The sequence below is a fragment of the Oreochromis aureus genome, linkage group 11 (assembly GCF_013358895.1).
Source record: "Oreochromis aureus strain Israel breed Guangdong linkage group 11, ZZ_aureus, whole genome shotgun sequence".
In the NCBI taxonomy this organism is placed as follows: domain Eukaryota; kingdom Metazoa; phylum Chordata; class Actinopteri; order Cichliformes; family Cichlidae; genus Oreochromis; species Oreochromis aureus.
Genome location: NC_052952.1, coordinates 23,683,114 through 23,907,823, shown reverse-complemented (window position 1 = coordinate 23,907,823; position 224,710 = coordinate 23,683,114). Strand labels below are relative to the sequence as shown.

The 224,710-nt window shown below is 43.0% G+C and overlaps 5 protein-coding genes and 2 long non-coding RNA genes across 13 annotated transcripts; 2 read left to right on the top strand and 5 right to left on the bottom strand.

Moving 5' to 3' along the window:
* Positions 1–6,425: 6,425 nt before the first annotated feature.
* On the bottom strand, positions 6,426–67,430 carry erfl3 (Ets2 repressor factor like 3). The gene is made up of 5 exons (XM_031744182.2): positions 66,741–67,430; positions 23,679–23,913; positions 13,608–13,723; positions 12,285–13,441; positions 6,426–11,457 (listed from the first exon to the last, which is right to left on the bottom strand). Exons 1-5 carry the CDS (start codon positions 66,760–66,762, stop codon positions 10,789–10,791), a joined length of 2,199 nt encoding a protein of 732 aa, XP_031600042.1. The 5' UTR covers positions 66,763–67,430; the 3' UTR covers positions 6,426–10,788.
* Positions 67,431–97,910: 30,480 nt separating this feature from the next.
* On the bottom strand, positions 97,911–161,972 carry pou2f2a (POU class 2 homeobox 2a). Of its 5 annotated transcripts, none has more exons than XM_039619003.1 (16): positions 161,699–161,972; positions 111,000–111,065; positions 110,770–110,804; positions 110,322–110,378; positions 109,325–109,444; positions 108,792–109,136; positions 108,332–108,437; positions 108,148–108,239; positions 107,882–108,028; positions 107,646–107,787; positions 107,341–107,489; positions 106,648–106,845; positions 106,312–106,547; positions 105,014–105,082; positions 104,607–104,680; positions 97,911–100,297 (listed from the first exon to the last, which is right to left on the bottom strand). In XM_039619003.1, exons 1-16 carry the CDS (start codon positions 161,961–161,963, stop codon positions 99,969–99,971), a joined length of 2,430 nt encoding a protein of 809 aa, XP_039474937.1. In that variant the 5' UTR covers positions 161,964–161,972; the 3' UTR covers positions 97,911–99,968. The 5 variants fall into 5 exon arrangements, with proteins under 5 accessions (XP_039474937.1, XP_039474938.1, XP_039474939.1 ...); XM_039619004.1 differs by lacking the exon at positions 161,699–161,972 and adding an exon at positions 115,724–115,844; XM_039619005.1 differs by lacking the exon at positions 108,792–109,136.
* LOC120442500 lies at positions 161,438–162,544 on the top strand. The gene is made up of 3 exons (XR_005614731.1): positions 161,438–161,552; positions 161,702–161,810; positions 162,055–162,544. It is a non-coding gene; the product is annotated as an uncharacterized LOC120442500 (long non-coding RNA).
* Positions 162,545–170,295: 7,751 nt separating this feature from the next.
* dedd1 (death effector domain-containing 1) lies at positions 170,296–184,804 on the bottom strand. Of its 2 annotated transcripts, none has more exons than XM_031744244.2 (6): positions 184,663–184,804; positions 184,202–184,302; positions 181,365–181,885; positions 181,152–181,280; positions 180,503–180,643; positions 170,296–172,270 (listed from the first exon to the last, which is right to left on the bottom strand). In XM_031744244.2, the coding sequence occupies exons 3-6, from the start codon at positions 181,834–181,836 to the stop codon at positions 171,864–171,866; spliced, it is 1,149 nt and encodes a 382-aa protein (XP_031600104.1). In that variant the 5' UTR covers positions 181,837–181,885; positions 184,202–184,302; positions 184,663–184,804; the 3' UTR covers positions 170,296–171,863. The 2 variants fall into 2 exon arrangements, with proteins under 2 accessions (XP_031600104.1, XP_031600105.1); XM_031744245.2 differs by lacking the exon at positions 184,663–184,804 and adding an exon at positions 184,522–184,661.
* Positions 173,363–178,279, bottom strand: LOC116323828. Its single transcript, XR_004199724.2, has 2 exons — positions 175,679–178,279; positions 173,363–175,559 (listed from the first exon to the last, which is right to left on the bottom strand). It is a non-coding gene; the product is annotated as an uncharacterized LOC116323828 (long non-coding RNA).
* Positions 184,805–185,067: 263 nt separating the features above from the next.
* rabac1 (Rab acceptor 1 (prenylated)) lies at positions 185,068–189,021 on the top strand. The gene is made up of 6 exons (XM_031744278.2): positions 185,068–185,213; positions 186,566–186,710; positions 186,869–187,081; positions 187,188–187,285; positions 187,740–187,841; positions 188,091–189,021. The coding sequence occupies exons 2-6, from the start codon at positions 186,589–186,591 to the stop codon at positions 188,177–188,179; spliced, it is 624 nt and encodes a 207-aa protein (XP_031600138.1). The 5' UTR covers positions 185,068–185,213; positions 186,566–186,588; the 3' UTR covers positions 188,180–189,021.
* Positions 189,022–190,724: 1,703 nt separating this feature from the next.
* Positions 190,725–211,972, bottom strand: atp1a3b (ATPase Na+/K+ transporting subunit alpha 3b). Of its 2 annotated transcripts, none has more exons than XM_031744168.2 (23): positions 211,806–211,972; positions 211,569–211,661; positions 201,283–201,399; positions 200,452–200,511; positions 200,089–200,292; positions 199,762–199,875; positions 199,235–199,369; positions 199,019–199,136; positions 198,299–198,567; positions 197,872–198,070; positions 197,501–197,745; positions 197,210–197,402; positions 195,331–195,506; positions 195,105–195,241; positions 194,859–195,009; positions 194,164–194,332; positions 193,745–193,899; positions 193,534–193,657; positions 193,133–193,278; positions 192,919–193,049; positions 192,685–192,786; positions 192,508–192,599; positions 190,725–192,257 (listed from the first exon to the last, which is right to left on the bottom strand). In XM_031744168.2, exons 2-23 carry the CDS (start codon positions 211,572–211,574, stop codon positions 192,229–192,231), a joined length of 3,072 nt encoding a protein of 1,023 aa, XP_031600028.1. In that variant the 5' UTR covers positions 211,575–211,661; positions 211,806–211,972; the 3' UTR covers positions 190,725–192,228. The 2 variants fall into 2 exon arrangements, with proteins under 2 accessions (XP_031600028.1, XP_031600029.1); XM_031744169.2 differs by having other exon boundaries at positions 201,283–201,360; positions 211,806–211,971.
* Between the last annotated feature and the right edge of the window lie 12,738 nt (positions 211,973–224,710).

The following is a 224,710-nucleotide window of genomic DNA, read 5'->3' as shown; positions in this document are numbered from 1 at the left end:
TCGGTCTGTTTGTTTGCACATAACTCAAACAATTAAGACATTTACTTTATAGGGCACACTGTGATGGTGTTAGGGTGATCGGATCTACCATTTTATGTGGGACCGCCTAGCATTGTAACACCTCGTTTCCCCCATCTCTCATACTGAGATAATGTCCCGTGTTTTGATTGGCTCTGGTCTACAAAAATAAACGCATGTCTCAAGGAAGTGTTAAACTATGGCCTTAAACCCAAAGATGTGAGCACCTGTATAAAAGCTGAAGTTTTGGCAGTTTGCAGCAGTCAAGTGTGTGTGAACGTAATGCCACGGTCTTCTCAGGAGTGGATGTTCCAACAAATTCATTCAAGTTAAATTATGCAATACAATGCTACATTGTAGCATGTTAATGTATGGCTTGTTTGGAGTTACCACAGGGTGGCACAGCTTAGGTTTGCAAAGTTGCATTTGCATAAACCGCAAGACTTCTGGAACAACGTCCAGATGCAAAGATGTTTGGTCGTAATGCACAAAGCCACGTTTGGATAAAGCCAAACACTGCATATCACCACGAACACCTCATATCAACTGTGAAGCACGGCGGCGGAGGGGTGACGGTCTGGGCTTGATTTGCGGTCACAGATCCTGGGCACCTTGCTGTCACCAAGTTGACCATGAGCTCCTGTGTTTTCCCAAATACTCTCTTAACAGCTAAATCTTGGCCACAATTTGGTCACACAGCATGTGACGACCTGTCTCAAAAGCCATAACATAAGGTTTTAAGAGGGGCGTAACAAGAAGGACGATGATCCCGAGCACCGCAGGCAGTCTACAACAGAATGGCTGAAAAAGAAAAGAATCAAGGTGTTGCAATGACCCAGTCAAAGTCGAGACCTCAACCTGGTTGAAATGCTGTGGTAGAAGCATTAAGAGAGCTGTGCATGCCCTGCAAATCTCAATGAACTGAAGCAATGCTGTAAAAAGGAATCAGAAAAGATCACACTGTAATAAAGATATTCTGGCTTTAGATACTCAACACATGCATGGCATTTTGAACCCCAGCAGAGGTATCCAGCCTCACATTGTTGTGGTTTATTATGCAGGTGTGCTTTAAATAATCAAAAATGTAGGCAGATCTGTTGATTTAGTGGTTAAAAATGATGTGTCATGCTCACTGAGATCATTTACGAAAGGTAAAGAAGCCTGAAAAGAGAAAAAGCAGACAAATCAAGGCAAAAACTGATCTCTTAAATGTGTTCACCTGATAGTTATATACCAACAGTAACAAACAACGTGGATTAAATCAACAGAAATTCTTATAATGTGCATTTTAAGTATCCCAACAACAGGGGGAGACATTCAATCTGAAATGACCAAACACAGAGAGCACAGTGGAGCAGCTCTGTATTGGAGGCGAATACAAGTGAAGGTTAAAGTCTGTTTTACGAAGTCCATTCTTTCCTTTCACAAAGAGAAACTTTACAATGGTTTCTCTTTTGGGGTCAAATAGGTTAAACAGAAGTACTGGCGGGAAAGGAAGCTGAAAAAGGAAATTGAAGCACCAGAGCTTCAAACAAACCACATCAATGTGCGCTCACACATGTCTGTGTATCATCACTGTGAAAGTGCCTCACTCCTGTGTGGTGCAGCTTTTCTCTGTACGGTGGAGGATGTGGTGAACTTACTAGCAGGCCTTCGTATGTTTAGTTACCGTACCATAAGTCTCTCAGAGGATGCGACCGTCACGTGTGCACATTCACAAAGGCTTCTTGTTGTGCAGCGTGTGCATAATGCACGGGCTGCGGTTACATGCGGAGCACGGAGCTGGCTCTGCACAGGTTTCCGCGAAAGCAGGCGTTCAGAGGAAGCGAAGGCAGGGGGATGTGGCACAGGTGAGCGAGCACATTGGTTCCTGTGGTGTCTCTCTCTTTCGTTCTCTCTCTCTCTATGGAGCACCTGGATGCCTGGTGTGTCGACAATGGAGGCCGGGATTACACACAATCACACCTGCCAGGACCCTCACCAAGGTTACATAACTCACATGTCACACACTGACATACTTATGTGAGGCTTGCGTGGCTCCTTTAAAGTAACACTTGTTTTTAGTTGGTTCATGACCCTTAAGTGAAGCAACGTCTATGTGACACACCCTCCCGGGTTGAATACATCCTATTCACACTTCAGTTGAAGTGATTTCCTCCTCTAAGTCTGTGTTCGCTGAATAACTCAGAGGCCAGAAGCTGTGAAACGTTTCACTCGAGCTAAAGATCAGAAGACGTTTGCACTGTTTCTTTTTGCAGTATTAATCTGAGCACTCACACACATGAGCATCAGCACTAATTGTACGGCCACAGACTCTTTATTAGGTATGCCTCCTCAACTGCACGTTCACACAAATATCTGCTCAGCCAATCGTATTTCAGAGTTCAGTGTATTCAGATATGTAGACATGGTCAAGACGACCTACTTGAGTTCAAACTGGGCATCAGAATGAGGGCTTTTCCCATCACCCATGTTTACAGAGAATGCTCTGAAAAGCATCTCTGAATGGACAGGACGTTGAAGCTTGAAGCAGATGGTCTGCAGCAGCACTGGGTGCCCCTCCTGTACGAGAAGCTGAATCCTCACAGGATCACCGAAACCAGACAGCAGAAGATTGTAAAACTGTTGCCTGGTTTTTGATGAGTCTAGATTTCCGCTATGATGTTCAAATGGCAGGTTAGGAAACAACATGAAGGGATAGATCCATCCTGTCTTGTATCAGGCTGCTGGTGATATAGTGGAGTACACAATACCTGCATATTGTTGCTGACCATGTCTGTCACTTTAGAGCCAGAGTGCACTTATGTGCTGCTTCCGGCAGGATAACATAACACCTCACAGAACTCAGATCATCTCAAACTGGTTTCTTGAACATGAGAATGAGTTCACTGGGCTTAAATGGCCTCCACAGTCACAGGATCACAATCCAACAGAGCTTCAACAGGAGATTGAATGTGCAGAAACTGTGTGATGCTGTCATGTCAATATGGACCAAAATCTCTGAGAAATGTTTCCAGCACCTCGTTGTATCTATGCCATGGAGAAATAAGGCATTTCTGAAGGCAAAAGGGTGTCCAAACCAAATACTTGGACTACTAACAGGTGACGTTTATGAAAACAAATCTGCAAAAAAAATGGAGAAGTGACATCATGGAGCAGAATCGCAGATTAAGGTAAGTGATGGCAACAGGATCCCACAATAGTCTCGACCCTGGTGGCGCTGGTGGAGCACGATGCTTGATGAAAATTTTGTGACTGAGCTCAACAAATTTAAAGAACGGGGTCTCAGAGAATGCAGGCAGGTAGACTGTTGGACAGAAGTACCGTGCGTGAGCCGTGTCTGACGGCGTGGGAAAACAGATGTGATGAAGAAAATAGAGCAGCAAGAATAGCCCACGCAGAGGAATATAAGAGAACTAATCTTCCTTATTGAACTTAATTATAGAGTCCCACGATTCAACAGGTGCAAACAGTTTTTAAGATACTGGTGCTACAACAGCAGCAGCTCTAATAAGAGTCCTCACACAGCAGAACGAGAGGTTTCTGTTCACTCTCAGGGCTCACGTTCCTCTATAGGCTGCATCTTCACCATAACAGTCAGAGGAACAGAGGGTCTCTGAGCTTTTAGTCCTACTAAAGCAAAATTTAAAAATGTTGTTTAGTTTCTGTTATTCTTTTTTTTCAGTTCATTCAGCTCTATATTGCAATCTGTACTGTGAAGGGATCGCATCACAGCCACTGTGGTCCTGAATATCTCCCAACATGCTACAAGTTTCCGCACGTTGCATTTCTTAGTAAAAAAGGAGCTTTATTGACTAAATTAAATTTGAACAAAAAATGCACAAGACTAAACTGTCAGGAGAATCTTATAATCCAACAGGGGAATTAAAAGTAAAGTCCATTAACTAGACTGAAGCATGGAGAAGGAAAAAAAGTAGGACGAGAGCTGGGAGAACAGGTGGGAAAATAAGGAAAAGCAACCAGATGATTTGAGAAATGCAAAAGGTTTGAACAATGAGACACAGGAGGGAGAAATCAGTGATCGATAGGTGAAGACGGCCACACTGGAGAAAAATGAGAGGCTGGCTGAACAGGAGACATAAATGCCTCGATGGATCCTCATTTATCCAGGTGAGGAAATCCCACAAAGTGGATTCTGTTCATCTGGACGGGGGAAGAAGTAACTTGGCTTGAAACACCCAAAACTCAACACCTCACAAAAAAACTAGAATTGTGACAATAATTACTCATAACATTAGAATAAATTAGAGTTTTAACCTCCTTTGGGTCTAATAAAAGCTGCATTTTCAGCTGTTCATTCAGTTCCTTTGCTGCAAAATACAAAAAACTTGGACGCCTTCAAATAAACGTCACCCTGCTGACATTGGAGAGGTGCTGATCCAGATTTAGAGAGATTATTGGGGGATAAAGACACTTCTTAACTTCCCCACGGATTTTATTCTTTCAAGGAGTACAAAGATTTAAAGTTAAAACTGAGTTGTTTGGGTTTTCATCAGGAAAAACACACTGTCACCTATTGAAAAAAACAATATGCCAAAGATAAAAATGACATTCAAAATAGTCTGCAGCAGAGATATAAATGTGGATTTCAGGAACGAGCTTCAGGCTTTGACCCACAACATCCAATGTGCAACAAAATCATGTTCTGTAACCTAATTTGTGGCTTTTATACTCTCTCTTGCTTTTTTAAACTAAAGTTTAGGAAGTGTTTGGGCTGTTGATTGCCCACCTCATTAAAAATCTAAGAAGGCCATTTAAGGGCAGCAACTCCTCACCATCACTCCCACAGCTTATCCTCCTCCTCCTCCTCTCCACGGACAAAATGTGCCCGTAAGTGTGCTTAAGACCAGGCAGCTGCTGACGTCATGGTTAAAGGTACCCGGGTGATCCTGATGAGAGCATTATGTGGATGAATGGGCAGCAGTACGCAGACAAAGTGCTTCCATAATGACGGCTAAATGTTTAACCTGAGAAGCTTCTGCAGCACAGCGACCGTGTGTGTGTGTGTGTGTGTGTGTGTGTTACATCCACTTAGCTAACAGAGACCAGGTCAAGGCAAAGACGGACTTTTCCTCTATAACTTTTAAATTCAATGAAGAAGATTCATTGTTTCAACAGAAGAATGTGAGAGTGAATTCACCCCACGAATGAAATTTGTGTGAATGTACAGTTAGCTCCGTAAGTATTTGGACAGTTTGTGCGTTGCTTTGCTTCTCTACACCACCGCAGTGGATTTACAATCACACAATCTACATGTGACTGAAATGCAGTCATCCAATTATTTTTTACTTGGCCTGCCACAAAGTGTTAGGCCATGTGAAATCACAGTGGGGTCAGGGGATGCTGAGGCTGATAGTGCGCAGAGGTCACCGACTTTCTGCAGAGTCAATCGCTACAGAGCTCAAAACCTCAGGTGACTGTCAGATTAGCTCAAGAACAGTGTGGAGACAGCTTCATGGAATAGGTTTCCATGGTGAGCAGGTGGATCCAAGCCTCACATCACCAAACGCAATGCAAAGTGTCACATGCAGTGGTGTAAAGCACGCTGCCACCCGACTCTAGAGGAGTGGAGGCATGTTCTCTGGAGGGGCAAATCACCCTTGTCCATCTGGCAATCTGATGGATGGTTGTCAGGGCAACGGCACTGCATTGTTATAAGTGTAGGATTTGGTGGAGGAGAGATCACGTGTGGGGATGTTTTTTAGGAGTTAGTGTCTGTGAAGGAAACTCTTAATGCTTCAGTATACAAAGACATTTTGGACAATTTCATGTTCCTAACTTTGTGGGAACAGCTTGGCCCCTTCCTGTTCCAAGCAAGGTCCATAAAGACATGGATGTGCAAATTTGGTGTGGAAGAACTTGAATGGCCTGCACAAAGTCCCGACATCAGCCTGAGAGAACACCTTCATGAATTAGAGTGCAGACTGCGAGCCAGACCTTCATGTCTCAGTGTCTGACATCACAAATGTGCTTCTGGAAGAATGCACCTAGACATTGCAGAAAGCGTTCCCAGGAAAGCTGAGCTCTTTTAGCTGTAAAGGTTGGGTCGACATCAAATTAAACCATATGGATTAGAAATGGGATGTCACTCAAGTTCACATGCATGTGAGGGCAGACGAGTGAATACTTTTTGGCAATATCTCGGTCTCCTGAGGGCCAAAGAAAAGTGTCTTTACTGTTTTAGAAACACTTTGCGCATTTATTATAATTAACTGTAATCCTGAAATACAGAAATCCCTTCTTTATGACTGGTGGCTCGCTATAGATGAGGCAAAAAGTGACGGGTTAATCTCTTTGTTTACAAATAACCAGGTAATAAAACTCCACTGTGGGGATTATGTGGCATTAATAAACATGAACGAAGAAGAAGAGACATAAACAAACACTTTGAGTTTGATATTGGGTTTTAACCAGTTTTAATTAACCCTGATTACAGCTTAATTACAAGTTTGGGAAAAAAATAACATAAAAACACGAAAGAAGTGGAGAAATTCAATGTTACATCATGGTATTAACTCTCGTCTCCATCTGAGTGTTAGGTAACTGCTTGGGGGGGGGGGTGAAAGACTGAAAGATAGACCTTTACATGGTAAAACAATACACGTCTTTTAAAATGATACAACATCCCCCCTCAAAAAAAAAAGATAAAAAATATACAAGCAAGAGAGAGAAAAAGTAACATTATAAAATTAAAATTACAAGACAAAAAAAGGATAAAATCCCCCACCCCCCCAAATAATCCTCCGCTGCCCCTCCCTCTCAAAACCCGATGTTATTTCTCTGTCAGCATCAAATATTACACACTTTAGTTATATTACATCTGCAAAAACTAAAGACAGGAAAAAGGGGGGTGGGTGGAGGCTAGAAGGTTTGAAAACAGGGAATGGAGTTTGGGGTCGATCAACATCATCCAAAGTGATGTACACAACATAAAAAGCAACAGCTAACAGAGCCATGGAATAATAACAATAATAATAATAATCATCATCATCATCATAATGCCAGCTGGAGAGGTAAATAACCCAATGAGAACAATCACAACATCAGAAAAATAAACCGAGAAACCTTTTCTCCTTCTTCTAAATAGAGAAATGTAATCTTTGTGCTGTTTGTCTGCAGACCTGAAACAGGATGAGGGAGAGTCTGCGTCTCACCCAGACTCCGATCAATCGCTTTGCCCCCGCTATATCGCGACAGTCAGATCGCGCTGCCGTTTGCAGGAAGTCTGACGGCGCCTGAAACAGAGCGAGGAAAAAAGATGAACAGCGAGAAGCGCGAATGAAAGAGAGAGAGAGCAGAGAAGAAAGAGAGACGGATGTCTTTCTGTTGCTGAGATATGAGAAGTAGTAGAAGTAAGGCAGCTGTCAGTTCAGATACAGACACAGGGCCTGGCGGGAGTGTGAGTGTGAGTGCGTGTGCGGGCTGTGACACGCTCCCGTCCAGACCACGGGGGTCTGAGGAGGAAATTCGATCAGCCCGGCTACACAGACCGCCTGCAGGCCATCTATCTCACAGCTCGCCGCTATAGATCCGTCTTGTTGCTGGCCAGGCAGGAGACAGACCCCCCCCCCCGATCGGACGCCTGGCTGGATGCTGAAACATGTCACAAACATATCTGTTTCATGTGTGTGAGAATATGCATAGTTTGAGGAGAGGGTGTCCAACTGATTAACCCCATCCCCGAGCTGCTGTGAACTTTGGAGCATTGCCCTAACTGATCTAAGAGAAGAGACGGGATTACTACTCCACAAATAACCCGCTCACACACCCTCACACACTCCCAGGCGGCCTGCAGAGGTGGCCCAAGGCCAGAGGGGGGCTGGGAGCTGAAACCAGGGAGAACCCTGCTGAGGCGAGCTGGACTGCAGACAGGAAAGAGCAGAACGCCGCGAGCTGAAAGGGCAAGCTACGAGAAACAAAGTGAACAGCAGAGTGAACCACACATCTGACTCATTAGCAGTCTGCTCGAGTCCTGACGGGTTTTTTTCTTTTTTCTCGCCGTTCGTGTTCTTGTGATAGACTGGCCTGCGCTGTTTTTCCCCTGGCTCGTTTATCTATGAAACAAATGTACAAGAAAAACAAACAAATAAAAAAAAAAAACCTGACCCACGCCCCCTCCGCGTCCTCAGTCTGCCCTCCCTCCATGATACCATGTCACAGAAAAAAAAAAATCCTGAATCAATCATGTCATCAAAACGCTTCTTTTAAAAGTTTACTTCTCTTTAATAATTTCCTTTAGAATATATAAAGATATAATCTGTATGTATGTTTGTTAGAGTTCAGTTTGCACTTTTGTACATGCTATAAAAACAAGGCATAGAGAGGCAGAGTGTGTGTGTGTGAGCAGGTGTGTGTGTGTGTGTGTGTGTGTGTGTGTGTGTGTGTGAGAGATGCTCCCTGCTCTCTCGAGCTCTCACACTCGTAGCTAACAGGCCCGCCAGCCTCACACGCCATCAGGACCTGAGAGGGTGATGCCGCTACAGAGAGCCGGAGGTTCAGTCCGAGGGAGAGGGAGCATGCTGAAGGCAGTGCTGTGCGAATGTGTGTGTGTGTTTGCTGGTTTAGTTTAACACTATCTATGATTGTTAGACGAGCTCTAGCTGGTGAACTAAGTTTCTGTGCTGCTGAGGGAAATAATTTTCAGTGTACAAGCCATGTTAGGTGAGGTAAGAAGGCTGGTTAACGGTTTGCTGGAACCCCTGCAAAAACCCTTCCTCCTCCTCCTCTTCTGCAGCCTTCTTCATCATTTCCCCTCCTCACATCTCCCTGGGCTGAACTTGTGTCTGTAAGCAGAGTTGTGATATTTCCACAGGTGGTCCACAAGAGAAAGAAGGGCAGGACAGCAGAGAGACAGAAGGTTATGTGAAAGTCAGAAGCTCTCAGAGAAGAGTCAAAAAAAGGTTTGTGTGTGTGGCAGTGAACAGTTTTTGGTGTCCGTAGTCACTGAGTCCCATTCACTGTTGGCCTTTCTTTCTTTTTTTGTTGCTTTTTTTTGTTTTGTTTTTTCTGCTTGTGTGTGTTTGTGCGCGTGAATCCAATAAACGTACAGCAATAGGCTTCCCTGAGTGGAGTGGGCCAGTTTTAAGAGTCAGTCAGACAACACCCAGCACCCCACCGCCCCCACCCCCTCCCACCTGTATCAGTTTTAGAGACTTTTTCCTTTTGATCCAACAAACATGTTCACAGAGTGATCACTCCGAGTAGCCCTCCCTCCTCCCCTCACACTCTCCCCCCCCCCATGGTTTTAGATACAGGCACTTAAAGTCCCGTCGGTTTGTAGGAAAAAGTGGCGTGGGTGTGCACATCATCATCATCATCATCCTGGATCGTCATTAGGGAGTGTGTGTGTGTGCATGTGTGTGTGTGTGTCCCCTGAGGAAGGTGCTGACTGGCTGCTGATCCTACTGATGGGGAGGGGGGGTTGTGCTACTGGGGCAGGGCATCTGTTATCATCTGTTACTTGATGATTTCAGCCCAGTCATACCGTCGCTGTGCCTGGTGTGGAGTCTGAGTGAGTCCCTCCTGCACACGGCTGCGTCCCAGAAGAGCCCTGATCCAGATAAATAGTCTGGCTTTAGGTCTGACACAAAAAGAGGCAAGAGTTGGGCGGTCCAGGGCGTCAAATAGTGGCCTTTTTTTCTCTGTCTACCCCCAATTAAAGCTGCTTGCACTGCAGAGACATGCGTGAGGTGTCGTTTGGTATTGGTGCCTAACCCTTACTCTGCAAGTACTCTTGGTGCCTAAACCTCAACAAACAGCGAGTAAAAACGAAACACAGAGCAACCAAACGGGTCAGCACGCAGAGTATCTTGTACTTTCCCCCCACTGCCAGGCTCGCTTTCGCCGGCTCGTGCCACAAAAAAAAAAAAAAAAAAGCGAACTCAAAGTCATTTCAAGACTGTGTACAAAGGTGATTTTCAAAGCAAGAGAGCAAACACGATATAGGGCTGTATTTCTATTCTCACTGCAGGAGTAAAGATGCATCACTGTTGTTGGAATAATGCTGACACGAATAAAAAAATTTGTTATCTGCTTTTAGTTTTCAAACAAATGGTGTTGAAAGATATTTTTGAGGGTTGCAAATGTGAATGATTTGGTTTTTATTTTTCTTGTTTTTGGATGTTAGTGTATCTTTTTCTGAGACGCGGGCTGTCTACCCGTTCAGTCACTACCAGGAACTCTGTATGCACTGTTTACACCAGGGGTAGAGAACTCCAGGCCTCTTGGGTCGGTGTCCTACAGGTTTTAGATATCACCCTGGGTCAACACACCTGAATCAAATGATTAGTTCATTACCAGGCGGCTGGAGAACTTCAAGACATATTGAGGAGGTAATTTAGCCATTTAAATCAGCTGTGTTGGATCAAGGACACATCTAAAACCTGCAGGACACCGGCCCTTGAGGCCTGGCGTTCTCCCACCCCTAGTTTACACTGTCTTGGTGTTATACAGTGACTAAGAATAAACATAAACATTGCAGCACGGACACCAAAAGAGACCTCACGTGCATCCGTCTGTGACACCAGCGGCTGACAAAACGGCCATATTTGGCACCCTGAGATGAGAAGGTGTCGGGCTGTCTTTGGGGCGTTACTTTCATGTGTATGTTGACGTGTGCTCTCGGGTCAGTGGAGGTTTCTTGATTCTAGTTTGTCAGTGTGAGGAGAGGGAATTACAGAGGAACCATTTACATACTCCTGCACCACCTCCTGCCCTGCCGGAGCAGTAGTGTTTGGACTGAGGCTCTCATCAGCAGTCTTTATTCTCCAGAGACAGCTGTGCAGTGGCGCGGTGCAGCTCGGCAGTCACCCTCCTGTGCGAGGCCAGGGGTGCTGCTAAAGAGCCTTCATACGCCAGCATAGGAGGACTATCCCCGCCTCCGCTGCCCGTCCCATCCTCCTCCATCTCCATCTGTCCGTTACTTTGCCTCTCTCGCTCCCTCTCCTCCTCCGGTCGTACTTTTTTATCATCCGACTCCTCCTGCGAGGCCTCCATGCGCTGGTCTTCGCTCCAGCGCCTCTTGAAGCGCAGCTTGAGGGGAATGCACTTCGTCTGGGGAGCCCCCACCACGGGGGGCTGAGACGGGGGTGTGCTGCTCTCCCCGGGCTCGGCGGGTTCGCTCTTGATGACGGGCAGCATGCGATGTACGCCGGAGTGTGTGTGCTGCGAGGTGAAGAAAGGCATCAGGCCGGGCGGAGGAGGAGCGGGGGCTTTGAACACATCTTCGTCTAAGTCCTCGTCGGTGTGGGGTTGTTGCTGGGCCCGGGCTGAGCCGTTAGCAAGGTGGTGGTGGTCGGATGCTCTCGGGTGGCGACGGGCGAAGAGCTCAAACTCTTCATCTCTTTCATCCGGGTCTTCATCGCTAATGTCAGTCACCTCCACCTCTTCCTCTGAGTCTATGTCAGAGATGGGCTCCACCTTCAAACAGAGGGACAAGGAAGTTGATCAAAAATGTAACTTTAAAAAAGGATTGCTGTTGGTAATTAAATATATAAATCACAAATCACAAATAAATACATAAATTTACTAACGCTTGACTTTAGTTGGGAGAGCTGTCAGAGTATATAGAGTGACTCATTTTAATATTTATTGTTTTTTATATCCTTCATAGAGCACGATTACATGCACGTTTAGTTTGCGAACTGCAACTGGCCAGACTGACACGACTACAGTCATGCAGACTGACTGAGACTTCGCCCTGAACTGTAAAGCCAGCGGCAGCAGTCCTGCTCTGGTGATCTGCGTACCTGAGGGACACTCTAACCAGAAGCTGCAGAAATAGGTATGCTGAGTTCACCAAGCAAAGCATAACAAGGACTACTGTCGCCAGATACAAGACAGAGGAGTTTGAGTTCAGGAAGTTTCTCTCAGGTACTTAAAATCCTGAATTCCCTCAGGCTATTAGATCACTTTAACTCTGACTGGGTCATTTATATAAATTTTTCGATGACTGCTCATTTTTAGACACATCCTTGTAATCTATTTATTTTTCTTTTCTTTAACCTCATTATTTATCAGTTTTATCTGTTCCTTAAAAAGCAACTGTGATTAGTGTGTAACTTACCCACACGACTGTGAGTCGTGTGGGTAAGCTGCAAACGAAATGCTTGTGTTTGGGTTTAATAAAGTTATCTGAATCAGAAACAAAATACCAGTGCATGCTCTCTCTGAAACACACGTAGCCACAAACAAAGTCTAAATCACTGGGAATTGTGGGAATGTGAGCGATGTTTGGGTCTGCGTACCTTTATCTTGGGAAGTCCCGCGCTGTTTAGAGACTGCGTTGAGGAGGAGGCGGAGATGAGCCCGGAGCCACTGGCAGAACTCAAGTCACTGCCGAATGACAGCGAGGAGCCCAGGCCAGAGGTGGAGGACATGGACCCGGATCCTGAACCTGAGGACAGTGAGCTCTGCCTGGGTTTACTCTGGCTCTGTCCCTCCCTCTGCTTCCTGCCCAGTGGAGGCGGCTGCAGCTTGAACTTGAAGGGGGACATGTGCGGCGGCTCCTCACCAAGGTGAAGTGGATGATGCATGGGGTGGGAATGTGGGTGAGGGTGAGCAGAGTGAGGATGCGGGTGGTGGTGGGTCGGGTGACCCAGGGGTGGATGGTGGTGCCGGTCTCCTCCCCTCTCGCCTCCCCCCACAGTCGAGGCTCTCTCCGCCCTCTCGGCCGCTCCTCTCTCTGCAGTCAGACCGGCCTTGTCGGGCCGGTGGGGCTGGGGGATGACGATGTTGGGGTACTGGAGGAAAGCCCTGGGGCTGAGGCCGTAGTTGTACACCGACTGGGTGTGGGCCTGCAGGTAGCGCTTCATGTCCTCTGGGTTAAAGGAGAAGTGAGAGCCTAACATGGGTGATAGGGTGGGCGAGGGAGTGTAGGGGAGGTGAGATGTGGGGGTCATGGAGAGTGCCGGAGACAGAGGTGGAGCTAGAAGGCTTGCTCCTCCTGGGCCTGGCAGGGGGGACGCAGGGAAGGGGGACAGGGGCTCTGGGTGGATGCGGTGTGCTGCCGGGCCACGGGAGCCTGGATGCCCTGCAGGGTTACCCGGCCCTCCGTACATGCGGAACAGGGCTTCATGAGAAGACAAACGGGGGTGGATGATGCTCCGGTAGCCTCCTCCACCACCACCTGGCCCTCCTCCACCTCCTCCACTCACAACTCTCTCCCCCCTCTCCTCTCCTGCTCCCGTGTTACCCTCCTCGATCTCAGAATTGGCTGAAGTGCCGTCGCTGCAGTCGCTGACAGAGCCGCGGGCCATTCGTCGGGCCACGGAGCTGAACATGCCGCCGGGGCTGCGCAGGTCCTCGTTAGGGGAGAGGACTTCAGATGGGGTGGAAGGAGGGAAGCGGAAGTGGGTCCCTGCACCGGTGGGGACAGGAGGGGCACTCTGAGGAACGCTACTTCCTGTAGACGTAAAAGGCAAGAGAGAGAAGAGAAGAAAAAGAGGAAAAAAGAGGGGCAGAGTACAGAGAAATGAATTGCAATGCTCTCTTGTATAATCCCATGTAGTCATGCCATCCTATTGTGGGATTAGGAGATATTTACGCACGCACACACAGACGAGGCTTACCAGTGGAGCCCATATCAATGAACGGGTAGTTGACCAAAACCAGTTTGTTGAAGTTAAACTTGTAGGTGAACCTTTTCCCTTTGGTCTTATGAAGGATCCTCTTGTTGTAGTAATATCTGTAAAACAGAAGGAGAAAACTAAAATCAAACACAGCATACAAAACATTTCATTCCAAAATAAGCTCCTCGTGTTTAAAACACTATTTTGTGCTTCTGATCTTTAAGGCCATGTCAGATGAGCTTGAACAGTCAAGCACACACTTTAATAAGCGAGTCTTTCATGCCTCCCCCCCTCCTCTCATCATGACAGATATTAGAGAGTGTTGCATGACATTTGCACAAAGCAGACACAGAAAGGAGGAGGAGGAGGAGGATGGGATGGGAAGAAAAAAAGATGAGGATACACTGAGCTGAGGAACAGCACTGTGAAGTTGTGCGTCAGGATAAGAAAATATTTAAAAGATCAGCAGCCAGCGTAAGCAGCGCCGGGCTGTTCTGAATCTGCATTTAACAGGTGTTCATGCAGGGCAACATTTGTGTTTAACCCTTTAAAGCCCGAACCATGACATAATTGCCAAAAATTTTAAGTTTTTGAAAATGGAGTATTTATTGCCTCTTTCGACAAATTTAAAGAAAAGACAAGAAAAAAGACTAGAACAAAAAGGAAACAAACAAAACGTTCTTAATCAAGAGAAAAGTAAGAGCACCAAGAGGAAGTATGTTTACACTAAGGGCAACTTGAACTCCTGACCTTACGCTTTAAAAAACAGATCTTGTCATACCAGATGGATGGATTTTTCCCCCACCCCTAGTGAATAAAGTTACTTTTTGCGAGTTGGTATCATGTATAAACAAAAGAAACAGGTACACTTTATAAATTAAAATGTGCCCCAGCTCTCACCAAAATGCTTGGTGAGAGCTGGTGTGCCTGGACTTTTATTGTACTCGGAAACAATGTCAACATCTGTCCAGCTATGTTTCAGTTTGTGCCGCTGAGATAACGCTGCTGCTTCAACCGTCTTTGCTGGCAGTCTAAAAAAAGGTCAGGTATTATGAAAAAAGCATCTTTTAAGTTCAGATGTGGTCAGACGAGTGTCTCTCACACACACATACACATACACAACTCATTCTCATCTTTCATTTTTGCTGGTGGACCTATCTCTTTATATAACAGCAAAGCAAAGCCACCAATAATTCAGCCCATCTTTATCTGTTTATGTAATGGCCATTCTCTCTATTTTTTTCATGCTTTTTCTCTCTCCCATGGCTCCTGCCTACAGTACAAGGCTCCATTTTTATTAACCTTTGTCCAGCTACAGCTCTTTATGTAACATCTCTCTACTTTCTTCCTCGGATCCACACTCACTTTATGTAACCTCTAGATCCCTGGCTGACAACCCTCACACACCGAGGGAAACCGAACGAAAGAAAGAGGAGGAGAAAGAAAAAAAAACCCTGATGTGTTGATCCGTCAGGGTGGGAGGGGGGAAGAAAACAAGCCAGATCACCAAAACTACCACCTGTCCTTCTCACCACTATCCCTGGTGATTAAACACAGGGTTTAACCACACTGCCCTTTCCTCCTGTCTGCATGCCTACCTGCTTTTATAGTGCTAGACTAGCCGCTTTCTCTTCCTCCACCTTGGCACATGATAAGTGATGAGTGCTGGCAAAGATAGGGGCTTCAGGGTATGTAGGTAATGTTGAGTTAATCAGAGCCCAGTGACTATCATTACACTGAATGGTAGTTATCGAGACGGCGCTGTGTGCCGGTGTCTGTTGCCCTTCACCCCCTCTTATTATGCTTATTACTCAGACTTGTTGGACCGTTTTTTACTCTGGGAACAGACTATTGCTCTTTTTCACTTGTTATCCCCCCCCTCCTTCTCCCTTTATCCTACCGATACCCCTGTCTCCCTCTTTCTCTCATCAATCCACCTCCCCCCTCTTTATCCTGCCCTCTCCACTCATCCCCTGAGGCAGTGGGAGAGATGAGAGAGAGAGAGAGAGAGAGAGAGGGAGAGAGAGAGAGGGAGAAGAGAGACAAGACAAGCCTGCACTGTTGAAAACATTGTTTATGCCAGGCACAAAGCAGCATGTAATTTCTGCTCTAGGGGAGACACTCACAAGGGCCGGGAAGGAGGGGGAACGAGGGGGACGGACGGACAGAGACAGGCGGGCAGGAAGTGAAGCAGAATTAAAACCACAACAGGCTTGTGATTGAATTAGCTGATGATAGAAAAGTCAATGAGATGTGCTGCGGCCCACATAGGGTCCAATATAAATACAGAGAAAACAAACAAAGTCGCATGCATCTAAAAATACACTCAGCAGCAAGGACATAAAACCTCGAATGTGAATGACAAACGTGTATTGATAGTGAAGATGACAGACGAACGAGAGGTGAGGGAGGCCACTGCGGTTTTGGGGAAGGGCTGGTGGATCATGCTGATATCTATGAGAGGATGACAACAAGTAGAAACAAAATGAAAGGACCAGGGTCGTATAAGGATGACAATAAATGAGGTGTTTGGTCCCCCCTCCTAATTTCAGATAAACTATGTTCAGTATGGGGTGAGGGGAGGAAGACAGAACAAAAGACACCATGTGGAAAAGAGCCAGAGATGAATAATAACTAATGATTAAATGCAGAGTGGTGTATCAACACAGTGAAACGAGGTGAGTTAAGAAGAACATTCATCAGCATGGGAAGCCCCCAGCAGCCTAGGCTTATTGAAGCATATTTTTGACAGTTTATTAAAGAAGGCTATCTGCTGTATGTTCACCTAGGTATGTAAGACACATCTAGGCAAAACTGTTATTGAACAGAGGTGGTGGCCTGGGACACCAACCATCAGTCTCAAAATCTCTTCTCAGGCAATTCAACCCTGGCTCACGGTCATTGAGGTCACACTCATGTGACCTTAATGACTCACATGATGGCAGGGTGGGTCAACGACTCTCAGGACCACCTACAAAGTGACAACCTCATTAGAGTTTAAATACCTGGGACTCACCATCAGCTTTTATGACTGACAGTGCCTTTCAGATGAGAACGCCTTTAGTCTAGTCGGGTCATTTCATCACAAATAATCATGGGTCTTCTGCTCGACTGTCTCCAATTTGCCTTAAAAATGTCATAGTCCTAAGATTGGCTGTATAACCAACCAAATAACCCTAACTAACCAACTAAGTTTTGGTACCTAAACTTAACCATTGAGTGGGTGTGAAAGTTAGAAATTAAGTGCACGAGTTCTGGGCTATTAACTGTTGCAGGTCTGTTAAACGTGGCCGAGGGCGCAGGAGGAGCTCCGATCGAAGATTTATCATCTGCAGAAGTGATTACACCACCAGAGGGAGGAGGACTTCGCAGTCATGAGTTTTTTGAGTCATTTAAGATGCTGAACTGTGAAATCAAAGGTTTTATTCTTCACTGTGTTTGTGGTACTAACAAAAAGGTATGACTTCATTCATTGTGCTACGACGTGACATAGGCCTAAATATAAAAAATGTCACAAACACTGTTACACCTGAGCTCACAAGCTGTGGTTTTGATGCAGCTGTATCAAATGTCACATTTATTTCTTTAAAATTACTTTTGGACTTCTTATTAATACATCCTGACTTAGAAAACATTTTTGCTTTGTCCACGTTCTTTATTATGTTCATAATAAACTGGGCATAACAGCCAAATCCTCGAGAAGTTTGCCTCTAAATAAGGATTCAAAAGGTTTTTTTCTTCCTGGAAGTGATACTTATATTACCATCTTTGCCTCCTACACATTTAAAATGGGGATCGTTTGACTTTCCCTCTCAAGTCTCTGATGCTACAAGGGTACATAAAGCTGAAACGCAGGGTTGGAAATAGAACAACTTTCCATGTGCTCTGAATGAAGCTGCGTTTAGAGCACATGGTCACCCGGTCTTTCTCCAAGCCCACCCCCCTGCACCGTCATACAGGCAGACAGTCTTTGAAGAGCATTTGAACTCACTTCAAAAGAGAAGAAAGAGATTCTTTGAGTGCCTGTGTTTAGCTGCCCACCGCACTTGCCTTGCACGCACAAATGCATGCATGCACACACACATTTCTATCGTATCCTGTGCCATCTCATTCAGACATACTCAAACGCAGGGGTGGATGTGTGCCCCCACTCCAGCATGTATCATCCAGGAGATGCAGCTTTATCCCATTCCCTGTTCTACCAAAAGAGTAGATTGAACAATCAGTGCGAGCATGGATTTAGGCAAAGCCTTCGGGGAAACAGAGGGGGAGGCTTTCTATCAACTCACTTGTTACTGCGAGTGATTTTAGGCCAGGGATTATGGCTGCGATTACACAGACGTGCTGGGGTCCAAAACATTATGATCAAAGCATGGAAACACACACCGGAGTGCAGCAACTAAATAGCAGTGAACAGACAGAGAAATTTCAGAAACCCGTGCTCGAAACCATGTTTTTACAAAGCAACCCTTTCCAGGCCCTTCTGGGGGATCCTGAGGTGTTCACAGGCCAGATGAGATGTATGATCTCTCTAAAGGGGCCTGGGTCTCTTCCCAGTTTGGTTCGCCTGGAAAACCTCTAGAAAGAAGCACCCAAATATCTAACCTATGGTGGAATCTCGTTGGGACCTCTTGTATTTAGGAGCTTATTCTTTTGGTCATTCCCCAAATCTCACGACCAGAGGTTAGGGGTGGAACTTTCTTTGTATCATTTATCCAAGCACTGATTTTCCTTAATGCTTAAATTCAGGTTTGCAGCAAGGTTGGAGCCTACTCCAGCTGTCACTGGGTAAGAAGCAGGCACACCCTGCCCAGGTCGCATCATAGGGACTCAGACAATCAGTCACACCTACAAGTTAGAATCACTAATTAGCCTAATAGTGCATTCCAGATGTAGTTGGAAGCCCCAGTTCGAGATTGGGTGTAGTTTGATACAACCACCATCTCCACACTCAGAAGATATCTTATGTGTCTTACATAAAAACTCATTAACACGTGCATTGGATGAGTATAGATACCCACATGCATCATATTGCAAATGCAAAAAGTTGAATTGCCTTAAAAGGTTAAGGCAGTAATTTGTGATTAAATATAAAGTACTTGCAGGTTTAGTTCAAATACTGAGGTTGGGCTAAAGACCTGTCCACTATTCCCACTTTTTCCATAAATTAATATTATGATATCTGTATAAAATCTTTTCCACTATCTCTCCATATGCACACACAAATGACAGCACTAAAAATGAAATGAATCACCCGCTCACGTGCACGTGTGTCTGCACAGGCTGTGCCTTGCCATTGTTGGGCTGTAAATAGGAGCTGACTGTGACAGGAAGTTGGGATTACAATGCTCCCCATGCGTCCCATGTTTATTTTCTGCCTCTTTCGTCAGTGTTGGCTGTTACACACAAACACACACACATCCCAGCTAGATCTTCCTCTACACATATGCACACATACACACACACCAGCTGCTCACACTCAGGTGTGTACAAATTACAGAGATAAAAAGTCCTTTGTGTGGGAGCCACATTTGACAAGTGTTTACTGACTCAAAAAAAGGAAATTAAATGCGTTTGCGTTGGTTAGGTGGGGGTGTGATGAGCATATACATGGCATATACATGGTGTGTGTTGGTGTGTGAAGAGGAAGATCGTGTCAGGGTCCGATCAGGCCGGTCACATGCTCGGCGGGTACAATATATGTAGTCGAGCACACTCTGGTGTGTGCGTGCTTTCCACCCTCATAGAAAACAGAGGCCTCATTCAGTGGGGACAAAGGCATACACACAGTGCTCATGTATGCTAAACACATACATGCTGCAGATCGAGACAATGGAAAGACAATGCACATATGTTGAACACTAAGTGATACAGTGGTACTGTCGCTGGGTGCTCCCTCTGCACTTTCTCTCTGGCCCTGGGTCTTTCCACACAAAGCAGTGCAACAGTTAAAGACCTTCTGACCTACAAACAGGCCCAGCCAGCTGAGTGAGTAACAGGGTGTGCATAGGCAGCAATATTTCCTGCAGCCTGCTGTTTACATGTGGTCATCGGGTTACACTTCTTGAACACCAATCATAACCAGTTTTACTGCTGATTTGTTTTTTTTTTTTTTTAATGGCTACTGTATTTCAGGAAAAGACAGGCCAAGACACGCAAACATGGTGCCAGCTTGGCCTAGTTCTGCTGGATTACTGAAAAATAAGAATCATAAATAGTTGGTTTATTATACTTTTAAAAAGAAGAAAGTTGCTTTTTAATACTAAGTGGATTTCCTTGAACTTTAATCAGCTGATTACACTAAATAAATGTGGACATCGACTTTTATAGAGGGTCTATAAGAAAGACAAATTTAGACCATTATTGCAAAGCTGCATGTGGGACAGTAATCACTTTAGAGCAGTTGTCTGGTTTCAATAATTGATGGACGTTAAAATTGTCATTGTAAATAAAATATGATTAATTGCCCCGAAAGTAATGAAAAACAGCGTATTGTGTGTCAGACTCACTGCCTCAGCTTCCTCATCCTCCTAGTTAGAAGGGTTTTATCTCGCTACTCTGTGCGTTTGTCTGATTACAGGAGTGGTTTCAGGGAGTCGGACTGTTAGCTTTCAGTTTCAGCGACTGTCTTCTTCCAGCACTTGTTTTTGCTACTTGAACAATTTTCTAACTTTGTCTGCTCTCCTCTGCTCCTGTTTTTGGCTTGCCTGGCCCCCGCCTCTGAACCACTCCTGCTCCAACTGTGTTCTCCATAGTCGCCACCTCACTTAACTACTCCACTCTGGATTAATTATCCTCCCCGATTCGACAATTCCACCTAGCTCGGCCATTCCTAGGGCTTCCACCTCAACTCAGTTAAGATTGCTTCAACCACAGATCAGTAATCTCTATCCTCCAACCACTGGTTCCCTCCCTCTCAGTTAGTGCTTACTTCCACACATTTATAAATAAATCCTCATAAAAAATCTGAAGTCGTGTTTTCTAGTTCGGTCCCCATGTTAACTGCATGTTCTCATGTAATTTTAGCCTACAATAAAACAATTGTTGTTCTATTTATGCACACTTCTACAGTGGCAGCCTTCCAGCTGTGGTGTCCCATCACAATTAAATAAATGTTGGCAATGAAGCAAGCGCTTAAAACATGTGTTCCAGCATCCATGCTTGGCCGAGAGTCTGCACAATGGTGCATTTGTGCATCTGAATGCACACATGCACCGTGTTGGTAATCTTTACCAGCTGTGCATGGCAATCCCGCTGACCTCTGACCACTAACGCTGGCTGCTGACTGGCAGGCAGGGGACCTGGAGGTCTCAAGGAGCTGGGACCTCTTAGCGTGATTGCACTCATTAAGCCAAAACTCTGCAATGAATGATTGGCAAAAGGCTTCATTTGCCCTAAGTTTACTTCATGACAGCAAAGAGTGGTGCAAGGACTAGGAGGAAGGTTTATGTCATGGTCTTTTCATCAGTGGAAATCTTTATTTCTCCAGCCTATTGACTTATTTCTCATGATTAAATTGGAGCTGAGGATTATAGATTGTGCCCGTTCTTTGATTCATTAACTCCACCTGAAATGTCAGGCAGCACTAATCTCAACGCTTGAGACTGAAGATCTAACAAAAGAGCGACAGCCTGAATTTGTTTTTCTCTTTGATTCGGTGATTCGGTTTGATTCGGTGCAACAGAACAGAACAAACTGATTCATTATCAAATTAAAAAACAGGACAGTCTAACCTCTTAACGTCCACACGCACATTTCCACGCATATAAACACACACTCGCGCAGTGTGAGTGTAATCCTCTCAACAGGAGTGGGAATTTCACAGTGGCCGTGGGAGCGGGAGGCCAGGATGACGCATGGGCCGAGGCTGCGTCCCATCGATGGAAAGCCAACACACATACGCTCAAGTCTGCACACAATACAGTGGTCCTGATTAAGGGAATTTCCACCATGTGCACGGCAGACAGGAAAGAACAAGATCACTGAGGTAAAAATAATAATTACACAGTCCAAAGTGATAAAACGAACACTTCAAAACAAGCCCGCCTTTTAATTGTGTGTGCATGTGTGTGTAGGCTAACTGCCACATGTCGACTGTGGTCGCCATTATTAGCAGACTCCAGGTTTTCTCCACATGAAGGACGCGAGGTGGCCTGTTTTCCAACAGTTTACTCCATATGGGGACTGTTACCATGCGCACGTGCCTGTTTTATAACTTCATCGGTCTTCAGTGCCACTAATCCTGTTGCCACATTACTATTAATGTGTCTTGAGAGGCTTCATTTCGAGCAGTGAAGGAGCTCCGGTGTCAAATCAGGTGACATCGCAAAGGTGCATGTTTGTTTGTGTGTGTGTTGTTTTGTTGACTGTCCTTATCACTATAAGCCAGCTCACTTTAGAGGGACACAACCTGGCTGCTGGAAGCTGGACGAGGACACAGGAGTGAACTCCTGTGTGGGGACCTTGTTGATAATCAGGCTCTAAGGCTAGTCCATCAGAGGGCACTAAGACCCACTATATATAAGCACTTAGTGGAGCTTGAGCTCCAAATCTGTTACAGCAGCAGAGGATGGACGTGCCATAAATACAGAGCCTGACCAGAAATATCCCCATCCACGTTCTTTTTCTCTCTAATTCAGGATTTCTAAATCCAGATTGCAAGTCTGAATGTTTGTATGCGCACATAAGAAGTCCATGTTAATTCCCCCTGTCCCCAGAGGATACCATCTGTAGAAGTTATCTTAATCTCAGCAGTGTAAATGAGCGTACATAAGCCTTCCCAGCCCCAAATTAAGCAATTCAAAGCATTTCCCTCCTTTAATGGCCTATGTGGCTTTCTTTAAAGTGCTTAGCCTAATCTTGGCTCTGTTTGCCAGTACACAACAAGACACAGTGAATGAGATACAGTGCTTACAGCGAGCAGCTGAGAAGAGCCCCGTGGGGTATGTGATCCCTGTAATATTCAGCTCTGAATATGCTGAAAGTTGTTGTTAACATGTAACTTCTATTGGTTTTTCATCTAGCCATCAATACTGCGAACTAAAGTCTATTTATAAAAGCCAAATAACAAACACAATGAAAAGCAGCTGCTCTGTGGCTCAGATTTGACTTGTTTTATGGGGTTTTTTGGTCTTAATGCCATTTCCTTTACCAACATGCCCCAACTTGATTAACCTAAGACGTAGGAAACACAATTCAAAAATCAGGAATAAGTGAGTTTATTCAGAATAAACTCAACCAATCATTGGACGGGCAATTTCAAATGCACCCCGAATCTTCACAAAAAGCCACACTGGAAGTAATCCACAGGTACAAATCAGATGATAAAGTCAGTACTTGACATTAAAGGATCACTGGTGTTAACTGATATTAATAATCAACAACCACAGGAAACTCTTTCATAGTTAAATTTGCTCAGGTCAGTGGCATTTAAAGCCAATGAGGTCACCAAATACACCCTGAAAAAACCAAAGTCCACACATGCCAAATTTCCCCTGAGGATTCTAACGTGTCCGCTGTGAGGTCATTATATCACACTAAATAAAAAACAAAAGCATTTTAGTTTACTAAAATAAAAATATAAACCCGACTTTAAGAAAAAATCTGTTCAAGCTGTGGCCAGCAATTCTCCTTTGCTTGGAGCAACCTGGACAAGTTCATGCCTTGTTTACTAAAAACAAAACATTAAATTGAGAAAATTATAAACTGACAAGAATGAAAAGTTAACCCTACAAGCAGGCTGGCTGTCTCCCGAATGAATGATAGGCTGGAGCAAAGTTGTTAAACCCAGTGCTGCTGAGGGGTTAGTGTAGCGCTCTCCACTGCACACTGTGTTTGTCAAAGCTGGAACAGCTGTTTGGCACGGGCCTAGGTGTAGCCCTCAGTGCATTAAGCCTCAGACACACCACTGCAGATGCAAGAAGGAAAAGATTCTGTCTTTCTAAAATTAGTTAATATATGTCAATCAATACTAAAGATAATCTGTTTTGACAGTCCTTTTGTTTTAGCAACTTTACTTTTATGTGTGAAAATAACTGTTTACGGTAACAGTATATTTCTCAGTCATCATACCTCAGAGCCCTGCTCAGTTTATCGTAGTTCATTTGGGGTTTGCACTTCCTGGCCCCCCAGAGTCGAGCCACTTCATCTGGATCCTTGATGACAAACTCGCCATAGTCCCCCTGCCAGGCGATGACATCATGATACTCCTCTTTCCTGAGCAGCTCCAGGATGAAGTGCCACAGCTGGATCTGTCTGGAACCGGGGCTTGACTCGGGCTTGTAAGCCCATTCTGGGAAGGCGAACCCTGTAATACAGAGATAAAGAGAGTGGGGGTATTAGTGTTGGGTGGAGGGGGGTCATTCGAGCCTTGCCAAGAACAGTGAATGGCGATGTAGAGAGCGCGGGTCGTATTCATAAATTCTAGTAAAAAGACATCTTTTTGGATGAACTGAAGTGCACCCGGATGACTCGCCTTTTGTCTCTGTAGGGAAATACATGCTATAGAAAACTAGTTTAAAGGAAGGCAAAAGAAAAGACTAAGATATGATTACAGTTATGAGTCAGGAGCAGTTTCAGGTGACTGCTCTAACAGGGAAAAGAAGATTACAGGTGTCTGGCCAAGTATAGATCACATAAAACAGTGCAGCTTAGTACAGAGTGCAGTGCTCTCATTCATACTGTCCTCACTACTCTCCAAGTCCTCCCTGCATTTCCAGCAAGAAAAAAAAACAAAACTGCAGGGCTTTTTTCTAAAAATACTTTCTCTTTTATTGGGCAGTTCGACCCTGTGAGAAGTAAAAGTTAGACCTGGGAAAAATATGTAAGAGGACAGAAATGTCAAAAATACCAGCAAGAGAAGAAAAGAGTAAAACAGACGAGATGAAGCACAAACACACACTCACATTTTTACATTTGTGACTTATTCTAATAATCAACACCTCACACCAACCCAGTGGAAATTTCTGAAATCTCAAAGATGTTTTCTAACCACACCGGAAGAAATTTTAACAAAGGTCTAACATGTTTCTTTAAGATTCGTTTACACCAGTTACATTTTATTCACTTTAACTGTTTAGATGACTGTCCTGATGACACAAAGCACATCTAATTTTTGATAACAGTAGAGGTAATAATACAGGTGATGGATCTATATCTCCAGAGCCTCACAAGGCCCCATTTTTAGTGGCTACCTGTGACTATGACAAGTTTGCATAAGTGAGTCACAACTTCATTTGCACCAGATGAAGATAAACTACTAGTTTGTGGCTAGTTATCAAATCCAATTGTTGAGGAAAATAGAGAATTTATCAGTATGCCTTCAGGTTAGCTAGGTTTTAATGCTGCTGGCTTACAGGTTTGCTTGATCTGCATCTAGAGCTTTAGTCAAAATAAAGCTTTATTTTTTGTTATCAAAGTAGGCTAAGTTTAGCCTAATTAATAGCTTAACATTGCCTAAATGTGCAAACAGAAGTTTTCACTTTAAGTGAAACCTATTGCCTCATAGTAATCGTGATAGTCTAATCTACGTTCATCATTGTGTCACAGTCATTATAAGGCTCACATATGTTTTGCAGCCGACTCCTGAGCTAATGCATGTGCGATGAAACAAAAAGCAAAGATGTGAGAAGAGAAGCAACCTAAACCTCTTCAGCACTCTGATCCATATTTTCTTGCTACATGACTGACTCAGCGGCTCTTATTAGTAATCGGTGCATGCATGCCTCGACCTGCTCAACCCCAGCATGCCCCCTGTAACTTTAATTGTCTTAATCTGTACCGTCTGAAGCTTTGGCATAAAACGCATTCCTCTGCTGTGATTAGGTCACAATTTCACCAGAGTGGCTCTTTACAGGAAACACACACGCACACTGAAACTACAACACTGAAAGCTGCAGCGTTAGTGGGCTTCATGGAACAGTTAGGCACACGAAAAACCTTTCCACCTCTCCTCCACCTCTTTCCTCTCATGCTGTCACTCTTTCCTCTGACTGTAGCAAAACAACATGGCCAGTCATCTCCCCTGCCTATCCCTCCATCTCTCTCTCTCTCTCCACCCTCGGCACGAAGGAAATGCAGAGCAAGAGACAGGCAGAATGAGACTGTGGGCGTGGGTATATGAGTGTTTGCATGAGCATGTGTGCGCCCAAATGTACGAGTTTGAAAGAGTTTGTGTGCCAGCGCGCGCGTGTGTGTTTTTGAAAATGTTTGTGCAAGTCTCCCACTAACATTCTGTCGCCTGGGTGGTCAAGAAAATGTGACACGACTGAGCAAAACAGACTATCGCAGTGTAATATTTAGCCACACGTATCCTGGACTGAACTTTTATTTTATCAACAATTATCATCGGAGCTCTGACAGACGCTCCGGTGAGGAGGTTGTCTCGCTGAAGAAATAGCATCCACCCTGCTAAAGTGTCATTATGCGAGACATTTAATGCCTTTCGATCCTGGCGATACAGTCTGTGTGATTTTTTTGTGTGTGCTGCAAACGGCACAAAAGCGTCAGATTACTCCGAAAAACTAGCCGAGCAGAAGGACCTGCGTGTAACATCATGCAATGCCATGAAAAGGCTCCTGCGTGTTTACTCTATATTATGCTTTCAGTCCACTGCGTTGCCACATGTGACACAGTGGATTAAATTAAGAAGCGTTTCTCATAATTTATCTGATGGAAGAATGCTGTAACTACCACAGATATTGCCCTAATAAAACTATATACCCTAGAGTTAAATCAATACCTTTCTGACAGTAATGAGGGTTTATTACATGGATATTATTTTACAAGCGACATGGGGGTCAGTGGTGCCAGCAGCCATAATCATCCTGCATGCACTGTGCATTTATTTAAATGCAATCTTAACAACAAGCTCCTGTATATGGATCTTAATACCTGATTAACGTGTTTGAGATGCATGGTTGGCTTCATCCTCCTTTGGCAAGCTGATAAACAGCTGAGAAATTAGCAAATGAAAAACTGTATTTCATTCTTTTTAGCCCTTTGAAAAAAGACTTACTCCATGGTGTAGTAATTCGAGACTGGGAGGAAGCACAAACGCAGCCTCAAAACTAAAACCAGTTATTTTCAGGGGGTCACCAGCTAGTGCACTCCTAGTGTTGGTCACCAAGCATGGATAAATGGGTGGGCTTTGTCAGGAAATACATCTGGCATAAAAATGTGTGCCAAATCAAAACACGTGCATCCATCCGCTGTGGTGATCCACTGCAAATAAGGGAGCAGCTGAAAGTTTCTGGCCTTTTGAAAGCAGAAAGCAAATTATCCCAAGCATTGAAGACACTGCTGAGAATCCATAAAAAGTAGTGGTGCCATCATTACGATGAGTGCTGAGAACTACGGAAGCTGCTGTTAGTGACCTCTGCCCATATCTACTATTAGTGCTGAGCCTCCCTCAGCAGTTTATGATGCTTGAATACATAGATCAGGAGTGTGATGACTGACAAAGCACTGAGAGGACTAATGCAAATCAGGAGCTGCATGATACTGAAGATGAAAATGAACTTCAGGCCATCTGGAAAACTATCTCTGGTTAACGTCTCATGCTTGATTTTCTCTTACAGCTGAATATAGTTGATAGAGCTGTCTTTATGTCTGTTGCTGGAGCTTAAGTTCTCATTTCTCTAGGCTATAGCTAGTATAGCTGACACTATGGTATTAAACTGTTTAGCTGGCTGTTGGCCTGTTGTATTTGATATTTGTTTTGTATCTATAAAGTTAGGGGGGAAAAGCATGAATCAATATCTCCCTGTCTTGTTTGCTACAAATTAGATTTTATTTCAACTTAAAGTGACACAAGGTTAGCGTGAGGCCTTCTGTGTGTGTACAGAAATGCACAGCATATAAATAGCAGAGGACCTATGAGTTAGAGATTGGTTAATAAACAGGTCCAAATCATAAGATTATGGACTTTTAGGCCCACCGATGGATTTGCTAGATGACAACCTGAGGCAGAGATAAACAGCCCTGATAATCTCTTCTGCAGTAGCCTCCTCTCATTCAAAGCACATCTGCCAGACATCTATAAATCTGTCTGTAAGCGTTGCCATTGAAGCCTTTCATCACCTTGAGTAACTTCACTAGTGCATTTAGGCTTCCTTCGTTTTTTTTAGACTAAAAAATAAAACCAGAAAAGGAAAGCGCTCTTCCTATGTGTCTTCTTACTCATCTAACGTAGGCTCTTCTCACCACCTTTTCTTGGTGGTTTTCCTCCACAGTGTATTTGCGAGACATGGTCAGTGAATCATTCAGTCATCCCACCTACTCAGGAGTCATTTTGTGATTGAAAAGAAAGATTTTTGAATATCACTCAAAGTATGTAGAAGATGCCTACACATTTTCCTTCTACAAACTCCAGACAGGATCTTATCAGCGCTGACTCTTATGTAGATAGTGGGTGGCCAACGAACGGCAGCTGTGCAGGCAGCCAGTTTGTTTAAACTAAAGATTATTGTTCCTTATAACAAACATCGCAATGTGTGAAATGACCATGGGTGTAAAAAAAAAAAAGCTGCATAAAAGCTGCAAACTGTGTCATCCGTGGCTGTATATTCTCAGACTTTCCAGGTTTGCATATGTAGGTAGCAGTTAACACGCAAATGGCACCACACTCACTCACTGTCATTTTATTTCCTTTTTCATTTCCCACCCCCCTCTTCCTCCTCCTCCTCTTTCTCTTTCGAATATTCAAGTAAACACGTTTGGCATGATCAAACCCTACAGTCACAGGGGAAGAGACCTGGGGCTATCATAAACATACTGGCTCACTGAGCGTGCTGCTGCAACGATTTAAAAAAATAAAATAATCACCCACACAAACACTCCCACTGAACATGACAACACAATCTTTCCAGACAAAGGAAAAAATACTTTTACCTCCCAAATAGACTTAAATGTGTGTAGCTGATGGCTAAAAGATGTGACTGAAAAGAAATGTGTGAGCAGTGCAGAACATTTGTTAACAAATGACCCCTGAGATTCTGCTTTAAAGCAAGATTAAGGGTTAAAACGGGACCTTTCACATGCTATAACTTGTTTTGACCAGCCAGCTATCCCACATGATGATATGATCTCTTAAGAGTTTACACAAAATGCACCTTTTGAAGTTTTCTCTATAGAATTATCAGAAAACAGATAAAGGTCAAATGTTTGTTTCTGTTACTCAACATTGTAAATTATAAAATGGTGCAGTTTTGCTGTTGAAATTATAATACTTTCCATGATGCTTAAAGTTGAGGGGGGTGCAAGATTTCAGCTTTAAATTATGACACTTGGGAGTGGGTGTAAAATTGATTTGGTTGCTGTTTTTCAGCCTTGAAAATTGTGGCTATCTCCTGTATTTAAGAAGATAAGAGGGTTTAAAAATGTTGGAAAAGATAGTGTGAATTCAAAAGCAGCAAATTTAGACAAACCTTTGTGATTTGAGGGCATGTAATGCAGAATATTTTTATAGTATGAAGAGAAAATTTGTCATAGTGTCAGTAAATATGCCAAAGCTGACTTGGAGGGGGTCAGGTTGTCACAGATTTGATTGATTTTATCTGGAATGGCCCAGATTACTGTTTACTGGGAGCCCTACTGTCTGCAGGGAGTTTTTATGAATGTCCAAGCAAGGCTCTTAAAAAAAAACAGAAAGGAAGAAAAAGAAAACGCAAAATAAACCCCAAAGGGAAAGTAAAGAAAATAGTATTGCTGCTATAGCAAATATTGTGCTGGCAGCGACTCTGTGTGAAGATACATCCGTAATGATTTTTTTTTTTTTGGACTTTGGCAGCGGTCACTGTACAGACACATCACACTTCAGGTCACTGGGTGAAACTGATACACAGCAAACACTTAGAAGACCGGCAGCTACAGCATGTGTGAGAAAAAAGAAGACATTTCCAACTGAAAACGACACATTATCGGCCTTTCATATGCATTGCATATGTCGGTGATGTTTATAGAGTGCAAACGTGACAAATTATTTGGGTGCACGTGTACTATAAGCAAAGCTTATTGTAGAAAAAATTCAGGTAGCAGATTTTCACTTGAGTGCTGCAAATGTCAAACGTCAGTTCATATCAGCCGTTTTGGTTTTACTTTACTGAAACCACAGGATGGTTGGGAAACCAGACCTCGACACAAAGCTGCTGAGGCCAAAGGCTGTTTGAGGTAAACGATGCATCCTTGCAACGTGAGGTGTTTACACAACACACAAAATGAAGAGTCCTCGCACACAAAACCAGCAGCTGACTGGCGAAACCTTCCGCATGTAAAAATCATTTAACTTGCATGAGTAAAAAGAGCATTTACTTTTAGTTCTGAACGAGGAGTTTGGCAAGCTGCAAGAGGGGTGCAAAAGGGTACTGTTATTTTAAAAGTAAAGTCTCATCTAATACTGTATATACTGCCGCTGTGAAGATATTTATGTTCGCTATGTATATGTACTATGTTTAGCATATAGATTTCTTCAAGGATAAATGAAGTTATAATATTCAAGAGAGGTTACTCCTCCACATTGGAAAGAGCCAATTGATGCGCTTCAGGATCTGATTAGCATGCCCCTAAGGTGATGTGTTTAGACCATGTCCAACTGGGAGGACACCCAGGGGCAGACCCAGGACAAATTGAAGTGCTGAATTATGGCAGAAAACTTTGCTAAAACTATGATGCATTGCTGTCGTTTGCGTTTTATGCAAAAATTCCTCTCTTAAACCCCCCCCCCAAAAGCCCCCTGTTATTTTTATTATTATTGTTGTTTTTGTTGTTTGTCTGTGTACATTAATTTTTTCATTTAGTGGCAGCAGTGTTGCTAAAAATAAATGCTAAGCCCAGTGATTCACTGTCAAGAGCAGCAGCGCTTTAAAAAAACAAGAGCTACGAGCGCAATGCACCGGCGTGCATGTATGTTCTTTACATACATCATGGTGTCATGTATAACTCATCGGTTACCTGTCAAATCCTGAACACCAAAGACCTCATATGATGCGTGGCCTGTGCTGTTAGAGGACAAAGCATAAGCGACTCTCTTTAGTGACCCTGTGAGTGAGTGTGTGCGTGACAGAGATGGTAAGGATTATGTTTAGAGGAATGCTGAGAGCAAGAACAGGTGTCTTTGTCCTTCTATCCACTCAGCCCAAGCAGTCCTGAGTCACAGAGGATCAGCTATCGCACACACACACACACACACACACACACACACACACACACACGTGTGCACGCTCCGATCTGTTTCAGTCTCATACACCTAATAAGAGAAGTTCAGCTGGGAATTTTGGGAATCGGTGTGTGTGTTTTAGCATACAACCTGTGTAGATGACTAACACAGGGAAAGCAGGAGTAGGGAAGAGCTTGCAGCGCATGACCTAACCTCCACCCACCACCACCACACTTAACCTCTTTGACCTCAACTCTCCGTCTATTTGGCTCCCTTCCTCCCTCACCACTCTCCCTCCCGGGGGAGACACCAGATAGCCATTACAGCATACACACAAACACACACACACGCGCACACACACACACACACGCACACACACACACACACACACACACACACACACACACACACACACACACACACACGCACGCACAGACTCTGCATCAATAATGTAGAAAATGGTGTGGCAGTTGACGATGGGGGTGCGCCTAATCTCTGCCCTGGGACACTGGAGAGAGTGTGAGTGTGTCAAAAAGTGTGTGTTGTGAGTTGGGACAACTGAGGGGCAGGTGGTAGAAAGTGATGCAAAAGGGACAGAGAAGAGGAGCAGGAGGGGGAAGGGAGGGAGGGAGTAATGGGGGTGTTGCTGAAGTGAAAGAGAAGAAGGCAAGACGAGATGGGGTGAGCTCTAGGACAAGAAGAGAACAGAGAGAAGAAAGTAGGAGAAAAGAGACAGGGGAGGGAGATCTGGGAAACAAGAGTGGGATAAGAAAGAGAGAGAGACAATGGCTCGAGTGGGAGAGGAGAGAGGGGGTGGATGGAGGGAAGGGGGGATTAAGGGAGCGATGAGATCATAGCTCGTCTGGTAGTCTGTTGTCATCCAGGTCAGATTGCTTATCCCCTCCCCTCCTCCTTCACTGCTTCTCTCCTTCCTCCTTCTCCTCTCTGAGAGTGCGGATGCCTCTTTTCCTCCGTGTGATATTGGCGGCAGGCCCCCTAGCAGACTTCTAACACTGCTGCTATTCCAGCTATGTGTGCTGCTCACCAGTCCAACAATGACTTCCACAATGCAAGAGGAGAAGGAGGGGCCCAAGGAGATGAAAGCTAGTAAGTGAGGAAAGAGTGGAAGGGAGAGAAAGATAAACAGCACAAGACTCATGAAGAAGGAGAAATGGTGCTGAGCTGCTAGAGAGCTCTCCTATGGATGCCCGCTCCATAAGTCGCAGCTTCTCACGAGGATCGCTTTTCATGGAGTTTATAATTAATTTAATCTGTCGCTGCAGTTTTTACCACCCCTAATCTGCGTCTTCTCTCTCCTGTGTAACCCCAAAAGCCATTCTGACAACATTACCCAGCAATCATGGTTACAAGAGTGCTGTTATCCTTCCCATTAGAACATGCTGTGGTATGACAGCAATAGCTGTACATGATGACACTGTTCCCACATACAATTTAATTCCAGTCAGATCCTCTCTTACACGGCAAAAACTATAGCTCAGGGACTACATGAACATTTATGAATATACATGGATTTCATTTAGTCGTAATCAAGAAAAGGAGAAGTCTATAAAGGAGTACATTTAGTATCTAGTACATAAACCAATTGGAAGAAAAGTTCATCATGCAACTGATGAGGCAGCTCCTGTCCCAAACCATTTGGTAACCATTTAGTTTTTGCTGTGTTACAAAAACAAAGAAACATGCATTTCATTTTCTTGATGGAATAAACCGATGCATTCCTCCATCTACACTTTACATGGAGACAGTGTTCACATTTATCCAGTGATGATGAAGTCTTGACTGGGTAGATGCCATACTTCGCAGGGAGTTTCTGATCACCTTGTCCAAAAATGCCCCTTGGTCTCTGCTGGTGAAATTATCTGCCAATTAACAGGAAAAGTGACTGCCTGGATCACCAGCCTGGGACTCAATTGCCAAGAAGGGCAAGAGCTGATGGGAAGGAGGCAGAGACAGACGGGCAGTCAGACAAAGTATAGGAGTGAGAAAAAAGACGAGGAGGAGAGATTCCCAGAGCTGTGAGTCCTACTCAGCAGCAAATCAACTGACAGGCCTGTGCCAAACTAACAGCAGAGTTGCAGACTCAGGGTTTTTATACGGGGACTCTGAACAGCCATTAGCAGCAGTTGGCTGGCACCGTATTGCTTTAACTCAACCCAGCTTTAGTGTGGATGTGGGAAACAACTAGTGTAAGTGTGTTTGTGTGTGGACGAGGAGGGGTGAGGTCAGTGTCGGCTCACTCACAGCCTGTAAAAGCACTAAAACTGAGAGACAGTCGGTTGGTATTTGCCTGTAGCACATTCATATACACGGCCTTGTCTTTGTCACAGATGCTTGGATGAGTGAAACAGCCTGAAGCGCTGAGCAGAGGGAACAGAGGGGACAGAAACTGGATAATAAAAGGCTCAAAGGGGTGAGACAGAGAAAGCAAGACTGAAAAGAGGGAGAGAGAGAGGAGGGCGGGCTCCACGGGAGCAGGAGGAGGAGGAGGAGGAGGAGGAGGATGGTAATCAGAGCCCATATGCCTGAATCCCAAAGTGTCTGGACTCTTCCCACAAAGTCCATTAAAAATTCATTAGGGCCAATACTAGAAGAAGAGTGGAAAAGTGAGACATACAGAGAGAAAAGACAGGAACACGACAACCTGTCACACGAGGAAAGACTGAAGGGAAAAGTTTTGACTGCTTTAATCTTTTCTTATTCAAAATAAATGTAAGATTTTCTTCTCAATATGAACTTCGAGAAAAATATAGTCCAGATGTTTGTTTTTTGAAGTCATTAAAGACACAGACACCTAGATGCCAAAATTGATTATCTTTCAAGCTGTTCATTGTATGGTTTATAAAAGACATTTTCAGATAGCTTCAGACAGTCCCACAAAATACTTAAGTCGATCCTATCAGAGTAAGGAAAACCAGTAAATCTTGATTGGAAGCAGAGAATATTTGGCATTTTTGTTCTAAAATTGATTAAAAAAAGCAGCACAACTATCATTATTTGCTTTCTTTTCAGTTGGATCAGAGAGCTAGTTAATTAGAAACTGATTTCTAACATCTCTGAACACATAAGCAGTCAGGATTAGAAATATAAAAAATAAATAAATAAAACTCGGAATAAATGTCCTTTTTTTTAACTTCAGCAGTACTTGAGTTAGATGTTGTTTGACTTTTTTTCGCAAAGGCTTGAAATCGGTGCGGTTTTACGAAAACATGCTGGGAAGGTTTTATTTGTTGGGAAACAATTATCCAGAGGAATGCAGCTTGTTGTGAATAATCCAGATGGAGGGTAATTTCCCTTGGAGAACTTGCTCTTGCTGGAGGTCTCGCCCGAGCCAAGAACATTCATGCCCTGCACCTCACCTGGTGCCACGAAGGCAAATTAGTCACAAAAACGCGCAAACATCAAGTAACCTTAGAGGTCACCACAGTTTATGCTTTCCATAGGGTCTTACTTACTGCTTTATAGCAGCCAGGAGAAAGAAACAGAGAAGCGGCAAAGGAGTAGAGAGTGCCTTGTGGCCTTGGAGAGGCCAAAAATAGCACCACACACACACACACTCTTAAACACACTGGGGTTATTGTTCAACAGTGGGAGAGCCAAAGAGAGAGAGAACGAATACACAGCATGGACCGGGGGAAGAGGGAAAGTACAGAAGTGCGATGAGGACACAAGTGACACAGAGACTGAGGACAGGATGATGTAAGATGAGCAATTTGGTCTCCTTGCTTCTCTCGGCTCGGTGCTGCGCAGCGCGTCTTCTAGTGCGCACAGACGTCTTTTCCAGGAAACCGAGGGGAGGAGCAGTAAAGAGGAAGAAAATGCACAAACGTCCATAGGGACTCTCTCTTCCAGAACAAGCCCTCCAGGTCTGGTTTACATGCTCCACTGCTAAACTGTAAAGGGCTTGTTAAGTCACAACATAAATACCCATTAGTTTAGGGCAAGACTATGAAGAGAGTGTGGTTCGGGTTTTACTCTAATTGAGCAACTGACTAAGCACTAAATTAGTGTGTTTTAGTGCTGGTACAGTTGATTTGCACATTTCAGGAAATGACTTTGAAAGCTGCAGAGTGTCAGTCAGCATAAAATAGATGCATAAGTTCTGATTAACTTCAGACACCCTGAAGAAAGTTTAAAGTAAGGCATGAGCTACAGTGTTTTCAACAGAGATTCGGTATTCCCAACTTTAATAAAAATAAAAAATTATAATCAGTATCGGATCTGTCTGAAAGCTGGGAAATCAGTAAAAAAAAAGTACTCTTAGAAATTATTCCTAAGTGTAGCATAAAAAATATAACAGCAATTTCTGCTGTTAAGGATCTCTTAATCAAAATGATGTTTTGGAGTAGTGTGGGATCGTGGGAGTTGTTCTGGATTTTAACTTGGTTTTTGTTAAATAAATAATGGCACAGTGTAATCTGTGTCATGTAATGATTTATCTGAGATTGTATTTAGGTCATTTTAGAACCTGCGAAAGACGATATGTTTTTTTAATTACGTCCTAATACTGAAGCTTAGCATCAAAAGAGGTTGTACTTTCTTTTTCCCATCATTTATACTGTGAAAAAAGTGACTAGCTCAAATCGGCCAGTGGCTGGCCAGTGAATTTGTTCAGCAAACTTTTTTACTGATCATTGAATCTTTTATATATTCCTCAACTGACTAAACACCGGGTAAAACCAGACACAATAAATATTTAATTACCCTAGAGAAGTCGCCTGGATGCTAAAGATGCTGACACAGTTCGTGAGAGGTTGAATTTAGGACCCAGGAGTTTGGCATCTAACCACATGGGACACCTAAACAAACACTATCTCTCTTTTTCACACAGTAACAGAAGGAATAAAACAGGAAACAAAAACAAAAACTCACTGTCAGGCACAAAAAGTGTGCCGTTCCAAAAATACACAGCACTGTCCAAACACAAACAGGCACAAAGCCCCAGGGCACTGCACCTGATGCGCTCTCAGGTGAGCTGGACAACCGGACCTCTCTGTGTAATCACACTCATAAACAAGCCTGGTGGGATAGAGAGAGAGAAAGTGTGTGTGTGTGTGTGTGTGTGTGTGTGTGTGTGTGTGTGTGTGTGTGTGTGTGTGTACGAGTTCCCCAGAGCTCGTGAAGAACAGCAGAATAATATTGTGTCAGTGAGAGAAGAGTCCTGTTGCTCTCAGGGCGCTTTTAGGTATATTTACTCTCACCAAAGTGACGGTCTGCTCCCAGGACATTAACGTCTCTCCTAAGACATCAATATACACACAGACACACACAAGCATGCACCTACATGCTTCACTGGCACAAAGGCCAAGGTAAAAAATCTAAGCTTACGCTTTTATATGATATATATTTTGAAATTAACAACATTTATTAAATATGTTAATGATAGCTTTGAATTCCTGTAAACAGCCACTTTCTCTAACTAAAAGTTGGTCCACCTAATTTACTGATTAATGAAAATTTAACCAGGAGAATATGACCTGTGAAGTTTACGTGATGCATCAGCTGGTAGCTGTCTCAATCTGATTGTGCAGCGGTGCATCACTGCGATGTCTGGCTGAGTACAAACAACAGCAATACTATGAAGTGTTTCAGTTTGCAGTTTCTAACTGTGACAATCAGCAAAGATGCATGAAATATTAGCCGTCATCTATCGAAATCATGTGTTCTTGGGCCACATGAAGGAGAAAAAAAACCCAAAACCTAAATGTGAAGAATTCAAACTGTGCAGGAGCTTTAATCGTCACACCATAACACTGTGGGTGACTTTCAAAGCACGCTACGATAAAGGACAAAGGAAACAGGACACTCAGTGTTAATCCCAATGTGACATTAACACTGGAATAAAATGTGAGTGCTTCTAAAATCATAATGTGTCAACACTGCTTGCGGTCTTTGTATTTGAGGTACTGGGAGGTAAAACAAATAATAGTATTAAACACAGTTATAATGCTGGTTTCTGATTATACAAGAGTCTTATCACTTTCAGCACAACTCTTTGTTTCTTTTGCTGTAACATTTATGATAAAATGTCAACAGTGTTTTCATTACTGCGTGGGAGATGTGTGAGCAGGGCTTTGAATTTTCTCCTTTACAATAAAATAGAATCCAGTTTTCCTACAGATACACCTATTTATCGAAATCTAAAAGTTAAAAACTTAGCCTGATATGGGAGGGCAACTGTTGAGGGAAGCGACTCTTGTGGAACAGGAACTGTTTTCCAGTTAACCCTGTGAGGTCTTATACATGTTTATATGTGACTTGTCCACAGAGAATTAACATTGCAATACACTAACTACAAATTAACTCCAACTGTCAATGGTAGAGAAGTCGACAGGACAGGCCATCTTGATTTTTTTAACAAGATTATTTGGTTTACACGTTCATCTAACAAGCAAAAGATCCATGTTTCGATCCTGGGAAGGGACACAAATACCTTTGAGGCTACATCAGGAAATCCATCTGACAATTTAAAACATGCAGAGCTATCTGCTGTGATGAACCCATCTAAATAAGGGAGCATATGAAAAACAAACACATGAATGGAAAAAAAAAAGTGGACTTTTGCAAAGTCAGCTATCAGTCTCTAAATGCCTACAACACAGGTGTCGAACTCCAGGCCTCGAGGGCCGGAGTCCTGCAGGTTTTAGATGTGTCTTTGATCCAACACAGCTGATTTAAATGGCTAAATTACCTCCTCAACATGTCTTGAAGTTCTCCAGAAGCCTAGTAATGAACTAATAATTTGATTCAGGTGTGTTGAAACGGGGTGATATCTAAAACCTGCAGGACACCGGCCCTCGAGGCCTGGAGTTCGACACCCCTGGCCTACAGCCTCCAAAGCTGCGGCATGTCTGTAGGTTTAGATGACTGGAAAAAGAGGTCCAGAAAGCAGTTGATTTGTAGACCTCAGGGGACCAACAGATAGCCATGAGGAGAGCAATGGAGAACTAAAGCTGACAACTAACAGTGTGTGACCTGTGAGACACCCTCTAAGACTGAGGACAAAGGCAGCTGTAACTGGTAATTATCTTTTCACAGGTAAATCTACAGAAATCTTTAAAGACTGTTACTTCCTCTAGACAGTTCTTATCGACCAAATGCTCGCTTTCTGTCATTGTAAGTCTGGGCTTTAAGGGGGAAACCAAAATGCACGCCTTTAAATGAGGGAGCTGCTCCTAATGTGCGACACAAGACAAAATGAGAGCTTTGCAGTGATAACGACTGCCAAAAAGTCATAATTCCCCCTGATTATCTTGCTTTATGAATCACTGAAAGACAACACTGTAGCCAAAATTAAAATCAGATTAATCATCCAGCCGTACTATTATTCACAGACTATGTACGAGGAGCCCTAGCACGTTAAAGGCCGTTTAATGTCCGATCAAACATTTGCATCCCCACGCACACCTCCTTCTGAAAAAGATGAGGGCTGCAATGCATGTGTGAAAATGGTTAATAATTTCCTTTAAAGTAACTTTTAGGAAGAAACTGTTACGCTCTAACACAGCCATGTTAAAGGCTACAGGCGCCTCTCTCATCTCCTTCACTCTGTGTACCTACCTCACAGGCTGGTGTTAATGTACTGGCCCGGCCAACAGCTTGGGAGAGAGCTGCCAGCTGACTCTCCACTTCTGGTTCAACAAAACACTGCCTACACTCACTACTGCCCATAACTCTCTGTGCACACCTCTGTGTGTAGGAGCGTATGGGGTCAACAACTGACAAATCACTACAACATTAACTCAACATCTATATGATGTGTGTTTTCAAGCTTTTATTTAAAAAATAGGAAAGCTCCAGATCACCTTTAAAAGATGAACTGGTTGGCTGAAAACTATATGTAAATACGCAGGGGGGAAAAAAACATGTGTAGGTTACTGTTACTGTCACTGTGTTTTAAAAGGTCAATGGGTCAAAAGGTTGGTTTTGTCACACAGGAGCAAATTAGGTGTGCCACCACTCAGCTACATATCTGTCAGGTCTAGAAAATTTGTGTGTATTTAAGAGATAGGTGGCACTTTTGGGAGGTGGTTTCCTGGAATGTGCCACTAGAGCGGGACAGGATGTTAGCAACTGTTGTATGCACCACAACAACAGATCTGTTTCCTGTGCGCATATGCATGTCATTTCTGATATGTGCTGAAATCAGGCAACAAATCAAAACCGCTGCAGGCAATACTGTCCTATAATTACACAAGATATCACATCTCAGAACTGCTATATATAAGCATAGATGAGGAGATTAGAAATTATTACTATAACACAACACTGATGCTTCCTACACCATGTTACCATGTTCTACTATCAGCTTGTAATACTTATTATACATGTGCGTGTACAGGTTTTATGCATGTGAATAAAAACATATAAAACCACATAAATGCTATGCTACCAGAGATTCTGCTGAACCGGGGATATCAAAGGCCTTTAGCCTTAGAGCATTAACTAATACTAACATGGTGCCAATCAAGCTAAAGAGGCTCTTGAAAACCAAACATCTTCTGAGAGACACTTAAGAGATTGCCTGAAAGTGTCTCATAAGGGGATGGGTATAAGTTATAAGCTTGTGGAGCTTCTAGTAAGCAAAATAAACTGTATGTAATGCTCAAAAGTGTTTTCATCTGGCAATATAATCAAAACTCTCATTGATTTTCTGCAGAAATAAATAAAAGTGTGCCTTGAAATGTTGGCCTACTCTTTGATGTGGATGTGAATGACCCAAAGTCCTCTTGCTGATACAAGCTACTAGTAAAAAATAAAATCCCATTCCTCCATGAGTGTGCAGAGATCCACCCTATTCCTCTCTTTGGTACGTGCGTCACAATTAGCGGCGTAGCTGACGGCGCTACATTAACTGAATGCACGATAAACTGTCCCCACAAGTATTCTGTCAGAAAATCTGCATGTACGCACATAAACGTTCACACATTTAAGTGCGCACGTGAGCACAGGTGCTACAGAGGAGCTGGCATCCAAACAGTAAATGACAGTGACACACAGAGCTGCTGAAAAGATTCACAGAACCAGAAAAACAAGTCCACAATAACAGCTACAGGCCGAAACACCCAGTGTGTGTGTGTATATTTATGTGTGTGACCGTGCGTCAGTGCTGACTCAGTGCGTGAATGTGTTTGTAATTCAGCCTTCACAACGCAAACTCTCCTCCATTCTCTCGCCCTCTCTAACTCTCTGTCTCCTAGCAACCAGACACTTAAGGCCTAAAAATAAACCTTCAGAAATGAACAGAACAAAAAAATAAAGCATAAATGGCAATTAATCCTTTCAAGCCTGGAACACGGACTCAAATAGGGCAGGTATTAGAAAGAAAAGAGCAGAGCTGGAGCAAGGGAGTAAGATGAAGAGACACAAGAGAGAAAAAGAGTGGGAGTCTGAATCTGCCAGCAACAGGTAGCTGTCAGGAGATGGAGGTCTGCACAACATGACAGAGTGTGTGTGTCTGTGTGTGTGTGTGTGTGTGTGTGTGCGCAAGGGTGAGCATGCATGTCCACTAGCTTTTGAGTGCTACACAGGAACTTTTCCACCCTTTCCAAAAACCGGGCAAAGCAAACATAGACTCTAGCGTTAAAACAACTCAGTTGTCCTGCAACACAGTTCATGGTAAGCAGAGTTTAAAGAGAACAAAAGGCAGCATCATGTGACACCTGTAACACTCGGGATGGAGCAGGAAGCTCCACCTCCACCACCTACGACAAATACTTTATGGTTTATTTGGAGTAGAGTATATCTACAGCATGATATTATTACTGCTTAACAAACATACCTCAGGAGAAGACACTTCTGTGAAGTCATAACCCATAAAGGCAGTTTTTTTCCCCCCCAAAGGGCCATACTGACTAAGATAAGGCAAGCAAATGACTTGAAATATGGCACACATAGTACTCAGTCACGTTGAACTCCATGAACTTGGTAGGCAGGGCTGGATTTTTACAGTATGCCATTAATTCCAACTTTATGTATTTATGGTGCTGTAATACAGCACAAAAAAGACTTTTGTTTGCCATAATAAATACAGCGCCCTCTGTTGGAAACACGTTAAATAGTAGTACAGGTGCAGTAATTCACCTGTTGATTCATTAACACATTGCTGACTTTTTGTGACTGCCGGACTGGAATGGTTCGGCATGCATGTCAGACGATGCAGCAACCTGTAGCCACACATTAACTGCTTTTCGTGCAAGACACTCGCGCTCTGTCTTGCGTTGTCTAGCTTCAAGGTGAGCAATTGAAGTGGCTACCAGTGACAGCACAGGATGCTGGTGACTGACATACAACAGGGTAGTAAATACACTGGAGTGTTACTCAGGCAACTGGGATTTTGCAGTTTCCCTTTCCTTGTTTTAAATACAGTAGATTTCTGGCTAGACACCGGAAAGTTTGTATTTTATGTTTTATTCTAGAACATAAAATATGCAATTAGCTATCTCACTCATGAATTTAGAAATTTCTTTGATAAGTGCCTTAAAGAGACCACAGAGGTTCCTTAAGACAGCGGTCCCCAACCTTTTTTTGCCTCACGGACCGGTTTATGCCCGACAATATTTTCACGGACCAGCCTTTAAGGTGTCGCGGATAAATAAAACAAAATAAAACTAGTACCTGTACCGAAAAAAAGAAGATTTATTCATAACACACGTGAAAAGACCCAGGAAAACCGAGTTAACAATAAAAACGATAACAAAATAACGCTGAAAACCGATAAAAACCCTGAAAACCATACATTTCACACCTGAGCCTCAACTCTCGCTGCCTGGTACCAAACGACTCACGGACCGGTACCGGTCCGAGGCCCGGGGGTTGGGGGCCGTTGCCTTAAGACATTCGACACCATTGCACCTAAGATGGCAGCTAAGACCAAGTCTTTGACTTTCATTTTGGTGATTGCACCTAGGGCTCAAAAACCATACAAAGATTTATTAATTTGGGATAACTTCTGAATGAATCAGGATGAAGCTACCTTCCAGGTTGCCTGGGTAACACAGCACATCATTATGGTGGGTTTTCATCATTCATTTTGCTCTTCAGCGCCAAATAAACTCAACTCAAACCTCACTTGTTCAGTACCATTGATTCCTCCTGTGCATTTCCATTTTTTTTGCCACAAGCCTTTAAATCATGCAGCATAACAATCTACATAATCTTTTTTCTATATTGGCAGGCACCACATAGAAAATGAAGGGACATGAGCACAAAGCAATTAACATGTAATGCACCGGCACAAGTACAAATGCCGGCAACAAAGTCAGCCACTTACGAAGGTTACGTCATGGATTCCCCCTGCAGAGGTCTAAATCAGTCATTATGCACAAGGTCGATCAGACAGCCTTGGAATTGATTAGAAAGACTGTGACTAGATTCTGCCAGTGTATACATTTGTTTTTTCCCTCCTTTATCAGGAAAACCTCTCTTTTAAGTTCCAAAAAGCAAGCAAACACTTGGGAACCGCTGAGAGTTAGAAACAGTCCAAATTCTTTCCGCTTCAATGAAATGATCAGTGTAGCTGTTCTCTTAGGTGTAAGAATAGAGTTTAGGATTCAGTCAAGGATGAAAATGAGAGGACATGAGCATGGACAGATGGCTTGTCAGTGGCTTAAATCTTTTTGGCCACCTTGCCTACTCTTTTAACTTCAAACATAGGGTTTGCTTTGTCTACTGTGTTTCCAGTTGCTACAAAACTACAAATAAAAGTTACATGGTTTTCTTAAAAACAACAACCATGTTTACCAGCATGATGGTTTGAACCCATTTTGATGTGCATCAATTTGTTGCAAAGAAAACAAAGGGTGTGGGAGTTTTGAAGCACATCATGTGTGTTGCCGCTAACGTGTCGCACGTCAAACGACTCCGCAAGGCCACTCGCTCTTTGATTGTAAACGCTCCTATTGTGATTTTTTTTTCCCTCTGCTTCCTGCAACACAAAATAAACAATCTTATGAAACACAGTGAAAGACAACTGAGTCATGAACACACACATACACAGAGGGCTATTGTCTTGTCTGAAGGCGACACATTGCCGACACTTGTTTTACGGTGAATTATCATTCTGGATGCGTAATGACAAGTGAGAGACAAAGCAGTGAGACACCTGATCTTTACACCAGATGTCTAACAATTTAGGATGAGCTGCTTCTTTCTAAAACATTTCAGGACTGTGCTCTGGAAGCAAGAATATTTATCACTATGCCTTTTAAAGTACAGAGACAAAGAGACAAATAGGCCAAGTCTAAAATAACTTCAAGAAAAAAATTATGGTCTAGCACTCGACTTCCTAAGTCTGCAAAACTGAGCCTAGGTATGCTATTCATGGTTTACTTCAAAACATTACAATGTAGAAGTGGATAATTACAATAAACCTGAAGCCTAAAGGTTTACATAGATATATGTGGTTGACTGTCAAAGTGAGCAGCGATACTTCACAAATCAAGGCGACTCTTAGCTCATTTCCCCACTGATGCATTAAATTAATACCATTATTGTGAGGGTCATGATAAACTGAATCTGCTTCATTATAGTTTAATGTCAGATCTCCACATATAACCGACACTTGGAGCACAGGCGCGCGCACACAAGTTCACTGTACTCAAGGATAATTCTCTCTATTGGAGTGATTTTTAAATCAGAGCTTAATGTGACTGTATTTGCACAGACACTCGTTTATATAGTCACTTTATTTAATTCATTAATTAATGTTTTTTTTCTCCCCACCAGGCCTTTTTGTTGGTTGGAAAAACTCCCATGTGTGTTGGAAGGGCTCAGTGAAAAGTGCAGGAGTGACAGATGGACCATATAGTAGAAGTTTAGGTCTAAGGTAAATAAATAAAGCATCATAAAGAGCCACTGTTACATCTTAATACTGTTTTATCTGTTCACCTGATGGTAGACTAAAGCATTCACTGCTGTATGTGAACATGTAACCACTTCTTCATGTTGGAAGTGAGAAATAAACTCCCATTGCCTGTGTTTCTTTGTCACCCACGCATTTTTGTTTGTTTGTTTTTTGCATTTGGGCCACACATTTGGCGTTCACCAATTCAGTTGAAGTTTAAATAGCAGTACAAAAGAATTTTGTACTGTGGCCCCTGGTAGAATTTAGCCCTGTGTTAGACTAGCGACCTGTCCAGGGTGGACCTGGGTGGGTGGATGGATGGACGGATGGCTGTTTAGAACACCAGAAATGCTTGATTTTGCATAATAAGCTGCTTTTACAATCTTTCCTATAATTGTTTCCATTCAATTTCCATAAGCTAAGTTTTTAAGCATTAGTGAAAACCTTTATGTTCTCTTACAAAGCACATTGACTTACCATCACTCCCACCACCCTGTCCCTGACCTGGATTTCTGCTTTTTCATATAACAGTTTCATTGAAGGACAAGTTAAATAATGAATCTCTGAGTCTAATATAGATCAGTGAATAAAGAGTTAATCCAATAAACCTGCTTCCACAAGTTCTATTGTTATAATATTGGGTTTTTGAAATGCTGATGGCATAACCTCTTACACAGGTGGAGGTCTTTAAAGCGAGTGCTGAAGGACATGGTATACTTGGATAAAAAGGTAGTAAACCTACTGAGGGCAGAGTTGGTCCTCTAGTAAAGCTGTTCTTTATGAAGGGTCCAAGTTCTAAGTCCTGCAGCCAACAACTTTCAATATCTTACACAAAAAGAGCTCCAAATCTGATTAAAATCCAACATTTATTTTGTTTAAGATGTCTTGAGTATTCATAGTTTTTCAGATAAATGGTTCAGTAGAGGTGGACCCAACTATTTGATTATTTGTATGCATTTAAATAGGCAGATATTTAAAATTTTAGTATTTGGCCTTTTAAATCTACTACTTATGTGCATGTTGATTCTGTCTGAGGGTGTTGAAGAAAATCAGGCTTGACTAGAGTTAAATTCTTTAATTAAGCCTAAAAGCATTAGTCTTTACTAAGTTGTGTGTAGTAAACCATAAACTAGTGTCTTTTGCTGAATGTTTCCTGGTGGATGAAGGCATAAAATTCAGCTTTGACAAAATAGTTGAGTCCCACAGATTTGTCCACCTATCTTTTACACAGTTTAGTTTTGGAGTTGTATAGAAAGTAAAGAACAATGAAAGTCTCACTCCAACAGGAAAAAAAAACAAAAAACAAAAACATGACTAACAGCATAAGCTTGTGTTATACGCTAGATTGTTGTCACTACCTTTTTATTGATGTCTGACAGTATGCCAATGTCCCTGCTGTCATAACTACCATTGCCTTGGGCGGGGCTTAAACCTAGAAGAACCGTTCTAGGAAAAGTGCTGTCATTTGTGTGCTGGCAGAAAAACTTCCTTCCATTTCCTGCAGTCCAGCTACCAACTAAGTAACCAACCACATCATGTGACGTGACGTTCTTGCAACAGGTCGTGACAGTTAAGGAGAATTGATTGATCGCTGCAATTCAGTCACGCGAGCGAGCCAAAAAGACAGTGTGGGAATTATCCATCAACTTCTACCACCCACTTCCTTAAATACTCTTCGACTGGATGTGGATGAATCACACAAATTATTCAAACTTGCAGGAAAAACATTCAACATTTGCTGAAAAAGGAATTTAGAATCACTTAAAATCAGTTTTAGTAGTACAACAAACATGGTGCTCTGCAGCAGAAATGCCATCTTTATGTTTCCTACTAAACAGAGCAATGCTTTCACTGCAGGGACGAATCATCTGGCTCCTGCTTCTGAACAGATGAAAGCTAATGTATCTATTTAGAATGAAATGCATGGCCCTCGTGTGCTTTCTTTATGCCATTTTGTTCTCAGGGCTAATAGCAGCTATCAGAATATCTCCATGAATATGTACTAATGGATCTCATATATATATATTTAAAAAAAGTGAAGAAAAGATAGATTATTTCTTAAACCCTGCCATAGTTTGCCAACCTCCTAATGCTGCTGTCAGTTGGCAAATACTACAGATACGTTTGAAGCTCACAGACTCATATTTTATTCTGATACCAGTCTGTATTGCATGAAAATCACGCAATTATGATCTGTGCCATGTGTCTCTGTAATATTCTGGGGATGCACACTGTCCCGTATATTTTTGTTAATTTTTCTGCTCAAAATAGGCTTTTAGGGTTGACTTTGCAACACAACTGATCAAAAAAGAAAACTGTGCATTTTCCTGATACTTTTGACCAGTGTATCATCAATAAGAGAGAAGGAGCCACATATGGTTTCCAGACACATTCTGTTTCTACATATTTCAACCTTTACTAAACCACTCAGCTGTGTACAACTTGAATGAGCCCTTTTATCACTTTCACAAGTTTCTAACTACTCCTACACTTAGACTGCATAATCTCCTTACAATGCATGTGCGGATAAATCATTAATTTTATTTTGCATGTTTCGTATGAAGTCATAAACTTTTAAATCCTGACGAATGAGCAAAAGAAGATAATAAAGATCTTCCCAAATAGAATACCTGGGGATGTATTATGTCTGTGCGTGTTTGTTATGAGCTGGGTGCTGTTGTTCAGACTGGAGGTGAGAGTTGAATAGGTAACTGGCCCCTGGGAATCGTGTTTTTCTCACTCCTCTGGTGCTGCTAACAGTGCAGATGGTAGTGAGCATTCACAGTGAGTAGTAGGATACAAACAAACACACGCACACGTGCTTACCTGGAGTTTCTACAAATGTGTGCGACTGTGTGCAGAAAACATCAAAGCATCACTTGGTGACCACGGTCAAAATATCCCTGCCCCACACGTGCACACTGATGAGTGCTCCCATGCAGACTTTCAACAGGGGAGAGATAAACCTGAGGGTGAAGCAGAGGGCTGGTGGCCTGGTATTTTAAACAGGCCCTTGGGTGCTGAGTGAACAGGGAACACAGGAAGCTTGCCAACCAGCGTTGTTGTTCTTAACACCTTTCTGCTTCTTGGAAGAGAACATATTTGGAGCAGAGTACAACATCCTGCTTCCAAGGTGCTAATAAATGTCTAAAAAAAAATTAGGGATGGTAGGTTTGACTGGTGAACTGCATAATGATGACAGTGAGAGAAAAACACTGAACATAATTGTCCCGCTTAGCTAATTACAATGGAGTAGCAGTGTAGAGTTGATCAAAATTAGGGTAGTGTAAAGTTACGTTTTCATCATATGCTTAATTCAAATACCTTTATGACAAATATAAGATACTTCCTGTTACTGCATGACAATTTACAACTTACAAAAGGTGCTTTTGGACTCTGCAGTTGTGGCATCTCCCTGGGGTAACTACCCATTGGGAACCTCAAAGTACATACCTCCAACCCCCCCCCCCCCTTGCTGGCCAAGATTGGTATACAAGACTAAGACTAAATTTAATTCCTTTGCACATGTGGACCCAGTGAAGACTTCACCAGCAGTTCATTACTCTGAGAGAAACTGAGCACACTCGCTAGCAAGTCATCAATTATGGCCTAAATCAGGGGTGGGCAATTCATTTTCCCAGGGGGCCACAGCTTATGAAGAGATAAAAATTAATATTAAGCAGAACTGAGTTTAGATTATTGGAGTGGCCCTCCACAACAGTCCCACTTTTTCTCATGTGCCTCCTTGGGAAGATTTATTGACAACCCCTGCACAAAAGGATACCCCAATCCTTATCACTTTTTTACTCTGATGGGGGCCAAAATGTATAAAATGAACACTGTATTGTTTTTTCTATGACTTAAAACTGTGGCCACAAACTTAACAGTAAAATGTTACTAAACGTTATTGAGGTCATAGACCTAGGAAGCTGAGGGCGGATGTCTTTACAACTTCTTCTTTCTGTAGCCGAAGGGTTCACACCCTACTAATTACTATAAGCAATGCAATTTTTAAGATACTTCCCAAAAGGTTTCCCTTTTGAGACCTGGAAACTCTTTTACGAGACTAGCAGCAATGTAGGGCCCAGTGATCACAGGAAGGCAATGACATTAAGCAACTTGTAGCGACAACAAGTAAAGTGTAGCAACATGGAACGTGGGTGGATGCAGAGTTAAACTTTTGAAATTTCAAATAGCAACCAGCTATCAGCTGCTTTATGGATGGACCAGGCTTTGTACTTGAAACTAGTGACAAAAACCGTAAACTCTTCAGCCAAGTATTTACTGAGATCGGAGAACATGAAGCCGAGGGAGAATAACCTGACTTCTATATGCAACTAGAGAGATATTTAAAAGAATGGAGGTTTAAAACATTTCCCCACAGGCTTCACTTTTCAGACCCTGAAGCTATTTTCCCTCTTATTTATTTTTTATCAGCTTGTTTACGCGGGTTTTTCAGTTGGCACTGCTGCATTCATATCCTCCACCAGTCACTTATGTCACTGCGGTGGGAGATTAACCACACTAATACAGGAACTATAAAAGACCCTGAAAACTGATTTCTACTGCCATCCTCCTCAAGTCTGGCAGTCCAGATGCACAAAAACGGTTACTTCTTTCAACAGTTATAAGCACTATGAAAAAAGCACCTTTAAATTAACTTCATGGAGCTGTGTGGAATCAAATACATTACATAACAGTCAAAGTGTTTAAAGGAGCACTCAGAGAATCACTTGTATTACCTCTGCTGCTCCTTAATGCTTTCAGTTTTGTCACACCTACAACAATACCAAACAGTGGGTATTACACAGAAATACATGAACATTCAATGTCTCTGACGCTAGTAGACTTTGTGCCCTCAGTGGTTCCTGTGCGTCAGCAATGTGTGTGAACAGCACCAAAAATACACACTACTTCACTAGGTCCCATCAAGCAATTCCTTCCTCCACTTCTAGTCTATTCCTCCATCAGTCCCCCAATCCCTGACTAACACACCCCTCATGTATCCAACCCTGTGTGCTTTCCTGCCATTCTTCTACTACAGCTAATTTTAGATGAAGGAAAAGGTTCTGTCCACATCTGCTAGTCATTCTTTAAGATGTGTGCGAGTGTGTGTGTGTGTGTGTGTTTGGGATTGAGAGGAGACAGAAAGGAAACTGGTAAAAGGTCAAAGGGAGAGAGAAAAAGAGAAAAAAGGGAGAGGCGGTGGAATGGGTGCTGAAAAGCAAATAAAAGGAAAGGTATAAAAGAAACCAGGATAAAGACAGAGTCAGCGTCCCAACCAGAACAAAACGTTCATCGTGACTGATATACAATTAGATTTACAGGGTTTCCCTCTACAGTCACTCGGCAGTGGTGAACCATAAGAGAAACAAACTGCCTTCACAAGTAGAGAGAATGTGAAATAAACAAAGCATTATAATTTTGCTTGATTTACGGAGAGAAGAGGACACACAACGTTTAGTTTTGGTATGCTGGCCACAGGAGTCAAACAAAGGATGCTCACATTTCTTTTTACAGGAGCAGGATAAGAGGTGACAAGTCCTTTTCTTTCAAGGTTTTTTGTTTTAAATTAGCCTCCAGCTTCATTTGCCAGAGTTACAGAAGTTGAGTTTAAGTTTAAAACTTTTGTCTATTTTTGACAATAAATAACAAATATCTCATTAACACTGTTTTGTTGTTGCAAAAGCTTGGTCCTTGTACAATGATCCTTTTCCTTTGTGTTTATAGCGCTGAGTCACAAGAGTGGCAACAACAAATGCTGGCTGATTCAGTAAATTCAACATTTATCATGCTGTCTGCTGGAGTACAGACTACAATGTTATGTTATAATGGGAGGTTAGGGACACTGATACATTTGTACATTAAAAAAAACTCTATTGCCATCCATATGGCAAAATTTCAGGTTTTTATCTCAAACGTTTGATATATTTTCTTAATTTTGAGATATTTTCTCAGGGGTTTTAGCTAGTAAGTTACAATTTTGACATATGTAACTTAAAATTGTGAGTTAATAACACAAATTTTGGACTGATTTTTACTTTCTCTGAGTGGTGGAAAAAAAGCTGGCTCAAGGGATTGGATTAGATTAGGTGACAACATCCGATCTGTTGTTCTGTGTTTACAACGACTTATATTATGTGACGTCAGCAGCTAAAGTAACATCAAAGGGTCAACAGTGTGTAGGTTCGCATCTGAAACACCAATAAGTTTTCTTTTTGTGTTTACTGAAATTATTCCTAACATCCTCACAGTGAGGATACACATTTATAATTTAACACTGACATTGTATTGGTACATGGTACCAGCAGACACCAAAAGCAAGGTTATTTGATTGGTAGCAGGTGGAACGGTGCATTGTTACGTAAAACCTGTAAATCTGGTGTTTAGGTGTTGAATCAATGGAGCTGCAACAACAAACTCTGGCAGGTTCATGAAATTAACATTTATTGGGTTTTCTGCTGCAACCAAAGGATGCAAGTGGCACAAACAAAGACGTGTATTGTCTCCACTAGTGTGGTCTGACGTGGTCCTGTACTTCATCACCTAGAATGGAGAGAGCAAACGTCCAGAAAGAGAAAACACTGACAGGCACTCACCGGCCTGCAAATGCACACAGCACTCACACATACAGGATCCTGGCAGTCACCGCTGCGCGTCACAGTGGGCTGCCAGGGGGACACAGAGGGCAGAGCGCAGCGTGTTTATGTGTGTGCGCTTATCCCATCGTAAACAGAGACAAGAGACACATGCAGTGTCACCGCCTGTCACCACTTTCTCCTCTTCCCTTCACAGTTTCTGCCCTACGCTAACTTGCGCCTGTCTTCTGTCAAGCGATTTTCTTATGCCCTTGCCCTCGTCTTCATCCCCTCCCCCACCCCCCACCTTCACTTCCTCCAGTCTCGTTCTCCTCCTCTAACCCCAACCCACTTGGTCAGCTTGTTAAGCATGTCTCCTAAAGCTGATTAAGTAGTGTTGATCAGCCTTACGTAACACTCACCTCGCACAGACACCGCTGCCAGCCAGCAAGTCAGCCAGCCAGCATACCGTCTTTCTGGCTCTGTGTATGTGTGTGCAGGAGATTTGGAGAAATCAGAGAAGGAAACTTTACTTCAGTGAACATTGCTCTGCATGGTGTATTTGCAGTTGCAACAAGCACACACGCGCTAAGTCAGCGCATGATCTCATTGATATGAGCATATCTGCCCCACAATGCTGGAGCGTGCATGTAATTGGGGTCTTCTCAGGCTTGGACAAACGAGTGTCTGCTCCTGCTGCACGGTGTGCAGATAATCACTACTTATGCCCCTCTTAGCACTGGGCTGCCAAGAGAGGCAACGCAACCCCTACACTGAAGCACACAGACATACTTGATGTGACAGACCGAAGGCATAAATGAAGACAGCGCAATCCTACCAACCACAAGGGTGTGCACACACACATGCATGCGCTTTAAACACTGTTTTGGTGGTGCAGGTAAAGAAAGCCCTGCACCAGATTAATTGGTGGGGTGATTGAGTTAATGTGGCAGTGCACACAGGCAGGTTAAAAAGGTTGTCTCGGCCGGCTCCTCTCCTCTCCTGGTTTGCTCTCGCGTTCTGCCTCATGGGAAAGATTAGAAACCTCAGCTGGAGCAAATAAAGCTGGACGTTATGCAAGAGTAAGAGAGAGAGAGAGAAAGTGAGACAGAGAGAGAAAGGCTGATGATGATGTAACTTGAGAGAAGAGCAAAATAGAGAGATGAAGAGCAGGAGAGAAAGAGATAAAGAGACAGAGCTGTGATAGGAGCAGATGACCAAGGTCCATTGTAGCCTGAAATATGTACCCAACTGTACTATATGGTTCCAGCCACCCTTCTAAACAATAGCAGCTGATCTACACTGCTACGCAATGAGCTCAGCTGTAAACACACAGCTGCCCTGCACTGGCAGAGAGCAGTCCTCTTCAGTCTTGCACATCCTTTGCACCAACAGCACACTAAACCAGACTAATGCATAATGTAAGGTCAATCTCAGACTTATACTTGGTTTCATTAAGGCCTTCCTGAGTGACACATATGGGATTGTGTTCCCCATTCAACCTACAGTGTGATTCAGCTGGGCTGTCAGACCAACGCAGAGAGGCAAGGGTAGTGAATGCAGTGGAAGTAACACTATCCCACTGCTTAAATTGTAAAACAGATAATATGTGAATAATGGTTACTGAGGTGCTGCAGAGGTTAAAAGATAACATTATTGTGACATAAAAGGGTTGTATTTATTATGTTCAATTTAAATTATCGCCTGAAATGCACTCATCGTGAGACTTTGATACCAACAATGATGATTGTGTTAATAATAATCTTTTTCTTTGAGGGGAAGCAAATATGTATAATCAAACACCGGCTCTTTGTCAAAGAATATTTGCAAGCAAAAGGTCTGTTACATCTGCTTTAACATTTTAAACCACTTAATACTAGCAGTAAAAATTAACCTAAGCCCTAACGCAGCAATGTTATAATACAGTGATGTGAACACATTACATTTACACTCTGAAAATTTTACATTTGATAACATGATAAAGTAACATTATCCTGTCTTTGATATAACATTATAGACAGGTTAGTAAAGTTCATTTACACTGTTGTATTTACATTGTCCTATAATGATTTACAGCATTTCAGAAAAGTCTCCACCTGGTCTTTGAAATCATAGAGAAACACTGTCATATTATCACCAGTTGGTGATGTTGCAGCGTACCAAAACAAAGACCAAATGCAATTACATCATCTGTTTGTGCACCCCTGGGAAAAAATTAATATTCAATCAATGGTAAGTTAACTAAAGTGCGACAGGCTGTGAAGTGTTGGTAAAATGTGCTGTCACTGTGATATCCTGCTTGCCCTGTTGTCCTACACTAATTTAATCAAGTGCTCTTCTCTCTCTAAATGCACTGAAGTAAACATCTAATCCTGACACTAAACCCTCTATCCTGGTGTTGTTTGGAAGCCTTGTGGATTCCACATTATAATATTATCAAGACAAGAAATCTTGATTTGGCTAATAGCTTATCATCCAGCGAGGCAGCTGATACAATGCAAATAAAATTATTGCTAACTGGATGGTGTAATTTAGAACTGGGATATGTGGGGTGAATTAATTGAAAACAATTCCATGTTAGTTTCCATTTACTCAAAGTAGTTTTGTTTGCTGCTCCTTCTCTTTAATTTACAACTTGTTGACAGGTCACAGGGGGACAGGAAAGTCATTCGAAGGAACATTTATTAAAAGCTTTAATACAAATACGAGCCAGAACGACAGAAAGTGGGTGTTAGAACAAGGACCGGGTCTGGACAGCGTGATAAAGTCACATGTTATTCACACATGACAAAATAAATGTTCTACTCCCTGTAGAAAAATTGCTATAAATATTTATCAACAGTGAGCTTACTCACTTCATACACTCCTGCTGGTGATCAGAAAACCAGCTACAACAGATATATTTATTAGTGGATGTTTCAAAATTTTTACATGTTTTTTTTCTTGGCAAACTGCAAATTAAAAAAAAAAATCACAGGTGTGAGGAGACACAGAAAGAAGACTATAAGAGGAAGGAAGTGAAAAACGAGAAATGAATGAGCGATGGGGAAGGAAGGAAGTTCACCGAGATAAAAGACTGATTGGAAGAGAGAAAGAGAGCACGATGAACTTTCTCCCGTCAGTTAGTATACTGTTATGTAAGAGCTGAGTGTACACACACAGATTACCTCTGCGCGGTAGGACTCATAACATGAGGTGCAACCTCCCTGTTTGTGCTTGTATGTGGCGTGTGTGTGGGTGTAGGAGGGGATGAGAGTGTGAGCATACAGTGGCAATACCTCTCAGTTACATGTCACGCACCCAGACCTAATTTCACATATTGTACCAATGGCATACATGAAATCTATTGTCCTGAGCACTCAAATGGCTCTGATCATCCATCCAGGCTGTAAGGTGGCACTGGGGGTTTCCCATGAAGTGACAGCTGCACTGGCTTCTGGTTACACCTCCACAGCATACAACAGACAAAACTCAATGTATTTACACAGTCTCTGTGTTGTAAAATATGAATAAACAGAGGGAAATAATTGCAATTGCTTAAAAGCTGGTAAAAACTTTAGAAGGTTATCTCTATCACGCGAGCCTGCAATTTTTGCTACAAAGTGATGCGTGATGAGTGAATCGCTTTATATGTGACTCCGGACACCTGAACACAGCTGCACAAGTCATTCTATAAGTCACCTTGAAGCAAATGACTCCATACTGGCACAAAATATTGCTAGTCACCATCTGATGACAAACTTTACATTAATAGGACCTGAACCATAGACGCTAAAAAACACAGATCTAGCTTTCTGGTTGGGAAAATGAAACTAGCGACATGCTTAAACCTACATTCGTTCTGAAGGCCACCAGATGGCAACAGCTGTGGTTGCAAAAAGATTTCTGGTCCTACAGAAGGCCCATAAACCTCTATAGGACCAGAAGTCACTCATCAGTGGCTCATTCATACAGAATAAAAACTTACATCTATCTATGGTCACCCCATGTATCAAAAAGAAGGATTAGCCATGGTATCTTGCTCACTGGTTGAGGATCAATAACAAGTCATTAGCCAATGAAAAAGTGGTTTTATAGTCAAACTTTCCTCTTTACATTCAGGCAGAAAAGCTCATCTCAAGGCTTCAAAACAGGACTTCACAAACCAGTGGGTGACATCGCGGTCACTGCATCCATCTTATATACTGTATATGACCCAAATCTACCACACTCTTGGATGCGGAAACTACAACACTTTGTTTAGCTTATCGGTGGATATTTTCTATGCTGACGATGTCAGGTTTATATTGTTAACTCCTCTAAGGTCTCTAAAGTGCTAAATGTGACACAGAAAACACCTCTAACAAAGTGACGCCTAAAGAAACCATAGAAAATGTGAACGCAGGGCTTTGTTAAGCAATATGGATCCAGTGCTGGTAATCCAATCATAACTGAAACTTTCACAAATTAATAGCCAAATATTAGTATTAACCAATTTTGAAAATAGATGGTATTTAACATTGTCCATGGCTGATATTTATCTGTTGTGTCATATGACTTCTGCTCTGGCGAAATGTCTGAGTGTATTTTATTTTTTATTATCATTAATTAACTGTGTTCTGTAAAGTATTGTGTAATTACCCAAATAAAGTTTATTATCATTATTATTATTATTGTTCTTGTATCATTAAGGCTATTAGACAAATCTGTATCGGCCCAGAAATTCACAATCGGTTCATTGCTGCAAACAAGTTTACTTCAAAACACTGACATCAGTGAGTCACACGCATGCACGGATCCCACGTTCCCACACACACCTCTGCACTCTGCCTCCACTCACAACTAACCTAAGGGAAAGAGTGTACCTTCGCACAGACCCTGGCTAATTCCTGGGCCAGACGAACACAATAAACCTACTAACATGACGCCCACACACTCACGGTGAGGATACTTGCTGGGGGCTAGCTGGAGAAAATGTATGAGACTACAAAGACCCTAGTGTGAGTACGGGTAAAAGCAATTCACTTAAATTACAGTTACAGCATCTCTAATTCATTTTCTACACTCTTTCTCTAGCCTGCAGTCATGAGTGTAATATTTTGATTGGCATCTCTCAGCAAGCTGTTGATGCTGCACTTAGGTCTTGTTTCCAAGGCAACATGTATACAAAGCATTACTATTTACCACAAATGCACATGCTAGCAGCTGCAAACCAGACATGAAATGTTACTGAGAATATGCAAATAAAATCTGCTTGACTACATCCACAACATTGATTTGCTGCTCAAGATTTATGTTGCCATTGCTCAAGTTATTAATGTTATTGATGTGATATGGCCAATAACTAAGGTCCCAACACTTGAAGGTAGATTAGCTTTTAATTAGTCACACATGTAGCTTGCTTGAATTCCCACATCTTTCTCTTAATAATCTCTTACTGAAGATGAACCACCTTTAGCCCACATTATTATCTACCATCAAACCTGTGGTAGCCCCTGTTTAGCTCACTGCCTTTTACTGCATTCTTTGAAGCTTAAAAAATCCCTCTGCTGCTTTTGATCCAGTCTTCACTACTTTCATTTTCCCTCTCATCCTGTGACTGGTCAGGGGATCTAGCTCACTGTTCTCAAAACCTTTAATCTGCTAAACCAACAATCACTGCGTATATGTACAGTATTAGTATAGTATGTGTGTACGCCCACCCGCATGCAACTGCATGCCTGTTACGTAATTTCCCTGGGCCACATCTGATGCTAAAAATGGACGTGCATAAAACTATTGTGACCTAGGGCAGGACTACTGTATGGAGGTGCTGCAGCACACGCAGGATACAGACAGTGAGAGCTGAGCCTGCTGCTTAACAGTTAACCACAAATTTAAGTTTCAGAACCATTTCCTCAACTGAACTCCAACTTTGGTAGTGTTAAATAATAGATTATTACTAAATTAAGATTTGTATGAATGAAATTCTAACTATTTTGCAGTATATACCAAGGGAATCATATTTAAATGTTTCAATCCTCCCGGATATTTGCAAATTAAAGATAAAAATTGTATTAGGCAATCATTATTTTAACTCTATACTCATGAACATACAAAATGCTTGTTGTGGTTTTGCCAAGGCAGTTAAATGTACTGTCCACCAGCAGAGCAGTGAAGAGTATCAAAGGAGTATAATTTAAAACATTTAACATTCCTCAGCTAATTCTCTTCAACAGGATGACCATCAAGGCACACGTAATCCTAACTACCCAGGTAGTATAACAATATGATACGAACAAGGGACTCTACAAACTGCAGATGAAGAAAAGCAACCAGAACAGCTCTAAAAGAACTTGTAACTGAGAAAGTAGCTGTGTCTGCTGTTCACAAGTTTTAAAAATGAGACCGCTTCTGTGAAGGGCGCTCTCTGCAGGAAGCTCCCCCTTTTTCTTTTCTCTTTTAATTTCAGAAGCTTTTTCTTGCACCTTAACAGCAGGTATAAATGACTGCATCTGTGTGATGACGGCGTGGCAGTGAGCAAAGCGACCACTGCAGGGGGTATACCTTTAGCCTTGTGACAGACTAGTGACCTGTTCAGGGCGTGCATTGACTCTTACCCAATGACAGCTAGGATAAGTTCAAGCCCTCTCCTGTGATCCTGAATTAGGTAAACAGTTAAGAATATGGATGGATGGATTAAAATATTAAAAATCTTTCTCTATATAGAGCATATTCTATATACTCTTGACATAGGAATCAGAAATCAATCAATCAATCTGTAAACATTTATAAAGACTCACTAAAGCAAAAATAATATAGTGTGAAACCCATGAGTGTGAAAAAAATATATATACATAGTTCTACAAATTTCTGGTCATACTAGACAACACACATCACTGTTCTTGAGTAACTGTGACGCTTCTCCAGCATTAATAATTCACTCAAATGTCAACTGACCAACAGCGCAACTATCTAAAAAGTTCGAGTGTATGTTTGGGTCGGTTAAAGAGTGGAGAGTGGTAGACCATATAAGACTGGCTAGCACACACTTATGGACAAACCCCCTGGGAAATGTGTGTCTGTTTCCAGCAGTTTGCATCTGTGTGTGTGTGTGTGTGTGTGTGTGTGTGCTATATGATGTGCAACACTGATGGCCATCTCCATCATTAAAGTTTTATCACTCTGCTTTCCTATAAATACCTTTCCAATGATCCAATGCATTATTCAGTTTCTTTTAGGCTGGCCTACACAGATACACAGGCGGAGGAGCAGACACACAAAACACACACCTGGAGAGCCCAGAAAAAGCCAACGTCCTGCAGCGAGGAAGTCTCATGAACATTTAAGAGGGTGGGCAGAAAAAGTCAGATTTCTCTCCAGCCGAGAGCGAAATCCAACACATTTTATTCTGCTCACACATCTTGGGAGAAATTCAGTACTGTGCATGTGTTTATGTGTACAACATATGATCAACTTGGACTTGACTTTGAGCTCTTTCTTTTAATTTTCAGGCTGATTCACGAAGGTGAACATCAGTCACAACCTATTGCAGATACATTTTGACCATGACAGACAGTTTTTATATATTACACGAGCCATGTCGGCAGACAGCTGAGCTGTATCTACTTATCTGGTAAATCAGTGGTGTCCAGTGAAAGAAAAAGAGACAGTGTAGGGTGACATGAAGCAGGAGAGAGGAGGAGAAAGCTAATGGAAGTGGAGCTGCCACTGGGGTATTAGCCCATGGATTGGTGACACAGAAATGAAAGTGAGAGGGAAGAGAGGATGGTGGGATGGGAGGGTCAATCGATGCCTAAAAAGGTTTCACTCCCCTACAGGGACATGTGCATGTGTGTCTGTTCGAAATGAAAACACACTCTCTCTCTCTCTCTCTCTCTCTCTCTCTCTCCTGGACATACACACACTTTACAGAGTGATCCCATCTGGCTGAAAAGTCAGAAGTCAGGCTAAAGAGCGGGATTCAGCAGCAGGCCTTTGATTTAGGGTATATTAACATTTATGGGTCAAATTTTTGTCTGATACAGTAAATCACTGTGTTTCTAGATCTTGTGTATAAGAGAAAGTTGTCTAAAAGACAACATCAGATTAAACAGAAACTGCTGATAAAAGAACAACAGCCTCGCGCCACAAAAAGATCTTGCTACTATTACCGGATACATTTGCCTAGCAATTATGAGGTGTTTGCATGTACACACCTGCAAAAAGCCCAGCTTCTAATGTGAACTATTTGCCTGTGCTCACAGTGTTAAAAGAGCAGATTTTAAATCTGAAATATAATTTACAATGCTCACACAGAGGAAATCTTTCTATTAAGAGCAGTTTTTATTCCATTCAAATGCACACTGTTTACCTACGGCTAAACTCTTGCCGTCAAAATACACATAACTTTCCCGCTCACATGCTTACTCTATGATGAGTTGGCTCAAAGTGCAAAATAAGCTCTGACGTACAAAGCAGAACAGGTCTGAACATGGAGGAAGACAGACAGAGAGAGCCAGCAGAGCGAACAGACAGACAGGAGAAAGAGGAAAGACTGGTTGAAAAGAAAACTCTAAATGTGATCTTGCATTCCTTACATGGGGTGAAGGGAAGGAAGAAGAGGCGAGGAAAAGAGAGGGAGTAAGGGGGAAGGGAAAGGTTGGTTGGTAGAGGAGGGGGAGGAGGAGGAGGAGGGTGACAAGAGAGAAAGTTTAACTTGGCGCCAGACAGCATTTCAAAACCCGGCTGACAGCCAACCAAACAGGCACGGGCACACACGCACGCACACACACACACACACACACACACACACACACACACACACACACACACACACACACACACACACACACACACACACACACACACACACACACACACACACACACACAGCATCAGCACTGCAAGTGGCACAGAAGTCCTTTTGGTGACTTCCCATCATCCAGAATTAGATCAGATATTTGCCCTCTACCCCTGCTCCCTGGGTCCAGCACAGAGGCAGATTCCCAGATAAAAATAGCTAGGGGAACTATTCAAACACTGCTGCCTTTCTGCAGGGAGTGTCTGCTGACTGCACTGGACTTAAGGGGTTAGAGAGGGGTTAGGAGCTCCATTCAGCACCTCCCTGAATCAGAGGACAGTGGTACAGTCCAGTCTGTGCCACACTTACACACAAGCTTTTTCACACATTAGAATCATGTCAAGACATTGTGGAAAACTGCTCTTTCTCAAATGTCGTGCACAGTACGAGGTACTTTCTCACTACTGGAAATACTCTGGTTTGGGCAAAGTTGCTGCCTGGTTAGAGCGCGCAGGAGGCAGGAACCATGGTGCCCACTTCCTCACTGTGAATACACCAGACAGTTACTTGGCACTATTCTCACGCAGGGACAGTCGGATATGACAGGTTGATGATTCCAACCCTCTGCTGTTAGAATATTTGATTTTTTGGCTTCAGAAAGATGATAAAAAAGTATTTAGAATCAGGGAACAAAAGGAATAATCAGTCTAAATGGAATGCATCAAAAATTATTTATACTAAATCCTTTAAAAAAATGTCCTTTGTTCTCTTCTTTATTTATACTCTTCTCTAAAGGTTGGGGATAGGGCTCGGAGTTGTGGTCATCACTGATGATGACTTAGGGCTTTAAGATCAGGGCATTGACAAGAACTAGGGGCAGGTTAAAGGTTTTGTCGAACTCATTTTACAGCTATAATGACATGACATATGTGCAGTTACATAAGTGGGAGACTGCACTATGTATCAGCAGGTTAAAAAACTGGTTAGTGTCCAATCCCAAAGGATGCGCGGACAGAGGGCTAGACTAGTCAGCACCAAAAATACTAGTTGGTTATTTTATTAATGTACAACACCATCTTAGAAGTAACAGCTACCTGTTACTTCTACTGTTACTTCTAAGATGTCACAATGTCGCTGGTACTAACTCTCCCTCTCTCTCTGCATGATGGGAAGTTGAAAGCAGGCAAGGTGTATAATAAGGCGGGACGACAGCTATATGAACAAGCACAGTTCTGCAGTAGTACTTAGATTTAGAAAATGAGCTTCAATGCATCTCTGAAAATGGCACACAAACACACACACCTCTGAAGTGCAACTATAGCCAGATATATCAATTTAAGTTTTTATGCTTCTGTGACTGAAACACTAGAAAGAGCGAGTTCTGGCACATATGTCAGATGCAGTCTAGACATACAAATTGCCATTATTCTACATGATGAAAAACTGAGGTTAAAAAACATTATTATTATTATGCATACTTTACCATACAGCTAACAGTTGCTGAACACATGCATAACTGTTTGAATAAACACATTCACCTTACATGCAAGACCAACAGACTGCACGTTTTCCACATAGTTCTGATTGTTTTAAAGCTGTCCTGTTGTTATGAACCCTCTTGGTATGAAAATTAGCAGCCACATTGTGCGCTGACCCCTTTATGTCAAGATGCCCCCAGCAGGACCACTGTTATTGGGGTTAATCTAGATTACCAGTATAGATTACAACACCCCTGAGGCCGAGCCCAACAAAAACAGCAACCAATGGGTGCAGCTCTGTCAACAGAGGATTGCAACAAACTACTCTGTGTTAATGTATGTGTGCAGTAGGCCAGGCAGTTGTGGTGTGGTTAGAGGAGGTAATGGATGAAGGAAGAGGTAGCTAACTGACTAAGTGCTGTCACAGTGTTGACACCTTACACCCTGATTATACTCCAACCAGTGGAGAGGTGACAATACAGGCTCTAACTTAAAGGACAGGTCATTGTGTCGTGAGGATCCAAAATAAAACCTCTCATCTGGAAGGATCAGAGGAATAGAGTTACCTGGTCTTCACACCGGCATGTGTGTGTGTGTGTGTGTGTGTTTATGGCATCAGACTCGGCTCGGTTTCAGTGGCGCTGCCGTCACCAAAAAGCCGTTACATACACCCACAAGTGCCGCTGTACAAGCTTTGTTCAACAAGTAATACCTTTACAGAGCTGGCCACCCAGAAACCTTCATATACACACACTTCATATTCTTTTACAACAACATGCCATTCTGTGCCTCGCACCGAGTCACCTCCACAGCTCCGTAAACTCCCCGTATTACATTACAATGCACATGCATGCACAAACGCAGGCAGCTGCTGAACAGTGCAGGTCAACCCATGCACACCAACACACCCCTCTGCATTCTCAACATGAATTTTGATACCCATTTGAAAAGGGACCCTTATCTGTGTGTATGTGTGTGTGGATCTGCAGCTAGCTTTAAAATAGAGTACAACTTCTACTCTCATAGAATAACAGACACATAGTATCCTTATGAGGCACTGAAAATATCTCTACATCATCATCACTGTGTTCAGGAGAAGCTTGAAGAGATAGTAAGTGTTGTGTTTTCCCCTCGTGTGTAATGCAACACAGCCGGCAACTATTAACCTTCTAAGCAGGAATGTGGGAGGTCCAAGAATTCCCATAAAAAGCAGCAGCGAATACGAGTGTTTGTGTATGTTACACATATGTTCTTCAAAAGTGTTACTCTTATCTGTCAACAGTTCATCCCATTCAGACACGCAGACCCACCCCATTACCACCTCTGACCAATAACCAATAAAGCCAATACCAGGGTCATGCTGACACCCCAGCCAGTGATCTCTTAGTAAAACTAGGCTCAGATTGCTACTGCAGACAAACGCAGGGGCTTTCTATGTAAACTTAAAGTTCTTTAAGTCTGAAACCAAGATGCAAGACATTTTCTTTTTATTGTGCCACTAAAACAAAATAGTAACACTTACAAAAGATATGAAATATTAGAATACTGGATTACCATATTTATAAAGGTGCACTTAAGGAGGGTGTAAAAAATTCACACGGGTAAAATATTGCACAGAAAGTGTAATCTGTACAAATCTGTACGATAAAATAAACTGTTTTCGGTTTTCTCCTGGTTCAAAATGGGTCTTTTGGGTGGGGCGCTGACAAAGCACATAAGTGATTGGTACACATAACCTCAAGGCAAAAACACTGTGTTACCCAACTTAAAAGATATCTATGCATCTTCTTGTCATCTCTGACTGTTTGATAAACAAAAAATGTGTTTTATGCTTGATTAAATTAAGCGCACTTTATGCAAGCAGTTAAAAATACATTTAACCGCATACCCAAACATAAGAGCTGAAAGAAATGGTGCCCAGGGTATATAGTGCCTTTGTGGATTCACTCTGTCCTCCTCCGCACAGTACAGGACTAGACCTCAGATGTGAGGTTAATGTGTGGGTCTCTGAGGCGGGGGTGGGTGGGCACGGGGGTGAATGCGCTGAGAGCGGTGCTGGACAGCGGTCAGAGGCGTTCGAACTATCAAGGGTAATGCAGCCTTGTTGGCTGCTGTCTCTCACTGGTCTCCCTGGTCAAGGGCGGCACAGGACTAATGATGGGGAGGTCCATTAGTGTCGACTGGCTGAGCACATTGTTCCCTTTGGTGAAATTCCTGGCTAAATACAGACATTTGAAGACGCCCCCCAACCACCTTGCACGCAGCACACACACACAACAGAAGTCATTTGTCAACTACAAAGCATGATATTAAAACTTTTACAATGAAAAAGAGTGTGACACAGAAGAAGCTGCAAATGCATTAGAAACATCTTGCTTAGAAAATCAACCTATTACTTCTTGTAAAATCAGAGATATGAGCAATACATTAAGCTTGGGATGAACACTTTCATACAGAGTAAAGCCAGCCACAAGGCAGCATATTTAATGACTAACCTCATGTTATGGATGGGGCCATTTACACGTTTTGTTGGCTGAGGTTTCGCAAACTTTTCTGCATCTTCATCCTGACATTTGAGCCACACTTGAAGGAATATTTAACTCTCAATGGCACCTCAGTGTTTGCTTGGAACTAAAGGAGCATGTGGACCTGAAAAGGTGTGGACCTGAAAATATAGGTCATGTTATTTATTCATTTATTCTAAAGGCTTATTTTTTTTAATGTATTTTTGTTTATTTCTTGAGCTGCACAAATACGTTAAGGGCTGCATACAATTTCCGTCTACTATTGTTTTACTAACCTTGGCTTAATAGTTTCTAAACTATTTCTAAGAAGCTGTATGTTCACACAATCAAAGTAAATTCTCTGCAGATTTACAAGCCTTTTCACATGAACAATTACAATGATACGACACCTTCTGAAAGTATGCTTCCTGAGCCTGATCACAGTAGGGCACTGTCCCATAAAGGAGGCTGTAAAACTGTACTGGATAGTAGGAGGCAGTGGTTTTGCTGTGGTCAGCATTGCAAGGGAGTTTTCACAGATAAGGCTAATCGCTGTGCTTATCATCACAGCGGTTGTTGAGATTGAAAAGCATATGCTAGCAATCACACATGTGAACCCACACAGGGAGGAATGGCGAAATATCCACTCTCAAGTGACTGGTCACAAACAGCCCTTTTGTCTCCAGCCCTGCCATAACAAACTCCAGGGAATATAGGAGAAGAATAAAACAGTCACATTTAAATGAACTGGTGACGAACAGGTCAAAATGTCCAAATTTACTTCACTTTTCTCTCTCACACACACACATTTCACAGGCATGCTGAAGTGCGGTCTCTTCGTGTGTCAAAAGCACCTCCAAACTATGAGCTGCTCCCCACCATTATTATCATAAAGAGAGGTCCCCGGCCCCACAAGTCCACACACAATCACTCTCAGGCCCTGCCCCACTCCCACCATTGTCCCACACTCCACTCACACATACACACACGCACAATGGCCACTCCAGAGCCAAGGGTCCCACTATGCAATCGCGTCACACAAAGACACAAACCAGTCCTTATCACATCAGAGAGGGAAGCGAATGACAGGGGCCCAAAAGTAGAGGAAAACAGGTGAGATACAAAAGCTAGAGCTCAGATTGTGTGGTGAGCGTGCAGATAACATATTAGGGAGTTATTATTGTGTTTCTGTAAGCTCTTATCACCCAAGCTTAATCAATCATTAGCACACCCTCCAAGGGACACACAAAGATAGATTAATGATGTGTGTACATACCACCTCACTGCTGACTAATGCAACCTGAAGAATACTTGGAATGCTTGCAGCCAATCCCCCCAGACTACATCAAGCACTAACAAAGACCAGGTAAACAGCAGTGATTCTGATTAAATGGGGATACTTTCCAAAACAGTAATCCTATCATGTATTCAGCTTAATAAAGTGGGCGTAGAAAACAAAAGCGTAAAGGAAGTGCTGGAGAGAAAAGGACATAAGCTCTATAGAGGCAGCAGCTTATCATATGGGACATAAATCCCACATCAAACAGTCCCAGGAATGAATGATTACATTTTTCATCCCACACATTACCCATGGACTGCTGTCGGCTCCTTCCACATCCAACAAAAGAGTTAAGGGTTAAAGCGCCGATCGCGAACGACAGCAACAACAGGAGATCAGACAGATCAAGAGAGCGGCACAGATTAGCCAGTTCAATAATTCAACTATTTAAAGGTGCTGTTATAGGATCAGATTTGCTGTTACATAATGGCTTTGAGATGACGTGCATATACTTATGAACTACGGCTGAAATGATTAATCAGCAGGATGAATCAAATTTGTGAAATCTGTGATGAATCTTGTGAGGAACAGACAACTTTTTAAAATTTTAAGCAATGCTAAACCTTAATGTTCAGATTATTATGAAAAAACAATCGTAGTCTTTTGATTTTTCACTTCAGGAACACTATTCTTTTTTAAGTAACAATTCCTTTTTTATTTCCTCAAGCTTCAAGACATCTGTTGTTTATCATATAGGTTGAAAAAGTAAGAGGAAAATGCACAGACTTCTGTTATGTAAGATAACACAGACAGTTTCCCTAACTACATGCACAACAATTATCTTTACGTGCACAGCCACGCTCCTAAAGCAAGAAAAAAACACTGATATTTGGTCAAAATTTCAACAAAATGTAAAAAATACGAGTGGTCATTTACAGACTGCCTCACCATCGTTGCATTCAAATGCAAAATAACACTGGTGGGATGTTTGTGTACACTTACGATGTCATGCAAAAGAGCCACAGTTAACCTTTTACTGAACAGATAGCAAACACAAACACACACAAGCTGCATACATCAAACCTATTACCTAAACCCAATCAATTTTTACTGCCTTCCCACATGGGCTCAGGCTATCTGCTGCCACACAAGCATGCATTTCCTCGTCATAAAAGGGCTACTTGTGGTGGGATGTGGTGTGATGTCACGGCAGCCTACTCGGGCTGCTGCAGGGAGTGTGTGTTTTTGAGTGAACGTGTGTGTGTGTAGGAATGTGGAGGGTAAAGGGGCTGAGGGTGGGTGAAGGGGACAGGGTGGGGGGAGGGGTCCCGAGTGGGAAGTGTCCTGCACTGCTTGACATGCCCCCACGCCAAATGCTTAGAAAGTCACCACATTGTTCTGGCAGCAAAGCACACTTATTAAAGATGCAGATACACGCGTGTTATTAAAATTATTTAATAACAAGTGTTTGTTTCTAAAGCTTGGACAAGGCATCAGATTATTTGCTTACTATTTGTAAGTTATGAGACTACTCAGACTCTAGTTCGTTGTTATTGCTGTCTTTTCAGTCTATTTGGTGCGGGCATATTGTTTTAAGCATCGCAATACTAAGATAAAAATCATGCAAAAGGCTAAACACTGCAGTATAATTGACTGAGATATACAGAACCTCAAATATCTTCACTTTTGCTGAAACAAATTGTAGCTTTGTGACTTGAAGAAAGAATAGTGTTAGGCACACACGTTATGACCAGCCCTCAAAAAATAAAATGCATAGATGGCACACATGAGTGTACTTCCACTTCCTCTTTTGTGCAAAGGAAAAAAATGCACTGGCTTCAATAGAGAAAGGGAGCAACAAGAACAAACTTATGCAAGCATTTCAGGAATTAGACAAACAGACACCCATACAGACCTCAGCTGACTGCTGGGAATCCCCCCCCCCCACACACACACACACACACACACACACACACCCACACACACACACACACACACACACACACTCCTCACTTCAAACACCGTGACAGACCTGACAATGCTCCTTAGAGTGAGTTAATATCACGTTGCTACGAGCATACCTGCCTTCATCCAATCACCTGAACACTGCTCCCTCATCATCTCGTAGACATTGTGCTTCTAGGATTTTTACTGAGCTCTCTGAAAGTTTCTGGATGGAGAAATCAAGTTGTCTGGGTGACACGGAGGATGTCGCTTTCACCACTGTACAGTAGTTTAACCACTTCCTCTTAAAACTGGAGTACAGTACTAACCTGGACCAGATTGCTATTACTTATCAAGCGAAACCACTGGCTGCTGCGCCGCTCGTGAGAAACGAGTCAAATCAACAGGTTTTCATTTGTGGCTTTCAGGCTGGAAGCGGGTGGTTAACTGTCTTGCCTTGTTAGTAAATCAGCTATGTGCCGGTAGTTACTGTGAAGCTTTGCAGATTACAGCCTCTGGAAGTAAAAAAAAGAAATAATAAAATAACAGTAATAGTGGGAGAGGCGAAAGCTTACCAGTATCTCCAGGTGTTTTCATTCTTTCCGCTTTAGCTCTTCGGCAGGACAGCTAAAGTTTGCTAAACTGGGAAAATTCCACAAAGCTGCTTGTGGAAAGAAAAGTCAGTCTCTCGGCCTCTTCCTCCGGCTCTGCTTTGCAATCTCGTGAAGAACTCGCAGAAGATACGAGGCAAACTTTTACGGCTTCAGCTCCAGCGGCTCTCTCTATTCGTTTAGCCGCCACCAGGCACTCTCTAGCCCCCCCAACCTCTTTCTCTCGGTGCGGTCCTAAACCAGCTATCTCACAAGTAGGACTCGGTTTATGCCCGCACCTCGTCGGTCCTCTCGTCCCGTAACTCGCAGCCTCAAATCTGCTCAAGTTGCTCAAGAAAGACGGTCAACCGTCCCGACTCGAGCCAGGCGAAAAGCGTCGCTCTCTTCTCTTCCAACAACTTGTTTCGCTAACTGTCCGGTAGCTGTTTACTCCGTCTCAACCGCATCTTCGTCGCTGTTTGACATCTCTCCGCCGCGAACCCGCCTTACTTCTCTGACAGAAATTAACGTTAAAAAGGAACCTCTCTTTCTTCACGGACTTTTTCAGTCTTCCACTCACTCTCGCACCACTCGGCGCTCACTCTCTCCTCCCCCCGTGCCTCTCTCCGTCCTCGGAGTGTCGTGTTTCGCTCGCTCTCTTCTTTAGCGGGGCCCGCCCACACTGACGGGAGACGAGGAGGGAGGGGGGGGGCTAACGTGGCGAGTCACGCCCCCACTCACCACGAGCCGGGACCCGGGCTGGCGTCACTGCAGCACGCGGCGTTGCCTGGGAGACCGTTACAGCGCGCCGCTGCCGTGGTGACTTCACGGCGAATCGTGCGGATAGAGAGAGGCGCGAGAGCGGCTCGACTCGCAGCGTTCATTTACGTCAGTCAGGTATCAATTAGGCCTCTTCCTATGAGGATAGTTACACTTATTAAAGTAGAAAAACAACAAGAAAACGTCAGTTAGTGATTAATACTGACATCAGGGGGATATACTCATCTTTTTTTCGCATGTTTTACGAAGTGAAACACATTTTAGACCAGCGGTGGCTAACATATTCAGAAAAATAACAATAACAACAATAACAACAAACAGTAACAAGTTTTGTACAGACACACTCGAATCTCATCTGCTTATTATTACTTCCATGGAGAATACAGCCTAGAACTCTAGGTTCAGTCTCTATTTTTCACCACCTCATACCACAATACCCGTACTTCTTGTGTTTACATTTCTACCTATTAAGCTCCTTATTGTAGTATATTTAGTTTATCTGTATTTGTATTTTCTTTTCAATTCAGTTCATTCTTGTGTGTAATTTTACTTTTTTTAAAATTTAAGATAACTAAGTTTATTTACTGATGGCGTGATAAAATTTTTTGTGAGGGATTAATATAGTAGATTATATCTACAAGAACATTTAATTGAGGGGAAAAGTTTGCATAATTGAAACAAGTATTATACACAGGTAATTAAAAAGGCATACAAAAGATGGGACCTTCGTGAAGGTGTTGCTCTGTGTTCCACAAAATTTTAGTATATAGCCAACCATCTCCCAGGGTGGGTGGGGTTTGGAGCCTATCCCAGCTGCCACAGGGTACACACTGGACAGGTAGCACAGGTAGACACACACAAGTTGCTTCTTCACTGTGGAAGGAAACCAGCGTTGCATTAGAGTAGAGAACCAATGCGAACTCCAACTAGAAGGCTAGAACCAGGTGGCTCTAACCACCACACCACTGTTGCCTTCTTGAAGTATATACATAAAAAACATAAAACATGCCTCTCTCTAGTAAAAAGTTTGCCAGACTTTTCACTTATCCCCGCTTTCACCCACACGCTGTCTGTTTTCCAACAGTTTTCCATCGCATTGGTTTCTTGATATTTCTCATTAGTAATGCCACCTTGTTTCTTTTGGTTAGCATGTACCACATTTGTAAAATATGCCAATCCCCATTTGCGTTGTAGCTTTATTAGGTATGTTTAGTATGAATGTGTGCTGTTTCTTTGACTTGTTTCTTAATAACAGGACAGTGAGACCATAATTAAACATACATCTTGATCGTCTCGAAATCACTGCTGTTTTCAGTTTTGGCACAGACTGAAAAAAACCCTCTTTTAACATTTTTTTTTTCAATTTTCTGCAAAAACAAAACTTGTGGTTACTTTGAGAAATGAACTTGAATCCACTCGTGCTACTCTCTCTTTATTTTAACTGCAGCCAATAAACAGTTTAACCCACCATCAAACAGACACACACACAGTGACCAAAGGAGTGCCTTGTGTGTGCACATCAGACACCTGACAGCACAGAGACATCCGGCCATTTGTAAAGTCTTGATTGGATGTACAGAGTGACCTGTTTAACTGAGCGGACAGGTGTCATGCCCCTGTTAACTCGCATGCTGCTTCCTCCTCTGCTGATATGAAGCTGTCATGTTGTACCGGTAATGGGTGAGGCGTCACACATGGGAGGTGAAGTGCATCTCCGTTTTTCTTTTTGTTTTTTTTGCCTTTTTGCACACTAGCACCTGGTGTACAGGATGGAGGTTTAAAGAGCATGTTTTTGTGCTTTTTTTCTTTTTTTCTTCTTCTTTTGACCGCACTGTTACATCAGCGATACACAGCACTGCACTGCCTTGTCAACAGGATAAGACAGTGGTAGTAAAACAAAGTAAACAAAGTCCCCTGATGGTAACAAAGTCCCTGTGGTGTGATTTACAAACAGGATTTCTCCTCCCTTTGCTGGCCATTCTCTGACAGGCTCAGGAAACCAAGCCTGCTGTGCCTGATAAGGAACGGGACTAAAAGAAAGCCATTAAACTGGGCACTGAACCTTCTTCCCATCCTGCCCTGTCTTCTTCAGAAGCAGGAAGACCACAGGACAGACCTGTGTGACTTTTTCTCACAGTACAGCTGACAATAGTGCAATCAGCTGGGAACAAGTGTTGTACCATTGCCCTTTTCCTCTGTTTGTTGCTGCCATCTATTTTGACTTGCCTCCAGCACATATCTATCATTTGTTCTGCATTTTCAGATGTCTGCATGTTTGGTTTAGGTGAAGAGCGCTTCAGCGTCTCTCCGAGGCTCTTCACACAGAGGGAGACAAGGGAAAAAGCTGAAGATCTGACGGGAGACAAGAAAACCTGACAGTCGAGTGAGAGCGATTTAACGTCGCGTGGACAAATGGCTTCTGCTGTTTGATTTTCCTGCGTACGTTTATCCACGTGTGCCTCTGTCTGTGACTATTGTAACTCAAGCGCAGGAGATGACATTTACCGACAGCACAGTACATTCTGAGCACTGATAAACACGGCGCTTCACTCAGCACCCTCTCTCTCTCTCCTACCCGCTTCCTCCTCCTCAACCTCCTCCTCCCTCACGCTGGCTCTTCATCCACCTCTCCTCATTTCTCTCCCCCGATTGCCTCTTTGCATTGTTCTGTTGTCTTTTACCACCCATCCATACATGTGCCCATCTGCCCTCCCGCACGCTCACACCTCTTCTCTTCCTCCTCCTCCTCCTCGTCCTTCTCCATCCTCAGCCACCTCTCCGTGCCTCCGTCTCTTTTCCCTTCCCTCACACCAGCTCTCACCTTTTCTCCACAGGTCACTGCTATAGCTACAAGGTTGATAGACTTGTGAAAACTAAGTAAAGAAACTTGTATTTTCAGTATAAAGAGCTTGTTATATATTGCAATTAGGCACAATTAGCTGGCAGTGTATTTGTCCTCTACTTTATGCTTCTACTGTCTTTTTGTTGTTGTTGTTGTTTTACTTCTTCTTCTTTTAATTACTTTTAAACAGATGGTGGACTTTTACAGTTCATTCGTCCTTAAAACAGTTATAATTAAAAGCCTAATTGTGATGTGAGAGCTTGCTAATTAATGGAACTTTTGAATATTTCAGAACCAACATCCTAAATAACTTGAGAATATCTGCTCCAATTAGTGTGCATATATTATATTTATATATTTTTGCACAGAAGTAGCTCAAAGTAAAGATGTTTGAATATTGCGGCGTATGCTTAAGAAAGTAAAGATTTGAGAGACCTGGGTTGAAAGCAGCCAGGTGTCCTTTTGTCTCATCAGTTAGGCCACTAGTCAGGCTTCCTGTCCTCATTTCCTTTTTAACCTTTGAATGTAAATGCAACATCTTAAAAATATAAATCTTCTGTAACTTCCACCAACTTGTAATGTCTAAAAATGTTCCATCAGTTCTAAATTTAGATTGGAAACTATCTATTCTGTCTGTAAGTTAAAGTAAAACATGCATAAAACACCCACATAAATTCATAAGACACCAAAATAATGTCATAGTTGCAGGACGCTTATCAGAGGCAACATTAAGGTGTTCAGAAGCTTTTGCTTTACAGTTTAGAGGAAGGTGATTTCCCATGTGTGCAGCTGTTGATAACTAGGGCCAAAATATACATGTATGTGTATTAAACTAAGTTGAATGAATCTGATTTTTGCACAAAAAAGAAAAGCAAGCTTTACTGATGCTTTTTTTTTTTTTTAACTGAAATCCAACTTTCAGAAATATACAATTCAAAACAAATTCAGGGTGTGAAACGTTTTGGCTTCTGAAGTGGGGCATGCCGGCAAAAAGTTTGGGAACCACTGGATTAGACGCAGCTATAATATGGCGAGTGAATTTGACAAACAGAGTGTATCACAGAAGAGCCTTGTCTTATTGGTTCCGCATCATCCGTAACTCCCTCTATCTCCCATCCCGCCCTTTTTTTTCATCCTCTCACAGCTTTATGTGACTCTGCCCGTTCCTAATCGGAATGACAGACAGACGCTCCGCAGAGAGAAAGACGGAGGGAATGAAAGGGAGAACCGAGATTTTGTCACTGGAGTATTTGTGTGTATGTGGATGCATAAGTTGAGTGGGTGTGAACATCCCCAGATTCACACCCTTATACACCCAACCCACCGCACCCCCCATCAGACCAAAGCGATGCATCTCCTTCCCAGTTTCCCAAATTCCCAAGTAAGGACAGTTGACCCGCCTGAGATCTGTGTCAAACAGTCACAACTGATGCAGAAGACGGATGGTGCATCAGTTGTGACAGCACACTTTTTTCACTGGACGTCAGTTTGGTAGCTTCATACAGTAGCATGGCATCCAGTCAGCAGTAACACACACGCACAGACACACACACTGGTTTCATCTGGTCTGTGCCTCTAAAACACAGATGGCTTGAGTCAGTGTAATTACCGTGGACAATGGGTGTGGTAGCCCACTAACCAGTGCCACCACAGGCAGTGCAGCAGACACACAAACACACGCACACACAGACACACACACACACACACACACACACACACACACACACACACACACACACACACACACACAAAATGTATGTACATGCAAAACCTGATTTCAGCGACCAGTGGAAGCCAGGCAGGATTATAATTCCTGGACGGGGCGTTGAATAACCAACAGAGGTGTAATGCAGTATGTACATAGGCTGCTTGATGATGATTCATACCACTACTGACTTGAACAAAGGCAACAACACACATACACACACACACACACACACACACACTCAGACGTTCAAGTGCACACATTTATTTTCTTCCTTCCTCTTTTCCTTCTTTGACTTTCTCTTTTCATACACCCATGCTACAATTATCTTTGACTTGATTTCCAAGAAATTATTTTACATGATCAACTTCGAACACCTGCAAAGCTCCCCCCCCCCCCCACCCACTCTTATTAAAAAAAAAAAAAATCTGCTTCAACTCATCAAGTAAGGAGCAACCTTGACTGAAGTGAAAAAGGTTTAACTTGAGCGACAGTGAAAAGCAAACGGAAGATGGGTTGCTAGTCTGAAAGGCACGGGTGGGTGAGAGCAGACCGGATGAAAGAAAAAGCCGGCAGCTGAGGGGACAACAAGTGCAGCAGGGTGGCGGTTAATGCCCCTCCCTCTCCTTTCCTCCTGCCCCTTCACTTGCAAACACACCACGCTCACCCACCACCAACTTCATCCCTTCAAAACAGCACGAGCAAAAGAAGGCCAGAGAAAGAGAGAGAGAGGAAAAGAGAGCAAAGCTGTGGAGAATAAGGAGTGGGAGAGAGAGACGGAATAAGGGAGTCAATGGATTCTTTGTCATCAAAGAAGTTGTTTATTTTCGAGCTTACCAGTCCAACAGTCAGGGAGAGACAGCCAGATATCACTGCCTCTGTCCCTGTTTTTCACCGTCTTTACCCGCGATAGGATCATTGTTTAAAAAAACACAAATGCGAAACAACAATTTGATACCCCTGGAAATGCTTTGGATCACTAATGTCTTCATTTGAATAAGCGGCAACATTGCAGACACTTTTGCATGCCAACCAGGCTTTGTCATTGATACTCTTAACCACCAAGGCAAATTAGTCCTGTGACACTCCCTTTTAATCTTTGTATCTGTTTCACCTATTCTATACCCTATAAAAGGAGGCATTTGATCTTCGTTTGATAAGTAAACAGAGATGTAGAGAGAAAATATAAGATGCAAAAACAGAAAAACCTAATGAGCAGATGCTGAGGTTAGGCTACCTTTAAGCCAAACCTAGTTCTTTAAAAAAAAGTCTAAGTTTAAAGGTTTAATTTCAACTGAAACAATCTACAGTGTCACTCAATGTTTCCTTCTCCTCTCTAAACAAGTGTTTCAAAGAACGCCCAGTGTCCAACCGTCTCGCTGGGATGTGAGGCCCCTACACAGTTATCCTCTGTGCACATTCTCCCTCCCTCTCTCCCCCAGCTGGTATTCGCACATGAGTAATGGGATTACCACAGCGAGTGGTGAGGCAGTGGAGGACGAGAAGGGAGGGAAGGAAGGAAGGGGGAGGATGAGAGTGGAGGACAAGTGAAATAGAGGAAGAAGGGGATCAAAAGGAGGGTTAACCCAGCAGCAAGAGGTCCACCTGGAAGAAGAAGAAGATGATGAAGAAGAAGGACACTTGTGTGGGAAACTGCTTGAGTTAAAATATGACATTTATATAAACACACTGCAAACTCATTTCTAAACTTCAGACTCAGATTTGCACTGACTGAGTTTTGAGATTCAGGGCCACTGAAAGAAACCCATCGTGACTTACTATTTTCATCCATGAGGCCCGAGACAGAAAAACCACACTCTCTTTCTGTTGGATTACCATGGCAATGAGGGAGCTATTCAAGAACAAAAAGCTCCTTTTGCGGTGGGTAAAGTATGGAAAAAGCAAGCGGCCAGTGCCCATATGAAAGCGGGGCGGTGGGAGTTGGAAAGAGAGGGTAATGTGAGAGCGGGTGGAAGGCACAGAGAATGTGTGTTATATTAAACCAATGTCTGGCAAGGTGTCAAGCCTGTAATATATACAGAGAGGGAGAGGAGAGGGAAGCAAAGGAAGAGGGATCAGTTAATTTAGTGCCGGGGAAGTGACATTGATGGACAGGACGGCGGAGGGAGGACTGAGGAAAAGTGAGGAGGGGGGAAAAAGAATGCAACCTGTTCGTGTGAGGAAGAGATAGAAGAACGTGAGCGAGGCAGGAAAGGTGCAAGTGTCAGGCTGGGAAGGAGAGAGAGGTACGCCTGGCCGTGTGACAGTAGCTATATTGAGCACAGCGTGTGTGTTGACACTGTCTCCTGTATCTCACTGAGGAACAAACTCTTCCTATTGGCATAGCACAGAGCTTCCTCTTCCCCCCTTTAACTCCTCTCCACCTCTCAGCAACCAAAGTGCAAGCTCTTTGACTCCACACATCCCCTTACTTTGATTTTCATATAGCCACAATGTCACCGCTACATCCGTCTTATTACCTGTTTCCACTCAGCGCGATTGCCTAAAACACTTCAGCTCAGTGTGCATTTCTATCTTGTTCCTCTTTCTGCGTCGGTTGAATTCAGTTATGCTTTATTTGCATGAATGAGAGGCAACCATTATTGTAAGAGCAGCAATTAAACACTCAGTGGAGGACAGACCTTTGCCAAGGCTTGGTCTCTCAGTTAGCTGTCGCTTTTACAGTCAATATCACGGTGACAGGAGAAGGGAAAATAATGTTAAGTAATTACTTTATACCTTTACGCTGATTTTCATCTCACTGTTTTGTTTTTTTCCCCTCTGCGGGCAACATGACTGTTGTGGTTCTTCCTCTGCTCTTTGTTCAGCTGTGTTTTAAGCAAAAACACTCAGAACGGGCTGCATGCAACCTGCTCAGCACTAAAAAGCAGACTGACAGCAACCACTTTCCAAGATCAGTGATAATAAGACAGTGAATATTAAACATGCAACCATAAGAAGGAAAGAAACACCTCTCCAAATAGTTGGCATTATTGCTTTGTATTAGCTCTCATGTGGGAAATGTAGCTCCTTGGCTACCTGATGCTGGCAAAATAAAGCAAGTCAACCCAGTAATGGGTAGGAGGGATTATAACTCACCTGTTTAAACTGTATGAAGGCTTAAAGTTATTCATTATTAGGGTGTGGTTGTTTTAGCTGAGAGGTGTGGCGACAAAGGCGGCTGTCTGTTAGGCTCCGAGTGGCTCAACATGACGTCTCACCAACTTTGTGGAGCTGATCCCTTTTGGAGCACTTTAATGCGACTGTCTTACGATCAACAAGTTATGCTGTGTGGTTAATTTCACTTCCAGCTCAAGCTCAGTTTTGATGAGATAATCTGGTATTATGAATCTGTTTTTCTGTGCACCTCACCCATACAGTCTAAAGATGCACTGTAACAACTAAGCTTGTTAGTATTAGATCATCTCTCCAAATATGGTAATATAATCAAAACAAGGATAAAATGATGACATCTTGGCTTTAAACAGGATTTCACAAGCCAATCTGCTTGTTATGATTTATGTGATGAGGTATCAACACATTTCCAAGTCTACTATGTGCACCAACATATCAGTCCTAAATACATTTCACTTGTCATCTGGCCTCCGTACAGCTTCTTTATGTGTTCATGTGTAGCACACCTTTAGGTTTTCTCACAGTTTGGGTTCAGGGTGTCCCAGACACTAATACTGTAATGATTCAGAAATGAATCGCTCATGGGACATCTAAGATTTCACCGTGGAGATTATAGCTGATGGATTCTGACTGACCAAATCAGATGACAGAAACATATCAATTGCTAACCTTGTTGGGAATGGGTTCATCCCTGGCAGTTTGCAGTCTTAGCTGTTTTCTTTTTGCTTATGCAGGCATTTATCTTTTTTAACTGATCACTTGCAGGTGGTTTACCTCACTGACTAACCCTCAACACATCAATAAGTACCTTCACCCCAAAGCTACTACTGCAACTTTCCCAACTACAAGACCTGTGCCTGTTTAAATTAGCCTAATGTCGCTAGCCATGGAGTAGCGCGTCAGTTTATGTCCACTAGCTTAACTTCACTAACCCTTCAAATCCTCTTTCATCTTTTTGTGCAAATATCCATTTTAAAACACCCCTCAGCCAGAACATGGTATGTGTCAACACGCTAGCAAGCTTGTTACTAACTTGAACTCTGATAAGGCTTGTAAACTCTGCTTTTCATGGACGCTACCTTGGAAAAGAGGCACAGAAATAACTTGAAATGAAAGAATCTGGGCTAAATTTCTCCGTGCCCAATGCTGCAGTCACACTGGGGAAAGCAGTAGCTAGAGACCACATGACACATGACACAATTTTTGCAACCACGTGGAATGACTTTGCCGGATTGTTGCCTTTATAATTGTTGCTTTGTAGGCAAGTACCTGATGCGTGACTTTAAGACTGCACCAAAATGGAAAAAACATGGACTCAGTCGCCAGCAGTTTATGATTGAATAGGTCAAATTGGTAATTACTTTCAATCTGTTTGTGATAATATGGAGAAGATCACAAATATGTTGCCACCTTCATACACAGAAACTCACCATAACATCTTACATTCAGAGTGCAGTCAGAGCCTCGTGAATTTGGAATAGAAGTTAGACATTCCTCCACAGATGGTGACGTAGTTGCTGCAGGACAGCAATTTAGCTGCAAAGTGAAATAGGTGCTCAGGAATTAAACCAGAATACAAACGACTGAAAACCATCTCATTCGGGTCCCTTATTACAAAGAGGTGTCACGCAGATGAGATGCGCTTGTCAACCCAAACAGATCACTTGGTGGCTACAGCTACTTGCCCAGAGGTTGAACGACCTCTGGGCAAGTGGTTGCCACAGACTTTTCCTAATTGCAAGGAGACTGTCATCATATTTTTACTCTAGCATGATGGTTTAGTGCTTGTTTGGTTTCTGTAACAACAGAAGCAATTAGATATCAAATTACAAAAGGAGTTGATGTCGCTCTCAAAACATGTGTGTGTTCCCTCTTTTTCCCTTCTGGCTTAGAGGGAACATTTTCTGCCCGGTGTTGTAGGGTCCTGATTAAGTTTGAGTTCCAGAGGGTGGTGGAAGTCGAAGAGTACGTACTGGTCCGTGTGTGTGGGCTTCCGGTAAACTTTAATGTTGAGGTTTCCATTTCCTCAATGCACATGACACAGTCCAGGAATGGCAAACTGCTATCCTTTGTGTCTTCCCTGGTGAACTTTATGTTTTTATCCACTGAGTTGATGTGAGCAGTGAAGGATTCTCCTTCTTTGGTTTTGATTTTGACCCAGGTGTCATCACCAATCCGTACCAGTGGCGTACTGTCCCTTTAAAAGAGTCAAGAGCCGTTCTTTCCACTTCCTCCGTGTAAAGGTTGGCTACAGTAGGTGACACAGGGGAGCCCATGGCACATCCATGTTTTTGTCTGTAAAAATTCTGGGACTCTCCACCAATTGCTCTTAGAACTGAAAAAGCTTCTTGGATGAGAGGTGAAACATCTTCGAGAAACCTAAAGAAATCCAGACGTTTTTCTTTCCAAGCTCGTTAGACTACGATGACCTAGATGACCGAGAACCTTCACAGACATATTGGCTATATAAAACACTTTGAGTGCTCTCAGGTAGAGCAGAAAAGTGCTATATAAGAAGCAGCCCATATACCAGAAGTTAAGGTTCTATGGCAACTGTTTTAAGGGGTGATAATGTGTCACTTTTGTTCTTATATCTTGTTTCCGCTGCCTTCAAACAGCTAAAAAAAAGTTATCAAGTAACAATACTGATCATCAGCTTGGTCCAGCCTTTAGTGCTTGTTTGTTTAGTTTCATTGTGAAGGGAAATTTTGGGCTGGAGAATAATGATATGAATTTTAAAATATATGTTTTACTGCTATGATTTTAAACCAGTTATTTGTGTAAAAACATTTAAAGAAAAAACATTTGAAGCTATTGCAGTTTATAGAAGGTGTAAACAAAAAAATCACCCGATTGCACACGCTGGTCTTGATGAAGGTGCAGGAGGAAAGCTGGTTGTATAACCAAGATTGTACAAAGTAATTATGATAAATGGTGAGGAGGTTACCTTTTTTTACAATGGAAAACCTGCTGGTGGTTTCAAGACAAAAAAAAAATAGCAACAAAAAACAGAAATTCCTTAAAATAGACACGTTTCTGTCTTAAATCTACTTGCAAGATTTCATGCCAGTTTCTCCACAGGTCTCAAGGTATGTTTGTCACAAACAGATGGAGTGTAATCACAATGACTTTTTTAAAAGTAGAGGTATAAATGACAGATTGCAATAATAACAACATTATAACGTGAATAAAAATATGCGCAATGAATGAATGAACAAGGCAGTTTATTTTACATTCTTCATCATCTCCCCCCACACACTACAAATGTCTTGCTTGCTCCCTCTCATCCATCCATGTGTGTCACAGCAAGACCAGAATTAGATTAGGTTTCTGGATCACGCCCTGTTTTGTGTGGTTGTGTGGTTGTGTGTGTGTGTGTTGGGCTTGTACTGTATTTGTAGAAGATGTCTGGGTCAGATCCAGTAACACCCTCTGCTTCTGCCCCCCCACCACCACCACCATATCTCACATCCTCAATTAGACATCCTCGCACCGGGCTAAGCCGGGGTCGCTCACATTGGATCTCCTAGAAGTGCTTGGCCACCAGCCACTGAAATGCCCCCTCTCGCCCACCCAATACCGCACGCTCCTCGCATACAGAGAATAACCCTCAGCCCAGGACAGATGCCCCTGCTGCCACATAACACCCAGAGGTCTGATTCCAACATGGATTCACATGTTTAACCAGGGGTGGGAATAGCAAATGACGTTCCACGCTACAATGACATTTGGAGATATTTTTAAAATGAAAAAAACAAAACAAAACAAAAACATTTTGACCAAATCGAAAACACGTCTTCTCTCTAACACATTCAAGCATCAGCTAGTAAACACTCACACATGCACACTATCTCCTCTTTCACTCAATCAGGCAGAATCTGTCCCCTTGGCTGGTACCCTCGGTACCCCTCCCATCATCACCATCATCATCAGCTGGGCATGGAGACAGCAGGCCTGTAGGTGGTTCAGCTATGTGTCATACATTACATGCCAGTGCAGGGGAGGAGGACTGACACAGAGCATGTGTTACACTTGCTCAGTTTGATGTGCTCTGCCCTCGCACAGGCACCACTGTGGGTGGCATAACTATGTGTCATAATCACCATCATCCTTTGCTTTGTCGGATTTCTCCACATACGTGCGTGCCTTTGTGTGTGTGTGTGATTGTTTTTGCGTCGCTATACTGTAGGTCCTTTTGTGGAGGTGCCGCGCTGTGGGCTCATTCACAGTGTGGGAGCTGCTGTTATACAGTGGCGCTGATTCATTTTTTCTGACCCGCGTGTGCTATTGTGTATTGAGGCGGTCTGACGGTTCATGTTTTTACATCATGTAAGTCCTCAGCTAATTATCTTTGCCCTGCCTGCTGCTGAGGTCTGTGTGCTGTGTCTTTCTTTTTCTTTTTTTCCTCCTTTTTTTGCAGTACAGCTCATTCAAGAATAGAGACAGCAGAACATGACATATTTTGTTAGATGTTTAATAAAAAGTCTGAACTCAGGGTCATCTCACTAGCTTTGTCCAAGGTTTCCACCAGCTGGTTCTCATGGCCTTCTTTAGTGGATAGAAAAGACCTTAGATAACTCCATTTGGTTAGGAAGACGACAATAAATTTAAACTTTTATAAGCAGACTTTGAAGTTGTTGTTCCCGTCTTTCACATTGCCTACCTTGTTATATTAGGTTCATGCAATTAACCTTTTTTGGCTGGCTGGTTACGCTAGGTCATATCAAGTAACCCGGGTGTATCAAGTGCTGATGTGAAGCATTATTCATTGTCATAGCTGCCTCGTTTGTCATTTGCTCAACATCACTTTTGCTCTACTGTTTTTTAAAGTCGTGCTTTGTTAAAAAAAACACAAACACTACATGGTTTGCCGTTAGATTTTAACACATATCCCAGAGGATGAACTGTAAATTGTCAAGCCCACACATATATTTTGTGCCCTTTTAAAAAAATTTTAAATTATTATTGTGAATTTTCGATTATTGTTGTGATTTTAATATAACTCTAGTTTTCCTGAGCTTCAGTTCTTCTTGTGTTCTTTGAATTTTGGTTCCTTTATTTCTGTTCTAGTTTTTTCTCATCCTTCTGTGTCTTGTGACTTCACAGTTATTATATTGTTAGTCCTTCTTCTTCTTGACTCCTACGCCTTCATATGTCATCCGCGTATCCTTGTCACTGACTACTTGTTTAGGGCTACCCTTCACATGTTAGTGTTTGTCTTTGAGTCACTTCCTGTTTTACTTTATAGGCTAGTTTCCTGTTGTGTCTAGTTCTAGTTTTACTTCCTAACTTTTCCCTCCTTCATGATTGCTCCATATAGAAGCTTGTTGAATTCTTGACTGAAAATTTAATGTTTTTGCCATACGTAAATGAAAATAATAATAATTTTACTTGATGACAGCAAAAATAAATGAATAATAAAATTAAAAAAAACAAGCTGCCACACCTCCTCGCGTGTTTTCACCTGCCGTTAATTGCCTGTCTTCTGTCCTGTGTCCTGTTGTGTGTGTATAAGACTTTGTCTTTCCTTTTGTCTTTGCCAGATCTTATTGTAGCTTTACTTGCTTGGATTCCTGGTTTGTGTACTTTGTGAGCTCATTATTCACTTATTTAAATCCGCCTCAGTGTCCTGTACGTGGGTGCTCTTCACACGATAACATAAAAACCTGCTGGTTGCTGATTTTTCCAGATTTGTCTATTTGTACATGACCTTTGTTTCTGGAGTAACAAACTGCAATGCTGTTGACGTTCCTATTTGCTTCAGCTGTACATTGTGTTTAAACCTTGAGTAATTAACAAATGTTGGCACTGTGACATGTTGATACTACAGGTCTGTTAAATATCAGCATGTTGTTTGCATTTAGCTCAAAGGGTGCTTACATGTTAAGCATGATTGATTGGTACTGTGGCAGAGACACCTGTAAACAGTAACAATATCTGAAAAGTCTGATAAAGTTCATATATATTAAAATGGCCTGTATTTGTATAGCGCTTTACTAGTCCCTAAGGACCCCAAAGCGCTTCACACATCCAGTCATCCACCCATTCACACACACAGTCACAAACTGGTGATGGCAAGCTACATTGTAGCCACAGCCACCCTGGGGTGCACTGACAGAGGCGCCCCAGGGTGGCTCTGTCAGTGCCACCCAGCTTTATTAAAATGTACTATTTGACATTTACAGACAATAAGGACTTCTTACACAATTTCTTGCATTTTCTAAGTAGATCTATGTGTGGATGCACAGAACATGACACATCCACTTTGAATAAATCACTAGGATAGTTTAGGGATAGGTTCCATATGAGGACAGAAGAGCTAAGTAGAAAAGTACTCTAGCCAGTATGATGATTTGGGCCTCACTGGAGATTTAGGCTTAGGTTGTTCTTGTTTTTATTGTTTCACTGATCTTGAATTTATTTTTATTAATGTACCTTTAACTTGTATCTAAAAGCCCTGCAGGCTGTAATCATCTATCCATCCGTCTGGTTTCTTATCTGGGTACAAGTAGCAGGGTTAGCAGTGTAATCAAAAGCAGTGTATCAAAGCGTTCCCAAGCCAGCTGAGAGATATATAGAGATATAATCTCTCCAACATGTCCTGGATCTACCTTGCGGACTTCTCCTGGTTGAAAATACTCGAACCTCCTTCAATGCCTCCTTTCAATGTGGAGGAGTAGCTATTTTACTCTAAGAATGACTGAACTCCTCAGCCTATCTCTAAAGGAGAGCCCAACTCTTTAGAGTCAATATCCAGAGCTCATGAATGTAGCTGAGGGTGGAAGCATAGATCAACCTGTAAATGACAGCTTAGCTTTCAGATTCAGCTCTGTTAATCACAACATGCCAGTAAAGCATTCGTACGCCCAATCTGTCTGCCATTCTCCTGCTCTGACCCTAAGATACTTAAACTCCTCCACTTCAGCTAAGAACCATAGCCTTGGAGTTTAAGGTGCTTATTCTTTGAGGTTAAGTTTCATGCCAGTTGTGGACTGAGTGGTGGTCAGAGGGTGGAGATCCTGGTGCTCTGATCCCTGGTTGCAAAGACTGTTTTTAGGAATGTAGTTGTAATCCTCTAGTATATGATGAATACATATACTAGATGAAGACTGGTATGCTATGGTACCCGAGGACCTTTTCAACAACATTGTCACAGGAATATTCAGAACAGCCACAAATGATTCAGTATTTCCTGTCTGGCTGTGAAGGTTCACTTCACCTTTGTGCAAATAATCCCAAAAAAAGAGAAAAAAATCGAAACTCAAGGCCCACTGGTAGGCAGAGATGGGCAGTAACGCGTTACTTGTAACGCGTTACTGTAATCCGATTACTTTTTTCAAGTAACGAGTAATGTAAGGGATTACTATTGCAAAAACGGTAATTAGATTACCGTTACTTTCACGTAGGAACGCTGCGTTACTGCGTTACTAAAACCGTGATTTTTGCGAGAACGTCTCATGACAGTGACGTAAGCGAGTGCGACGTTCGTGACAACAGCTGTCTGCAGATCATAATATATCGAGTGCGGGACAGAGTGTAGCATGCAGCGTTTAAAGCGTGGAAGTACTGACCTTATTTTGAGTTTGATTCCATAAAAAGTGACAAAACATTAGTGTCCGTTGTGCGTGGAAGAAAACTTCTTTTACAGCGAAAAAAACCCTAAACTTCCAAGCAAGCACCGAGTGTACTACGACGTAATGTGAAATTCACAGAGAAACTCGCGGATTCTTCCACTGACCGCTGCAGCACACCTGCACCAGGGTAAACCTCCGCCTACCCCAGTCCTGCTTTACAGGTGAAAATAGAGCAACAGGACCGCTAGTCTTTGATTTTATTTATTTTCTGCTGTGTTTTACTTGCATCTATTTGAAAGAGTGAGTGTAAACACAAAAAAATATTTTATTTTATGTGCTGGAATGTGCAGAAAATAGGTTTAAATGTTAAACAAATTTCTTCCAGTCAGAGAATGTTGCATATAATTTAATTTTTGCTTGATGCATAAAGTTAAAAGATTAAAACTAATAAAACAAGTTTTAAAAAGAGACTTTTCCATTTGATTACATTTTGTATGATGAATTATGCAGAAAAAGTAGAATTGGGCTGAAAGATCTATCGCTTTATCACCTATTCAGGTTGTAAATCGTGTTTTTAAAAAGTAACTAAGTAACTAAGTAACTAAGTAATCGATTACTTTTGAAAATAAGTAATCAGTAAAGTAACGGGATTACTTTTTGGGGGAAGTAATCAGTAATTAGTAACTGATTACTTTTTTCAAGTAACTTGACCAACACTGCTGGTAGGCCTCTTTTTAGTTTTTTTTCTTATCGTCTTTCTAAGCAGATGGGGCTGTCAGAACAGCTTATCGATTTAGTTTGAACAGACCGGTCTGAATATTGTGGAGTGAAGCGAGCGAACAAAATAAAAGCCATCATCTGTAAGGCTGTGAGGAGGTGAGAGGGATTCTCAGGGCACCGGGAGCCCTGGGTGACGTGTCAATCAGGGGGCGGTTGGCCTTCATGTTGTTCCCACTATTAGCTTATAGGGAGTTTATGTGTTTGTTTGTTCAAATGCTCGTAAAAGTGTAATGATGAAAGAATGAAGAAGGCACTAAATGGCTGTCACGTCCTTATCTCTCCCAGAGCACTCTGATGTTAATTTCCATGGAGTGCCGGCATCCTGCCTTCATTCAGGCTTTCAGTATTTTATTGACAAGGTGAAAGCAGAGGGAATGACAGGAGAGATAAGAGGAGGAGGATTAGAGAGCAGAGTCATACAACATATCCACTGCTAACTGTGGCATATTTATATAATCCTGATTATATCTTGGTTGCAGATTTACCATGAAGAAATACATTATAAACACTTCAGTGAACTGAAAAGACGACAGGAAGAAAGCAAAGAAGCAAGATGTTTTGAGTTCATCCACCATAACGCTTTAGGAAGTAAGGCCTGTCTTAAACACTTTCTACATGTACACCTTTGAGTGACTGAATAACAATGGCGCTGACAAGACAAGGCCAAATATGTCTATAAACTGTTCAAAGAAGTCTGTTAGATGAATGGAAGAAAATTGACTCATTTTATGCTTTTAAAGAGATTTCTGTGGAAGAATTAAGAGCTGAAATATTTCTTTGGTAAAGACGAAGCAGCCCATGGTTCTCGCAGAAGTAAGCAACACAAAGTAAAAACTTTGTCAAAGAACTAAAAACAGTGACACTGTCCTTGTCTTTCCCACTCGAAACAGACAGACATGTATTTATTAGTGCTGTGGTTTAGAGAAACGCTGCAGCAGCACCAAAGAATGGGAAAAAGCTCCACGACTGTCCTCGAGTGCATTTTTCTTTGCTTTAAAACAACAATATGTTAAGAAAAATGACAACAAAAGGGGAAAAATGTCTGGTCCAGACACAGCTCTTGCAGCACATTAGATAATCCTCACTGGGAACCTTCCCTTTCCACAAATGGGAGAATGAACTGAAGTATTGCTATTACCTTTAACGATTTCTAGAGGATAAGTTTAGCACATAAGCCACAGTTTGGGTTAAATAAACCAATATTTTTTCTCTGTGGGGCTTTAGTAGAGAGCAGGAGGTCAACCTGAGAGTAGCTGTGGCTGCCACACAAAACACTGTAACTTATACACACACACACGCACGAACACACACACGTACGCACTGCTCCTCGGGGAGGGAAACCAGATCTGTTTAGTGGCACTTCATCGCTGGCACTGCCTCTCACTGGCACCCACCAACACACACACACACACACACTCTCTCACACACACACACACACACACACTCTGGCAGCGTTCCTGGTTAAACTGACAGCTGGCATTCTGTCTTCGCGTACCACTGACACACTGAGGCCTTATTTGTAGCCAGTTCCACCTTTACTGGGATTCTTCCAAACCCAGTGGAATTACAACTGTGTTAACCGACTCCTCACCTAACCAGATATGTGGCTCTCCGGTTACATGCCACCGTGCGGTTTTACAGTCATGAAGAGCGACTTTTACGGGCGTCGTTTTGCAGATGATGTCAAACATTTAGTGTTCCAGCAATGGCACGAGGAAAGTTATGATCCCTATCAGTGCCACAGCGATATAATTTGCTCCCTGATATGATAACTATCAAGAGATGTCGTGACATTTTGATTCTGAGCTGTTACATAGCAACAATATTTGATCTGAGAAAAGCAGTGATCTTATTTTGCATTAGAAGCTAACACATAAGCAGAGTTTACCTAAAAGAAGTAAACATGTGTGGTTTAAGCTCGGAAGTAAATCCAGTACTGTTTCCAGACTGAGCTGTGGTTATTTTTATTATCATAAAATAAGCAATGTGTCTTTTTTTTGGCTGCTTCCTTTAAAGATCACCACAGAAAGATTATCTGCCTCCATCTCTAACATCCTCCTCTGTCGCACCACCCTTCTGCATGTCCTCCTTCACCACATCCATGAATCTTCTCTGTGGTCTTCCTCTTTTCCTCCTGCCTGGCAGTTTCATGTTCAGCATCCCTTTTTCCAGTGTATCCACCATCCCCCCTCTGCACATGTCCAAACCATCTCACCCTTGCCTTTCTGACTTTATCTCCAAACCGCTCTTCTCCTGTCTCCAGTGCATACCTCCACCTCTCCAGGATCTCTTCCACCTGCTCCTTACTCTTACTGCAGATCACAATATCATCTGCAGACATCATAGTTCACAGAAACTCCTGTTTGACCTCGTCTGTCAGCTTCTCCATCACCACTGCTATAAAGAAGAGAATCAGAGGCAGCCCCTGATGTAATCCCACCCCCACCTTGAATACATCTGCAACTCCTACTGCACTGTCTCGCTGTCCTCATGCATGTCCTGCAACACCCTCACATACTCCTGGCTTCCTCATGCCGTACCACAGTTTCTCTCGCAGCATCCTATCATGTGCTTTCTCTAAATCCACAAAGACAAAGTGAAACTCCTTCTGACCTTCTTTTAACTTCTCCATTAACACTCTCGAAGCAAACACTACATTTGTAGTGCTCTTTCTTGACATGAAATCAGTGCTGCTCGCTGATTGTCAACTTTCTTCTCAACCTATCTTCAACAATTTTTCCCATAGCTTCATGGTATTTGAATTTGATCCCCTTGTAGTGGCTACAGCTTTGCACATCACCCTTGTTCTTGGAAATCAGTACCAGTACACTTCCTCTCCAATCCTCAGGCTTCCTCTTACTCTCCAGGATTGTGTTAAACAATCTTTTTTTAAAAGTCCACTGCCCTGCCATACCTGCACAAGTATGTCATGTGGACTTCCTCACTTCCGCTTTGCTAATCCTCTGCATTTCCCGATTAACTAACTTTCTTCATCTATCCTCTTCCCACTCTCTCTCTCTTTCTACATTTTCCCCATCATACAAGTCAGTTTCCTCCACTTTGCAAGCGACTTCCAGCCCAGCGCCTCCATTCATTCTGTTTTGTGCCAACATATCTGTTGTTGTTGATGCTTGCTCTGGCCCTCCCCACCTCTTAATTTCCACGTATGCTCACGGAAGTGGAAATGTTCCAGAGGAGCAAATCCATCAATTTCCTTAACCACTTATCCAGCCACGGAGGGCTGTGAGCCTGCCTCGTATGAGAGACTAACACAGAGAGATGGACAACAGATCATGCTCAAATTCACATCTACAACTAGTTAACCTATCACACATGTTGATGGCTAACCAACTTGACATAGTTGTGGTGGACAAGCAGAGGAAGGCAGCCATAGTGATAGCTGTAGCTATACCGAGTGATAGCAACATGAGGTAGAAGGAACATGAGAGGGTGGAGAAGTACCAAAGACTGAGAAGAGGAGGGTGAAGGTAACTCTGGTCCCAGTGGTGATCGGAGCACTCGGTGCAGTGACCCCCAAGCTATTCGAGTGGCTCCAGCAGATTCCAGGAACAACATCCGAGATCTTTTGTTCAGAAAAGCGCAGTCCTAGGAAGAGCAAAGATACTGCGCAAGACCCTCAAGCTCCCAGGCCTCCCAGGGAATGTTTTTTACTGTTAATGTAAGACATTTGGGGCTTTTACCTGACTCTGTATGCAACTCTGTGTGTTTTATGAGTGTAGGTTTGAACAGGGTCAGAAGTGTCTGAGCTGGCCGGTGCATTGATTTGACCACTTCTAAAGTTTTTTCTATTTCTCTGGGAGGTTTATTTGGCTTTTTTAGCTTAATGATGGCCTCCTTCACTTGCATCACGACTTTGGACATATATTGAGAGTTTTAGTGCAAACATCCTTCAACTTGAACACTTGGAATCAACTCCAGATTGTTTGTCTGCTTAATTTATCACGAAATAACAAACTAGCCTGACCTGGCCATGAAACTCTCAGTCAGGTGTACAGTTAACTTTTGAGCCTCTAAAAATGGAGACACTAAGTATAAAAATGGTCAAACCCCTTGAATTAAAGCTGAATGTCTGCACTACAATAACATCTTTATTGTTTGATTTAAAATCCCCTCTGATGACATACAGTGACAAAAACTGTAAACATTGTGTCATCATCCAAAGACTAATGGATCTAAGTCTATATAAATGGGTTCTTAATGCTTATAGGCATATTGTGAAAGTGGGTTAGAAACAGTTAGGTAGTTGTTAAATGCAATAACCTCGAATAAGCAGTGGAACAGAAAACTCAGCCTTTAAAAACCGTATTTGCAATGAACGATCAGAAACAAAGTTCATGTTCTTTAGATGTATAAATACGATTTCTCAGCTACCTCCAAGAAGTCGACATTTTGGAGCAGAACAAACATTACGTATCGAAGCGACAACACAGCAACACAGATCTACCCGAGTCACCCTGGTGATAGGATCACATGCTCACCACCGCCGTCCGTGACTCAACTCGGAGGTGGGTGTCTGAAAGCTGTCACACTTACACACTCCAGCATCCTACCTAATCATCCACCTACTGTGCCACACAGCAGGGGAGAGCAGGAGAGAGGAAGAGGGAGACAGACTCAAGGAGAGGAGTTAACAAGAGAGGGAGAGGAATAATGAGAAGGAGGAGGAGGAGAACGAGGAAAGAAACAACAAAAGAGTCAGACGAGGAGACAAACACATGCACTTCTGGATGAGGAAACGAGATCGGGGAAGGCCAAATGTATGCAGCGCTGTTTGTCATTTAGCAGCTGTCCCCTGACGCAGCTGAGAGAAAATAAATGGAGGGAGAGATGAGGATGACGTGACTTCTTGTCTCCTCCCCACCTCCCAGTGTGCTGGGTGAGAACTTATCTTCAGGGTGTGGGGACATATGATGAGAGTCTGCAGCCCTCGCCTACATGAGCTCGTCTCACTCAGAAAATCACCGGCATTAAATAGATCCAGTTTGAGCCGGTGTGCCGAGGATGCTTTTAAGTTTTATCGGTTTTACTCAAGACAGTGGGTTGTTTTGACCCACTTTTTTTTCATGTGTAACTAATATGGTTTAGATCTGCTACAATTAATCAATTTATTCATCAGCTGATTGATAGCATGCTGGTTCAAGCTGGAAAAAGGAATCACCTGTGGTAAATTGTGATGGCTCTTCCCCCCCAAGCATTTGATGGATGTTAAAATAACCAGCATATGGCTCAGTACTGAAAATACTAATTATCTACAGCATGAAAAATATGGATAATAGGTCATAGAACAATGTGTCAAATAGAAATTGAAACTTTAACTTGCAACTTTAATAGATTTACTCTCTCTTACTTGTAGCATGTACTCCTGACAACCACAATACAGTAAGTAGTAGAGCCTGAACGATGTATCGCGGGTGCTGAGATATCACTGATATTAGCGATTTGCCAATATCGGTGTTGGTATTTATAATGGCTGATAGTTGAAAACTTACAAAAATAAACTATGTTGTAGAGGTTGATGGTGCATAGTTTGCCCACCAGATGAACATCTACAACTTCCCACTTATGACACATTCCAGATACCTCGGAAATCGGATGCCGTCACTCCCGACTTAACACGTTCCGGAAAAAGTGAGGAAAAACTGGATTTTGTTTTAGTTCTTAGCAAGGTAGAGCCTTTCAGGTGTCACTAGCCATACAGCATTATACTTCTTTTTTTGCACTTTAAAAACACATTCACAGATAGAGCCTGCTCTGTATGCAAATGGCTTATTTAGTCACAAATACACAACAGTGGCAGTACAGATTAAAATCTTTACAGCTGTTTACACACAGTGGATAACTCTGGGTATGCTTGTCTACTTCCACTTCCCTAGCGGTAAATCCAAGTTGAGGGGATGTTCTACAAAAAATTTCAAACTGAGAATTTCCGACTTCCGATTTATCCAGGAACGCGACATAATGCAGTAACAGCTGATCTGAGCACAGTGTAAATGAGTAATCCATGACTTGTGCCAGTAGAGCAAGATTACCTTTAAACTGAATTGTTATATATTCTTATATTATTAATGGAGACTCATAAATAAATACACTGAGTGAAATCTGTTTATGGTATCAGTCTTAAAAATCCTATATCGGTCACATGTGATACAACTATTCCAAAAATCTCATGAATCCATATTTCATCCATCCATTCTTGACCGCTTATCCTTTTTTAGGGTCGCGGGGGGGCTGAAACCTATCCCAGCTGTCTTAGGGCAAGAGGCAGGGTACACCCTGGACAGATTGCCAATAGGAGTCATCACAGTGGACACCCTGCTCCATCTCACCTCATCTCTACATCCTCTTCTGTCACAGCAACCATCTGCATGTCCTCCTTCAGCACATCCACTAGGAAAAGAGCAGTATCGTGGGCATCGTGTAGAGTTTTTCAGAAGTTCACAAATCTGTAGAAACTTCTTCTACAAATTGTGGAACAAGTTCAGAATATTGTTACTCAGTGTAAAATCGTAAAGACATTTAATATCTCATCTAGAGTATATATCATCAAGAGATTCTGAGAATTCTGAGAATCTCTGTGTGACAGGGACAAGGCCGCCCGCAGTCTTTGGACCCACTGCATTTAAACCCGGCAAACTCTTATGCGGTTATAACAATGGAAATCTGGAATTCTTTTTGGAAAACTTGGATGTTGACTACTCTGGACGGTGGCGTTTAATACACCACCATCACCAGCAGCCTGCAGCGTTGATATAAGACAGGACGGAGCCTGGATTCTCTGTTGCACTAGTTTCTACAGCCATCAAATGTGTTATTTATCCTGACCAACATAAAAATATTCATCCTTGTATAATGCGAGATAAGGAAAAGTGATGGATTCACTATGTCAGAAGCGCCAACCATCCAGTGTGCTGCATTTGTTATTGCAGCAATGACCTAAAAGTGAAAAAAGTTGCAGATAGCGCCTCAAGCGCTTTGAGGCAACTGTTGTTGTGATTTGTTGGCATATAATTTTTTAGTAAATGTGATGGTAAAACACGCCATAGTTTAACTTTGGGTAATAACTCAAAGGCTAAATGAAGAATAACAAAAAGCTTTGTAAAAAATTAAACCGTGGTCCTGATTTTTATTGGTAACCTGATGATTTTATAGCCAGGAATAATATTTAAACTATCAGGTGAAGCTGGCACTTTACACCCTCCAGTCCGTGCTCCAACCCAAAATATACTTTATAAAGGAATAAAAGAACAATAAAACAAAATAAAATTTCAGCCCAAATCAATAAACAGCTCTGTGTGTGTGTTTATGATGTATAGCTGTTTACAGAGCTGTTTATTGAGCATTTTGACTTGAAATATAATTTAATTGTATTGTGGAAGTAGGAAGAGAAAGGACATGTGTGACTTTTTAATGATCAGATGTTGTTTAGCTCGCTGAAATATGGAAATACAGTGCGTCATTGGTTAAAGTAAGCATTCCTTAGTTCACTGAATGGTTTACATTTTAGGAGGAAATGACTCTCTGTTTGAACCCCTGCTGTCAATCTTTGTTTAAGACCGGATAACATTCTAGTCCATGCCATATGAATGAGCCAATTCCTGCAATAAAAATAGTGGTGGCATTCAAAGTGTTGCCCCTCAGCACTCCTAGTAGATAAATGTTTGGTATCAAGTTCAAAATCCTACGTTGCCTCATTCTTGAGCTATTGCATTCACAAGGTTTTCAGAAAACTTGACCTCTGACCTTGAGGTCAAGGTCACTGAGATTTGAACTTGTCCAAGACTTCTAGCAGATGCACCAAATTCTTACGTGTTATCACAAATAACACAAATTTGCATGTTTGCGCTGCCAACCCGGCATGGTGACGACAATACCCCAGAGCCTTTTACAGCTAAAAACATGAAAAGCTGTAGAAACAGTAGAAAAACTCATGGCAAGAAACATTTTTCAGTTTCAAAATCTGACACATGGTTTCAAAATCTGAAACATGGTCACTTTATGGTTAGGAAAACTGATTAATTCATGCAGCTATTTAAAGTATTCACTGATTTTATGTTTGGCACATGTTGTCCTCCATATTGGAGGAGGTCAGCTGAGGATGGTAAGCTGGCCTCTGTTAGGAGAGATATCAAATCTAACAGTGCCCTCCTCTGGGTAAATCCTAGCATGACAAGCTGAGGTACAGTTCCTGTTTCGGTGATGAGGTTTCGCCAAACCAAGTGAAACTTGTGGTTCAACACAGAAAGAAGAACAGACGAGAGGCAGCCGGGGATCGTCTGTACAGTTTTTGTCTTCTGTTTTATTTGGATGAATGAAACACTTTCAGTTACAAAAATGACTTAAAATGAACAACACTGTACAATGAACAAGCAGTTATTTTTCTTCCTTTTTTTTTGGTTTTCAAGATAAATACAGTAAAAGGCTAACTTGCTACCACAAGGGAGAATAAAGGGGGGCAGACAGTAGGGGAGAGGGAACGGGAGGGGGGGGGGCGGCTGCTCACAGGATGGAAGACACAAAAGGGGGAGGAGTGACGGTCACGCAGCCTTACCTGCAGTAACACACACACACTCAGACACACACACACGGACTGTAGTGGCAGGGGGAATTAAAGCTACATGTACTGGGAAGTTGGCAAACAGCACGTTACAGTTGATATAACAGGTCATGTGTTGGAGTTCGTTATTCTCCAAAGAACAATCTTTTTTTTCTGCCACACCCATCCCACTTTCCAACGACCCAAACCCCGCCCAGTCACACACACACAGACAAACACACAGACACACACACAGGTGGATTCAACAGACTGGGTCGCCCCACCGACAACTTCCAGAAAAAAAATCTCAAACTTCCCCTCGTCGGAGTTTTACAGCTCCCTCTTTCTCCCGCTCTCTCTTTTACACACACGCACGGGTTTAGACAAACATCCAGGGGTAAAGGTCATACAGGTAGATGTTAGGACCAAACATCGGGGTGAAGCAAATGAAAAGCAGGGGTAGGTGGGCGCAGAGGGAGGGAGGGAGGTGATGGTAGTTAAAGCAGTACTCTGGCAGCACGAGCAGAAAGGACACAAACTTAAGAAGGATCAGAACAGCTACAAAGATACCAAGAGAAACGTCATTATCATCGTCATCGTCGTCGTCATCACCGTGATCATCATAATTATGAGAAGCTTAAGATTATTTTTCCAATGACAAATACTTAAAAATATACATTTCATCATCATCATCATCATCATCTTAATTATTATCATTATTATTATTTCCCTTTGGATAGCTGAGGTTAATGCTTCAAAGACCGGCTCGCTAGGTGACATAAGGATTCAGAGGGGAGACAACAGGAAGGGTGGGACGGAGATCGAGGGAGAGAGAGGTGAAGGATGGAGCGGAGAAGCTTTGTGTAGAAGAGAAGGTCAAGTTAGAGCTCTTTGGTTTTATTCTTTAACATCTGACTTGCTTTGCTGTGTTGCAGGAGAACCTTTGGATTAAAGCTGTATTGTGGAAGAGGGAGAGAGAGGAGGGATGGATGAAGGAGAGGAAGAGCGTGTCGGTGTGGATGAGAGTGGGCAGAGGAAGACGAGGCAGCGTCGCTGATTGCTTTCTTTTGCTCAGCTTGCTGTGTCTCTCACTCTTCAGCAGTTACATCTCTCATGGCTTCGTGCGCAGCGACGAAATTTGACTACTTTCTCGCATTTTGAAAGAATAGTCAGACTTTTTAGATGGGAAATGGGCTCATTCGCTTTCTTGCTGATTGTTAGATAAGATGTTCGTGACTGTGGGGTAGATCTGAAGCTACAGTCCAGGGTTGTCGGTAGACTGGTGTAGCATAAAGAAAGGAAGCAGCATTCACTTTCTTCTAAGTTCCAGGATGTAATAACTCATGGTGCTATAGGGAGCCTTAGTAACACTTTACGGGTGCGCGCAACAAGGCAAAGTTACTCCTTCCTAACATCCACAAGCAGAGCTGGTGTTGAGAAACGTGAACAGAAAAGTCACACCGACATAAACCACCATCCTCTCAACTTTACCCTCAGTCACACGCTGGCTCACTGCATTGGCACTCAGCCATCAAAGCTAAGTGAAGCACTACAGTTTAAATGCACTTTGGTACATACAGCAGAGAGCAGACGCGTTAACATTTGCATTAAATTCAATCAGCTATTTCAGGTTGGTGCAAAATCTAAACCTGTTCTTGTGCGGCTTTTTTTTTTTTTTCTTAGCCAGTTTGATCTACTGTGTACAAAGGCTGATCTGACAACAGCGCTTCTCGTCTCCACTGTGGGATGTGTGACTGAGAAAAGATTCAGTTCAACACCTCTACAATCCACAGGTTAAAAAAAACAAAACACCAACCCACACCTCTTAAGCTCCGTGGTTAAAATGTTAAAGACTGTATATAAAGATGGGTCTGAAAAGTCAAGCCAGAGGGGAGGGGGAAGTGCCTTAGACCTGCATTCTTTCTAATGGCCAGCAGGAGGAGACTCTTCCATTTGCAAGAAATAAGTCTAGAGGATTTACTGTGACTGACAGTTGCTACTATCCGAGTAAACCACCCTCGGTTTCCATTTCTGCCTATGTGACGGTTTGTTTTTGAAAAGAAGAAGGCGACAGCCAAAATATGAAACTTGAGGCTTCACAGCTGAACTTCACAAGACAATCTTTGGCGTCACCATGGCCGCATTGGCTTTATATAACAGTCTATATTTTTCACGCCACTGTAAGCTTATCTAACATTCTGCAAGAAAGCGAAGATTTCATCCCTCCAGTGTGCAACTGTGTTTAAAAACAAAGAACAACTGCTGTAAAGGTTTTATGGAGGAGAATGCTTGACAGTTATTGCAACGTCAGGATTTTTGGGAGCGTGAACATCGCGCTGGGTCACATGGCAGGGCATTGACTTTGGTATCATTCGCTAAGGGGGTATCCCCGCCACAGAGACCTGCACTTTGCACCCGGTCCCTCAAACCCCGAGGTTTGAGAGAGACAGAGAGTAGAAAAAAAAAAGGCGAAACATCCGAACTCTCAGGAAGAATCCAGATGTTTTGATCATGTGTACATCTCTCCCTCCAACTTCCACTTTCTCAACACACACACACATAAGCACACACATACACACAGAAATTTGTGAAACGTGTTGGGATGCGTCACCTAGCAAGCACGGTTTCAGCCGTCCCCGTGGCTACCTGCCCTACGGCGCCTCCTGATGCACGTGGACTGATCAGATCGGCCCCCTCATCGGGCAATAAAGACCCAAAGGCGAAAGAGGGCTAAAGTTGCTCCGAGGCACAAACCTGGAAGCTTTATAAAGTCTAAAACAGATGCAGATTTGATGTCAGGAGAGCAGCTTTAAGCCCACAGTGCATGTTTGACAGGGCGGCAGCAGTGAGGGTCAGATGTGAGGAGAGGGCTGTGTTCAAAGCTCAACACAGACAGCGGGGGTGGTTTTCAGGGGGACAAGGCATGTGTGTGCGTGAGTGTAGACTGGAGCGTAAACCAGTGGGGCCTTTTAACCCAAAACTGCACCAAAACTACAATTCATCCAAGGATTTGGTCCCCTCCCAAATTGTTCCCAAACCTCTTTTCCATAAAGGATAATGACCTTTGACCTCACCGTGCCCGCTTGCAGTCAGTACAAGCACACAGTCCACACATCCCCATACCCCGATACCCACTGGAGCCCCGCGATTTAAAGCATTCATCTATTTGGTTTATCATCAAAGAATATGAGGTATATGATGAACTATCTCTCTTTTACATCCTACAGTGGATGGAGGAAATTTAAAAAGAAGGCAAAACCACCTTACACAAAAGTGGAAACGGAAAGAAAAAACAGAAACGGAGACAAAGTGAGACGTTAGAAGGCAATTTACAGCTGGGAATTCAAAATCACCCTCTTTCTCCTTTGCCTCCTTCTTTCCTCTCTATCATGTAAAAAACAGCAAAGCCTTGGCCCTAGTTGATCTTCTTCTTTTGTGTTTTTGGTTGTGTAGCTGTAAAGCTTTGTGTGTTCTCCCTGTGGAGAAAGATAGAGAACAGAGGCAGCATTGTGCCTCAAAGAACACTTCATGCTGCAAATCATATTTATCCTTTCCCTGCACCGGCGCTGGATTTTAGCCTGACTTTTTCGTTTAATTACACCCAGACACAAAGGAGGGCGCACATCCACAAAACCTGCGCCCCTGCAAATCATGAAGCGTCGGTCCGCACAGTGCTACCTCTCACCGCCGCGTGCTTCCCTTCCCCTTTAAGAGGAAAGTCGTCTCGATGAGGAAAGGAAGGGAATATCTTCACATAAGCCCCCCCCATCCCCACCCCAACAGAACCTGCGTTTGCATTTCTGGTATTATTTGGTTTGAAGACAGAAGAAAGAACCTCAGAAGGGGTTTGAAAAGAAAAACATGACAAATACATCCCCAAAATAGGAAAATGAAAAAACAAAAGCACCTATAGAAATAAGTTACCAAATAAATAGCAAAGATAAAGACAAGCAAACAAATCAACCCTACCCTGAATAAATAGTACAATCAAAAGTCTAAATCATGATTAACAAGGAGAAACCAAAATCCAAAGAGAGATAGTTTAAATTTTTGGTCTAAAATCAAGTTATTATCATCAATGTTTTTTTAAGGATCTTTTTTTTCTCAAAGTCTTTTTTGTAAGCATTTTTTCTTTTTAATACATTAGCGATAAGTAAGCAGTAGAACATAGATCTTTTTTTTTTTCTACAAAATCTATAGAAGCACTAACAGGTACATTCCGTCTAAGAGTCAACGTGGAGGAAAGGATTCACCTTTAAGGTGCGACCGCGCCCCTTCTCCCCACATCTAAAGCTTGGTTTGTGAAACGATTCTCGTGTGTCGACTGTCTTTTTCCGGTGCGGATCAAACCAAATATTCTTTGGATACGTTTGCGTCCAACTCGCAACACATCACCTTAACCGAGGCCTTCGCTGTGTGTGTTGTTCTGTATCTGTGAGCGCGTTTCACGCTGCTGTCTTTGGGTTTCAGGATTAGTGACGAGAAATCACTGCTAACCTTTTATTTTTCTAACCGCTTAAATACAGAAAAACACACTCAGACTAACTGAGACCAACACATTTCTCCACCCTCGTGCAGAGAAGGCGGTATCTGTCCCTGCCTGCTTTGTGTTTTTGGTTTGGTTCAGTATTTGGTTTGGCATTTTTAAATTTTTTTTTAAGGTTTGCTATTCAACTCTTTTCGTTTTTGGCTTGTTGTGTTCGTCTTCAGTTTTTTTTCTGCCGAGACAGTCCGTTTCTTTATCTAATAAAAATCTGGAAGCTAAATTTTCACAGTATTTTTTCCAACCACCTGATAAAAATCTCTAGCACGACTACAAAAAAAATAGCTCTTGTAGTAAGTAAGCGAGTACGTTATCCCAAATAAGTAATAATAAGCACTAAAGTACAGTACATAAAACGGCATCAAGAGACACAGCAAAGATAAAACAATCGGAACCAACCAACAGAAAAATAAAAACAGATTTTTTTTTTCTTTTAAATAAGATTTCAGTTCAGTGAGGTCATTTGCGTTTAGCTCCATCCAGGACCAGAGAGCTGAGCTGGAGAGGGGGGGGGCAGAGGAGGGGAGGAGCCGTCTGTTGCTCCTCTAAGTCGGCTCCATCCATGCTACACAGTTTCAGACAGAGGCTGGCACTGCAGCCCTGACGCTTACAGACAGACACACGGCGATGCTTTGTTTGTTTCATCACCTGCACCGTGTCCTCCTCCCGTCCTCCTCCCTCCAGCCACATTTGGTTTGGGTTCTTTTTGGTTTGCTTCTGTCGCTCCTTGGGTTTTGGGTTTGTTTGGTTTTTATTTGGTTTGGGTTTATTTTTGGTATCCTCTTTAAAAAAAAAAGCAAAAACAACAAAAAAGATGTGACACCCGCACCCCCCCTCACTACAGTGTGTCCCAGCATACCCTTCTTTGTTGCAGTAAAGGATCAGTCCCCGTATAAATAAAGAAACCCCCGCTTCCCTTCCCGAGTTGGGTTTCTTGGACGGGCCGGGTGGAGGGGATTACAGCAGAGGGGAGTGGGGGCCTCCTGTTCTCAGCTCCCCCCGCCCCCTCACCTCCACCTCTGTCTCTGTATTGTGTTCATGTGTCTTGGCTGCGGCTCTTATAGAAAAGCCCAGCCTTGAAAAAATGCTTTGGTTTCCATTTGAGAATTAATGGCAGTCTGAGGTGGAAAATGAAATGATTGATGGGGTGATGATGGAAACAGACAAATATCAGTAAACATGTCTAGACAAACAGGTGTCAGGACGTCTACGCTGATTGACGAGGCAGGAACGAGAGCCAGCTGTGACTAAACTTGGCTTTATTGACTTGTTTAGCCTTCAATCTCAAACGGTGATTCCTGTAAATCTCCAATCACAGCCTCATTTCATACTTTCCAAACGATCACCACTCTTTACAAACATCATTTTCAGAATGTGAAGTTTAGCAGGGCGTGTTCATTTAAGCCGTGGAGTCACCGATAATGGGTTATCTTTAAGACCGAGCAAAGAGCGGGTCTGATTAAGCACAACAGAAAATGTTTAGGTCTTGATAAGAAAAAAAAAAAAAAAAAAAATTCAGTCACTCCTTGAAATCAACTCAGTGTGCCAACTCTTTATCTTTGAACTATTGGCACTTGGTGAGGGCTGAGATGAGCGTTTTTATCATTGCTGTAATGTATGTTCCTGCAGAGAAGGGTCACATTAAAAACAAGATGCCAGATGAAGACTGTGTACGTGCACGATGAAGATCAAGATCAGGGTTTCCGTCAGTGTATTGCCAGCCCCCCGCGGGATCTCTGGGTCCAAACTGAGGGGCAACTTTTTACTCTACTTATTTAAAGACCGAAGCTGTTGGCTCGGATCTTTTTTTTTTGGTTATGTAAACAAGGTTAGCCGCGCTCTCCCGCTGAGCCTACGTTATTTTATCTTCATGTTAAGAGGAGAAAGAAACGCACTGTGCCTCCCTTTCTACCGTTTTCTCACCATCAGCACAGAAATAGCAGAAGCCACACCTACACAGTCCTGCTGTCCTGCCAGTAGGCCGTGCACGACGGCGGGCGAGGAGCCATTGAACGCCACCTTTAACCGAGCGCCACCTTAAATCCCCAGCTGGACCCGACAGCTTTTTGTTCTCTGCTCTGGCGGAAACCCTGAAGATGACGATGACAATGACAATGACTCACACACCAAAGCTAACACTACAACAGCATACAAAAATAAATAGGAGCTAAATCGTTCATAATGGCACTAATAAATAGTTAACAAAAAAAGAAAAGAAAAAAAATCTTCTCAAAGTGTAAAATATGTCAGGCCTGCTATGAAGTTAAAGTCAAACTATCCTATGCTCTTGTGACCAGAGGTAGGTAAAGAGACTTAAACACACACGAAGATACAGCAGGGCTGACAAACATATCATACAATCATATATGAGCTATTACACAGCAAACGTTTGAAAATCACTCAAAGTAATCCAACATGCAAACCTATAGGAAACAGATGAGCAGACGCAGACATGATGAGTCGATGCAGAATGGATTGGTGTGTGTGTGCATGTGTGTGTGTGTGTGTGTGTATGTATGTTGTGTGAGAGTAGCAGTAGAGTCCTGGTCCTGGATAGCTTCAGTATTTACACGTCCTTTGAATAAAGCTTTTCTCTCCGTATTTTTGGTTTTTGGTATTTGTGATTTTGGTATGGTTGTCGATTTTTTTGGGTTTTTTTTGTTTTTTGTCATTGTGTATTCCTCCAACGCCGCCTCCTCAGGTAAATTTTTGGTTTAAACGTATCCACCCCACTCCTCTTCCTTCAGACCCGCAGCTTTTCTTATTAATAATAACAACAATAAAAAAAAGAAAGCAAAGTCCTCCTCTTCTTCATTTTTTTTTTGTCCTTGCGCCATTCCTTTGTCATATAGTAAAGTTTTTCTTTTGTCATTTTTGGTTTATGCACTTCGACGTGCACCTCTACCATCTCTTCGTTAAAGAGTCATCGGTTTGCTTTCCTTCGAAGAGAAAGAGTGGAGAGGTGCCGTGTCGACATCACGTGTTCTTGACAAAAAGGTCCCACGTTGCCTCCTTTCCATCTTTGTTTGTTTGGTTTTTTTTGGATAGATAAAGATTTTTGGTTTCAATCTTCTCCTTTCTCTCCCTTCTCCCCTCTTTCACCTCTTTCCCTCCATCTCTCCTCTTTCATTCTGTGTATTTTTGGCATCGAAAGACTGGGAGAGAAGGAGAGAGAGAGCCATTGAGGAAAAGAAAAATAACGAAAGAAGAGCACAAGAGAGAGAAAGAGATAGCTTTGGTGTGAAAGGCGAGGTTATCGTATCCTCCTTCCTCCTCCTCTCTGATTGGCCCTTGGTGGGGTCACTCGATCTTGGCCCCGCCCAGAGAGGGCGGGCTGTGTGCCATTTCGCTGGAGGAGCAGGAAGAGGCGGGGCTGGAGCAGGGAGAAGGGGAGCAGGGTGTGGGGCTGATGCTGCTGGCCGAGGGGAAGGGCGAGGGCTGGGAGACTTTGGCTATGGCGGTGCTGACCAGTCCGGCGTTGGGATTCTGGCCCATGTGGAGAAGGGCGGGGTGGTTGAGGAAGAGGGAGGAGGGGATGCCCCCCCCTTGACCCCCGGAAGCCCCCAGCATCACCTTGCTCCCACCCTCAAGAGTGGAAAGAGGTAGGTGGCCACCACTGGCTGCTAGGGCTGAGGCAGAGAGAGAAAAAAGGTTAATAAAATCCCCCACCATGGCCAGAGGACACTTTCACAGTATATCAGAATATAAAATCAATACTATATTAAGTTTTGGCTTTTAGTATTTGTCTTTTTTTCTTATTTCTTTTGGGGATTCATCATCTTTAGTTTAGTAACAGTGGTCCTTCTCTCAGGCTTCTTCACCTTCCACTGCTGAACTAAATGACTTCCTGCAGCACAGATCCCACCCTGACAACGAGCCTGAACTCATTTCATTTCACACAAGTGGCTGTTAGAAAAAAGTAGGAAAATGTTCTTTCCCAAAAAACCTCAAACTAATGTCTGTCCCCATTTCAACACGCTGGCGCGAGACGTAAAAGCTTGTTAAAAATAATCGAACATTGTGAAATATCTTCAGCGAGCTAATCTTAGGGGATCAGGTTTGCATCAGTTTAGCTGATCGGAGAGCTGTGATTGGCTGTTTCATGCACAGGCTGTACCAAAGATAGAGAGCTGAATTTTAATTACACTCATGTTTATGACTGTTTAGCACAGTCTTGGAAGACTTTTTTTTTAAAGTGCTCATTTTACGCACATCTGCAGGCTTATTTTATTTTGCGGATTTACTGAAATAGGTTTGCACGCTTTTATATTTTCATGCTGCCTATTTTCACCCTGCTCTGTCGACAGTGAGGCAGCGTTGGTTACGTACATAAATAGCATAGCTGTCTAATAGACCTCACACAAAAACAAAACCAAAGATCTGCGGTCGATTGTGTACTATTCAGCAAAACCAAGGATGCTTTTTTGATTGCTCCTTTATTCCCAATGGGTCACCACAGCAGAGGGACTCACTTACTTGATCGGGCCCTTCCTGACTCAACTCTCCCATTTATCTGTGCTCGGGACTGTAGGAGTAGGACAAGTAGGAGTGAACTAGCTGGTGACCCCCTGAGGCTGGGCTTGGATGCTAAACAAATGTATTAATTCCACGACACTGTGGCAAAACCTGCAGCTTTGATTGAGGCTGCTCAACATTAACCGCCTGTACAGCTACTAATGTTTGCTCTGTGCGAAAACAAACATTTGTAAATAGGCCCTTCTCTTAGAGTTAAGCTGTAAAGAGCAAAAGAGAATCAGAAAGACTGTAGCATTAGCCCTGTTAGTAATTATATTGTGATTTGTCTATTGCTGTAGCATAATCTTCTTCTTTCCATTAGGGGTCGCCACAATGGATCATCTGCCTCCACCTCATCCTGTCATTAGCATCCTCCTCTGTCACACCAGCCCTCTGCATCTCCACCTTCATTACATTCATAAAACTTCTCTGTGGTCTTCCTTTTTTTTATCCTGCCTGGCAGCTCCATCTCCAACATCCCTTTTCAAATATATCCACTATCCCTCCTCTGCACATGTCCAGACCATCTCAGCCTTGCCTCTCGGACTACATCTCCATCACTCCCAATAAATATCTGAGTATCTTCAGCTCTGCCTCCTGTTTTTTTGTTAGTGTCACCGTCTCCGTACATCACAGCAGGTCTCACTGCCATCTTCTTCTATTGTTATGTTATGGTTTCAAAAAAAAGTAATGGAGTAATAAAAGTTCAGTTCTTCGCCCCTGCATATGAAACATTTTAGAGTTGCAGAAGCAGCTGAGCGAGACAGTAAAATCAAGCCACTGTGTCTCACATGCTAGATGAAAGTAACTGCATTCAAGTAAAACATTGACACAGAAACAGTTTAACATCCCCCGCTACATAATCATCTGCACCTATGACAGCTGATCCATTTTGTTATGACTGCTGTTTGGTTAACACCTCTGACATGCCCACCAAAACACGAAAGTACATCAAAAATCACGGGACAGTGAAACTGTGCCCTCTGTTTACAGAGAGTGTTTCCCACTATCTTCTCTACATTCTGTCAGACACAGACACAGAAGTAGTGTCACCGATGTTCTTTCTAAGTAAATACATATTTCTAACGGTGCTGCTGACATGAAATTCTCACCAGATGTCAGTAACAACCCATCCAATCCACACATGCAAAGAAGTCCATCAATGCATAAATTAATTTAAGTGTAATAATGACAAATGACACAGGGAAAAAGTATTGAACACATGAAGAAAAGCAGGTGAAGAAAGGCATGGAAATTCATGACGCCAACTAAACTTTATCAGTAATTAGAAAGTAATCTGGTTTAGTCCCAACTGGTGGCCTATAAAAAGGTCTCGCACAATAAACATCTCATGATGGGTAAAACCAATGAGCTCTTTCAAGCCCTTCGCAACTTTATTGTTGCAGAACATACTGATGGCATTACAGAAGAATTTCTAATCTACTCAAGGTTCCAGTGAGCACCTTTTGGAGTGAAAAGAATTATCAGAAGAGTTATCCAAGAGCCTCAGCAGGTGCAATTGTTTCTAAGAAAACAATAAGTAGTGCACTCAGCCACCGTGGCCTGTATGCACGCTTACACACAGGACTCCAATGCTGAAGAAAAAGCATGCTGAAGAGCATTTAAGGTTTGCTGAATAACATGTAGAGAAATGCTGGGAGATTATAGTCGGGTCATATGAGAACAAAATTCAACTCGGTGGATACCAAAATACACACCATGTTTGGAGGCCAATCACCAATAAAGTCTTTTGTACAAAGTATTAAATACATTTCAGTAATACTGTTACCCAGTGTCATTTACCATTATTACACAAAACTTATGGACATCTATGGTTTGTTTTTTTTCCATGTGTGGACTGGATGGGTTGTTACTGACATCTGGTGAGAATTTCATGCCAATAGAACCTTTAGAAATATATTTACTTGGAACATTGACAAGAAGCTTTATTCCTACTATTCCTACTATCTCGGCTCTGTGTTGTTTACCGCAAACGCTCCACTCGCTCGCTGATTAAATCTTCTGTTTGCAAGGGGCAGCCAATGAGAAGAAGTGAGTGGCCTTAAAGGGAGAGGTAATAAAACCGCTTTTTCCAAGACGGTGGGTGAACAGTAGGGCTGCACTGAGGCCAAAAATAAGGTACATTTATGCTGATTTATGCTGATTATTTTTAACTGTGAATTATGCAAAGCTACTCAAGTGGAGTCCGAGAATAAAAGCAAGTGGAAATAAACATAATAGGTCCCCTTTAAAGGAAAGAGGAAGACTAAAAGTATAATATGGGCACTTTAACAGAAGTATTTGGCTACCAGCCAGCTCTAAAGTGCAGAATGTCTTATGTGTTGACTGCTTTACAGCCTGTTAAGAACACTTTTGGTAGTTTTTTAGCTTTTCGGTGATAACGTTTGGTTTTCAGTGATGTTTTAAGATTAAAATCCCCTGTTGACTTTAGATACTCTGACAACAATCTGTAAGTCCTCTGCCTGCTATTAGAATTACTGATATAAAAAGAACTTCACCTAAACTGAAAGATGACTTATGACGAACTTCCCAAACAGACTGCCTCGAAAAGATTTCTTCTGAGGGTTTCCCTCAAACTCTCAACATATTTTGATAATTAGATAAAAAGATGAAAAGGATGATAAGGATGAGCGAGACAGCACAGAGACAGAAACAAGCCCACACATTAACGTAAACCACCACCGTCACTCACACACAGACACTTGATGGGATGGGTTCACGCATGTAGATGATAATGTATGACAAATAAGTTTATTCCTCTTCTCTGCAGCTCTCTCAACTGTGGATGAACACACTTGTTTGCCCAATCATCCGTGTCTCCAGTCGATAATCAGCCTGTGCGACCTGAGTCACCCACCATGTATTAACTGTATTACTCATCCTCACACTTCTCTTTTCACTGCAGCTCCCTCCCCCTTCACGCTGTCACCCTACGAAGCGAGGTTAAAAACTAGCTCTGCTAAACTGACGTTAGCTGGGACTCTTCCCTGGTCACTCTTGTGGGACACACAAAAGTTTTTTGTGGCTATTTTTGTCTTGTTCTTCAGTGTAGGAAGGTTTATGTAGGGGTCCTGAAGAGTGTGCATTTGAGTTTTAACATCTATGTGTGTAGGTGTGTTTGAGAGGATGACTTCTCTAACAGTTTTAGAGGAGGAAGATGCACCGCCTTTCTGCCGAAGATGGGTCTTTTTATGTATTCTCTGACCCTGAGACTGCTCAAGAAATGAAATAATACTGCACACCACCTCACCTCCACCTCAGCTTTGACCTTTTAATTATGTTCTGTTTATGAGAGGTGCTGAAGGCAGGCTTTGTTCCTCTTTTTTGTTATTCTCTCTCCTTTTTTCCTTTCAATGTCTCTCTCTCTCTCTCTCTCTCTCACACACACACACACAAACACACCTTGGATAGTGGCCAGGGGATTGTTACCGAGGAGGGCTTGATTCATCCCTGTGTTAACTCCCATCACAGTGTTCCTGTTGTGACGCGCGCGCACACGCACCAAGCACGACACGTGCAAGCAGACACACAAACAGAGACAGGCAGAGGAGAAAAGGTGAGGGAGGGGGGAAAAAAGCAGGTTTAGTGGCAAGGACAGGCAGAAGGCAAATTCATCTCAGCACGTATAAAGAGCAGAAGTTTGCTGACTGTTGGCTGCACAAATGCAAACGAGGTTAGAAATGCAGAAAGAAACAGAGCAACCTATCAAGTGTTATTCATCTTAACACAGAATTCACATGAACTAATGAAGAAACACATCTGAACTGTCTAAAGTGTGTAATGCGTGTGTGTGCTTCAGTCGTATTCACCTCAAGTTTGCAGCAAAATCGGTGATGTAGTTAGACACGTCACCATTCTTTTTACCCATTCGCCATAAGCTGTGAACACAAAAATCATACATACACACACACAGATACACACGCAGGGTTAGCATGCACTGCTGCACAGGGGAAGCAGTGGCACCCAGCGGCATGCTGGGATATCAGTAAATGCTTATGTGCTCAGTCACTGTTTGTGTGTTTGTGTGTACAGTAAAAAGCATTTAACTACAAACTGCAGCTGAACCCGAGCGTGGAGCAGTGAAGTATTGATCGCGAGCAGCGTTTGTGAAAATGTGCGGCCGTATGCAGTCGTGTTTTGAGACTGCAGATGAAGATAAATGATTAAAACCGATGATTCACCTCTGACTTCATGTTGCTGGTATATTAGGTTAATGTTCAACCACGCACATAGATTGGTTTTAAATATTAATCCTTTGCATTTCATAATATTACTCATATTAAATGACTAATTGGTATTCGGGTTAATGATACAAGCATATGTAAATGTAATCCGTGTGAGATAAATATTTAGGCTTCAGACGGCTCTAAATTTTCAGTCTAAGACCTTCTTTTTTGTCTACTTATGACTCCACATAACGTCAGTGAGCACCATATAATTAACGTGATCATCTCAGGCTCATCAGCCCCATTCACTTTCTGTTTAACTATTTTGTTTATGAGAGGCAATCAGAAGAAAACTGGTCTAAAGGGAGATAAACTGAGGAGCTGCACAGGGAGCTGGTATAAGATAATTCAGGCTTATTATGAATTATTATGCAGAGCTAGTCTAGAGGAATATGGAGCTAAAAAGGAGCTCAGCAGTTCCCCTTTTTTCCTCCACACATTTTTGATGTATATTTTCTGATACTTCTGCTGACAGTGGAGGCGAATTAATCTTTTTTAAATGTGCTGGTCACAGCTTTGAATTGAGTTATGTCCAAAATATTATATTTCCTGTTTGCACAAAGTTTATTTTCTTCACTAAAAGGTAATGTAAGCACAAAACGGGGGTTGCCAATAAAAACTAGAACATTTCTTTTTCTGCACTGAATTGCTGCTTTTGATTTTCCAACACTGCGAGCACCAGAGATGACGCTCCACGTTCAGGATCCACAGCAGTCAGTCGTCAAACTCAGAGAGGTATCAAATCTGTCAAAGACAGAACAACAGCTACGCCGCATATGTCTCTCTGTTATTATCGTCAAACTTGCGTTTATTTTGGTGAAAGCTGCGGTGGTTTGAGGCGCTCTGAGGTGCTTTGCTCTGAAGGCCTCGTGGCCTCTTACCCTGTGTTAAGGTTGAGTGTGCTGTGGCTGGGGGTGGCCGGGCTGGCTGTGCTGCGGGGAGGAATAGGTGGAGGAGGTGGAGTTGCCGGGGAGGGAGTGGAGCTGAGTGGGGTGTGGGTTAAGCTGAGAGAGGGGTGGGTGGAGGTGAGGCTGGAAGTCAGAGGGCAGACGGAGGACATGGTGGTCACCGATGTGCTGCTGAGACTCGTCACGGCCTGTGACATCTGGCTGGACATCTGTCAGAGAGGAAAAAGAGGACAGCGGCGTGTTTATTACCGACGACTTTGATAAAAATACTTTTGGGAAAGGTGCTGCGATGCGTTCGACTAGGCGTACCATGTGAGGGCTGTAGCAGGGTGGCTTGTGCGCTGGTGGGGCTGCGGGGGGCTGGTTGGGCAGAGGAGGAGTGGCACTGCTCGGGTTGATGCGCTTCTCTTTTTGCCTGCGGTTGCAGAACCAGACCCGGATCACCTCCTTCTCCATGTTAAGTTGGTCGGCGATCAGCAGGATCTCCTCTGAGGTAGGCTTCTGGTTCTGCAGAAGACCGCATGATGGAAAACATTAACAACGGCAAGACGTGAAGAATTTTCACGTCCACAAAGAATGAAAATCTTAAAAATTACAGAAAATGAAAGGCTGTGTACACAAATTACTTTACTGCCAGGTGTCTAATGAAGCTGAAGCCTTCATTTGTCAATGTGTTTGTTACAAGTGCTGCGAGGCTGACATCAAAACCATACACAGTGGTGACAGGAAACCACAAACATCTTTATTTGTACTTAAAAACACTTTACGAGGGGTGAAGCCAGCTACTGTCAGATCAGTCTGCCTCAGTGGATCTTGTATTTGGGGCAAGATTAGGCATTTCAGTGACTTTTTTCATATTTTAAAATCCACATTTAGTTGTTTTTTTTCTTTTTTGGTGTACAACCTATGAACAACACCAACATAAAAGGGACAAGGATAAAAGAATCTTGTGTGATACAGAAAAAAAGACAGTCACTGTAATAATAAGTTGACTCATCTTACCGTCATGAAAGAGCGCTCCAGGGCCACACGTACATTCGTCTCGATGCTGGTTCTCTTCTTTCTGCGGCGCGAGGGAACGCCGTCGAAGCCCAGAGAGGGTGAGGACAGGGAGCTGGGGCTGGGCAGGGTGCTGTCTATGGACATGGTCTCTGAAGGGCAAATTCACCAGCACGTTCACACAAGCTTAACGTTCAACTGACTACAGTCATAACACCTACTCTGTGCAACTGCAGTTCTTGGAAAATACTGTGAATCATCTCTATCTCAATCTGATATTCCAGTTTGTGTGACTGCAGTGATCTCACCTGCATCATTCAGCCACTTCTCCAGCAGTGGCTTCAGCTTGCACATGTTCTTAAAGCTCAGATTGAGAGCTTCGAAGCGGGAGATGGTGGTTTGGCTGAAGTCATTGCCGTAAAGCTTCCCCATGGCCAAGCCTACATCTCCCTGATGGACAGATTAAAAGCAAAGAAATTAAAATGTATTCACCAAAAAAAAAACCAAAACACTTAGTGTTGGCGTAGAGGGGTGTCTCACTTACCTGTGTGAAGCCTAGTTTGATGCGTCTTTGTTTGAAAGTGCGGGCAAACTGTTCCAGCTCTTCCAGGTCACTGGGGTCCTCGGGGTGAGAGGTCACGGAAGGCACCGTGGTCACACCTCCACCACTCACCTCCACACCCTTATCTCGCTGCAGCGGGAGGAGTGAAAGTGAGAGTGAGACAGAAACAGAAGTGTTTGTTAATGACTCGTGCTGCTGAGGCTGGGGTTTTCTTTTCCACTGACTAAAGCTTCAAAGTTTCCTTGTACCTGTGCCTGAAGCCCCATTCTAGTCGGAGCAGAGAGCAGGCTCCCTTGGTTTTGCTGAGGTAGCGGAATAAGATTTGGTGTCGATAGGAGTCCTAAAGAAGAAGAGCAAAATATGAGTTCTGTGTATAATTTGTGTCTAAATGTCTGTATCTATAAGTTATTCTGTCATAAAGGGCCTCCCCACCTTGCTGGCTCTGCTGTGCCTGTGGAAGGAGGAACTGGGCAGGAGATGGGAGCGGGTGGCCAGGGACCAACACCAGCTGCTGTAGCTGCAGCAACTGCTGAATGTCCTTTCCAGTAGAGAGAGAGAGAACGGACACATCAGACAGACGATAAGATTTTGCAATTCTACGAGCAGAAGGACGGCTTAGTCACATCAAAACGTGCTAGTATGTTATATACGGTTCCTCCAGCTGAGGAAAGAAGGTATATGAAATGTATACCAACAGAACGCGTGGAAGCGAAAGGAAAAATGTTTTCTGTCACGTCAGAGTTAAGAAAAGGAAAATGTGTGCGTTCATGCAAGGTGGAAACTGTGAATCACGAAATCTACAGTAGACATGCATTATGAGCTGCTCCATGGATTGATAGGGTCTCCTCAATCACGCCCCTTATCAGGAAGTGGCTTTAACGGCACCCAGTACCTGGGCAGTGAGCTGGATTGGCTGGGAGAGGGTGAGCTGGGATGGAGGAGGTGGGACAGGGACGCTTTGGGCGCTCTGCTCCTGTGTACTCTGTCCCTGGGACTGTAACTGATTCTGCTGCCCCGTTTGACCCGCTTGCTGCTGTTGTTGTTGTTGCTGCTGCTGCTGCTGCTGGGCTTGCTGATTGGCTGCTGCAGCTGCCTGAGCTTGCTGATTGGCTTGGGCGGCTGCGTGGGCAGCGTGAGCTGCATGGGCTGCATTGGACTGCTGCACAGCTGCAGCTAGGAGCTGCGCTTGAGCCTGCTGCAGCAACAGCTGCTGCTGCGCCGGCAACAGAGCTGTCAACTGGTGGAAAGGACGAGAGAGGAGAGGAGAAGCAAGGAGAGGAGAGGATTAAGAAATCAAGAGTGGAAATGCACAAAGGTGACAAAAGAGGGAAACAAAGTGTTCAAAAAGCACCACCAGAGGAGCGAGCGAGGCAAAAGCAAAAGCCAAGTGCGTGTCTGTGTGAGCGTACTACAAGTCAGTCTTACCCCTGCTAACTGGGAGCCGGTCAGCATGAGCTGTGTGTGTTGCAGGGCAGTCTGTGAGGGGGTCGGGCCGTGAGAGGAAGGGAGGGCTGGGGACATGTCAGCACACTCCTCCATCTTATTCTAAGTTGAAGACATAACAGCAAAGCAAATACAGAAATGGGAACACGGTTAGAGGGCCAGCGCTAGAATTAAAGCTCGATTTGATATAAACGTGTTTGTAATTATCCAATCGAGACTATGCAAGCAAACGTCCTCCTGTCACAGATATCCATAAGTTAGTGTTACGGGTTCGAAATTGAGGACGAGAGTAAAACAATTATGGTCCAGAAGAGGAAAATTTTAAATATCTTCGGATAATATTGGACTAATTAACTGCTACTTTAACTCAATTCTAGGGCATGAGGCTACAAGAATTTATCCATGTTTAAGACACATAGCTCACTAGGATAAATCATTCGAATGTCTTAAAGTGTGCAATTTCCTCTAATGCTTCTAATGTGTCCCCAGTCTGTGTGATAAAATACGACTCCACTAGACTTTTTTTCCTGTCCCATCCTTCTCAAAGAGTTGATCTTTCCTCCCAGACCCAGCCATGTTCAGACAGACAGAGGGGATCTTTTCCAGCGTACCCATTTGAATATCTCTTGTGGTATGCAAATAGGGAAGATTTCACCTTTTGGTGAGAAGTAATATTTCAGATTTACTTCAGTACTGAAAAGGCTTTGTGAAAAACACGAGTGCCATCATACTCTCTGCTCTTTGCAAACGTGTTTACATTGGGGACTGGGTGGAGAGTCTACACATTATCAACCTCAACGTCGAGCGTGACAAAAGAGTAATTCAGTGCATAGAAATGAACACAAAGCTGAAGCAGCAGTACCGTCAATAAAACCCAGTGTGTGACGTTGAGACACAAAAGATGCACAAACGCCAAACACAGGCTCAGACACACACACAGTTCAGTAACGTGGACACACACGCAAAAGCACACACTCACCTTGGTGCTGCTCAGGTTTGGTGACAGAGGAAAAGGACAGGCTTTCATTGAATGAGTCTAGAAGAGAAGAGTTAGACACAGCCTTAGAAATTACTTCAAAATGCATTATATTCCATCTCTGCTAAAAGAAAAATGGATATCTGGATTCCTGACTGTGTGAAAAGTTAGCTTGCGATGTTACTTGCAAATAACTGAGGGACTAATCGATGAGGGAAGTGATGGTTAGTTTGTCTGGAAGTACTGACTTTTGGTGAAAACAGATAAAAAAAGAAAGGAAAGACAGGTTTGATGGAGCTCTTTTATCAAAATGTTGCAAGTAAATATATTTTTTTATGTCACACTGTGCTGGAGTGTGTGTGCAACACTGAATCTTCTTCTTAGGTGGATCAATTAGAAAAAAGATGAAAGCGGTGGGAGATGAAGGTAAATACACAGGAGTCACATGTACCTGATGATTTGATTCTGGTCCATTCCGCTCTGAATCTGCGTGGGCGGCAAAGGAAAAAGTGATAAATGACATCTTCATCACTGCATCAACTCACAGCTGCAATTTCCGAAGTCATGCATGTGCCGCTCTTTTTGTTTTTTTTGTTTTTTTTAACATATATATTCCACATTAAATCACGTGTACGTGTGGGTGTGTGTTTGCCGTCTGCCTCTCAGACCCTCGCCGCTTACCTGTGCCCTCCAATGGTGAGTCAGCCCCAACTTTTTCAGCCTCTCCTGGCTTTGACATCCTGATATCTGTAACAGGAAAGCACGCAGATAAACAAGTAAGACGGGCTGACTCCTAAATATGTGTCAGATAAAAAGTGCAGAGAGCGACAGAATAACAGAAGAAGCAAGCGGAGACAATCTAGATGACGGAAGAGGAAAGAGTACGGCCAGGGTGCTCATCTCAGATAGGTTAGGGTTAAATGTTTTCAGGTCACAGCCTGAGCCTACACACTGTACAACAAACAATGTAGCTGAATCATTCACTGAGCCCACATTCATTCATTCTTTCTTTCCAATTAGTGGTTTAACATAAGAGTAGGTTGACCCAAGGTGCTTGCTCGTTCTAAATTTAACTCAAGGTGTTTACGTGGGAGTCTTGGTGTACTAAAAATGTCTCACATTGTGTGTCATTCATTACAAGACCACATCACTTCCTGGTTGAACTGGGACAGTCCCTAAGGCAACAGCAATGAATGGAGGGAGACAATAAACTTTAGTCTTTAATTACTTTATTATCACAAAAACACGGGAGCATTTTGGTAGGAGGGTGTATAGGAAAGATGGGACTGAAGATAATTAGTGTGGGTGAGCGGGTGTTTATATATAAATACACACACGTGTGTGTGTGTGGGGGGGGGGGTGTTTGTCTAGCAGTTTTCTTTATATGTTACGATACAACAGTACCATTTCATTATAAAAGCCTTTTTATTTGTGTGAAACCACAAACTGTTGTGTCCATTTGAAACCCTTTTTTTCCCTCCTGCTCTGACTCCTTAACATGCGCACACACAAACACACACACATACACAGCGCTACTTCCCTTTTGTGAAAACATGCAAATCTGCCCAACGACCAACTAATTATATCTGCCACCTGCATAATAAACTCTCAGTCTCCCTCCTCCTTTTTCTCTCTACTCTTTCCCCCCTTCCTCTCCTCTTTATGTCTCCTCTCTTCATCCTGTCGTCTCTCGGGCTGCACATGACATAAACTGTACATCTTCCCTCTGCCTTTTATCAGCATGACACCTTAAATACAGAAAATGTCCAAAAAAGCAAGTGGTCAAGCATTGTTTTCGCCATCAGGGGGCAGTAATCATACACGAAGAAGATGCTCTGCTGGCCAACACTGACCGGAGGCCAGTTTTAAATTAGCAAAGCATCAGTAAAGTGCAGTCACTAATCGTAAAAAGTGATACCGATCAAGAGTCACTCCCTTATCAGATGTTCATTGAGCTGCAGAAACACATTCGTCTCAGTGAAACAGATGTGAGAACAGTGGACTTTGGTACACATAGTGTCTTTAGGGGAAGGGGGAAGTGATGATCAGCTTGAAAAGCGCCACTCTGCCGCCAGTGGCTATAACCCTGTGTAAATACACACACACTCACACGTACACACACACACACACACACACACGCACGTGCATACACACACACACTGACTGCAGGATTTCCCTTAAATAGCTGAAGCTAAATCGGTCACCCAACCATGCGGATGCAAACATCTGGTTAATATATTATTCTGGTCAGTTTGCGGTTATTCCAGCATTTCATTTGGCACCTGCTTTCAGCATTACGTGATGTGGCTATTAGTGAAACCAAAAAAAAAACTGCCCAGTGTTGCTCAACTTCTGACAAAAACCCACTGAATATGCACAGAAATAACATCTTCCTCTAAATAATCACAAATTTTTGCCACGCGTAACAAACTGTACCCCACAGCAAAAATCTATAACATACTGTAAATTTCCACTTCTTTCACATTGGGCCCTGTTACACTGCGATCTTCAGCGCGTGGAGTGTACAATACTAAAGCCAAATCCCCCTCCTCATATAAAATGATTGCCCAGCTCATAAAACAGAAGTAATGCAGAGCTCCCAAAGTGCTGCCTATCGCACTGCGCTGCCCCGTTGCAGGACACGGGGAGAAGGTGCGCGTTGATTCATGGTTAAAAATGGTCTACAGACAGTAGCATGGTGGATAATGTGGTCAGTAATACAGTGGTGGGACAGTATATCAAGATGTAGTGTCTTTTTCTCACTTCCCCTCCCGACTTCCCCTTGTACCGGGTTGAGCGCAGAGTGCTAAACCCAACACTTACTGTCAGCGAGGCTATTAATATTAGCCTGCTCTCTCTCTCTCTCACTCTCTCTTTCACTCTTTTAAAACCTCCCTCTCTTTTACAACACGCTGCTGCACACACAAACACAAATAATTTCGCGTCGGGGTGACTTACACGCTCTGAACGTGTTTACAGTGTAAGCGGAGGACGCATCTCTTGACTGGTTTTTTTGCACATGTGGTGCAAACTGCATTTACTGCAGGGATAAGAAAGTGCTTCTAACAGGTTTAATTGCTCAGCCCGGTCATTGTTGCGCCGCCACAGCATATGCAACCCTTGGAGTTAAACAGCAGAGTTCAGAGTTGCTTCACCATACTGAGTGAATCCACAGCAGAGCAAATTTAATGCTGTATAATCCTGTGTCATGAATAAATGATGCAATAGAAAGGAACAAGGAACAACAGTGCCTGTGCTCAGTCTGGACTGTTTCTGTTATTCTCCTCTGGGTATTTTGGCCGAGATGAAACTCCACTGCAACCACCCTGCAAACCCCCCCCCCCTTCCCCTTCCCTCCCCACCAACTCTTCACCCAACTTCCTGATTCAGGACATAACCCCAGCGCCAAGGGGGGTGTCTGGGAACTGGAGTCATAAAACTTACTAACTACAGATTTGAGAAGCCGAGCGGTGCTGAGGGTTACCGAATTTGATTGCAAAGAAGCATTTTCCATTTAAAAGTGAATGTCAAAGAGTCATTTCAACACCAATCGCATATCTGTGCCAGGATGAGACAAGCAGGAAGAACATGTTAGTGTCGAAATTGTTAATATAGTAATGATAAAATATGGGGCTGAACAGATATTAATAATATAGAAATAATAATAATAATAAAACAATGATTTAGGAATCAAGAGAAGAACTGAAGCTGAAAAAACAAATACAGTGAGAACCTGAAGGAACAAATTTGGGATGCCACAACAAGGCCATAACATTTCATGAGGGTCTCTGCTCTTGTCAGTTTGGGTCGTTTTGTTAAATCTAAGTTACTATTGTAGTGTTTTTTTGTTTGTAACACATAAAAACACCTCATACAAGTGAATAAAACACATGAATATAGCCAAATGCTGCTGGAACTGAGAGACAAAGGTCACCACCACATAATGCCCATGAAATCATTTTTTCCCACTTCTAAACAGCGTAAATAATTTTTTTTACTGATGACAATGATGTAGTTTGACCAGATTAAAAAGACTGAGTGCTTTCAAATTTCCACACTTAATTTTCCTCATTCATTTACTTTAAATGTTTAAAATGAGCAAAAATTATTAACTTTACAGAAAACCTAAACACGGCTCACGAGGTGACACGTCAAAAATAACTGTACAAGATTATTCCCGATATACACGAATGTTTACCGCACTGGCTTTCCACACCAGTGCACCTTTGTGAAGCTGTGCGTTACATAATCTGGCGTGATGCGCCGTTTGTTGAAGTTTGCGAGAAGGACATGTCACTTTGGTCAGAGCAACTTCCCAGAGGTCACAGCAGTGACCACATGAGGTTAAGGAGTGACTCTGTGAATATTGTGCAGTGAATCACTCACTGATAAACTGTGAACACCAAAGATCTTGTACATTTTTTTTTTTTTTTTTTTTTTTAGAAATTCTATCACGACTACAAAGACTGAGAAATGTGAGCTAATTGACATTTAGAAATTGTATTTCGGGTAACGGGTGAGTCAGCTAACTGCCTGCTGATCTTCTCTCGTAGGCTTGCCGTCGTCGGTCAACCAAGACTTTGTCTGCCTGTTCTCATAGGCTGTGCTGAGCTGACCACCCAGACTCAGAGCAGGAAGAGTTACACAAATTATTAGTAAATACTGAGGCTAAAAAAAAAGTTTTCTTTTTACATAACTGTCCTTAAATCAGACAGCTTGGAATTCACTGACAGACTTGAAAATGAGCAATAATCAATGCAATGCTCCATCGCACACACACAAACACAAAGTATCCTCCAGCTTTAAAGATGCACTTTATCGAAAAAAACAACCCCATCTGTAAAGTGAACACACGAGTAACGGCGCTCATCACTGGAGAGAAAGCGTTTTGATGATGGACTATGAAAAGTAATCTCAGTACAGAAACACACTCGAGCTGCAGAAGTCGCCTTTCATTAGCTGAATGTTAGAAAAGACTCTTCAAATAAACTTTTCATTACATTTTCCTCAAGGTTGTTTAGCATTCAATATTCAGTTTAAACACACACACACACACAAACAAACACACACACACACACACAAACACACACACACACACAAACAGAGGCATGCTACGGGGTGGTGAAGTGTCTGACCTTTCCCTATGCAAGAGACAGGCGTCCACTCATCCATCCATCCATCCACCCCCCCTCCATCCCTCGTACCACCTCTCACCCTTTGATGTTCCCCAATTAGCTGAGCTTGTTAGACCCACTGGCATTAATCAACAGCATATCACACACTCTCTTTCACACACACACACAGACACACACACACACAGAGGTCCTTCTAACTCACGCAAAGCTTAATTGGTCTTGGTAAATGAAGGCCAGCAACGATAGAGAGCTGCACAGACAGTCACTCACCTGGCAACCACATACTGGAGAAGTCCTTTGCTGCTATTGCCGCTGTCTTGGTCATATCTGCGAGAGAGCGTATACGCGACCTAAAGAATAACTCTCACTCTCCCTCTCTCTGTCGCTCTCTAACCAAAAGGAGGAGTGTATTAAATCATATGGTTGAATTACTCTTCCCCCCTCTTCTCTCTCTCTCTCTCTGTTTCTCTCTCGCTCTGTCTCTCACACATGCACATGACAGTAGTCCACACCCCCCAAGCCCCACCTCCTCCCCACATCCTGCAACACACAGGAAGTAAGCCTCAAAAGAGTAGGAACTGTTCTCAAAGAGGAGAGAAAAATACAAAAAGATAAAAAAGAAATTGGAGACACGCAAGAGGTTAAAGAGTGGGAGAGAGTGAGTGAGTGAGCGAGGAGATCGAATAGATAGAGGAGTTGAAAAGGAGGGGGATGATTGGTGCCGTCGGAAAGTGATGGCGCGGCTGGAAACAGCCACTCACACACACACACTCACGCTCACTCACTCACTCACTCACACACACAAAGGAGAAAAACAGCGAGTTTGACATTATCACAGACGAATCTATGATAGATTTATATACTATAAAACCCAGCGGAGGCTCAAAACTTCTCCAAAACTCAGCTGATCACGTTTTTTTCCCCCCCTAAATTCTACGCGGGATCTTGCAGTTTTATCAGTTTACCATGAGTCATGGCTCCCGCGCCCCGGTCATATCTATGTTTATGTCTGACGCTGGGACTGCCATTAGAGAGTACACCAGTGGGCGTAAGGTGGTCTGTCGAGGGAGGTCGACACCAACAAGAGAAGATGTGAGACATCCTCAGCTAAGTATAACAACCACAGCTCCACTCTAAGCCGAGAGGAAGGAAAAACTCAGTCACAACACTCACTGTACCACTGACCACGCCACAGTGAGTGCTACACCACAGAAACCCACAACGTGAATCTCTACACGTGATGGGTAGATACGACACGAAAGTGGAACATTGAAGAAACGCTATATACGGGTTGTTATCAGTGTCGCCCACAAGGATTAAAAGGCTAAGAGGCAAATAAGTGAAAATCTGAGTCCGATGAATGATCATATGGAAGCAGATCAGCGTGTTTCAGCATAAATACTGCCTACAGTTTCACATCTGTGTCAACGTGCTGCCCTGGCAGCAGGATGAAGCGACCACAAGGTGGCACTCTTGATTCTCTAAACCTGATGAACGAACCATCCACAGACGAGAAGTCAGAGCACCGCTCCCCTCCCCGTCCTTCTCCCTTGGTCCGAGTTCACTAATTCAAAAGCTAACGGCAGCAGAGTTCCCAAGTTTAACCTTATAAATACTTTATGTGGTGATTTACAACGGCCCAATGTACTCCTGGATAGATGCACAGTAAGAAGTGCATACAGCACTCCACTGGAGGTGCTCAGTTATACAGAGACACAGTTTTGAATTTGTCTGAGGCTACGACTGTCCATATATGTTGTTACAATAAAGATCATGTCAGGATCAAGACCGTGGTGTGATGAGTAAAGAACTTCCCAAATATACAAGACAATTTAAATATTAGATATTCAACAGAGAATAACTGTATAACATGAAAAATCAATCCCTCTGCTACATTTTATCTGAGGCACACAGATCTGCCTTCATTAGGAGAGCAGATCTGCGTGTCTGTTAGTAATCAGCGGCGAGAGAGGGAGGGTCTGTTTGTGAGGGAACCGACCCAACAGGCCCGTCCAAGGACAGTGACAGACTGTGCGTCGTGGAGGAGGCGGTCCACTGGGTCAGAGGTCGTGTGGGCAGCCTGGCTTTGGCCGTGACCTTTGTTCAAACCCCAATCTACTCACATAACTACCAGTGTATGTGTCTTTGTGTGTTTTTATGTGTGTGTGTGTGTGTGTGTGTGTGTGTGTGACGGGAGTGCTGTTGGAGTAGCCCTAATAAGCGGATGGTGAATTGGTGTGCTGTGTGTGTGTGTGTTATACAGTTAATGGCCAAGGAAGCCCGGGTCTTGGCTATAATGGGGACAACACATAGCATTAATGGACCAGCAGCAATTACATATTCATCTTATTGCTAACAGCTTAAACTGAATAAATAATAATAATAAACAACCAAATGTGCAATATTTTGGTGCGTGTTTTTGTCGACTAGAAGTTAAGTTTATAAGACAATAAACAAACACGCAGTTACATGCATGCACACGATCTGATAGCGGGACCCCAGAGAGGAGGATGAGGGGAGGCTGAGTCCTCTGGAGCGCCATCAATCACTCCACTGTCAGACAGTGAGGGAGAAGCAGCGAGGGAGGATTGGAGGTTACTAAGATTGGGGGTAAGAGAGGAACAGTAAAGGAAAAAGGAAGGAGCTGTGAAACAGTGACAGGAATAAAGGTGAGCGATAGAGAGGAGGCGAAGTGGTATAAAAAGATTGAAGAAAGCATGTTAGCTTGCTTGGGGTAAGCAGGATGGGAGGAGACGGCGTATAATGGGTCATTGCAGGGACAATTCTGAGGACGCCAAACCAGTTCAGCATCCCTCCATGGCTCAGCCCTCCTATATCTAGTGCAGCCTCGGGCTTGGAGCACACACACTGGCTCTAATTCATATAATCCATCATATTCCTCTTCGTATAGACGGGGACAGAGCACGGCTCAGTGATGGACCCACCAAGCCAACACACAGTCAAACAGCAACACTCTTATTATACAAGGTGAGAGATTTAGAATCCAGTCTTGTGTATTGTGTGTGTGTGTGTGTGTAGTTTCATGAGGAGTAGCAGGATTATAAACAGTAGGTCGAGCAGTGTGGAGACTACAGAGGTTGAGGTTTTGTACGAGAAGCGGCAGGGGCTAAAACACACTCACACTGTTGGCTACCTTGGGACCGGCACCATCTCAGCCGCCTACACCTTTGCAACACCTATTCCTTTCCTGTTTCTGATACCTCTCAATTGCTCCTTTTCCTCTAGCCCCCCTCTGCCCCGCCATCCTCCTTTCACACCGTTCCCCCTCCTCTCTCTGTATCATCTCGGCAGCCCATAGGGAGCCGGGTTTGTCTAGACAGACACCGCTCTCTCCCACGGCGCTACCAAGGTTGAAGCTCAAATCTTTATCTTTCCGCCTCTCACCCACTCTTCTTCTTGTTCTTCTGCTTCTTTCGGTGCAGGAGTGAAGGGTTTGCAGGGGAGGGACTGGGTTCCCTTGGCCCGGCTTCATGACCAGATCAAGGAGCACTGAGGCCACTTTACAAAAAAAAAAATGCTCACTTACATGGACAACACAGGCCGTTGTGCAGAATGCGCAACATACAGACAGAATTACTTTATGGCAACCATTACCTCTAGGGGCAATTTCTTTTGTCCAGCTGTCCCCCGTCACCCTGCCCTCTTCTTCATATGTCCTTCCTCTTTTCCTTCAAACCCTGTCATCATCACCCATCTCTCTTTTTTTTGTGACCCCCCCCTCCCCATCTTTTTTTTCCTTTCACCAATTCAAACTTTCTCTTCTCCTCCTGCCTCTCTTTCTCCCTCAGACCTGCTGGTCAGCAGCAGCTGTGACATCACTGGCCACTGTTCTCTGCTCGGATTGGACATTCGGCCACGTTGCCAGGCAACAGCAGTGAAAGGTCTCAGTGTGATCGTGTGTGTGGCGTGCGCACGTATGTGTGTGTTTATGTCTGTTTATAGCTACGTGAGTGAAAGGTGTGTGAGCGATTTTCCTCGCTTTGCCCTTTATCTGTGCATGAAGAATGATCAGAACAGATCTACTTCTATGCTTTATCTCAGATCAAAGCATGTAGATGATTGGGCTGCCTCGCCGCTCTCCTCCACCACAGAAGAAGAGGGATGTGTGCGCGTTGCGTTAATGAAAAAGAAAGATGGTACGAACGAGTGTGCGTGTCAGTGTCTGCACTTGCGTCGAACCAAATAAATGTGTATGTTCGTGTCGAATGCGGGCCTGTATGTTGTGTGTGTGTGTGTGTGTGTGTGTGCGTGTGTGTGTGTATGTGTGTAAGCCCCCGGGAGCGGGTGGTTATTGTATCTGACACAGCGGCTCTTTCTCGCGCCTCATATTTCTGGGCCGATCGATTCCTCTGACTCCCGACAAGACAATAATCGCACCTCCCTCTCTCACTCCATCACTACCATTATTACTGACCTCCCCAGGGAACGAACAGGGTGGAGGGAGGGAGAGAGGGATGAGGAAGGAAGGAAGGAAGGATGGAGTGAGTGAGGGAGGGTGAGGAATGATAAGGGGGGGGGGACACAGAGTTGCCTAAATATGGCCTATGATGATGAAAAAGCAAAAAGGGGGGAGGGAAATGATGAAAATGAGACAGGAAGAGTTGGCTGGGAGAAAGTGAAAAGAGACTGAGAGGGAGAGAGGACCAGGAAGTTGAGATAAGATGATGGAGGGAAGAGATCTGGGGAGGAAACAGTAGGAAAGATATGGATGCGAGGTGATACAAGTCAAAAGGAAGAATGAGAGAAAGCAAAAGCATGAGGGGAAACGACAGGAAGGAGGCCGGTGCACGACTTAAAAAGGAGGCGAGCGTTATAGATCACGGTGAGAAAAGAAAGGAGGACACGAGTGAAGGAGTGCGGAGAGACGGAGGGCTGAACGGAGGGACAATAACGGAGAGAATTAGTGGAGGAGAGATGAAGGATTCGCACTATCTTCTTCTAATAAAGGAGAGAATAAGAGACAGAGACCGGGGGAGGGAGTCGGAGAGGGGAGGTAGGGGTGGGGGTTAGACTGAGGTGAAAGAGGGAGAGACAGAAATATATAGGAACACACACACACGCACACACAAAAACAGAAATACACAAGCACATAGAGCGATGGCTGCAGCGCGGTGGAGGTCAGCACTCAGAAATATTATTAAATTGACAAGAGTACAATAGTTGATTGGCAGGCTGACTCCTGCACTGCCATTCAGTGGAGAAGAATGGAGATGGGACACACACACACATACACACAAAATGCATGCACAACTGCAGTTTCACAGAACAATCAACACAGCATGCAGAGATGTGGACACACACACACTTGTCTTTTGTCTGTTGTGTGCATGTATGTGCTCACGGCTGCCTCCGTGTGCCTGTCACTGCTGCGTCTCTATGCTTTGAATCCAGATTACAATTACAGTAATTGGCTCTCAATTCAAGGGATTGCTGTTTGACCCCCCTTCACCTCTCCGTCTCCTCTCCATAGCTGCTTCAGCCATCCCCACACATTTTTGCCCCTTCCTTCTCCTCATCAATATTCCTCCACCTTCCTTTCTACCTGTATCGTTACATCCATCTTTCTCTGTTTGCACCCCCACCCCCCCCAAAAAACCCACACACTTCATCCTCTGCTATAACTATCTTCCCTCTCAGTTCTTCATCCACCCCACTCCCTAGCAACTTCTTTCCACTTCACACCACCATTTTTGCCACTTTTCCTCCCCCTTCTCTCTGCCTCCACCTTCACCTCTCTTTCTCTGATAGTTGGGCAAACAGGGAATCTATTGTATACTTAATTTATGCTGTATTTATTATGGATAGCTGTTCAGCGATACAGTCAGGGGGATATATTGTGCAAAAAGAGGAGGGGGGGGGTGAAAGAGTGATGATAAGAAGAAGGAGGTAAGGAAGGGGGGGGTGATAGAGGTGGTGGTGATGGTGTGTTAGGGAGGTGGTGGTGAAGCGAACGAGGGGAGGGGGGCTAGGAAATTGGTCTGGCTAGCGGAACAGCTTTTCACCTCTCTCTCTCCCCCTTTTTCTCTCTCTCCCTCTCGTTCTCTCTCCCTCTCTCTATTCTGCTTTGTATTCTGCAGAGATGACAGGGGGAAAGCTTTATTGCTCCGAGTTTGTATCGATCGGGGCCACTGTGAGGGGGTAGGCCGGGGGACGCGCTGAGCAGGCCCTTTTTCAACGACCGCAGCTCCAACTTCTCCCCCCCTCCACCAGCCACCCCTCCCCTCTTACTCCTCACCCTCCTCCTCCTTCGAAACCTCCTCTCGCTCGCTAGGTCGCTCTGAAATTCAAATTCAAGGCTCTTATTCTCAAAGGTTAGGAGAGGGAGAGCACAGGAAAGCAAGAGGGAAAGAGAGACAGAGATTGAATGAAAGAGAGATGGAGGCGTCTGGCTTCTTCCCCTGACTGAGGCCCTGAATGGAGCTGGGATCTGATAAGCAAAGCCCACAAACACAAACAAGGGAAGAAATGGAGAAATAAAAGGAGGAAAAAAAGGCTGAGAGGAATATATCAGCCTCTGTGCTCTTTCTTCCTCATCTTTCCTCTCTCACTAACTGCCACCTCCCCCTCCTGTCCTCTTCACTACTGTATCCCCATTTTTTATTTTTTTTTTTCTGTTAGGATGATTTTGTTGACAGGTGAAGAATGAGCTGGGTCCGAGCATACATAAACCTCTCTGCTTCTGTCCTGGTTAGAGGGACGTTGGGGGAGCTAGGGTCCGCTGAGAGACGGAAAAGGCCTGCACAGACCATTTTTTTAAAAATTCAATTAAAAAAAATTAAATTAAATATAATTATACAGAACTTTCAAAACTAGAAACTCAAAAATCTAACAAACAAAAAAACCCGCCTCACTCCCTGCCTCTATTTCCACTGCTTCTTCTTCTTGACAAGCAGTGGATGAACAGGGAGCAAGACCCAATGTCAAAGTCAAAGCCAAGGGACACTTGACTCTTGCATGTGAGCACACACACACACAGATGCATGCACACACACACAACACGCACCCTTTTTATCCGTTAATGGCATGCAGAGTGCTGCGGTGAGGCTGGGGAGAGGAGGAACAGATTGTCCATCAGGGGGTTACAGGGTTCAAGTCCATGACCAGAGGGCTAGAAGAAGGTTAGGGGTTGTAGGTTCAACTCCCTGGGGGTGAGGAAGATCCCTGCTGTCTGCCGTCCAACCCCAGCTCTAACACCCCCGACCCCCACCAACACCACCTCACAAACCTCCTCCAGGACAATATCCCTCCCACCCACCTCCGTCTCCACTGCACTGCTGGCCTTTAAAGCCCTGCTTATTCTGATCACACACATGTAAACCTGAGCCTAGCCTCAAGACATACTGTATTTGTCTCAGATGTACGCACGCACGCGCACCCTCTAGCCTGCTCACAAACAAACACACGCACGCACGCTCGCACAGGCAACTCGCCAATGCGCAAACATATTCATAAAGCTCCGGAAACACTCTCACATTTCAAACAGAAATGATTTGTTCTGTGTTCCCATCATCTTATTTTTAACCTGAAACTGTTTCTATCTGTTCCAGCTCCATCTCACTTACCCCTCTCGTGGAAAAAGACCAAAAAGAAATACAGCGCAGCCTCGGCTATCAGTTTCAGCAGATCTAAGTGGATATGACATGTTTATGTAAACATTGGTTATGTATACTGTGTATATATATATGTATGTATTGTCACTGATATTGCTTTTGTGTGTTTATGTGCCGCTCCAGATTGACTTCAGAGATAGAGGAGACATCAGAGACTTGTGATGGATACTCCACACTGGATGCATGGAAAGGTAGATACACACATATGCGCACACACAGAGTACACTAACCTGCAGGCCTATAACTTGCCTGGTTGGCTGGATGGGTGGATGCATTATTAAACACACAGGACTTCATATGTAGAGAGAGAATATGAATGCTGCACTGGGTCCTACTGTGGGTGTTCGCTCCACTTGTCACTGTTTCAAATTTTGTGAAAACGTATTTTAGTTAATATCATTATTTAATATTTATATAATGAATCTTAAATATTAAGTAAGTTAATAAGTATGTGTTTATTTACTTACATTTGTAAATGCTGTTTTTATTTCAGTTCTTAGACTGATTATTAATACAGTGTGCACCATTTCCACTGCTGGCTCTTCCTCACATTGAAAGTTTCCTTATCTGAAAAGTTCGGTGATTCTGCACAGATGAGAAATTTCTCCAAGACAAATTCCTCTACAAACACTAAAGCAAGTCACAATGGAAGAAACGAGACAATGGCAGCCTTCTACATGGTCAAAGCCTGGCTTGATGGCACGAATCAGAGGTCAGACTTCACCGTGGGGCAAGATGGTGAATCCATTTAACATTATCCTGGGCACAGAAAGGTGCTGTAACCTACCGAAAACGGTTGAATCCCACCAATTAACCAAAAGGCCTGTGCACGAGGAGAGGCTGAACAGCAACTAAACCACAACACGAGCGCTGTGTGTGTTTACATCTGTAGGGCGGGCAGGCCGGGCCCCGACTCTCACGGTAATCGATGAACGAGGGAGGAAAGGGAGGCAGCGGGCGAGGCAGGGATATGTGTATGTGTGTGTACGGGGGAGGCGGGTGGGAGAAAAATCGGTAAAGAAAGCAGGTTATCTCCCGTCATTAGGGGAGGGGGAATCCCCGTCTGGAGGGAGAGAGGGCTGGGTGGGTGAGGAGGGGTGAGGGAAGACCGGGGTTCATTGATAAAAAGGGAGAGAGGGGAGAAGGGGAGACTATGTTTGGCATCGAGAGAGAGCAGACAATTATCTGTATTGATTAGAGCGGCCCAGTACTGTGAAGACTGAGAAAACTATGACTGGATCAATAGAGAGAGAGAGGGAGAAAGAGAGGGAGGAAGGAGGGAGAGAGGGAGGGAGTTTGAGGATAGACCAACAGAGAGAAACAAACGACACAGATAAAAGATACATATAATGACAAAACATAAAGAGGCAGAAACATCGTTTATGGTGCAAAGCGAAGTCACGGAGCCAAGGTGGCATAAACGTTAAGAGGCGAGTTTGGGGGGGCTCGGGTGGCGAGGGCGAGTCAATGAAAGCACAAGGAGATACATTACATTGTTGATGTCATTACTCTTTATCATTGATTTGTCAGCACAACCACAGAGTTCATTCAACGAGCCATCCAGTGCCCTCCCGTCACCACAGCACACACAGCTGAACAGAGAGCGATGGCGAGAGACTGAAAAAGACATTAACTAAGTACACACCGAGCGACCACAAGCTGGGACTCCAGGGCACGGACAAAAACTTGGCCAGAGAAAACTGTCATTTCTGCCAGCTGCAGGAGCCACAGATCCCCGGATCTATTAAAATAACATGATTCTGTGTTTTTTTAATGCTCACACCGCTTTGACTCTCATATTAATTACTAGAGGTGGTACTCAGCAGAGACATATTCCTATTGCGGTAACATACACTGCGATTTATCGCCTTTTTCAACTGGAAGTTACGTCCTCAAAGTTAAACTTTGTCACTTTGTCTGTTTTATCCAACAACAATGCAATGAGACTGGCAAGCGTGCTGACACCGACACTGAAACCTGCCATAAATGTTGCCATAACATGGAGTCAGTCTGATTGGCAATTACATGCAATCTTTTTCTGATAATACAGCAAATTAACTGTGATAAATAATCAAAAATCACAAATGTGTTGCTGTCTACATAGACAGATGTTGACATCTTACAGAAATTCACATTTAAATATTACATTTGTGCACAGCAAGCTTCCTGTTTTATAGGAATATAACCAGCTGACAGCCAGTTGAGTTGAGTCCCCTCGAGTTGTGCTCACTGACAAAGACTCATTCAGACTGATGGCACCATGCTGGCAATCTGTCTGTGTTTATGAATTAGACTGCAGTTACTTGCAGACCTGCAGCAATCTCTCTGAGAATAACGGCACTCAGTCAGTTTGCAGAAAAGTTGCCGCCTATCAGGCGAGATGATCCGTCTTATTCGTAGTATTCCCAAAGTATTTTATTTATTTTATTTCATGAAATATTGATACAGGGACCACAGTGGCGCATTGGTTAGCGTTCTTTCCTCACAGCAAGAACAGAGCTGCGAAGGACTGGTGAGCTGTCCATGGCATGCCCCGCCTCCCCTCCTATGGCAGCTGGGATAGGCTCCAGCCCCTGGCGACACCCTCATTGAATAAGCAGCAGAGAATGGACAAATGGAAATATCGATGCAATATTGCAAAAATATTGTAATACTTTACCGTATCGATCCCCCCCCCACACACACACCCTAACAGATACTCACAGAAAGTTATGCATGCATGTTAGCATAGCTTAGCTGACTTCCTGCTGTGCTGCTCTTCTACAACTACACTAATGCAGACGTAGACTGTGGTATATACGGTGTATATAATGTGGAAGCTTGCATATCATTTGATAACTTGCTACAAAAACGCTTAATTGTGGAATTTTAACTTGAAAGAAGAGAAGATGGATTTGTAACAAAAAAGAAGGAGTGAGTGTGTGTGTGTGTGCATGTGTGTGTATGTATGTGTGTGTCTGCGCACGCACCAAAGAGAGGGGGCTTTGAAAAATGTCAGGAGGGAGGAGGCGTTCAGGTAGGGGGCCTTGCTGTGGGGCCTCTTTTTGTCCTAGACAAAAACCAAAATGGTGGAGTAGGGGAGGAACAAAAGGCACACAGGGGGAAACAGGATAGTGACAACCTGTGCTGAGTAAAAACATCCTGCTGGCACATGCACACGCGCACACGCGCACACACACACACACACACACACACACACACGCATTAATCCCTAATCAGACCCTGAGTGTGTGCCTACCCACTCACTACACTTCCCGTTGAAACTTGCATTTCTTGCAGTCCTTGGCCCCATTACCCAGGCAACCCAGACCCACACACACACACACACACACACACACACACACTGAACCACATCTGTCATTTCTTAGTTTATTGAACATTACAAGATGATAGAATTCAGCCTCCTACTCTCTTGATATTTTTTGACACCGAAGAGGAACGTATTGTCAGAAAAGGTTTATACAAAAGAAAACAAATAGATGAAAAAAAAAAAAAACAGAACGTAAACTCTGAATGGGAAAGCCGGGCTGTATATTGAGGAAACCTTTGGTAAGGGCAGAAAATGTCAGGTTTGACAAATGACCTTTTAAACATGGAGCAGATGTAGAGAGTCATGTACACTGTAGACAGAGGGCAGCTCAACTGTCTGTCTCTTAACAGCTAGCGAAAAGATAAGTGTGACCGTTTCATAGTGTTAAAATATAACACTCGTGACTCTAAATCAAAATGTGGAACAAACCAGAGTGATTTCTCAATCAGAAGTGAATTTTATTCTAGAGAGGAGATGGTGGAAGAGTGGTTTGGGATGCAGGGAGAGGATCAAAAAGAGAAAGAGGGGAGGAGGGGGGAAGCGCACAAATGTAGCGGGAGTGAAATATACTGTAGCAAATCACGAAACTGCAGGAAAATGTATCACGAATACAGCTGAATAGCATTAATACAAATCCATTTTGTATTAATGAAGAAATTAATTACATAAAGCATACCATAAATGTGGTTTGAGCTCAAATCATTCACTTGGAAGTCTTTTAAATTTTTATTTCTATAATTTGACGTTAGTCTACTGTAGTCCAACCAAGGTCCATCTTTATTAAGGTGAGTGTTAAAAAATATTAAAATATGGAAGTTTTCAAACAATGTTGTGGTGCAAAGTTAAAAAACTAAAAAAACAGCTGAATTCAGCATGCCCGGGGTTAAATTTTACAGTTTGATTTTAATTTACAGATTACAGTGGGAACACTAAAATTTGAGTATAATTCCACAGTGGTTCACAGTATCAGGTAGCAAATATCCTTTAAATAGGAAACAGTAAGAGGTTTTTAATTATTAGGGCTTTAAAACCTCTATATATTAAGGAGTAGCGTGTACCCAAGTCCAAATCTCACTTGTCTGGTCTTGAAATGCATGCAAGCGATCAGAAAACCTGCACAAACCAATAACTAGACTTCCTAAAATCATTTTTGAGGATGACAAGTGGCTTTTGAGAATGAGCCGTCATCGGTGCAATCTGGAAAAATAAAAGAGTAACAATTGTTAAAGTGAGAGAGCAAACCCCGACACAAACATCTGCGATATTTTATTGGAATTCCACCCTTCTGTTAAATCCCGGTGAAAACTGCAATTATTTACAGGTCGCTCGGGTTATGAGTGAACATCGAGCTCAATTTTTGTTCATGACCAAGTGATCAGGCCGGTCCTATAAAGGTTTTTTTTTAAATTATTCATGCCATCTGAAGAAAAGCACAGGTGTGAATCGAGCTGTGATTTTAACTGTAACACGTGTCAAACATCAGTTCGGTGCTGGTAAAAATACGTGGTACTGTTTAACATAGAAATGTCCTAAAGCGTATATGAAAGTACACTTGTGTAGGGACAAAGAGCAGCTGAGGAGGATGCAGAAAAGAAAGAAATGTGACAATGACAGAGAGGAAGGGAGAGCTGGACATCAATTACAGGTATACAGTTATGCATGGATGACATCACTGGACCCCTCCTCCAGCCCTTGGGAATGGGCGCCTTGGAAACAGTCGCTAAGGGAACAGAGTACTGAGAGGGCTGGGGGGACCAGGGAGAGAATGGGGGGGTGGACAAGATAGTTGGGGGAAAAAAGAAATTCAAGGAGGTAGAAGACAGCCAAAATAACACTGAATCAAACCTCGGTCTATTGGAAAGCGAGGAGTTTGAGGACAAAGTCATGTGATCTGGAAAAAAGAAAAAAAAAAAGAAAGAGAAGGAGAAAAAAAGCATTTCCAAAACAAATCAGCTGTTACCTTCCTCATGTCCCATTCAGCAAATGGGCCACCTCATCTCATAAAGGGTGAAAAAGGAAGCTCTAGCACAGCTAAAGCCCGCATTGTCCTCTTCCCCCGTATACCGAGACCAACCTCTCATCCACTCCAGTCATTTAGAGAGGAGAGATTTAGTGCGGCACTGATGCAGTGTGATGGTAAAAAAAAAAAACGGCACGTGATAGAAAAGCAGAGATGGCCTCGGGCTGGTTTAACGCATACAGATATAATATTAATGGGGAAAAAAGGCATGTTGATAGACAAAGAGCAGCTGCTGTAGTGAAATGCTGTCGGCTCGAAGTCATTTTTAACCACCAAGCTGCAGGTTCTAAGTGGATGGAAGAATTGAAGTTTGCGGCGTTGCATTAAAACACGCCCACTGGAAATCACCACCGTGCCACTCTGACCTCGGTAAACTCCTCTCATCCCTGCAGACAGTGCAATGTCCACACACACGGGTATGCACTCTGACTGCTACGTAAACACCAGGGCCTCATCTACATTACTGCATCCAATTATCACATCAAAAACAACAAACATACACTTTGCATCACTGAGGTGTCCCCAAGTTTATGTGCATAACAAACATCTACATTTTTATGCAGCATATTTGCAAATAAGCACCATAAACAAACCAAAGGCGCAGGTTTAGTATGCAATCTAGATTTGTCATGTATGCATAAAATGTGATCAATATCTGTTGCTGAATAAAACATGTTGCTGGTTTTTGACAGGCCGATTTGAAATGGAGATGCTATGCTAATACAAAAGGCCTCGGTAAGATTGGCCCTGAACCCTCCACATACCAGCAGTTCACATTTAGACGCTCTCACCTTCACTCTCCATAATGCATGAGCTGCCTGAATATATATCACCCCCTGCACAGCTCACTCTCTCACACACACAGTTCCATACGCACAGGAGCACTACTGTGTGCAGAATGACAGGGAGGCAGATACGCACAAGATAGCTGCGCCGGCACATAAGCGCACACTCACAAATCAAGCAATCCAGCACGGGAAACAGCACAAAACAACCTAAAGACCCAAGACATCCGTGGTGAGAGTTTGATATACGATGCATGTAAAACAGAAAAAAAATACACAAAGAAACAAAAAAACTAAAAAACTGCCTTTTTGTGTGCAAGGGAAAAAACTTTGCAGTAATTTGGAAGTTAAACTTGACAATCCTAAATGATCCGTTTTCTTTCGCCGACTGATTTTTGCCAGCAGAACTTTTTTTTTTTAAAGCTTTGATTGCTATGAAACATGTGGAGGATACAAGCAGTTATAACAGCTAAAAAACACACAGTTGTTCTTCTTTGATCAAGTGGTGTGAGACACACTGGCAGTGCTTAATCAAAACACTGGTAAGCCATCCTGAACTTCTAGGCTTTCAACAGCAGGAAACAGGGTCAGGGCTGCTGAACAACTCAGTGTGAACTGCTCTGCAGCTCGTATGTGTGTGTGTGAGTGTGTGTGTTGATGTGTAAGTTGGGGGTGGTGGGGGGGGTAACCATGTCAGTGGTGTTTGTGGGCTGCCAATTAACACACACACACAGTTTTTTGAAAGGTAGAGTGAGCTGAAGCGAGGAATGAGGAATGGAAAGGTGGACAAGTAAAGCCAGCCAAACATCTAATGCTGGTGCAGGGACTGTAAGGGTTTGCATTACATTACATTACATTATTATGAAGGAGAACAATAAATATGCATTTTACAAGGCAGTATGTCTGTTTTAGAAGACAACTGAATTTACTTTGTGCTTCTCTCTCTTTCTGTCTTGCTGCCCCTGCCGGTCTTTAACCTTGGCCTCCGGTGCTTCTGCCTATCGCAATAAAGTCTCTCCCTCCACGTCTTTACCTCTCCCACCCTTACTCTTTTCTTCCTCCTCCTCCTCCTCCTCTCTGTCTCTCTATCCCCCCGGCACCACTGTTGTCCACTGTTCCACTCATTCATAGTAAACACTATTGATTTTCAGCAGGGAAAATAAAAAAAAAAGGGACCATGAATTTTAATGCCCCTATCTGTCCCCTTCTCCATCTCTTCCTATTTCCCCTGCCTCTCCCTTTCCTTCACTCCCCCCCTCCTTCCTCCAACACCACCACTACCTCCACCCCATCTTTCCTGAGGGGAGGATAAAGAGATGGGGATCGTGTGTGTCTGTATGTGTGTGCCATATGTGTGAGTGTAAGGTGGTGGTACGGAGAGGGAGAAGGAGAGTGGGAGGAGGGGGGGGGGTTGCATTTCTCATTTCCCAGCTGTGCCTCTCTCACACAACTGCCCCTCCACCCAAACCCCCACCCTCTACACTCCCTATACCTCTCCTTCTCCCCATCCCATCCTTCTCTCCTCCTCAGTCCTCTGTTGTTCCCTTCTTCTCTTGACATCAGCTTTGACTCTGGGGAGTGGAAGCAAATGAAGCTCTCTCTGTCCAACACACACACACACACAGAGCGCTGATAGTCGCACACAGATAGGGGTTGCCCCATTCGGCAGGCGTACACTCACACATGCACTTAAAACACTTGCACACAGACACCACAAGTGATATAACCAGGCGCTCGGTCAAGGCCTCGCACAGGCCAAGACAAACATAAATACAAATCCCGTGTTTAACACTTGGACTGTGAGCGACGGAAGAGTCGAGCATTTAATTTTTCTTCCATGTTTCTCTTTCTTTTTTCTTTCCACTGACTTCCTGCTTCATCCCGAGTCTCACTCTCGGTGCATTTATCTACCTTCAACCCCGCCACCCGCCACCTCGCAATCCCTCTCCTTTTTTCCACCATCATCTCTACCTCCCTCGCCCGGCCTCTCTCTTCTACTCTGTGTATTGATTTTGCTATAAGCAGTGTCCCGGTTGCGACAGGTTAGAGCAGACAGACAAAGGCAGACTTCATCAACCAGTGTTAAACACAGGAGCCACGTCCTCAATAATCACTCCATCACACAAAAGACGACGAGAGACAGAGAGAGAGAGGAGAAGAAGAGAGGAGATGAGCGAGTATTGACGAATGGCGAGGAGTCGAAGAGAAGGGGGGGAAAACTGTGTTGGAGTATTTTCAAGGAAGCCTTTTTCTCCTTTCATTTGTAAGAAACACGGGGGAAATAGTTCACTGCCTGGATGCAATCACACACACACACACACACACACACTCCTGTGTCTTAAAATCTGTGATACCTTTTATCTCTTCTCTGTGGCATGTGTCCTTTCATCTGAAAAAGCAGCCACACACAAGGTTATTTTGTTAAAACCAAATTTCTCTCACTAAAATCTCGGGACATGCATTAGCAGATTTTGGGGAAAAATTGGGGGTCTTTTTAAAAGGGGGGGTTAGTGCCTGAGTAGGAATCTTCTTTAACAAGCTCATTATTATAGCAGTGAGTATATAGACGGACTTTTCTGGTCTTTAAAAAAAAGGTCTGAATAGTGTGTGTGTGTGTGTGTGTGTGTGTGTGTGTGTGTACGCCAACAGTTTTCATCTCCACTTAATCTCCTGGTCTTAATTCAGAGTGTACATTGAGCCGCCTAATAGGATGTGACTGGAGCGCCTGCTGCAGCACTAGCTAGCTAGCCGCTAATGAGAGGGCCGCCACAGCCAGGGAATCAAAGCGCTTCATCAGCACTCCTAATTACTGTAAACCTCGTTAGCTGGCTGGAAAGCTAACATCTGCTCTCGGTAACAAATTACGTCCAAATATAACACGGACCTGGCCTGACGTGTCCAAGAGAAAATCAAAGAGCGTGCTGTTACCACACCCGGTGATTTTATTGCCCTTTTCTGTATTGCGACTGTAATTAAAGCAATGGAGATGCAAGAAAGAGTCAAGTTCTAGCTCAACAGCATTTTCGTTGTAAGCACAGTTTGGTTAAGGAAATGCTCGTTTTGTGATTTTTTTCCCCTTTTTTAATAATCCATGGAGGTCTGAGGCTGCTAATGTTGCCCATCTATGAAGCAGCAGGTGTGTGGACAGCAGGTTTCCATGTAGCTCTGTCTGTTTGCCCACTCACCCCCTCTCTATCTCTGATCAAAGCGCGCCCTTTCAACCCCCTCCACCGCCACCTTCTGCTGTTCCTGTCTTCCTCCTCCACCCCCCCATCATAATTTGACTGATGATTACACTTGTCACTCATGGCAGCATGTGGCCAATTAGGAAGTGGGGTGTTGAGGAGGGGAGGGACGTGCAGTTTGTGGTAAAAGGTGTGGGAAGGAGGGGGGGCAGTAAATTTGGTTTACAACTACAACTTGTCATCACTTGTTCCACTCAGGTAGTCTTTTTGGTTCTTAGCTAGGAGAGAAACAAATATTCATTTCTGTTCAATTCTCCTTAAGAGAGTCGAGAAACACCCTCGAGCTGTGCTTTCTCTACCCCTTTCAGACGCTCCGTCCTTGTCTCGCACTCTCTTGACCACTTCAGTATCTCTCCATGTTCCAGGGTAATCACAGACTCATTTAAAGTCACTTTTGTACACTACCTCTGACTGGTGGTTAAGAGTGCGACCGCAGACTAGGCTTTTATGGGCCTTAATGTGTCCTACAGACACTTTGGCAACCAGGCTGCTGTTGCCAAAGATGTGAGAACAGAGAGGGAGAGAGACAGAGAGGAGGGGAAGGGAGACAGACAGAGGGGGGGTATAAAAAAGGAGAGAATAGGACATATGAGGCCAACAGCCATGGCGACTTAACCAGGCTGAAAAAAGGGGGAACGAAAGAGGATGAAAGAGGAGGGAGGGAGAGGGACGTGCACGACAAAATGGACAGAACATGGAAGCGTCAAAAGAAAGGGGAGCGAGAGGTCACTTAGTCACTCCTGCGCCCCCTGCTCTGCACCTCCTCCCTTGTCCCCTTTACAAGCAGACAAAGGGACAGAGGGGTGCAGCCCTTGTACAGATGAGGGAGGGGTTGCGCCCTCCCTCTGTCACTCCTACCTTCCTTTTTGCTTTCTAATGTTTAACGACAGCCAGTTGATATTGTCGGTGGATGCAGGTAGAAATTAGTGACACACACTGGAGGTCGTTCAAAATGAAATTTCCTCATTTAGACAGGGAAATAATTCTCTTAAAGAACCTAAATCACAGGAATATTATTCGTAAAGCGAGTTAAACTGGGGCTTCAAGGTGTGATTATTTTTTTTAAATACATCTGTCCCTCCATTTGAATCAAAAACAGTTTATAGATGTTAGAAAGTAGGTTTTTGATTAATTTTAATAAGCAGGCGGTTAATAAATAATGTGTCAAATGTGTTAATTGAATGGAGAATATTAATATGCAGAGCAGTGCTATAAGTTATTAGCAAACCTTTAAAGCATATTAATATAAATTCAACAGTTTTTAAAATAGCCTAATATTAAGCTCAAACCACGCTAGTTAGCACAACCTAAACTCCACCTGATCTTAACTTTCACTTTTTTTTAAATAAATACAAATAGAATTTACATGCTACAGAATTAATACACATAGTCTTTACTGATGATATTAGTTTGCGGTAACTAGCTATGGTCTTATTTACATCGCCCTAGTAATATAACCCAAACCATGCTAGCGTTCATGCTAGTTAGCTTGACTAAAATTTGAGTTAGTTAACGCTACAGTTGGCTAGCTTAACTAAAGTGTGCCTTTCCTTTTGATAAATAGCAATTAGTTGTTGTTCAAGCACAATTTTAATCAAAATTAGGTCTCTGTGTGGGTTTATGGCACATTTTTCTCCATACCTGTCGATTTCCCCATCCAAATGTTGAAATTAAGTGAATGTCTCTATTTAGAAAATTTCATGATGTGATATTATAGTATATAGTATATTATATCGGAAATCTGTTCACTATTTTTATTACAGATTATATCAGTATGGAAGCTGACTAAATATTAACTGATAACTTATGGCAAAGGGGTGAGATTAAATAAGTGTGTGACTTTTGTATAGTATTTTTTCTCTCCCTTATTTTCTTTGCTAAATGTACCTGTATATTGTTTACATGTTTGAAATAAATTAACAAACAAACAAACAAACAAGCCTGCTCCAGCTCACAGAGAGGACAGGGTGATCTGCAAGGTAGCTTTTACCTTTGGTGTTGGACAGCCAATCACATGCTGAAGTATTTATTTTTGCTATAAGTTGGTCAATCAATCAGAGTGAGGTCGGTGTTTTGATGACTTTTTCTTCTGTGGTTCAGAATCACTTGCTAACTGGTTGTAGCAAAGACAGGTTTACATGATAAGGTCCTGACTGGAGAACAGGAGAGATAGGGGAGAACGATATACTGGTTTTCTTTTCTCTTTGGCATAATTTAAATATATATATGTGCAGTGTACACATGTATTATAGGTAGCCATATTAACGGTGCATGTCAACAGGATCCAAATTCTTCTTTAAGCTTATATTTATTCATATTTTAGTTAGTTTACTTTCGTTAGATGACCCCTTCCCTAACTGTGCAAGTGGTAGGCTCTCTGCAGGTGAAAGTGGCAATGGAGAAAAGAGAATGAGAAGTAGAAGAGAGAAGCAACCACTTCCTGTGAGGGTGCATTTAATGTGGTTTTATTTTATTTTACTTTGGTTCAGTTGGGTGTTCCAGAGAAACATCCCCCTTAAAACTTGTGTAGGGTTTCAGTATGAGTAAGAAAGTATTTTTGTTTGTTGGTTTCCACAGAAAACTGTCACAGATGAGCAACACTCAGACATTGTTTAAGATCCCCCCATATATCTATTGTAAAATTTAAAATCATTAGTCACAATTGTTTGTAATTCTGGAGTATTTTCACCAAACATTAATAAAAAAAAACATGACTGTGCGGTTCTAAAAGAGAGATGTTGCACAGGGGGTAAAAGGGACAAGAGGTGTTGGGAATACAACAGATTAATTTCAGAACAGAATCTCCTGCAGGGAAAAGGATGGAGAGCAGAAAGGATGGGGAGGATAAAGAAAAGGAAAAATGCTCGGAAGGAATAAAGAGAGAAAAGAGATTAAACATGCATTCAGCTCTCTCAAAGGGCTGAGGTGCTCTTGAAGAGTACGTGTATGCATGTGTGTGTGTGTGTGTGTGTGTTTGCACTCCAGAGGATGCTTTTGCAATGATGTGACATTGCGTATAGCAGATATGTTCGCAGCCTTATCCTGATCGGTAAGCACTCCCCATCCACCCTCAGTCTGAAGGACAGCAGTGGAACCTCAGAGGTTAATAGGAACCCTTCATTACCATAAATCTTATCAGCTAAATGAAATGGAGAGAAGGACCCCTGATTTAGTCGTCAGCTCTGCTGGGCTAAGGGGAGACACCCAATCAAACCTCTGGGTTTTATTGGTCTTTTTTATTATCTAAATGTACTGGCACATGAGCAGGGTGGCAGAGGTGACAGCCGGCGGCAATCAACAACAAAAAAGACAGCGGCCAGTAAAAAACGCATTGTTGGTTTGGAAATGAGACCGCTGTCATCTCAGCAAATAAAGTATCCAGACGGACCCCGCGCATCGCCACAAAGAAACAGCATGCTCGTGTCCCAGCAAGCAGGGGAATGTAGAGAGATTTTACTCTGATGTCTGAATAAATCGCTTTGAAAAATCTCGCCAGATCAGCTAATCAAGTGTATAGACAGCAGGCGTTCAGAGGCGCGTTTTGACTGCCTAGTTTGATTGGCGGCTTGTGGCGATGACCACTTCGATGCTGATCACAGCCAGGCCACCACTGACTGAGCATCCACACATACTCAGAGGAGGATGTCCCCCATGTAGAGGTCAAGTATGGCTGAGTTCTCGGTATGTACATTGCCTGTGTGCTATTGGAGGAGTGATAAGGAGAGGCAACTAGAAAACACAGAAGGAAGTGTAAATCAATATCTAGGATGGAATCAGCTGGTTTGTATTTATTCCTGCTGATGTGTTGATTAGCTGCTTTCTCTCACTCAGACACACACACACACACACACACACACTCCATCTATCCCTCTCTGTGTGTGTTCTCTCTGTTATTAAGGTCTCCAGGTCTGATTAAGTGGCCTGCTCACCCAGCCCCTGGTTAGGACTAATGCTAGGCTGTATTTCAGCGGACACGGTGACCAATTGCACAAAATCATTTGTCTGAGTGTGAGTCCGTGTCTGTGTGAACACATTGGAGAATAATGGATGGCCTCTAAGTGCTGTTCAGATGAATATGTTTGCATGATTTTCGTGCCGTGTCCTCCTGTGTGCTGGAGTATGCATATTTAAAAGCAATGTCTTTAAAGGTCATTGTTTGGTGAATGTTTGTGTGTGTGTATATATGTGTGCATGATAATGGTTATCAATACGCTAATGGTTGTTAAGAATTTACAGCGGATGTGTGTATGTCCCAATCGCTCCTGTTCCCCGGGAGAAACTCAATACCACTCCCTGCTGCTAATGAGCTGTGGGACCTCATCAGCATTAATACTACATTAGTCTCAAGTAATATAAACACATCAGTGCGCGCACACACACACACACAAACACATCCACATGCTTTATATAAATACAACCTACTGGCGCATATGCACACCTGAGCAAATCCAATAAAAAGGTAAACAGTTAATAGGATTAAAAGGAATTATTAAACCCCACTGTAACACGAATAACACAGCAGCACCCTGCTAATAATCTTTATAGACTGGATTTGCTTGGATTAATCCAAAACCATGAAAAAGCCTTAATTCCCAGTGCTATATATTTTAAAGGTCACCCATAGCACACAGTTACAGAGCGTATGATTTTAAAAGTGTCCTACGATAACTCGTATGTTTGTCCCGTTACGTAAATGCATCAGTTAAACAGAAGACGTCACTGCTGCTCCTCCTTCGGGCCTTGTCACATTGTCAGATTTTGTTGTGGTCGTCTATGTGAGCTTAATATACGTAAATAGATGAGCCCAATAGCCCATTAGCTCCTGGAGCATTTTGCCATCAGCCTGCAGCATTCAGAACCCTGTGGCTGGCTCATATACTGCAATCTAATTCTACTACCACGGGGAGAGGGGAGCAGAGGAGAGAGAGGGAGAGAATTGTATTGTGACAGAGAGCAGAGAGTGGGAGGTAAAGGGAAAAGAAGAGGAGAGAGAGGGCTACAGAGAAGGAGAGAGGTAGCTTAATGCAATAAAGCATGTAGTATTGACATCTTTCTCGTGTCTATTGATTCCCCATTATGTTGCTAACAAACCCAGGTTGACATTTTGTCATTTGCAATCATGTTAACACTGCGACTTGCACGCTCCCCTCCACAAACCGATCTATATCTACACACACTAGTTTGCACGTGTGCTCATGCTCTTGCACACCCACACACACACACGCTCGGTCTGTCACACACAGAGCAAATGGGTAAGCACATGCACGGTCTTACATCATGCAGTCGAGGACGTGCCAGCGCGACGTACACATGTAGAAATGTCTTAAAAGTTGGCAGCGAGCGCAGACGCAGAGCTGTGGACATGTTGATTAATGGATTAAGACTGAACATTTTATTGGAATACACTGAAGGAAATAATAACATCAGACCGGCCCTACAGTACACGGGCAGGAAATGTTATGAGGAAAACAAATATCAATAAGTGTATAGTTAAATGTTACTCAGTCTGAAATGCAGAGGCAGAACTGAAACAGCTCACGAGCTGCTAAAACCGGAGGAGCGTGTGTGATCGTACTGTAAGTGCACATGTGTGTGTTTGTGTGTGTGAAAGAGAGAGAGCTAGAGAGTATATGGTAGAAGATGGTGGCTAATGGTGTGTGACAGAAGGTGCATAGCTGAGATGAACTGAATCCAGGTGTGTGTGTGTGTGTGTGTGTGTGTGAGAGAGAGAGAGAGCGAGAGAGAGAGGGGGAAAGGCAGTCTCCAGTCTTCTTGATGTCCCATCATATCATATTATATCATATCATACCAAGCCCTGCACTGTGTGGGAAACCTGCGGTTTCTCCTCTATGTCCCATTAAACTTTCATATACCAGTTAATGCTGATGGCTTCACAAACCACTTTACTACACATACACACGTATACACACAAAGAGTTCACACAGCAGTGGCCATGACCTGTACCTCGACAGACACAATGCCATTAAAAATAGAACAAAACCTGGATCAGTTACAGCAGCTTGCTGTCCAGGTGCAAACAGCCTAACGTGCTTGTTTTATGGTACTGTATATGATGGTCTGTCTGTTTCATGACAGTGAGTGTGTGTCTCTGTGTGTCTGTGTATGCGTGTGTGAGCCCCCACAGGGGTTGTGCATGAGTGCTCGAGGCCTGTTGTAACATGAAAGAGAATCAAAACACAGGGGGCTAAAAAGGGTCAGGTGGGGCTGAGTCTAACACTCCCGCCGTGACCTTTGACCCCACAAAAGGCTCTAACGCCAAGGAGTCAAGGAGCTGCCACCAGTCAAAGAGACAAGTTAACTGAGAGCTCGAGTCAAGAGCCCTACAACTACCCAGAAAGCATTGTGTGCGTCTGTGTGTGTGTGTGTGTGAGACAGTATTAAAGGCTCTTTGTTGGCAAGTGAAAGCGCATTTCTGTGGGTGTGTCCACTCAATCCTAGCATCTTTAATACCCCAAAAAGTTGATTCTGTGCATGTGGATGTGGCGTTTTCAGTGCGAGAGGCATTTCGTCACTCTCATCACTTGGATGAGTAAACAGAATCAACTTTTTGGGATTTCCTTACCTGGATGATTGAGCACGCATCAAGACATCTTTAATACTTTCAGATTAAATCATTCCTGTTGTTTGCTGATATACGGTGAAGAAGCAACTCCTGCTTTAGACCTCAGATGCTGAACTGACCCAGCGCTCCCCTGGCAACAAACCCTCTGAGTTCAGAAAGGACAGCACCTCGCGCTATGTTATCAACCTGGAATAAAATCAGTAGAGGACTGTGAATCACGTTATCCTGCCATCTAAGGAATTCAGCAGCCTGTGTACACATCCCATCAGATTGCCTGCTTATTCAGATGCCGGCCCTGGCCTGGGACACTGCAACATAATGGCTCATCCTCGGTTTACTCTCACCTATCGAGCTCAAACTGGGTTTTCCTCTCCCTCCTCGTTTTTCACTCTGTCATCTGTTCGTACTTTCACCCACTTCTCTCTCGCTCTCTTTCCACATTTTTTTTATCTCGTTCTGACATTCGCCATTTTTCAACGCGCGGAGACCGAAAAAACTCCTCCTCCCCGGTCCCCCGCTCCTTTGCCTCTTCCACCATCCAACTGCTCTCCCCTCTCTTCTCTATGTATCTCTCTAGAGATATGGCAGGTAACAGGTCCCTTTCATCCCTCTACGCTCTTTTTCTCTCCCCTTCTATCACCTATCCCTTCACTGTCACACACTGTGCACTGTTGACTGAGTATGTGGAGTAAAGGGTGAAGCCTGGCGCCTCACAAATCAAATGGGCTTGAACTGATCTGGAAATGAGGGGAGAGCAGGGAACTGGGCCTGTAAGAGCTCACCCACTGGCCAAGGTGCACATGAGACACATTTAACCCAGCTTTTCACACAGGTTTCTATATGTGTATGCAATAGTTAAGGACTAATGTTTGACCTAATTTTCCTCCTTTTGCATCACTTCCCAAAACAATGCAATCCTCGCAGGACTGCAGGGCAAGCAAAGATGTAAAGCCAGTAAAGAGCTAAGTAGCTGTTGCATGTCTAAGAAACAGTGGATGCTAGACTGAGCAAGAGCTTTCTCACAGCAACACACTGAAGCCGGACTGGCTGCTCCCACCATGCATCCTTTTCTTCCACTTCAGCGCAGATGAAACGCAGACGGCGTTCCCCCTACCCCCACCCCATCCCCCCTTTCCCTGACTCCACACTCCCTCTGCTAGTCTGCTCTCAACCGTGCAGCAGCCCAAGCAATGGGACAGAGAGATGCAATCACTCCAAGTCCATTTCTAGTGGTGTTTACAAAGATGCGATCCTTGCCAGCTAAGCTGGATGGAAGTCTGAGCAAAATCTGAGTCAGGAGAATCAGTAAGGTTCTTCGAGCTCAAAGCCGACCCACTAACAAGTTATTTAGTCTATGTGAATAAAACACAAACACTAAACAGTTGGCTTTGGAATAAAAACGAGTGAAACACAGCGTTTCCATTGCCTCCTCTCGTATGTTGTTACTCCTCCGTGCACCTACTCTCTCCTTCTATCTCCCCCTCTCTCTGCTTCCACCGGCCCAGGAATCGATCTCCGCAGGATCGATAAGTTGGCATGAATATTCCCTGCCTGCCGAGAGTCTAGTTGGGGAGAGTCGGAGGCTGAGGCTCAGGCGCAGGCAGTGGAGAAGAGGGGAAGGACGGTGACGGAGACGGGGAGAGAAAAAATAGCCTACTCGGAAACAGGAACACACGGGCGGCGTGGAAATTAAGCAACACACGGGTGGAGCAGTGGCGCATCGTTTCACAAAACGGAAAGCGAAAAGAAACTGGACGTTTTACGCAATTCATTTTCAATCAGTCTGGACAAAGCAAAGCGCCCGGGACAGCTTCTTTGATTTTTAACAGCCGCCCCGCAAGTGCGGAGGACTGTGTTCAAGCCCTCAGAAGGAGCTCGAGGTGTGTGTGTACGTGTGCAAGTGGGTGTGTGCGCCGCCAGCTCTGCCCGCTGGAAGTGCATCGGCACCGAGCGAGGCAGGCGGGGCGGGTCTCCGCGGCTTGGCCGACATGGAGGAGGTGTAGCAGGGAGAAGAGAAAAAATGTCTTACCGGAGTTGGAGCGGAGAGCCAGAGGGGATTTGAGACGCCAGGCGTTGAGGTCAGGGGTAGCTCTCTGAAACACGAACGGCACCGGCAAAGGAACAAACATGATCTTCCTCCGGCTTCTTGTTTTGATGCAAATAATCTGTCAGATGTACTGTAACAAGCTCTGTCCTCCTCTGAAGCTCCTGCACTTTCGTCCGTTTCTCTGGCAGACAGCTTTTGGACAATATTTGGTATGGAGAGCTCAGAACATTCGCCGTTAGGTGTGTACACATGTAGCCCCAGCTGCGCACTTTATTTACATCTGTAGACTGGTGCTCGGCTTTTGTTTTGGTGTAAATGTGCATAGAACATAGTATTTCTATTTAGATATATATATATTTATGTAGGATGGTCCCTTGAGTGCAGCAGTTATCTTACAGTCCAGACCAACACACAGACGGACAGAGCGGAGATCAGAGCTCACTTCTACAGGCTACAGGAAAAGTTGTGTTACAATTGCAGGCCTATTGTAAGTAAGCTTTGATAATAATAATAAAAACACACAAGTCTGCGTGTCACCTGTCTGTCGTCGATGCACCTGCGACTCTCTGTTACCTTTGCTCTGCTAAATCGTTTTCCTTGAGTAAACATAGAGGCCCGGGATCTTATTTTATCCCCCCACACTCCTCTCTCGCTCCTCACCAGTTATCGCTTCCTGTAGGTGTGAGGAGGCATGAGAACAGTCGCTAGCCTATTCCTGTAGCATCACCGGCCGGGCTTGGCTTTGGTATTCGCTTTGCAGTTTAAAACAGCACAACAAGGACGCATATCAACGCGCTCGACAGTGGAAAAAACAAGGCCAGCAGAGTTAGAAAGTCTTATTTGGATTTCTGCACTATTTGGTTTGGTCTATACTGTATTTGGTCTCTAGCTGCACGCGCTCCTTCTCTTCTTCCCTTTGCATGAAGGCTACATGTAAGACATTCATCCGCGTGGGCAAAAAGCGGCGACTCGCGCGTTTTTTCTTCTTCTTTAAATTAAAACAGCTTCATTAAAGGCATCCAAATAAACAAGTGGGACAAAAAAAGGCTGAACGGACACAAACACACACGCGCACACACACATATACACACAAACACAACGCGCGCGCGCGCTTGGCCCTGACGCTCCTCCTCCCTCGCTCTCTGTCACAAGGCAGTAATTAAAACGCAATCAATCGATAGATAAATAAATAAATAAATACAGCGGGTAAATAAATAATAAAAAAATCAGACTAAAACCCGAAAAAAAATCCAAACGGAAATAAGAAAGCGTATCTACTGAAATCCGAATTATGGTGTCGCGTTTTATCGGAACACTTGCCTATCTCCGTCCATCCGTCTGTGTGTCTGTTTTTGTCTGTCTGTTTGTCCCCGATATTATTTGGGAACCCCAACAGCTCATTCGACCCGGCTCCCTCCAGGATTGTAGCGATCTGCCACTAGGCTGGCCGCAACATTGAGGCGAGAGAGGACCCGCTACTACTCACACATCACCACCACCCCACCCCCGCACCTCCCTCCATCCCTCAATCCCTCCCTCCTGCCTCCCACCCACCCACCACCGCCACCCCCACCAACCACCCCATCTCCCTCGTTTTCACTACCGCTGCAAAGGGTATCCTGTATTGATTTCTGGATTTTTCCCCCCCTCTTAATAATACCGGCTATAATGATGCCAATGGTGATCAGTGCATTACTGCCGGCCTCCTTGGGTAGGGATGAAGACCCGATAAGAGAATCCATGGATACCTATAGGTGCTTAGTGCTAATACCTGCCAGGATACCCAGCATGCACGCAATTAAGTCATCACATCACTGCTGCGTTTAATAAGCCCTCCTGAGCGGCGGAGGGTCTATCGTTATTCAGATAGACAGAAAGACAAGAGCGACCACTGCTGTTCCAGGCATGAGAAAATATGAAGCAGACTGAAACACAGTGCAGGCTATAAACTCAGTGAGATAAGAGCAGCATGTGCATGCATAAGTGCTTGCATTTGAGTTTGCAGGCAGGATACAATGACAACAACAAGAACAACAATAAAAATAAAGAACAAGAGAGCCCAGGTGTCAGGGGACGAGCTCCTCCATTACAAAGGTGATCACCAGCAGCCCTTCTTCCACGCATGCCGGCCTCCCTTCTGCCCTCTCCCACTCCCGGGCTCCCGACATGTTACATGCTGTCAATTACAGGCCAACATCAGTCAACGCCGCGCGCTTACACGCCAGATTATTGTCGATATGGATTTTTAAATAGAAAAATCTATACGTTAAACATTGCAGTCAATACGGGCAAATCGATAGGAATGAGCGAGCTCTTGCTCCTGTTGGGCCTGAGAGCCTCATCCCGCAGGACTGTTTATGCCTGCTCACTTAATGCTGTGGGCGATTAGGCCCGTTTTAATGGAAACTGCACGTGCAATAAATTACTTTCCCATCATCACCAGACTTGTCATTTACTCAGTCATCAGCAGACAGCCATATTGCCAAGAAATGTGAGCCGCACACTAAAACTGGCATATTCCTAATTATGAAAAATGTGTCATCCTCTGTAGTAGACAACCTGGTTTTATTGTCCTTCTCCCTCTGCTTCACATATGACAGATGACATCCGCAGATCCAATGAGGGAGAGGAGGAGAGGGAAGAGAGAGAAGAACGGGAGACATGGGGAGCAAGGAAAGGAGGAAGGGGAGAAGTAGAAAAGTGGAAAACTGAGAAAGAGGAGTAAGGTGGCAGGGTAATGAGAGGGAAGGAGGAGATGGGAGGTGAGGCAGCAAGAAGAGAGAGGAGGAAAGAAGGAGGGAAGGGCGAAGTGACTAGTTGTCCTTCAAAGACCCCCTTCTCTCCACAAAGGGAGCCATGCGCGCCCCCTTTCCCTCCTCCCCGCACTCCTTCCAGACAAAAGCAATTATTTCTTGTAGAATGTAGTGTGGTTGTGCGCGTCTGTGGAAGAGAGGGATGGAGGGAGGGTGTGTGAGATTGAAGGAGGGGAAAATAAGATGGTGTTGGAGGGGTGAGGAGGATGAGGGGGTGAGGAGGGAGGGGGAGGGGTGCTAACACATACAGCATCCATCCATTTGTCCTCCATGCGCTCTTCTTACCAAACTCTTCTTTTTCTTCCTCCTGACGCGGCCACAAAGACACAGAAAACTATCAACAAGGCAGTCACACATATAAAAACACACCGCCGTTAAAACACCTGCTTGGATTTCAGGTATTCAGATGAGCGCATCTCCTTATTCTGCAGCACACGCTGAAAACTTTAAAGGGAAGAAACAAACTCTCGTGTCCTCTCGCTGAACGTCTTTCACACAAATTCAGGCATGTGCAGAATTTCGATTTTTCCCTCTATTAAAGTTATTTTCCCTCATCATGTCTACACAGGTGCAAACTGTTTGACAGGTAAAATAAGCACAGAATATAGAGGCTTCGCTACCTGGCCATCTGTCTGGGACTGACCACCTGAATTCAGCAAACCGCCCCCTCCGTGTGTTCCTTGCTTGGTGCCTATAGGGCCCCCGCAGCGAGGTGGGCTCTACAGTTTCAGTCCCCAAGGGACGTAGTGAGACCCACAACCCCAAAGAGAGAGAAAGAGATAGGGAGAGAGAGCTCCCCTGAGGGGCCGCTCCAGCCAATAACCCCTGCTGGACCGCTTTCATTGAAGGCCCATGGTCCTGATTGTCCACCTCCCTCCCTATCAAGCCTCCCAATCCATACAGAGATATATAGCTGGTTCCATTGTTTTCTGGGCTGTATCTTTGCCCTGCTGTATTGAAAAATGCTCTTCCAAAATTGTCTCTTTCTCTCTCTCTCTCTCTTGTTTTGCTTCTTTTTTTTCAGGGACAAATACTGTAATGGATGTAATATTGGAAAGCAGGAACTGAAAATAAAGTTTAGGGATTGAGATTTAGCTGCCGAATGATTCTTTTTAATAACCAAAAAAAGTATAAATGTGTTTTTCCCTTTAAATTACAAAATAAATGAGACTTCTGCTTGCAGTGTACTGCACTGGATTTGCAGGTTTTTTTGCATTACATAATGTCTGCACTATACTTTCAGAATTTATTACATTTGCTAAAATCATATACATATATGGACTTGTCATGATGCCACAATATTGATATATGTCGTCAGGTAAATTTATAAAATACTGCTAATGGAGAAAATACACTGTTAATAGGTAAACACACTTCTCTGTTCATCACAGCTACTCCCCACAATTATTTAATAAGTGAAATATTGAAAAAAATCAAGCATTTAAAAAACTCCTGAATCACTCTTTTCAAAACTTATTAAATATTAGTGGATTTAATTAGACAACATCTCCCATGAAAACAGAAAATATCAAACTAATAGATCAAATAAGGGAATCTATATAATCTATTTAAAATTCTTTTTCCTTCCAGCGTTTTTCTTTAACACCAATCAGTTTGTTTGCAGCCGATACTCTGGCTTACGTAGTTTTCCCCACCTACAGTAGTCACAAGCAGATTTATTCATAGAAAGCAATTTGTTCAATTTCTCTCCACAAAATGTTTTCCGTGTCATGTGCTGTAGGTCAGGATGTGGCATGAAAAATGTATCCAATCAGAAAAAGCCAAAGTATCCTTAGGCTACACATTAGTCACAACACGGACCATTCATTAGTCATATTGTTTATTGCACTCTTGGTAATTGCCTGTTCTTCATTTTGAATGATTGATTTGACTGGCTGGAAACAGAGTTTGAATATTGAACATGATTTTTTTTAGTTTTTATTATAAATGATGAAGCAGAAGAAAAGTTCTAACCACAAAAAAACCCCAAACCCTTTTCCTCGGTGAAACGGTTCGTACCGATCACACGGGATGTGTGTGTTTGTGCTCACGCGCCGCTCCGCGTGTGTGACCCCGGCTCATCCGAGGGTGTTCGCGGCCATGTCACGGTCATAGTTAAATGGTGATGTCATGTTGACAAACGAGCTGGTCGAATTAAATTCTCACTCATCAATAACGGCGTCGGTTGGGAATCAATAGGAGGCCAACGGTGGCGTTACTGGCTCTGTCAGCGGCCTAACAAGGCCCTATTAGAATGGACAACGCTCCCTCTCTCTCTCTCACTGTCGCCTTGTCCCGTCTCATCCGGGCAGCGCGAGGCGTCAACACACTCCTCTCATATCCTCTCCGTGCACACACACATCAATAACAGATGGCAAAATGTAATATTCACATAATGCCATGCTCTGACATGATGTATAGATTTGTCAAGATAATATGGATATGATGCATGGGCTTTTATGAGGTTTGTTTTCTTGGTGTCTTTGTCAGTGCGTGTGTTGGCGAGTGGGTGGGCAGGTATTGTTTGTGCATCTTGGTTAGTGCCAGTGTGTGGGAAGGCAAGATGTGGTGCGGGCTTTGGATCCTAACTGCAGAGTTCACATCCAACCAAGATTCAATCAATCCAAGAAGATACACACATACAGGTGTGGAAGAAGAAGAAGAAGTGAGCTGTGTGTGTGTGCACAAGTCAAAGTCACACACACACACACAAAAAAGTCCCAAATGAGAATGGTAAAACTTCACACGCACACTCACGTACACAGATACACGTATGTCGAAGCAGAAAATACACACAGCCTCACAGAAACGATGACTGTACACCACAATCTCCAGCCCTCCGCCTTCCGTTCTCGCTTTCCTCGAGCGAACAAGCAGCTGATCCAGCTAAAGCCCGTGTTCTTTCTGTATTCCTTGTCTTTTTTATTAGTTTTTATTAACTTTGCCTCCTCTCTCTGTCAGCACTCTCAATAATCAATGCTGATATATTGCCAATATCCAGCTCGGTCCCTCATGCCATCTTTCACAGAGGCTCCGTTATTGGGGGAGATTGGCCCAATAATAATGATATTTATAATAGATATTTATTATCTGGGTTTGTGGCAGGGCTGTGGAAGCCCCCTGCTGAAAACTTACATGCACGCAGGCACATAAACGTATACACACAAACGCGTGCGCGCGCACACACACACACAGTCTCGCTGGGGCGCTTTAATTTACACTGGTAATATCAGCCGATTATGCCCCACACAGATAGTGTAGGGTTATCGGCAGAGTTAACACACAGTGGCTGCAATGTATTCACTCCACATTATAGAGTCCACTGCACCTGGATGTGTGTATGAGTGTGTGTGGAGAGCTGAAGGTCCACCTTTGGCAGCCTACCGGCACTGAGCGGTGTTTAGAAGCCAAGGGAGGGTTGATGGGATGGGTCAAGATTCAAGCAGTGCTTGGTCAGGGGAGGGGATACAGGAGAGAGGGGACTGGACAATCTGGCCTCTCGCCCTCTCCACCCCTCCTTCTTCTCCACACACAGACACACACACACACACACACAATCCAACCCCCCAGGCCTCATCTACACCCCCTCCATCTCCCTGCATCCCTCCAGTAGCCAGGGCCCCAGACGGTAATCCACCCCAGTGCTCCTCATCCTTTCATGTATTGATTTCCTCTCCTGCGCCACGGTTACATGTCGCACCCACGTCATTGGGTCTCGGCTGCTTCTGCTCCCACCCCCTCCCCTCTCTGCCTCACCCATTACCCCACCCTTACACTTACCCTCTCCACCCCCCACCATCTTCAACAACAACTAAAGGGCTGGGTTGCGGGATGGGGAGGTTAGGGAAGGGAGGAAAAAAGAAAAAAAAAGAGTGAGAGTGGACTAAAGGGAGGAAAAAGAGGGCAGATAAAGCACTGCAGTATTTCAGTAAAGCAACCAGCATTTTACAGGGATAGAAACAAACAGGAGAGGATGGAGAGAGAAATAACAGAAAAAAAAATCTGCCCCTGGGGGCTGCAGAGGATATTGTGGAAATTATCAGAGTGCGACACACGCTCGAAGTCCACAGTGAGAGATTTATTTCGAATTTGTCTTTGACAGTGAAATTCATCACTGAGTAGGCCTGTATCTGCTCTAATTTTATAGACGCATTTGGATGAACACGAGGAGCCAGAGTCCCAATTTGTGAGAGATAAATCTGAAATTCATTAGCGGAGCTGCGACGACCGCTTTATCAATCAGTTAGTCAGTGGGCAGAAAATTAATTGGCACCAATTTAGATAATCGATTAATGATTTTGTCAGTCTCTGAGAAAAAAATGAAACAATCCCATCCTCGGTTTTATTTCCTTATGAGCTGAGCAGCTTTGAGTTTGAGACTTTCTGCCACGTTTCACTGTTTACCAAGAAGAAATATCCAAAGTCTATCAATTCAAACTCCATCAGGTATAAAGTTGGAGCTGTTGTCTTTTTCCACAAACCTCTGGTATGAGTTTGCATTTTTTAGGCCCCGTGTGATTAGTGTGTGCAGAAAAGTCGTGTGTGTATGTGTGTGTGTGTCATCCCCCAGTGAACGGATGAAGTATGTATGAGACTGCAGGCTGGGAGTACGACAGGTCAAGGTTATGTTTTGAGTGTGTGTTGGACGAAGTGGTGTCGGTCCGTCTGGCGGATTGTGTGAGAGGTGTGTGTGCGTGCAAGGACAGCATCAGTGCTTGTGTGTGTGAGTGCAACACCTTGTGTGAGAATCTGCCCTGATCATATATGTGTATGTGTGCTGAGAGGGACATATTGTGTGTGTTTGATGTGGTTTTGTGTGCTGAGTCCGCAGGTTCCTACTTCTCATCTAAAAGAGAAGTCAGTAGCGGTGACCATCAGGCGCTTTGAGTCTTACTGTCCACGGGCGCCTCCGGGTGTGTTTGTACATGCGTAATCTAAAACAAGGAAAGCCACATATTAATGTATCCGAGTGTTTTTAAACTAGCCTTTGTGTGTGTATGTGTGTGTGTGTGAGTGAGTGAGTGAGTGAGTGAGTGAGTGAGTGACTGAGTGAGTGACTGAGTGAGAGAGAGCGTGTGTGCTGTCAGGCCATCCCTATCCCTATCATCAGGGCAAACACAGGCCCCATCACTACAAAGCAAACAGCGGTTCAGCCCAGGGTATGCATTTTAAACACTTTATCTCCCATTGTTTAGCCAGCACTCACTCCTCTCAACCCTGAAATGTGTTATTTTACATTTTCTGCAGATGCAAACTGCAGACAGAAAATGTAAACACAGAATGGTTAATCAAAACTGTCACTGCCGCCTTTACCATCATAATAACGCAGCTATTAAAGCGCACTCTTTAAAACATCCTGCGTTTAATGCCACTGCAGAGGGGCATTACATCATCTTGACAACAGTAGTGATATTGAAGTTTTTCTCCCACTGTTGCTGACAATAGTTTGCTTGCCTTTTGAAAGCACTTATCTTAAGTGGATCAACGCAGAGTAAATTGTAATTGCAACGCAGTAATGCTACATACGGTCCATATATTGTGTGCTGTGCAAGGCACTCAACTGCACGCTGAGACAGAAAAGCAGCAAATGACTTTAGAAAAGGTTAGCACAATTTGGTCAAGTACAGAGGCTATAAAAAGAAAATGCTATCAACTGAATGTCTGAATTTGAGCTTCAACACTTAAGCCAAGAAAAGGTCAAACACACACACACGCGCACGAGCAGACACACACAAATATATAAACACATACATGTTATCGAGCATGCGCCGGAAGAATTCATCGTTTACTTCACATCGAGCTCTCGCACACGCATACACATTCAAGCGTGCGTGTGAGCGCAGACACACGCACGCACACAGAGACTCGGATACAGCCAATTAGGTCCACCACCTTCAGAGAAACACCAGTGGGCATGTAAGATTCGGAGTCCAGCGGGCCTCTAAAACCTAACACAGTCATAAGCCAGAAATAACACACACACACGTCTCCAGTAGGCTCTGCAGACCGTGTGAAATAGCAAGGCAAAGACAAAACACTCCATTCTATCTCTGACATTTCCAATATCTGTCTATCCCTCATAAACCTTTGTTCACCCATAAAGTGACTCATTCTTCACAGATGAACATGTTCCATCCAGGCGGCTACCAGGCTGGCAGTCGTTACTGCCAGTCGTTCCTGACGCTTGTTATAATTACAAAATTATTGATTCCCTTTACATTTCACAGATTTTTGGCAGGAGGTGCTAAAGATAAATTGATTTAAAATCCCCATTACGCTGTGTAGAAACGCTTTAATGCTTTAAAAATAGTTTGATTGCGGAGCTATCCGTGTTTTCTTGCGCCTTTTGTTTCTACACTGCATGTATACACCCGTATTGTGTGTGCGTGTGTATTTTATTTAACTCGACTTCCCCTTAAAGCTCATAACTCTGTTTTCTCCTCCTCACCTCCTGCTCTTTGTCTCTCACTCTGTTAATTCACTACGCTGTCACCGGTCAGTGTATTTACCTAACGCCAGTCTCTCCCCCTTTCCCTCTTCCCTCTCTCCTCTCCCTTCCTTCTCGTCTCAATCCTTTCCTCCATCTCTGCCCCTGCGAACGGTGAGACTGTGTGAGTAAGCGTGCAGGAGATTTAGAGCGGGGATCAATAAGAAATTTAAAAATCAATGCACTTAGCGCCAGGAAATCAATGGGCCTAATCGGGATGCCAATCGGCCCAGTCAAAACAATTAAGAGGGAAGAAAAATGTTTAACAACCTCCTCTTGCTTACATAGACACAGGGGGGAGCAAGGGAGAGAGTGACAGAGGCCTAAAGAGGAATATCAGAGGGAGACACAGAGGGATGAGATGAAGTGATATATGGGAAGGAAAGGCTCAGGAGAGAGCGCTCAAAGCTTAGACTCAAGGAAAGAGGGATTGGAGGGAGAGGCGGAGAAAGACGGGGAGTGAGGGACACAAATGGTGATAAAGAACCAGTTGGGAGTCATGAAGGACAACAGAGGAGAAAAGGGAAAGTTGACGGATGTGGATGGCGGGGCAGAATTGGATTTTTTTTCTTTTAATCCACTCTTTTTTTGTTTAAATATTCCATAGAAAAGAGAGCTGAGGCTTACAAATAAGGTCACAGTTTGTGATCAGAAACACAAAAAGTAATACCCTCCCTCTGGAAGTGGTGCTATTTGCTTCATCAAAGGCTCCAAAACCGGGCCGCTCCCTGTGGTCAGACACAGAACAGCGCAGCACTCATCCTCACCAAGACAGCCAATCAAGCGACAGCCGGACTCACGAACAGCCAACACTTCCAAATCAAGCGACATCAAAAGAGAAGACATTGTGCTCCCCGTCGAAGCGTCCAATCGCACTGAATGTTTGTCAGCGCGGGCGCCCAATGAGGGAGCTGCGGCTGAGTGCGGGAAACAGCAGAACGGCTTGGCGGTTTGTGGTAGGGGGGCTAATTTGGGGTCAATCAATAGATCTCCCCTCTCTCTATCTTCTGCCTACTCACCACGCTAAAATCAATGGGAAAGCCAACAGTTCCCCGCCCCAGTGTGGATTAGTGAACACACACAACTAATCAGCGAGTCACTGAAACTGACATCTCAGCTATTAACCTATTGATACAGGAGACACATGTTGACCGCGTACACACACACACACATACCACCACATATTCCAGCAGAAACATCTGTGCTGCTGTAATGATGAAGGATATTCCTCATGATGCTCACACCCAAAGAGCCTTTGAAAGTTTCTACAGAGGTGAAAATGTTTTATCTGGTATAAAACACAAAATAAAACATCAATATTCATAAAACTTCATGGCTTTTCTTTGCGTTTTTCAACTACGCCTGCCCCAGAGGCTCAGCAGCAGCAGCAGCAGCGAGCAGAGGCGATAACTATCGCTGAGCACCAACATCCTCAGATCCAGCCGCAACCAAGAGACATTTAAATTTTTTCAGGGCTCTCAGTCCACTAGTCCAACATCCCCTCGCATCAAATCACGCGCCTCTGTCAGATCCCTGGCTTTGAGGGTCAAAGTGGGAGCTCGAAATGACTCAGCTTCACTCTAATTCAGGTGTCAGCCAGCACCGGCCTCCATTAAGGACAGAGGAGCAGTGCGTGTTAGCGAGGGGAAGTGTGCGTTTTTTGCCTGTAACGTGGGGGCACTCTGCCAGTTTGGACCGGTGCATACATTTGACGTATAAAAAAACTTTTTTAAAAAAAATAATTGGTTGTCAAAATGCAAGCGCGTCTGAAAATTGAGAATTTGATAGGTGATTAGAGAAACATTTCACGCCAAAGCCGATAAGCGATTCAAAACACACCTGTCGGGCATCCCATTAAAGGCAATAAATTGTGCAACTTTAAAGAAAGCATCACTGAGTTTTTTTTATTTGTGTGTGTGTGTGTGTGTGTGTGTGTGTGTGTGTGTGTGTGTGTGTGTGTGTGTGTGTGTGTGTGTGTGTGTGTTGAAACACCTCGCTGAGTCTCCTCAGGAAGATAAAATAATATGTACCTGGCTCTTAAGAGGAGCACTACACAAGGATCATTTTTCAAAAATAACAGCCTGACTAGCTTTCATCCCTTACTTTTGAAAGCCCTCTTGTTTTCTGAGATTGCCTCTCCTTCCTCTGTTACTCCTCCCCTCCCTCCCCATCCCCTCCCCTCTCTGTCATGTTTTAGTTTTCATATGTTGGTTTTGTTCTTCCTCATTTTCCCCTTGTGTAAAAAATGAAAGGCTGAAAATAGGATGAGCGAGGACAGGGAAGGCGGGAGGGGGGGGGGCAAGAGAGAATGAAAGGCAGGAGGCAAAAGCAACGACTGCACATCGGTGAAATCGCTGTCTGCAGTGCCGAGGCTGTTCTCTTCTCTGCACTGACAGTTACAATACAGTCCCAAGCCCCATCCATATACATCATACTCTGAAAACCAAATGTTATCCATAGACAATGCAAAATGGTCCCTTCACCCAGTGTTGAAAGACTGTATACCAATGTGATGGACCCACAGCATGACAAGAGGAACAGCATTGATCAGCCACAGGCAGCTGCATAAAAACAGCCTTTAAATCACATTCAGACATACGAGTTATTTGAAAAGATAAATCCAGCTCATGCATGTTTTTTTGAATTAGTTATCAACCATGCACATTGTAGTGTGACCGGCGCGGGGAAAGCAAGGATAACTGTCTTTCTCCTCCTATCTATTTCTTCTTGCTTCTTGACATCCTTTCAGCAATCCGTTTTCACACGTTAAACGCACAAAGAGAATGGAAGTGAGAGGCGTATGAAGTGGACTGGATTTCCTTCTTGTTGTTGTTGGTTTTTTTCTCTCTTTCCCTCTTTCTTCTCTTCACAGACTTTATTTCCATGGTGGACCCATAGTGATCAGCAGGCAGTCATGGCTTAGCCGACATGATTGTGTGTTTAGGCCTAATCCAAACCTCTTCCTCCACGCCGGGTGGTTGTGATGGAGATGGAGGGTGAGTAACTTATTGAGAGAGAGAGACATAGAGAGATGGAGAGGGAGAGAAGAAAAAAAGTGTGAAGTTGTATTGTCAAGATGTCCAGGCCAGTCCGGATGCATTGGTTCCGTATAACATTCCTATTCCAGCTCAACAGACGGATGCTGCCATTCTGCGAGAACGCAATCCTGATTTCTCGCTTGAGACCCAATATCTGCACCATACAAATAGGGTGAGGATATTGGGGGGGTGTGGAAAGTGATACGCACCAGGAATATGGCTCTTTCTTCTTATCCTGCTCAGCCATATTGATGTTTGTGAGCCTTTCATTGCTCAGCCAAAATGAAGTCTTTCAGGGGCCGGAGCCACTGACAGATTAAGAAAACATATCCTGTTTTGTAGAACATGACAGAAGCTTTCTTGTTATCTGAATAATATGAGCAGTGCTGAGGTGGCACGGAAAGACTGTTTGTGAAACACTGTGTGGTTAAACCCGGGGGTGAAATTACAGCCCACTCTCACTACAAGGAAAAAAAAGACTTTAACTGTGAAACTGAAAGTAGCTTCTCAACCGAAGAAAGAAACGCTCATTATGTTGTCATTTCATTATGTAATTGTTAATGGAAACATCTGTCCATGATTATTCTCCAATATCCACAAGGGAAAACTTCATATTCCTCATTTGGCCCTGAGAGAAAGGCTGGAAATGTCGAGCTATACATGGCAACACAGCCGAACCCTCACACAACAGAGATGAGCTGAAAATGACCAAATCACAGAAAATTGATCACATCCACCAAAATGACGGGGTGACTAAAATTGGTGTGAGCTTTCTTGGGGTTCAAAAAAAAAATGTTGGCAAATGCTTTCTGACAACCACATTGTAGTTCTCCCAACAAAGAAAAAACGATTTTGAAATGAGCCCTAATGAATTTATTCTGACATTAACTGTGATGGAAACATCTGAGTCAGGCAGACGAGTGGACGGAGCAACGACGCATTCAAAGGCGAGGCCAGGAACGACGAGGAGGTGGTGATGTGGCGCAAAAGAGGATGCGTAGATGATGGCAAAGACAACAAACGCAGCAACAAAAACAAAACAAAAAAATGCTGAAGAAAAGAAGGAGAAAAAAAAGGTGTGCTGCAGTCATCTGGAGTGTGTAAAGGGGTTATGCTGAGAGGTGGCATGTTCAGATGCGATAGACAGAAAGAAGAGGGAGGAGGTGAGTAACAGAGAGGTACAGGGAGAACAATTGATAAAGGGCTGGTAGAGAAGAAGAGATTTAGGATTAAGGAATGAGTGTGGGGTAAAAGGAGGAGGATTAGGGGTTTGGGTGAGAGCAGGACAAAGTAAGAGAGGCGGGGAGGGATGGAGGAGCTGAAACCAGGAGAATGAGAGGCGCGCAGAAAGAGGAAACTGTACAGGGCTTTTGACGGAGAGAGCAGGGATAAAAAGATGTATTTTTCCTGCTTCCTCTGTTGTCCTGCCTTTCCTCTGGGCAACTTCCCGCTGCTCTCCCCCTCTCTGCTGCCTTCCTCCTCTGTCTGACACAGTGGGAAGATAGGTAGGAAACCTAATCGAGCCAGACACGCCGCCTGCTCTCTGCTGACACTCACAGGCAGAGGGGGGGCACTACAAATCCTGCTGACCAGCCGAGCCGAGACCCCCACTCCCAACCTCCTCTCTCACCTACCGGCCAGAGCGGCCATCATCATTCGGCACAACAGGGTGGAGGAGATGGGGGTGAGAGGGGAAAGAGATGTGGTCCTGAGATGCTCAATGGGTAACATGACCCAGTAACACTGCCAAGAATTAGAAGTTTGATTCTTGCTGAGAGGAGAGAGACTGAATGAAGCCATCAAGGCAGAGAAGCCACTGAAATCTTTTAATATTGGTAAAAAAAATAAATAAGCATAAACTAATTTACAGTGTTGGGTCTCTCCTAAATTATGCCAATACTTTAATGCTGAAACACTCTGGATCTATTGATTAGATGATTAAAAAAAACAGTTTTGGTAATGACAATATCTCTAATTAGGGAGGCAACAGGATACGAGGTGCTGACTATGAACTGCAGCACGCCAAGTTCAAGTTCAACTTATTCTCCTTCTCTTTCTCCTCATTTCTCCCCTGTCAGAGTCCCCAAATTATAAAATTATGCATTTAAATATTTTCAATAATCTAACAAGAAAAACTATAAAATGTGTGCTGCTTTAAAAAAAAAAGGCTTTTAGTATCGCTTCATTTCAGTTCCTCTCTCTTGTAATAACAAACAACAAATAACAAACCAAACCGAAGCATCATATTAGAGCGTCATCATTTTTTTTAACATATCTATGATTTTAGACTGGATTAGATTACTTTAATTTAAAAAATAATAATAATTTAACCCGGAAATAAACAAAATACAGAAAAGAAGCTCTACATTAAAATAGAGAAATGTATGCCAGGGGCTGATGCAACAGAGCAGATTCTAAGATAAAATGATGGCGCTGTGGTAATGACTCTGCTGTTTAACTTAAAGTGAAGTGACTTTGCACACTCGTGTTGCTCTTTTGCTTTTCCTTTTGTCGTGTCACAGACCTCTTTAGAAGATTTCATACAAAAAAAACACATTCAGCACAGGCTGCTTACACTATACGTGAATGTGTGGATCCACTGAAAATCGCAAAGATTCTGTTTTTGTTTTGTCAGTGACTACTTTTCAGATTAAACTCGAAAGATTTTTTTTTTCTGATAGACGAACTCACATCCTTTGTCAAACTGTATGAACAAAAGCCGCTGATCATGGACGGGTGTGGTAGGATGCCAGGGTGGGAGTACGTCCTGTAGTGTGTGTGTGTGTGTGTGTGTGGGGAGGCTCTGCTGTGCAGGTAAAAATGAATGAGGGTCAGTGTGTGTGTGTCAGTGGGGGAGTCTGCCTCCCTGGTCATTGTGTGGGGAGAGACAGCCATTACAGACTGACCGTTATGGTGACAAGCAGTGACACACTGAGGCTCCTCTCGGGGGAATTAGCTGTGGACAGACGATGGGATGTACAAAGGTTGTGTGGACATTGTACACTTGCTGCATTGTCCTTTTTTTTTAACTCTCTATACATTAAGTACTTATGTGGGTACATATGCGATTGTGTTTTTGTGTTGGTGTATAAATACGTGTGTGTGAGTGTGTGTGTCCAAACCAGATAGCACATATTTGCTAATCTGGAGGGGGTAGCTGGAGGAAGGGGGTAGGGTCAGAAGCCGGGGTCAGGTGTTAATTCACTGCTTCAAAAGCAGAGCCAAACACAAAAACCAGGGGAGACCGCAACCGAACAGATCGACCAAAACCACAAGGATATATTCAAGGACCACTGCGGTAACCATGCACCTCTGCTTCTCCCTCCCGCCGACATCCTCTTTAGATTCACCTTCGCTCTCGCTTTTCCTCCCTTCTGTCCTAAATTTCACCTCATTTTTTTCCCATCTCTACCCCTTTTCCCCCCATCCCCTCTCTCTCTAGCTGGTCCAGTATGTGCAGCCTCCTCCCCCAAAAAAGGTCAGTCAGTCTGCAGGGTCATCAGTCTGGGATGAAGCTGAACTTTGACCCTGAGCCCTTGATGTATTCCAACCACAAACCCCGCAGACACACTTGTGTAATGGACATGTGTGGCCTCACAAGAGGCTTGTTTCATTGTGGTCATTTTTGATCAATTTATCACTTTTCTGTTGTCACTTATTGAAGTCCTGTCTGTGCTGGCGAAGCCTCGGTCTGCGCGGCAGGTTAAGAAAGACAACGACATCGACAAAGTGATCTATTTCGGATGATTAATCCCACCAACATTTATCAGCTAATCGATGCAGCGATGATCGGGAAGTGCCCACTGATTACATTCAACAACCACAACTGATACATGACTATGTTGAGGAGGGAGTGGGGGGTTAAACACACTCATACATGGGAAAGACAGACACTAACCTCCACACATACACACAGAAAAAATCAACCATACACAAATGGAGAGTTTTTGATTTTCCTCTATAGGAACTATAATGAACCACAATAACAATGTGTTCCATAGCTTCTCACAGGTCTTCATGTTTTCTGTGCCGAAGTGTAAAAGTATCCATTCAATTCAAGTAAAACTAAGCTGTGCTGTAGGCACAACAACTATCAACCACATGGTAAAAACAAAGAAATCTTAAATATTTAAAATGCAATTTTGTTCCCAAAACGATGTGAGGAAAAAATAAACTGAATTCTAACAGAAATTATTAAAACACGTGTTTTGCACTTTGGTGAACATTCAGAGGTGCGAAGTTTACCTACTAGATTAAATCCTAATATTCTGTATACCGGCCTCTGGTCCCTTCGCTTCACAACAGCGATGCATCGTGCAACTGCAATCTTTCCGCCTTAATTGAGAAACTGGCCAAACGACCTTTGACCCAGAGGTCATTAGCGCATTGTGAGCAGGGCCACGGAGAGCCGCCGCACCATTTGGGAGGAGAGTCGTGCGCAGAAAATGGATTATTTTGTATCGCCTCTGGTGCCTGATACCGACTGAAGTGGCCCAGTGACCAAAAGAAAAAAGAAAAAAACGTACAGAAAAATGTACATCAAAGCCCACAGGCACGATCGCGCTGTTTACCATCAAACCTGAGCCAATAAACCGTTTATGAAATGAGCTTTGAAGCAGGCTGCATGCACGTTAACATAAACCATAAAATTGAACGTATCGGTTTTGTGGTCTGTTTGAAGTTGATAAGGTGCAGGACAGGGTGTCAGGGTGCCAGCTCACTCCCATTAAATAATATATAAAGTATAAATAAAATCCCCCAGGAACACGCTCCTTTAAAAATGCTAAATGAACAAAATATATATATTTAAAAGAGAGCGCAGGTTTTATTTTTAAATTTCCATGTGTGTGTAAGATTCCGTATATTTGATTCCTGTTTTTTTCTTGTTTTTTTTAAACTTCAGAAAAATGCTAAAACAAAAGCGTTTCCTTTGTTTTTTTTAAAGAAGCACCTACATTTAAACATTTCTTTTTTGCCTCTCACCTATATAATAAAAAACAAATTAAAAAATTTGGCTGCTCAGGTCTCATCCTAAATTACAAATCTCGTCAGAAATATATTCCCATAATCCGAGTGTCGGCTGTGTGCACTGCGCTGGGTGAGCTTACTGATAACACTTCCGTAATTAACAGTTTTTGAACTGCAACACATCGAAATCAGCACACGAGTCTATAACACATTCAAATGTAGATTAAATACGAGGCCTCGTGTTTGAATACGACAGTTACGGTTTCTAAATTTTACTGAACTTTGCTGCATTTTTTTTTAAGTTAACTTTGAAATCTAAGTCGAAATAAATTAATGGCTGCCTCTAAACTGCAGGCGTCACATCAGCCTTTCGGTGACTCCCTCTGTACTGGTTTAAAATCAGCTGTGGATTCTAATTTGAATATCGTGCATACGACTTTAACAAGCTGAAGCAACAACTGTGAAAATGACGGTGAAATAAACTCGAATATTTAAATATTCACAGTTTATGCAAAAAAGCACAATAAAATTTAAATATTCCCAGAAAAAATATCAAAATTAAATATGAAAATTAACTCATCCAAGAGGAAAAAGCGAGATGAAATCTGAAATATTCAACTGAACAAATATTGTGAGTGCAGCTGAAACGGTTCGGAGGCAGTTTATCTATTTAGCCTAAAACTTTATGCAAAGTTTTCAAATTAAATCGATACTTTTTAAAAGTCTGGGTTTTTAATTCAACCCTATCTTCCCCACATAATAAATTTAAGATATTCACTTTGAATGAAAAATGCAGATAATTGTAATAAGGAAAATCACACATTCTGATAGATGAAGACTACATATTTGACTTTTTAAAGGGCTTTTAATTCTATTCTATTCTATTCTATTCCATTCTATTCTATTCTATTCTATTCTATTTTTGTGAAATAATAACAAGGAGGCTACAATTCAAAATATAATACACTGAATATTAAAAAATTCATTATTATGAGGGGCATTAAGAAAATATAAAATCAAATATTCAAATAAATCTGGACGAATAATTATTAAAATAAGGCGTCTGCATAAATTTAAAATGATAATTAAAAAAGAGAGAAGGCAATGAAAAGAAATAATAATAATAATAAACCTGTATATTAAGATCAGGTGTGAATTAAGTTCTCTTGTCTTGAAAAAAAACAACAGCCTAACTTGTTCCTCGATGCCACAGCTGTGAATATGCAATAAGTCGGAGAGTTTTAATGAGACACGAGTTTCTAAATACGAGACGCAGAAAATGCAAACTGGGTGAAATAAACGAGTGAAACACGTGATTGGTAAATACGAAAAGAAAGTCGCCCCGTTTCTTTGTTTTCTCTTTCAGTGCAGCGGTCTGTGAGGAGAACTGTCGGTTGACCATAACGTGTGTCTTAGTCTCATGGGGTTTAAAGTCATCTGTGCGCTGTGGTTAACACTTCTTCAAACATGCTGGGCCTTTTTTAATATTACGACTTCAGACACAAACACTTCAAACACGGGCGTTTCTCTCTCTCACACACACCCCCCCCACACACACACACCGAGTGTCACAAGTTGCAAATGACTCCGAGAACTTGAACTCGGCCCTGCAGCCTTAAGCGCTGAGTTTGAATCTGCAGCAGTAATTACGCAGCTCATTTCTATCCGCTAAAATAAATAAAGAGGCATCAGTGAGATGGATCAAGGCTTGGGACAACGTTTTCAGAAGAAACCTTAAGTCAAGACGCGACACTCAGGCCCTAAACAGGATCTGATCATGTTCATATTTTAACGAAGAGCAAAGGTCAAAAAGGAAAGAGGTTTGTGTGTGGAAAACACACCTGAACGAACCCACAGCAGAAGCTGGGGTGTGGATCAGAGCAGGACTGTGCGTAAACAAAATCAACAGCTGACCAAAGAATCGCAGGTATCTGATGATTTTGGGGGAGAGTCGTGCCGGTGGTGTGCTCTATGTGATACCACGCAGAGGCTTTTCCACACGGTCTAAGTCAAGGTTGCAGCACAGCGGTTTGCCAAACGATCGGCGGGGGCATCGCGCAGCGGCCATGCACAGAGGTAAGCACCGGCTGCTCCTCTCCTCTCCTCTGCCGACTCGAGCCTCCTGCTCGGCCTTATAAAGCCCACAGATCCCCTCCTTTTAATTGATTTTCCCATAATTAACTCAGTCTGTCCATCGATTTCCCTTCGGCGGCGTATCAGCCCCTCGCCACCCTGAGGTGTTTCTGTGCTATGTGCGGTCATTGGGATACCGACGAGCAAATATCGACAACGCTGATTAAAAACCCCACAGCGGGAGAGAATCTGCCTGTAAACTGCTGCCTTACATTATGCACGAATTAAGACACAGGTTGCCCATTAACCGCAGCTGGCCTGCAGTCGCGCTCACACCTGCCTGTGCGGAAAGAGCGCACAAACGAGCCGTGGCCTTTCTTTTTTGTTACAATTATGAGCCAAACAACAAAGAGAATACACAGCGAAGATGAATCAGCGGAACAATGGAGACTGAGTAGAGAAAATTACTGTAGCTGTCTCGATTTCAGCAATAATTTTCCTTCAAGCTCAGACCTACACGGCGGCGTGACGTGCATGAATTCAAATGTGAGGGCTACATTTAAAAAAAATAAATAAAAATGCGATCAGCAACGATGGAAACAAACCACACACACCCCCATCTTTCTGTATTTATGAGACTAACAATGTGCGTAATACTCGCAGACCGTGAAAGCACTGCAGGTGTGCAGCTGCAGCGTGGCTTCCGTATGGGCTATGCATAACACCGAGCACATTCCGAATCAAATATTCCCGCGATAATACAACATGCAGAGCAGGCAAGAAGACACAACGCTATTCGTCCACGGAGCAAAGGAGCAAGGGAGGATAGGAGAGAGAGAGAGGGAGTGAGGGGGGGAGAGAGAGTCGGAACACGAGGGTTGCTCCTGTGAATTAATTTCGTTCTAATCAATAAAAAAAAGAAAGAAAAAGCCCAGCCCCGCACAAAAAATCATTAGGACCGATATTTCTCTACCCCTCTCTCTTCCCTGCACTGCCTTTCCCCAGGACCCTGCCATGAGGAAAAGTCGGGCTCCCCTGCAAGTGGACAGAAAAAAACCTCTTGAATTCACACAGAAGAGAAAGATTGTGATGTGAGAAGGTGAGAAGGAGGAAGTGTACAGCACAGCTGAAGACAGTAAAGGGTGAAAAGACACATGGAGGAAAAGAGTTAAGTCCCTGCACTTCCGCCCCTTAGAATAATTTTCTTTTTTTTCTTTTTTTGTTTTTGTGGGTGTGAAAATTTACCAGTGCTTCCATCGGTGAACGTCTCCATCCCCGCCATGCGAGCAGCCTGTCTGGACAAGAGAGGGATGGAGAGCAAAATGATGGGGGAGAGGAGGATACGGGGGAGGCAGAGGTACGTGAAAGGGGGGCCACTGTGTGTTTGTGTGGAGGGGCAGTTGTTCTGGGTTAGGGGCTCAGCATTAAAGTGAGGGGCTGTGGGTTTGGGGGGGTTAGAGGTGAGGAGAGGGTGGGGTGTTGTCATATGGTAACACCCTAACCTTTTCATGTCTCCCCCCCCCCCTCTCTCTCTTCCTCTCTGTGTCCCTCGTTGTCCCTCTTTCTCTCTCCATCCCTCACCCTCGACGTATGTCTCTCAGCGGTTTCCATGGCGACCCGGTGGCTGTGGTGCTGCTGCTGCTGAGGAGAAAGAAGCGCGTGCGTGAGAGAGGGCGAGGAAGCGGGGAGCGAGGCGAGGCGAGACGGTCGTCTGAAAGTGCAGGCAGGGGGGGTCACGCCCCCTATCAGAGGTAAATGAGCAATCAGCAGCATTTCGGAGGCGTAATTACACACAAACAAACAAACAAACGTCACGCTGTGACTGCTGTTTTGCCACTTTAATTTTACGGCAGCAGGTTTGTTTTGCGGCTGAGAGACGTTTAAAACGCCGGGCGTGACCCTAGAGCTGAGAGGCCCTGCATAATAATCCGATTAAAACGCGCATAAAAGAAACAGCAAAGTTCCCGCAGTTAAACATCAGATTGAATCAACGCTGAAGAAGATTCCACTCCAACTTCTGTAACTTCTTGACGCGTGCGGTTCTGACATGATGCCGCTGAGCTGATTTTCACCAGGAGCTCTGCTGTTTTGAATATGAGGCCTTCGCAAATTGGTCATGCATCTTTATGCTGCCACCTGCAGGTAGCAGAAGAAAGCGACACACACACATAGACGGAGATCACTGCTTTCTGCTCAGCATGAGCTCTCAAACAGGGTGGCTCAAATGAGGTTTTATGTCGTATTTCATTTACCAATTCAGTGTTGTGGCAAAAAATTATTTCCGGTGTTTCTTTGTGTTTTTTTTAATGTGCAATGTCTTTGCTTATATTGGAAAAAGACTGCAGTTAACGTGATTTATTGAGGGATTATATATAAAATAAAGAAATGACCTATTTTGCAAGTATCTATATGGTTCTGTGTTACTGTATACACACTGTAACCAATCCAGTCTTTTTTGCCCACCTAAAACATCTTTGTAGAACTGTTATGTTATTTTTATTGCATTTTTTGCTGCTGTCTTGACCAGATCCCTCTTTTTAAAAAGACATTTTTAATGCCAATGAGGCTTTTTAGCAGGATAAATAAAGGGAATATAAAAGTCACTTTGCCAATAACTGATTGCAGCTTCTACCCTGTCACATGAACGTTGTCTATGGCTCAAAATGACTTAATATCTTTCACGAAAGATATGTTTGACATATGTTTTACAGATTATAGGCCAACAATTCATTTGCAGCAATTTAAATACGGGCAGACATTTTCCTGAAAGTACCGGAAATCTCTTTTTGTAACAACACTTCCAACCTCAACCTCACATCCAGGCATCTTAAAAAAGAAAAAAAGTGCTCATATGTTGTATTTTAAAAGGCTTGCATGGACTCTGCTGCGACTGACTACCAACCACGGAGAGGTAAACCAAGGAAGATGGCTTCGGAGAAGAATCACCTAATCTAATTTTTTCCCCCTCAATAAAAGCCACAGCATTTCCCCCATCAGAGGAATGTACGATGTGCTGCAGGGTATACGTACAATAACAGCAGCCCCAGCGGGCCGACTGAAGGCTATAGTGTCTATCAGCTTTAGATGACACGTTTCGATAGGAGACTGATTTAGGCCTGAGCTACCACGAGATGACTTGAGTCTCCATCCAATCAAGGAGGTGAGAAGAACACCTGCGGACAGCGGAATAAAGTCTTCAGCGGGATGATGACCAGTCCCCTGCCACACAACCCAGCATTACATTAGCTTTTGCACCCCAATACAATTTGCACCATCGAACACAAAACCACCTCTGATGTCTCGATGAAGTGGTTTAGGCAATCAGCTGAACATTCACTTCACTAAATGTGCACGGAGCTGTGGTGTACAAAAAATGCCAGATTTATTTCGTTTTCTCCAAGTTATGTTGTAGGTAACAGAAAATGAAAACAGATGTTGAAACTGGTCGATTGATCAAATAAAAAATTGACTCCATCACTGGTTCCCTTCTGCCTCAGCTTCTACTGGTCGGATAGTTTCCCTACCCTACCACATGCTTTAAAATATCTACAAAAGCCTCTCTTGGATGTAGATTTGAGAGACATGAAGGGATTTTTTTTTGACCGAAAGCTCTGCTGAAGCCGCAAAGGAGGGGTGATTGTGGCGGCGGTGATGGGGCGTGGACTCTCTGGCTGGGAACATGGCAGACTTTGGGAGTTTGCTATGGCTGGCAATCAGAGTCAAAGAGACCCTTTACCCGTAGTGCTACCTTGATCACCGGAAGGTGAAGGTGTTCTTCAAAGAAATAGTTTGACTTTTGAGTGATGCACTTATTCGCTTTCCTGCAGAGTTCGATGAATAATGTCCGCGCCTGTGTGTAAGATTAAAAAGCTGGAACCAGCAGCCAGTTAGCTGCTGATAGCCTGCCATAAAGACACTAGAAGGACACTGCGAGATCACAACCTCACACACACACTAGATTCACATAATATAAAGAGTTCTTCCACTGTTCGTGCACCACCACCATCACCATCTCTCCATCCAATCCTGCAAAATGTTTTTAGCTGTGTGAGTTTGCACACAAACATACAAGTGACATAAATGATCTCTTGGCAAGAGATCACGGAGCTGGGAGTAGATACAGTTACCCAAAAGCCTCTCTGAAGCATGTCCTGTAAAAAGAGGTGCTTGTAAAACAAAATGCATTGTGTTAATAATTAGTGTGCATTAGAAGGAGTAGGTAAAGCTATCTGCTTGTTTTTCTTGATACTTAACCACCAGACAATTAAGCATCATTTTAATCCTGACTGATCAGAAGACTTTCCAAGAAAATTTGATGGTTTCTTGGAAAGTTGGGAGAGATTTATCAGTGCTCGTACCAACTTCAACCTAATTCTGTTGCTCTTCAGAGAAAAAAATATCAGAAGGTGATGGAGGAGCCTCGTGAAGAGTTTTGTAGCAGATAGCTGCTGGACAGAAATAACGGCGGGACGTGTTGTCTCGTCCTTGGATATTTGTGAGCATTATGTTCCTGAGCGTTCCAGATATGCGTCCCAATTTCTCTGACAAACAAATCTCTCATAGTGGCAGGGGCCATCCGAGAGGGAGTCATTGTTCAGAGGAGGAACATGGCAGCATCCTTTGAGTTAGACCTCAGTAGTTTTGCAGACTTCTTAAGCAGAGTGTCTGGGGATCCCTGTGGGCATCACGTCGCTGGTTTTGCTTTGAGGCTGGGCGTGGTGAGAACCGGGCTTTCAAAAATCTCAGTTTTCCCCAAGGCAAGCCTGGGGCAGTTTAGCTGGCCATCAAACAAGGCACACTCTGAACAGAGTAGAAATGGCCCTATCAGGTTTTTCCCAGAGGGCTGGTGCCGCTTACTGTTCTCCATGATGGCAACTCAATAATAAAACTTCATTTGTACACTCAGCAGCTTTTTAGACATGGGGTGTTGCCAGAGTGCTCTTAACCGATCCAGTAATGGTGGCGTCTTTAAAGACAGCGTTAAGCGTTGTGACATGGATGCAACAGTGTATTAAATATTTAAGACAAAAAAATTACTCTTATAGGTTTTATAGCTTTGTTATATAGCACTATTAGAGCAGCCTATATGGTCCGCTGCTTAAATAAACATAACTGCTAAGATACAACATTTTATAAATTAATTATAAGAGTTGTTTGGGTGTTGTCTAACCTTCAGGATAATTAACTGGCTGAAAATGACATGCACTAATTAGAAAAAGTCAAAGCCTGTGAAGGGTCACTAAGTGAAATGAGGTGGCTCTTCAAAAAGTGCCCTTTAGCCGACATTTACATCATTTATTCATGTGACCGAGGAGCGTGTTGGGCTACATCAGAGGACTTCATTACCTCCAAGTAGGCCCAGGGAAAACTCAAAGACCTCACCGACCATCAGGAAATAACTCACATCTATGCACCACACATCAACATCTGTTATGTTACAAGGAAATCAGCTTTCTGGTTTTGATGCCCCTTATTTTCTTTTTTTCCTTCATTGAACGATTCTGTGGATTCTTTATAAAGTTAAAGATTTTATAAATCAAATTGTTCCCTCATACTTCCTTACATGATATACTGTCTAAAAGTGTGGAAAACATCTGTAAAAAAACACTGGGTTTGTTTTTTTTACAGATGTTTCAGTGTGTTTCTGCAAAAAAGAGCAGTAAGGATCATAAATAAAAACACACATCTGTTCAAAAACGAACAGTTATATCTATAACTTGTGTTCCCTGAAGGAGACGAATGAGGTACAACACATAAGTATGGGATATCACGCCCAGTGTGTCCTGGCTGAAGTGATGACATGCGCATGGCCACGCCTGCACATATACCCCCTGTCATCACAGTCATCCCTCAGTTTGCTAGTTGTTCCTTACCGAACCAAGCTGTGCAGCAGGTGGAACCTTGTGTTTACCTCGTTCCTCTCCTTCAGGGAACAGAAGTTATATCTATAACTGTTTGTTCCCTTTCAGTCAATTCACTCGGTACAACACCTAAGTATGCGACAAATTTACACGCCCTGCAGAACAGCCACTGAACTGGAGTCATACTACCAGTACCTTAGTGTGTTTGTGCGTGACCCAGCAGAAACGATAGCATGAGCCACCGAAGGGGCTGTAATGTCCAAACGATAGCACCCGACAAAAGTGTGCAGTGATGGCCAACTAGGTGCAGCTACAGGTATCCCTTTAAAAAGAGCCCATGAGGTTGCCATTCCCCTGGTGGAATGAGCTCTCACACCTTGAGGCACACCCTTGGTGCTGTGCGCCAGTGAGATAGCTTCTATAATCCAGTGGGACAGCCTCTGTTTAGACAAAGCTCTACCTGTGGCTGGATTAACAAAGCAGACAAACAACTGGTCACAAAAAAGAACATTCTCAATGTAGGTACGTAGCACACACACCGGACACAGAGAATAGATCCTCCTCTGCTTCTCAGATCCAAAAGGAGGGGACCAAAAGCTCAGAAGCTCAAATTCAATTGAGCTATAAGCTGCAGAAATGAATTTGGGTAAATATGTGGCATTTGGGCGCGATACATCCCCAAGGCCATCAAGAAGAGAACTGACCCTTAACTATCAAATTTGACCTTTCAGCAGGTAAGCATGAAGGTGCCAGAGATCCGGGTGTGGATGAATCACTTCCAACACCCTGCACAGAGGAAGCTTGCCAAGGCCTTGCTGCTAACAGACTATCTCCACATACCACGACTTTGTTGGCCACCAACGGGCTCCTAGAATCAGAGAGATGGGTACTCTCTCTAGAACTGGAGATATCATTTCCACTGGGGGAAATGCATACAGAAGCACATCTGGCCATTGGTGGGCTGGTGCATTAAGTGTCCAGAGGTGCATCTTGTTCGGCTATGAAGAAGAACAAGGGGCAGTGTGTTCACCCTGGAGGCAAAAAGATCTTCTTGCACGTCACCAAAAAGATTCCAAATCTGGGCCACTATCAACGGGTGCAACCTCCGAAGAGAAGGTCTGGCCCCAGGTTCAGATGGCCCGGAACATGGGTGGCTGTTAGAGACAGAAAACAAACACTGCACCATAAGAGACCACTGTTGAATTGTCTTTCCTGACAAGGCCATGCTGGCCCCTTGGACTGGACAGAAATGTTTGAGAGATAGGAACACTGCTAGCAGCTCTAAGTGATTGATGTGATGCGGTTCAGATCCTCTCACTGATGTTCCATGGCACAGCGCTCTCCACCCCATTAAAGAAGCATCTGTGGACACCAGCTTGTGAAACAACACCCTCCCAATCCGAGAGTCCTGGTGAAGCAGGTTGGGCTCTCTACAGGCATGGAGAGCTAACATACAAGATGCTGTCACCATCAGCCTCCCCCAGAGGTGACGTGATGTACAAAGGCGGTGAGAGAAAGTTCAGCATTGAAACGTTCTCATCTTTGATCATCTATCAACATATTCCATGTGGACAGGGCAGGCATCGTGCTGGTAGCTGTGTCCATTCCAGTATGCTGCACACTAAGATTTGAAATTAGGGCTCTGCATGCAGCCTACGAACCAACTGCGTGCTGGAGGCTAATGCCAACAGGTGCAGTTAAGCTAACTTCAATCTGGCAGACAGCAGCTAGCTAGCCCATTTCAGCAGAGGTATTCTTAGCAAGGTGAAGAGAGTAAGAACTGAGGGATAACTGTGATGACAGACGTATGTATGCAGGTGGGGCCGTGCGCATGTCATCAAAGGTCATCCACCTTAAAGGTGTGAATAGAGGGTTCTTCAGCCAGGACACACGGAGGCGTGATATCACATACATGTGGTGTACCAAGTGAATCAACTAAAAGGGAACAAATTGCACAAATATGGGAAATGTTCATCTCAGTTCAGCCGAGTTGTCTCATTGTCTTCTGTTGAAGCCTTAATCTTAATTTTTGTTGATCAAGGTGATAACCCACACTGTGTATATAATATGTACAATTTAAATTATTTCATATTCTCTTTATATATCGTACATAACGGATTTTAGGGACTGCTACATTTGTGCATTATGCCATACAGGAAGTTGTGCACATCTTTCTTTTAAAGGCATGTCTCTTGTCTCTTGTGAGGCTTTAAGGACGGCATCAGATATTTATTACAAACACCTTAACCCTTACATACCATTATGGTCAAATTTGATCTGTTTTTACATTTGACAGCAGCAACAAAACCTAATTCATATGCTTTTAGTCTGAAATTTGATGACTTGTTCTAAATCGTAAAATATACACCTAAATGAAAATATTTTAAATTGCACAAAGATGCCAATCTTGACTTCTATCTATAGTGATTGAATTTAGATCCACCAGTGTGAGTGAAATAAAATAAAATGGGGGTTAAACACAAGTTTGAAACTGAAAACTCTACATGGCTTGTCTCTGTGGATTTCTTTATGGGATTGTGGTGACAGAGTTCAAGGAGGACCTCGACACCATCATGAGAAGTCTGTTCCCGCAGAGACAGGCACCTGCAGGTCTTTGAAGGATCATGTGGACGATGTAATAAACGGTGCAAAAGAAAAACACTGTAGGATCGATCATATAGGGTTCACATAAGGAACAGAAGTCATACAGAGGTCAGCGAATGTCTTGACATGGACACAAGCTCTAAAATAGGGCGGCGCAGCACTGCAGTGGTTAACAACATCGCCTCATAGTCAGAAGGTCTGTGGTCTGAATCCTGGTTGTGGCCTTTCTGTGTGGAGTGCACATTTGTCCTACTTTGACTTCCTCACACAGTCTACAGATGCTTCTCAGGTAGATAGTGCCTGAAGTGTATAGAATAAAGTGCTGTGTTAATATAAGGTTAAAGTGTGGCTTGTAGTCAAAAGCACTTTGTGGCGACTGGTCACTAAGACTAGAATAGCACTGTATGAATGCAAGAACGCTGCGTGCCTGCTAGTGCCTTACAATGTAAAAATAACCAAACATTAATCAAATAATAATCTATTTATTCTGAGCTGATATTAAAACAGACATAAAAAGAAAGACGGTGAGGGTCATAAGACTATGGAGGGACCTGAGCTGCCGTTTCAGCGAGTGTAAATGTGTGTTCAAAAACACACAAGGTTTCTTACCACTGCTTTGAATCCAGAGTAGTTGGGTAAAGTTTTGTATTTATAAATTGTACTTATGACATTTTTATGACATAGAAGTGAGAACAGTGTTTAATTCTTCTGATGTTATTGTACAACCATGTAATGGTTATACGAGGTTATATAATAAATCCTAACAGTTCTACACTGTTCTGCTATTTTCACTTTGAATATAATAATGTTAAAATATAGATATGATATGAATTATTGTTCTTAGGCTTTCATGTCTTAGTAAAGTGTGAAGCGATAGCTTGAGATAAATTTTTCTTTTTTGGTGGGGGGGGGGGGGTTATAAGGGAGGTCAACTTGATCTGAACCAAACTGTGAAGGAACAGAATATGATCAATATGTGAGGGTTAAATGTTAAAGCTTTAAATAACCTTAAATGAACATAATACCATTATTATTTACAGTTACACTTTAGAGATGGGGAAAAAAATTGTTTCATGACCAATTAATTTCGCACATAAATGGAAGAAGAAATTAAAGGGGCGGCACCAGAAACAGCAGTTGTATTACTAACATGTTGGAGGTACACACCATTCTTAGGTGTCATCGTGCCGATATCATAGAGCAAGAAGAAATAATTAAGGACCTGATCCACGATGACCTGCATTCAGTGGAGCACTTCAGACCATTTCAGGGCAGGGGGAAGGCACGCACTTCTCAAACAACTGCTCAAAATAACCTCAGAGTTGGAGACAATTTCATATTACAAGTGGTGATAGTTTCAGAGACACAAACAGGCAATAAATGTAAACAGCTTTAGGCCATCAAAACCTTTATTCACAGGAAATTATTTCTTATTTATAAAGATTTCCACAAAAAGAATTGACCTTCATAAAGTAAATTTCTTTAACAGAAATGTTCCCCTGATTGAATTAATCTTTTTTCTTCTCATGAAACAATACAAACACACTATAATCAATTCCTTTAACAAATACACACAAAAACATGGAAATCTGTCCATTGTCCCTTTCTGTGCCCGGTTCTGCAGAGACCTGCACTTCAGACAGTGTCTGCCTGCTTAAGTCGTGCCTGTATGAAGGGACTTAGAGTGGAGGGGCTTATTGATCGTCTTCTATGAGTGAAGTCCAGGCATTAGTTCCAGCAGGGTGAGTAGACAGCTGTCCATGAGCCACTCTACTGGGCCTACATAGCAGGGCTGAGTGGAGCTGGGATGTGCACTTTTGATTTTGATCTCCCCAACATCACTTCTATTGACCGATGCACTGTCCTGTGCCTTACTTGCTGAGAGAAGCACTTGCTGAGGCCTTGCTGGAAGCCCGGACACAAGCCACCGTTGCATTATCCGAGCTGCCGTTGACAAGCTTGTGATGATGAATCTTCCATGGTCTGTTGAGACCCAGCCCTAATCACTGCTGTCATCTACTGGCAACTGCTGTATCCACTGACCACAGCAATCACAAGTTGGGTTATCATGGTACACAGGGCTGGAAATTCCAGTGTTTGTTATCTAGATATAGACGTGGACTCTCTCCAAAGTTGGGTCAATCTGTTGTGAGAGCAGCCCACTTTTCCCCCATCTCATTTTTTTTCTTTGAAGACCAGAAACTTTTATTGGCAGGTTACTTTATAGTTTTAACAGAATCCAATAAAAATAATTGTCAGTTAAAGCTATTACTATTTTCCAAACTCCCAAAGAAGTATCCAACAGTCTATCTTGACGTTCTGGTTAAATTGATCTTTTTGGATTTGGGAATTTCAAACTCAGGCTGGAATCTGAAATGTCCATGCTTACACGTTTAAAAAAAAAAGGTTAGTTAAATAAGGAGGTAGGGACACCCATGTGCTTTATATGTTTATGTCAACCAAAACTTAGTATTTTATATCATTTGTGGTAGCCCAGTTGTCTTAACCCTATTTCGTAAGGCAGATAAAGCTGTGGGGGCTTACCACTTGATCTGGTGACACAGGCTCGCTTGTTCCAGTTCTCAGAGACTAAGAAAAAAATCTCGATATATCCTGTGTCATCCTGATGTAGCACCTGTGCATGAATTCAAAGAAAAAAAAAAATACAGTGATACATTATTATTTATATTTCATTTACAAATAATACACTTCCAACTAAAATTTGACAGTTCTTAAAAAAGAAAAAGAAAAAAGAAAAGAAAGGCTCATTATGAACACAAAAGAACCAATGGTGAGTTCTGCCATCTAGTGGTCGTTAAATGGAATGCAACTACAAATGGAGGCCTCAAAATGCTTCCAAGCTTGCCTGTACCCATTATTAATTACATTCCTCCCTTTTCTCTTCTTTAAGTTTAATATAATACACCCCAGAGAGTCTGATCAGTTTATGAATCCCAGTGAGTCTCTGGGTGCCCATCATTACTGGATGACATCATTTTCTTAGCTCTCAGCAGCCTTCGGCCCTCCTCGTAGTCGTCTTGGTCCACACTGATCAGCAGGCGCACGCCCTCGGAGCCCGCTGCGTTCCTCAGAGAGTCCGTGATGAATACTCCCTTCAGGGCCTCCAGCAGAGCTCCGCTCAGGTAGTCACTCCAGAAAGCCTCGAGGTTGGCCAGCTCCGTGAACTTGATGTCGCAGACGATGGATCCCAGGTCTCTGGCACGCAGCAGCGAACTCGCTTGACTGAACAACTCAAACTGCCGCTCCAGTGGCTGCCGCTTGTCCGAGGCGACGCCGTTGCGCAGTGCTGATTCGTGCTCCAGGTATTCCGCCCGGACACGCAGGCGGATATCTGATAATGGCAGAGGGAGGAGGAAGTAATGATGGACAAAAGGGTGAGTGGCAGAAAGGAGAGAGTGGGGAGAGAGAGTAATGGTAGGGAGAGCAGAGGGGAAGTGAAAAAGGGAGGAAAGTGAAGGTTACCCAAAAAAACCAAAGAAAAAAAAAGAATGGATAGGCCCATGACAGAAAGGAGGGGTGATGAAGTTGAAACAAAGAGGGGGGAGAGAAAGAAACAAACATGACAACAATGTTAAAAGATGGCTCATTCAACTTTGTGCAAGACATCAAGCAAAAAGAGATTGTAGGATTACTAACTGGACTTAAATATTTGATTTTACCAAATCCTGACAAAGTAAGTGAATACGGTGGTGGAACAGGGTAAATTATTTACGAAGGGCAATGGACTTAGACCAACCCATGTGAACTTTTGTGCTCAATACAGCTACAAGCCCCTCTCGTCTCTTTCAGTGAAAGATATTCAGAGCACTGAGAGAAATCGTCTTTAGCTCATCCGGCTGTGTAGATCCCTTTCTTTTTTTGGATGGACAATTCCTTTTTAAGTACTTATGGTTTTTAGCAACATGACTGAATCAGAAGAAGCTGGTGCATGAGAATTTTCTGTACGACAGCCTGCATGGTCCTCATAAATCACGGCTGTAGCATTTGTATACTGAATATGATTAAATGAACTTGGCACCCTGAGCAAATATCGCAGCGGGGGTAACAAAAACAACTCAGCAGTGCCAAGCCCAGGAGTGGCTTTTGTTCCTGACAGGTGCTTATAAAGGGCAGATTCATTCAGATCAAAATGGGTAATGCTGAGAATAGATAGCGTCTGGAGTTCCGTAGTAACAGGATTGGTGGTCATGCAACAGCACAGCGAGAAAGATTAGAGGATACATACTGTACTGAGCAAGAGCAACGCTGAGATCATCTCCCATGTCATTATTCCAGAGCTCCAAGTGGGAAATCAGCTTCTGACGACTTTTGCTGCAACAAAAATCCATTTCTCCCATTCAAACCCCTTTAGTAGATGTAAACAGTATTTACCAGCAACATTTCTTCCAGAAACATTCGCATTAAGAGTCTCACTGAATTCATGTGCAGAAGCTGCTTTTTTATATTTGCATCTGAATGCATGATGAAATTTTATGAAGCAAATAAAGGAAAAATAAAAAAAACTTACAAAAGGAGCACTGTGACTAAAAATAAACAAAATGGTTCAAAGAAAAAAAAAAAAAAAAAATCAAATCAGCTTTAAATGCTACAACATGAAACACTTAATTTTGAAGGAATAAGCAGCACATGGTCACATGACAATAAATGTTTGAATGAAATGGACCCAGAGGTACTTCTAATAAACTCACACTTGCCTCTGACAAAAACCCAGAGTATAAGGTAAGCATGATTACAAGAGACTGTCTTGAACTCTTCTTCATGTATGTACCAGTGGATTAGCGTACACTTTAACTGCTTTAACACATGTTTCGACTTGAGAGTCACATCCACCCCTCTTGCAGCCATATTTTGTTTGGGGCTATAGGGAATGGCGCGAGACTCAAGAGGGATAAAGTTTGGAAAATGCCAGCATTAGAAATGCAAATGTTGAATTAAGCCATTGATTTTGCATCTCTTAACATTTGTAGAAGAGCAATAAGCAAACAGTGGCTTTGCATTCATGCCCCACAAGTCTGTAATTAGATTACTATAAAAACAGACGACTGGTTAGAAGGGGACACTAAATCAACACATTTTAAGCCATGTTTAAAATATGTAGTTTTGAAATGAAAATCATTTGAATGAAAGAAGAATTTTTTTCTTCAAAAAAGGATTTATGGTACAAGAATATTTTTTAAAGAAACCTTTGATTATAGTTCAATTTTTTTTTTTTTTTATTAAATCACATCTGTGTTACAATGTTTCAATAAATTATGTTAGACTAAAATAACTTTTCTGATTAATCAATTGGCAATACAGAAGCCTGACACATAGAAAAACTGTTGCACCAAAGATCATCATCATAGAATGTAAAACATCTGTAAAAACTATTCATTCCCTTTATGTTCATTTAATATTAAAAAGAGTTAGGCTGGGCCTATAAATGCATTACAAACACTTGAGTGATTTGTCACTCTAAAGTATTACTTAGAGAAAAGCTAAGTTACATGACTCAGTTTAATATCATGAAAAAAAATTGCTCATCTCTATAGAGGACACTGTACTTGTGCAACATTTGGTGAAGAAGAGCACCAAGACGTCTACAGGAAGTCTACACAATCCTAAAGCTGACATGGAAACGCTACCTATAAAACCAGCGGGCTACTGTAGAGGAAGCTGGCATTACAAAAGTGGAGGATCCATGTGGAATTAGGCTTATTTTATGAATTCTGCCCACTGCGTTCACAAGTCAGTAACTCCTCACCACTACACATTATCCCCACAAGTGTGATGGTGGCTGCGTCATGCTGTGTGGAGGCTTCGCTGCAGCAGCTCGTGAAGGTAGAGGGTAAATTGAATGCAGCAAAACTCCTGAGAAATCCTGAAGGAGAACTGCTGCAGTCCGAGTCACATACGTTTTCAGCACAATAAGCTACATTTTTTCACCCCAACAGATTTGTGTTGACTTCGAAACTCACACTTGTTGATCACTGGCAAGAGTATCCATTGTGATTTAATGAAGTTATATAAAAAAGATTACGCATCCATCGTTGCGGCAAGCAGATGGATAAATTTGCAGTTTGAGCATTTTAGTATTTTGAGGTGTGAACTATCACAGAAGATTAAACAGACTACACATAATCTAACTTTATACAATATTCAGTATGGACAGAGGAAAATATGAAGTTCAAGCACCATTAACAATTTGACCTTTTTTTGATCATTATAGAGTGTGTGAGGGCTGAGGGTACGATAAACACCTGCCCTTCATGCAATTACTCTATTTATGGATGTCCTCCATTTCGCCTTCCCATTTCATACTGAGGAGGATGGAGGCAGAGATAGTGACAGTGAGGAGGAGGCCATTTAAAAGCACAGGAACACAGTGATAGTCATTTTGTTAGGGTTACAGAGCACTTCACGCTTCATCACACATAGAGACATCCACTTAGACAGGACATTAGGAACCACAGCTTTCATTTTCTCACTTTAAACACCAAGTCCGTTTGGCTCCTCATCTCACCCCACCAAAAGGAGGGGGAAAAAAAAAAAAAAAAAAAAAAGTTTAAGTACCCATTTACGAGGAGTCACTTGGCACGGAGAGCTTCAACTCTTTATCGATCCGTTTTTCTGTTGAACAACTGACCAAGAGAGTGGAGAGTTAGGGGGGGTATTGAGAGACAGGCAAAATATCTGTGTCTGCCTGAAGAACTTTTTCCCTATAGTTTAAAAAAAAACAAAAAACATAAATCCTCTGTACCGTTTTGTGTAGTTTGAATATTTACTGTTCATTCTCTCCTTCTCTTTGTGTGTGAGGATATAGTTTTCCTGACACACAGGGTGCTCTGTTTAGAACTGCGAACACAGACAAAGGAGAGAAACAGACAAGCACAAGTGGGTTGCATAGTGGTTAAATGGACTGTTCCTCTCCCAACATCAAGCAGGCATGGCACAGCAGTCACTTCTTAGTTTTAATGAGGCTTCAGTAAGGCCAATAGTTTGTATTGGCAAGTTAATCAGCTCAGAAATGCATTTATTGCTCTGAACTATAACATGGTAAAATCTAAGTGGGATACTTGGATTAGCCTTACCTTGATCAAATTTCTTAACCTTACCTTCCGGCCCTTTTTTTTGTGCCGCACCGTTAATCAACAGTGCCCATTAAACCAAGGAAGGGCATTCACAAGCACCCCATTTAGACACAAAAACACTACTGAGCTGAATGTGCAAACACCTTGAAGACATTTGTAACAGCAGTTGTCATTGTCAGAACGTAATTGAGATACTTCACTGAAAATGATCTAAGAGATGATGAATGGTGACAAGAAAGAGTATTTGAGGTCTGTTCAAATGCTATGGGCCAGCATTGGACTGAACTGCCCTATCTATCTCTGCTCCGTCTTGACAAACGCACACCAAGGCTCTCACAGGGCACAGAGATAAGATACAGCATGAGCTTCCTTCAGCAGAGCACTGTTCGGTGATTTTCCCCAGAACGGCTTGAGTAAAGGTTACATGGCCATTTTTTTCCTTTTTTTTTTTTTTAAAGAGCTGTCTGTTGGCAGCCATTTTAGATTTGGTGCAATTGAATACAGGGCCTTACAGAACAGGACTCCGTGCCCAATTAGGATTTTTTTTTTTTTTTTGTCCCTTGAGCATCCAGAACTGGCATCGTGATGTTTCAGTTTGCCAAAATAATATGAGTCAGTTCAATTCACGGGGCAGCCATTTATAAGCCTTGCACGTCTCCAAAGGGTTCATTTGCAGTGCTGACTCGTACTTTCACAAACATGTCCAACACATTTCTGTTTCCACTTTGCAATCAGAGTGAAACTCTTCAGTGTACTCGTTCTAATTTAATTTTGTAAATCCTAATTTATCTCACCATGACCTCAGTCAAATATAACCTAAATCTCTGTTTGGGTTAGGCATCAGACATTACGTTTTCTTTATAAATGACCAGAACAGTTTTCACTTCTGCATTATTACTGAAACTTTCACCACAGCTAAAAACCTCCATGATTTCATCTGGTGTCATCCTCTTTAATAAAATTTAGAAACTCCACCGTCTAACATGAGCAAAGGTCAGGGCTGGTGCACCGTGGCCATTTCAGAATATGAATCATTCAGACTGAACAATAGTAGGCTGGAGCAATTTGCTTTAAGTCTGGTGGCTTCCTTGACAGGCTACTGAATTTTATTAAAGTAGCAAAGTTAAGCAGACATTTTTCTGTAAGCTTCCACAATAATCCTTCTGCATGTTTTAATTTGAGGTTGTCCGAGAGAAAACTAGACTTGTGCAACTTCTCTCAGCTCTCTTTTCAGGCTTAACCCATGACTAGAGACTGACCAATTAGGTCTTTCCTGAGAGAGAACTGGCTGTTGTACGACGAAGGCATTCACCACCCTTCATACGATGAAAAGTTAAATTAACTGTGGAAAGTCCTGCAGGAAAATTTGAAATGGCAGCTCTGAAATGGAGGACAGACTGACTGACAGTACACATACTTGCTGTATTTTTCCTCAGTTACTACGCTGCTAACTTAATTTTCCTGTAAGATCCAACTGTGCTGCATTGGTTTCCTAGGTTGTGTACGTAAATTAAGGTGATGAGCGGCTATGTTGTCAGTGTGGCTAACAGTTTAGTATTCGTTACAGCTAAAGGTTTTCAGCTATGCCTAATTCAATGTCATATTCTTGCACATATAAAGCATCTAGTCATCTGGTTGGAAGAGGTTAGTTTCATTCTTTTCCCAAGCCTTACTCACATTTACTGGAATTTCTGCTGGACATATTTGTGAAAATATGTTAAGTTCCCATGATTTCAAATATTGGGGAGTTTAAAATACTTTCGCTACACGCTTCCCCTTTTGGTATGGTTTGAGTAAAATCAAAGTGACTCAAGCTTTTCCCAAGATCACTGTGCAGTCTTTGGGTTTGAGGCTTACTGCTGAGGACTCTGGTAGTTCTGTGAAACACTGACACCAATAACTCTTGTCAGAAATAGGCAGGAAGCTAAAATCTCAAATAGAAGCTTTTTTTCTTCCACAGTGCACAAGACTAGAGAACATTACAGGATGATTTTTTCTGTTAAAGCAGATTATGTTTTCTGAGGGAGACAGGGTAAGGAGCAGCTACATTATGATACACAAGCATCGTATACAGAGCAAAGTGGCAGCACCAACCCCTGCTGTAACAAGGGGGAGAGCCTCTTTTACCTTAGGCATCGGCCCAGACTTGTGAGAGAGCGCATGACTGAGTTGATCGCGCACACTGCAGTATGTGCGGACAGAGTGGAGTGACAGACTTTTTTGTTTTGTTCCTCAGTCTCCATGATCCATTGTGTCTTAGGTTACTCGATCTGAGTCACATTCTTGAGTCAACCTGGTGGAATCAAATGTGGAGTCAAGACAGCAACAGTTCATAGTCACAGGCACATCACTCATCCTGAGTAGCTAAGAAAGGCTGTCCTTAATGATTTCTTCTTCTTTTATTTATTTTTTTTTTTTTGAATGAAGTCAGAATCATCGGGCTTTTGTTGTAATGAATATTTCTGACCAACAGGCAAAGATGGACATTCAAAAGAAGTTTGGGAAAGTCTACATGAATGACTAAGCAAACTTCACACAAAGGGAAACTGATGTTAGTGTTATCTCGGTCTTTTTGTACCAAGACAAACTGCCACTGATTTATTAAAGGCAGGTAGTAGTGGAAATATGGGCAAGGACGTTGACAATGGATTACATAGTGCAGCTTTTCAGTGGCGTTAAGACAGTTTGAAACAACTGCTAAAAAGTGATTTTTGGGGGGATATGTAAGGTTTGACAGTTGTCAGAACCACTTTGTTTCAAGCTTAGCAATAAAGCAGAACTATGGCTGTATCTGGTAGTGATTGGACTGGACTGGACACTTATATTGAAAGAAAAGGGAAAAAAAACAAAAAACAAAAAGGACAAGACACAGCCTACCAGTCTGCATTCTTATCAACAGCAGCAGCTGAACACAGTCCAAAAGGTTAGAGAAAAGAGAGGTGGAATGAAGGGAAAAGAATGTAAAGGACTCCCACAGGGAGAAACTGATAAGGCAACAAAACTCTGATGTTGTATGTTTACAAACGACAGTTAAAGGGTTATCATTAAGTCTCAACAAGATCATAGTGTACCAAACAAAAACATAATGTGAAACAGCTTTCAAAGAAATTGGGATGATGTCAGTGAACTCAAAGAGTTCTCAGACTTAAAAGTAGCTCTAGGATTTTCAAGCACATTTGGTAATAACATAAAAAGTATGAGAGCTGTGGTCTGTGCAGCACAGAGAGCTTTAGGCGATATTGTAGTCCGGATTTTTCACCAAATGTGACACTGGGTTGAAAAACAAAACAAAAGAAAAATAAAAGTTTCCTCAACCCTGGAACATGTTTGGACTCTGTACAGCTCCAGGAAGAGGTAAGGTACAGTGGCCTTTGCAAGCACACCATCTTCCACATATTTATCAGTAGGTGGGAATCTAGTGTACCGCTCTGTGCTATTTAGGGATGGGAATCGAGAACCGGTTCTTGTAGAGAACCGGTTTCCAGTTGTCTACTTCCTTCGAATCGTTAGTCTCCGTTTCTACCCGTTCATGTTTCTACAGTGGAATCACCAAGACGATCGCTTTAAAGTCTCTTGGTGATGGTTTTTTATCTTTGACTTGCATTGTCAGCTTTGTGTTCATACCTAAATACTAAATACTAAATACTTCATACCTCATTAGGATTTGTGTTAGTGTGTGAGGCTGTATTGTTAAGAGGTGAGTATGAGACAGTGAGTTTTAGATCATTTTACAGAGTAACATTAAAGTAATGTAACAAGTAGTATAACAAATGTCTTTCTCCTGGGAGTAATTAAATAACGTACTGCATTACTTTTAAGAAAAGTGTTCTGTGTCATATGTGCAACAACTTTTTACATTTATTTTTTTGAGTAGTGACCCCAACACTGATCACAACAAAGAGGGGAAATGCCTCCAACACGCACAAACATTTCGCCACGTAGTTAATTACATACGTAATTAATTTGCATGTATTTGATATGCTGCTTAGAGGTGCTGGCGACTCTCAAAGTGGAGGCAATGACAAATCGATAAGGAACCGAATCAATAAGCAAAATCGATAAAGAAATCGGAATCACTAAATTCTTATCAATTCCCATCCCTACTGCTATTTAACTTGTCCATTTCTCCTAAGTCTATAAATAACTTGTCAAACTGTATGCTAGCTTTTAAACACTAATTTAAGCATGAACTTGGTGCTTTTATGCATTTTGGTGTGACAATGAAAATTTTTTTTTTTTTTATAAAATTTTGGCATTCCAGATTTAGCATAGATAAACAACATCAGAATTGACGAAACTAAACAGGAAATATGATGATGCCAGGGAGGTGTTAATAGGCTGAAAATTATATTCTCGTCTGTTTAAAGAAGGAAAAATGAGCAGCAGGGGTAAATAGCAAGATGAAGGTACCACAGAAGACAAGAGAAAAAACAAAAAATTAAAAATAAATAAATAAAAGAAAGACACTTCGAGAATGCATGAGTTGCACTTACCACAGGACACTTTTTGTGGCGCTGGTGGTGGAGGCAGAGGCTGACTTTCCCTGCTTGTTTTCTTGGACTTACGGCTCCAGCCATTTCCCCTCTTCTTCCTCCGCCTACTTGCACATGGCCCAGCCACAGGAGTGTAAATACCTGAAACAAAACATATTGACTAAGTTCAGGAGTCCAAGACAAAAAGAACAGCAAAGGACTATTTTTAGCTTTTCATCCAAATTTTACTGCTCATATTTGATCACAACTTTCAACGAGAAAAATTCCTGTTAAGATCATGGTGTGTACACAATATTCTTCCCCACACAAGACACCGACCAAAAAAAAAGAAGTTTTAACCACCAAAAATTATTTTTTAAATATTATTATTTAATTAGGGTAATAATCACTGACATATAATAGTCAGAAATGCACAAAAGGCACCGATTTATGTGGGGAAAAAAAAAGTAGCAGCTTCATTGCCTTAATGGTAGAGGGACACATTTCGCATATAAGCAGAGTCAATCAGGGCAAAGAAGGCCAACTCTGAACCACAAAAAAAATCTGGCACACACACACACACACACGTTTTCAAATCATCATTAATCAGCTTGAAAACACTTAAGACCGTACTTCGGGTTGGCCAAATACTAAAGAGCAGTAAACTTACCAGTTTCTAATTGATGTGCGAAAGATGTAAGAGGAGTTTCTGTCTCCCTGCAGCTGCTACTTATTCCAGAAGTACACACCGACTCTGTGCTTTCTATCTCATACCTCTGTACAATTCTCTCTGGAGAAACTGAAAAGCATAAAAAAACACACAACACATAATGGCAAACTATTTGAGATCAACTACAGCAGGACATAATCTCAAGATCCTCACCTGTCCTCCTTTTCTTGTGGGACACTAAGGGTAGCAGGTCATGACGGGTAAGGACTCTTAGAAGTTGCAGTAGTGGTGCCAGGTTTCCATCACTAAGGTATCCTCTCCTCTCGAGCTGTAGCAACAGCTCAAGGCCACTCTTGGGTTTTGGGTCCAAAAAGGGCTGCTGTGACACCGTAGGCTTTAATCGCTGCCATGCTTTTAGCAGCTGTGGACTTGGGGCCACAACTGGATCATCTGGATTGTCCTCACGGGGTTCAACTGTCCAGCCTGCTGGATCGAGAGGATGTGTCGCGGAGCAAGTTTCATTCAGAAGGAATGACAGGACTTCAATGTCAGTCTCTGTCAGCTGAGAACCAACTACTTCAAAGACTTCATGGAGAGACAACATCCCATAGTAGTTGAGGCACTCTGTTTCATCCCAGTACAGTGAATCCCTGAGCGGGTACCCTTGATGATGCACTGCAGCCATGGTCAGGATTTGGTTATGGACCTTTCCCACTTTTCAGCCAGTGATAAGACTACAAAAACAAATACAAAAACAATTACTATTAAAGTTTTTTAATGTCTAACAAGATACATCCAACTAACCATATAAACCAGATAAGTAGGGTTAGGTACTGAGCTGGTACTTTCGAGGGAACTGACCAAAAAATGTCAGTGCTACTGTTAATCAGCACCAAATTCTGGTACCAGAAAAAAATCTGGGTTAGTGAAAGAAAGAAAGTAAGTGTCAATCCTGCTACAACTGAAGAGGAACAAATGACAGGGCAATGGTAGTGGTGGAATGCTGAAAGCATTTTCAGGTGTGGTTACATGCTTCAAAACTCTCTCTGACACTTGTAGCGCAAAGTCCAAAGCAACACATCTAATCTGCATTTACACCTGGTCAAACAAAAATAGATCTAAAGCTGAAGAGTGTGCCATATTTTCTAGCCTGAAAGCCAAATTCACCAGAGGACCTGCAGCTTTAACTCTAGCGCAACTGTAGCCAAAGTATAAGAAATCGAACCAATGGATGACAAAGCTTTTAGTGAGACATTGACATCTTCTTCAGGTAATAACTAGGTAGCTGGACAAGATGTCAGATAAACAGGGCTGTTTTCACTGCATTTGTTGACATTTTAACTTTTCAGCTGGTCATTTGCGGCAAGCAAACACCTTATGAGTGATGATATGTCCAAAATATTATTATCTAATCATTGCCAATAACAGCACAACAACATTTTATACACCGCCAGCTAGGGCTGTGCGATATGACCAAAATCTCATATCCCGATATTAAGACATCTATCGTCCGATAACGATATAAATCACAAAAATGTAACATTTTCTGTAAATTCTGTGAATGTCGGGCAGCTCGACTTGCGTGAAGTGTTTCCAGCTGGGCGTCGCGTACCTGGAGTCGAGTGTTTTAACTGATGCATGAAACGATACATTTTTAGACATAGGTTGTAACAGCCGCCGTTTTCTTTGTGAGTATTTATTACACAGCGTGCTGCGGGGAAAAGCCTGTTCTAACGTTTGAGTCTAAGGTTTATTTTTTAGCACCTGACGGCTCTTTTTTGCTTCTCATCCGTAAATACTCTGCATCTTTCACGTGATTCAGTTTATTTTGAAAAGTCTCAACAGGATCTTGAGCTTTATTGTGAAAGGTTTATGTGGAAAATAAACAAGCGGACACGAGGTGGTTTTACCTTCGTTGTTGCTAACGACAACGCATAAAAACAAGCGCTTGTCCGTCTGTAGTGTGGTTATATTAAATATAAGAGAAAGAGAGAACTTTAGGAAATTCATATAGCCACTACAGTGACCATCAAAATAATGAAAAAATATTGCCGTAAACAGTTTATTTTGCGACACCACGAAACAAACGATAGTGTAAAATGAAACGATAGACGTTTTTCTATCGTCATCCGATATATATCGTTATATCGAACAGCCCTACCCCAGCTGCCTCAGCTGTGAAAATGACCATCAGTGTTTGTATACAACAACATTAAACAGCAACGAAATAAAATGTTTCAACTTAAAAGTATGGACTTATTTTGTATGAGAAACTTTTGGATTTAAAGTATAGGGGGGGAAAAGGTAAAAACGCCAGCATCAATCATCAAATGTAAAAGATAGTGAGCCCCACCCAGTGTACAGTAATATATTGGGATTTTTTTTTTGCACATCTAAAAAAATTACTTTTTAAACAAGGTTACTGAAGGTGGAGTTAATTAACTAAAGACTATAATATATTTCCTAAAGGACGTGGCCAAACATAACAGAAAAATTCATGTAGAGTCAGGTTTTCTTTAACAATTAGTGGATCAATTGTCCGTATGTGCATAGTCACCCTCTCCTAAAGGCCTGTTCTGAGCTAGGAAAAACCCTGTAATCTATGTACACATAATGGATTGTACTTAGCGTTCCTGTAAAGGCTGCAATTCTCATTTAACAGGTTTGACCTCGAGTTTCTTCCATGTTCTATACTCCTACTTTTATTGCATTACATACGTAGCACTAAAAATGTCATCTGTGTCCGTTTAAGCTATAAAACGCTGCTCCAACAAAACGGTCAGACAAATCCCGTGTAGCTACATATAAACTGTATTTATCTATAAAACCCAGCAGGCCGTTTGTGCTATGTAACACAGTCAATGATCATGTTGGCGTAATACTGCAGCGTTACGCCCGTTCTCTAGTCTACAACCATTATATGGCTGCATCAGCTAGCTCAGCAGTCCTTGCCATTTTCACCCTCAATTCGAAACATTTTTTTAAACACGTAACGGAGGACCCCCTTATAACCACTTTGTTTCCATTCACGTTCAGTAACACACACTAACCAGTTGGAAGCCAAAGATAGTAGCCGTTCTTCAGACGCCCAGTAGCAACCGGTGAAGCAAAATTTTCCCCTTTGACAAGTTATGTAACCAGTCACGTTTGTCTGTGGAAAAAGCATAACAAACATCAAGAACTGCAATGCAAACAGCAGTTTAGCCAAATAACAAACCTGAAATTAACAGGTGTGCTACATTGCTAAATACGTACTGAAACACATAGCATTAACTATACGATTAAAATTTTTTTTTTCCTCTGTATGCATTAGCGATACATACAAAGGACAGAAATGGACATCGCTTGCTAGCTACTAACGTTAACTTACTTCAAATATAAATTGGCTGTAGTATCGACGAGCATTGGGTCACATACATGAAAGCGTGAAAAAATGCACCAATAGATAAATATTCAAACCATTTTAACGCGATAATATTCAAGAAAGCCAAAGTAACTAGGGGCGACTCACCTCCGAGTGGGCTGAATGATCTAGTAACTTCCACAGCAACGTGCAGTTCTGCACTACGTCAACGCGGAGGAATTGACCAATCACAGCCCTCTGACTTCCACGGCGACACCCAGTCACGTTTTTGCTCTCGCTGATCTGCCAGTCTTCTTTTGAACTGATCTGAAGACAGTTTTTCCTAAACAGTCACTTTGTAGTATTGAGCAAGTCAGTAAAGGCAGCTGATTCAAGGGCGCCCCCTCCCCCTTTTTTAAATTTTACTTTTTTTGTCTTAGCTTCGACGTGAAAAAAAAAACAAAAATCAAAGCAGCACTTTAAGCGAGCTTTGCTGCGAAGTGTCCATAAGCATATAATCACAAGAATATATGTACTGCTGCAGGCTACACCCAAACATAGCAGAGGGAAAACTGCTGGATGCTGTCAGTAGGTGGCGGTGTTTGGAACCAAGGCAGCTAGGAACAACAACAAGGAAGGCAACTAAGAGCCACATCATATCCGTAAACTAAAACAGCAACAAAAGGTCTGAGGCAGTCCCGTTAAACTCATCTCCTGCTGTGAGTATATGTAATTAAACCATTGTAAATTTGGCAGTTGATATCGTTCATTTTTATTTCGGTTCATTTTAATTAGGTGTGTAAAGTTGGGGTACGATAAAATCATAAATCCGCTTCGACTGGAGTGGTTGTTAGCAGAGAAGCTAACTGCGACAGCATTTGAACAACCAAGAGCTATTAAGAACAACTGGGAGATATGATGGACTATATACCGGGGTTTAGAAATGCCATTCAGTTAGGATACTTAACTGATTAAAAATAAAATAAGTGAGTATTCGCTGGAAATTGTGTTGTGGAATATCCGGGCGTAAGTTTAGTGATGTGGCATTGACCAAGCCCTCTTGCTGACGAACATTTTCCTCTGCCTACTGTTGCTAAGCTCGGTCTTTTGAGTGTTGTTTCTTCAACCTCTGGGAATGACAGGATTGAGAAATGCAGGAATATAGAAACTGGTGTTGGTCACGAACTTCATACACTGGCTGATCTATGTATAAATACCTTAGTTAAGAATTTATCTGGAGATAAACAAAGAGAGGGAATCAATTAAGTGGTGCCATCACGGCGCCCTTCTTCTCCTTTTGACTGTTCTCTTTAGGGGTAACCACAGCAGATCATTTCCCTCCATCTCACTGATTATATCCTTCACCACATCCATGAACCTTCTCTGAGCTCTGAGCCTCCACTCCTTCCGGCTTCACTGTTACGTCTGCCTCACTTTCAGTCACATGTGTTCTGTCTTACTTCTACCGAGTTTCATGCCCAGATTTTGGTGTTATAATATGATGGTTTAAAACAACTTATGCTGCTAAATATAAATGTCTAATGGGAGTCAACATCATAAGTATGTGTAAAATTGCATAGCAGTTTTTTGTGTGTATATAAAAACAAATTGGCACCCCTCAAATAAATTTAATCTCTTTTGCTAATTGAGGTTTATTATAGTCAAGCTTAAAAGACTTTTTTTAATGAGCTTCTCAGGAATAACAAAAAATGAAAGGAATTGACAGCAAAAGTATGAACCCTAAATGTAAACCTATATGAGTCTTACTTCGTCCACCAGTGTTGTTGTGTAGGGGAAGAAAGCTTTTTTTTTTCTTTCAACATTATCTTGAGACCAAGTCAGTTTGCTTGTAGTGTTTTTTTTTCATCTTTTGTCTTTTTGAATCTTGAAGTTTTTACATTTTGATGAAAATTTAAATTTGATAATGAATCAAAATAACTGCCTAGATAAGCACCTGGTGGCATTTCAACATTTCTGTCCATTGGGGAGATTTGCTTGTAGAGGGACTTGAGAATTAGTGGTGGAAATGTTTTACAACTGGTATTTACATTCTGTGTTTTCTTCCTTGCAGTTGTCTCACAGCAGACTGTGTACATGCCATCTGGAGTGCCAAAGGGGGAGAACTGTCAAGTGGACATGGACAGCAAGGCAGGAGATCTGTTCACAGCTGAGGATGCTCATCCCACAGGCACAGGAGGCACAGGAATCCTGGCAAAGTATGAGTTAAAATGTGTTTGTCTATCACAGATTTATCACACAGTAGAACTGACATGTGCTTCTGCATCTGTCAAACCTGCTACTAATATTGTAAGCTTACTGAGCCACCAAGTGATAGTATAAATTTTGCACGTAATGTCTTCATCTTATTTCGTAGGCTCTGGCTTCCCAAAGGCTTCTCAGCTAGCATGGCTAAAGAGTGGTTCGACAAGCGCCGATTGTCCATTCGACCTTGGGCCAGTTTTGTAGACCAGCGCAAGTTTTCAAAACCCCGCAACTTTGGAGACTTGTGCCAGAGGGTGGTGAAGAATGTGGAAATTTACAACAGCAACTACACCTTCATCTTCTTGGGGCTTATCCTCTACTGCATGTAAGCCCAAAAACATGACTTTGTTAGGAGCTCATAAATCTGTTTTGGCCAGTGAGAAATGGAAAAAGTAATAAATGATCGAACTGTTGATGTTTCCTCTTTTCAGCATCAGCTCGCCCATGCTACTGATCGCCTTGGCTGTGTTTGCCGGTGCCTTTTACATCATTCACATCAAATCTTTGGAGTCTAAACTGGTTGTGCTCGGTGAGTAAAAGCGTCTCAAATAACTCAGACACCTTCACATAAATACCTGCTTGTTGATTCACCGACAAATAATATAAATGTTTCTTGGGCAGCTGCTTTTAGATAAACCTAGCTTGAATAATTAAACATCAAATTTTAAGTTGGCTATCTTTATTCATCTATTTACTTATTTATTACCACCTTTAATTTTTTGTGTATAGAAATGAAATCAATGGATTAATGAAGCGATCTATTGTATAATTTTTTTTTCCCCCCAAAATTGTTGTTCTCTACTATTACAATTTTCAGTAGCAATAATGTAACTAAACCACAAAAGGTCTCCTTTAAAGATGTCAGTTTAGTGAAGAGTAAGCCAAATTTATGTAAGGAAAATAAAACATCTTCATTTTTATGGAATCTTTAATTGCTGTCATAATTTATGTGTTCTCAAACCTTCAATTTTAATGTGAACCAGGCCGAGAGCTGAATACGCCTCACCAGATGAGTCTGGCTGGAGCCGTTTCTCTGCCTGTGTTCTGGTTGGCCGGAGCTGGAGCTGCCGTGTTTTGGGTTCTTGGTAAGCCAAACCACATTATACTTCTTCCATGTTACTCTTCTGAATCTTTGTTTTAAAAAAATATCAATAATTCTTATTGTGTTTTTCTGATTTTGGAAATATAATTAAACATATTCCACTGCTGTCTGCAATGCTAACATCTCTCTAATAGTGGAACCTAAATCTTGTTCATGCATTTGTAAGAAAAACCTTCTTCTTTGTTACTTTCCCTTCACACCCATTTTATACTGCTATAATTCATCTTCCCAGGAGCAACGCTGTTTGTGATTGGCTCTCACGCTGCGTTCCGTGAGCTGGAGGGATCCGACATGGAAGAGCTCCTCATGGAGTCTGTGTAAAGACCAGGCTAAACTATCAGCAGGCGTCGGTTGGCCATCAGTCATCGTGTTGACCCTGCAAATACGTTTGCACACAGGAAGAGCTGTTCATATATATGTTCCTTAGCTTGTGGGTATCCTGTATTCTCTGTGTTTTTAACCCTCAGCATGGTATCAAGAATGCACCTTGTCATGTTACTGACAGCTTTTTGAAGCTCATTTAAGCATATAAATTGCCATATGCACAGAAATGGATTTCTGAACTTAAATCTTACCACACATTCATGCAGATTATATGCCTTTCTATGTTCATTTTAAACCTTGGATGCCTCTGATTTGTGTAAAATAGTCTCTTATTCCCTGCAATATTTCTCAGCTTATATCTTAATGGGCTATCTGTGCTGTGCTCTCTGCTGTAGATATTTGGGCTAATACATTCTCTCTAATTTGAAGAATATGTATAAATGTAATCTTTACACTTCTAAAGAGAATATGTGATTGTTTCCAAAGGAAAGTGTCATTTAAAGCTTTAAAACTGTATCTAATGCTAATGCACAGACACACATTATTACTATTATTATTATCATGCAAATGCAGGTTTGGTCATTCTGATAGGCTTCTTATATAGATGGCTTGATAATGACACATTTTAAAGGTCAGTACTTAATCATGGTATTTTACATCGGGTCTATAATTTCCTTGTTAGCATGTATACATGTTTAGCTTGGAACTTTCAGGTGTAATGTCACATAAATGTAAAACACTTTCTTGAAATTCATCCTTCGTTTACATTCTGATAAAAGTTGGGTGTTTTGTATTTATATTTTCTAAGTGCAATAAACCCCTAAGGTAAAGCCAGCTTATTTGAGTCCAATTCTCTCTTTCTTTCTTTCTTGTTATTTCAATCTCAAATTAAGTCATGTTTATTTCCTCTAAAGTTGCTACTACAGTTGACTTTTGTTTGTGCATGCATGGCAGGAGTTGTAGTGAACTCGGTGTCCCTCGGCAACACTTAGGTCTGTACATGTTCTCATTATTCTGCTCCAGTCTGAATACACAGTGGAATAGGACACTTCCAGCCCTTGTGGCTCCTCTCCTCTGTCTCCAGTATACCAAACACAGCAGCGCTCACCAACCCCCTCTTGTCCCCCTTTTCACGTGACCCCTGTGACCCGTGCTCTGTGACAGCACAGCGAAAGGACCCCATGCTCAGGTTGCCATAGCGATGACCTTGGAGGGCCCCAGTCAGACACACACTCGTCCACAGGAGCACTCGCTTACACACTGCGGCAAAGGCAAGCGATCGATATTCTATTATACGTAGGGTGGCGAGGAGCGGGGTGGGGTGGGGGAGTCGCACTGCAGTGAGCTCACTGCAGAGACACGGGGGAAATTAGAACGAGGGTGAGAGCGTGAGCGTGTTTGTCAGGGAGAGTGACAGAAAGTGGGTGCGCATGTGTGTTTGTGTGTGTATGCATGCGTGCGTTTGTCATTGGGTAGTGAAACGATTCCACAAAGTTTTTGTCTTTCTCCCTCAAAGGGACGTGTCCTAAAATGTTTGTGTTTTTTTAGCTTTCTGTGGCAAAGTGACCTCACACGATACCTAACTCTCACATTATAGAGCATTACATTATGTATAATTTATTTGATTTGTGTACTTGGTAGGCAATAAGCAGTTCATTTAAAATATATGACCCCTGTGGCTCAGAGAGGCAGCACATTTGCAGCCCATTCCCTGAAGGTGACCTGCTTTATTTGCAGGAATGTAGCATATTAATCAAAAAAGTAGCTGTTCCTTCCAATAAACACACTGCCTGCACTATTATTTTTCTATCAACTTAAAAGAGATGGCTTTTGGGAAATGGTAGAGCAATAATCCTTTTGTATGTTGGTCCTGCTGAGAGCGAGCCTCATCTCTGAGCTCATTTATGTTGGAGTCAGACAATGCTGACACGTATACAGAGTGGTTTTGGTGCATTACCCTGGGCTGCTGCCAACTCGTCCCCCTATGGAACTTGAACATTATGCAGTTTTGTAGGGTGAAGTGCATATATTTGCAACACTAGATGGCATCTCATCCTAAAATTCTTATTCTGTCATATTCTGCTGAGCTTTACTCTCATATGCATAAAGCTGCACTGCATGGGCAAGGTTTATGGTGTTTTGCATATATTTCATCATGAGGAAATTGCTTTATTACAAATTTGAATATATATTTGCTGAAATCAAATATAGGTGCAATATTCAGGGGTTGTAGTCTACTAAAATTGTTAATGAATGCCAAATATAGTCAGGAGGTAGAAGTAATATGATGTCAACTGGTCAGTATTCATGAATGCAGATGACAAACTGCCAGTTCAAAGATGCAGTTCAGTGCTTCTGGTGGAATCTATTGAACACAAAGTAATTTTTCTTGCAGGATTTGTTATTGTGTGTGCACCCAACACTGATGAGTAGCGCTCATTTGAGCCAAAAATACAAAATATGCAAAAATATGAGCAACTAAACAAAAGTAAAGCTTTCTGTGGTACAAAAAGTAAATCAGACAAAGACACACAGACAGATCTAGGTTGTATTAAATGTCTAGATGTTTTATTGGTGTTGGTTTCATTTATTTGACACACATGTTCTACTAGTTGTGTATTTATTTATTTTTTTAAATTCTCAACTTTCAACCCATTCAGCCATCTACGACGGACCCAGCCCGAGGCCGCTGGCCCTTCACTGGTCTCCAACACATACATGCACACAGACCCGGGCACATGGGCTCATCATCTCCACTCACCCCTCCACAGCACACTTCACCACATCATACCGGCACGCCTGCAGTGACAGGAACCACAAAGTCTTGGTTGGCGACTTCTGTCTTTTGGTAAAAACACAACTTAAAGCCCTGCTTTGCTGTTACATGTTCGAATAGCCTCCTGAGAAACCAGCAAAAGTAACTGAAACCAAATCAAATACAAAAAGAGAGACAGATACAGTGTCTCTCACTTTTTTTTCCCTACCTCACCAATTTTGTTGATCGTCTTCATGAATGTCTTTCTGGAGCTGATGTTCAACATTTTTTTTTTCCTTTATTGTTTCATTTAAATTCAGTATAGAATTATATAGATTTCCTAGAACACACAGAAAGATTGAGTTGTATTTACCAACTTGGGGGGGAGGGAGGTGTACTGTAATAGTTATTAACGAGGACAATGGTTCACACGGTGCACACAAACGGAGACAAACGGGGCAGGAGGGAAGGGAGGGGAGGGGTGTGAGATACAGAGAGGGAGGGGCGGTGGACGGGACGCCGTGTGGTGTGCTTCAGTGCGCCTAAATGAGGAAAAGTAGTTTTCACACACCTCCCCTCCCAACTTTGAAATTAAAAAAAACAAACTAAAATCATCAAAATCGCCCCCCCCTACCCCACATATTAAAAAACAAACAAACAACACTGGCCATTAAGGAACAGAAGAGGAGGAAAATGGACGCGGTGAGAATGCCAGGAAAATGACCACTCCGATGTTCCTCCACAGACAGGGGGAGGAGGCGAAAGGTGGCAGTCGAAGTAGTGCCGGTGATGGGAGCTCACTGTGTGACGTGTATATCTGTGTGTGATTGGAGGACAAGCAAAGGGTTGGCGAGGAGGTGAAAGAGGGAACAAAGGTGTACAGAAAGACGATGTTGGTGAAGAGAAGAACAGGGAGGAGAAGGAGCTGGATGGCCCTTTTTTTTTTTGCAGAGCATAGACACTCCCTTTGTATCATTAGCTCATTCGAATCTACATACACAATATGCAGCTGCCGTTTGGTAGATATATTGGTTTATGTACACAGCTGTGAGAGAACACATGCAAAGAGTATCATAGGAGGTGGGGAGAAAGAGGGCAGGTCGATGTAGAAAGTTGTAAAGGTGCTTTTGCTGTTTTTAATCTTTGGGGCAGTTGTGATGAAAATTGCTTCAAAGCGCTTCTTGTCTTTAAGGGGGCGGGACATCTGGAGATGTGTTTTGCCGAGGATGGAATGACCGGGGGAAGAAACAAGTGGAAGATGTGAGGGGCTTGAGCGAAAGTGCTCCAACGATCAATAGTATGTCTCCTTTTCCACCCAACCTGGAGCACAAATAGGAGAGAAAAAACAGTAAATAAACAGTGCTTTCAATAATTTGGGAAATTATTTTGATATTTAAACCCTACTGTCACCAGTTAGCTTAGCGTTACTTAACTGCTGCTTAATAATTAATAAATTTCTGGTTTGTTTATAATCTACAGAAAAAGTTAAACTACTCTCATCTTAGGCCTGTATGAACCAAAGACCTTTAAAGAAATGCCCCCTTAAATAAAAAAAAAAAACGTAGCTCACCTCCAGGGTTCCGGCGAAGGATGAGTTTTCGAGCTTCATCGTAAACAAAGATGAGAAAACTATAAGGAAATGCACAAAACCACCAGGTAGGCCTGTGGAGAGAACGAGAGAACTGCAATCAAGTAACCAGACAACTTGATCTTTCAATGTATTTATCTGTGTGTTGCTGAAACTCACTTTAGAGGATACATCCTGAGTGCCACATCCATGCCTGGGCAGTAGGACAGGAAGGCAGCCAGGGCTGTTTCTTCAAACAGGCCAAAGATCAAGATCTTGTTCCTGCATTTAGAAGTGCCACATATTAACATATCTACATAGATACATATCTATTAGTATAATCTTGATTTTTTCTATGCTGATAAGATTGGCAGAAAAGACAACTATGGTGCAGTGAATAGCTCTTTGACTTACCTCATGCCCTGCTGGAAGACAGAGTTGCGCCTGGTCTTGCAGATGATGAGATCAGCCCACTGCACTACCACAATACTGACGAAGAAGGCTGTGTGACATGTAAACTCCACGATCTTCCTCTGTTCATATGTCTGTGAAGGCAGGAGAGAACCACAATAGTAAGATGAAGTATCAAAATGTAAAAACACAAAATTTGCTCATACTACACACTTACCCATTGCTGGCCATAGCTGTCTTCCAGGTCATTTAAATTGCGGTCGTCCCAGTTAAGTCGGATGCCTACTAGCTGAGAGGGCAGGAAACCATTTTCAGCCAAGATGACAAAGTAAGCGAAGAATCCTCCCAGAGCCTGGATCATACCTTAAGAAACATGTACACACATCGAGATTGAGTTACCAATTTTTAAGCTTTCTGATTTCCTAAATCGAGTTTTCCCCATAAACACTGAAGACAGCTCCAAAGATAATCCAACTATTGTTTTTTGTGAGCAAAAAAAAGAGGGGGATAAAGTGATTTTACAACAAAATGACTTCTAGGCAGCTCAGATCCAACTTCAATCCGCATCAAAGACAATTCACAGCCTGGATCAACAGTCACAATCTTCAGTTCACCCACCAATTTGTCCATAGGCAATGCTGATAAGCCTCTCATTCACCAGCTTGTCCCTGGATGGGTTCCTAGGCTGACGCTTCATGATGTCACTCTCAGCTGTTTCATAAGCCAGAGAGATGGCTGGAACCTGAGAAAAGAAGAAGACAGTATGAGCTGTGTGAGCATAATGCTGGGATTCATCATACTAAACAAAGAGTCTTTTTAAGCTCTTTACCATGTCAGTTCCCAGGTCAATACACAGGATTGTGATGGTTCCCAGTGGCAATGGGATGTTGACTATGATAAAAAATAGGAAGGGGGTGATCTCCGGGATGTTGCTGGTCAAGGTGTAGGCAATGGACTTCTTAAGATTATCAAAGATCAAGCGACCTAGAGGGTAAAAAAAAAAAACAGCAGACAGTTCACGTCACATACTGTCCAACTCTGACATCTCAAATGCAATTCGATGATCAGGAACTCTGCTTTCATGTAAGACATTTCTTATTGAAAAAAAAAACAACCATTAGCATCCCTTTTCTTCCTAAAGTGTCATTTCTATCCTCCTCCTACGTCCTTTCTCAGATTCTCATTATAAAACTTTTTATTGATTTAAGCGTTCTTAGTCTTTCAATGCTGTCCTTTGGGTCGTCTCACCTTCTTCCACTCCAGTGACAATAGAAGCAAAGTTGTCATCCAACAAGATCATGTCTGCAGCCTGCTTGGACACATCGGAGCCTGAGATTCCCATGGCAACACCAATGTCAGCCTTTTTCAGTGCAGGTGAGTCATTCACACCATCACCTGTCACAGCTACAATAGCACCCTGGGACAAATGAAAGAGGAATGAGAACGATATTAATTAAAGTGAATAAAAAAGCCGTTTTTGTTACATGTTTTCATTATTATTTAGCAAAGTTTTATTGAAATTAATTAAATTATTAATTTCCAAGATTATTAAGTAAATGTAATAAATTAAATATACATTAATACATAAAAATATAATATTGTATGTGCTTATATTTCGATTGTTACCACTTTATTTTACATTTCATTTTAAAGCTTCTTTTAAACATTATTTTTCTAGTTTTTGTACAGAAAAATGTTATGTTATGTTCACAGGCTGGTGTAGTTTTTGCATTAAAAACGAAAAAACATGTATTAAAACATTTTTAATACAATCTATCTCCCTGTGTAAAAGCAAGCTCTTCATCCAGTGGTCAAATAGTGCCATCTGCTGTTCCAAAAGTATATTGACACCTCAAAGTCCAGTCCCTGGAATTAAGCCAGTACATTTCCAAAAAGAAAACCTGTAGCTTCTTTTCAAGCTAGTATATTAAAAATATTCCAACCAGTCGCTGGCATCCTTCTACAATGATCAGCTTCTGCTGAGGTGAGGTCCTGGCAAACACAATCTCCGTGTGATTCCTCAGGATGTCATCCATTTGATCCTGAGACAGATCCTTGAGGTCTGAGCCATGAATCACACAGGCCTTGGCGTCTCTAAACACAGACGTTAAAATGTTAGAAAAAATTTGCTTTCACTTTGTGAGACTTGCTGCTTGTTTGGTGTGTGTTTTTCTGTAAACGTTCCTTACCTGGGATTGACCTGGCTGACAGGTATGTTGAGACGAGCTGCGATGTCCTCCACTGTCTCGTTGCCCTCTGAGATGATGCCCACTCCCTTGGCAATGGCCTTGGCTGTGATCGGGTGATCACCGGTAACCATAATGACCTACGAGAACAACAAAAATGACTTCTTATTGGCAACAATAGACTAAACTTAAAGATCAAAGAAGTTTGTGTCGAATCTAAACAGCTTACCTTGATACCAGCGGATCGGCATTTGCCAACAGCATCAGGCACGGCGGCACGAGGAGGGTCGATCATGGACATGAGGCCAACGAAGCAGAGATTATCTGTCTGGAAGTTAACATCATCTGTGTCAAAGGCAAAGCCCTTGGGATACTGATCCTCTGGCAGCAGCAGGTGGCAGAAACCTGGAGTGAGGGGAAATGTGTGATTTAATGCTGTTTATTTAAGCATATTTTTTGTGGCTTTCTCTACTTTTTGAATACATTCCACTACACTCCTTCCTACAGTTATAGTCTTAAAGTGTTTTGTTTCAACAATTCAACAGATCATAATTTTAAAAATTAAAGTCTTATAAATTAGTGAAAACCAAGAGAGAGGTATTATTATTATAAAAAACAATTCTTGTGTGTGATGCTGAGTTAGCTATTTCAAGGTTTGTCAGAGTTAATTTCCTTATTTCAAATAGGGCTTTTTGAGCTTCTAAAAGTATAAAACCTTCATTACATCACGTGTGATTTACAAACGTGTAAGAGACAAAACTATTAGGTTTAACAGTATGTTAGAAATTAACTTACAACATTAATAACATTGTAAGTAGAATGGGTGGAGGTGGTGAGAAGAGGTTTAAAATGAATGAAACCAGAGGTTATAAAACAGGTTCTAAAGCAAGTGGTTCTATCACAGCTGGTTTATTGCAATTATTGTAAAAGAAATAAAAAAGTTTCAACAAATTAAAAATAAATCTTCACGACGTGCATCATAATGCTCTTACAGAAATCATGTCAGTGATATGAATGGTAATCTAGGATGGGTAATTGCTAATTATATTGAAGACTGTTTTCACATTTAATGAACATACTTATGAAAAATGATTTGCAACAGAAAATAACTTAAATAAGCTAAAACAAGTAATATACAGAAAACAGTAAACAGGAATTCACAGGCAATGACTGGGTGGAAGTTCAAACCAGTTTATGTTAAATTAAGGTCCTAAAGAACGAGTCAAATATAAAACAGTGTGTATCAAAATTAGTAAGAATTGTAATTAAAATAGTTTGAGTAATGAATACAGCGGATGTGTGCCGTTTAGTTCTAAAGTGTTGTTTCTTATAACCCTATTCTTGGAACTAAAGTAAAAGTATCTTGTAAGGAAGTGTCTACATGAAACTCAATGCTGTCTGCAAGAGGAGAACCTTGTTTTGTGGTCACGTGTTGGATTGAGTGTGTTAAGGACCCTCAGGAAGAAACTCTCTGCGGCTGATGCTGATTAAACAAATAAACACAGTACAGATGTGTAGTAAAAAAATATAAATGTCCAATTTGGATTTGATCAGTCTTTTAAAAACCAGTTTGACAATGAATTCAAAACCTGTTTTTACACAACTGCCGTTGGAAAGTGGACGTTAACATGACCTTCAGAAGACAGCACAGGATGGATGCGTCCACAGATACAGGACTTGCTCGATTATAGCGAAAACCATAATCACAATTAAGCTGATCAGTGCTGAGTTTTGACATCAGTACTAACATTAACGTTTTCTTCTTTGAAATTTAAACCAGTTAAATGGATGTAATAAATAAATGAATAACAGTGGATGGATGGAACATCTGCAGCCTGGCATGAAGAAAGTTTGGACTTTTTATTGTTTTATTTATGATCATGAATGGAAACCACATTTATAATAAAGTAAACACTCAATCATTTGCCCAGAAGAATATACACTGCATCAGATAGGCTATTAAGCGATGACTAAAATAATACTTTTAATTGAGCTACATTTTCAAATAAATTGTTATTAAATAAAATGTGTATTTTGGGATTTTGAACCTGATGGCCACACTGTCAAATCTTTTCCTCAGTATCCACCTTCACCTCTTTCGACCTTACCCAGTACTCTCTCTCCCAGTCCTCCCAGCTCCATGTAAGCATTCTGGAAAGCTTCCTTCATCTCCTCATCCATAGGCTGCTCCTTGCCCTGCAGCATGATGGTGGAACAACGATCCAGGATCCTCTCAGGGGCTCCCTTCATCACCAGCAAGTAGCGGTTGTCATTTGGATCTTCTGTTTCATGAATAGAAAGCTAGGGGAGGAGAACAGAGATAAGCATTAAAATGAGACCATCTGATGCATTACTTGGTGTATAACATATGTGTTCACCCATATTGACCCTTTACTCACTTGGTATTTGTTGGTGGAGTTAAAGGGAATCTCAGCCACCTTCTTGTTCTTATCCCTCATCATCCTGACTGAGCCGCATGACAGCTCGATACACTTCAGCAGAGCTGACTCTGAGGCATCACCAGCCACATCACGCTTCAGGATGGCCACCGAGTCTTGTCCAGCTTTGAACTGTGCGCGGTTACACAGAGCAGCAACACGAGAAAGAGACAGCCATGTCACAGAGCTCTTGTCAAATGCAGCACCTGCAGAAGGAATGTAAGAGTGAGAATTAATAAATGTCGTACTTTTTTAGTAATCATTTAATTCTTTTACACTATAAAAATATATTTGAGCCATCAGTGTTGCCCGTATGCCCTCCCTTCACTTACCCGACTGGTCCTCTGTGGTGTCAGCCTCGTGGATCTGGTTGTCAAACCACATGTGGGCCACAGTCATCCTGTTCTGGGTCAGGGTGCCTGTCTTGTCAGAGCAGATGGTGGAGGTGGAGCCCAGGGTTTCAACAGCTTCCAAGTTTTTCACCAGGCAGTTCTTCTTAGCCATACGCTTGGCAGTCAGAGTCAGACATACCTGCACAGAGTTCAAATTGTCAACTGATTTGTTTCCTCGATTCTAAAAGAAGTAATCTAATTATACACTACCACAATATTAAACACACCAAATGGGAAGATTTGTGTTTATTTCTATAGAATCTCCAAAAAGACCAGTGAAAAGGCATGAAAAAGAATCAGGCAAAGGAAAGCACTGAAATATGTAACCAAAAAAATAAAAAAATAAAGCAAACGTTTGCCTGCTTACAGTTACAGTAGCCAGCAGCCCTTCAGGCACGTTAGCCACAATGATGCCAATGAGGAAGATGACGGCCTCCAGCCAGGTGTAACCCAAAATGATGGCCAAGATGAAAAAGGTGACGCCCAAGAAGACAGCCACTCCTGTGATAATGTGGATAAAGTGCTCGATCTCAACGGCAATAGGTGTTTTGCCGGTTTCCAGGCCGGACGTCAGAGTAGCAATGCGGCCCATGACTGTGCGGTCTCCAGTGCAAATAACAATGCCACGCGCTGTGCCTGGTGTGGATCAAAAAACAAAAACAAAATCAGAAATACAATCTTACAGGTGCAACAACTTTGTTGCATTAGAAGGTGATTTTTGGATTTTATTTAAAAACACATTTCTAAAATCACAACCTGACAACTGGGTTTAGGCATAAAAAAAGACGTTTATGGGTTTCTGGATAGTTTTTTTTTAGTTAGTGTGTCATGATTTCTAGAAAAAATCACTATGGCTGTGTTCTATTTGTTGTTTCATCTAGTTCTAGTACATTAGTATGTTCCAGTTTATACAAACTTAGTCTCCAAAGTTGATCAACTTAAGAGCCTCAAAGCCCAGAGGGTTTCTGGGGTGAACTGTCCCTTTAACTGTAAACTTTATCGCTTTGTTCAAACTGAAGGCTTTAAATTCAACCACAGTCCTGCAAGGTAACAATAGCATGCAGTGCTATTGCCATGGTGACAATACCTTCAACACAGTTGGTGGAGAAGAAAGCAATGTTTCGGGTCTCCAGGGGGTTGTCATGGGTACAGTCAGGTGACCTGCTCTGAGGCTCTGATTCTCCTGTAAGGGAAGAGTTATCCACCTGTTGGGCAAAAGAAAATGTTAAAGATTTTTTTAATTACATATAACAAGAAACAAAAATATAAATATATGCATGTGACTGTGGGTGTGTGTTTTTACCTTGCAGCCGTGAGCTGAAGTCACCCTGATGTCAGCAGGGATCCTGTCTCCACCCTTCACTTCAATCAGATCTCCGGCCACCACTTCCTCAGCATTGATCTGCACCTTCTCACCCTCACGGATCACCAGTGCTTGCTGCAGGAGAGGAAAAAATGTCATTCATGATGCCAGAATTACATTTAGAGAACACCATGTAGACATGTTTGACTTAAATACTGTAAGTAACTAATTTATAATCAAAACACTGGCAAGCACCAGCTGTGCAACTTCTTTTTGTGTATACAGTTTTGATTCTAAATCAGAGTGGTAAGTAGAGAGGTAAAGGACTGTGAGGGGAGAAGCAGTGGGAGGACAATTTCACACAGGCCTTGACTGACATGTTAAATGTTACTGTAGAATAGAGGCAGGAGGTTTCTTCAAGTAAAAGCTATATGAGTAGTGGCAACAAGGATGTCTTGCACGCCTTCTGCTGTCCTTACAGCAGAGATGACTTCATACTGTGTGTACGGGATCAAGCACCTATTTACCTGAGGTACCATGTTCTTGAAAGACTCCATGATTTTAGAGCTCTTAGCCTCTTGAAAGTATGAGAAGCAACCAGTGATGACTACGACAGCTGTGAGCACAATACCAAGGTACAACTGAAAGGAGAGAAAATTAGAAATATGTTAGTGGGGGTGGTTTGAAGCCACCGAGTGCAGTGTGTGTAAAATATTTACTGAGGTGTTATTTATGTTAATACCCAAGAGTCTTAGGTGTGACAGGTATGTTAATGAGGTGCAAATAGGCCACAGATGAATATGTTTGGGCTAAACCTGTGTGACTAATTGTGAATGTGTGTGTGGGTTGCTCACGTTGTCCCCTGCAGGCTCGTCCTCAGTAGCTGCCTGGATAGCGTAGGCCAGAAAACAGAGGATGGCGCCGGTCCACAGCAGGATGGAGAATCCACCGAACAGCTGGCGACAGAACTTGACCCATTCTGGGGTGGTGGGAGGAGGGGTGAGAGCATTGGGACCATCCCTGAGCAGAAACTCTGCGGCCTTGGCATTGGTCAGTCCCTGCGGCGAACCGAGAGGAAGCAGAATGTGGAGTGAGAAGAAAAAGACAGGTCTGCACTGATGTGAAGCTCAGAAGCATTTCTTTGTCACAAACTCTAACCATGAAAAGTACATCACTGCCACCTGGTGGCAAACTGGGAAAATGCGTTGTCAGCTTACCTGGACAACGTCAGTCTGGAATTTCCTGCATACTTCCTCTAAGGACATTTTGTGTTCCGTCTGTTATTTAAAAAACCCAACAAACAGAAAAATAAAAACAATGTAGATTAGAATTTATTGTTCACAATTTTATTTGTATTTTTAGTTGCATGCAGAGATATTTTGTGGGAAAAACTCTCCAGCTTAAATTAATTCATGGAGACAATTTTGATAAAAAAAAAAAAAAAAAAATCAATCGTTTTATTTTACAGAAGGAAATTCAGAAATCAACTCCATGCATGCGGTTCACCTCAGGGGTAAGAGTATGTGGTAACAGCAGCCAGGTATGGCGACCATGGTGTCTGTTTCTTGCGCTGAAAAGTGGGGCGAAACTGACGACTTCCTGATAATAAATCCCCCCATCTTACCAGCAAAAAATACAAAAACTTAAGCGTGTATGGGAAAATAATTTCTTCTCTGTCCGAAAACATGCTGCCAGTTTCCTTCCATTAATTCCATTCTGAAAGAAGATTTTCTTCAAAGATACATCCTTGCATCATTTCAAGGATGTTAAAAAAAATTGTTTTCACAATATTTCAAAAATATTGAAATACTAAGAAAACTGTACACAAGCAATCAATCATCCTTTGACTGACAGGAACAAAAATGAACTGACCCAAAACTTTGCCCATGACCAGACCTTTGTATTGGTCCACTCAACAGTGACAAATGACTCCACCAAGATGGAAACAGAGTGCAGTGAAACTTTGTAACCTCTAACACACATCATAGCAAAAAATCAGTTACTACTACACAACTATTCTTAGAAAAAAAAAGGAAGCGTTTACTTACAATGGGTACTTCCTTCTTCAGGTCATCCATGTCCTTGGTTCCCCCCTTCTTCTTCTTGGGGGATCGGTCATCTTTGTCCTGTGTGGTGGCAACGCGGTAACTGTCTGACTTCCCATACTACAGACATACACACATGTTTTATACATGCCTTTGGACTAGATAATGGAGAGAGCAGCCCTTGTCCTCTTGGTTTGTTATGTTCATTGCAGCCATTAAAAACTATACTGCTCTGTAAAATATTCAAACATTTGTAAACTGATACGAGAGCCTTCTTAAGAGTATTAATCAGCCACTGACTGCAGCTGAATTAAAGGCAGTGGGCACTGCTGAATTGGCCTTGATGAGATCTGTTTCATTACACAGTTAATAAAGTTGTATCCTTGTGAAGTGGCCTTGAGAGGTAGTAGTAGTATAATAATGGAATGTATATTTAGGTTCTGAGGATGATGTTAGCTAAAAAAAAAACCCCCATGAATATAAAAACCTATTATTATAAGCATTGTTAAAGAATTGAAAACATATTACCCGGGTGGCTCTGTTTTGCTCAACCAAATATAAAACTGGATTAGGAGTGAATTATCAACACATCAAAGCAAGTGCCTGCAGCCCGATCTACCCATTTGATCTCCATTGATCAAATAATGCTCACTTCAATGACCACAAGATCCTGATGGACACATCAAAACGTAATCTAGTGCAAATGGTTTAACCTTGAGGTCTTAACAAATCACTTTTGCTCCTTTTCATTTACTTCTCCAGCAGTGAGCATTAACGACATAAGAAAGAGACAGCGAACAGGAAAATTGAGTTTGCAGACTCATCAAAGCGTTTCTTACCAGACTCTTGCATGCACTACAATACCAGACCATCAGAGCCACTTTGTTGTGAAGAAAAATTAAACTGCATGTATACGTAAACATGCAGACACAGACACATCAGCTGTCTTTACTCTCCTCTGCCTGCTTTACATCAAACCTATTATTCCAGTTACTGTAAATCTCCCCTTAGAAATTGGCTCACTTTGTTTAACTACACATAAGTGAGCTATTTATAACTTCATTTCCTCCATCATTGCATTTTCTGATCCTTAGTCTATAGCCGTAATTCTAGCCTGTTGTCCGGAAGGAGAGTAGTCTGACCTTTGATGAGCCTCATCCATACAAATCTGCTTCATCAAAGGTCAGAGGTGACATGGAGTAACAAGAATTCCCCCCAGGAGATGCAAGTGGGTTCGCTCACTGACCCAACCCGGTCATCGGGGGAGTTGAGCTTGGTGAAACATCATTTTAGTGAAATATACAGTATTGATTCCACGCAGGGGATCGCAAACTTAAATCCCCACAAGTCAAACAGAAAAGTCAATACCTATCGACTAATAAATCAATAACAGCAGTCATTTTAATTTAAGACTATAGAGAGTGTGTCAAAAGATAAAAAAACGAGGTTAAAGGTTAACCTGTAACTTAAATATGATGAGGTGCTGGATGTGTGCTGTTGTTCACAGGGAAAAATACACCCTCTAGTGGTATAGCTGGGTAGTAACACTTCAGGAAGGAAAATGTCCAACTAACTCCTGCTTGATCACTTTATTTAAATCTGATATTGTAAATGAGATATGAACTGCTTATCTGACCTCGAACATAATTCTATGATTAGTTTAAAACAAGTTGGCCCTTTGTCCAAATCAAACTGACACATTTACAAAAGCACCTGGGAGGGGGTATGAAACGAGATCCCGAGTCCTCGGCACATGTTGACACGGAAACTCCCACACCCAGACCGCACCAAAACATACACCCCTGCAGTTACACCAATGTGCATAATAAACATCAGCCTGCCACTGAATTTTCCACTTGAGCTGTAATTGTACTGCTCTTGTGCAAAAGTCTTGTGAAATCATGTCCCTGCGTATTTAGTCTATATGCAATTGTTACTTAAGACCTGCCTTTCTGGTTGTGTTCATAACTGGAAAAAAAAAATGCAAGACGTCTTGGGAAAATCGCCGACCAATTGAGGGAGTGCTGCTCTCAACGACCACTTCTGAATTCAAAGCAAACAATAAAACCACTCGTTCAAGCATGTCAAGCAGAGAGTAGGATGTCAGAGCGAGATAGCTGTTTGACTGGACTTCAAGCAAACACACACACACACACACATATATGCAAATAGACACACATACAGTTCTGCAACAAAAGAACAGGTGAGCAAATCTCTTGTTGCAGCAAGACCAGGCAGGCCTGGTGAGACAGAGGGTGAGGGAGCAGAGACTGATGCAGTGGAAAAGTACTGCTGCTCATCCCCTCTGAGAGACTCTGGGCATGTGTGTGCTTGTGTGTCGCGTCTATGAAAATGACAAAGAGGTAGTGCTTACTCATACATGTGTACATACATGTGAACGTGCCTGTTCAAACTGAATAACAGTTAAATATCTCTGATCAGAGATCAGAGGTGTTGAATAACATGGAAAGTTACAGATTTGCCTTCTATTCAAGTGTAATTTGGCACCATAGTTCCAAAGACAACAGACTGATGGGTGCTTGTGTATCATCTGTCAGACTTTTTATTGCTGTTGTAGATAATTTTTTCCACAGAGAGCGACTGAACACAGCAAATACACATTTAGGGAGCATTGTTAGCTCAGCAGTGCACCTGCTCTCCTGTGAATTTGCATGATTAAACTGACGATATAAATATGGAGACAGAGTTCTTTCTCTTTATGTCGCACAGCACAGCAGACAGACAATAACGGTGGCTGGCAGGGGAGGCGGAGACGACCCTCGAACAAAGAGAGAAATGTGGTGAAAAGTAAAGACAGAGACATGGATGACAGACAGGATTGGGCACACGGAAAAGGAGACAGCAGTGGGAGGTGATACAGCGAGGTGGAGAAAGGATCAGCGAGTGAGTGAGAGCGCGAGAGGAGCTGCTGTCACCCTTCTCTCATGCTTCTAATTAGATATTGACCAGCAGTCTGTCTGCTGCCTCCATATCAGTGTTTGACCCTCAGTGACCCCACTCTAATAGATTGCACAACTGCACTTATGCTATGTGTATCTTTTTGAATGTGTTCTCAAATGCTAATAGATTATATTCTCACTTTGGGTGTCTGAGTGTGCCCTTAAGTGAACGTTCATTTGTAGGATATGAATGAGTTGTTAGCAGCATGAGTCACATAGGAAGTGATATCTTGGAAGCTTATCCTTTGTTTCGCCTTATTTACAGAATGTTAAGTGTTTTAGCTTTGTGTGCGCTTGGCACTCAATCAATTATGACAAAGGGTTCAGCCTTTAAACACGTTACAAGATGGCTTCACTGCGCCTGATTTGCAATAGTTCTTTCTGAGTTATTTTGCAAAAACAAAAAAAAAAAGATTTAAAAAGCGCATCACTGTCAGCTGATATGTATATATTTTTAGATCTTTATATCTCTCTTGACATTAGCTGTTAAATCCGGTGCTCGAAGAAGAAAATATGCCATCCAGAGAGAACACGTGCTGCCTGTGTTTTTCTGTCCAGCTGTCTCATGCAGCTCTGGGTAATTTAATAAGCCTCCGCTGTCCTGAGGAAGGAAACGGAGACCTGTGGCTGGAATTACAGACACTCGCTCCTTCGCAATATCACAAGCAAGCAGAGTGATGGACATATCTTTGGCATCATCAGGAAATGGAGAAATTCCATGCTCCTCTGTGGATAACGGAATGCAATCATATCTGGTGATATCCTGATTGATCAAAGTGTGTTTAAAATATCAATAACTATTTTTTCCCCCCTGCATCTGCATGTGCGTTTGAGTCCTGCTCCGGCTGACCAAACTACACGATTTGCCCTCATGTGAACAACACTGATGAGCAAGCGTGTTTAGAGGGCAAGTAACCATGGAGACCGGCATGGCCATTGGCATGGTGACGAATCTCAGCGGCGGCCTGGTACTCCTCGGATCCCCCGATATAATCCAGGATGAGCAATAATTGATGCACCTGTAACTGGACACTGTAGTCACTGCTGTATAACGCACGCAGGCGATCGATTTAAGGAATAAGCATGTGTCTGTGTCTGTGTGAGCAGAGGTGAGTCATTGTATTGGCTACACTCCGTATGTGCAGCATCTACACGCATTGCGGCAGAGAGAGTGAGGGAGATGTAGAGTGAATAAAAGAGAGACCCAGTCACTGTACGGTAATGTGATAATACACAAAAGATAAGAAACTAAAAGTCAGCGAGGCCTGAGAATGAAAGAGATGGTTGTGTCAGCTAACGGCACACTTTCTACCTCAAATGACAAAAAGGCAGGAAGTGTCATGTTGTGTTTAGGAGTGGCACCTGAGAGTTTAACACAACAAGTTGAGACATGAGAACTGATAGCGGGTTTGACTGGAGCTGGGAAGTAATTTTCCTTCCTCTTTTTCCGGCCCTAAGGCAGAACAGAAACCGTGCTTATGAACACACAAACACAAGAGTGTTGTTTCTTTTTACATGCGAATCACATGAGGAAGTGGTTTGTAGATGGAAGAAATACATCTATGCCTAACATTTTCTTCTTAAAGTGCCCTTTTCCAATGACCACAAAATCTGTCATACCTACATATGAGGCTAGCCTTCTTCTTTTTCCGCAGACCTGACTCATTCAGTGATAACATCATGTCCTCTGCACCACATGATGGTGTTACTGAGTGGTTCTAACTTGACTACTGAGTGGTAAACAGAAGTAAAGTTTGCAAAGGATGCATAAATTTTATTTAAAGGTTGCATTAAGTGGAGTCAGCAAAGCCTCTAAGCCAGGGGTGTCGAAGTCCAGGCCTCGAGGGCCGGTGTCCTGCAGGTTTTAGATAACACCCTGGGTGAACACACCTGAATCAAATGAGTAGTTCATTACCAGGCCTCTGGAGAACTACAAGACATGTTGAGGAGGTAATTTAGCCATTTGAATCAGCTGTGTTGGATCAAGGTCACATCCAAAACCTGCAGGACACCGGCCCTCGAGGCCTGGACTTCGACACCTGTGCTCTAAGCCCACTGTTTCACACAAAGTTTGTCATGCTTAACTTTTTAAGGCATACATTTACTGTGAATGTCCACAAGCTGCTCTTCTAACCAAAAAATGATCTAATGAAAGCATTTTAAAGTTAAAAACATTGAATTTTACTAGCTAAAATGTAAAAACTGATAAAAGTGTTCACCACATAAAATCTTAATACTGTTTCACTAAATGTGTGCTTGTTCCCTGTGACTCGTGTATACACCCTATGGTACTGAATGCATACGTGTGTGCTTGTGTGTGACACCTTGCAAGGTCATTGGGCCATCTGCTGTTTCTTGCAGTAGGATGGAAGGGCTCGGGCCCACAGTAGGGGGCTCAGGGTAGCGACCCATGGCTGTTGGGATTATTTAGTCTGATTACTACACTGGATTAACCCACCATGTTTCTCCTTCTCTTTTTTTCTCTCTCACTCTCCTTCCTACACCATTCTCGGGCATAAATGAATTTTTGTCATTGTATCACTGTAGCAATCGTTTGGTGAACGTCTTTATAACAGCACTGGGTAAGGAAATAATTAAATTGTCACTGTTAACTGACGATTAGTATTTGAAAAGGAGACCGCCAAAGAGCTCTTGCCTCTCTGTATCAGCCCTGAGAGTGATGTGGAGTTTTCTTATCTTTCTGTTTAACAAAGTGAAGAGACATCAATAGGGAGAGACTGCAGATACCAGACTTGAAAAAGAAGAAAGGGAAAACCCTTCTGAAGGAAACAGACAGAGGCGGACCAGTCCCTACCGACATTCCTTTAATACTGGAGGAAATGAAACGCTACGTATGTATGATAATAATAATAATAAAAAAAGACTGTGGCTGAGTACTGAAACAAAATCTTAATCTCAGAAACATAAACACACAAAGAGAGATTAACTCTGTACAGCTCTTAAATCATCCACTTTGGGGTGGCTCAGAAAACTAAAAATAAACAAAAGCAAGAAACATAATCACAGATAAGTCGAACTGAAAATCTCAGCGTTATAACCCCCACCCTCCTCCACTCTGCTGCCTTGTGTCCATCTGTCTGTCCCTCATTATCTACATCTGTTCATCCCACAGAGACAGTTTGTGTGTAACTGTGTAACTATAGTTCTGTACAATGGACTGCATAATGCTGGGCACTGTTAAGGACTTTAATACTACCGTCTGTGTGTCTTGGCTTGAGAGTGAATGTTGCCTGATTTAGACTGGTATTGTAAATCTCAATTTCATGGCGCTGGTAGAAAACATGGCATCGTGCCACAGTGTGAGAGAGGGCACCTCAACGTTCCCCAGCAGGCAGGTGGTCACACTGAGATATGCAGATGTTAATGACCTCACATCCACACGCACCAGCTGCTGACTGCACAACTACCAAATACCTATTAACATATCCCATTAAAACACGCAGGGTCCCTCATGTAAAGTCTGTCAGATGCATGAGCAAAGGGAAAATGCACAATTTAACAGTCAGGATCAATTCACAGAAAAGAAAAAAATTAATTTCCTTGCAGAGTGCTGCAGCTTAAATCGTAACAAACAGAGAGCTAATGACCACTTTTGGGTCTGTGATAAGCCTTTGTCCACTGTGGCTGCCCAGTGTTACATGTTCCCCTTTAGTGTATTCACAAAGGGACACACACATCTCCACGACAACACCCTGAATTAGTCATGTTGCCGTAGTCAGGCAACCTAACCCTCCTGACTCGCTCTCTTTATGGGAGACCATCAGCACGTTAATGTTGCAGAACTGTTGGCCACATCAATCACTCTGTCCGTCTACTGTAATTTTGTTTTCAAAGTAATGTAGAAAGGAGACAGCACTGACCTTTACATTTTATTAGAATTACACAAGCTCGCAGCTCCAGTCTAGTCTTATTAGTTTTAAGCTAGCAAGGAGGCTAACTCTAGGTGTGTTGCTGAGGCACTACAGAAATCTATCCTCAAGCAGCACTCTCGCTAAGAAAATTGCTCTGATTACAAAGGACGTCTATTGATCCAAGCGGCTTGACGTGAGCAGTGGAGGTCCATTTCAAAGAATCCCCATACTGACCTTAACTGACCTCTGGGCCACATGGCTATGATAAACCCTGTGTTTCATTAGATCTCTTATGCTTTTCTATTGGCTCTGGCAACGTGCAGGACACATCAGCTGTGGTTCAGTGCAGCCTATCTGCATCAGGCAGCAGGTGCAATGGGGAGGGATGTGCAGCACTCTGCACCAAACTGAGGGCTGGGCTTCTGCAGCGGACACACATATCCAACTCCTGAATTACTTTCTGTGACACCTTCCAACTTCTTTTCTATAGCAGCGCACACTTCACTGGTACCAGTTTGAAAGCCTTTATATCATAAGGTAATGAATGAATCCAGTCTTTGAGGGGACTTGTCGTTATCAGGAGCTTCTCCTCAGCCACACTGCACTAACAGCAGCACAGACACACCCATCACCATCAGCCATTATGACCTTTCTTAAAAATCCTTTCTGCTGCTAAATCACCTTAATTTCTTTTTTCCTTACTGGGGTTTAAAGACGATCCCTACATCCCTACCTCTTCACCCCAACACTAACTGTTCAATCATGAAAACAAAAATTATTAAGACCTATTATGCTTCGACCCAAGTACATCCTTCCTCTCCTCATCCCATTTCTCTCTGCTCTCCTGGATAACCAATACGACGAGGCACAGAAAGAGGAAACATGAGCCGCGGTATTGTGAGCCTCAGGTCATTATCTTGTAACAGGATATACATCCAACCACCCCTCCCCTCAACATATGCCACCTCCTTAGTTCTAAATCCCTCTCTCTTTCTCTCACTACTCCTGCAAACCAACCACTACTAATCTGTCTTTCCTCTCTCTCTCTGTGCCCGTTCTTCTCTCAGCAGTGGCACATTCCCTTCCTTTGTGTCATGAGTTTGAAGGTGAACAGCTGCAGATGATGCATGTGTGCAGCCCTTCCTCTACATCTCACTTTACATTCCTCCCATGGACTCATCCTCAGTAACTGCATCAATGCAGAAAGGACAGTGAGAAAGATGAGAAGGTGACCTATGTGTGCGTTACATCATCTCTTTCCTTAGAGATTGTCCTCCAAATTTAGAACGTATATCTCTGTGTCTGACAAAACGTGCCGGTTGGTTTCTCTATTCTCTCTTGTTAACCGGGTCCTTTCTGCGTGGCTGCTCGTGCCAGCCTATCACAGCCTTTTACAGGGAATTTCCACACCAGAGGCCCCGCCCCCGGTTTGACGCAGAAGGAACGTCGCAAGCGGTGCCCCCTGCGGCCTTGGGAAAGGACAGCTGGCAGTGCTATAGGACAGTGCGCTAGTGCGAAATCCTCGGACGGAAAGAGGGACAAGTCAGTGCTGTACATCAGGACAAGTGATGACACTTTTCCATACACAGCTCTATTCCATTATCCATCCATCTTTCCACCTGCTTTCCCATTTAGGGTAACCTCAGCGCCTTAAGCACAAAAGTCACATTTTCGGCAGGCTTGCATATACTTTCTTTATGATTTAAGACATCAGAAGGGAAGCTCATATTCCTTATTGATCTGTTCTATAACACCAGTCTCCGAGGAGACAGGACATCTTCTGAAATGACACTCCATTTCCACTCAAAGTCCCTCCCTCACTGCTTCACTGAACTTCCACACAGCAGCAGCAGCAGCAGCAGCACATGCGTAAGCACTTTTTTTTTGCACTCCCATCCCTTTTGACGCAGTGCCCACTATAGCTGCCGGGTTAGCTTCCACATCTAAAAGAAGCTACTGACACGGACCGGAGGCTCTCTTCTACCTCCCCCGAATCCAACACACTGAACCTCTCTGTTGGCGCAGAAATGTCAGGCTTTGCAGATCAACATCAGCTGCTCTCACTGTAATGAAACCGGCTTGCACTGCCTCCGCAGAGCTGGAAATGTCTCAGCTCCGCATGGTCTTCCTACTGCAGCGTCATGCCACCGCATCGCTCAGCCGGTGCATGGGGGTTAAATATTACAACTCTTTCGTGGCGCGGCGATGGAGCAGAATTGCGCAATAACTCACACCAGCAGCCGCATCTTGACTTTGCCTTGTATTTTTCCACCAGACTGGTCAATTTACACGAGTGATAAGTTTATCCAAATACCCGGAAACAGCTCAAATGCGTTTAATGGCTTAATGGATGCCCGCAGTAGAAGAGAGCCCTCTAAAGTCACACTGACGAACCTTATTGTCATTATTGTCATTCTCCTCGTGTAGCCGGCTGGAGTCGTTTCTTTAATCTGTGATGTGTGTAAATGTAGTCACTGCTGGCGATTATCGAGTCCCTGTTATGTCACAAATTAAAGGGGAAATAGCCTAAGCTGGTGAAGCGCTTATTCGTGGTAACCGCATTATGACGCACGGGTCAGCGAGGGTGCCGAGGATGGACTCCTCAGCTGATAGTGTCCAGTGTAAGAACGCGGCGTGCTCACCATCCTCACCGGACAGTTGCTTCGCTTGCGCGCAAACAGATGACCGCAGAAGGGGGAATGCCAGCGGGGTTTAACGCAGCAGAGGGCAGGAGGAAGGTGGAGGAGGTGGGTGCGGGGTGGGCAGCGAGGGCATGAAGGAGGTCATAATGCACTGCGGTCTTTAATCATAAAGAAAGTGCATGCAAGTCTGCCGAAAATGTGGCAAAACTCAGTATTATTTTTTAAACTGCAGCTTAATGATGGGGAGGGGAATAACCTTAACACGTGCTCCTCCTCTAACACACAGGAGCATACAGGAAGAATAAACCGATTAGGCCTATCATGGTTGGCAAGGTTATGGTCAAAGTAAGGCCTATCCGACTTAAAAGAGCCTACACATATGACACACTGACAAGCTGGAAACAGCACAGACCTACCTACAGTACTTAGATATAAGACCTGGCATTAGTTTCTAAACATTTCATCACGGGGGGCAGCAGTTAATGAGAATCCCAGCACAAATTAGCCCACACGAGCCAGAAATAATAACTGATCCAAGTCGAATGAAAGTGAACAGTCCAAACGAAGCTCGTTTCCACCACTGCACTAGATAAGAGCTCGTGGCTACATCAATTTGTCGCAGTCTAGATCGCCGTAAAAAACAGTTCCGCATTAGAGTCAATGTCACTCAGACAAACGGGATTTCCGTTAAGAACAAAAATGACATCACGCCTCAGTTACAAAGCTTTTCTTTAGGCTTTAGGCTACCTCTCACTTTTCAGGCCACTTCAGGTGGGCTACAACGCAGTAAAAAAGTTGGAATCGCCGGTTCTTACCCCCATGTTGACGCAGTCACTCTTTTCCTCTCAGGTGATGCACGGCTTGAGAGGTGTCAGCCCCTCACGTTGAACTATATCAAAATGCCTTGCCTTGAAAAGCAAAATAAGATATGCTCAGTTGTTTTGTGTTGCATAGGTGGAAAAAAAACACAGGTAAACGACGTCAGACAAGTTATCTATAGCCTAAGTCTGACAGAAGAATTTGCTTTGGTTTAAATAAACTGTCTCTCAAACCTTCGGCGAGCTTAGGCTTCAATTTCCCCTTGCGGGACGTCTTTCAAACGAAATTCTGCAGTCTCAAGCGGAGCATCACGCGGGAAACAGCTTCCTCCCTTTGCTCTCTAATACTTGTGGCGAAAGACCGGCTAAACTAACCAGCCACAGCGATCTCCCTCCCCATTTCTGCCGACATCCCTCCGCGAAAGAAGCGATTGGGTGAATCAGCGTTGGCCAATGATAATTATGAGCGCCTCATCCCTGATGGGGTCGCCGACCAGTTGGATTTATCCTACTCCACAAGCCAGCCAATAGAAAGCCAATATGCCCCTCCTGCTGTACTGCAGAATTCTGAGGCTTGCAGCCAGCAGCATCGCGAGTCTCTATGCTGAAATTTTGTATAAATGGACGCACAAGGTTAGATTCTAGTTGTCGTGATTGTGTTTGTTCATCATGTAATGTATTGATGTCACATGAAATAGAGGATTTTTTGTGCAGTAGGTTATTGCATGTATTAATCACCTGGATGTCGTGTTGGTCCTATCATGAGCATGTTGTGCACATCCATACGTCACCTCAGTAGTGGGCCCGGGCACAGCAGACAGAGGAAAGAGAGCAGGACATCCACAGTGTGCGTGCGAATTTCAGATAGAATAAGGGTGAAGCCACGAGCCACAGTTCAGTCATTAGTCTGTCACTGCACACCGGGAGGCATGATCGGCTGCAGAAAGCAGCCTGCAACCTGACTGCCTGCATCAGCAGGTGTACTGTTCTGACAATGCAGAGTCAGCACTTTACCCAAAGGGGAGACTTACTCTAAGCAAAAAAACTAAACGAAACAAAAAAAGAAAGAAAGAAAAGGATGAAACTGGATGAATCTTAATGGAAGTAAAAAAGAAATACAACTTGGATTGTATAAGCACTACAATAATTTTCTGAAGCTCTCACTTTGCTTGACATTTATGAGGTTAGCTGTCGGTCCCACACACAGGATTGACCGGTGCTGCTACGATACACACTCAGATTAATGAGCTAGTCTAACAAATTAGACTGCATTCATTAAACACTGGCCAGGCAGAAAGATGGACAGGCTGTGATGAGTTTTGTTTTCTGTAACGGTGCCAGAGAGTTCAAAGACAGAGAGCATGAAAGCGAGACAAACAGAGGACATGCAAAAATGACAGGCAGCTGGCACGTGTGTAGCAGTGAGTTGTCATTGCTGGTTTTGGTCGTACATTTTTCTTTTCCTCTTCGTGCTTTGGAATGAAGGCGTGATGCTGCAGTGAAAGCACACATGCAGAGTTGCTAAGTTACACACACATATATACTATGCATGCATGCACAGCAATGCCTGATTTGCAAGGGAAAGCTGGGAGTCACGCGTGCTGTCCCTGCAGCAGATTGCTGTCATGCCTCACTGGGTTTCTTGCTGTTGGTCCAGACGATGACCATTCAGCCCCGTGAAGCCCCAGAGCATCAGAATGAGGTTAGCTCAGAGTTGGAGGTCAGTCAGCCGTGATACTTTATTAAAACAAGATGTTATGGTGCACATTGCATTTTTATTTTGTATTATTTAATCTGATATGGGAAGTATGAATCGGTAAAGACGCAATGAGATGCAATTAGCAGTGAGTAATCATTTTGTTTGTGGATGCTTGGTGTTTTCATAACCTTCCCGAACAACCAGATGGATGGGGTAAAGTTTCAAATACACATTCTGGTAAATCCCACTCATACAGCACTATCAAGATGTTAAGTGTTGACACTTTGTTTTTACATCACTGCTTGTCTAAGATCTGATTTCAAAGAACATTTTGCCCTGTCTGTATTAATAACAGGCTTCTGTGTAAATTCAGATGAATGTTGGCTGTTAACCTTTTACCGCCCACTCTTCTGCCTGTGGGATGCTCACCCTAAAAGTCAGTGCCCGCACTATGAAAAGTAATATGAATATGCACAGCTAACCTAACCTGCTTTTTCTGTCACTGTGGTGGAAAATTCTAAGATTCTGACCTTCTCTGTGTTCAGTTGGTTTGGCGGAAGAGAAGGCTCCAGAGCATCATGTTTTCTCTTTATCTAATCCTTTATTACAAGATATACTCAACTGTACAAGCTGTCTTTTGTAAGGAATGTTCTGTTTGTATTTTTTTTTCTCAAACAATTCTATTGTGGTTTCATGAGTATCCATCTAAAGATATGTCCGTAAAGCCTGAGCAGTTTAGCAATGTGTCATGGTCCTTACGGTTAACCCCATATCAGCTATCCCAGAGTCAGCTAAAGCTGTGGCTTTAGCCCCAGAGACAATTAACCCCAGCTCTGATGATACTAAGACTGTTTTATTTTCCAAGCTGCCACCTCAAGAGACTGTTAAATGTGCACCTGAATGTTTCATTTCTGGGACTACTGACACTCATTCACAGACATTAAGTGGTGATGTTGCAGTAATTGAAATATTCTCCAGGGCCTCCCCAGAGGCTGAGTTTCCTCCCTCAGCTGACTCTGGACCCCTGGAGACTAAAAAGCCAGCATTGCCCGAGTCGCTTAAAAGTTCCACCGATTCAGCTCGGTTAGCCGCCCAGCAACCTTCAGCTTGGTTAGCCGCCCAGTTAGCTCAGTTAGCCTTCAGCTCAGTTAGCTGCTCAGCTGCCGCTAGCTCAGTCTCCAGTGTCCCCGCTACCTGTAGCTCAGTCTTCAGTTCTGTCAACCACTCAGCCATCCATCATCTCAATGCAGGGAGAAAATGTCATTCCCACCCAGGGTGTTTTTCATAATTTAGCTGTTTTAGGGGCAGTTATTCACTCCAGGGCCTCACCAGAGGCTAGGTCTCAGTCCCCAGCAGACTCTGGACCCCTGAAGGTTAAGCAGCCCCCCTAAGAACTGGACCGTGCCAGCGCTGCCTGGGCAGAGCCAGTGCCCTGTGCAGCTTCAGTTACTGGTGTCCCCGCCAGAGGTCTCCGCGCCTGCTGGTTCTGATCCGTCTCTGCCAGAGATCACCGCACCTGCTGGTTCTGTTCTGTGCCTTGCAGAGGTCTCAGCACCTGCTGGTTCTGTTCTGTGCCTGCCAGAGGTCTTCGCGCCTGCTGGTTCTGATCCATCTCTGCTAGGGGGCTCCGCGCCTGCTAGTTCTGGTCTGTCCCCGCCAGAGGTCTCCGAAGCCTGCTGGTCCTGTGTCTGTCCTCACTGGAGGGTCCGAGGGGCCCATTGAGCAGTCTGTCTAGCTGGAGGGTCCAGGGGCCCGTTCAACAGCCTGCTTCCGTTGGGGGGTCCAAGGAGCTCGTCCAGCTGTCATCATCGCCTGCAGCTCCATCACGAACAGTTTTCTCGCCATCGCCTGCAGTGCTTCCAGCAACTGCTACAACTCCGCTGCCAGCAGTATCACCACCTGCTCCATCGCCTGCGGCTTTCACACTGTCATCCGCAGTTGCCACACTGCCATCTGGTGCCGCAGCTGCCACGCTGCCATCCGGTGCCACAGGTGCCACACTGCCGCAGGTGCCCCGCTGCCGTCCGGTGCCGCAGCTGCCACGCTGCCGTCTGGTCCAGCACCATCCTCACCTGGTCCAGCCTCTGCCTCGCCTGGTCCAGCCTCTGCCGCCTCTACACCGCTGTCCGATCCAGCTCGGCCTGAACCACCTCACCTTTGCTGGCCTTCGCGCCTGCTGGTTCTGATCCATCTCTGCTAGGGGGCTCCGCGCCTGCTAGTTCTGATCTGTCCCCGCCAGAGGTCTCCGAAGCCTGCTGGTCCTGTGTCTGTCCTCACTGGAGGGTCCGAGGGGCCCATTGAGCAGTCTGTCTCCGCTGGAGGGTCCGAGGGGCCCGTTCAGCAGCCTGCTTCCGTTGGGGGGTCCGAGGAGCTCGTCCAGCTGTCATCATCGCCTGCAGCTCCATCACGAACAGTTTTCTCGCCATCGCCTGCAGTGCTTCCAGCAACTGCTACAACTCTGCTACCAGCAGTATCACCACCTGCTCCATCGCCTGCGGCTTTCACACTGTCATCTGCAGGTGCCACCCTGCCGTCTGGTGCCGCAGGTGCCACGCTGCCGTCCGGTGCCGCAGGTGCCACGCTGCAGTCCGGTGCCGCAGCTGCCCGCTGCCGTCTGGTCCAGCAGCTGCCCCGCTGCCGTCTGGTGCCGCAGCTGCCACGCTGCCGTCTGGTGCCGCAGCTGCCACGCTGCCGTCTGGTCCAGCACCATCCTCACCTGGTCCAGCCTCTGCCTCGCCTGGTCCAGCCTCTGCCACCTCTACACCGCTGTCCGATCCAGCTCGGCCTGAACCACCTCGCCTTTGCTGGCCTTCATGCCTGCTGGTTCTGATCCATCTCTGCTAGGGGGCTCCGTGCCTGCTAGTTCTGATCTGTCCCCGCCAGAGGTCTCCAAAGCCTGCTGGTCCTGTGTCTGTCCTCACTGGAGGGTCCGAGGGGCCCGTTCAGCAGTCTATCTCCGCTGGAGGGTCCGAGGGGCCCGTTCAGCAGCCTGCTTCCGTTGGGGGGTCCGAGGAGCTCGTCCAGCTCTCATCATCGCCTGCAGCTCCATCACGAACAGTTTTCTCGCCATCGCCTGCAGTGCTTCCAGCAACTGCTACAACTCCACTGCCAGCAGTATCACCACCTGCTCCACCACCTGCGGCTTTCACACTGTCATCCGCAGGTGCCACGCTGCCGTCCGGTGCCGCAGCTGCCACGCTGCCGTCCGGTGCCGCAGGTGCCATGCTGCTGTCCGGTGCCGCAGCTGCCCCGCTGCCGTCTGGTCCAGCAGCTGCCACGCTGCCGTCTGGTCCAGCACCATCCTCACCTGGTCCAGCACCATCCTCACCTGGTCCAGCACCATCCTCACCTGGTCCAGCCTCTGCCTCGCCTGGTCCAGCCTCTGCCACCTCTACACCGCTGTTCGATCCAGCTCGGCCTGAACCACCTCGCCTTTGCTGCCACTTTCCAGGCCTTTAGCTGGACGTCATCGCCGTTGAAGGCGACCTGAACTAGGTCGTCGCCGCCGTTGCCTTCCGCGTGGTCGGCCTCCGTACCTGTTCTGTCACCACGCCACTGCCTTACGCGTGGCCAGCCTCCGGATCTGTTTTGTCTGTGTTGCCGCCGCCGTCCGCACGGCCAACTGCCTGAACAGTATCCACGCCGCTGCTCCTTTCTCGCAGTCAGTCCGGAACTGGTTTTTGGACTTCTGTGCTGTCGGCCTCCGGATCGGCTTCCTGAACTTTTGATTTTTTGGACTCGTGTTTGACCCAGTTTAGTTTCGGTCTCCTACTGCTGAGATTTTGATTTTTCGGACTGTTTGTATTGTTCTATGTTCTTGTTTATTCTGTTATATCTTTTGTTAAGGTTTGCCATTTGTTAGGATTTTGTTCTATGCCTGCCTGCTCCCACTTCTCTGTGTTCCCTCTGTCTGTCCATGGTGTCACACTGTCTGATCGCGAATCTGTCTGTTAAGTTCAGTGTCTTGTCTGGTTCTCTGTGTCTGTGAGTTTCCTGTTTTATTCTGAAGGTCTCTGTCTCATGTGAGTGTGTTGAGATTACGCTTCCTCTGTCTCGTCACCTCTGATTTCTCCCAGGTGTGTTCGCCTCCTGTCTCTCATCCCTTGATTACTGCTGTTCCCCGAGTCTCCCTGCGTCTCCATTTCAGGTCTACTTGTGTTAGTTTTTCCCAGTTTAGTTAATCTTAGGTTCAGCACTTGCCACCTCCTTTGCTGTTTGTTCTATCACCGTCACAATAAAGCTCACTCTCATCCAAGTCAGTGCTTGCATCTTGGGTCCTACTTCCAACCTCTACTTGTCTACCACTGCGGACGTGACACAATGTGATTTGCTAATCTATACGAGATATATAAGAAATGCACAACAAAGCAGAAACACTAATGCAGTTTAGTATCCATCCAGTAATAACAGAAGCTTATAAACCTCAGGGGTTTCATGGATGGTGAGCAGTCTTGATTAAATCGGACTGTCAGTTTTCACTCTGCAACCACATTGTACGTGTAGATATTTTATGCAGAATATCTTTATTATTTTTACCCTTATCTCTACAGCTTCTGTTGCTTTCAGCTTTACAAAATCCTTGCACCAAATAAATAGATATGTAGCCCATATATGCAATGCACAGCTAGGCTTAATAATTTGATCCTGAAGCACTCAGTGCTGCCAGTGAGGGTGACATTGTCAGTGTGGTTGCTGCTAATAAAGTTCTTTTCATTTGAATTAAAATGGCTGCCAGCTGTACCCTTCCATAACCTCTGTCATGCCTTGATGTTTCTCCCTCCTTTCAGCCTCTCTACCACCCAACGTTTACCCGCCTTGCAGTACAAGAAAGAGGGGGAGGGAAGAATCCCCCCAAATCGAGTGCTCCACAGCAACAGCAGTCAGATGACCTTGTATCTGTCTTGTTCTGCTGAGTCAGAAATTGAGGGTTGGGTGAGGGAGGGTGGGGGATGCAGGGAGAAAAGAATAAGAGAGAGAAGGAAAGCGAGAGATGGCACAGAGAGAAAGCTGGCTCATATTTTTATTCTTACCGATTCTGTGGATTCTGCTCGTGTTGCTGCGTCTGACTTATTCGCATGAAGTAATGACGTAGAGTTGCATGGCTTCAAGTGCCATGTGCTTGTGTCATGAGTGCATAGTCAGTTATTTTGGACAATATGGTGTCAGGGGTTTTGCAGGTGAATGGTGTATATCATGGGGTTTTACAGTCATAGGTCATGTGTGTAGAGGCCATGTGGGGAAAAACTGCATGGATCAGACGGAAATAGCATATGTATGGATGGATGCAGTATTTGTTAGTGTCAGCATACTTAATGGCAAAATGTTTGCATTAAAACACTGTGTTCACAAAATAGAAAAAAATTGAAAAGCATTATTGCTTCTACTTCATTTTTTACTCATCTAGGAAGGGTTTTCACAAGATGTTGGAAGGAATTTTCTCCCGTTCAGCAACAGAGGGGCTTGTGAGGACAAGTAGTGTATCTGGGCAATAAGACTTGGCTTGCTGTCAGTATTCCAGGTCATCCCAGAGGTGTCGGAGAGGGTTAGTGTCTCATACTCTGTGTAAGCACGTTATTGACCTTTCTTTGTATATGTAGGCATCCTCATTGGAACTGGAGTGAGATTTAGTTCAGATAACCGCAGAAAAGGACCAGAAGTGCACCATACGTTACTAGTAATTATTTAAACAGCTGTGTCCACATACTTTTGGCATTGCAGTGTATCTACGTACAGCTAAAATTAGGGTTTGAGTGGGGGTGTACGAAGTCATCTGTTTTTTCTGTGCGTGCGTGCATGTGTGAAGGTGATCCTAGCTAATCCGGTTTTATAAATGTCTGACATAATCTGTGTTCCACTCACAGTGTCCAGAACAGGGAGAAGGGAGGAAAAGAGGAGATGCAGAGAGAAGAGAGAGGGGGGAGAGAGAGAAAGAGGGAGAAGGGGGCATTAAAAGAGGAGCAGGAAGGAGATGGCAGAAGGATAAATGATAGAAAGGCTGATGGGCTTAAGGAGTATGACAGAAAGAAAGCGTGAGAAAGAGTGCAGGGAAATAAGACATGGATGAAGGAGAACAGAGCCAGGTGGGTGGTGGAAAATTCCTCTGGGATTTAGCGTGGATGGAATGATACAGGACTGGCAGTGAAGCTGTGGTTATCATACAGCTGCACTGAGGGGAAGGGCAGAAGACGTATCATAAATTGGATACAGAACACAAGAAAAGCTGATTGGAAAACAGAAATCTGCGACAATGATGGAGAGTAGCTTTGTATGAAAGTAAAATACATTTGTGTGAGCAAAGTAAGACAGGCAATAAACAGAAAGAGTGTGATTTATCTTTATTCACCCTCTTAATCTGATACGACTGCTGCTTTTACATGAAAGCATATATTTTAGAGTATAAATCTAACAACTTGCTTCGGCAAGCACAAAGGTTTTCAGGGTTTTATAAACCTGAGAGAATAAACATTTTACAATTATAAGGAAACCCCTCGTGATTATTGGTGGGGTTGCTGCAAAGCAAGCAAGCCTACTATAAGTTTTTCTCTGTTGAAACAAAACCAAAGAAAAGTACCCAGAAACTTTTGCACCTAACTAGTCCTGCACTGTTCAGAAACCAAAATGATCGGCTTGGTGGTTTTCTGTACAATTTTGACATATGTTGTACCATTTTTAATTATTTTATGAATGGTTTACAAAAAACTGGGCATTAAGGGTACAGGGGAGGTCGTCAGATGTCGTCTTTCATGTAAACACGAATTACGCTTTGACCTTTAAAAGCCATTTTGCGAGAGGAGTGCTGAGTCCATTTCAGAGAAATTTTGAAAGGTATTATTACTGTGGAAACTTTAACTGCTTCTTAACTGACTTTTTAGCAGCATGCCACAGATCAGGTTTTGCAATCACAGCAGTCCAAAGTGGTTTCTCCTGAAACTGAATGGTCTAGTTTTACATGTTACACTCAGTCGGGTAAATGAGACGTATTTTAGCCTACAGATAACAGATAAAAATGTTAAAGGCCCTCTACCTGCTCACAGCTGTATTATATTATCGGGGGCAGATCTCGAAACTTTAGAGTCCTGAATCAGTCTGTGTAGCGAATAAATAATACTTATGAATAAGTTTTCACTTTTGTGGTAGTGTGTGCTCAGCCCACTTGTTTTGGGGATGTTCAAAAGTAAGACTCCCACAAAAAGCTGAAAGGAACAAATACAAGCATTTTGTAAAACTTGGATTCCATTATTGTGAGCATCATAACCTCTTACAGACACATTTATTTGTGCAACTCGAGGAAACCCAAGCACCTTAACTCTGCCATTGTTTAGCAAACACTGGGATTTAAAGCTGGCAGGCTATTAATATCAAAATAATGTATTGTTTGTTAGATTGCCACGTCAATGACATCACTTCAGGGTGTAGGTCATTGCTCCTTATTAGAGGCTTACTTTTGTTAAACCTTCTGTCTCAATGACACCCAGATGACCCAAGCAGAAGACACAACTGCACACATACAGCTAGATTTTAAGTTATGTGGATCACATTATAATGTTTGCAGGGAACATCAGTAACCTGGTTACTCATACGTGATTCCTACTCAGCAGCATGAGCAAATGAATCACAGGGTTGGAAAAAGCTTAAAAAAGTCAGGTTATGTGAGAGTCAGCCTCCTGCAGTCTGTCCTCCTACAGTCCTCTCAGTCTGCATGTTCTCCTGTCCTCTCAGTATCAGCGGTTTAGTGCAGTGTAACCAGTTTTTGTAACAATGCAGAAGGCACGCTGGATATCAGCAGCAGAATTAGATTATCTATAATGCTTTTACTTAGATTCTGTCATATATATTGTTAGAAAGGTGGATTTCATATTAAATAAGGCCAAAGTTCGAAATTATGAGCTCAGCATATGTACAGGTAATAATTATCAGAGAAAAGCTCAAGCTTCAGACTGTTTAAATGCTCAGTTTTTTCTACAATTGGATTTGTATGATGCCAGTGAGCAGGTGATATGCCTAATATGGTAATCTTAGGTAAAGAGCTCTGGCTGTGAGCACAGAAGCCTCTCCTAACTGCAAATCTTCCAGAAGCAGCCAATCAGAAGACATTTTACTTGAATGGGGAGAAGGGGGGCATTAAAGGAAAAGGAAGTTGGTGGAGGGTTTGTGTCAAAGTCCTGTATAAAATAAATAACAAATATTTTGAACTGTGAACTCTATGATACTCCAACAGTTGTAGAGTTGTAAATTAGAAATATTGGGAACTTGTTAAGAGTCAGTGAACATGTCTTACTTCTTTCTGCAGCTGGTGGTGCCTCAGGGAGCTATTTAATTGAGCTATGCTAACTGTCCCTGTTACTTACTATAAGTGATTTTACATATTTCACTGAATGATAAAAGACAGAGTCACAATTAAGCACAGTCTGTGCATGACCACAAAATGCTACAGGATGTCTAATTAAGGGAAGTAATAAACGCCCTGTTTGGAAGCCAGCCTATTCTTTCGATACCTATCTCCATCACCATGCAGCGCACCACCATAATGCCCTCTTATACCATTTATGGCAGTGTGTTAAATAGTAAAGTTTGATTCAACTAAATCCACATGCAGCTAGCTGGCTCAAACTCTGTCATTATTTCCTGGCTTACTCCTTACTCTGAATCTGTTTCAGCTTCGAACATTATACGTCAATTGTCCGGTTATGCTACAACTCACCTGTCTGAGCAGGTGACCCATATGCCATAAAGTTACTACAGGGGCCCAGGATCCAGTCACCCTCAGGGTGTTTCTTGTGTTCCCATCCAGCCCACTATCCTATTTACCCGCTATATTATTCCTTATACTATAAAGACTAAAATGCCAAAATCAGATCCTACTATTGGCTGCACAACTGAGCACAAAAGCGTAGGAGGAACTTAAAGAGACAGAAGGTAAAAATGGCATTGCATCAAAGCACAGTGTCAGAAAAAATGTTTTTCCAATATTAAAAGATGCAAACCTTTTGTAATAGACTCAACCTGTAAACCCGCGACTTTGAATAGCAGGAAAAGCAAAGGTGTCAGTGATGACAGTAACTGCTCCAGGCATCTATGCCAGCAAACCAGCATGTTCAGTGGCCAGACCTCAGACACCCAGCTATTTATCAGGTTTTTAATTATGTCTGTGCCTATCCTGCTATGCACTATTAGACTGTCTGCCAGTATCATAATACAATTTAGAAAACAGAGACAGAGGAGTGAGTTTTCAAGAAAGAAAAAAATCTGGTGCTTTCAGTACACCCATAAACTTTTACAGTATATTGAAGTTATTCACCAATTTATTTGATAATCAGCCAAATTTAAACATTACTTGATGTTCCTACTGTTCAAATTATATCAAGTAAATCTTTTTCAGTCACCTCCTCTCTCCTTCTGTCTGTACATCTGGTTCTAAAGCATTTCCTCTCCTCCTATCCTCCCTCCTTCCTGACTCCTCCGCCTCGTCCGGTAGCTGTCCTTTCAGCACCACAGCCACTACATCAAAGCCTTTCTGCATCCTATTCACCACCATTTTTTTTTTTTTGCTACTTTTGCCATAACTTAAAATACCTCTCACAAACCAGTCACAGTAATATCTGCAAAAAAGCAATTAATAATTTCATACTCTTAGTGGTTTCAGTTCATCTGCAACTTAAATTCATTTTTATTAAATTGAACTGATTGTTGAAATCCATTTTTGTGGTTTTGGTTAATGCATTTTCGCACAAAGTTTATCAGCTGCTCATTTCTTTGTACTCAGCTCAGGGGTTTCTCTGTCATATTTTTTTACAAACACAAATGAGTAAAAGAACTGTGAATGAAAGTAAAATGCACTTAATGTGCTTTCAAAGTCTCAGTCTGCAAGGCCATTAGACATTAAACATCCATCCACTTGTTTTCCGTTTTATGTAACGGCCTACTATTAGGTATTTATTCTCAGTGTGCACTTAAAGCACACTTAAAGTTCCATTAAGACCATAAATGCCAATTACCTCATTTCCCACTGTTAAAGCATTGCAGCCATGCTGCTCTTTCTCACTCAAAAAAGAAGTCAAAATAGGCTTTTCACATCAATTAAAGGTTGTATTTTCTTAAGCAACGCCTACAATGCACTTGATTACAGAGGTTCTCCCCCATCATTATTTCCAGTGGTATATTATTAAGCAATGCACATATTGCATATAGACACTGATCTGGGCAGAGCTAGTTTGAGGTACAGTGTGCTTTAAAATTGACTGCAAAACTATATGTGATTGTTTTGCAATGGTGTCTCAATATAGCTCTTTGTTTGGACCTATTCTGACATGATGGTTGTGCAGTTGGTAGATTATGAATGTTATGAATGATTATTTTGTTATTAGTTCTGTCAATAATAATAATAATGATAATAATAATAATAATGTAATAATAATGTACACTTTTATTGATCCCCGTGGGGAAATTCTTCTCTGCATTTAACCCATTCACTCAGTGAAGCAGTGGGCAGCCACCAGTGCAGCGCCCGGGGACCAGTGCAGCGCCCGGGGAATATAATATATAGTAAATATAATGTAGTAAAGCAGTTTTTACAGTCTTCTATTATCCAATTTTCATGAACTTGTGTGAATTGTAGCTTCTGTTTCCTGTTCTTAGCTGAGAGGAGCAGCACCCAGTGTAGTCTTCTGCTGCTGTAGGCCATCTGCTATAAGGAGTGATACATGTTGTGCATTCAGAGATGCTCTTCTGCATACTTTGGTTGTACAGAGTGGTTATTTGAGTTACTGTTGCCTTCCTTTTAGCTCCTCCTGCAGCTAGCCATTCTCCTCTGACGTCAACAAGTCATTTTCACTCACTCACATATTTTCTCTTTTTCAGGCCTTTCTCTGTAAACTGTAGAGATGGTTGTATTGAAATACCTCAATAGATCAGCAGTTTCTAAAATACTCAGGCCAGCCTGTCTGGCACTAACTCCATTCCCCATTCAAAGTCATTTAAATCACCTTTCTTCCACATTCCACAGCACACCGATGCTAAGTTTGAACTTTTGCACATCGTCTTGACCATGTATATGTGGCTTACTGTACTGAGCTACTGCCATGTGATTGGCTACTTAGATATCTGCATCAACGAGCAGTTGAAAAGGTGCACCTAATAAACAGGCAGTGATTGCATAGTTACTGTAATTTAACATGTTATGCCACATTTTCTGCCTTTGGGCCTGTACAGTCTCAAAGAGAGGTGATCGTGTCTTTATGTTTCAGGCAGACACCTCAGGCTTAAAGCAAAAAAACTTTTGTTTGCAAGGGTCGACAAATCAGAAGAAAGTTGGCTTGAAGCCTGGGCTGCCTTGTGTTTTTTCTTTTCTTTTTTTTGGCTCAAGTTAAAAAAGCTTGTTTCGGACTTTGGTGAACTGATTGAACACACTAAAGCAATGTATCGGAAAAACAAGGATTATTTT

Excerpts from the sequence above, each read along its gene's own strand:
- erfl3 (XM_031744182.2), bottom strand. The coding sequence starts at position 66,762 with ATGAAAACACCTGGAGATACTG. Across the intron at positions 13,442-13,607 it reads CATTGATATGGGCTCCACTG|GAAGTAGCGTTCCTCAGAGT; the intron begins GTAAGCCTCGTC and ends TTACGTCTACAG. Across the intron at positions 11,458-12,284 it reads CGGGACTTCCCAAGATAAAG|GTGGAGCCCATCTCTGACAT; the intron begins GTACGCAGACCC and ends CTCTGTTTGAAG.
- pou2f2a (XM_039619003.1), bottom strand. The coding sequence starts at position 161,963 with ATGAAAAGGTTAGGGTGTTACCATATGACAACACCCCACCCTCTCCTC. Across the intron at positions 110,805-110,999 it reads CTCACCATTGGAGGGCACAG|ATTCAGAGCGGAATGGACCA; the intron begins GTAAGCGGCGAG and ends CCGCCCACGCAG. Across the intron at positions 107,788-107,881 it reads TCAAACTAGGCTTCACACAG|GGAGATGTAGGCTTGGCCAT; the intron begins GTAAGTGAGACA and ends TCTGTCCATCAG.
- atp1a3b (XM_031744168.2), bottom strand. Across the intron at positions 199,876-200,088 it reads ACGAGCCTGCAGGGGACAAC|TTGTACCTTGGTATTGTGCT; the intron begins GTGAGCAACCCA and ends CTCTCCTTTCAG. Across the intron at positions 195,242-195,330 it reads GCCGATCCGCTGGTATCAAG|GTCATTATGGTTACCGGTGA; the intron begins GTAAGCTGTTTA and ends TTGTTCTCGTAG.
- rabac1 (XM_031744278.2), top strand. The coding sequence starts at position 186,589 with ATGCCATCTGGAGTGCCAAAGGGGGAGAACTGTCAAGTGGACATGGAC. Across the intron at positions 187,082-187,187 it reads GGGCTTATCCTCTACTGCAT|CATCAGCTCGCCCATGCTAC; the intron begins GTAAGCCCAAAA and ends TCCTCTTTTCAG. Across the intron at positions 187,286-187,739 it reads GTCTAAACTGGTTGTGCTCG|GCCGAGAGCTGAATACGCCT; the intron begins GTGAGTAAAAGC and ends AATGTGAACCAG.
- dedd1 (XM_031744244.2), bottom strand. The coding sequence starts at position 181,836 with ATGGCTGCAGTGCATCATCAAGGGTACCCGCTCAGGGATTCACTGTAC. Across the intron at positions 181,281-181,364 it reads CCACAAGAAAAGGAGGACAG|TTTCTCCAGAGAGAATTGTA; the intron begins GTGAGGATCTTG and ends TATGCTTTTCAG. Across the intron at positions 172,271-180,502 it reads GCCACAAAAAGTGTCCTGTG|ATATCCGCCTGCGTGTCCGG; the intron begins GTAAGTGCAACT and ends TGCCATTATCAG.